The sequence below is a fragment of the Phoca vitulina genome, unplaced genomic scaffold (assembly GCF_004348235.1).
Source record: "Phoca vitulina isolate PV1807 unplaced genomic scaffold, GSC_HSeal_1.0 scaffold58, whole genome shotgun sequence".
In the NCBI taxonomy this organism is placed as follows: domain Eukaryota; kingdom Metazoa; phylum Chordata; class Mammalia; order Carnivora; family Phocidae; genus Phoca; species Phoca vitulina.
In genome coordinates this window covers 9,338,561-9,619,230 of record NW_022589761.1, presented here as the reverse complement: position 1 = coordinate 9,619,230, position 280,670 = coordinate 9,338,561, and the positions used below count along the sequence as shown (strand labels likewise).

General features: G+C 48.5%; 11 protein-coding genes, 1 long non-coding RNA gene, 1 other non-coding gene and 2 pseudogenes across 36 annotated transcripts in view; 10 read left to right on the top strand and 5 right to left on the bottom strand.

Moving 5' to 3' along the window:
• PRX (periaxin) overlaps positions 1 to 316 on the top strand; it is a 10,049-nt gene extending 9,733 nt beyond the window's left edge. The window contains exon 4 of the mRNA XM_032390609.1: positions 1 to 316. This exon is cut by the window's left edge and continues 3,585 nt beyond it. Within this exon, the coding sequence (XP_032246500.1) occupies positions 1 to 141 (141 nt within the window). The 3' untranslated portion in view covers positions 142 to 316.
• Positions 317 to 2,947: 2,631 nt separating this feature from the next.
• On the top strand, positions 2,948 to 9,699 carry HIPK4 (homeodomain interacting protein kinase 4). The gene is made up of 4 exons (XM_032390683.1): positions 2,948 to 3,412; positions 6,813 to 7,169; positions 7,877 to 8,722; positions 9,457 to 9,699. The coding sequence occupies exons 1-4, from the start codon at positions 2,948 to 2,950 to the stop codon at positions 9,634 to 9,636; spliced, it is 1,848 nt and encodes a 615-aa protein (XP_032246574.1). The 3' UTR covers positions 9,637 to 9,699.
• A 959-nt stretch (positions 9,700 to 10,658) lies between these two features.
• PLD3 (phospholipase D family member 3) lies at positions 10,659 to 28,532 on the bottom strand. Of its 6 annotated transcripts, none has more exons than XM_032390502.1 (13): positions 28,420 to 28,532; positions 19,003 to 19,035; positions 17,992 to 18,124; positions 17,813 to 17,887; positions 17,579 to 17,721; positions 16,964 to 17,147; positions 15,467 to 15,587; positions 15,262 to 15,389; positions 13,859 to 14,059; positions 12,490 to 12,629; positions 11,891 to 12,056; positions 11,249 to 11,348; positions 10,659 to 11,157 (listed from the first exon to the last, which is right to left on the bottom strand). In XM_032390502.1, exons 3-13 carry the CDS (start codon positions 18,016 to 18,018, stop codon positions 10,970 to 10,972), a joined length of 1,473 nt encoding a protein of 490 aa, XP_032246393.1. In that variant the 5' UTR covers positions 18,019 to 18,124; positions 19,003 to 19,035; positions 28,420 to 28,532; the 3' UTR covers positions 10,659 to 10,969. The 6 variants fall into 6 exon arrangements, with proteins under 6 accessions (XP_032246393.1, XP_032246391.1, XP_032246389.1 ...); XM_032390500.1 differs by having other exon boundaries at positions 17,992 to 18,083; XM_032390498.1 differs by lacking the exon at positions 19,003 to 19,035 and having other exon boundaries at positions 17,992 to 18,083.
• A 202-nt stretch (positions 28,533 to 28,734) lies between these two features.
• Positions 28,735 to 48,204, top strand: CUNH19orf47 (chromosome unknown C19orf47 homolog). 5 transcript variants are annotated; one of them, XM_032390625.1, is made up of 10 exons: positions 28,735 to 28,815; positions 30,163 to 30,269; positions 32,989 to 33,040; positions 36,326 to 36,413; positions 36,539 to 36,653; positions 38,079 to 38,160; positions 42,106 to 42,243; positions 43,744 to 43,896; positions 45,434 to 45,504; positions 47,021 to 47,956. In XM_032390625.1, the coding sequence occupies exons 3-10, from the start codon at positions 33,022 to 33,024 to the stop codon at positions 47,513 to 47,515; spliced, it is 1,161 nt and encodes a 386-aa protein (XP_032246516.1). In that variant the 5' UTR covers positions 28,735 to 28,815; positions 30,163 to 30,269; positions 32,989 to 33,021; the 3' UTR covers positions 47,516 to 47,956. The 5 variants fall into 5 exon arrangements, with proteins under 5 accessions (XP_032246516.1, XP_032246520.1, XP_032246519.1 ...); XM_032390629.1 differs by lacking the exon at positions 30,163 to 30,269 and adding an exon at positions 48,043 to 48,204 and having other exon boundaries at positions 28,736 to 28,815; positions 43,747 to 43,896; positions 47,021 to 47,369; XM_032390628.1 differs by lacking the exon at positions 30,163 to 30,269 and adding an exon at positions 48,043 to 48,204 and having other exon boundaries at positions 28,736 to 28,815; positions 47,021 to 47,369.
• A 15,472-nt stretch (positions 48,205 to 63,676) lies between these two features.
• On the top strand, positions 63,677 to 111,416 carry AKT2 (AKT serine/threonine kinase 2). 5 transcript variants are annotated; one of them, XM_032390484.1, is made up of 14 exons: positions 63,677 to 63,837; positions 83,260 to 83,389; positions 91,512 to 91,640; positions 92,342 to 92,453; positions 101,540 to 101,693; positions 102,133 to 102,264; positions 104,103 to 104,168; positions 105,209 to 105,277; positions 106,129 to 106,251; positions 107,452 to 107,580; positions 107,757 to 107,971; positions 108,438 to 108,525; positions 108,634 to 108,736; positions 109,788 to 111,416. In XM_032390484.1, the coding sequence occupies exons 2-14, from the start codon at positions 83,344 to 83,346 to the stop codon at positions 109,865 to 109,867; spliced, it is 1,446 nt and encodes a 481-aa protein (XP_032246375.1). In that variant the 5' UTR covers positions 63,677 to 63,837; positions 83,260 to 83,343; the 3' UTR covers positions 109,868 to 111,416. The 5 variants fall into 5 exon arrangements, with proteins under 5 accessions (XP_032246375.1, XP_032246380.1, XP_032246376.1 ...); XM_032390485.1 differs by lacking the exon at positions 63,677 to 63,837 and adding an exon at positions 67,578 to 68,161; XM_032390486.1 differs by lacking the exon at positions 63,677 to 63,837 and adding an exon at positions 73,905 to 74,275.
• A 4,068-nt stretch (positions 111,417 to 115,484) lies between these two features.
• On the top strand, positions 115,485 to 119,116 carry CCNP (cyclin P). Its single transcript, XM_032390165.1, is given in 7 exon segments — positions 115,485 to 115,543; positions 115,545 to 115,746; positions 116,951 to 117,040; positions 117,118 to 117,273; positions 117,838 to 117,996; positions 118,099 to 118,250; positions 118,951 to 119,116. Coding segments are annotated over 7 exon segments (984 nt in total).
• Positions 119,117 to 121,673: 2,557 nt separating this feature from the next.
• Positions 121,674 to 123,957, top strand: TTC9B (tetratricopeptide repeat domain 9B). Its single transcript, XM_032390516.1, has 3 exons — positions 121,674 to 122,103; positions 122,662 to 122,844; positions 123,750 to 123,957. The coding sequence occupies exons 1-3, from the start codon at positions 121,689 to 121,691 to the stop codon at positions 123,857 to 123,859; spliced, it is 708 nt and encodes a 235-aa protein (XP_032246407.1). The 5' UTR covers positions 121,674 to 121,688; the 3' UTR covers positions 123,860 to 123,957.
• Positions 123,958 to 124,140: 183 nt separating this feature from the next.
• On the bottom strand, positions 124,141 to 139,060 carry MAP3K10 (mitogen-activated protein kinase kinase kinase 10). The gene is made up of 10 exons (XM_032390124.1): positions 137,918 to 139,060; positions 133,671 to 133,851; positions 130,618 to 130,766; positions 129,978 to 130,153; positions 129,131 to 129,377; positions 127,449 to 127,565; positions 126,785 to 126,944; positions 126,549 to 126,661; positions 125,530 to 126,180; positions 124,141 to 124,753 (listed from the first exon to the last, which is right to left on the bottom strand). Exons 1-10 carry the CDS (start codon positions 138,603 to 138,605, stop codon positions 124,431 to 124,433), a joined length of 2,805 nt encoding a protein of 934 aa, XP_032246015.1. The 5' UTR covers positions 138,606 to 139,060; the 3' UTR covers positions 124,141 to 124,430.
• Positions 139,061 to 139,185: 125 nt separating this feature from the next.
• LOC116623190 (zinc finger protein 780A-like) lies at positions 139,186 to 226,243 on the top strand. Of its 10 annotated transcripts, none has more exons than XM_032390118.1 (6): positions 201,942 to 202,145; positions 202,759 to 202,825; positions 207,303 to 207,357; positions 207,624 to 207,750; positions 209,714 to 209,812; positions 222,154 to 226,243. In XM_032390118.1, exons 3-6 carry the CDS (start codon positions 207,322 to 207,324, stop codon positions 225,015 to 225,017), a joined length of 3,126 nt encoding a protein of 1,041 aa, XP_032246009.1. In that variant the 5' UTR covers positions 201,942 to 202,145; positions 202,759 to 202,825; positions 207,303 to 207,321; the 3' UTR covers positions 225,018 to 226,243. The 10 variants fall into 10 exon arrangements, with proteins under 10 accessions (XP_032246012.1, XP_032246013.1, XP_032246009.1 ...); XM_032390120.1 differs by having other exon boundaries at positions 201,942 to 202,149; positions 209,717 to 209,812; XM_032390116.1 differs by having other exon boundaries at positions 201,942 to 202,149.
• LOC116623193 lies at positions 182,817 to 183,887 on the top strand (annotated as a pseudogene).
• Positions 192,252 to 192,883, bottom strand: LOC116623194 (annotated as a pseudogene).
• Positions 208,980 to 209,677, bottom strand: LOC116623195 (succinate dehydrogenase assembly factor 4, mitochondrial-like). Its single transcript, XM_032390126.1, has one exon. The coding sequence runs from the start codon at positions 209,612 to 209,614 to the stop codon at positions 209,291 to 209,293; it is 324 nt and encodes a 107-aa protein (XP_032246017.1). The 5' UTR covers positions 209,615 to 209,677; the 3' UTR covers positions 208,980 to 209,290.
• A 6,882-nt stretch (positions 226,244 to 233,125) lies between the features above and the next one.
• LOC116623196 lies at positions 233,126 to 252,821 on the top strand. 2 transcript variants are annotated; one of them, XR_004297694.1, is made up of 5 exons: positions 233,126 to 233,425; positions 240,474 to 240,589; positions 240,818 to 240,923; positions 244,207 to 244,321; positions 252,012 to 252,821. It is a non-coding gene; the product is annotated as an uncharacterized LOC116623196 (long non-coding RNA). The 2 variants fall into 2 exon arrangements; XR_004297693.1 differs by having other exon boundaries at positions 240,474 to 240,923.
• On the top strand, positions 235,255 to 235,361 carry LOC116623476. Its single transcript, XR_004297715.1, has one exon. It is a non-coding gene; the product is annotated as a U6 spliceosomal RNA (small nuclear RNA).
• Positions 247,838 to 256,596, bottom strand: PSMC4 (proteasome 26S subunit, ATPase 4). The gene is made up of 11 exons (XM_032390125.1): positions 256,486 to 256,596; positions 255,470 to 255,568; positions 255,159 to 255,345; positions 253,229 to 253,375; positions 253,036 to 253,145; positions 252,828 to 252,921; positions 249,002 to 249,169; positions 248,844 to 248,920; positions 248,532 to 248,700; positions 248,264 to 248,319; positions 247,838 to 248,091 (listed from the first exon to the last, which is right to left on the bottom strand). The coding sequence occupies exons 1-11, from the start codon at positions 256,519 to 256,521 to the stop codon at positions 247,978 to 247,980; spliced, it is 1,257 nt and encodes a 418-aa protein (XP_032246016.1). The 5' UTR covers positions 256,522 to 256,596; the 3' UTR covers positions 247,838 to 247,977.
• Between the last annotated feature and the right edge of the window lie 24,074 nt (positions 256,597 to 280,670).

The following is a 280,670-nucleotide window of genomic DNA, read 5'->3' as shown; positions in this document are numbered from 1 at the left end:
TCCCTAAGCCCCAAGGCCCGGAGTGGGAGCGGGGACCAGGAAGAGGGTGGATTCCGGGTCCGGCTGCCCAGCGTGGGGTTTTCGGAGACAGGGGCTCCGGGCCCTGCCAGGATGGAGGGGGCTCAGGCTGCAGTCGTCTGAAGCCCCAGGGCAGAGGGAGAGTCCCCTCCCATCTTCCCATCCCCGCCTCCTCTTTGTTTTGTGTGTGAGATAACTAGCACTAACCCCAGAGGGCCGGGAGGTGGGTGACAGACAGGGACCCGGCCAGGGAGGCCTCATGTCCGGCTCCCTGGCAGGAGTGCCTGTATCTTGCCAAGCCATGTGAATAAAATAATCCAGAGGTAGCCTTGTGTTGGGTTTCGTGGGGGGGGGTCGCGGGGGGGGACAGGGGAGGGTGGAGAGGGTGCAGGGAAAGAGGTCCCCAAGGAGGGGGACTACTTACTTGAGCCTGGCCTGAGGAGAGCCTGTGTTGAGGGGAGACACCAGGCCACCCCAGGTCTGAAGAGAGTCAGGGAAGATTCGCAGTGGGCCGGGTGGGACGGGGCCTGCCCTAGCCATTCAGAATTCCCCAGGGCCTCTGAGCGAGACCCCTGTGCTGAGGCCTCTCTGCCTGTCCTGGGGGAACCCCTCCCACCAGCACCTCCCTGGGGGTCCCTGAGAGAGCAGAACAATTGCTACCCATCTGCCCTCTGCTGGCCATCTTCTCATCGACAAGAGCACCTCCACATCCTGGGGATCGCTTTCCTGTCTGGCTGGTTTGACTGCCCCGTCCGTCCCGGCCCCACCCAGGAAGGCCCCTCCTGGTCCGCTCTCCAGGCTCTAGGGTTCAGAGCCTCCACCCCAGGTCCCTGGCTGCCTCTTAGGACTAGGTCCCAGGGTCCTCAGCTCCTGTCAGGGCTGGGCCTCGGCTTCCAGGGCCCCAGCCCCACACAGGATCTAAGCCCCCACCAAGGAGCTCCGGACTCCCACACGTCTCTCTGCAGTGCCCCAGGCTGGGCCAAGAAGACATTCTGTCCAGTCCCGAGTGTCCCCCCAACGTCCCCGTATCTGCCCATCCACTGTCCTCACATCCCGCCATGCCCTGGAGTTGTCACACACCCCTGACTTACTCCAGCACCTTCTCCGTTAAAGCTGGCCTCCCTCGGGTCACCTCCGGGGCACATGGTTTCTCTTCATTTCCACCAAATATGGCAGGAATGATTTATACCTATGGCGCACACCCTTTGCCCAGCACCCCTCCCCAACATTTGGGGTTTCCCTCCCACCACGGCTGACCTGTCAGTGTCCATAGTGATCTCTCTGTGGCCACGCTGAGGGCTTCCCCTGGCTCCCTTGTCCTGACTTCTCGGGGTCCCTTCCTCCTTCCTGAACGCTCTCTTCTTTTTTTTTTTTTTTTTTAAAGATTTTTTTTATTTTTTTTACAGAGAGAGACACAGCGAGAGAGGGAACACAAGCAGGGGGAGTGGGAGAGGGAGAAGCAGGCTTCCCGCAGAGCAGGGAGTCCGATGTGGGGCTCGATCCCAGGACCCTGGGATCACGACCTGAGCCGAAGGCAGACGCTTAACGACTGAGCCACCCAGGCGCCCCCTGAACGCTCTCTTCTCTCTCTTCCCCACTCCTTCTCTCTCTCCTCTTGCCCCTTGGGCCCTCAGGACTCCTCCGAGGCCTTCATCCTCCCCCACTTCCCCCCCAGGCCAGGTCACCCTCCCTATGGTCCACATGGGAATCTAGTGTCCCCTGTGTGCCTCCCCTGGACGTGGCAGTGGTTCAGAGCTTGGGTCTAGAGCCAGAATGCTTGGGGTCAAAGCGTGTCGCTGGCACCCAGCTGGGTGCCCTTAGGCATTTTTTTCATTTTTGTGCCTTGATTTTCTCTTCCATAAAATGGAGCTTTTAAAACGTATGTATAAGGATCGGATAAGTCTTCTAAAGCACTCAAGACGTGTCTAAAGGTTTCAGTGTTCAATCTCCTAATCTGACATCAGCATTTTCTCCCCTAAAGTGCTCCTTATCCACGTCCCTGTCCCAGGGACCATCCCTGAGCCCTGGTCCTTGTTCTGGATGGTTCCTTCCTTCCCCCCCCCCACAACCTGTCAGTCCCACAGCCTGGCCTCCTGGCTTCCTGTCTCATACACCAGCCTCCTCCCCTGCACACCAACCTCCCTCCCTTGGGCCCCGCTCCAGGTTCTGGGCCTCCACTCTTGTCCCCGCCACTCTTATTCACACGGTAGCTTTCTGACACTTAAATCTGACCCTGTCCTCCCTTGCTCAGAGCCCTTCTGTGGCTCCCCACTGCTCTCGGATAAATGGGTCCAAACTCCTTAGCCTGGCATTCAAGACCTTTTACCACCTGGTCCTGCTTCAGCGGCACCTCCCTCCCCCATGGCAGCCACAGGCAGGGGCGGGTGTTTGCTGAACACGGGGACACACACACACAGACACACGCACGCACACACACACACACACACCCCCCAAGCTCTTCACCTCTGCTTAGGAATGTCCCAGTCCTCCATGCCAGAGGTCCAGGATTGGACTTCCTTCTCAGTTGACCCTTCACCTGGGTTCAGCCCCTCCGGGCTTCCGCCACTGGGGTGGGGGAGGGGGCTCGACCTGCCACCCCACCCCCCATTCCAGCCTGGGGCTCAGGTCTCCGACAACAGAACCAGAGCCACTCAGCAACGCTGGAACCCATTCGGGGGGGCCTGGGGCCCCTCGTCCCAAGCCAGGAGGGCTTTGGGGGAGGGGTGTGGCCCCTGGCAGACTGGCAGTGTGGCCCAGGGGGCTGGGGGGTGCCAGGGAGGTGGGGGTGAACCTCGAAGCGGGAGGTACGAGTGCGGTTCTCTTTCCCCCGCTGGGGGGGCCTCGGAGCCGGTGGCGGGCCGGAAGGCTTCGAAGGCAGAGCCTGTGGGGCGGGGGTGGTGGCAGGGCTGCGTCCGGTGGCAGGGGCACCATGGCCACCATCCAGTCCGAGACCGACTGCTATGACATCATCGAGGTGCTGGGCAAGGGCACCTTCGGGGAGGTGGCCAAGGGCTGGCGGCGAAGCACCGGCGAGATGGTGGCCATCAAGATCCTCAAGAACGACGCCTACCGCAACCGCATCATCAAGAACGAGCTGAAGCTACTGCGCTGCATGAGGGGTCTGGACCCAGAGGAGGCCCACGTCATCCGCTTCCTCGAGTTCTTCCACGACGCCCTCAAGTTCTACCTGGTCTTCGAGCTGCTGGAGCAAAACCTTTTCGAATTCCAGAAGGAGAACAACTTCGCACCCCTCCCTGCCCGCCACATCCGCACGGTCACCCTGCAGGTGCTCAGAGCCCTGGCCCGGCTCAAGGAACTGACCATCATCCATGCTGATCTCAAGCCCGAGAACATCATGCTGGTGGACCAGACCCGCTGCCCCTTCAGGGTCAAGGTGAGTGGGGCGGCCCTGGCGTGGCAGCATCCCTTGTTCTTGTCTTCTCCCAGCTTCCCCCAGCCCTGGACACTCTCCTGTCGCTAAGGTCTCCCTTGTCCCACCTCCCAGCCTTGAGGTCTCACCTTCCCTACCCATGATGCCTCTCCCCACATTCTGGCCCTAAAATCCTGCCCATCTGCCTGTCCTGATTCTGACATTCTCTGTCCTGGACCTGAGACCTCCCCCTCCTTCTCCAATTCATAGTTCAGCTCCTCTGGCCCAGTTCTGTCTATGTGGGGCTGACATTCTAGTGGGGGAAACAGAGTCGCCAAGATAAATGAGTCAAATGTGGTATGTGAGTGAGAAGGAGAAAACATAAAGCAGGGAGGAGGAGGATGTGGGGTGTTGATTGGTGGTGGTAGTAGTGAGTGAAATTGTAGACACGTCGGTCAGGGAGACCTCACTGAGAAGGTGACATTTGAGGAAAGTCCCAAAGGAAGGAGGTCGCCATGTAGACATCTGGGGAAAAGCATCTGGGTAGAAGGAACTGTTAGTGCAAAGGCCCTGAGGTAGGAGTAATCTGAGTATATATGTTTGCGAAGCAGCCAGGAGGCCAGGGTGGCTGAAGCAGAGTGAGAAGAGGAAGGACATGGGATCAGGGAGGTGATGGGGCTGGGAGACACACAGGGCCTCGTGGGCCACAATGAGGATGGGTTTTATTCTGTCTAAGATGGGGCCACAAGAGGCTTCTGAGCAAAGAGGGGCCGTGATCTGGCTCAGGTATTCCCAGGGTCTCTCTGGCTACATGAGGGCAATAGCCTGCTAGGGGCAGGATCAGGAGGGCAGTGAGGGGTGTCTGCTCTGCTCCAGGTGGGAGGCCTGGGTGTGGGGGTGGAGTCGGGTAGTGGGAGGAAGGGACATGGTGCGTTCTAGGTAGGTTTGGAGCTACTGACAACAGGATTTGCTGACTGATCTTATGTGAGGTGTAAGAAAGGACTTGATTGGAGATGAGAGCCTGATGGCCCGAGCGACTGGAAGGATGGAAGCGCCATTCTTCGTTACAGACAGTTTGTTCATTAACAAACATTTACTGGGGCGCTTGGGTGGCTCAGATGGTTAAGCGTCTGCCTTTGGCTCAGGTCATGATCTCCAGGTCCTGGGATCGAGCCCCATGTCGGGCTCCTGGCTCAGCAGGGAGTCTGCTTCTCCCTCTCCCTCTGCCTCTCCCCCTGCCTGTGCTCTCTCTCTCTCTCAAATGGATAAATAAAATCTTTAAACAAAAAACAAACACTTACTGAAGACCCACTCTGGACCTGACCCTGTGCTGGGCACACAGAAGCACCTCCCATACATGTCACAAGTCCCTGGGCCCCCTATCCCAGCCCTGGACCCCTGCCTGTGACCCCCAGTCCCAGACCTGGCCCCTTCACCCTGGACCCCTACCTCTGCCCCCAAATCCCAGACCTGGCCCCGCTGCTTTGGCCCCCTGCCTATGTCCCCCATCCCAGGCCTGGCCCTTTCACTTAGGACCCCTCCTCCCTCTGTCCCACAATCCCAGACCTGGCCCCTCTGTCCACTTCTGGGCTTGTCACTGTCTGGTGAAGGGTCTGAACTAGGAGCAGGCGGGGCTATGAAGTCAAGGCCTGGTCAGTTGTGGTCACCACTGTGTCCTTGGCATCTCCCAGCACAGTGCTGAGGCGGGGTCAATGCTAAATGAATGTCAGAGTCACAGGGAGATAGGCAGGCAGGAAAAGGCAGATCATTTTGCCCTAAGAGATGGAAGGACAGAGCACCAAGGAAGGAGAGACTCCCACAAACACAGCAGGGGACAGACAGGACAGATCCACAACACCTGGCCGGCGTTGGCCCCCCTCCTGTGTCTGTGGAATGAATGAATGACTGGATCCCGTGAACACTGAGTGCCCCAGGTCCCTCATGCTCTGAGATTCAGGCCTCAGCCGTCCGCACTCAGAGTGCAGGTTAATAACCCTTCCATCGTACCACCTTCTGCAAATAGAAGGTGAGGGATGGCTGAATGAAAAGCAGAGAAACTCAGAGGGGGAAACTGAGGCAGGGATCAAGATAGAGTCTTGGAGATTCAGAGTGAAAGTGGCACAGGGCGCCTCCCAGCTGCATTGGGAAAGACTTTCAACCATCCCGGGCGTTAGAGCAGTGGGTATTCATCGAGCCCCGTCCTGGTCCTGTTGGAGCGGGGCGGGGGGGGGGGCTGTGAGGGGTGTCCAAGGTACCTGATGATGAAGACAGAACAGGGCGGGCTTCAGGGAGGTGTCTTCCTAGCAGGTGACCCGGGGATGGAGACGGAGAGAGACACAGAGAGATGAGAGACACAACGAACAGCCAAGCAATGAAGAGGCAAAGAAAGAACGAGACAGATATGAAAAAAGAGGCAGAAGGAAGCAGAATGGCAGGGACATAAAAGCCCATTCATTCATTCATTCATTCACTCATTCCTGACTGAGCCCCTAACTGTGTGCCGGGCACTGTTCTAGGCGGCTAGGGATGAGCAGTGAACAGACAAAATCCCTACCCTGATGGGACTGCATCCTAGCTGGGTAGATAGACGATGAACTTGACTAAAAAGGTAAAATATATAGGATGTGAAATGGTGTTAAGAGTTCTGGAGAAAAGCAGGGAGCCAGGAAGGGGGATAGGAACGGTGGGGGAGGCTGTTTTTCATAGGATGGCCAGGGGAGGTCCCCTCCACTGAGAAGGTGACATTTGAGACCTGAGATGAGGGAGCCGTGTGGACATCTGGGGGAAGAGCATGCCAGGCAGAGGGAACGGCCGGTGCAAAGGCCCTGAGCTGGAAATACGTCTGGCTTGTTCAAGGGACAGTGAGACACCTGTGAGAGGGAAAGCAGGAGGCGCTGAGGCAGAGAGGTGATGGGGCAGATTACTCGAGCCTTGGGGGCCACAGTGAGGACGTTGGCTTTTATCACAGGATGCCTCGGGGGGTGTGCATGATGAGCAGACTGGGGCGCAGAGGGGAGGAGCAGGGAGACCAGCGAGGAGGCCCCTCCATCAGCCTTGGTGGAAGATGATGGAGGACGGGGCGGTGTGGGGGGAGCCGAGGCTGGGACGCAGAGGGGGCCGAGTCTGGATCTGTTCAGAAGGTGGAGCCGACAACATTTGCTGATGGGTGAGATGTGGCATGAAAGACAAAGAGAGGGGTCCTAACCCTCACAGGCATAAGTCCTAGTGGAACGAAACAGACAAACACACAAAACCAGAGACAAAGATGAGCGAAGACAGGCACATAAACAAGAGATAAAGACTCACAGACACAGCGACAGTCAGATAGCAGGTGCAGAGAGACACAGGCGAGAGCCACGGGGGAGACCTAGATCGGTTGTCCCTGTCCCCTGCCCTGCCCACCTGCCTCCCCACCCCCCCACAGGTGATTGACTTTGGCTCAGCCAGCATTTTCAGCGAGGTGCGCTATGTCAAGGAGCCATACATTCAGTCGCGCTTCTACCGGGCCCCCGAGATTCTGCTGGGGCTGCCCTTCTGCGAGAAGGTGGACATGTGGTCACTGGGCTGTGTCATGGCCGAGCTGCACCTGGGCTGGCCCCTCTACCCGGGCAACAACGAGTACGACCAGGTGCGCTACATCTGTGAGACCCAGGGCTTGCCCAAGCCCCACCTGCTGCACGCCGCCCGCAAGGCCCACCACTTCTTCAGGCGCAACCCCCACCCCGATGCCAGCAACCCCTGGCAGCTCAAGTCCTCGGCCGACTACCTGGCTGAGACCAAGGTAGGGGAGGGCAGGCGATGTGGGGGCTGCTACATCGACAGAACAATCTGGGCTAGACCTCAGAGAGGACGGGAAGTTTTGAGGGTCAGCTCAAATCACAGCAAGTCACAGCAAGAGAGATGTGGGTGAGACCCCGGGTGGCACTGGAAGTACATGGCGGCTCCTCTTGAGTTTCATGGCGAGGGCTCGGCAAGCTCGTGTAGCAAGCAAGCTGGGAGGCCTGGCGGGCTGGGCTTGGGGGTGGGAGCTGCAGGAGCAAGAGGGATCTGGATTTGACTCCAAGGGGGACTAGAGGTTGAGGGCAGCTCCTCTGCTAGCGGCTGGTAGGGGCTGGAGCCGTGGCTCTGGGGAGGCCCGGAGGTCTGGGGGAGAAGTGAAACTTGGCTCAGTGAGACTCTGGGTGAGATGGCAGGAGGACCAAAGAACCCAACCTGGTATGTTTCCTGCAGCAGTAGGAGGGCTCTGGGTCAGACCAGAGGGGCTCTCCCCGCAGCAGGAGAGCTCCAAGTCAGATTATGGGCAGAACTGCAAGTCTAGGTTCAGGTGTGTGGACTTCATGGCAACAAGAGAGCCCTGGACCAGACCGGAGGGCAGACTGGAAGCTGGGGGCGGAGGGAGTAGGTCATACGTGGGCCCCGCTGCAGGAGCACCCGAGGCCCAAGGCCCGGACTCGATGTCAACCCCGTGCCCCCACTGTGTCCCACCAGGTGCGCCCCCTGGAGCGCCGCAAGTACATGCTCAAGTCACTGGACCAGATCGAGACGGTGAACGGTGGCGGGGCGGCCAGTCGGCTGCCCTTCGCGGACCGCGAGGCGCTGGCGGAGCACGCCGACCTCAAGAGCATGGTCGAGCTGATCAAGCGCATGCTGACGTGGGAGTCGCATGAGCGCATCAGCCCCAGCGCCGCCCTGCGCCACCCCTTCGTGTCCATGCAGCAGCTGCGCAGCGCCCACGAGACTACCCGCTATTACCAGCTCTCCCTGCGGGGCTGCCGCCTCTCGCTGCAGGTGGAGGGCAAGCCGCCCACGCCGGTGACAGCTGCGGCGGAAGACGGGCCCCCCTACCACCGTCTGGCTGAGGAGGAGGCGGCCGTGGGCATGGGCAGTGCGGTGGGCAGCGGGCCCTTCTTCTGCGAGAAGGCGCCGGGCGTGCAAAGGGCCATTGATCAGCTGGACGACCTGAGCCTACGGGAGGTGGGGCGGGGGCTGTGGGGCGAGAGCCGAGCCGACGTGGTTCCTGACATGCTGGCCCCCCTCAAGGCCGCCGCCGCAGGCCGCCGTGTGCCCGACTCGGGCCCCGAGCCCATCCTGGCCTTCTATGGCAGCCGCCTGGCAGGCCGCCACAAGGCCCGCAAGCCACCCGCAGCCTCCAAATCTGACTCCAACTTCAGCAACCTCATCCGGCTGAGCCAGGCCTCCCCTGAGGATGAGGGACCGTGCCGGGGCAGCGGCTGGGCAGAAGGAGAGCGCCTCGGGGCCTCCGCGGAGCTGCCCACCCTCCCGCAGCGGGATGGGGATGGACCAGACATCAAGGATATGACCATGGATGCTGATGTAAGCCCGGTGGGCTGGCCAGGGTGCGGGTGGTTCTGGGATCAGGGCCTCCCCGAGCTCCAGGATGGGGGGGTACAGTGAACCAGGCCCGGCGCGCCCCCCATCTGCATTGCCTGCAGCTGGCTCAGGGTTCAGCACATACTAGTCCACTCTCAGGATGTGATGAGGTTCAGCAAACACTAACCCACATTCAGGATATGATTAGGATTTGATACGGCTCAGCGTACACTAACCTGTATTCAGGAAGTAACATTCAGCACACGCTAACTCACCCTTACAAGGTAATAAGGCTCAGCACACACTGATCACTTCAGGATGTAAGGCTCAGCACACACTAACCCATATTCAGGATATAAGGCTCAGCACACACTAACCTACTCTTAATGATGTGATGAGGCTCAGCATATACTAATCCACCTTCAGGCTGTATGGAAACTCAGAACGCCTTAATCCACCTATAGGAAGTGATAAAGGCCCAGCACTCAGTACAAGGCCTTAGCAGGTGCTCACCCATCCTCAGGAAGAAGTGACAAAGCCTCAGAGACACTAATAGTCCCTCAGAGCACATTAAGGTCTCCGCACCCACTGTTTGAACCCCCAAGTTGCGATGAGGGTTCAGGACCTATAAAATCACCCTCAGGAAGTGACAAGGGTTCAGTTGGGACTGGAGAGAGTCCAGGAGGGGCTGGCCGGGGGCTCCTTGGCTGATGGTCCTTTCTTCTCCTCCCCAACAGAGGCCGGGCCCTGAGCTCTTCGACCCCAGCAGCTGCCCTGGGGAATGGCTGAGTGAACCAGACTGGACCCTGGAGGGTGTCAGGGGGCCGCGGGCTCAGGGGCTCCCACCCCGCCACGCTCACCTGCATGGCCCGCCCCGGGCCACCAGCTTTCTGCAGCACGTCGGTGGGCACCATTGATGGTGACCCCACCCCTGCGCCTCACTGGGGGCTGCACTAGCTGGGCTGGTCTCCCTTCCTCAGAAGCCATTTCCTGAACCCACAAATTATTCTTACAGAAAGATAGTTATCCAGAAATTCCCCATTACCCTCGCCCATGGTGCATGCCAGCACACAACCCCCTGAATGCAGGAGGGCCTTGGGGTCTGGCCTCTGGGCCCCCTCCCCGGGCGGGGCCAAAGGGACACAGGAAGGGGGCTGCCCCCACTGGCCCTGAGCATGCCCTCGGCCCTGCTGCCTCTGCCTATTTCAATAAAGAACTGTTGAGCAGCTCTGCTTGAGGCCTGGACTGGAGCTGGGGTGGGGTTCAGTTTGGCGCCCGGGACCCTGCTCTCCGATGCTGCTGCGCTCAGCTGGTCCCTGCCAGGGACAGGCTGACCCATCCCCTAAGTATGCTAAGTGCTTGGCATGCGAGAATCCGCCCTCGGAACATTCCCCATGTTCAGCAGGTGCCAATGCGAGCTTGCCAAATGCCAAGGTCTCATCTGTAGACCTGCCCTTGCCGCGCGTCTGGGCTTGGCATGCCCTCCTCACCCACGCTTGGGTCGTGGGTAAGTGCGAATTCCCTTGGCAGGTATAAACTCATGCTCGGTGCACACTCGGGTGTTTGGACATGCGGGGCCAGCCTTGGGAGCCGGTGATGGTTCGGAGCGTGCCCGTCTGGGAACATGCTCGATGTACAGCACCCACTACCTATGCTGACTACGTGAGGCTCCGCTCACGCCAGGCCCTGTGGTCACGCGCTACACGCTCAGCACGTACTGGCTCACGAGCACCGCACCCTCGGGGCTCAGCACACGCCAGCCACATGCTAGTGCTCAGCACGAGCCCAATCCACGCTAAGGGCATAGCACAGGCTGTGGGCTCCGGACAGGGATCAACGCGCCGAGGGCTCTGCAAACGCTGTGTCGCCGAGAGAGGAGCGTGTCAGCTGTGCCCGACCCTGACGCCCCACTGCACATCAGACAGACAGACACAAGCCGTACAGACAAGTGATTTACTTATTATAACCTGGAGCCCTCTTTGCCCTGGAAAGGGGGGTGGGCCAGGGGGCCGGGCCCAGCATGCACCCCCGTTTCTTCGGGGGCTGATCCCTCCCCCCAGCTGGGCTGGGTCCCGGGGCCGCAGCATCAGGCCGGCAGGGACGGAGACAGAGGTGGGTAGAGCAGGGGCGAGCCAGTGAGCCACGATGGGGCACACAGAAGCGGGGGGCACGGGGACGGGGGCCGGGACCCAGGATGTCCGGGTCCCCGGGGGGCCTCGCGGGCCTCGGCCCGGCTGCCGGACCAGGGCCTCACAGCAGGCGACAGGCGTTGCCCACGCTGTCAGCTGAGGTGTCAAGGTCATGGCTGTAAGGGGAGTCCCAGTCCCTCAGGAAAACGGCCTCCAGCTGGCTCCTCAGGCCACCCCGCCCATTCTGCGTCACCAGCAGTGAGGTGCCCGCTGTCTCCGTGAAGTAGCTGCCAGACCAGTTGGAGGTTCCTGAGGGGGTGGGGGTAGGGTCAGAGAGTCAGAGCCCAGAGCTGTGCTCGGCTTCTCCTCCTGTCCCCCTGGTGGTGCTCGGGACACTCACCGATGTAAGTGGCCCGTTCGGTCACCATGTACTTATTGTGGTTGACACGGGCGTATGGGATCCGGGCCTGGCTCTCATCCGCGGGGACCACAAAGAGTTTCTGCGGGGGAGGGGAGAATGGGAAGGGGCGTGAGCTGCAGGGTGGGGGTGGAGAAGCCCCAGGGTCCGGGCTGGGGAGGGGAACCAGGTCTGCGGGACTGGGGACTCAGCTGCTTCCCCTGGACCCACTGGAGCCAGAACGGGGCCCAGCGGAGGGGGTACCAGTAACACCGGCTGAAAGGGGAGACCCAGTTGCCTCACTGGTCATTCCTTCTCGTATGGCTCCTACTCATCCCATAGGTCTCGCCTCAGATGTCTCCTTTTCCAGGAAGTCCTCCTTGACCACTGCCCCCCCACCCCCCCGCAGGCTGGGGCAGAGGCTTCCTCTGGGTCCTCCATCCTGGCCATGATGCCTCCTCCATCTGGGCCCTGCCCCCTCTGCCCTTGCCCCGCCATCCTGGCCCGACTCGGGGTCTCCCCATCATGGCAGGGCCCTGTCCCTCGGAGTCAGCCCTGTCAGGTGACAGGTGAGCTCCATGAGGACTGTGCCTTTGGCATCGCCCTGCACTGGGGCTGAGGGGTGGGTCTGGGGTGGGTGCTTACCACCTGGATATCGGAGTGGGTGTGGTTGTCACGCAGAGCAGCCAGGGAGAGCAGGAAGGCCCGCATGGACGGCTCAGAGTGTCCCCAGCAGCTGATCAGCAGGCGCACCTTGACGCCCCGCTCATAGGCAGCCCGCCGCAGCCCGTCGTCAATGGCAGGCCAGAACCTTAGGGTTCGGGGACGGGGGTGCAGGATTCGGAGGGCGGCTTTACCTATGGCCTGACCCTGAGCTTCGAGGCACCCTTAAACCCCAAGACCGCCCTATCTCTGGCTTCCATTCCTGCCCCCAAGCCCCTCATCCTGTCTCCAGCCCATACACCCTGCTCCCTGACTCGGGAAATCCCACGTCCCGCACCCCAGGCCTCCGGCCTCCAGTCCCCTGCCCCGGTCCCACCCCCAGGATTCTCATCCTTTTCTCTGTCCCCACTTCCTCTGTCTCGAGTGTTTAGACCCCCTCTCCCTGTCTCCTCTACCTCTCCCTGTGGCTTCCCGCCATCTGTTCCTTTGCCTTGTCCCCTTGCCTGCTTTCAGGCCTCGTCACTCCCTCTCCCACTCATGGTGGGTCCCTGCCCCGAGCCCTGTCCATGAGGCAGCTGTACTTGCGCGGGTGAGAGAACTCCATGGTGGGCAGGTAGTTCATGACCGCGACGTAGATGAAACTCCGGGCATTATCCACCACGTTGAGCAGGGCCTTCAGATCCGGGGTGCGGCCACTGGGACACAGTGGTGGGGGTGCACTCTGGGGGGTGAGGGGACAGTCAAGACACGTGCCCTGCCAAGGGTGCCATCACCACAGACCCCATGTACGGAGAGTCTGTCTCAAGTCAGGTCCCGTGGGTCGTGCTGAATCCTACAGCCTCCAGGAAGGGGAGGGTAATTGCCACGTCCGTTTTATAGGCGAGGAAGCTGAGGCTCAGAGAGGGTGAGTGACTTGCCTAAGGTCACACAGCTGACAAATGGAGCCAGGATTATGCATCCAGGCTGTTTGGTTCCAGAATGTACGCTCTAACACAGGGGTTCTGGACATAAGGGTCCTGGTCCAGCAATGGCAGCATCACCTGGAGCTTGTTAGATTTGCAAATTCTTGGGCTTCATTGCACAGGGCCTACTGAACCAGGTGCGGGGTAGGGCTCAGGGATCTGGGTTTTAACCAGCCCTCCCTGTGCTTCTGATGCATGCTCAGGTTTAAGGACCTCTCCTGTGATCACCTGTGTCCCCGACTTCCTCACAGCCCACCCGAATGGCACTCCTTCGACACCAGGCCCTTTACCCTCCATCCTCGTGACAGAGGAGCAAACTCAAGATCTGAAGGGGAAGTGGCCATGGGGAACCCTTAAGCTTCTGTGCGAAACCACTGAAGCAAAGCACCCCAATGAGTCATGCGTCCCTGCATCCATGCCTTTCTGGGGCCCTCCACAATGACTCCGGGCTTGGCCAGGTGACTCGCTTGGGGGGGACAGAAGGGAACCCAGATTGGCCACCCCAAGCGGGGGCAATATCAAGAGCTGCAAACAGCAGCGCCTTGTCTACAGGGCAAGAGAACTTTCCACGGTGATGGAAACGTTCTATAGCTGCACTGTTCAACGAGGCAGCCGTTTGCTCCCTGGGCCTACCGAGCACCTGCAATGTGGGCCAGTGCAATTCAGGAACTGAACTTGTAGCGATATTTAATTTTAACTGACTTAAAATGAAAAGAGCCGAATGTAGCTACACCAGACAGCGCAGGGCTCCACTAGGGGCTTAGCGTGCGTAAACCCCGGCTGGACTCCCCCATTAGCCGTAAAGGTTGCTGATCATTATAGCCACTGTGGAGAGGAAACCCAAGCCTGGGGAGGTTGGGACATAGCCCCAGCCCCAGACCAAGCAGAGTGAGTGGGGGTGAGTGGTCGGGACCCTCCCCCGACCCCATCACCGGGCAGGGCTGGACAGAGACTGTGAGTGACCCGGCCCCTCCTCCCTAAGACTCACCGCCAGGTAAGCTAGAGCAGGGGTTCCATTGAGGCAGATCTCCATGGGTGTCTCCTGATTGTAGCGGGTGTCGTAGGGCCGGGGCCAGGTGGCCGGGATGGAGCTGCCCGCCTGGCCCAGGTACCAGTAGGCCTCGAAGATCTTGGTCAGGTCCCGAGCTAGGCAGCTGCAGTTGTACATGACCACTCCCAGCTCCTTGACCTGTGGGAGGGCGGTGCTGAGCCTTGGGGTGGTGGCCTGGCGCCCATGGGTGACACGAACACCCACGGCCCCCCTCCCCGCTTCCTGTCCCTGGTCCCTCAGTCTCCCATCCCCCCACGCCCTGCCACCACCACCGGAACTGAAGTCCCAGGATGGGCGTGAACTTGACTCGAGGCTAAAATCTGGCCAAGTTTTGGTAAAAATCATTTGGTTTTTCCAAAGAGCCGGGTTTCCTGAACCTTCGCGGAAGCTATTGCTTCTACCCTCCACAGAACAAGCTCCTACTCATTCTTAGGTCTCGGTTGACAGCCTCCTCCTCCAGGAAGCCTCTCCTGACTGCCCCGACTGTGTCAGGCATTCCTCTGGGCTTTCACGGTCCCTTGGCTTTCCCTCATTTCTCTCTCTGGTGACACTGCACCGGGAAGACAGGCACTGGGGATGTCTCAGCCATGGCTGTGTCTTCAGCATCTCCTCACAAGAGTTGGTAAGATTAGGGGCTTGGGAAGTATTTGAGTCAATAAATGATCACTGCCTAAGCTGTTCCTTCTTTCCTGTCTTGTGCTAATCCTGGCGGATCCTTCAGGTGTCATGTGAATTGTCACCTCCTTTGGAAGACCCTCCCTGATACTCTGGCCTGGGTCCCCCATCCTGACCCTCTGGGCTGCCACTGCCCGGTGACCAGCCTGTCACCGCACCAGACTGGTGGTTCCCAGGGATCCATCGCTTACCACCACGTTCCCAGCAGCACCCAGGACAGGCCTGGGCTTAGAGCAGGCACTCAAAGAACTGAACAATGAAGGGCCAATCGGTGGACAGGGCCTTGAATGCCCTGCAGAGGGGCTGGCAGCTGTCATCAGGGATCAGAGCAAACCCCGGGCTTCCATGAGCAGGGGGGAGGCAGTGAGGGCTGGATTTGGGGGATGCACCCCAAAGAGATGCAAGTCGCCGTATTCCCATAGAAACAGCTGAGTCATCGGGGCACCGAAGCCCACAGCCGCCAGGATGAGGACCAGCAGGACCCAACGGGCTTTCTGTGGGTGGGGGGGGAAGGAGGCAGCAATGAGCCAGCCCATGCTGGAGGTAGGAACGAAGCCACTGCAGAGACTAAGACTCTGGGACTGAAGAGGGGTGTGGTTGGAGGCTGGGGGCCCCGGGGGTTAGGGAGCCACCGGGGATGGCGGGTGGGCAGGGTGCAGGCAGACCTGGGTCAGGGAGCGCCAGTCCATGTTGGCACTGCCGATATAGAAGTGGGTCTGGTCCACCACCCAGAACTTGGTATGCAGGACGCCATGGGTCAGCTTCTGCATATCCACCATGCGCACCTGGGCACCTGTAACAAACAGCGCGTCAGGAGCCGGTGCGGGCAGCCCTGGGCCCAGCCCACCCCCGGCCGCCCCCCTAGCTCACCACTCTGCAGCAGCGCTTGCAGGTCGGCCTGTGGCTGGGGCCCGTTGGGCTTGCTCACAGTAATGCGGACCTTCACACCTTGAGGTGCCAGGGTCTGCAGCTGCCGGAGGACCTCCTCACCCTGCAGAGAGAGGACAGCCTCTGAGGGGCTGGGCGCGCCAGCTCTCCAACCCCAGGCAGCCCCCCCCCCCCCCGCAAAAAAAGGCTGTTTTCCTATTGGGTCTCAATTTACGATCAGGAGGAAACAGGCTTTCCATTCGCCTGCACACCAAGGGATGGCTTTATAGGCTATTAAAACCTTTCATCTGTTTTAATTACTGGGGCTCTGGGCCCCGCCAGGGCCTCCCTGCCACTCCTGTCCTGCCAGGAACCTTCCCAAGATCCTGCCTCGGAAGCATCAATGCCTGGCACTGCAGGGGCCTCCAAGCACCTTGCAGGATGCTGGGGGCCATGGCACAGGCCGGGGGTCCAGGAAGGTATGGCCGAGGCTTGATGAGGCCAATAGCGGCCAAGGATTCCCTGTCTCCTACTGTGAGCCGGGCCCCCTAAGCCCCTTCACATCTGAACTCACCGATTTCTCACCACTCTCATGGATGAGGCAGGGCTGAGTATAATCCCCGAGGAGCAGAGGAGAAAACCGGGCACTGGAGAACTCAGGGGTGACATGGGATTTGAACCCACATCACCTGCCGCCTATGGCCGTGCTTTGTGCTTTGAGCCGCTCCAGTGGGAGCCAGCAGGGAGTGGGCGCTCATACCATTTTTAACTTCTGTAACTATTTTTTTTTCAGGCGGCGCTCGAGGAGCCCCACAATTTTACTAAATGTTAAGCCCACTTCTGACAAAAAGAGGCAGCAGGCGGAGGAAAAAAGAAGGGACAAATTCAGTGTGTTTTGCAAGGAAGGGGCTATCCACCCAGGCTGTTCCTTTTTCTGCATCTTGAAGTTTTCCGTTTTTTAAAAGCGTGCCTGCACACCGTGACAAGGATATAAGGCGAACGCTTCGACAAGGCTGACCATGTCAGATGCTGAGCTGACATCTGCATGGATGGGCCTGTTTTCTTCTCAGAAGGGCACCTGCTATATATTGGCCCCATTCCACAGATCAGGAAACTGAGGGCTGAGGTGACCTGCCCAAGGTCACACAGCTGAGCAACGGCAGGCTGGCTTGAGGCTGGGCTGTTACTCACCCTGCTCCTTCCATTTCTTTGGGTGACAGGGTTTTGGGGCAGCTTGTGGGCGAGCACATCTGTCAGCCTAATCCCTCGTAAGCAAACCTACACCCTGACATTCAGAGGCCTCCAGATGACCGTGACAAACGCCCCCAGTCCAGAGGGCCATGTGAAGACAGTGCTTTCAATCACCTGTGTCCCACCTGCTGTGTGACATGTGCCCACCCATCTCCCGGGCTGCAGGGGAGCCCCCTTCACCACCCTACCCCCACCCCCCAGGCCCCCCCATCCCTCCTGCTGCCAGCCAGGGCCCAGGTTGCCAGGTACCTGCTGGGCAGAGGGTTCCTGAGTGTGGGTGTCATTGTTGGTGAGGGTCCAGTAGAAGGAGGCGATGTCCAGAGTGCTGTGGGCACCGGCGAGCAGGCCCAGCCAGGCCTGGCTGGTGGAGGGGTTGCCCGTGGAGGCATTGGGGAAGTCCAGACCCTCAGGAATGCTCTCCACCAGCACTGCTCTGGGGGGGCGAGGGGGGTGGTATCAGCCACAGGGGGCCAGAGACAACCGGCTGGAATGTGAGTGCTCACCTGTCTGCCCACAGAGGATGGAAGATGATGTATCTGTGTGTGCCCGTATTCACGATTCTCTGTGTGTCTGTTCGTTTGTCTGTCTAGACGTGCAGAAGGAAGACTGTGTATGTAGATTTCTGTGTGTGTGTGCATTTGTGTGTCCGCAAATGTCATGGACGATGCTGTGTGTCTGTGTGTGACTATCTGTTGACAGATCTGGACAGAGAATGATGCTGTGGCTGTCATGGGAACAGTGTTGGGGGAAGGGGTTGGGGATGGAGGGAAGACCCTGGGGCGATGCACTTGGGCGGTGGCAGTGGGTGTGGCTCAGGGCTCCTCTCCCCGCCCTCTGAGGACCCCCTCCTCCTCCTCAACTTACTCGCAGGGGTCATAGCAGGGGGCTGGGCGCTGGTTGGGCCCAAAGAGATGCAAGTCGCCGTATTCCCATAGAAACAGCTGAGTCATCAGGGCACCGAAGCCCACAACCGCCAGGATGAGGACCAGCAGGACCCAACGGGCTTTCTGTGGGGGGGAGGAGGCGGCGATGAGCCAGCCCATGGCGGGCAGCCCAGCCCATGATGGAGACAGGCTGAGGGTGGTTGTGGACTCCTACCTTCTCTGCAGCCTTCCAAGCCTCGATCTCATTCATGGGCAGCTCACTGGCAGGCTCCTCCGCAGGCACCTTCAGCTGGGGGATGGGGATGGTAGAGGGGGTGAAAGGGCAGCTTGGGGGGCGTCTACAGGGCGTCCACTGCACCCAGCCCCATCCCACTGGGCCCCAGATCCACCTACCTCCTGGTACATCAGTTTAGGCTTCATCTTGCCAGACAGCCAGGGGATATGCAGAGCCCAGGCGGGAAAGTGGGTGTGTCAGGGTCTCCAAACTGTGGGGAACAAAAGCTGGCACTGTGGGGGTGCTCTGGGCCTTAGGGGAACATCATGGAAAGCAGATTAGTCTTGGGCTCACGGGATCCATTGGGTCTCCTTGTCCCCTATCACGGGGGCCACTGGCATGGGGCCAGTCACCCCAAAAGGAGGAAGCTGACCGCTGGTCAGCAGGGATTTCGAAATCCCCTAAGGTCTAACGTCTAGCTTTCTTCCCATCAGTCTATAATGCCCACCCTGCCGCCCTAAGCGCCCACTCTGCCCCCCCCCCCGAGCGCCCACACTGCTCCTCATTAATGCTCACGCTGCTCCCCATTAGCGTCTTCCCTTCTCCGAGCTCTAATTTAGACATTCCCCAAAAGACAACTCTGGATGGGGTCAGCGGAGCCCCAAATCTTTGCCTGGCTTTTCGCAAGCCGGAGACCACCCAGGGAGCATTTTCCAGGTGGCTCTTCTGCCATCACCCTCAGGTACCCACCAGACAGCTCAAGCTGGGAGCCCGGGACTATCGGGGCCTCACCGCCAGTCCCCAGCCCATCCCCCTAGCCATCCTCCTCCACCTTACCCCGGAGGGGACTCGGCCTTACTCCGCAGGCGGCAGCTGCTACCTCCGCGGGGCCCCAGCTACTGCCCCAACAGGCTGAGCAGGGGCGGGAGCGAGGAGGGGGCGGGCCCAGACTGGGCTCCGCCCACTGCAGCGGGGAGTCTGCGCAGTGCGCAGGCCGCCCCGGCTCACCGCAGGGAGAAGGGGGGCCGGGGTCCCCCAGTTACGGTCCCGCCAACCTAGCGGGGGTGGGTAGAGTACATGGCTGGGGGATGGGCTTTGCCACCCCCCCCAGCCCCCCAGAGCTGCAGTGTGGGGTAGGGAGGCCGCGGGTAAAGAGAAAAAGGAACCCCACATCTTTCTTGTCTACAAACCTTGAGAATTTTTGTACCATGGGCATGTATTACCTAGTCAAAAATAAATAAACAAAATTAATTGTTAAAAAACGTATAAAATAAGTGTCAACTCTACTTAAAATTTTTTTTAAAAAAAAGCCTTATAAAATAAAACGGAGAGATCAAGGTTGAATGATATGATTTCTAGGTGTAGCGAATAAAATCAGAAGACAACCCAAGCTACGGGGTGGGGGGGGGGGGGGGGGGGGGGGGGGGGAAGGGCGGGGTGGCGGAAGGAGACGGTGGGTTTTCTGCTGGAGTCTGTTTGGATAACAGTATTTGATTTCTTAAAAAAAGCCAACTGATATTTTGATAGGGATTTTAAAAAATTTGGTTTCTCAAGTCCAGGCTCTGGCTGGAAGGATAAACAAGATTTTCCATTTCCCATCTCGTATCTCCCAAGTAGGATTTAAGACCACCGCTGGAGAAACGAATTGAAGAGCCCTTCCCCGCCCACCTCTCCCGGTAAAAAAGGGGCAGCACGCTCTCCCCTGCATCCACGCAGGAAGTCAACGGTTAACTGCAGCAAAGGCTTATCACGGAGAGAAGCAAAGCGTCAGAAGTGGTTGCCTCGAGAGTGGGATTTGGGGTGGGTGAGAATTGCTTTTTTTGCACGCCTATTTTTTATAAAAATTGTGCACTATAAGCGACTTACAGAAAAGTAGAGGAAAAAAACCATCTCTGCAGGTTAAGGAATAATTATTAAGCCAACACAGGTGTTGCCGCGTCCCACGGGCATGCGCAGCATTACTGTGATTTTTTAAAAAGAAGGGAGAAAAAAAGAAAATTCCAAGAGGGAGCTAGGTTACCCCCTCACCGGAAGATCCAGCCTATATCTGAAAGGATAATTTGGAAACCCCTTCCCCCGCAAGGTCCGATCCCAGATTGGCAAGGGCAAAGCAGAGCTAGATTCCCTCCTCTTATTGTAGAGGGACAAACGAGGATGGGCCAAATGGATCCAGCAAGAAATGGCAACAGATCAAGGTTATTTGGAATTCCAGAGGTCATCAGGAAAAGCAGAAGATAACAGTCTTAGAGGTGGCTGACCGCAGGGTTGCTAGGTGGGGGAGGGGAGGCACGGGGCAGGAAACATTTGCCTTTCATTGACCTGCGAACGCCTTGGTGAGAAATGTTTTAAGAATATGGGGTTGGGGGGCGCCTGGGTGGCTCAGTCGTTAAGCATCTGCCTTCGGCTCAGGTCATGATCCCAGGGTCCTGGGATCGAGCCCCGCATCCGGCTACCTGCTCGGCGGGAAGCCTGCTTCTCCCTCTCTCACTCCCCCTGCTTGTGTTCCCTCTCTCACTGTGTCTCTCTCTATCAAAAATAAATAAAATCTAAAAAAAAAAAAAAAAAAAAAAGAATATGGGGTTGGGGGGCGCCTCGCTGGATCAGTCGGTAGAGCATGCGACTCTTGGTCTCCCGGGTCGTGGGTCTGATCCCCACTAGAGATTACTTAAAAACAAACAAAAATCTGGGGTTGGAACTGCAGGTGATGTAAAATTAGGGAAGATAAAATGAGCAAAAACAAAACTGAGGGAGAGGTAGGACACGGATGCCCACGAATACACCACAAATAGGAAGAAGATAGAGGGAGTTCATTCAAATTGTTAGCGACCTTTTGGCTTCCAACTTGTATGGCGATTACAGGTCTAATAACAATAGGTTTAATTTTAACTTATGTTATTTTTTTAATCAAAATACCCCTAAGGTGTTTAAAAAGAAAACCAGTGCTGGAGAAGTGGTTTAGACTGGACTAGATTGCAAGGCAGTCAATACCTTGGATTCCAGAGCCAGATGCCTGATTTGAATATGAGCCTCAGCCCTTATATGACCGTTTGACCTTGAGAAATGACAACGATTCTGTGCCTTAGTTTTCCTGTCTGTAAGATGGGCATGGTGACAATAGTACCTACTTTGTATAAGGCTGTTAATTTTACACATACTTAGTATCTGTGTACCAGGTATTGTTTTAGGCACTGCAAATACTGCTGTGAACAAAACAGACACCAGGGAAGACAAAAAAGGAGATAGTAAGTAAATTATATGTTAGAGGGTAATAAATGCCATAGAGAAGCGGGGCAGGGGAAGGGGTGGGGTTGGGATTGTTTGCAATTTTAAATAAGGTCTAGGGGCGCTTGGGTGGCTCAGTTGGTTAAAAGTCTGCCTTAGGCTCAGGTCATGATCCCAGGGTCCTGGGATCCAGCCCCATGTCAGGCTCCCTGCTCAGCGGGGAGTCTACTTCTCCCTCTCCCTCTGCTCCCCCCACCCCCGCTTGTGCTCTCTCTCAAATGAATAAATTAAAAAAAATCTTTAATAAAAAATAATTAAGGAGGTCTGGGAGAGCCTCCCTGAGAAAGGGGATACCTGAGAAAAAAACTTCAAGGATGGGGGAGGGAGCTACATGGACTTCTTAGGGAGTGTTTCTAGCAGGTGAACAGCCAGTGCAAAGGCCCTGAGGCTGGAATGTGCCTGATTTGGGTAGGGAAGAGCAAGGAGGCCGGTGTGTCTGTAGTGGGGTAGGCAGTGGGAAAGAGAGAGAAATGAGTCAGAGAGGTGACAGGACCAGATTGTGCAGGGCTGCCTGGACTGTGGTGAGGAGGACAGGGCCATGGGCATGTTCTGAGCAGAGGAGAGACATGATCTGCCTGCCTTGGGTGTTGCAGTCAGTTGAATGGTGGCCTCCAAAAAGATACGTCCAACATGGCCATAATCTCTGGAACTTGTGAACGTGACCTTAATTGGAAAAAGGGTCTTTGTAGATGTAATTAAATTAAGGGTTTTGAGATGGTATCATCCTGGATTATCTGGGTGGGCACGAAATCCAATGACAAGTGTCTCTAAGAGACAGAAGAGAAGATACAGAGAAGACCACGTGACCAGGGAGGCAGAGCCACCAGAATCTGGGAGAGGCAGGTATCCCCCAGAGCCTCAGGAGGGGGCATGGCCCTGCGAACACCTTGATTTTGGACATCTGGCCTCCAGAACGGGGAGAATAATTTTCGGTTGTCTTAAGCCACCCTATTCATGGTGATTTGTTATAGCAGCCACAGGGAACTAATATAGGTATTTGCAGACTCCCTCTGGCTGTGTGTGTGTGTGTGTGTGTGTGTGAGTGAGTGAGTGACAGCCAAGGGTTTTGGTCTGAGGAAGGATAGAAGCCCCAATAGCTGAGCTGTGGAAGGCTGAGGAGGAGCAAATCTGGGAGAAGGCTGAAAGAAATTAAATGAGTGAATGAATGAATGAATAAACTGTGTGTGTGTTTTGAACATATAAAATTTGAGAATTGAACTAAAGGAATTAATATCTATCAAGTATATAGAATGGACATGCAAGAGGTTCTCAATAAATGTGATTGTGTCTAGGAGGATCCTGACAGCCAAAAAAAAAAAAAGGCTCCCTTTCCCCCCTTCCCCAGCCACCCCCAAGGCAAGATTCTTTCTTTCCATTGTAGGCCTTTAGTTACTTTTTTTTTTTTTTTTTTTTTTTTTTAATGCACATAGGACTTCTTTGGAAATGAAATTATGAGGCTCCGGCTCCTAGCTGGGGTGGCCCTTCCTCCACATCACAGTCTCCAGAAAAAGACTATGGCCTCAGTTGGAGAAGTATCCAGCATCCCCGTCCCCAGGTCCCTGGGGGGCGCAGGGCAGGGTGAAATTGAAGATGGGCATGGGCAGCTGGACTGACAGAGCCAGGCTAACAGGTGTTGGCATTTCCCTCAGCTCAGCTCCTGCGTTTCCAGTAACCTAGAACCCCCATGGAGCTCCAGGGCAATGCCCAGGCTGGTCCTTATGCTCTGCTTCTTTGGTCGTGGGATGCATCTCTGCCAGCAAGTGTGCCCCTCCCAGCCCGGAGGATATCCCCGGCCCCTTGGCTTATGCCCTGCCTGCCTTGGGGTATGATACCACAGCCCACAGAAAAGGAGGAAGCAAAACCCACTGGGTTTCTGAGACACGTGCTGGGTCACAGTTTCCTGAACACCCCACCCTTGGGTGGGGGCGGGAGATCTGATCCTTCCTTCATAGCTGGGCTTTAGATTGCAGAACCCAGGATTCAAATCCCACCTGTCACTCTTACTGAGTGACCTCAGGCATGGGGCTTTCTCTCAGCCCTGCTGGCCTATCTATAGAATGGGGATCATCTCATGCTCAGCTGGGGGGAGGGCGGAGGCTGGGGGATCTCTGAATGGTTTAAGGGGGTGGATCTCGGAGTCCCACCACCTTGGGTTCAGATCTCAGCCGTGTGTTAGAGAGGCTCCCTTCTCTGAGCCTTACTTTCATCCTCAGACCAATGGAAGGATGAACATATCAACCTTATATTTGCTAGGAAGAGTCAATGAAGCCATCCATGGCAGACAGGCAGACTAGCAAAGCCCCAAAACAATCTTGCTGGTGAGATCTGTGTGTCCCTTACTTATGTGTCCCTTAAAAAGCTAAGTCTGTGTTTGGTTTCTTTCTCTACTCCCTGGTGCCCAGCACATCATAACCACTCCATAAATGTTTGCTGAAAACAGAAGAAATGGAGCAGTAGAATGGGAATCTTGGAGAAAAGACTTTCATAGAGGTCTCTCTAGACCTAGTGACATTTGTTTTATACACAATGATAACCGGCATGCGCTCTAAGCCCAGAGCAGATGGGTAGGTGCATATTATGGCATTTCGGCCTGAGAGTAAAGTTCAAGGTCAATTTCAGGTTGATTCAAGCCATCCGAGAGAGCTGCAGAACTACACAGTCTATACCACGGGAAACACTTATGAACCTAGGGACCTTTCATACGGTTCAAAACAGAAATGTGTTTCACTTGATTGTGCAGACCCTTTTGGACTGAACAATCAGTTGTCTGAGCTCAAATCTACAGAAAACAGAACAGAGCACTGGTTTTGTAAACTTTCTTTGTTGGTTTGGTTTTTAGCAGTAGAAACTTTATTTCAAAGGACCCCTAGAAGGTGCCCTTCCTAGGGAGAGAAGATGCCGGGTCTGAAAAACAATTAAATAGGTCAAAACAACAACAACAAAAAAACCACATCATGATTGGTGAATATTTCTGAGTTGGAACTCAAAAATCTAAGCTGTTTCATCCCTGCTCAAAACCCCTCTGTGGCTCCCCACTGCCCTCAGGGCAAAGGGCAAACTTCTCACCATGTCCTCTAGGGCCCTCTAGAGCCTCTAGGCTCTCCAGCTCTCATCTCTTCCCTGAACTTCAACTTTGGAAGTCCCATGGCCTTCTAGATGCTTCTCCCCAGGGGTTCCCAAGCCCCTCACATCTACCATGTCCCCAACTGTCCTTAAAATCTCTCCCAAACCTGTTCCTCTCCTTGGTCCCTACTTCAAGGACAGCTATCTTTTTTTTTTTTTTTTTTAAGGACAGCTGTCTTATCCATCCCACAGGTCTCAGTCTGTGTGTCACCTCTTCCAGAAAGCCCTCCCTGATTGCCCTGAAGCCCTGGGCCTCATCCTGGACCCTCCACAACTTGTCCACTTGACCTCCTAAGGGTCTCTCCCACACACCCCTTTCTTTTCTCCCTTCCACAGCCTCAACTTGCCTTCTCCCACCTGGGTCCCCACTCCCGCCACCTCGCTTGGCTCCCAACCTCCACCCAACCGTTCTAGTCCCCCCTCCATCTGAGTCAAACTCAACCCTCTCCTGCTCAAAAACCTCTCTATGTCCCCCACCAGCCCCTGGTGTCTTCAGGACAAAGTCTCAGATCCTCAGTGTGGTTCCTAGAGCTCTGAATGATCTCCCCTTAATAACCTCTTCGGCTTACTGTCTCACCATCCTTTAGATCCCATCCATATTTAATATCTTTCAGTTCCTTGAACTGAAACCACACTTTTACCACCAAACACTCCCACAGCTGCTGCCCTTGCCCAGCACACCTTTCTCTTCTCTTCATGTCGCTCATTCCTATCAGCTCCTGTGCCCCCTCCCCCAGGAAGCCCTTCCTGACTCCTGGGCTGGCCCAGAATCCCCGCTTTGGGTTCCAACAGTCCCTGGGTTTCTCCATCCCAGCCCTGACCCTTCTGCCTCTGCTTCCCCAATCCCAGCCCTCTGGGCTGGCCCTGCCTGGTGATGAGGCTGTCTGTCCCACTGGACTGTGAAACCCATGAGGGCAGCGTGGGGCTGTCTCAGTCACTGCTATGTGCCCAGTACCACCCAGTATAGGGATGGTACATGGCGGGTGCTCAATTCATTCATCTGTTCATTCGACTAGTATTTGTTCAGTGACTACTTGCTGGTAAGGCCGGTGTAGACACTGGGAATACAGCACAAAACAGAAAAAAACAAAAATCCTAGTAAAGATGACATTCTCTTGGGGGTGACAATAGAGGAGTGAAACACAGAGTATGCGCTTTGGGGAAAAATAAAGCAGGGGAGGGGCAGAGCAGCATCACAATGGAAAATGGTTGATGTCTCAGCTCAAAAATACCACCACGCCCCCGCACATCTGGGGGCAAAGCATTGTTAGCCCCGTTTTTCAGACGAGGGAGGAGGGGTCGGGGAAATCTCTGCTCAGGTTGTACGGCATCAGTTTGTCGGTATGGAATTCGAACCCAGAGCTCAGTTCTGTTCCGGGACACTATGATGTGGAACCAACTCATGAACATAAAATAAGGCAGAATGTCTTTTCCTTGCCCCGCCCCCTCCCCGGAAGAGGGCAGAGCTCCTTGTTTACTGAGCCAACAGCTGCTGGAAGCACTTTATGTATTTAATTTCTCACACTGGTCCTTTTCTTAGCCCCGTATAACAGATAAGAAAACTAAAGACCCAGAGGGCAGCACGGGGCTGTCTCAGTCAAGTCATGGGCACAAAAGGACACAGCTAGGAAATGGTGGAGCTGCCTCGGGGTCCCGGGTGTAGACAGCTGCCTGTCCTGTTATTTATCATCTGTAGATCTGTGGCTGCCCGCTACCGCCCCCCTCCCCCCCGCCCTGCCCCCAGTAGCACCTGAACCCAGAGGTGGCACTGGCTTCTCAAAAACTCTCCCAGTGGGGCGCCTGGGTGGCTCAGTCGTTAAGCGTCTGCCTTCGGCTCAGGTCATGATCCCAGGGTCCTGGGATCGAGTCCCGCATCGGGCTCCCTGCTCCGCGGGAAGCCTGCTTCTCCCTCTCCCACTCCCCCTGCTTGTGTTCCTGCTCTCGCTATCTCTCTCTCTGTCAAATAAATAAATAAAATCTTTAAAAAAAAAAAAAAAAAAAAAAACTCTCCCAGCATCTCCTCCTCCTCTCCCTTCCAGTCTTTGAGAGGGACGTCGGAAGCTTTCTCCAAATATAAAGGATATGTGAGTGCAGCTTTAAGAAGACAACTCTGGCTCTCCTTCCAACCAGGCTGCTCTTGCCAATCCATCCTTGGCAGAAGTTCTGGAGCTGCGGCTGCTGTCTCCTATCACATCAGATTAAGTCTCTCCTCTCCTCCAAATCCTCCCGTGGCTCCCGCCTCACTCATGGTAAAGCCCCAGTCTTCTCCATGGCCCATGAGTTCAGACGATCTGCCCCCCGCTTCTCTGACCTCACCCCCACCCCTCTCCTCCCTCATTGGCTTACTTGCTATTCCTGAAATATTCAATGCATGCCCCAACCTCAGGGCGCTTGCATTTGCTGTTCTCTCTGCCTAGAATGCCCTTCCCCATAGAGCCACGTCACTCTCTCCCCTCCTTCAGGTCTTTGTTCAAATGCACCATCTCAGAAAACCTTCCCTGACCACCTTATTTAAAACTGTAACCTTTACCATGTATTCCCACCCCTCTTCTGACACATCATTGAATCTACTTACCTGTTTGCTTGTTGTCTCTTACCCCTGCTAGAATGTAAACTCCATGAAGCCAGGGATCTCTGTTTTGTTCATTGCTGTGTCCCCCAAGCCTAGCACAGTGTTGGGCATGTAGAACATGCTTAGTAAATATTTGTTGAATGAGTGTGTTTTTATTCCCATATTGCAGATGCAGCAACTGAGGCACAGGGACATGAAGCCACCTCTCAAGGCCATGCAACTATTTAAGTACTAAGTGCTAGAACCAAGATTGGAACCAGGGTTCCAGCTCCCAGGCACACATTGCTAACCACTGTCCCACACTGCGTCTCTAAGGTAAGCTGAGTGAATAAGATACTTACCTCTCTACCCAAGCATTCAGGGTTGCTGAGGTTTGACTGAGGTGTGCTGGGACCTGCCTCATCTCTCTGTACCCCCGATTCTAGAAGTCAAGGGAATCTGGGTCTAAGCTAGCTAGTCCCCCCCGCCCCCCCCACTACTCCTGGACTCCCGCTATAGCATCAGCTCAATGCTCTCATTTTGGGGGTGGGGGAACCACTCAATCCATCAAGGTAGAGATAGGGATTAAGTATTTACCCAAGCAAGGTTTGTGATGGCCGATGGGCCACCCCCTCAGGTGGGGTGACGTGGCAGAGATGAGAACATGGGAGACTGTGACGTGGGGTGGCGTGGGGTGGTTGCCGTGGCAGAGGGTATCATGGTACAGGAGTGTACCTGCGCCATGGGAATGAAGAGGGCAGCTGAGGGGAAGAGAGGGGGTAGTGACAATGAAGAGGTGATGAAGGGGACTGCAGACTGCATGAGGGTGAGGGTGACATGGTTAATAACATTATTAGCCCAAATCGCCACATCAAGCTGCACACATCACAAGAATAAACTCGCAGAATCCTCACAATCATCCTTGACATAGGTGTCCTTGTGTGTGGTTTACAGCTGAGGAAGCTGAGATTGCAAAGGTGTGATCAGGTGGTCAAGGTTACCCAGAGGTTTCATGGTAGAGCTGGGAGTCTGGCACACCCCAGGAAACGGGCTCTAGTAGCCCATATGGTGGTGAGTATGTGAGAGGGGACACGGGAAAATGAAGGAGACATGGAGGGAAAAAAACCAACTGGAAGGCAGAGTGGCTCCTTATGGGGAAAACTAGGAGCATATAAGGCATGGACGGTGACTGTCAGGAGCAAAGGTGACACGGCAGGAACGGAGACATAAAAGGTGAAAATGACATTAGGGAAGCGTGACTGCGATTTAAGGATTTGGTGACAGGAGCGTGTGAAGGTGAACGGGGGTATGATGACGACTTGTGAGAAGTGAGGATTTCATAAAGGAAAAATAGCAACAAAAGAGGGGCGCAGGCGACATAAGGCGATGGCGGCGTAATGCGGGAAGGCTGCAATGTAGGGTGGCAACGGGGGCTTAGAACGAAAGCGAATTAAGGGGGTTGACAGCGAAATAGGTAGGGTGATGGCGACAGAAGTGGAGTGGTGACCATTCAACCGGGATGCGACATAAATAAGGGGAGGGATGGCTACATAAAGGGACATTGGATGACATAAAGGGAGAAATGCATTACAGAGGGAAGGACAACACGAAAAGGGCAGCAGCGGCGCCGCGCCCCCAGATCGCACAGTACCTGCACTCCACGTCTCCCACTCCCGGACCCAGCCCGGCACGCACCTTCCAGGCTGGAGCCCCGCCCGGCCACCCCCGCCGCGCGCAGGCGCACTCCGGCAGGACTGCGGGACGACGGGGGCTAGGCATGTGCCTTTCTCATTGGCCGCGCTCCTCGCTAGCGCTGGGCGGAGGGAAGCGCCTGGAAGACAGAGGGAGGTCACGTGACAGTTGCGGCCGCACTCTCGCTGGTGGCGGTCCGGCGGGCCAGAGCGGCCGCGGGCTGGTGGACCCGGCTTCCGGTGGCGAAGGCGGTACTTCCGGGGAGGGCAGCCGGGCCGAGGGAGGAGGGTCTGACAGTTGGCGCTGCCGGGAGGGAGGGCGGGCAGCGCGTGTGGGCGCGGGCGCGGAGGGTCAGGTGAGGCGCGGGCCACGGGGTGGTGGGACCGGGCAGGATGCGGAGGGGATGGATGGCGTCCTGGTTCTGGAATCAGTCTCGGCGTCGCTCTGCGGCCCGGACAAGCGACTTCTTTCTCTGAACCTCAGTTTCCTCCTCTGTAGAATGGGGGCCAGAATCTGACTAGCATCCTCCTTATGGCTTAGAGTGAGAGGTCTGCTCGTGCATGTCGGAGACCCTAGTTCAGCGCCTAGCACACTGCACACTTCGTTACTCTACTGTTATTGTTAGTACTGTACCGATGATAATGTTTGCGCTTGGCATGGAAGATCTGGGTGTGGGAGCGTGCAATTGGAGGCCCGCCGATTTCGGTTCAAGTCCCAGCCCAGCTTTTGGCAGTAGGCCTATGCCTGAACCTCTCTGGACCTCATTTTCCTAATCTATACAACGAGGGTTAGTAGTGCTATACCATAGGGTCGTTATGAGGATGCTGATGAAATGTGCGTGTAAATCCCTTAGCACAAGGGCTTCGCACAGTATTGAGTAGGAGCTCAGTGTATTGGGACTATGATAATAATGATTCTGAGAGTTATTGCTGTAGCTGGGACTTGCAGGGAAGTAGAGGGTAGGAGGAAGCTCAGAGACAGCAATAGGAAAAACTCGGAATCTGGAATTGGGCAAATGGACATCCTGCCACTTCCTATTTGACCAATTTTGCCAGATCTCATAGATGTAGATTTTTCTTTTTAAAACCACTGATGCATTTTTCCTCCAGTCAATTAATTTGAGAAGGAAATTTCGTATTGGCGTACTTATGGAATACTAGCATTGCTGGCCGCGAAAAGAAGGAAAACGTAACCTGAAATAGAACAGAAGCCGAATAGTCTATTTAAATTGTAGACAGAAGCTGAAAGAGATTTGAAAAGGGAATATCACGGTCCCACGGGCACTGTCAAGTTATACTCTGTTCTTTGCTCACACTTTGCACGTGGCTGACATTAGGTCAGTGACTGTCCTACCCTTTCTCTACCTCACCGAAGTTTGATTTATTTAATGCATATGTACATAGCACTTATCACCTGCCCAGCATTGTTTTAAGGACTTGGTGTTTATGAACTCACTTCATCCCTCTAACCATTTTAAGAATAGATACCCCTATCATTCTTGTTTTCTGTTTGAGGGAAGTGAGATCCAGAAAGGTTAAGGTTAACCCCTGGCCCCCAGGGGCGGGGTTTGGAAGTGGTAAAGTCAGGATGTAGATCCAAGCCTTTCAAGGGCTTAACAAGGGAGTCTGATACATGGTAATTACTTGAGTTTTAGGAACCGTCATTTGCTATCATTATTAATGTTCCAATTTTCACTGTTTAGAAAGTTAGCGCTGGAGATGGGCTTTTAATGGAGAAGAGAGGCAATTGAGTCCAGCAGGGGGACTTCTGCAGCTGTAGGGAGAGGATACCAGTTCCCAAAGGCTTCTGGTAAGCATTAACTGACACCTCGCAAAGACTGACCACAGCGCCTGGCTTGTAGTAATCCCTCAGCCAGTGTTAGTCATAGGCAGTGGGCTCACTTGGGTTCAAATCCTGGCCCTATAGTTCCTTGCTGTGTGACCTTGGACCTGCCGCTCTCATTTGTAACATGGGGATCATTTTAACTTTTTTTCCCCAGGTGGTTGTGAGGAGACACCGAGCTGTGTATACTCAGTGCCTGGCACGTAAACTTTGGACAAGAGTTACCGAATGGGCAGTGGATCAGGGAGAACTTGTTTTCGAATCCCAGTGAAGTCACTTGGTAGATGTGGCATTTGACAAATGACTGTACCTCGATGAGTCGGTTTTTTTTCATCGATTAAAATGGGGCTAATAATAGTCCTCCCTCATGAGGAGGTTGTGAGGTGTCGGCATGATGCCTGGCTCCGGTCCTGGGGCATAATCAGTGCTTGGTATGTGATGTGTTGTCTTTCTGTCTGATATATTGAAGCCTCACCATGCCCTGCTCTTGGAGAGATGCTGGTGGTGTTGGCTTTGTCCAGTGGCAAAATCCAGAAGGCAAACTTAGGAGTCAAGTACGGGGGCAGAGTGATGTCTGTGGTCCTGTTCATCAATAAGAGATGCAACAGCAGCATCAGAGAAGGTCAGGATGAACCCCAGTTGGAGGCAGAGGGGAGAGTCTCTGGGGGAGAGTCTCTGGGGACTTTGGGAAAGCTTCACAAAATGGGTGACAGCCAAACAGAGTGAAGGAGAGCTTGCCAGGAGGACAGGATAAGAAAGCATTTCAGGCACATGTGAGCTTCCATGGGAAAACCGGGAGGCAGGCAAAGCCCTAGTCGGAGGAAAGGCTAAGACAGGAGGCCTGGGAGGTAAGAATAGCCAATGCTTCCAGACTCTTAGGGTGCATGGGCGCTGCCTCAGGTACTCTGAGCGTAGAAGCTCATCTGGTGTTCTAGCCGTGCTCCAAGAGAAGTAACATCTGTACTGTCCTTATTTCCAGATGGGGACACCAGGCCTGACTGGTGAAGTAACTTGCTGAGACCACACAGCTAGGAAGTGTTAGAGCCAGATTTGAACCCCGTGGTCTGGTTCCAGAGTCCTTACTCTCATACCGTCTCTGTTGTACCAACAGAATGGGGGCAGGGAGGGGCATTTAGTGTGATGGTGAGCAGAAAGGGTCTTCTGCACCCTGTGGAGCAAGCAGAGGAAGGGTAAGGGAGAAGGATCAGAATTGGGGGCCAGGGGGCGCCTGGGTGGCTCTGTTGGTTAAGCGTCTGCTTTTGGCTCAGGTCATGATCTCAGGGTCCTGGGGCTCCTTGCTCAGTGGGGAGTCTGCTTGTCCCTCTGCCCCTCCCCCCACTCTCGTGCTCTCTCTCAAATAAATAAAATCTTAAAAAAAAAAAAAAATTGGGCCGGTGTGGGTAGAAGGGAGTATAGTGAAGGAAGAGGGCAGAGGGCTTGGAGCAGAGGGTAGGGCCAGAGAAGAATAGGAGGGCTGAGTGGGACAAGTGGTCCTGGAGGCAGATCGCAGTGAATTATCAGGCAAGGAAGTTTTTGCCTTTAGTTTCCTTTTTTTTTTTTTTAAGATTTTATTTATTTATTTGACAGAGAGCATAAGCAGGGGGAGCTGCAGCAGAGGGAGAGGGAGAAGCAGGCTCCCCGCTGAGCAGGGAGCCCAACTCGGGGCTTGATCCCAGGACCCTGGGACCATGACCTGAGCCGAAGACAGAACCGACTGCGCCACCTAGGCACCCAGTAATGTTCAGGGGAAAGTCCCCGTGGTGCTAATATGTCCTTAACAGCTTTCTGGCACCTGCTCGTCTTACCTAAGCGGACGTTGGTTTTCCATTTCTTGTCCGAGGCTCTCCTGATGTGGTGGCCCACCTCTCTGCCCTCAGCTCCACCCACTTGCCTCCCCCTGTCCCCTCGCCTCCACTTCCCGCAGTCACCCTGGCTCCGTGCCGTCTCGCACCCATGCCAGATGGGCTCCTGGCTCTGGACACTGGACTTGCTATACCTTCTCCTGGAATACTCTTCCTCTGTAAAACCACAGGGCTCACTCCTCCACCTCCTTCGGGTCTCTGTCGCTTTAGAGGGGTCTCCCCTGTTCGCCCCATTTCGAATCACAACCCCTCCCTCCCTTGCCAGGCCCTCCCTGTGTTCTGCGTGACACCGAGGGCTTTCTGACTCACTGTATTGTGATCCGTTTTGCTTGTTTACTCTCTCGTCCCCCTTCCCCTGTCCCCACCTAGATGCCACGCTCTGTGTTTTTGTTCACCTCAGGATCTTTAGCTCCTAGAATAGTGCCTCGCATGTCATAGGCTGTCGGTAAATAATTTGTGAATGGATGACTAATGGGTATTTATGGTTAAAGTCTTGGGGGGGGGGGGGAGGGGGGGGGGGGGGGGGGGGGGTTTTTTTTTTTTCTCTCCCTCTCTTACCCCAGCCAGAAACTTCTGAGGTGTGTGGGGATGGAGCTGTGGACATTTGCTGTCCCTGGGCCTTGTCCCAGGCAACCATGAGAGTTGTGGCAGCTCTGTCCCAGGCTGACTTCCTGCCAGGTGTTCAGGCTATTCCTGGGCTGTGAGCCCCCAGCCTGGGCAGTCTTCTCTGGCCGGCAGGCAGGCCCGACAGGCGGCGAAGGAGGGACAAACACTCACAGCCCGGCAGCGACTCATGGGCCCTCTACCCTTGTTCTCTCTTCCAGGCTCCCGGGAGCAGCACCAGGGCCGGAAAAACAATGGTCTCAGTGACTATGGGTGAGTCTGTAGCCTTCTTCCCGGGGCTCCCCCTCCCCACTGCCCTTTCTGAGTATGACCTTGGACGAGGTGGGGGAGGGAGGGCCAGGTCACTGGCAAGAACAGCTGTTGCCTGAGGACCTCGGAGGCGGGGCGGCCGCCTGTCCAGGGCCTGCCCAGGGCCTAGCCACTCTGTATCTTGGCCTCCCGACAGCATAGTCTAGCCTTAAAGAACTTGGTGATGTGGAGCCCAGCAGAGCCTCGGTTTTCTCACCTGTAAAACGGAGAAACTAGCAGTCCCCACGTCCTGGGATGCTGTAAGGGTTAAGGAGGTTATCGCATGTCAGACCTTGGGCAGGGTTCCCAACAAATGTTAGCCGTTAGGATTCTCATAAGCCTCATCACTATATTCTCTTTAGGCTCTGCACGGTGGGATTGCCAAAGCACAGAGGTTAGCGGGTAGCTTGTACGTCTTTTGAGATTTGTGCGTATAAAGAAGTACATAGGACATCTTTGTGTGGTCATGAGAGCAATTAGAAAGCAAACGCTGGACTACATCCTTAATGATTCCATTTCTATAAAGCACAGAAACAGGCAAAACCAATCCATGCTGTTGGAAGGTACTGGGTGCCCTCGAGAAACAGAGAGACGTCACTACATAGGGAATGTGGTGCGGGCGGGGGGGGGGGGGGGCTTCTGGGATGTTGGGAATGGTCTATCTCTTGCTCTGGGTGTGGCTTCTTTTGCTCCGCCTAACGGCCGGCAGTCCTCTCTGGCTGCGTGTAGCTGCAGTTCTTTCCTTTGAGCGGCTGTGTAGTATTTCCTGCGTGAGTGACCACCCTTGGTTTCTCTGCTTCTGGCCGCAGATCCTGCATTGCTTCTGGGCTGGGGCTGTTAACAGACCAGCTGCTGTGAATATTCCAGTGCGCGTCTCCTGCTGTGTACGGCAAGCCGTACCTCACTGAGTCCACGACGCACGTTGTGTGTCCCCTCTTACTCTTTCTGGAACGGGGGTGCTCCTGACCATTTACTTGGCAACATATTTTTCTCTTTAGTGAAATGATGGCAAGAACCCGATGTGGGGACGTTTGCAGTTCCTCGACTTTGCTTCAGGCTGCTAGCCACCCCCAAACGATGTGGCCCCTTTTCCCTCCTTAATAACAACGTAACTGAGATACGGTTCACATTTTATACGATTCCCCTATTTCAAAAGTGTACAGTTCAGTGGTTTTTATATTCTGTGTTCAGAGTTCTGCAACCATCAGTCAGTCAGTTTCAAAACCTTTTCATCACTCCCCCGAAAGCCCCCATACCCATTAACTAATAGTCACGCTCTTTTCTTTTTTTTTTAATTTTTTTTTAAAAGGTTTTATTTATTTGACAGAGAGAAAGACAGCCAGAGAGGGAACACAAGCAGGGAGAGTGGGAGAGGGAGAAGCAGGCTGCCCGCGGAGCAGGGAGCCCGATGCGGGGCTCGATCCCAGGCCCCTGGGATCATGACCTGAGCCGAAGGCAGACGTTTAACGACTGAGCCACCCAGGCGCCCCAATAGTCACTCTCTTTTCCCTGCCAGCCCCTGGCAACCACTAATCTGCTTTCTGTCTCTGTAGATCTCTATAGATGTTTACCTATTCTGGACATTTCGTATAAATGGGATCATTATGTGTTTTTTTGTTTTTTTTTTAAAGATTTTATTTATTTATTTGACAGAGAGAGACACAGTGAGAGAGGGAACACAAGCAGGGGGAGTGGGAGAGGGAGAAGCAGGCTTCCCGCAGAGCAGAGAGCCCGATGCGGGGCTCGATCCCAGGACCCTGGGATCACGACCTGAGCCAAAGGCAGATGCTTAACGACTGAGCCACCCAGGCGCCCCCATTATGTGTTTTTTATTAATGGACAAGGTTGCCTGCTTTTGGCTAATAGAACCCAGGGCCCCATGCCTGGGCAGGTGGATAGTGTAAGGCAGAAAAAGACCCCCTGTCCTCTGGGCTGGTGGCAGAAGTCCTGAGGGCACAAGCTCCTCACCTCCCCTCAAATCTTGGGGAGATAGGCCTGTGGCCAGGTGGGCAGAGGGGTGGCCCCTGGGCCTGTGCCCGAGCCCTGAAGTCACCTAGACCAGAGTCTCTTTCCCCACTCTGAGCCTCAGTGGTCTTGTAAGCAAAATGGGCATAGCAGTAGCAAATTTCTTGTTTTGATTGTTGGGTGTAGGTGCTATTAAAGAAAAAATTTTCCCCAGTGAAACCACGGCACACCATTGATTGCCAGGTGGCTCTCAGTTTCAGAGATGTTAAAATGTGAAAAGAAAGTTCTTAGAATTAGTGATCTTATCTAACACCCGTTGGCCAGACCAGGGTCAGTTTGAAGGTCATACCCAAGAGGCTAAACAGAGAAGTTTAGAAAAAATAAGGCTTCATGGGTGGGTGTGTCCCTGCTCTTGGCCTTGGCAGTGGTAGTGGTGGCAGAATAAGAATAGCATAGCAGCAGCTGCTATGAGATGAGATTGTCCCCTGGGCCAGGTGTCACTTAAAGTCCTATATGGAGACTCTCACCGAGTCTGCACAGTGATCCAAGGATGTAAGGATGTGGGCGTTATCACTGGAATGTGAGCTCAATGAGGGCAGGGACGTTGTCTTGTGTCCTGGAATCCCCGGTGCTTAGAACGGGACCTGGCCTGTGCCAAGTCCTCGGTAAATCCTCACTGAGTGTATTATCCCTAAATTTACAGAGGAGGAAATGGAGACCCCCAAGCTTTAACTTCCCATAGGCCCTTAGCCAGGCGGTGGCAGAGCCAGAATTTGAACCCAAGCACCAAAGCCTCTGCTTGCTGCTTCTGTGGTGAGGAGAGGGCTTGCTGACGCTCACAGGCCAGCTGTGTCCCTTCTTTCCGGTCACCTGTGGATCCTGTCACCCTCGGGAGCTGGGCCTGCCATTGGGGACCAGGGTGGAGAACCCAAAGTCCCAGCTCCCTGAACTTGGGCACTGGCCAAGCGTGGGGATGATCATGGTGGCTCGCAGCCAGGGCAGAGCTGTGGGCAGAAGGACCGTACAGAAGCACATGGGCTTCGTGTTGTTCTCAGTCTCCTCAGGCCTCCTTCGTGGCCTCAGTCTCCTGGTTGGCAGAGTGAGGGAGTCCTAATGCTGCCGAGCTCCTCACAGGGGTGTGGGCAGGCTGAGTTCCACTGTCTGCGTGAAGCGCTCGGCCAGGGCCTGGCGTGCGGTGAGCATTTAATTTGTGGGAGCCGTGGTTTTGCGGCTACTCTTCTCTGGAGAGAATAATGGGAATAATGAGCCCTGTCCATCCCCTAGCCACTTCCGAGTGGATCCAGTTCTTTAAGGAAGCCGGCATTCCTCCGGGGCCTGCTGTCAATTACGCCGTGATGTTTGTGGATAATAGGTAAGGGGGCTGAGGGGACAGAGCGGGAACTTGGAGAGAGGAGGGGAGAGGTCGGGGGAGAAGGGAGCTGGCCGGCCCATCCGTCCTGACCCACTGGTGGCCTCACTGGTGACCCTCCCCTGCAGGATCCAGAAGAGCATGCTGCTGGATCTCAACAAAGAGATCATGAATGAGCTGGGCGTGACTGTGGTGGGCGACATCATTGCCATCCTCAAGCATGCCAAGGTGGTGCACCGCCAGGTGGGTGCACAGCCCAACCCCTTGGTCCCTGGGTTTAGGGTGCGGTGGAGGGACGGTAGCAGAGCCAGCAGGAGGCTTGGAAGCAAAAGCGGGCAGACCTGAGTTCCAAGGCTGGTTGTACCATTTGCTGTGTGACATTGGGCGTGTTGCCTAACCTCTCTGGGCCTTTCTTTCTCCATTGGTAAAATGCAGCTAGGCAGACGTATCTTGCAAGGTGGTTGTAAGTATTTAGTTAAATAAAGCCCCAGTACAGTGCAAATAGTGGGGCCTCAGTAAAGGCGCTCTATTATCATTACTAGTTCTTATCTTCCTCATGATAATCATCATTAGCAGGACTCTTCTCTGTCCCCAGGACAGGAGCCCCGCCGTGGGACTCGGTCAGTGACTTGGCCAACAACACGGTTATTCCATTCTTGGCCCCTCCACTTACAGTGACCTTAGACGAGTGATCTTTACCTCCCTGAGTCTCTCTGAAACAGGCTTTTCACACTCCACTCCTATATAGGGGACTGTGGCCACCCACCAGATAGTGTGTGTGGCACCGAGCGCCAGACCTGGAATGAAGAGCTTGTTGAATCTTGATAGCAGACACTTACCAAGGCTCTACCATAGCCCGCCAGGACCTGTCTCCATCCTTTACGCATTTTAACTCATTTATTGCTCACTGCACTCGACTGAGAAGGAAGCTTGCCTCAGAGCTGTGCTCTCAGACTCTCACTTTACCGAACACTGGCTGCTTCCCCCACCCAGGGACGGGCCTTCACCTGGCCATCGTCCAGCCAGGACCCCACAGTGAGCGCTCTCTCAAGTCGGGGGCGTTCCCTGAGTTACCACAGAGCAGGTCACCGAGCAAAGCTTTTTTTTTCCCCTTTAAACTTTTAAATTCGGGAACAACTTTAGGTTTACAGAAAAATTCCAACAACAGTACAGAAAGTGTCTTATCTCCCTCACCGAGCTTCCCCTCACGCTAGCACCGCACGCAGCCATGGCGCGTTTGTCAAAACTAAGAGACGAACGGTAGCACGCTCCCACTAACTACACCACAGACTGCTTGGACTTTCTCAGTTCTTTCACCGATGTCTTCTTTCTCTTCCGCGAATACCACCTTGCAATTCACTTAAGTCTCCTTACGTCTCCTTGGTCTCTGTTAATTTGTGACAGCTCCATAGTCTTGCCCGGTGCTTGATGACCTTGACAGTTTTGAAGAGTACTGGTCAGGTGTTTTGCAGAACGTTTCTCAGTTTGGGTCTGTCTGCTGCTTTCTCATGGTTGGGGGTGAAATGTTCTGAAATCTCTTCTCTAGCAGCTCGGGCTCTGATCCCTCCAGTGTTGCTCAGATTTCTGTTCCCGGACCTCGTGCCCTTGTCCCTCTGGTAACCCAGACACCTGTTTTTTTTTTGTTGTTGTTGTTGTTGTTTTTTACAGGACATGTGCAAGGCTGCCACTGAGTCAGTGCCCTGCAACCCCAGCCCCATCCCAGGCGAGATCCGCCGCGGCGCCTCCAGCGGTGAGTCCCACCCACCGGGGGTCCCTTCCCTTTATTCATGGAGTTTAATTGTCAGGGGGACACACCTGGAGTCTGCAGGGGTGAAACAAAGCCATCTGAGGTTCTCTCAGCAGCCGATTTTCATTGGTGGCAGTTCTGTTCTATAAAGTTCTACAAAGCGAACACTGAATTAGCGAGTCCCGAGTCGCTGCTCGCGGAGGAAATACAAGGTTAGGTTCCTGCGAGCCTCTGATTACATCTTTGTCAACTGATCAGTGCAGACGCAACTTTATGTGTGTTTCTGTTTAAAGAGCTTTCATTTGTTATATGTTGTCGACGCGTTAACATCGAGCTCGGGACCAGCAGCACTGTAACACGTGTCTGGACGAAGCTAATCTAACACTTATGTTTTCTCCGTAAGGCACGTCACTTGGGAGTACTAGAAAGCACCTTGTCACTATGCTTGGGGGCCATTTTAAACAGCAAAATCACTAAGAAAAAGCACAAAAATGTAAAAACATGGCACGAAATAGACCGTGAGAAGCCTACTTGTTTACTTGTGTGAGAGTTGACACAAGAAGGCAGAGCGTCACCTCGTTTGACTTCAGGGGGCGAGTGCATGTCAGGTGACTCAGGTCTTTCACCGTTCAGTGCCTGGCTGTGGATGACCACAAAAGCACAAGTATTGGTTTTGGGGTTACAAATCAATGTTAGCGAAGAGGCAAATTTGCAAATAGGGAATCTGTGAATGGTGAGAACAGACTGTATTTATACATTTGTTCTTTTTCAGCAGTGTGATACCTTTTTTAAGAAAAATAAACCTGGGGCGCCTGGGTGGCTCAGTCGTTGGGCCTCTGCCTTTGGCTCAGGTCATGATCCTGGGATCCTGGGATCGAGCCCCGCATCGGGCTCCCTGCTCGGCAGGAAGCCTGCTTCTCCCTCTCCTCCCCCTGCTTGTGTTCCCTCTCTCGCTGTGTCTCTCTCTGTCATATAAATAAATAAAATAAGATTTATTTATGTATTTGTCAGAGGGAGAGGGGGAGAGAGAGAGAGTGAGCGAGCAAGGAAGCAGAGGGAGAAGCAGGCAGGACCCTGGGATCATGACCTGAGCCGAAGGCAGACGCTTAATCAGCTGAGCCACCCAGGCATCCCAAGAAAAAGAAACTTTAAAAATCTAATATGCATATTAGCCTTTGCTGCATAACAAGCTCCAAACGGGTTTAAGGCGCTGACTTTTATTTCTCATGATTTTATGACCTGGCTGGTCCGTTCTGTTCTGGGCCAGCTCAGCTGATCTCAGTGGTCACCTAGCAGCTCGGTTGAGGCTGGGTGATCTAGCATGGCCTCACTCACACGTCTGGTGGTTGGCTTGATGTCATCTGGGCCAACAGAGGTGACTGGGCCACATGTCGCTTATTTTCCAGTGGGCGAGCCCGGGCTTGTCCACACGGTGCCGATCGTAGGGTTCCCCAGAGCAGCATGAGAGGGCAGGCCCCACTGTGCAAAGCACCTCTTAAGCTTCCGCTTGTGTAACCCTTGCTCTTGTCCCATTGGCCAAAGCCCGTCACGTGCCTGAGCCCAGCGTTGGTGTGGGCAGTGCCACCCGAAGGCATGGACAAAGGGAGGCTGAACAAATTGGGAGTTCTTTCCTGCGACAGTCTGCCTGAACTTACATGTGGGAGAGGGTGCGATCATGAAAGTACAGCTGACTCACTTTGCACAGGCCAACAGCCGTGTGGCCAGCAGCATCCAAGTCCAGGAACAGAAACCCGACCAGCATCACTGCCGCCCTCTCCAGGGCACCCATTACCCTGATTTCTCACAGCACAGGATGTCTATTTTTGTTAGTCTTTTTTGCTAGTCTGTCAAGTGTATATAACTGAAGTCAGATAGAGTGTATTTTTTTATACCCTTCTGAAGGTCTTTGTTTAAAACAAATTTAAAGACGTAAAACTAACAAAAATACTCGTGGAGAAAATAGGCAATTGGGAGGAATAGGGGAAACAGGCAAAGAGGGAAAGGGAGTAGGGAAGAATGTTCCAGAACAGCATTTTTGGTACACTCACTTGTATACACTTCATAACGTACGCTTTTGAATATGCGTGTCTGTATCTGTGTGTGTCTGACGTCTGACTACAGCTTAAATTCATGAGGGCAAAGACAGAGTTGTTCTCTTCCACCTAAATGGTGCTTACCTGTCGTGATGAAACATCATAGCCCTTATCCCTTTCAAGCAAGACGTTTCCCTCTGGGTACACTGCAAGAGGCAGGGCCTCTCAACTGCTTACCTTCTATAGCAGACCATCCCAGTCATCCCAGGAGAGTCTGCACAGCTCGCCGGAAAGCCATCCCTATCCGGCTTCAGAGCTGTCTGAAGAAAAGTCTTGGGAAAATTGTGAAAGGGTATATACCGGTCATTACCAGGGGAGTGAGCAGGGCTGAAAACCGACCATTTTTTCCTGGTAGGGGGAAGGAGGAGGTCTGATTGGGAAGGGCCAATCCCCGGACTTTGGAAGGCTCCAATTCTTCATCTTTTTGTTTAATTTAAATTTAATTAGCCAATTTCTAGTACATCATCAGTTTCAGATGTAGTGTTCAATAATTTATCAGTTTCATATAATACCCAGTGCTCATCACATCACGTGAGGAAGGCTCCAATTCTTGACCTGGGTGGTGGGTATGTGGGAGTTGACTTTCTGTTAAGTGGTCTGTGTGGGTTTGATGTATTTTTTCTGTATGCTATACTTATAATTTCAAAAACCAACCAAGCAACGTATAATTGTAATAGCACATCAAGGGTCAGTATGGGGGACTTCAGCAGGTTTTGAGAGAGAGCACATAGCAGAAAAAGGGAAGGCTTTTGGGGGGTGGGTAAGATGGAATACCAAAATCTAAAAGCCAATGGGGGTGGGGGATCCCCGGGACTGTGGAGCGAGCCGGGGCAGCATGAAGCTCTTCCCCAAGAGCTTTTGAAACCCGGGCCCTAAAACCAGCTACACTGTGCCCAAGACGAGACCCATGTCCTTCCCACACTGGGGCTGGCCCTCCCGTCTGCATGCTGTAGCTCCCCCCTGGTGCCCTGGGATCCTTCCTTCTGCTCTGCAGAAGACTGGAGCTGCCAGAGACGGCCCTCACTCCCGGCCCTCATCCCCAGAGGGACGTCACTGCACGTCTTTCCATGGCTCCCCTGGAGCCGGACTCACCATTGCTCAGGGGCCTGGCGGAGGGACCCCTCCTGGAGTCCCCGCTTCCTCACCTGTAAAATTGGCTTGCAGTAGATCCTGTTCTGGTAGGGGTGTTGGGATTTTCCGTGAGAGTGTTCATTTTTTCCAGTGGATGTTTATGGAGGACCTGTGAAGCTCCAGAAACTGTTGCAGCCACTGGGGATACAGAAATAAACAGGCATTGTCTCCTGGTGGGGCCTGCATACTCACCAGAGAGCCCACCAGTAGATAAATCCGTCATTTAGTGTCAAGCAGTAACCAGGGTTGTGAGACAAAAGCAAGCCTAGCATAGGGTCAGGCCGGTGGAGGTTGATGGAGTGGTGCGGGAAGCTTTCTCTGAGGAGGTGCCATCGGAGAGGAGACCTGAGTGAAGAGCCAGGGCAAGCTGGTTGGTGCTCGGGGAACTGCATGCCAGGTCGAGGGAGCAGCATGTGCTATGAAGAGGTGCTGGGTAGGGAAGATCCCCCAGACCAGCTTGGCTGGAGCGGAGCCGGGAGAGGAGCTTGGGTGAGGTGTGATGGGAACCAGGCTGATCTAGGGCCACAGGAAAGGCCCCCACGCAGCGAGGGGTGGGCTAGCTACTGGTTAGACTGGCCCACCCCCAGGCACCCCCATCATGGCTGTGTAGACACAGCATGACTCCAGCTGCCCCTTCCCCATTCAGTCCCAAGGCTTTCCTTCTCCGTCCTGGCCCCCATCCCCAGGCCCCTGGCACGACGACTCTCCCCTTTCCTCCCCGCAGCCGCCTCTCGAATGATCGCCAACAGCCTGAACCGCGACTCCCCACCCGGCACTCCCCCCAGGCGGCCGGACACCAGCACCTCCAAGATCTCGGTCACCGTGTCCAACAAGATAGCAGCGAAGAGTGCCAAGGCTGCCGGTGAGGGGACTTGGGTGGATGGCGGGAGGAGCTGGGGGTGAGGGTGGGTTGGCAGATGGTATTCGGAGGTCATGTTCCCAATGTAGCAGGGTGCTTTGAAGACCACAGTGAGTCCAAAGTGTTCAGGCTTGGTCAAGCCCCTGCACCTCTGTGGACCTTGCTTACCCAGGCTATAGACTGGGGACAGCGGGAAGCCCTTGAGACGGTGTACCTAACAGTACAGGTGCATTGCGGTTCAATCATTTTAGATTTTTTATCTATTTTTTATTGTGGAAAGAAACACTTAACATTGACATTACTCTCTGCATAAAGTCTTAAGTGTTCAGTACAGTGCTGTGGACTGTAGGTGGTGGCTCAGTCTCTTTTCCCAGATGCTCACCAGGGCCCATACTGGTGCCAGGCCCTGTGCTTGAGGCAGGGGTCAGAGGTCAGGAAGCTACCGTTTCCTCTCAGCAGCCAGGAGGATCCTTCCAGACCTTCGACCTGATCCTCTCACCCTGGGCTAGGACTCTCCAGAGCGTCCCATTGTCCCGGTAGTAAAGTCATCTTCCCACATGTCCTTATAGGCTCCGTATAATGTGCATCCGTCTCCTGCATCTCTTCCCCTGGCTCCCTCCCCTGGGTCCCTTCCAGGCTCCTTCCCGTCGTGGGCCTTTGCCCTGATGTTCCTTTCTCCCAGCACACTCTTCCTCCAAAGACTTCTGTGCTTGGCCTTTGTTTTTCTTCCAGGTCTCAGCTTGAAAGCTGGGAATAGGACTCTGGCCTTTGTGCTTCCAAGCCCGCCTCCTGCTGCCTGCCCCACGGTCCTGCCTTTATTGGCCTCACCCCCACAGCAAAGATCTTGGCACAAGCAGAAACCGAGGCCCAGGGAGGGGGGCCCTGTCCACCTCCACCGCCCGTGCTCCCTTTCTGCCCTGTGTGTTTAGAAGCGCCTCCTTCCTGTCTTTGGCCTTTTTGATTTGTGTGTCATGAGCAAGAAAGTTAAAATTCATTTCTGAAGTATTAAAAGGACGGTGAGCCTGGGAGTGACCTGGCTCAGATGTGTTGAGGGGATTCTTTTTTTTTTTTTTAATCTAAGTGAGGTATAATTTACTTATGTACGATGTACACATTGTAAGTATACAGTTTGATTAATTTAAAAAAACTGTTAAACCTGTGAAACCACCACCTAGCTGGAGCTCTTGAACCTTTCCCCCTTTCTGAGGGGACTCTGGCTGGGATGGGAGGTCAGCCTACGGGGGGCAGGGATGGAGGCACAGGGAGCCTTCTGAGGCCCACCACCGAGTGGGGATTCTGAGCGCCATCAACAACCCTGTTGCGCCTAGACCTCTGAATTTCTTGGTGATTTGGAGTCAGTGGTGGTTGGGAAGATAAGGGATTCTAGTCGGTGCAAACACATGGAAGTAAAGGGCACATTTGTGCCCTTCGCTGGGCGTCCAGCCCCCAGCTCAGGAGAACATTTCATCCCAGAAGATGCTCACTCCCCCCCCTCCTCCCCAGCAGCCTTGGCCCGCCGGGAGGAGGAGAGCCTGGCTGTCCCCACCAAGCGGCGCCGGGTCACGGCCGAGATGGAGGGGAAGTACATTATCAACATGCCCAAAGGCACCACCCCCCGGACCCGCAAGATCCTGGAGCAGCAACAGGCGGCCAAAGGTATCGGCCCGGCAGGGGCGCCCTTGGGCGTAGAGGCTGCATTTCCCTTTGGTTGCATGGTGCGGGGTTGGTCACGCCTGCAGGCACTGGCCGAGAAGCAGGATCTAGCGAGATCCAGGGGGCCTTGGACCAAGGGGACAGCAATGGTGGCCGTAGAGGAGGAGGACATGTCATCGCCTCCGCCCTGTCGTCCTGCAGTTAGTGTAGCAGAGTTCCTTAGTGCCTCGTCTGGCGCCTCTTCCCCAAGCGGCGGGGACTCGGACTCCGTGACTGCTTGCCTGTGACGTGGGGACCATGCCTGGCTGAGGGTGGGTGCCCAAAGCACGGGAACCATCATTATGAGCCAGAGGAGCCTGGTTGAGGTTCAGTCCCTAGCTGGGGTACAGAGAGGGTCTTCCCCACAGTGTTCCTTTTAGAATATTGTACGTGTCCTCATGGAAAAACATTCATATGGTGCAGAAGAATATACAGTACCAACGGACTCTGTCCCGTCACTCCCGTATCCCACGCCATCGTTAACCTACCCAGACCAGCATCTGTGAGCTTGCAAGCATGCATTGTACGTAGGCCCATATGAGTGTTTTTTAAAATCACAAATAGCACCATCCTGTAGGTATTGTTCTAGAACTTTTTTTTTTTTTTAAGATTTTTTTGGAGGGGGAGAGAGAGAGAGCATGAGCAGGGGGTGGGGGTGCAGGGAGAGGGAGAAGCAGACTCCCCAATGAGCAGGGAGCCCGATGCGGGGCTTGATCCAAGGACCCTGGGATCATGACCTGAGCCAAAGGCAGATGCTTAACTGACTGAGCCATTCGGGCACCCCATTCTAGAACTTTTGTATTGAGATCTTTTCACCTGGATTGTGGATCTGCTTTCACTCTTTTTATTTTTTATTATTTATTTATTTTAAAGATTTTATTTATTAGAGAGAAAGAGAGAGAGAACAGGCAGGGGAGGGGCAGAGGGAGAAGCAGGCCTCCCGCTGAGCAGGGAGCCCAACGCTGGACTCGATTCCAGGACCCCGAGATCATGACCTGAGCCGAAGGCAGACGCTTCACCGATTGAGCCTCTTAGGCGCCCCATGCTTTCACTCTTTTTAACGGTCATTTTATATTTGCATCGTATTTATATATCATAACTTAGTAAACATTCTATCAATGGCTATTTGGGTTGGGATTTAGGGAGAGGGCTCATCACTAGTCGGCAGGCTCTCAGAGCCCCATGACCCCAAAAAGAATGAAGGGAACAAGTAGGGATTAAGAACGCTTCGCGCACACACACATTTCTTGAACTTGTACAGTCTCGAGGAGCCCAAGGGTCAGTTTCAGTGGATCCTTCCCACATTTGGCACTAGCCAGAGACGTGTGGGTCAGTGTTAGCCAGGGTGTAGACACAGAGTCTGCCTGCCTGGACCAGAGCTGCCTGGGCCTGGACTAGCCGTGTCTCCCCTCCCTTGTCTGCACGATGCATGGTGCTCGGCCAGGCCTGGGCTCTGTGCGCTGCTCAGCAGGTGCTGGCTGAGGGCTCACTTCCCTCCCAGGTCTCCAGAGGACGTCTGTGTTTGACCGCCTCGGCGCCGAGACCAAGGCAGACACGACGACGGGGAATAAAGTGAGTTGGGAATGGGGAAACCGCCTGAGTTCTCTAATTTGTCTTCCTTGCGGGTGTCGGTCCCACATCCAGCCCCTCATACTCCCTGCGCCGCCTCACCCGCCTTAACAGCCTCAGTTCCCTTCTTTGCACCTCGACCTCTCTCCTGATTTACAGCGCCTGGGGTCTGGCCAACTCCTGCCTGCTGCCCTCGGGCCGCTCCCACCTCCTTGTCCCAGACTGGCCTCAGCATCTTCCCCTAAAGGGACTCCTTTCCCAGGCCCTGTCTCAGGGATGCCCCAGTGCCCCCATTCCAGGCAGGCTCCAGTGACGGCTCCATCTCTCTTCCCTGCTCTGCCACCTCCCCCCATCTCCTGCCCCTCCCCCCAGCGGCAGTGTGTCCCCACCCACAGGACAGGCCACCTGCTCCCCATCAGAAGCTGCTCACCGCGGTCAGGATGAGCGCCGCCCTCCTTGCCTTGGCCTGCAGGGCCCAGGGACGGTGTGTGCTTAGGAGCACACGGCCTGAGCCCTGCCCGGTGTGAATCCAGCTTTGCCACTCCCTGGCCGCATGGCCTTGGCCATGTCACTTAAGCTCCTTGTACCTCAGTTTCCTTATCTGTCTAGGACCCATCTCGTCGGGTGGTTGTGAGGATTAAGTGAGCTACACCTGCACAGTGCTGGGGGTGTCTGAGGCGTGGTAGGCATGCTTTGAATGTCACCTTCGATTAACTGCGCCGGAGCTCCCCGGCTGCGTTTCCTGCCTCTCCACCCCTTGCTCACCAGGGCTTATCTGACCTTTTTCTCACCTCCTATAATCTTATCATGAGCATGATAATCACACTCGGGATCATGTGGTTAGAAGATGCAGCCACGTAAAGAGCTTAGCATAAAGAGCTTAGCAGAGAGCGAGTGCTCCATACATATGATTCTTATTCCTGCCTTGGGGGCTTGGCTCTCACCCTTTTCTCGGCTGACTGATTGTTGAGGGCCTGGCTTACACATCAGCACCTGGGAGAAGGTGTCCTTGAACTCCCAGAGGAGGCTTCCCCGTCTCCCGCTCGCCAGCACTCCTGTCTCGTCCAGAGAATGCACCACTGTCGTAATTAGGGAGTTGTTTGTGTCATTTCCGCTGCCAGATCTATCTCCCCCGCTGGACTGTGAGCCCCCTGAGGGCAGGGCCAGGGACAGTCGGGACTCAGGAGATGCTTGTTGAGTGAATGACCGAATTCGTCTTTTGCCATGTTCCCCTGCAGACCTTTGCAAATGGTCTTCTGTCTGTGTGTGGCCCACCCTCTCTCTTCCCATCTTTATTAGACCTATGTGCCGGAACTTTCAGATCTCATCTCAGGTGTCTCTTGTCCAGGGAGTCTCTTCTGAACTTCGGCCAAGGTCAGTGGCTCTCACCACTGGCTAGTGTGTCACCGTGTCACCGATGGGTGTTCCTCCCAGCGAGGCCAGGCACAGTGAGGCAGCACTGCACGCATGCGTGTTGAATGACTAAATGACTCACTTGTCCCGTCTCTGACCCCTGCAGCCCACAGGAGTTTTCAGCCGCCTGGGGGCCACCCCAGAGATGGACGAGGATCTGGCTTGGGACAGCGACAATGACAGCAGCAGCTCTGTCCTGCAGTACGCCGGGGTTCTGAAGAAGCTGGGCCGGGGCCCAGCCAAGCCCAGTCCCCAGCCGGCACTGACTGTCAAAGCCAAGGCCACAAGCTCGGCCGTGACGGCTGCCACCCCGACACTGCGGCGCCTGGCCCTTTCCTCACGCCCGGGGCTCGAGAGGAAGCCAGAGTCCCTGTCCAAAGTCAGCATCATCCAGAGACTGGGCAAGGCTGCCCTTGTGCCCGAGGCCCAGGACAGCCAGGTCACGAGCACCAAGAGTAAGTCCTTGGCCGAGGTCAAGGTCACCATTAAGAGGACTCTGGTGGGGCCCCGGGGGAGCAGCTCCAGCGAGGGCCTGGGTGCCCAGATGGACCATGCGGGCACAGTGAGCGTGTTCAAAAGACTGGGCCGCAGGACCTTCTAGCCTCTGGGCGGGGCGCGGGCCCCTCTCCAGGTTCCTGGCTCTGGCAGAGGCTCCCGTGAGGCCATGCCCAGTCCTCTGCTGGCTCCTGGATGACACTGCTTGTCACCCTCAGGCATTCGAGCCGGCCCGAGCTTTCTGGGGGCTCACCCCAGTGTTCTGAGTCCGACATAGTCGCTGTGGCCTGGCCTTGCTGCTCTACGACTTTCCTTTCTCACGTCCTTTGTTCTCTCCTCTCGGACTGTGGCCTTTGGCAGGACCCACTTTTCTACCTCTCCCAGAGCCAAGTGCTCTTTTCCCTCCTCCGTTCCCCCTCCTGCCCCTCGGCAGCATCTGCTGCCTCCGCCCCAGCTCCCCGGCCTCCCCAGTTCCCCCCAGAGTCCCCCCACCTTACCGACGTCCCGACTTCCCCTCGCCCCTCTGCCCCTTCCCCCTTCCGTCTCCCCCCCCACCCCCGCTCCTTTAACTTCTCTGTCTCTCCCTCTCTTCACACTGTTCATTTCTCTTCTGTTTTCTGTCCCCGTGGCAAGGCCCGACTGTGCGCTGCGTCCTGCCTGACCCTCCTGCACCTGCGGCCTCCCAGCGGCCCCCTCGTCGGCGGTGGCGTCGAGCGTGTAGAGACTGTTAGCCGCCCTCAAGCCCGGGCTGGAGGGACCTCCCCTGGCCCTGGGCTGCAGCGGGGGCACCTCTGTTTTCCTGCCCTGGGCACCTTTTCCTCTGAAAGCCCGCGGTGGGTGGTGGGCAAGGGTCGCCGGGAAGGGAGGCCAGTACCAAGAGAGAAAGAGAGAGAAGAAAACAGCTGTTTTAATATATTTTTGTGACTTTCAAACCGTTTCCCTCCCCTCCTTCAGGGTGAGTCACAGGGTTGTTTTTCACACAAAGCACAATGTAGGTGGGGGTGCCAACGAAGGGTTGGGCTCTGTCCGTGAAGGTCAAGGCTCCACGTGGGCCATGTCTTTGCTGCAGGGAGTAATGGTCACGGTCACCGTTCAGGTGGACTTCCTCTTCCCCTCACCCAGCTCCTCTTCCGCCACTGTGTCCTCCCCCTCCGTATAATTTACCTGTTTCTGCCACTCTGCCTGTTGGTGGGTTTCCAAGCTGCAGGCTCCCTTGTGAGGCAGCAGGTTCCTGTTGATCTGATCATACACCTGCTCGATGCTGCACAGCCCCTTACTCCGTGCCAGGCCTGTTCTAGGAGCTGGGGATCTGTTGGGAGCGAGGCAGACAAGCCCCTGCCTGCGTGGCTGACCTCTCTAGCCAGGCAGATGGTGGTAGGGGGATCATGCTGTCGAAAGAATGAGAGGGAGGAGCAGAAGTGGCCAGGCCTCTTCCGATGTTGGGGGTAAGGAGGCCTTTCAGAGGAGGCGAGGTTAAGGGCTGAGCTGGGAACGGTCAGAAGCGGCTGTGTGAGGTGCAGGAGGAGAGAGGGTCCAGGCAGGGGACACAGCCAGGGCAAAGGTCTGAGGTCGGAGGAGCAAGGAACACAAAGGCCGGGGCGCGGGGGGGCTGGGGGCTGGCCAGGGAGCGAGGGGCCTGCCACAGAGCACCGGTTGGGGCAGGTGGGCAGGGACCGGATGACCTGGGGCTTTGTGACCCGAGGTGAGGAATTCGGACATCTTCCAGAAGCCCTGAGAAGTTTGGGAGGGTTTAAAGCTGGCAAGTGATGGTCTGAGTTGCCTTTTATGAAGATGGCTTTGGCCCCCGTGAGGGGATAAATTGTGGGGAGGGCAGGGGTGGAGGCAGGGAGGCAGCCGTGCAGGAGCCGGGGCAAGGAAGGAAGGTGGCGTGGGGCGAAGCATGGGGAGGAGGGAGGCGCGGGCAGCGCAGATGGATGGGAAGTTGGGGTGCAGGGGGGCGGGGAGCAGGGATCACCTAGAGGAGGGGCCGGAGCATCTAGCTGGTGCTGTTTGTGGAGACTAAGAGGTTGGGGAGGGAGGAGGCGAGAGCAGGAGGGCGCTGGGCTGCTGGGACTCAGAGGGGGTGGCATCTGGGCTGGGGACCCACAGCTTGGGGGAGCACTCAGGGAACTCTGTTCAAAGCCGAGGGCCTGGTGATACCAGCCGGAGGAGGAGCATAGAGGCAGGAGAGGACCCAGAAGGGAATTGGGGGCCCTTTTCTCATTTAGAGAACAGAACTGATGTGATTAGCAAGGAATGGGCTGCAGTTTGGGAGACCTAAGAGCAGGTGAGGATGAGATGAGACTTCATCCATTTTTTTTTTTTTTAATGCAGTAAAATATACATGCGTGCCCATTTGAACCATCTGTAAGGGCCCTGTCCAGTGGCATTAAGTACATTCCTGTTGCTGTATAACCATCACCACCATCCATCCCCAGACCTGTGTCACCTTCCTGAGCCGATTGTCTGTTTATTTGTGCGTTTTGAGTCCTGTCACGTCGGGGGGCTGCTGTGTGTTGGGCAGTGGGCCGAGCACGGGGCCTGGGGTGTGAAGAGCTGGGCGTCGCTGTGGGGGCCGGTGGTAGGGCCCAGGCGAGGCCCGCGGGGCACTGCGTGAGGTCAGGCCTCTGGAGGGCAGCGGACGTGGACAGTGGTGATTCTGGATGCTGCCCCTTCGTGGTGGTGGTGCCCCAAGGAGGGGCTCGCACGCCTCCGCACTTTCCTTGCTGCTCTTCAACTCTGTGTTACTGCATTTATTTTTTAAAGATTTTATTTATTGAGAGAGAGAGAGAGAGAAACAGCATGACAGGGGAGAGGGTCAGAGGGAGAAGCAGGCTCCCTGATGAGCCGGGAGCCCGATGTGGGACTCGATCCCAGGACTCTGGGATCATGACCCGACCTGAAGGCAGTCGCCCAACCAACTGGGCCACCCAGGCGCCCCCCTGGGTAGCTTCTTGATGTGTAATGATGTAAAAACACGAATAGCTCACTTAACCATGAAAGGCTCACCTGCGTGAGGGAAGTCAGGTCACTGTTGCCCTTTACGGACACCCAGAGGGGAGTGCAGTGCCCAAGGTGTCACCCCGCTGACCGGGAGCCTCGCCCCTGTGACCCCTGCCCTGTGCTGTCTCGACTGCGGTTTAAAACAAGGACCTTGGGCGCCTGGGTGGCTCAGTTGGTTAAGCGACTGCCTTCGGCTCAGGTCATGATCCTGGAGTCCCGGGATCGAGTCCCGCATTGGGCTCCCTGCTCGGCAGGGAGCCTGCTTCTCCCTCTGACCCTCCCCCCTCTCATGCTCTCTGTCTCTCATTCTCTCTCTCAAATAAATAAATAAAATCTTTAAAAAAAATAAAAATAAAAATAAAACAAGGACCTTTTGGAAAGACGAGGGTGGGGTCCTAGGTTAGGGGTTTTGGATTTTCTAGAGTTATCTACATGTACATGTTCCCCCCCACCGCATCAACTTGCCGTAGGAAGCATTTACAGCTTTGGGACGCTGCAGGCCTTGAGAGTCACGCCCCATCCTGCCACCGTCTGCTGGCTGGACCGGACCAGACACCTCCCGTGCCTCAGAATCCCTGCCATTTGATTTGGCGATGCCCCCACACCAACCTCCACATCTGTGACCCACAGCAGTGCGTTATTTTTCCTCTGGTTGTATTAAATATTTTTGAGCTATTATACATTCACATGGTTCAAAATGCAAAAGATACAAAAGGCTTTATGGTGAGAAGTTACTTCCTGAGTCTCCTAGCCCCCCAGTCCCCTCCTCAGAGGCCACCAGTATCTCCAGTATCTTGAGGAACCCTTCCAGAGATGTGTTTATGGTGTGTGTGCTTTGCAGACAGACAGTCAGTCAGACAGACAGACACACACACTCCTACAGGCATACAGACAGAGGAAGATAATAGTAACACATATAAGCACATACGTATATTTACTTAACCAGCCCTTTCTGGAAGGAAACTGAGGTTGCTTCCAGTCTCTGGCTATTACAAGCAGTGCTTCAATGGATAGATAACCTTGTTGCATGTGGGGTCAGTTCAGAATTCCAATTATGTCACTTCAGTGCAAATACTGGTATTGGGTCAATAGTAAATCCGAACCAGGCTCTCCTCCGAGATCATTGGCATTCTCCAGATGATTCATTCATAACACTTGTCGCCCCATTCCAAAAGGGACTTCAGAGCCATTGAACTCTTGTAGCTGGAGATCCCCGGAGGGAGCAGGTTGGGGAATGCTGAGAGCTAACACCACATCTTTGTGTCAGGAAGTACTAAGGCTCTGTGAAGTCAGCAGACTCACTGAGTCCTCCGGGAAAGGGCAGCAGCATGAAGTTCAGGGCCTTCCTATTCTCATCCCATGAACAGATGTGAACTGCAGGTACAGTGGGCCTAGGGCTCATGGTAAATCAGAGAGCCAGATCCGAGCCAGCCCCAGGGGGACGATTCTGTTTGGATGGTGGTCTTGGGATGAGGCCACCTCCTCTGGTCGCTCACATCAGGGAACTTTGGGTGCCTGCGGCAGGCAGCCCCACTCCCCCTCCCTCCGGTGTCTCAGCCTGGTGCCGTCCGGATGGGCCAGGCGTTGGGCTGCGACCACCTTGATCCCTCCTTTCCCTCCTTTGGGGATCTGAGCTGACTTAGTTTGGTGAGTCCTGCTTCTATACACCCGCCTCTGACGGTCTGATGTTCACCTACACTGAACTTTACCTGCTTTGTGAACGCCGGGTCCTCCGCAAACTTCAAAGCCTGAGCCAGCTGGCAAGTGGCAGGACTGGGTCTGATGCCAGGAGCCTCGCCTTTTTACATTTGTGTTTTAAGACTTTATTTTCTGGACTTCATTTTGTAGAACAATTTCAGGCCTACAGAAGTACACATAGGACAGAGCTCCCATATACCCCACATCCAGTTTCCCTTATTATTAGTATCTTACAGTATTGTGATTCATTCATTACAACGAATGAACCAATGTTGATGTCATGAATATTAAAGCCCATCGTTATTCAGATTTCCTTAGCTTCTTCCTTAGTTTTAATATATTTTTGTGTTCCAGGAGCCCACGTTACATTTGTGTTGTCCAGCGTTTGTGTAGACACATAGGGAGTTGTCATGCCTCCTTAGGCCCCTCTTGGTTGTGGGGTGATGATCTTGACGGTTTTGAAGAATACTGGGCAATCTCTATTAGAGATTGTCCCTCCATTGGAATTTGCCTTTCTCGTTATTAGACCAGGGTTATGTGTTTTCAGAGGAGGAGCTCAGAGGTAAAGTGGCATTTTAACCCAGCATATCTAGGGTACGTACTCTCCACAGGATGGATCCCTGTTGATGCTAACCTTGATTACCTGGCTTGATTGCCTGCTGTTTGCCAGACTTCTCCACTGTCACGTTCCTCTCCCTTTCCGTACTGAACTCTTGGAACGGAAGTCAGTCACTCCGTTAAGCCCACACCTAAGGAGCACGGAGCTTATGTTTCCACCTCCTTGAGGGCAAAGTACCGGCATAAATTATAAATAAATCTGGGAATTCTTCTGCAAGGGAGATGCGTCTCTTTTCTCTATTAACTTATTCAATCATTTTCTTTTCATCAGTAGGGACTCTTGGGTACTTATTTAATATTTTGGGTCATATCCAGTACTACTTGATTTATTTTGTTGTTCACGTTATTCTAGCTTTGGCATTTGGGGACTCTTGCAGTTGGCTCCTGGGTCCTTTGACCGACTTCCATTATTGGGGGGTGGGTGTTTTTGTGTTTTTATTTTTAGGATTCTGTACTTTCTGGCACTGCAGATACTCCAGGCTCATCTTGTATACTTCCTGCCCTGGTTCTAGAGCCCGCCATTTCTCCAAGGAGCCCCAGCTTATTTTATTTAGAACGGTGACTGAGAATCGAAACCCAGATCTAGGCATGAGATGAGCTCATTGCCACTGGGGCAACACCTCCTTTTTAAGAAATGCAATCTTAATATGGGACCCCAATATATATAAAGCATGTTCAAAATAGGAAAGCAAGAATGTATTAGTGTACATTTCAATGTTTATTTGGATCAATTCATGCAAACAGTAAAAAAATCAAAGGTACAGGGGGCGCCTGGGTGGCTCAGTCGGTTAAGCCACTGCCTTCGGCCTAGGTCGTGATCCCAGGGTCCTGGGATCGAGCCCTGCATCGGGCTCCCTGCTCAGCAGGGAGCCTGCTTCTCCCTCTCCTCCCCACTCATGTTCTCTCTTGCTATCTCTCTCTCTCTCAAATAAATAAATAAAATCTTAAAAAAAAAAAAATCAAAGGTACAAAAAGACATATACAATAAGACTGTTTTGTGCCCAGGAGATTGGCAAAACATTTAAAGTCCCCAGTGTTGGGGAAGATTTGGAGTGATGGGAGTGTGGTACACTGCTTTAGGAGTGTCAGTTGGTAGCAACCGTTTTGGAAAATAATTTGGTAGGTTGTAGTGTAATTGAAGATGTGATACTCCCCAACCCGGCCATTACCATTCTGGAGAAACTTACACGTGCATACAGAGACATGTACATAAGAGTGTTCATAGGATCACTGTTTGTAATAGCATTAACTTGGAAGCAACCCAGCTGTCCCTCAACTGGAGAATGGACACAACAGGGCCTCATTTTTCCAATTATCTAATGCACAATGAATTGTCTCAAAACTTACTGGCTTAAATCAATAGTTATTACCTCTTGTACTTCTGGGGGTTGACTGGGCTCAGTTAGACTGTGTCACTTGGGGGCTCTCTTGTGGTTGCAGTAAGGTATCGGCTGGGGCCAATGTCCTCTTGAATGTTTCCCCAGTCGTTCGGTGGTTAACCCTGCCACTTAGCTCAGACCTCAGCTTGGGCTATCAGCCAGAATGCCTGCATATGGCTTCTGCACGTGGCCTGGGCTTCCTCACAACACAGTGGCTGGGTTCCAACAGCGTGCTGCTCAAGAGAGCCAGGGAAGACCATATTGCCTGTTCTAAGCTAGCATTGGAAGTCACGTTGCTTCACTTCTGCCCAGATTCGAGGGGGCGGGACCATAGACCCTGCCTCTCAATGACAGGAATGTCAGTGTCTCCTGGGAAGAAGAGCATGGGGGGATGAGAGATGGTTTTGTGGCCATCTGGGCAAATTACCCATCAATATCGGATGTACTGTATGGTGTACTGGATGCGATATATTGTACATCAATGAAATGAACTAGTGTCGCACGTATCAATATGAATAAAGCAAAAACATTTGAGTGCAAAAAGCAAATTGCAGATGAATACGTGTAGTTTTAAAATACGCAAACTATTTACTACTTAAATATTTATTAAGAATTTAATCACTTTACTATTTAAAATGTAGTAAATGTATGAGATGCATAGGAAAGATACACTCCAAATGTGGGGTAATGTTTCCCTCCAGGAGGGGGGTGGGATGTGATTGGAGAGGGCATGAAAAGATTCAACAGTCTAGGAATGGTGGGGGTGCCCGGCTGGCTCAGACGGTGGGGCACGCGACTCTTGACCATGGGGTCGTGAGTTTGAGCCCCACACTGGGTGTAGAAATTACTTAAAAATAAAATCTTAAAAAAACCCCAACAGTATAGGCATGGTTTTTAAAGCTGGGCAGTGGGCACACAGGTGTTCATTGTATTATTCTTTATGCCTTTTGGTATCTCTTAACAATTAAAAACAATTCTGGGATGCCTGCTTGGCTCAGTCGGTTAAGCGTCTGCCTTCAGCTCAGGTCATGATCCCAGGGTCCTGGGATCGAGTCCCACATCGGGCTCCCTGCTCCGTGGGGAGCCTGCTTCTCCCTCTGCCTCTGCCTCTCTCTCTCTCTCTGTCTCTCATGAATAAATAAATAAAATCTTTAAAAAAAAACAAAAACAATTCTAAAACAATTAAAAAACACATAGACACACAAACTTTATTGAGATATAATTCACATATCCATTCACTCGTTTAAAGCACACAATTCAGTGGCTGTTAGTTATTCACAGAGTTGTGTATCTATCACTAGACTTAGGATTTTTTCATTACCCCAGAGAGAAACCCCCTCCCCCTTAACCATCCTTCCTCAAGTCCTCCCATAGTCTGCCCCCGACTCCAAGCCCTGGGCAACCACTAATCTGTCTCTATAGAATTTGCCTTTTCTAAACATTTCATATAAATGGAATCATACAGTATGTGGCCTTCTGTGTCTGGTTTCTTTCACTTAGCATGTTTCTGAGGTCCGTCCATGTGATGCCATAGATCTTCCATAGTACTTCATTTTTCCAAAATTGATGAATAATGTTGCAGTGTGTGGATTTTTCACATTTTGTCAAGATGATGGACATGTTGGTTGTTGCTACTTTTCGGCCATTATGAATTAATACTGCTCTGAACACCTGTGGACGAGTGTTTGTGTGGACATGTTTTCAGTTCTCCTGGGTCTGTACCTAGGAGTTGAGTTGTTGGGCTGTACGTCAATTTTATTTTAACCCTTTGAGGAACTGCTGGACTGTTTTCCAGAGCGGTTGTGCCACTTTACATTTCCACCAGTGGTGTACGGTGTTCTAATTTCTCCACATGCTCACCCCCACATTGTCTTTTTGATTGTGGCCATCCTAGTGGGTGTGAAGTGATACCATTTTATTGTGGCTTTGATTCGCATTTCCCTGATGGCCAGTGATGTTAAATGCCTTTTAATGTGCTTATTGGAAAGAGCGTCCTTTTCAAGTAGCTGCATGGTGTCCCCTTGTGTGGATGCACCTTGAGATACTGAACCAGTCTCTTACTGGGGAACATAGTGGTTTCCAGGTCTTTCTATCACAGACAGTGCCTCTTGTGTCCACCACATTTTGCTTATGTGTGGACGTATGCATTGGGCAGATACCTAGGAGTTAGATTGCAGGGGCAAAGGGAATGTACCTATGGTTTACAAGTTTGAATTTATGTTACAAGTAAATATAGAGAATAATCAGATTTGTTTGAGGAATAGTCTAATTTTTCCACCCAGGCTAATGGCTAGCAGGTTCATTCACCTCAGAATCAGCAGCCACTTGATTTCCCAATTTTATCTTGGCTAAACCTTGCATAATTCAAGACTGACTTTGGCATAGACTTGACTATCAAGTTGAGGCAGGGGTTCAGAGCACATAAACCTACCTTCATTGCTTCAAAGCTTTTCCCTAAAGCTGCCTTTTCTGGCCTCTCACACTGAGTGCAGTGCTTGTTCCTAAATGACCAGTATAGTGTATCGTGGCCATCGTTTGGCCTTCCTGATGGTCTGTTATGGTTAAAATGCATGAGCTCTGTAGCTGCGTGATCTTGGGCGGGTTACTCAGCCTCTCTGGGCTTGTTTCTTCTACAATAAGATGGGAGTAATGGTAGCATCCATCTCACAGGATGATTGTGAAGGGCTTCACAGTGCCTGGCACAGTGTTGTCATCTAATTTTATCTCTGAAATTGATGATTTTCAGGGAGGATTTTCAGCACCAACACTTAAAGAACTCTTTCACGACATTCTCATTGGCTACAAAAAGAGATTTTTGGGTAACTATTTATTTATTTTTAAAAGATTTTATTTATTTATTTGACAGAGAGAGACACAGCAAGAGAGGGAACACAAGCACGGGGAGTGGGAGAGGGAGAAGCAGGCTTCCTGATGTGGGGCTCAATTCCAGGACCCTGGGATCGTGACCTGAGCCGAAGGCAGACGCTTAACGACTGAGCCACCTAGGCACCCCGGTAACTATTTATTTTAATATAACTGTAAGCTTCAGGCGCCTGGGTGGCTCAGTCGGTTAGGCTTCCCACTCTTGGTTTCAGCTCAGGTCATGATCTCAGGGTTGTGAGATTGAGCCCCATGTCAGGCTCTGCCCTGGGCGTGGAGCCTGCTTGGGATTCTCTCTCTCTCTCTTTGCCCCCCCCCCCAGCTTGTGCACGCTCTCTCTCTCTCTCAAAAATAATATAATTGTAAACTTCTAGAAAAGTAGCAAGAATGGTACAAGGGGTTTCTCAAATCTGAGATCAAGACCTGAGCCAAAATCAAGAGTCTGACGCTCAACCAACTGAGCCACCCAGGCACCCCTGATTTCTGTATGTTATTTATCCAGATTTGCTAATTGTCTGCTCCATTTGTCTTATTGTTCCCTCTTCCCTGTCCCCCTCTCCATGAGCGCATGCGCGTACACACACGCATATGCACACACATATACGTGTTTTGAACCATTTGAAAGTTAAGTTGGAGAACATCATGCCCCTTAACCTCATAATACTTCAGTGTGTACTTCCTGAAAACAAGAACATTCTCTTCCATAAGCACAGCGTAACTATCAAAACCTAGACATTTACTCTCTGTCTCTCATTGTCTCTCTCGCAAATAAATAAAATCTTAAAAAAAAAAAAAAATTAAAAAAAAAAAAAAAAAAAACCTAAACATTTAACATACAGTATTCCTCTAAACACCCGTTCACCCCTCCATTTCATCCACCTTTCCCAACAATTTGTCTTTGCCATCCCCCCCCCCCCCCCCCGGCTCACAGTCCAATTCTGGATTACGTGTTCCATTTAGGTGTCATGCCAGCTTCGTTACACACAGTGAACGTTTAAGTAACAGCACAAAGTTCCCCCCACTGGCTCAGGGAAGGCTTGACGCCTGCAAGTCAGCCTGTGTTCCCCTGGAGATGGCCAGTTCATATTGCGCCATCTTGTGGCAACAGCAGGAATAGTTTATAAACCACTGAGCCGGGCAGCTGTGAAGGATTCCCTTCATGAGAACCTAAAAAAAATTAGGTGAGGGGCGCCTGGGTGGTTCAGTCGGTTAAGCGTCTGCCTTTGGCTCAGGTCATGATCCCACATCGGGCTCCCTGCTCGCAGGGAGGCCTGTTTCTCCCTCTCCCTCTCCCCCTGCTTGTGTTCCCTCTCTCGCTGTGTCTGTCTCTGTCAGATAAATAAATAAAATCTTTAAAAAAAAAATTAGGTGACATTCATATTATCTCAATTTTTCTTAATAATGTAGGAAACTCTGTTTTAAGTATTTCACTGTTTCAAATCCATATGCTTCAGCATAAAATGTGACTTTCTGTTTCTCAAATCTGGGCCCATACATGTAAAGTCCAGTGCTTTGTACAAAAGTGGGGGCTTGGCCTGAGACATCTGTGGGAATGGATCTGGCCATCACAACATTCTGGCAGCGTGGTATTTGGTAAGAGGCTTCTCCTCCTTGGGCCTATGTTTATTCCTGCAAAATAAACCTTACAGAGCCTTCTACCTGCAGAATCATTTAACGTCATGGGTATAGTTCCTAGCAATGTCCCTGATATGTGGGAATTCACTAATAAATGTTCAGAGATTATTATTATTTGTTCAACTTTTTGAGAGTGGACAAGTACAAACCTGAAGTAAAATTCACCCCCGTCGCTTTTAAAAAAATATATTTTATTTATTTATTATTTGAGAGAGAGAGAGTGAGAGCATGTGCAGTGAGGAGGGGGGCAGAGGGAGAGGGAGAAGCAGACTCCCCACTGAGCAGGGAGCCTGATGCAAGGCTCCATCCCAGGACCCCGGAGATCATGACCTGAGCCAAAGGCAGACGCTTAACCAGCTGAGCCACCTAGGCGGCCCTGAATGTGGTTTTGACTAAAAAGGTTAAAGCTACTAGGGCGAGGGGCTCAGTTGGTTAAGCATCTGCCTTCAGCTCAGGTCATGATCTCAGGGTCCTGGAATCAAGCCCCACATCGGGCTCCCTGCTCAGGGAGGAGTCTGCTTCTTCCTCTGCCTCTCCCCACCGCTTGTGCTCTGTCTCTCTCAAATAAATAAATAAAATCTTAAAAAAAACCCCAAACAAACAAAACCACATTCAGTCAACAACTATTCATTGACCCGCAAGTCCTAACTGTGTGCCAGGCATTGTTCTAGTGGGTGGGAATAGAGTGGTGCCCACCCAAGACAAGGTCTTCACCCTCATGGGCAAATTTATATTCTGGTTTGGGGGAAGACAGCTACAACATCAACAACAAAAATATTCTTTAGCCTTAAGTGCTAGGTCAGGAATTGAAATGTATTCAGAAATAGTAACAGTGTGGCTCTTTTGGATTTGGGGTGGGCAGGGAAAGACTCTAAGGATGTGAAATTTGAACTCAATTCTGAAAGACAAGAAAGAGCTTGTCATGCAAAGATCAGGATCAGGGAGGTAAATAGTCCAGGCAAAGGGAACAGCAAGTGAAACGGCCCCAGGGTGGGAACAAGCTTGTATTTTTGGGAGGGGCAGAGGTTAGTGTGTCCCGAACATGGTGGTCAAGGGCAAGAGAGCTTGAGATAAAGTTAGAAAGATAAGCAGGGGCAGCTCCCGTGAGGACCCTGAAGGCTATGATGAGGCCTTTAGCTTTTATTCCACATGTGATGGGAACCCATCTATGTATTCAGAGCAGATGGAAAGTGTTTGATCTTATCAAGAGTAGAAAAAGCTTCATCCCAAGGTCTGCCTACAAAAGCGTTAGCCTCGCGTGACCACGTCAATGTTTTGGGACTCTCCGATGTGTTAAAAAGTTGAATGTGCACGAGGCATGGTGTCTTCCATGTACAATTTTTGAAACAGAAACATATTGTATAAAAAGGAAACTAGAACCAACATTTACAGAATCCCTGAGGCTCATCTGTACTTCTGTCGAACCCTTAAATTTACTCTAAAAGGATCTTCCCAAACAGTAGCATCTGGGTTGGGGCCTTAGTAAATTTCTGGCTGGGGAGTCAAAGATATTTCAATATTTCTGTGGAACATGGGAAACTCTCTTAAATAAAAACTTTTTTTTTTTAAGTTCCAGACTTCTTTGAGAATCGGATCAATGCTATGGACTTTCTCCCCCGGAAAATGCTCTGCTTAGGATGAAGAAGGGGGTAAATCTGAGTCCTCCTGCTTGTATCTTCTGACTGCCCGGGTGGCAGAGAGGGTTCCTCCCCATGGCCAGCTTCACTACTGCCACAGACCCCCTCAGACCTTGTGCGGATGGAGTGGAAGCTCCCTGTTTGCAGCTACTAAGAGGTTCTTTTTTTTTTTTTTAAGATTTTATTCATTCATTGGAGAGAGAGCGCACAAGCGGGGGGAGTGTGGCAGAGGGAGAAACAGGCTCCCCACTGAGCAGGGAGCCCATGTGGGGCTCGATCCCAGGACTCTGGGATCATGACCCGAGCTGAAGGCAGCCGCTTAACCCACTGAGCCATCCAGACGCCCCTAAGAGGTTCTTTTTTTTTTTTTTTAAGATTTTATTTATTTATTTGACAGACAGAGACATAGCGAGAGAGGGAACACAAGCAGGGGGAGTGGGAGAGGGAGAAGCAGGCTTCCCGCGGAGCAGGGAGCCCGATGCGGGGCCTGATCCCAGGACTCTGGGATCATGACCTGAGCCGAAGGCAGACGCTTAACGACTGAGCGAGCCACTCAGGCGCCCGCCCCTAAGAGGTTCCTGATGGTTGGTCCATGCAACGTGTCCAGTCACCACTGGGAGCCCCATCTCTGACAAGGTTTGAAATATATTCTAGGGCCTGACTTCTGCTCCGTGGCGACAGAAGGGTATTGTGAGGAGATGCCCTCTCCGCCCATCAGGGAAGGATTCTTAATCATTCTTTCTGAATCAAGAGGCCTTTGGGCAATCTTCCGATGAGAAGCTACTGGCCCATCTCCACAGAAGTGCGTGTGTAGTTCATCTTTACAGTTATAGGCAGGGCATTTGCAGAATTGATTAGAGGGTATATAACAATTTGAGGTTTTAGGGAGTTTTCTCCTCAATCACCTTTGTTTTGGAAATTGAGGGACTGAGGCTCCCAAGTGATAATTAAGTGGTCTGCCGGGGCAGAAACAGGGCTATGACTTCCCATTTTCCAGCAAGATATGAATTCAAAGCACAGACTCTTGTATCAGACGGCTTGGGTTCAAATCCTGTCTTACCCCTAATGTGTCCTGGGACCTCGAGCAAGCTCCTTAGGTACTGTTGCAGCTGACCTCCAAGACGGTGTTGATGGCAACAGGATAGCCTTGGCGGGGCTGTGGCCTGTAACAATTGCTAAGTCAATTCTATTGATACTGTTCTGCAATGAGAGAAGTGAAGTTATTTTGACACAGGAAAGGCAGGCCTATCTCCAAAGCCAGTGAGTGTTGTTCACCCTCAGGCTAGTGTCTTTTAAACTGCAAGGCATGACCCTTTAGTGGGTCAGAAAATCAGTTTAGCAGGGCCTCGAACAGCACTGGGGGGAAAAAAAAATCTGAGTGCATGATACATACCAGTAAATAGTATTTGATGACACTTTCATACAGGTATATATGTACATAGGTAAGTATATCTATGTGTGTACTAGGTCTTAGGTTGAAAGCCATTATCCTTGACCACTGGTGCCCCACAGAATTTATACACAAGCACACGGGAGGTTTCAGTGAGATCTCTATGTGTTGTAATCCATCCCGGGACGGGCAGATATTCCAGTTAACTCGGGAAGACTCAGAAATAGGGGAATGGGCGATGAAATGTTCAGCACAGAACGGGGCAAAGAGGGTAGGCCACAGTGACATTGAGTCTAGATTAGAGCGGAAAGGACTAATTCTTGAAACAAATATTCCCCAAGAGCATATTCTGTGCCAAGACTTTTGCTGGGCAGTGTTAGCTACACAGTGACGATTGAGGCAGTCCTGGTCTTTTCCCTCGTGGGGCTCTGACACAGACCTGTCACCAGACAGTAAGAGACTAAAATGATCAGGGCTTGGGTCGGGGAGGTATTGGCCGGTTATCAACACTGTGTTGGGGGAAGCCCATGAGTAAGGGATACAGAGCAGCAAGTTCCAAGCTGGAAACCCATTAGCTAAGGTCTAGTTCCAGTATTATGTTTACCTCTGAGGAAACTAAGGCCCACCTCTGAGCCGGATTGCCTGCGTCACTCTCACAGACTTACGTGGACCTAGGATTCTTCAACTCCTAGCTAGGGCTTCTAGAAGTATGCCCTAACCAATGCATACCTGCCAAGCTCTGTGGAACACTGGAACCCAAATTCAGAAGGCAGCAAGCCCGACCCAACCTTTGAGAGAGAAGGGACTGGGAGACAGATGCCTAGGACACTAGCTGACAAGTGGACCAAGATCTCTGCAAAGCTCTTTCCTTTTTTTGTTTTGAAGATTTTATTTATTTGACAGAGAGACACACAGCGAGAGAGGGAACACAAGCAGGGGGAGTGGGAGAGGGAGAAGCAGGCTTCCCGCGGAGCGGGGAGGCCGATGCGGGGCTCGATCCCAGAGTGGGATCATGACCTGAGCCCAAGGCGGACGCTAAACGACTGAGCCACCCAGGCGCCCCTGCAAAACTCTTTTCTTACAAGGCGATCTTAAAGCCTTTTTAGGACCAAGTTACCCCATTACAAAAAGTTATATCCTTGGGGCGCCTGGGTGGCTCAGTCGTTAACGACTCAGGTCATGATGCCAGGGTCCTGGGATCGAGCCCCGCGTCGGGCTCCCTACTCCGCGGGAAGCCTGTTTCTTCCTCTCCCTCTCCCCCTGCTTGTGATCCTGCTCTCACTGTGTCTCTCTCTGTCAAATAAATAAATAAAATCTTAAAAAAAAAAGTTATATCCCTATTTAATTGCACATATATGATAAGCAGGTAGGATTAATATTTTGGAGTCCCAGAGTGGCTAATTGCTATAAACTGCTCTATTTACATAAAAAAGTCCAATAGCCCAGTGACGCAACTCTGTTTCCATTTTGCAGATTTGGACACACAGGCACAGAAGACGGTCAAGTCTTCTGTCTACTATCACCAGCAAGGAAATGCAAAGCTGGGTTTGTGAGGCTTTAGAGCCTGTGCTCGCAGTGACGGGACACAGTGAAAAGACAACTCTCATAAACCCCGCTCCAGGGCTCTTTAAGAGCCTCGGAACTGAAGGGAAAGGCGAGATCACAGTAAAGCGAGATCAAAGCGTATGTAAATAAGGACCAGGGGCTGCCGGGAAGTACCACTGCGGCGAGCCTTTAGGGAAAGCGGGCGTCAGAGTCCTGCTGCGCCTGCGCAATCGTGTCTCTTCTTTCCGTCCGGCGCCTGCGCGTGGCACCTCGCTAGCCCACCTCGACCCAAACTTGCCTAAAGTACGCAGGCGTCCCGCTCTGAGTCAGCCTCTTGCCCTGCCTTCCGCCTGCGCTCTAGCGCTCTCCGAGTTCATCTCTCGCTCTTTTACGTCAGTTCCTGTTTGTGGCGGGAGAAGGCGGTATTTCCGGCCAGCGGGTGGGAGGGGGCGGTAAGCGGGGGCTGGGGGGAGGGGGCGGGGGGGGCCGCGCCGCGCGAGCCGTTGGGCCTGGCTCGGAGAAGGCGTTGCCGCTGCTGCTGCAGTTGCCGGCGCCAGGAAACACAAGGAGCGGGACCAAGCGCGGCGTGGCGATGGGCGGGAGTAGGGCCCCGCCGGAGAGGCTGGGCGGCCGCCGGTGACAGGTGAGTGCGCCAGCGCGTGTCCCCGGGCGCCTCCCCCAGCGATGGTCGCGTCCGGACCCCCCGCAGTGCGGCGTCGGGCCGTACCACCAGTGCCCGCCGGGCGGGGACCGCCGTCCTCGAGCCCCCCCCTTCCGGGACTGAGTGGGGGCGGCTGCGCGGGGGCGGTCGGACTACGCCTGAGGGGCCGGGGGCGGGGGCGGCTGGCCGTACCACTGAGGCGGCGCGGGGAGGGGCACACCAAAGTGCGGGGATCGAACCACTGAGGAGCTGCGGGCTGAACCAGTGGGATGGGAAGGGAGCGCCCGCCCGGTGGGCGGGAGCTGGGGGGGGGGGGGGGGGGGGGGGCGGAGCGGCGCGCGCCTTACGAAGTGTAGGGGCTGTACCTCTTCGGGGCTGTGGGAGCTGTTCCTCTAGCGTGTTTAGGGCGGTGGGGGGCTGCTGCAGAGGGAGCTGTACCAAGTGCGGCCCGGGTAGCGCCGTGTGGGTTATACCACTGAGGTGCTGGGGGGGGGCATCCTGAGAGCGTGGAGGAGCGCTGTATCAAAGGAGGAGGCTTGTGATGTTTATAATCTTTGAGGGACGCGCGGGGGTGAGGGGGGCAGGCCCCAGTGGGTGTTCAGGGGAGTATTTTGGGAGGGCGGTAATGCGGAGTGTTGAGGAAGGGCTTTGCCTCCCGAGTTTGGTGGGTGGGGCTTGGGGGTTTACACTGAGCCGGAGGAGGGAGGGTCGCTATTGAACTTCTTAATGACTTTGGGGGGGAACTGGATGGTCGCTGGGATTGCTGTCTGTCCCACAACCTTTTCATATTATTAAACCTTATTTTAAGGTGTGTGGGGCACTGCTGCGGCAAATTCTTTGTTTCTCTGGGCAGGAGATGTCTTAGAAGTCTCTGTCTGAAGTTTTCTGAGCTTTCGGCTCCATATTAGGGAGGGGAGGAGGTATTGAGCTTAGATTTGAGGAGCTGTGTCCCCTGGATTTGCTTGTTAAGACTTAGGAGGAAGGAGTGTTTAAAGGGATACCTCTCTGCCAAGGGAAGGTGGCTGGGGACTTCTAGATCTTTGGGATTCTGAAGACCCTCTTCCTCTCTGCTTAGGCTCAGCAGGAGGGAGTAATCAGGTTGGTCCTCCATGGTCTGCCTTTCAACCTTGTCCTCTCTTCCCAATTCAGCCCTGGCCAGACCTTGCTTGGCGGTGGGTGCAGAGGAGCCAGGCACCAGTACAGATCATGGCAGTCTCCATCCCGGTCATGAGGCTGTTTGTGACTCCCCGGTTAGCTGTCCAGCCTCCTATCGTGTTTACGCTCCCCACCAGGCGATAACAGTTGGTCTCACCATTAGGCGACAATGAGGCTGAGTGCTGTTTTCCCAGCTGTTCCTCTCTGCACAGGCCAAGGGGACCTGGGTGGGGGTGCCCTGGCCCAACTCGAACCAGGGAGGAAGGTTTCTCTGGAGGACTTAGGGTAGCCAAAACCCCCACAGATCTAGTTTCTCAGTGTGGTCACTGGGTGAGTGCTTGGAGCCACTGCCCGGGCTCCCTAGGCCAGCTCGTGACCTTGGCTTGCCCAGTAGCCTTTGCCCCGGGTCTGGAGTTCCTGGAGGGCTGGCTATAGTCCCTCATTGACCCAGGTAATGTGGGCTGGTGATGTGGTCAAAGGCTGGTCCACATCCTTGGCTTCCAAGCTGACTGGCTTCTCTGGTTGTGGTTCCTAGAGGTCCTTGAGTCTCTTCGAGACTGTGGGGCTCTAGAATTTTTCTCCACTAGGGGTTTGTTTCTCTGGTCTCTTTCTGCCAGCTTTTAGAGGGTTTGCCTGATGGGGTTAACAGCAGCAATAAAAACAATAATTGTGAGACTGATGGCTGACATTTATTGAGTGCGTTTCTGTGTACCACATACTATTCAATGTTTCACATAGATTAACTTGCTGAATACATCCTAGAGCCGTAGGTACTGTTGCACGATCTCCCGTGTTAGAAGGGGAAACAAGCACAGAGAGGCAGGTCATTTGCAGAGCTAGTGAACTGCTGGAGTTTATTGGCCATCCACAGTAGGTCAGGCATGTGGCAACCCTTTTACACACGTGAGCTCTTTTATATCTCAAAAACGCACCTGCAGGATAGGTATGGTTATGCCTGTTTTTTTGTTTTTTTAAAGATTTTATTTATTTGACAGAGACATAGCGAGAGAGGGAACACAAGCAGGGGGAGTGGGAGAGGGAGAAGCAGGCTTCCCGCCGAGCAGGGAGCCCGACATGTGGCTCGATCCCAGGACCCTGGGATCATGACCTGAGCCAAAGGCAGACGCTTAACGACTGAGCCACCCAGGCGCCCGGTTATGCCTGTTTTATAGACTCCTGTGAGCTAGGTAGGAGTGTAGTGCCTATTTTACAGATGAGGAGACTGAGACTGTGAAGTGAAAGGGTTGGCCTGATGTGTCAGAGCCAGAAGTAGTAGAATCAAGAGGTGAACTCCCGGCCCGGTTTGCCCTCAGTGAACCTCTTGTCTACAAGTAACTAGAACCGTGGGTTAGTTGCCCCCAGCAGTGGATATGGTATTTCTTTCCTTTCTGCAAAATGAGACATTGGGGCTCAGGGGAAAGAATTGCTTTGTCCTTGGTCTGTCAGACCCTAGGGGGCAGGCTGGGCTTTGAACCCAGGTCGGCTTGCCTCTAGTGTCGTGCGCTCCTTGTTCCCCAGGTCCCAAGCTCGAGTGGGCACCTCAAAGGCCCTGCCCTGGCCCCTGTCAGCTGCACCCTTGGGCATTTCCTTCCCCTCACCCTCCGAGCCCAGGGCTGCTGTGAGCACCTCGGCAGCCAGTCTAGTAGTTCTGGGCTAGCTGGTGAAACTCGGTCCCTCCTCAGAGTTGAGCCAGGGTGTCTTTTGACCCGGTGCAGAGTGTGTGCTGGGAGCCAGGAGAAAACAGCAGGGGAGCCGTGTTAGAGGTCGCTGCCCAAGGATGGGTTGGGCCTGCATGCAAGTTTTCTGGAGCTTTCATGTTCTGGCTGTGTGACCTTGGACCTCAGTGTTCACCTCTTGTGCAGTGGGCTCTGAACGGCACCCACCTCAGACTGTTGTGAGGACGAAATGGGTTCATCCACGAGAAGCTCCTAGGATGGTGGCTGGCACTGTGCACGTGCTCAGTCGGCAGTCCTGAGCACGTCGATCCTTCCCCATGCCCTCCCCTCAGTCGTCTCAACTGTCTTGATGTCCAGCTCCCCAGCTGGCCCAGCCAGAATCCGGGAATCCCGTGTCCTGGTTTCTGACCTCTGTAAAGAGCTGCACCAAGGTGATTCAGAGCATGGGGTTCAAGTCCGGCCCTAGCACTCCCTGGCTGTGTGTCCTTGAGCACGTTCCTCAATCTTTCCGAGCTTTCATTGTCTGTGTCAAGGGATGGTCATTACCCCTCCCCCCGCCCCCATACATAGTCGTGAAGGTTAAATGGGTTAATTGGTGGAAAGCATTCATAGCCTCACTAGCATAACAGTCTCCAGTAAACGTTTCCTGTTCTTGCTCTTTCAGAAAAGCGCCTGACAAACGGTGAGCCCTCAGGATATCTTAGCGATTGTAATTCTTATTATCTTGGAGGCCCTTCCCAGGCTGCAGAGCCTTGGCGGGTACCACCAGGAGGAGGGCCCGGCTGAAATTAGCATCTCTATTTTCCAGATGAGGAAACAGGTTTTGGAGGGTTGGGGCGGGGGTGGGGACATATAATCAAATAAAGGGTAGCAAGTGCAGCGCCCAGACCTCTTCATCCTCCCACACAGTTGCTGCCCAGAGCTCCTCCGAGGTAAAAATTCTAGTTCTTTTTCGGGTGTCAGGCTCTGCTACACCCCTCTGCTATACGTGCTTTTACTGAGTCTCCACCACAATCCCCGGGAGTGGCAGGAAGGGCCTTGACCCAGGTGAGAACAGCCCTTTTGAAGGCTGCGAGGCAGAAGGGTGGGCGCACAAGCTGGGTGAGGAGCAAAAGTGCTCATAGGAGTCAGGGGCCCAGCTGTGCAGAGCCACCTGGGCCGGGGTTGTGGGGGAGAGAAGTGTGCATTGGATCCCGAAGGCGTTGCAGAGCCAAAGGGTTTCGTTTATCCACCAGCCTTTACTGAGCACCTGCTGCATGCCTGGTGTCGCTTTGGGTGCTAGGGATGCAGCGGTGCCCTCGACAGAGCCACTCCTTCCGTGGCATCGAGGGAGACAAACCATCAAGCTGGCGAATAAGCAAGGGACAGGTTAGAGGGAGGTGCTAGGCAGGCAGTTAAAATCAGGTGTGACTGGGAGCTTCCGTAGTTGGGCTGTCAGGAAGGCCTTTTCGCTGATCCCCGATCGGATGGACCAGGTGAGTGAGGAGAAGGACCGGCCTTGGAGGGCGGTGGGGAAACCACAGGGCCAGAGTTGAAAGCTTGGTGAGGTGCAGGGACCTGCGGCATGGAGGAGGCCTGAGTGGCGGGGCGGGGTGAGTGAGGGGAGGCCGAGGCAGAGGGCAGGTGGGGGTCAGAGCCTTGCAGACTTCTCTGAGGAACAGCTTGGTCAGATTTTGAGCTTCAGAAGGTGCCTTTTGCCAGAAGAGGTTCTCAGGCTTCTGCCTGGGGCGGGGGGTAGATTTTCGAGCCGGTCAGGGAGTTTCACATGCCTCCCACTTCCCCCTTGAGTAGAATCACTGCCTTAGAAACGGCGAAGGCGTGATGGTCGCCTCCCTCCTCTGTGGTTTTCACACCGCATTCCCCAGGGCCCGGGGCTGTTCCGTTTAGGGACAGATGGGGGGGAGGCTCAGTGAGGTGATTTGGGCCCACCCCTCCCCAACCCCGACAGCTGGGCTAATATCAAATAACAGTGCCGAACAACAGTAATACCTGATAAAAGCTGTACTTGGCTGATTTGACCTTCCACGCCGCTTGTGTGCCTGAGGACCTGCCACATTCCCGGTTGCTCTAGAACTTGGACGACCAGGCTTTACGGGCCTACGTTCTAGTGGAGATAGGTGCCCAGCAAACGAATCTAGGAGAGGATATCAGTTTGTGGTCAGTGTTGGGAAGGCAAAATGAATGGGGGTCAGAGAAAAGAGAGTGTGGGGATATTACTGTATTTTAGCTGGGGTGATCAGGGAGGGCCTCCTGGAGGAGGTATCATGGCGGTAGGGATTTGAGTGCTGTGAAGGAGCCATGGGAGGACTTCAGTGAAGATCCCTTAGATCGGGGCGGACTCGGCTCTGATTCCCAGCTCGCAGAGGCCTGGAGAGCCTCAGTAACCAGTCTGGGTCCCCAACCCCGCAGTTTTGGGGATGGGCTCTGAATTTGGGCAGTGTGGCTCCAGAGTCTTCCGAGACCAGGTAATTGTGGGTGAGGGGGCCTCACACTGAAGGCTTAGCGCAGTAAGCTGAGGCCAGGCTGTTGATTTTCCCAGGCTTGCCCTGGGCTGTCTTCCTGGAAGGAGTGGAGACTCAGAGCAAACCTCCTGGGGTCTCCGGAAATCCTTTGGGATGAGGGGATGGAAAGGAGTGTCTTTTGAAGTTATCTCCAGGTCTCTGGAGGACCCAGGGACACCCCTCCCTGGGCCTCTCTTAAACTTCCCAAGAGCTCTCAGTGGAAGGCTCTCAACCACCAGGCCTCTGGGCTGCACGGTGGGGTGGTTCCGTGGCAGGCTCTTCTGGACAACCAGCCAAGCAGCAAGAGGCCCAGCTAGGGGAGACAGCCCTGGGAGCAGGACCAGGAGGGAGGGAACAAGGGAGCGGGGGTGGGAGGGGCAGGGGTGGGGGGTGGGAGCTTGGGCCTGGCCCCCTTGGGGGCAGGACCCACCGCCAACTCAGCACCCGCCGTGGGGCCTGGCTGTACTGGGTGCCTGAAGCAGGGGACGGTAAGCCGGGGTTGGCTAAGGGGAGACTACATGTAGAGGTCCGTGCAGGAAGTTCCTCGAGCCCTGCCATTCTGCCCAGGAAGCTCGTCCACAGATGTTGTTTCTAAGGGTGAGGCCAGAAATCCAAGCCTGCCTTGGTTTGCCACCTTGTGGGCCCTTTCCAAATGGACTGGGGGGGGGGGGCAGCTGCCACTCCCTTGCCCCCCTCCCTCCCCCCTCCCGGTCTGATTTCAAGGTCTTCATCATCGGGTGGGTCATTGCATAGTGGTCTGGGCTGACCTGGGTGTGCTCCCTGTTCCTAGCTTCTCCCTTGGATGCTCTGGAGCCCTGGGGGCCTCATATCATGTCTTTGAGGTGCATTTTGCTCGGCTGAAATGGGAACAACCCTGCCAAGTGGGGCTGTCGGGAGGATTCAGGGATCTCGTGTGTTAGGAAGTGCCTGCCATGGGGCCTCCTGGGAAGGTGCTTGGTAGATCCGTGCTGGTGCTGCAGGAGATGGTGAGCCTGGGTCCGGTTGGGCATCTGCAAGCGGACAGGGGGCCCCCGGACGCAGCCAGCCTGGACTTGCTGGTTGGTGGAGCTGCTGTGTGTTTGGAGTCTCGGGAGGAGGTGGCAGGCCGATCAGCCGAGGTTTCTGCTGGGGTGGGCTCCTGACAGGAATATTAATCATACCCATCACCGCGCCCCTGTTCAGCCAGACATGGCTCTGAGCAGCCTGTGTCTGTGAGCTTGTGCACAGCAGCCTGTGAGGTGGGTAACAGGCACCGCCATTGGTGGTTAGGAAACTGAGGCACAGAAAGCTATGTAGACTGCTTTGTCGTTATTGAGAGCTAGCAGGGCGGCCTTTCCGTGCCGGGCCTGCTCCGGGGCCTGATGTGCCTGCTCTCACCGAAATCCTCAGCGTGACCCGGGAGCTCCGCGCAGCTCTTCCTCCCATTTCATAGGTGAGCCAGCAAAGGCCCAGGCAGGTCACTGGATTTGCCCAAAGTCACAGTGTTGGTGACAGACAGGAAATTTGAAGCCAGCTGTATCTGGGGTTGAGTCTGCCTTTTTGAGACTGGCCCTTCTGCCTCCGATCAATGCCATGGCCACTGTTTCTGAGGTAATCGCCGTTGTTGCGGTTTTAAAGACTTTTAAGTAATCTCTACACCCAACATGGGGCATGACCCCACAACCCCGAGATGAAGAGTCGCACGCTCCACCGACTGAGCCGGCCAGGCGCCCCTCACTACTGTGGTCCTAATGACTTTTTTGCTGTCTCCTCTCCTAGACAGAGCTGACACGAAGTAGGCCTCATTTGTTCTGGAAATGACTGGATTAGCTCCATTCGATCCCTGCTTGGGAGATGGGGTGCAGCGGCCTCTCTCCATCCCCCCGCAATGCCCACAGAGCCCTGGCCTTGGCCAGCCCCTTCCTTCCCTAGAGGCCAGGGGCCAGGGGTGAGAGTTGGGAGGTACTCCCCTATTCCTTCCCGTGGGGTCTGATTCCTGAATGGCCTCTGGAGCCCGCCCTTGGCTATTTTTGGTCATTGTGTATTCCGTTCTTTGACCAGATAATTTATTGCGGACCTACTATGGGCCGTGTATAGTTCTGTCTGTCAGGGAGCGGCGCCCAGTCTGCTGGAGGAGGCAGAGAAGTAGCGTTTGTCCTGTGAGTGCTTGGTGCCACGGAGGAAGGGAACAGAGATCTGGCTGGCTTTGGCAGGAGGGGGACTTGGGGAAGGCTCCTGAGGGGAGGCATTCAGGCCTTGACGTGAAAGCCCAAAGAAATGGGCCAGGCAGGGGTGCCGCACGGGTAAAGGCCCTGAAGGGATACACCTCAGTGTGGTGACCCCGAGTACACGCCACTGCAGCTGGGGGAGTGGGGTCAGTGCACAGGAGGGTGGCGGGGCCCGGGTCTGGCAGGCAAGTCTGTGCTTCTCAAACTGGTGTCCCAAGACCTAGAGGGGGGTTGGAGGGGTGGCAAGTGTTGAGCATGTGTTTTGGGGTAGTGTCTGCGACTTGTCTACTTTTTTTTAGCTGTGTGTTTTCATTTAGATGATATTTTCAACAAGTTAATATGGGCATGTCATGAATCATCTGGATGATTCCTTTTAACCAGCTAGTGACAGTATGAACATAGCTGCCACTTCCATAGCTCTGACTAACTCAGGCTCAGGCTGGCCCTTGACTTTGGAGTTTGCCTTTGTGTAACTGCTGCCTGTTTTCCCAAGTGCTGGCCTCATCCCCAGCTGTGCTTGAAGCATGTCTCATTGGGTCCTCATGATGACCCTGGATTGCTAAAAAAACAAAACCCCCAAAAAACACCCCAAAAAACAAAACATCTTTTGAAATAATCCAAATACATGCTCAGGTTGGCATTAAGATCCCGTTTTATAGATGAGGACACTGAGGTTTGGGGAAGCGACCTGTGCATCTTGGAAGGTAGCAGTCAGGATTTGACTTGACCAGCACTCTAGGTATGGATTTGGGCCTCTGAGCCCTGTTACAGTTCCCTGGGCTGATGGGTCAGGGGTTGGGAGTGATGATACCACATGGGAGCTTCTCCGCGGCAGGCTGGGATGATCCAGCCCCTTGGGCCTGTGAGCACATCCCGGGCCCTCACCTGCCCCCACCTGCCCCCACCCCCCCTCCTGCCTTCAGCCCCCTGGTGCTTCATCAGAGAGGTTCTGTGGAGCTGCACCTCCAATATGCTAGCCACTAGTTCTGTGTGGCTATTTGAGTTTTAGTTAATTAAACTAAATTTTTACTTGTATTTACAAGTTTTTTTGTTTGTTTTTTTTTTTAAAGATTTTATTTATTTGACAGAGAGAGAGACCGCGAGAATGGGAACACAAGCAGGGGGAGTAGGAGAGGGAGAAGCAGGCTTCCCGCCGAGCAGGGAGCCCGATGCGGGGCTCGATCCCAGGACCCCGGGATCATGACCCGAGCCGAAGGCAGACGCTTAACGACTGAGCCACCTAGGCGCCCCACTTGTATTTAAGTTTTTTACTTGCACTAGCCCCTATAGCTACATTTCTATTATTACAGAAACTTCTGTTGGCTAGGTCAGCCATCTCCTGCACTCACGGCTGTGTGATCTTGGGCATGTGATTTCTTCTCTCTGGGTCTCAGTTTCCTCTTCTGAAGAATGGGGATAGCAATAGCATGTACCTCCCAGGATTGCCATGAGGATTCATGAGAGTCCAGACCTGGCACATCATGAACACTCAGTAAACGTTATCCATGGGTAGGACCCAAGGTGCTTGCTCCTAGGTGCCCCAGAGATAAGATGGGGACTCATGCCACCAGACCCTGCCTCAAAACTGCTGGCCAGGGAAGCAGGCAGATGATGTGGAGCAACGCCTGTGAGGGAAGAAGCCTTTAGCCAGACCGGAGGGGCCTTGCTCGTGTGCGCACGCGTGCATTTGTGTACAACAGGGGCAGCCCAGGTCTGCAGGCCCTCAGGGATGGTAAGGGAGGGCTGGCCCCAGTGCGAGAGGGGTCTCGGTCTCTTGGGAGTGAGGGCAGAAGGAGGTGGAAGACGCTCAGGGCTGGGACGGACATGATCCAGTTTCCTCTGCCATGTCCCGGCTGCCCAGCATTGGGTACTCACTGCATCCTTCCTGTCCTCAGTTTCCCCATTGGGGGCCAGCAGGTGAGAGAGTCAGGCCAGTGCATAGGGCTTCTCTGGGGACAGCTGCAGGAGGCGGTTGTGATACAGTCTGCCTCACCGGGGCCAGGAACTCCGCATCCCGCTGCGCCCCAAGCCAGACTGTCCCCCATCTGTCCCTGAGAAACAGTCACAGCCCTTACAGCGGCCTCCCAGGCCTGCTCAGGGAGCCGCACCCCCCCCCCAGTCTCACGTGCTTCCTTCCCCTCCACCCTCCTGACTCAGTCACACCTGGCCTTGGCGCTACTCTCCCTGGGCCTGGGGCGCTCTCCCCCCTCTCCCCTGGCCCCAGTGGCTGCCTCATCTCTCAGGGAGAATTTCTGCTCAAATTTCACCATCTCAGTGAGCCCTTCTCTGATCACCCTGGATAAAACCAGAAACCCTCTCCCCTTCCCACATACCTAGTCCCCCATGTGCTGCTTTTCTCCATAACGTTTGTCAACTTCTGTTACAGCATGTAATTTGCTCTTCATTTAGCTTTACTTTAAGGCTTGTCCACCCTCTCCCCTCCCCCCGTAAACTCCCCTAGGGCAGGGAGTTCTGTTTTGGTCACTGCTGCCCCCCTGGTGACCAGAGCAGTGCTGACACAGCATGGGTGCCATATTTGTGGAATGAATGAATGCAGGATTTTTGTTTTGCCTTTACTTGATCCAACTCCGACCTCAAAAGCTATGATTGGGTTTGCTACCCCTACCCTGAGTTTATGGAAGCTCTGGGCCTGGCCCTGTGGCGTGGACACAGTGGAGACCAGGACATTCCCATCCCTGCCTTGTGGAGCACCCCATCGAATGGGGGAGGAACCATTACCCATATACTTGTCCAAGTGACTGAGCACATTAGAGGTAAGAGCCATGAGGGGGCAGGAACGCTGAGCTCTGAGGATCTGTGACTCATTGTGGAGCAAGGAGCACTCAGGGCAGTCTTCCCTGAGGAAATACGGATTTAGCAGGTGAAGATGGGTGAGCAGTGTGCCGGGTGGGGGGACTAGTATGTGCGAAGGTCCTGGGGGTGTGTGTGTGTGTGTGTGAGAGAGAGAGAGAGAGAGAGGGAGAGAGAGCAAGGATTGTTCGAGGGACCGGGAGAAGGGAAAAGTGCGTGTGGGGATGGCGCTGCTGATCAAAGAGGCAGGAGGATAGGCAGGGGCCACTTCAGGTGGGCCCCTGTCTCCATGAAGGCCTTGGATGTGATCCCCAAGCAGGGGAGGGACAGGGTCAGAGCTGTGTTCGGAGGGTCTCTGCCTGGCTGCAGCCTGGTGCACTCAGTGTGTTTGGAGCTCGTGGCCAGGACGACTCAGATATCTGACGTGATTTCTGTGGGGTGCTATAAGGCCCTGGGTGGGGCTGAGGGGGAAGGTGTGGGGCGGGGGTGGCAAGGAAGAGAAGGAAATCTGCTCTGTGCTTATTCTTGTCCCAGTATCTTTTGCAGCCCACCTACGTCTTCAGCCTGCTCCCAGTCCTATACCTGCTCCAAGTAGACAGATGGGGCAACTGAGGGGACTGGGTGCAGTTGAAGAGAAAAAAAGTATCTTTAACGCTGCCTTCCCGCCGGGGAGGTGGGATAGGTAAAAATTCTCATGTTACAGAAACGTGCGACGTGGGAAGCGAGGGTCCCCCCGCCTCCCCGCAGCGGAGGCACTAACACCTGACGGGTGCCGAGCAGTTGGCATGCTGGCAGAGTTCGAGGGACTTGATGTGGATTAACTCCTCTAGTCCTCACAGCAGGGAGTGCGTACCGTTCCTGTCTCTGGTGTGTGGATGGGGAGACCGAGGGGAAGAGAGGGGAAGCCATGTGCCCAGGGTCCCACAGGAGGTGGCAGAGCTGAGGTGGAAGCGCATCTGGTTCCTGAGGCAGCCTTGACTCCTGCCCCTGTGATCCTGCCTCTCTTGGCACAATTCCTTCCATGCGGGCCACGGTGAAACACGCACCTCCATGTGGCCTCCGGCCTAAGATGCTCTCCCCCGTGAGATCTGTCGTTGTCGGTCGTCGATCGCGTGACTGCTTTCCTGAAGAGGACGCTGTGGCTCACGTTTCCGCTTGGGCTGGCTCCAACCACCCGAATGGAGGCCCTGTGCCGGGCGCACGTTTGGGTGGTTTGTGTGGCAGGAGGGGGATCAGGTGGGATGTTCCGTGGAGCCGAGAGCGCGCTCAATGCCGACGGGCAGGTCGCCCGCGGAGGCTGCTTCTGTCCGAGGGCTGCGCGGCAGTGCCAGGGGAGGGCCCCTCATCCAGGGCTGGAAGCTTGAAGCCCACAAAGCTGGGGAGCAGGGCCCGGCTCCCGGTGTGCAGGACTCCAGAGGCCATGTGGCCGCCGGCCCCGCCGGCTCCACACTTCCTGGTCGAGGGGCTGGCAGCGGTCACTGCACTTCGTGACACAGTTTCTTCATTAAAAAGAGATTGTAGGGGCGCCTGGGTGGCTCAGTCAGTTAAGCGTCTGCCTTCAGCTCAGGTCATGATCCCAGCGTCCTGGGATCGAGCCCTGCATCGGGCTCCCTGCTCAGCAGGAAGCCTGTTTCTCCCTCTCCGTCTGCCTGCTTGCCGCTCCGCCTGCTTGTGCTCTCTCTCGCTATATCTCTCTGTGTCAAATAAATAAAAAAATCTTAAAAAAAAAAAAAGATTGTAAAAGTGTCTGGGAGGGTTGAATTCCCACGTGCAGAGCACTTGGGTGTGCCTGGCCTGTGGTAGATGAGACAGAGGCACATGGGCATCCGCTCCCTCTTTTTAGTGCTGCCACATTAACCGTTGCTAGGGTGACAGAGCCCTGGGCCCGGCGTTTCGGTCACTTCCAGTCTTTCACGGTTTCAGCAAGTGTACCCTCGGCACAGCGCTTCGCAGCCGGGTGGGGCGGTGGGCTCTGCTCTGGGGCGCTCTGCCTGCAGGGGACATTTGGTAGCGTGGGAGGACTTTTTTTATTATTTTTTTTTATTTTAAGGATTTTGTTTATTTATCTTAGAGCAGAGGGAGGGAGAGGGACAAGCCAGCTCTGCGCCGAGCCTGGAGCCCCAGGAGCCCCAAGCGGGGCTCGATACCACGACCCTGAGATCTTGACCTGAGCTGAGATCAAGAGTGGCTGGCTCAACCGACTGAGCCACCCAGGTGCCCCTGTGAGGACTTCCTTGATAGTCACAGCTCAGGGGAGGGTGTGCAGGTGGAGACCAGGGACGCTGATCAGCCGCCTCCTGTGCGCACAGCAGCTTCTGCACCGAGAATTCTCTGGTTCCAAGTACCACTCCTGCTGAGGCGGAGAAACCCCACCTTAGAACCTCTGCACAGCCATGGTCTGCAGGAGAAATTCCGGCGGCGGGTTGCCACTTCTTTAGTATCGCTAAAGTGCGCTCGCAAAGCACGGGACCAGTTCACATAGCTGGGGACGGCAAACAAGGGAGCTGCTTCCCTCAGCTCACCCCGCGCGTGTTTCCTCCCAGATTCCCGCAAGCAGGTGCTGCCTGTTGAAGGACAGGTTCCTGTTGTTTTTGCGTTTATCTCCTGAGCAGGTCCTCCTCAGGGACTTATAGGGAAGGTGCAGATTAGAGGGCAGGTGGCAGAGGCCCCTGGGGGGTTGTAGCCCCAGGAAGGAGCCCCACCCTGCTGTCTCTAGCTCCAGGAGCTGCAGAGCCTCAGCCTCCCCTCCTGCCTCCCTTATGCCATCTGTGTCATCTGGCATAGAAATGAGGTCAGGGAGAGGGGCCCAGAGGAAAAAAGGAGTTGACGAGTGGCAAGGAAAGGAACCTAAGTCACTCTGAGCCTGTTCTGGGCACAGGGCTTCACACTGTGCACATTCATTCCGCAAATAACTTTTTAAGTGCCCACTGTGTACCCAGCACCTTGCAAGGCTCAGAGGATCCAGCAGGGCCCAAGACAGGCCAGAGCCTCTCCTCTTACCGTGCTGACATTATAGTGGGGAGAGGTTAACAATAAACTGATACACAGGTAAATAACATAAAGTCACGACAGCGATGAAAAATGCTTACAGAGAAAAATAAAGGATAAGGAGAGGTATGGAGAAAAATAAAGGGTATGGGGAGGTAGGATGGGAGCTCCCTTTTGTCTGCTTACGAAGGCTTCTTTTTTTTTTTTTCAAGATTTTATTTATTTATTTGAGAGAGAGAGAATGAGAGACAGAGCATGAGAGGGAGGAGGGTCAGAGGGAGAAGCAGACTCCCTGCCGAGCATGACCTGAGCCGAAGGCAGTCGCTTAACCAACTGAGCCAGCCCTTAGGAAGGCTTCTTGGAGAAAGTGGCATGTGAGCAGAGGCTGAAGAAAATGGAATGGGGCCCCTCAGATACCTGCGAGCAGAGCATTCCGACCAAGGGGGCAGCAGGTGCAAAGGCCCTGAGGTAAGGATGTCCTGGTGTGTTGGAGGAGCCACAGGACTAGGCATTGTTGAAATGGAGTGTATTTGGAGAAGTAAAGGGGGAACCATGCAGATCTCATAGGGTCCTGAGGGTCCTGTAAGGACTCTGGCTTTTACTTGGGGTAAGATGGGGACACCGGAGGGTTTGAGCACAGGAGGGATGGGCTCTGACTTGGTGGTCACAGGGTCCCAGCCCATAGAAAGGGTGAAGACAAGTGCTAGAGCTCAGTGAGCCTTCACAACCCTCCCTCGCCCTCCCCGAGCAGCAGGAACCACACAACCCTAATTTTACAGATGAGGAAACAGGTTTGGAAGCACCCTTTCTAGGACCCAGTCCCTGCCCAGGGCTGCCACCAGGACCTCCCCCCAGCGGCCCTGCATGGTCCTGTAAGTTGCCTCTCACGGATCTGACTCTGGCTCTGTGAGCTGAAGCTCCTGAAGGAGCTACAGTTGGGAAACCATTGAGCAGTAAGTAACACCCGTGAGTCAGATAGATGGTAATACAAATGTCTTAAAGAAGTTTTAGAATAAGTTACTGTAGAGCGTTTGAGACTAACGGTGGAGTAAGTCAGTGACAGCCATGTACTCAGCCCCTCTTGAGACCGATAAAAGCTGGCCAGAGTGGTCAGAGCCTCCTTGGGGACCCCTGTCTAGTCTCCTGTCCCTGTCCCTGCTCAGAGTGACCACCGAGAGCAGTGATCTTTATCCCTGTTCAGCTGTCTTCTGTGCAGAGCTAGACGTCCCCGCCCCTCCGTCCAGCCCACTCCCATGCCGTGGGGCCCGGAGTGTGTGCCTGCTCCCTCCTGGGGTGCGTGGCCCTTCTCCAGGAGGATCATTGTACAGAGGGAAGCTCTGCACTCACAGAGGGCAGGGTGTCACTTGCCTGTGGCCCCACAGCCGGGAAGCCAGCAGAGCCTGGGGGTGAAATTCGGATCCTCCGGACGCTGGATGCCTCCTCCTTCCTCCTCCTCCCTCATTGGTGACCCGACCTTCTTAAGGGGAAAATCCAGGCACGCCAGCCTTGGGGAGGGCAAACTCTGGAAGCCAGGAGGCCTGATTTTGGCTCTGCACATTCTCTGGACTCTCAAACCCAGGTTCTTTTTTTATAGTTACTACTTTTGTCATATGATACAGAAAAATGTATTAAACCCGTTTTGTGTGGTGCAGTATAACAAACCGCCACAGGGCAGAGCCCGGTGTGACCACAGCAGAACCCGGTCAGCTCCTGGAAACTCCTCTGCTGCTCCTAAAGCTACCCACTCCCCCGACTTCTGTGGATTTGTTTCCTTGATGTTTAGCATAGTTTTGTAAGTGAGGAAGGTACCCCTAAACACGTAGTGTTGTTGCCCGTTCCGAACTTACTGCTAATGGACCCACACTTGATGTGTTGTGTGTGTCTGTCTTCTTTCATTTCTTTTGTGGTAACCTTCTTAGGCTCTGTCCCTGTTGCATGTGTCAGTAGTGAGTGGAGGAACGTTCTGCTGTATGAATTTATCTCCCTTTGTTTCTCCATTCTCCTGTGGGTAGACATTTGGTCTGTTTCCAGTTTGGGGGTTACTGTGAGTATTGCTGCTGTGAACATTCTAGTATGTCCCTTGGTAAACAAACACACTCCTTTCTGTCAGGTTGGGTTGTGGAATTGCTGGGTCATGGGGTGTGGGCACGTATTGAGTTTTAATTTTTACTGCCAAGCAGTTTTCCGTAGTGGTTGAACCATGTTATACTTCCACCACCGTTCATCTGTATCTTTGTCAACACTTGGCACTGTCAGTTTTTAAAATTTCAGCCATCCTGGTGGATGGTAACTTGTATTTCCTCCTAAATAATGAGATTGTGTGCGTTCCTTGGTAGCGTGGGTGTCCTCTCTTGTGAAGTGGCCTTGCTCTTTTCACCTTGTCTCCCAGGGGGCTCACCTCAAGCCTACAAGCTGCCGCTCGGGCCCAGGCCCTCGGCCGACTTGGGCCCGGACACTCAAGGAAGCAGCGCGTGGGGATGGGGCCGTGCAGGCCCTCCCTGCCGTGGGGTGTCCTGCCTCTGGGCCGGGGCGGCCAGGGCAGGCCCCTGCGTGCTGACACCTGGCTTCCAGAGGCTGTTCTCTGTTGTCCCGCCTGGGCAGCCTCCGCCAGCAGCTCCCTGGGGAGCAGGCCATCCTCTTGGCGTCCGTGCCTGGTATTTCATCACCCCAGGACTGCGTCATAGACACCTCAGCGGAGGCGCCACCCTCAGCGGGAGGACGGGGCGGGATCCAGCCGGGGTGCAGGGGATCTTCCAGTTCCTCCCCCTGCCCTTGCCCAAGCTGCCGAAATGAGAATGTAGAAAGTGGCCCCGGGGTGCTGAGCAGTGGGGAGACCCGAGGTAAATGGCTTCCACTCTCCGAGCTTCTGCCTTCCCCTGGGCATGGTCACTGCCCCTCCGGTGGGGCGGTTGGGATCATTCAGGAGGGACCCCACGAGGGCACCGGCACCCCACTTGCTCAAGGCCACCCGGCTGGCAGTGGCTCGCGGACTCTGCGACCCTGACCACTGTTGGCCACACCTGGCTGCTTTTGCTTCTCTCTGATCACGGCAGCTGCGTGTTTGAGTGCTCACCCACGTGTTCGCGTGTTCCCCAGGGGCTGGGCCAGGCAGTAGGCCGAGCCTCTGCACGCAGCGGGTGCTTCAGCGCTGCTGACTACCCCAAGACACGCAGAATCACGGACGTGAAGTTGCCGGGCTGGGGATGGGAGGGGAGTGTCGAGATTGGACGCCAGGTCCCCCCGGTCCTGTCCTTCCATGTCCACCCTTCCTTGGGACTTGGGTTCTCCATCCCGGTTCTTTGGAACTTCCCGAACTGAGCTGGTACTGGGGAAAGCGCGGTGTTCGCCCCCGTGTCAGGGGACAACGTCTCGAACTTCCCACCACCCCCTCACGCCGGGCCCTAAGTGTTCTTCCTGCCCACCTCTCCTGGCTCCTTGGCCACACCAGCCCCTTGGCAGTTCTTCACGCTCTACAAGTACTTCCTGACTCAGAGGCTTTGCACTTGCTCTTCCCTGCCCAAAATTCTTTTACCTACATGGCAGCGTGGCTCCCTCCCTCCTCACATGTCCCCCCTACCACAGAGCTAACATAGCACCCCACATTCCCCGCCACCCTTTCTCCTGCTTGACTTTGCTTCTCAGTGCCTCTTCACCACCTGACATTGTTACACGCATACTTGTGTGTTGTCTGCCGCCTCCACCAGGGTGGGAGCTTCACGAAGGCAGGGGCCATGTCTTGTCTTCCTGATGATTCATCTCTGGTATCCCTCTGGTTGTCTGGAGCTTAGGACACGCTCAGAGGAGATTGGTGGCATGAATAGACTCTGGAAATGTTTCTATGGCTCTGTCTGGTCCTGGGCTGGGGAGACTTGGGTTCTTTCATTATGTACTCAGCAGATATCCAGATGCTGTGCTGGTCCACTAGATTAGCACTTAATAGGTGTCGGAAGAATTGGCTGAGGAGGTGCGCAGAGAGTACCCAGGCAGCCTCTGAGGTCAGGAAGGCTTCCTGGAGGAGGCTTTGGTTCAGCTGAGACCTCCAGGAGGAGGGAGAACCCACAGAAGGTACAGGTACAGGGAATGGAGGCCAGAGGGATGGGCCTGAGAGATAGAAGCCTGGTGGGGGGGGGGGCTGGAGACGGAGGTAGTACCAGGTATAGTTATTGTCACGGTTATTAGGTTTTATAGAGAGCTTTCTAGGTGACCCTAAGCTCGTGGCGGAAAGGACTTTGTTTTGTGTCTGAGCACACTGGGGGGCCCGGGAAGGGTTTTTAACCTGGAGGAACGGGGCCAGATTTAGATGGAGTCTAAGGGTTGAAAGCAGAGACTCAGAGCCCAGGGAGAAGGCCAGGGCAGTTGGGAGAGGAGTCAGGGCGCGGGTGGACGGACAGTGGGGGCCGCTGGGCTGAGCAGGGGCAGGGGGCAGCTGGAGTGAAGGTCAGCAGAAGCCGGGTCCTGAAGGGCCTTGAATCCCAAGCGAGGGAGCTTGGCTCTTTCCCGAGGTCAGCGGGAAGCCACGAAAGGCTTTTGAGTGGGGGAAGGACAGGGTCAGGTTTAAGGGGTCTGGCTGGTGAACGGGGACAGATTGGAGGGAGCAATAAGGGAGTGGGTGGGGAGTCTAGGGAGGGGGTGCGGGAGCCCTCAAGGGAGAGGACAGCACTGGACCTGAGCCAGTGAGCCAGGCCATCCCCAGGGCGGGAGGTGGGGCAGGGGGCGGGGCAGGTGCAGAGACTGGTCACGTTAGAGGTGGAAGGCAGGCTGGTGGGATCGTCAGGCTCTCCCGTCCTGGGTGGTCCGTCCGTCCGTCCATCCATCTGTGGAACGGGAGCCCCTCGGGGCTGGTCCCGCCTACTGCAGGAGGGAGCCCCTGTGCTGCTCCTGGCCCTGCCTTTGCGGCTCAGTCCAGAACGTGATCTCTCACCCCACTGTTTACTTCCCTGTCACTGTCCGTCTTGTCTCTCCTTTCGCTTCCTCCCACTTACCTCCCTTCCCTGCCCGGGTCTGGGCGGCCTGCCACCGTCACATGCCAGGCAGTAGTGCGGCCAGCCCCCCAGCTCCCCTGGGCCATGAGAGAAAGCCGATGCCCACGGTGTCCCTAGAGCCAGCTGCCACTTCTCTGGGGGCCGCTGTAGCTCCTGACCTGCTGTCCGCAAATAACCCCGGGCTGGGCAAGGCGAAAGGCGCCTTGGGCTCCGTGGCCCCTTTCCAGGCCTGTGGCTCCAGGTAGGGGCCCAGTGGGCGGCTGCCTCCCGCCCTCCTCCCTTCCACCCTGGGAACCTGAGACGAAGCAGCGGCCTCGGCGTCTGTCAGTCTGTAGGCTGCTGGTCCCTGAGGACGGAAGTGGAGGTCTTGGGGAAGGGACCAGGGCCTTGGTTGAGCCCCCGGGACCGGCTCCTAAGCCCCAGACAAGTGCATTCGCAGTAGGTTGCTGTCTTGTTCAAGATCCCGAGCGTCGGAGACTTGTCTTTCCTCAGTCATCTGGTGGGGGCAAAGAGGGGCTGAGGCTGAGGGAGTGACACAGGGTGGCTTGGCGCAGGGGCTTGGGGGCACTTGGTTTGCTGAGGGTGGTAGGTTGGAAGGAGGGGAGGGGGCGGAGAGAGTGTGTGCGCGCGTGTGTCCGTGTGTCGGGGTGGGGGGCCGGCAGGCAGATGCTGGTGGCTCTGAGCACTCCCTCAGGTGCCCAGGGCTGTCTGATTCATCCCAGGTCACCGCAGTGTGGGGGCCTGGGAATGACCCGGGGTGGAGGCCAGTCTGGGGTGAAGGTGGGTGGAGAAGCTGCCTCCGCTCAGCAAGGCCTGCCTAGGCCGGGGAGCTCTGTTCCCTCCAGAGTAAGGCTCCGAGGGCAGGGTCAGGCCCCCTCCCCGCCCCCAGTTGGAGTCCCTGAGGACGAGGCCACATCTTCCTCCTCAGACTGGGCCAAGTGGGCAGGGCTCCCTATCCCCACCGCCTCCACCCTACACAGTGCAGGCAGAGCTGCTGGAGGGGCCGGCCGGCCGGGCTGTCGTGAGGCCAGGGGCTGTGGTGAGTCCCCCTCGAGTTCTCATGAGCTCCTCTCTTGTCTTGCAGACTGTGCTCTGTCCACCGTGCCTCCTGCATGTCCTGCTGCCCTGAGCTGTCCTAAGCTAGGTGACAGCGGGTCACGCTGCCACCATGAATGAGGTGTCTGTCATCAAAGAAGGCTGGCTCCACAAGCGTGGTAAGGGGCTGCTTTTGTCCACTGGATTGCGTCTCTCCCCTCCTGCCTTGGCTTTGCTCCTGGCACCTGGTGCCCAGGGAGGCAGAGGTACAGGGTCTTTGCAGCCCGAGGAGCCAGGGTGCTGAGCCCTACCTGCCTGCCCCAGGCCAGTAGCTCCTTACAAGCCCGTTTCATGGACTTCTTCAGCAGCAGCCTGGGGATGCTCCTGGGCATCATCCAGCATGAGCTCCCGGGCCAGGTCTCGAGTCTGCCTCTGCATTCGTGGTCTCAGTCATAGCCCCATTTTATAGATGAAGAAACTGAGGCTCGGGGAGGGGAAGTCACTTAACTGAAGTAACACAGTGAGGGAGTACTCAACATTCATTCATTCCGCAAATACTCACTGAGTATGTGTGGTGTGCCAGGCCGTCCGGGCTCCCAGGCTCCTGGGACGTGTGGTGCCCTCATGGAGTTCACATTCTAGTGGGGGCTGGGGACAGCGAACAGAGAAGCAGACGTACGATGTCAGGTGGTGAGGAGTGCTGTTGTGAGTAGTAGGGACTCTGAGGACGAGCCTCTCTGAGGAGGGGACAGTGATGGAGGCCCGGGGGGAGAGCGGAGGCGAGGAGGTGAGCCACACACAGAGCTGGGCAAGGCTGTCCCAGGGAATGGGACAGCAGGGATGAAGGCGGGAGCGCGCCTGGTTGAGTTGGCCAGGCTGGCTGGAGCGGAGAGAGCAAGGGCAAGCCGGATGTGGCATCCAGCCGTGCTGGGCCCTGGAGGCCACGGGAAGGACCTTGGCTTTAATTAACCCTTCAGGCGGTCTGAGCCCAGGGCGCCCGGAGCTAGGGCATGGCCTTGTCTGCTTGTACGGGTGGGCAGCTGAGGCCTGGAGAAATGAAGTCATTGACAGTGAAGAGCCTAACAGCCTATACTGTTCGAGCCCAGGCCTTCTGGCCCCAGAAGCGTGGTGCCCACCGGCTTGGCGGGGGGGCAGCTGTCCAGGCACTGTGGGGTGGAGGCCGACTGTCCCGGCTTCTGTGGACCTTCTTCTAGGGCGGGAGGGGGCCAAACCTGGTGGTAGCCGCTCTCCGTACGCGTCCATTCAGTCAGTAGACGTGGACTGAGCAGCTACTGTGGTCCAGGCGCTGGCGACTCGGCAGTGAACCAGATAGGCGGAAGTCCGCTTCTCACGTTGGCGTCTTACATTTAGTGGGGAGGGTGGGCGGCACCCAAGGGGACCAGTGCGTGCAGTGGTGGTAAGGGGCATGGAGAAAAATCAAGCAACGTGAGAAGGGATGTGGGAGGAAGCAGGGGGAGCTGTCATAAACAGGTGGTTAGGGAGGGCTCACTGAGAAGGGGCATTTGATAACGACCTGCAGGAGTGCAGGGAGTGAGCCCCATGGCTAACTGGGGCAGGAGAGCGCAGGTGAAGGGGCCAGCCATGAGTCCGGAGGGGGAGTGGGCCGGACGTGTTTGAAGAGACAAGGAGGCCGATGTAGGGCCAGCCCCGTGGGAATCAGGAGAAGTGCCCACCCATCGTGCCCTGTCCTGGTCTGCAGACACAGAGCAGTGATGAGGGACGGAGGTGATCCCCAGGGCCAGGCCTCTGCCATCAGACTGGGCAGGGGAGACCTGTTTCCTTCCCACTGCCCTTTGCAGGCAGGGGTGGTATTTGAGGCACCTTGACCCTACCTGCTCAGGGTGGGCTGTGAGTTTGGGGCTGTCGGTGGAGCTTTCTGAACTTTGGCAGATGTCACAGTTCTAACCCTGGCTCTGCCACTTCCTTTTGGTGACTCTGAGCAAGCCCTGTCGCCTCTCTGAGCCTTGGTTTCACATCTGTAAAATGCGTTAACAGTGTAGGCCTGTGACCTCAGGTCTCCGAGGGCAGGGATTTTATCTGGCTATTTACTATGGTATCCCCAGGGCCTAGGAAAGTTCCTGGCATGCAATAGGTGCTCAGTAACTGATTGCTGACTGAATGATTGGGATTGTGTGGGGGTGGTATGCGGGTGCTAGGGTGTTGCCGGGGTCTCAGCTCCTGAGTGTCCCCAGGCTGGCGGCTCGCTGGGCTGGGCTGTGAGGAGCTCTGGAGGCGGCCAGAGAGCTGTTGCCGGGGCGGGAGCTTGGGTCTGGTTTAGGGCCACTGACGGCATTAAATGGGTCTCAGCCCCTCTTACACCTTCAGCACCTCCATTCATGCTGCAGGGGCCCAGATGAGCTGCTGGGATGGCCTAGCCAGGACATACCCACCTTGGGTTTGCACCCTATACACACAGAAGCACGGTGCTCCTGGGCCTCCTGTTGCCCGCCATTCTTTTTTTTTTTTCTTAAAGTAAGCTCTAGGCCCAATGTGGGGCTTAAACTCACGACCCCGAGATCGAGAGTCGTATGCTCTACTGACAGAACCAGCCAAGCGCCCTCCCGTGGCCCACCATTCTGAGCAGAGGTGGGCAAGGGCAGGTGGGCACCGGTGCCATCTCACCCCACCTCTGGTGGTTAAAGTAGTAGAGCCCCAGTTTACCGTGTGCCTGTTCGGTTCCAGGCACAGGGCTCTGCTCCAGGCGAGCCCAGTTTTGTTGCGTTCCCCATAGCTACCCTGGGAGGCAGGCGCCATCTTATGGGCAAGGAAGCTGAGGCTCAGCGGGAAGACTGACTTACCCCAAGATTCAGCAAAGACTTACCCTCTGCCTCCTGAACCAGCTCTCTCAAGGCCTGGCCTACAGGCTGCCTCTTGCTAAGCAGGGTCTGCTCAAGGAACAGGCCAGGCAAGAGCACAACTCTTGGAGTCCCTCATGCCCTGTGCTGGTCCCCTTCCTGACATGGCCTCAGCACACCCTCTGCCGGTCCCCACCAGGCCAGCCCCCGTCTGCCAGTTTTGAGGCAGGCAGTGTAGTGGTCAGGAGTGGGGGCTCTGGATGGAGCAAACCTGAGTTCCGATCCCACCTCTCCAGTTAACCCCCATGAGCCTCGGGCAAGTAATGGAGCCTCTGGGCTTCAGTGTTCTTGTCTGTAAAATGGGATTGTTGTGAGGATGTTTTTCCTTTCCTCCTAGGTTTCTTTTTTTTTTCTTTTTTCCTTATTACCAATATATAAACCACCACAGGTGAGTGCCTGGATCATAAACTCACTCTAAAACCACCATCCAGATCAAGATGTAGGACAAGACAGTCCCCAGAAGACCTCTGCCCTTCCCAAACAGGAACACTTTCCTAACTGATAGTAGCCTTAGGTGTGTTTTTCTGGGTTGGTTGGTTTGTTTGTTTTGCTCTTAAAAATGGAGGTAAAATTGGGGCACCTGGGTGGCTCAGTCGGTTAGGCATCTGCTTTCAGCTCAGGTCATGATCCCAGGGTCCTGGGATCGAGCCCCACGTCGGGCTCCCTGCTCAGCAGGGAGTCTGCTTATCCCTCTGTACTCTTTCCCTCTGTTCTCTCTCTCGCTGTCTCAAATAAATAAGTAAAATCTTTAAAATAAATAAGTAAACAAAATCTTTAAATAAATAAACAAAATCTTTAAAATAAATAAAATGGAGGTAAAATGGGGGCACCTGGGTGACTCAGTTAGGGGTCTGCCTTCAGCTCAGGTCATGATCCCAGGGTCCTGGGATCGAGCCCCATGGCAGGCTCCCTGCTCAGCGGGGAGTCTCCTTCTCCCTCTCCCTCTGCCCCCCTCCCAGCTCGTGCTCACTCACTCTATCTCAAATAAATAAAACTTAAAAAAAAAATTAATGGAGGTAAAAGTTGCATAACATGAAATTTACCATTTTAAAGTGTGCAATTCAGTAGCCTTTAGTACATTCACAATGTGGCGTAACCACCACCTCTGTCTAGTTCCAAAACAGTTTCATCTCCCTAAAAGAAACCCTGTACTTACTAAGCAGTCACTCTCCATTCCCCCCTCCTCCCAGCCCCGGCGGCCTCTGGTTTGTTTTGATTTGTTTTCTGTCTCTAAGGATTGACTTATTATGGACATTTCATACAAATGAATCATACAATAGGTGGCCTTTTGTGTCTGGCTCCCTTTCACTTACCATAATGTCTTTGAGGTTCATCCATATCGTACCTTGGATCAGCATTTCTTTTCTTCTTACGGCCAAACAACATTCCATTGCATGAGAATACCACATTTTGTTTGTCCATACATCAGTGGTGAACATTTGGGTTATTTCTACCTTTTGGCTATTGTGAATAGAGCTGCTACAAACATTTGTGTACAAGCATTTGAGTACTTGTTTTCAGTTCTTTTGGATACAGACCTAGGAGTGGAATTGCTGGATCATATGTTCTGTATTTATAATCGGTATTTATATAGGTTAAATAAATTGGGTCACATATTCTATAATTATAATTTAATGCATTCTGTGTGATTTGATAATACACATATTTATGTTTTTATGTTATCAGGGTTGTATATTCTGTATTTATAATCTATAGTGTATTCTATATTTAAAATTTTTGAGAAGCACCAGACTTTTCCATAGGGCTGTAGCATTTCACATTCCCACCAGCCATGTACAAGGGTTTCACTTTCTCCCACATCCTCACCAGCACTTGTTCTGTTTCTTTTCTTTTCTTTCTCTTTTATTATTATTATTTTTTAATTTTTTTAGAAGGGGGAGGGACAGAGGGAGAGGGAGAGAGAGAATTTTAAATAGGCTCCACGCCCAGCATGGAGCCGGTTGCAGGGCTCCATCTCACAACCTGAGATGATGACTTGAGCTGAAATCAAGAGTCAGACGTGGGGCGCCTGGGTGGCTCAGGTCATGATCCTAGGGTCCTGGGATCGAGCCCTGAGTTGGGCTCCCTGCTCAGCCGGGGAGCCTGCTTCTCCTCTCCCTCTGCTGCTTCCCTTGCTTGTGTGCTCTCTGTCAAATAAGTAAAGAAAATCTTCAAAAAAAAGAAAAAAGTCAGATGCTTAAATGATTGAGCCACCCACGCGCCCCTTTTTTTCTCTCTCTTTTAAATTAAGTCCTCCTAGTTGGTATGAGGTGGTAGCTCATCATGGTTTTGACTTGCATTTTCCTAATGACTAATGATGTTGAGCATTTTTTCATGTGCTTGATGGCCAATTTTATATCTTTAGAGAAATGCCTATTTGAGCCCTTTGCCCGTTTTTTAATTGGGCTATTTATCTTTTTGTTGTTGAGTTGTAAGAACTCTTTATATATTCTGGATACTAGACCCTTATCAGAGCTATGATTTGCAGATATTTTTGCCCATTCTGGTTGTCTTTTTATCTTCTTGATAATGTCCTTTGCACATAAGTTATTTTTAATGATCTACTTTATTTTTTTCTTTTGTTGCTTGTAATGTTGGTGTCATATCTAAGAATCCATTGCCAAATCCAGGGTTATGAAGGCTCACCCCATGTAGTCTTCTAAGAGTTCACCATTTTAGCTCTTATATTTAAGTAGATCCACGTTGAGTTAACTTTTATATATGGTATATGGTGTGAGGCTGGAGTCCAGCTCTGTTCTTTTGCATGTGGATGTCCTGTTGTTCCACCATTTGTTGAATAGACTATTGTTTCCCCACAGGATGGTCTTAGCACTCTTGCTGAAAATTGATTGATCATATGTGTGAGTTTATTTTTTGACTCCCAGTTCTATTCCATTGGTCTATCTGTCTATCCTTAGACCATGCTGATTTGATTACTTAGCTTTGTAGTAAGTTTTGAAATCGGGAAGTATAAAGATTGACTTTTCTATTTCTGCAAAAAGAGTTGTTGGAATTTCAATAGGTGCCATGCCATGTTGAATCTGTAGATTGCTTTGGGGAGTGTCGCCGTCTTAACATATGAAGCCTTCTAATCCATGCACATAGGACATTTTTTTTTTTAAGATTTTATTTATTTGACACAGAGAGGGAGCACAAGCAGGGGTGGAGTGGCAGGCAGAGGGAGAGGGAGAAGCAGGCTCCCTGCTGAGCAGGGAGCCCGATGTGGGGCTCGATCCCAGGACTCTGGGATCATGACCCGAGCCGAAGGCAGATGCTCAACCATCTGAGCCACCCAGGCGCCCCACATAGGACATCTTTGCATTTGTTTAGGGCTTTAATTTATTTCAGCAGTGTTTTGTAGTTTTTAGTGTGTACATCTTTTGCCTCCTTGTACTATTGTAAATGGAATTTTTTTTAAATTCCCTTTTTGGATTGTTCATTGCTAACATATAGAAACAACAGCTGGTTTTTGTGTGTTAATCTTGCCACATCTATTAGCTCTTATCATTACTTTGTGGATTCTTTGTGATTTCTGCAAGTAAAGTTCGTTTTACTTACTCCTTTTCAAGTTTAGTGCCTCTTATCTCTTTCTTTTTCTTTTTCTCTGGCTAGAACTTCCAGTGCAGTATTTGGTGAAAGCAGTAGATATCTTGGTTTTTTCCCTGATGTTAATGAGAAAGTTTTCAGTCTTTTATCATTGAATGATATTACCTGTGGATTTTTCATAGATGCGCTTTATCATGTGGAGGAAATTCTCTTCTATTCCTAGCTTGCTGAGTATTTTTTTATCAAGAAAGCGTGTTGGGTTTTGTCAAATATTTTTCTGTCGCAGTCGAAATGATCATGTGGTTCCCCCCTCCTTTGTTCTATTAATGTGTATTGCATTGATTGATTTTCATATATTGAACCACCTTTGCATTCCTGGGATAAAACCTGCTTGGTCATGTCTGTATAATCCTTTGTGCTGTTGGATTTGGGATTTTGCTGGGTTTTGAACTTTATATCGACATTGGAAAGAATTGAATAAGTTAAGTCCTAAAAGATACTTAGGGTAGCACCTGACACAGTATACACTAGAGTGTTACCTAATCATTGTCATCAGTTAATGGATACCTCCCTGTGAGAGGAGACAAAGACTCAGAGAAGTCAAGTGACTTATTGGAGGCCACACAGCACACCCAGCTCAGAGCCCACCCTACAGTCCTGCTTCCTGTGTGCCATGGGGGTCGGGTGCCTGGCACAGTCTTGTTTTACTTGCTTGCACGCTGGACTGATGATAACAAGCGTTTACTGAGTGCCTGTGGTGTGTTGGGCCCTAAACTGGATGTCTTATGGTGGCCATCTCATGTTCTTTTAACAGCTTGAGCTAGAATTCACACACCATACAATTCAGGAATTTAAAGTATACAGAGTAGCTTTTAGTGTAGTCAGAGTTGTAGACCCCTCACCGCAGTCAATTTTAGAGCATTTTCACTCCCCTGGAAAGGACCCTGCCCTCCCCCTGGGCCATTCCCCTCTGACCTCCCCCCACACTTCCCCCTCCCAGTCCTAGGCAGCCCCTAATCTGCTTTTCACCTATAGATTTGCCTACTCTGGACATTTTATACACATGGAATCATAATTTGTGGTCCCAAGCTTTTTTCACTTAGCATAGGTTATGGTTCGTCCATGTTGTATGTAGTGTGTAGTAATAACTTCTTCACAGGACTGAGTAATATTCTATGGATATGACATGTTCTGTCTCTCTGTTCATTAGCTGATGGACTTTCGAGTTTCCCCTTTTTACAATTATGAATAATAATTGCTGTGGACATTTACACACAAGTTTTTCTGGAGGTAATGTTTCACCATCTTAATTTAATCCTCAGCGGCCCTCTGAGGAGTGGGTCCTTGCCGTGTGGGCGTGTGTACACGGGGTGCCTGGATATTCATGGTTCGAACAAATGGAAGCAATCAAGGGGCACCCAGAGGGCGCAGCAGCAGTTATACCATGCCTGGCACAGTGTTTTGACATTTGATCCACCTGCACGGCTGTCCTGGTGAATACCAGCCCAGGGGATTTGGCCTTACAGGGCCACAGGGCATGTGTGTTTGGAAGCCTGGGCCTCCCCTGGGAGCGGGCCACGCGCTGGCAAGGACGGCCAGGATGGCTTGCTGCTGGCCACACGCGGAGGCAGCTGGTGCCCTGGGGCACTGCAGCAGGCGCCTTCCTGCCAGGCCTGACCTCTGGATCACTGGGGCCCAGCCCAGCGCCCGGCCTGGCCCAGCCTGCGTCAGCAGGGGCTGCCTGGAGGTTCTCTCTAGGAGAGGCACTCTCCTCCCCGCCCTCTCATCGGCCCTCCTCCCACCCGGGTGCCCTCTGTGGGGTGCTGTGACACAGGGCTGCCTACCCTGACCTCTCTCCCTCCCCGCTGCCTTGGCTCAGGTGAATACATCAAGACCTGGAGGCCCCGGTACTTCCTGTTGAAGAGTGACGGCTCCTTCATTGGATACAAGGAGCGGCCTGACGTCCCTGACCAGACCCTGCCCCCCCTGAACAACTTCTCTGTCGCAGGTGCGTCTCGGGGCACACCAGGCCAGAGGTCAGGTGCTCGGGGAACCACCGCTGGTGGGTCCAGGGGGCACCCGGGGGTTGGCCTTTCTTGGGTGTGGGCCTGTCCAGGGCCTGCTTGCCCTCGGATCCATTTCCCACCCTTCCCGCCTGCCCCACCTTTGTGTCAGCTGGGCCTGGGGTGGGAGGGCTGAACTGGTGGCCAGTGGGGAGCCAGGCATTTCCCCAGCCCCCCGCCCCAGGCAGCACCACCTCTGCGGTTCTAAATCTGCCAACCAGGCGCCGTGGTTCCGGTTGGTGTCAGGCACCTGCCATCCTGCCTGCGCTCTGGTAACAGTCCACTTCTGTCCCTCTGACGTTAGCTAGAGACAGCGTGGCCTCCCGCTCATCTGATCACAGGGCTAACTTCACATCCTCTGTCCCCTCTGTGGTACCGCAAGTGGTGCCTTCCAGCTGGACTCTGGCCAGTGAAAGCTTGGCAGGCCCAAATCCCTGACCACTGAGCTGTCACCGTCTGGTGGTCTGTCCCCCTCCCCAACATACACTGGACCTTGAGCCCCATAGAGACAAGGCCAGGGCCGACTCGGTCACTAACGTATCTCTACACCATCTGGCATGCAGGAGGTGGCTCAGGGAGTGTGGGCTGCAGGGCAGCAGGGCTGTCCCCTCACTCTCCCGGCTCTGTCCCCTCTTTCTGTCTGCAGAATGCCAGCTGATGAAGACCGAGAGACCACGGCCCAACACCTTTGTCATACGCTGCCTGCAGTGGACCACGGTCATCGAGAGGACCTTCCACGTAGACTCTCCAGATGAGAGGTGAGCTTGGGCCTCCGTGTGGCCGCCCTTTGAGGGTGGCCCAGCCTAGCGTGAGGAGGAGGTCCACAGATGGACAGAGTCCCCTTGGGCCCCTGCCTAGGAGTTTCCTGTCTCAGCCCTTCTAAGAGCTAGAAAGAGCAGGGGTTCTTGGTCTGCAGACTTCCTTCTGTGTTCTCAGACTGGAGGGTACATTGGAATCATGGGTGGAGCTCAACAGTACAGAGCTTTGGGCCCACGTCAGGGCCTCCCACTGCCTGCAGATCTGTGGAGGGTCAGGGAGCTGCATTTTTTTTTTTTTTTAAAAGATTTTATTTATTTATTAGAGAGAAACAGCATGAGAGGGGAGAGGGTCAGAGGGAGAAGCAGGCTCCCCACTGAGCCGGGAGCCCGATGCTGGACTTGATCCCAGGACCCTGGGATCATGACCTGAGCCGGAGGCAGTTGCTTAACCAACTGAGCCACCCAGGCTCCCAGGGAGCTGCATTTTTAATGAGCATCGCCATTGATTTTGAAGCAGACGGTCCAGAGATTGAGTATTAAAAGGATCAGTTTAATCATCAGAAGAGATGATATAGATTTACCTAGTTCAAAAGTCAAACAGTGTCAGGAGGTGTCTGTCACTTCCTCCCCATTCACCCCCGCCCCCCGCTAACCGCTCTGCTGTCTTCTTGGAGAGCTTCCATGGGGGGACCGGCTCATTCAGATAGACGTTTGCACCCTGCTCCCCTGGTTGGTTCTTTTTACACAAAAGGTAGCATCGTACACAGACTTCTGAACTCTGTTTTTTCCTCAGTGTGTCTTGGGGCATCCTTCTGCTTCAGTCTCCAGAGAGCCGCCGCCTCCAGCGCACTGGCTTTGGTTTTTCTTTTAGACAGTGGCACACCTGTGTCCCCAAGTTTGCTGAGCGGGTTCTTGACGAAGGGGATCGGGGTTGTTTGTAGGCTTTGGCTCATTCCAGGTGGTGCCACGGTGAAGTACCCTGTGCTTACCTCGTTCGACGGATGTGCGGGCGAGCCTGTAAGAGGAGTTCTTAGATGCAGGATTTCTGGGTCACCAGGAATATGCATTTGTGATTTCTAAGAGTGATGTCTAAGAGTCCTCGCAGCCTTCTGTTGTCTAACATTTGGATTTTTACCAGTCTGATCAGTGGGAAGTGGCACCTTAAGGTGGTTTTCACTGACCCTTTTGTCTGTACGGGTGAGGTCGGGCATCCTCTCCTACCTTCAAGGGCCACACGAGTTTCCCTTTCTGAACTGTCTGTTCATAACCTTTGCTTATTTTTTCTGTTGGGTAGTCGGTCTTCATCTCATTTCTGAAACCCCTTTATGTACCAGGAAGCTTAGACCTTTGTAATGAGTAGCACATATCTTTTTCCCCCACTTTGTCCCTTTGCACCTCACTTTGAGAAACACTTCTTTGGCTTGTCTGGGGGTGAGGATTCAGCCGACCCTGTGGAGAACCCAGGAAAATGGCGCCGTCCCTGAGAATCTTTGGCCATGACAGAAGTATTCAGTACCTGTGGTGTCCGAGAGGGGGGCCAGGAGTCACAGGTGCCTTTTGAGCTTTTGAAACGTGAAATGTGGCTAGTGCAACTGAGAGCTGGAATTTTTATTTTTATTTAATCAATTTAAACTTAAGTAGCCGCATATGGCTGGTGGCTCCCTCTCGAACAGTGTGTATCTAGAGGATACGCAAAACAATATCATAAGATGTGTTTCCATAGTCTGTAGTGTAATTGTCATCACGTGGCCTCCCAGAGTTAGAAATATGCCTTCCCCGCCACGGGCAGCAGAGCTCCCTACCATCCCAGGCTAGCTGAGGTGTGACTCTCCTGAAAGCTGGGGACAGAAACCATGGACTGCCAGTAAAAGCAAATGGAGACCAGTAGGTACATAAGGCCTGAGTGTCGGAAGGTGTTGGGTAGGAAGGCGAAGGAGACTTCAGGAAAAGGGACCAGCATATGCATATGCAAAGGCCCGGAAGTGAGACAGGTTGTCATCTTAGGGACCACAGAGGGTTCTCCGTCACCAAAGAATCAAGGGCCAGGGGCCTTGGAAGAGGGCCAGTGGAGGCCTTGCCAGTGAGCTCAGCCAGGTCGGGGACTCCGGGTGGAGATCCCTCCAGGGCTTGGCAGGTCGTGAATCAATTGGGGTTTGTCACAGGGTCGCTCAGAGATTCAGGGGGATGGTAAACAGGAAACCCTTGATTCAGGAGTACCTGGCGCACAGTTTGCAAGCCTGGAAAAGGAGCAGTGGGGAGCTGGCAAAGCGTTTTAGTAGGCAAGAGCCCTGCTCTGCTTTCCATTTAGGTGAGATTCTGTGCTCTTCAGCATGGGGAAGAACCCCTTTACCAGGATGCTGGGGGTTGGACAGGGCCTGCCTTGCTCCTTTTCTTAGCACCTGCTGCTGCTGGAGAGGAATCTGCTGGGGCTGCTCTGAGGCCAGACCCCAGATTCCTGGCCTTAACCCTGGTGGAGGAGTGAGCTAGCGAGAGGGAGGATGCTCACTCGTGGCTGTCCTCACTGGCCTGTCCCACATAGGCCCGAGCCTGGGGGGGGGGGGGGGCACGGGGTGGGGGTGCTGTCTAGAGGCCGCAGTGGACTGCTCCCTGGGCTCCTGGGAACCTTTCCTGCCTCCCCCCAGACTCCCCACCCCTACCCCCGCCCCCTTGTTTGAGATATACAGGAAAGTGGAGAGAAGAGTCTAAGAAACGAATGTGCAGGTACCCTGCACCTAGACTCAGCGATCCAGCATCTGCCGTGCTTGCCTCATCTGGCTTTGTTTTGTGCTGAATTGTGCACTTGTGATCACACTTCGTGACACTTTGCTCCTTCATACAGCAGGCGTCTGCTAAGAATGAGGACTTTTCCTTCCTACAGAGTCGTGATGCCGTTACCACAGCTTAGGTGACTGTTCAGAGTAGATACTTACCAATCTCTGCATGTCCATGTCTACTAGAATTTCCCCAGTTGTCCTCAAAATGTTTTTCAAACCAGGATTCCTTCAAGGTACTTGTCTCTTTGGCCTTTTAACCTTGTTCAGGCCTGTCTTTTCCCCCCACAAAACATTGATTTTTTTTTTTTTCCCCCAACAAGCCGGGCTAGTTGTCTTGTGGAATGTCTCACGCTAGGGATGTGTTATTCTACTGCCTTTTGGCACTGTTTACTTTGTTCTTCTGTGCCTATGTTTCCTGTAAACTGGAAATTAGGGCTTGAGCAGGGTTGGCAAACCACGGGCTGGCCTCCTGTTTTTGCAAAGAAAGTTTTATTAGAACACGCCATGCCCATTCATTTGCAAATTACCTATGGCTGTTTTGCCCTACTATGGCAGAGTTGAATAGTTGTAACAGAGATTGTATGGTCTACAAAGCCTAAAATATTTATTTTTTGGCCCTTCCCAGGAGAAGTTTGCAGATGTTTGGTCTGAGTGGGTATACTTAATAGTGCATCGTATTATTATGACCTTTTAATGTAAATCTTACTGTGTCATTTCTCTGCTTAGAACTCTGAGTGGCTTTGCTTCCACTGGGAGTAAACTCCAGAGTTTATGCCATATTCTTTCTTTGAACATTTTACTTATTTGGGGGGTGGAGAGAGTGTGCACATGGGGGGAGGGGCAGAGAGGGAGGGACAAGCAGAGTCCGCACTGAGCATGAAGCCCGATGCAGGGCTCGATTCCACGACCCTGAGATCACGACCTGAGCTGAAATCAGTAGTCCTATGCTCAACCAACTGAGCCATCCATTTTTTTTTTTAAGTGGACTCCATGCCCAGCACCCATCATGGAGCCCAATGCGGGGCTCAAACTGAAGACCCTGAGATCAAGACCTGAGCTGAGATCAGGAGGTGGCCGCTTAACTGACTGAGCCAGCCAGGGGCCTCAGTTTATGCCATATCCTCCTAAGTGCTATGTGATCTGGTCTCCTCTCCAGATCCTTTTCTATTGCTGGTTTCCTCACTGTAGCCACACTGGTCTCTTTGCGATTCCTTAAACCTGCCAGACACACTTCCTGCCTCAGGCCGCAGCGTCGGTCCCGCTGTGTCACTCTCACAGTGGAGCTCGGGTCCTTGGCCGTGGTGGGGACAGGGGAGGAAGCAGCTGGCCCAGGCTGCCCTCATGGAATCGTGCGTGCTGGTGCCTTGTCTCTCCTCCGCCCCTCGGCCACCTGGCACCCTTTGCCTGGAGGACTGCCATAGTCTCCTGATGCTTGCTCTCCGTGCCCCCGATCTGCACCCCACCGCAGCTGCAGGTTGAAAACAGAAGTCACCCCCTGCACAGACCCTTTAGCGGCTTCCTGGGCCATTAAGGATGAAGATGTCTGTCCCTAACCCAGTGCAACATGGAGCCCGGCGTGTGCTGGGCCGGTCCTGCCTCCTGCCCTCGACCCCTCCATTCCTCTCTGTCACCACAGCCATGCGGCCACCTGCCGGGCCTTCTGCAGACACCCCAGGCTTGCCGGCTGGCTGGGCGAATTCTCACGGCAGCCCTTGGAGGTGCTTGTTCTGTGCCAGGCATTGCCCTAAGTACTTCTGTGTCTCCTGCTCATTTCGCCCTTAATGCGCACGAACCTCGTCCCCGCTCTCTGTCAGCCAGCTGAGGCACAGGAAAGTCAGATGGCCTGGCATCGCCACCAGGAAGGGACAGACCTCGGATTCACGCCAGGACGTTGGCTGCAGAGTCTGCTTTTCAGCCCGTGTGTTGTGCCCTGGTGCACAGGATGCAGACCAAGGCCTGAGAAGTGAGGTCCCTCAGGGCCCCACGGCCAGTTTGCAGTGGACTCGAACTCCGGGCCCAGCAGCCTGCTCCCAGGCTGGTCTGCACTTGGCGTAGTGCTGCCTGGGGGAGCGTGGCTCCTCCCGCTGGGCCTCCCGCGGCCCCGGAGCCCACAGGAGGGATGAGAAGGCCCCTGAAAGTACTCAGTTGACGGGAGAAGTGCTTTGAGGGCGGTAGGGACTCGCGGGTTTGTGTCCTTCAGCTTCTGCTGGCTGGCTGTGTCATTGGGCACCTGCCTGCATCTCTTCCTCAGTCTCCTCGTTTGTAGAACGAGGTGAGTAGCGGCGCCTACTTGGGAGGGTTGGGAGCAGACTGAGGTTATGGCACGTAAAGCACCCGCGCAGCTTCTGGCCGCAGTGCGCTCTGCGAGCCCATGGTGTTCCCCTTGCTCTCTGGTGGGGGAGGCCTGCTCAAAACGGTGGCCAGGACCAGAACTCCCAGCGGGCGCTTTCCTTTACTCCAAGCCTGGGCTCCACGGCGCTGTGTCCCTTATTCCCTGAGCCTTCCTGCGGGAGGGCCCTGCTTGATACCGCGGGCCTCATCTGGGAAGGAAGCTGTTACTGTCGGGGAACGGTGGCATGGTGCCAGAAGGAGCACAAGGGCCCGATGTGAGTCTCAGCTTTGTCACCTCCTGTGTGTGTGACCCCCACAAGTGACTCCACCTCTGTGTGCCTCTGTTTGCACATCAGAAATGCCCCCCTCTGTCCAGTGTTCCTGATGAGTGTGGAAGGAGCTGCTGTCTGTGGAGCCTTTATTTTTCTCCTCATGTCTCTGGAGAAACGAGGTTGGTCCCCCTGGGCGCTCTCCTTTGAGGGCTGGAAGGCACAGCAGCCGCAGCTCTGGGTGGGAGCTCCCCTCTGCCCCAGACACCATGTTGCAAATCCTTAAGGAGTACCCTGGACAGAGGCCCTTGCTTTTTCTCTGGAATTCTGTGCTGCAACCTTGTAATTTTGGTCCAGTTGGAACAGGATCGGGGGTTTGTCCGGCGGTGGGAGAGCACCAGTCACCCCTGAACAACCTCCTACACGTCTGTGGGTTCCTTGGCTCCCTGTGGTCCTGGGCAGCGTGAGCCAGGGTGGAGGGCATAGGTCCAAGGCCTCACCCAGCGTCTTGAACACCTTCTTGGAGTCAGATGCTTCCCGTGTACCATGCTCTGTACACAGCGGGTCACCTGCGCCTCAGCGTCCCTGGTCTGCCGAGGGTGGGTGAGCTTGCCCTGGGGGCAGAGTTGCTGTTTGAGCCCCAGCCCGCGAGGCTCCGGAGCTCCTGCTCCTCATCACCAGCTCTGTAGCCCAGGGAGGCCCCTTGGAACTGCTTCCAGTGCTCCCATGGTGTGGATGAACCATCGTTTATTTATCCAGGCTTCTGTCGATGGACTTTCTGTGTTCTCCCTTATAAACAGAGATGATAGATGATGGCACGCCCTGCGTCTTAGTCTGTAACTTGCTTTTCTCACGTGACAGTACCTCAGGATCTCTGTACGTGAGATATATACGTATTTTGTTCTTTTTAACGTCTCTTAGGAGATTGGTGATTTTTTTTTTTTCTTTCTTTCTTTTTTTTTTTTTTAAGTAGGCTCTGTGCCCAGTTTGGAGCCCAATGCAGGGCTTGAACTCACAGCCCTGAGATCAAGACCTAGGCTGAAAGAGTCAGATGCTTAACCAACTGAGCTACCCAGGTGCCCTGGTGATTTTTTTTTTTTTTTTTCCTCAATCCATGGTCTTCTACCTGAAGTCAGCATTTGAAAATTTCTAAGAGGACAATTATGATCTGGTAAAGCCTATCATGGGATGTGGCCCACCCGTCCCCCGTTTTTGAAAAATAAAATGTGAATGTGGGGATAGGGATTTATATTGTAACTTTTCCCAAAGAGGTCATGGGTTAAAACAAGTTGAGAAACGGCAGCCTGAGGCATTGGCTGAGAGGGAGGAGGCCCGTGCTCCTGAGCCTGCGTGTGTGCTGGGCCTTGGTGTGACGTGTCCGGGTGTGCACTGGGCCTCTGTGTGCACGCCTGGGGCCACTTGAACTTTGGCCTCCTTGCTCACTCGTTCCCCAGGCACCTCCTGAGTTCCCGCTCAGGTGCTGTGTGTACCACGGACAGAGAGACTAAATCCCTGCGCTCGTGGGCCTGACACACAAGGGTTAGGGTTATGGGGCCCCAAGACTCGGCCCCGGGAGGGTTTTGATGCGGGCGGTATTCACACATCTGTCTTAGGAAGCACGACCTCCTGGGAGCGAGGCTGCTTGTGCGCTCGGGTGTCTGGGTTCAGCAACCCATGGAACTGAGCGAGAACGGCCCTCCCCTTTGGCTCTGGACGGTCACGGGCCTTCTGTGATTCCAGCTGCCAGACTCGGAGCACCCACTCTGTTTTTCTTGAATTGTGTTTTGTTTTGTTTTGTTTTTTTCAATCTGTGCCTTGGTTTCCCCATCTGTAATGTAAAAGTTGGTTGGGAGTGCTCTGGGAGTGTATGTGATGGGGGTCGACAGTGGAATTAGACTCCTTGCCCCTGACTCCCAGTTCCCGTCCCTGGAGGCAGCCAGGGCCCCGTGTCATGCACGCCTTTCCAGAGGGGTCCGTGCTGCGGTGAGCACACGTGCCTGTGTGTACATTCCTCTTGCTTCTAACTCCAGGAGCAGGACACTCTGCCCTCTTCTGAACCTTCTTTTTTCTCTTAAGGTGTCTCAGGCCCTCCCAAGTCTGCATCTAGATCTCTCTCTTTTTTTTTTTTTTTTAAAGATTTTATTTATTTATTTGACAGAGTGAGCACAAGCTGGCAGGGGGTGGGGGGAGAAGCAGGCTTCCCACTGAGCAGGGAGCCCGATGCAGGACTCGATCCCAGGACCCTGGGATCATGACCTGAGCCGAAGGCAGAGGCTTCACCGACTGAGCCACCCAGGCGCCCTCGCATCTAGATCTTCCTCCTTTCTCTGAGCTGTGGGGCGTTCTGTGCGTAGACGCCTCACACACATTCCCTGCTCGCCTCGGCCCCCGGGGAGCTCAGCACTGTGGCCACCCTTCAGGAAATGCAAGATGCTGTCACCTGGAGGCCCACCATTATTTTCCATAATACCAAGCAAAAGCAATGCCCAATTCAATTGAGATAGGCCACTGACTGTAAGGTGCCCCCGGATCCCAGCAGTGTGAGAACATGGGGAGATGTGCGCATGGGACCGCGGGGCTGTGCAGAGTAGCTGTAGTACCCTCGGGACGTGAGGAGCTGGGGGCTGAGTGCAGCCGCCCCCAGGGTGGTCCCGGGTCCTCAGGCCACTTGCTCCCTGCGTGACCTTGGCCAGGGGCCTCCGTGCCTTGGAAGAGAGCACAGTTTCACCTGTGCTGGGGCTGGGGGTGATTCTGGAAGAAGCGTGGCTGACCATCCGGTCTCACTGAGGCTGATCGGAATTGCTGCGATATGGGAGGTTGCCCACTTGGGCTCTTTGAATTTTCTCGTTCTTAGTGTGCATTTTATTTTTCTCACTGTTCATGGGCCTGTTTTATAGCTCTAAGCAGAATCCAAAGAGGATTCAGCATACACTGGGTCGAGCCACCTAAAATTGTGTGGTGAGTCAAACACGGGAGGGGTATGGAAAATTGAGTATCGTTCAGCCCCCTACTTTCTTTTTTGTGGTCTCTGGTGGTTTTTACGTATTTCTCCTAGATCTCTCTTCCCTTTCTAGAGACAGAACAGTTTGCAAGTATCAAAAGAAAGCTATTTCCGAGCAAGTTCTAAATCGTGAGTGACAGAAATAGTTTATTCTTAAACCAAGCTCCTTTTGGCTGGGACCTGCTTCCCTGTCTGCCACCTTCTGCTTCACGTCTCTGCCCCACTAGGAACCTCTGTCCCTGGCAGACAGCTCCCTCTGGGGATCTTCAGCTTTCTTTGGCTGATGAATTCTTCCTTTTACTCTTGGTTTGCTTTTACAAAACATCACGCTTGTCATTTGTTCTGGAGGAATCCCGCGGAGCGCTGTGGCTCAGGGTTGTGGCTCATTTTCAAGGGGCTGTGAAGAAAGGTAGTCTCCCCTCTTTGGTCTTGGTCATTTAATTGCTGCTCACTTCAAGCGTCCCTCAGGCCAGGCCACTCCGGGACATAGATAGACTCTCTGTCCTAATTCCACTCTTGCCCTCTCTTACCCACTGCAGCCAGAGGATTTGTAAAATGTCAGTCCTGTCCCGTCGGCTCCCCCCAGTCGGACAGATCTTGCTAGAATGCCCAAAGGTGTTGGGTCATTTGCTCCCATTAGAGGGGGTGGGGCTCCATCCTTCCCACCCAGAATCCGTGGGACTCATGGCTCTTGTGACCTGTCCCTCAAAGGGAGGAGTGGATGCGGGCCATTCAGATGGTCGCCAACAGCCTCAAGCAGCGGGGCCCAGGTGAGGACCCCATGGACTATAAGTGTGGCTCCCCCAGCGACCCTTCTGCGGCTGAGGAGATGGAAGTGGCAGTTAGCAAGGCTCGGGCCAAGGTGGTAAGTACTGGGGGGCAGGGGCCAGTCTGGGAGCACCCCTCTCCTCACCAACACTGGCCCTGCCGCCCTTGGTTTCCATACAGAGCGCACAGGGGAGCAGCCGGGACCCTTCGTGACTGCCCTGTGGGATGGGTGTTGTATGGGTGTAGGTGCCCCAGTGCTGCTCTTTGCCCCTGGAGTGAGGGGCAGCCGCATCCTCAGAGCTCGGGAAGACCTGTCTACCCCCATATCGCAGCCTCCCGGGGCCCCCTGCCTGGGAGAGCCCTGGTCTGAAGGCCGCTTCAGAGCAAACAGTTGCCGCCCAGAGCCTCCCTTCCTGCTCGTGCCCAAGCGTTTTGGCAACAGTGGCCTTCGATTTTTCCTTTCTCTTTGTTAAAATGTCCTCCCGTGGGCCACGTGCCAAGCACTGACTTCCCCACTCTCTCCCCCTCCTGGGCAGACCATGAATGACTTCGACTATCTCAAACTCCTGGGCAAGGGCACCTTTGGCAAAGTGATTCTGGTGCGGGAGAAGGCCAGCGGCCGCTACTACGCCATGAAGATCCTGCGGAAGGAAGTAATCATCGCCAAGGTGGGCGTGCCCGGGGCTGCAGCGGCCTCTGTGGTCGTGGTGGGACCGCGCTCGCCCCAGCCCACCCCACCCCACCCTCTGGGCGACCAGGGGACTAGGGTGGAGCCTCCGACTAGGCCTCACCCAGCAGGCGCTATCAGGGCCTGAAAGCAGGTCGCTTGCCGCAGCAGAATGGGCTGGTGGGGAGGCCCTAGGGGTGGGGGCTAGGCTCAGGGCCTCTCCATAGGAGGCTGGGCCAGAATGGAATTCTCTTCCCTTTTTTTCCCGCCTTTCAAGTTTTTAAAAGGGAGAACTCCTGACATACACAAAGTATTTAAAAGAAAAATAAATACACTGGACTCCCATGTAGCCAATATCCAGCTTCAACGGTTGTCAACATTTGGCCCATCTTGTTTCATTAGCTCTGCCCTCCCCTTTGTTCTGGAGTATCTTAAGGCATGTTCTAGACATCATATAATTTCACCCATATATACTTTTTTTTTTTTTTTTTTTTAAAGATTTTTTTTGAGAGAGAGTGAGCAAGAGAGCACACAAGCAGGGGCAGAGGGAGAGAGAGAAGCAGACTCCCCACTGAGCAGGGTGCCCGATGCGGGGCTCGATCCCAGCATCCTAGGATCATGACCTGAGCTGAAGGCAGACGCTTAACAACTGAGCCACCCAGGTGCCCTACACCCATATATACTTAGATATGTATCTTTAAGAGCTGAAGATTTTAAAGACTATAATGGAACTAAGATCTCATCCAGCAAAGCTAACAGTCCCTTATATGACTGGTCCGAGGCAGGCTTCCTCAGCCTCAGCACTGTCGGCCTTTGGGGCCAGATCATTCTCCACGATGGGGCCGCCCTGTGCACTGTACAATGAGTAACTGCACCCTGGCCTTCCCCCCCCCCCCCCCGGAGGCCAGTAGCACAAAGTTGTGACCATTGAAAATGTCTTCAGACATTATCAAGTGTCCCCTGGGGACAGACTCAGCCCTGGGAATAGCCAGTGTCCCTTACTGCAGGTGGTGCGGGATTTTCCGCAGCTCTCTAGGGGCCTGTTGTGTGTTCAGATACCACACTTGAGCCTGTGTTCGAGGGGCCTGGAGGGCCTCCGAAGCCCGTGCTGGGCCCACCCCCAAGTTTCTGATTCGGTGGATCTCGGAGGGGCCTGGGAAGTGCATTTACCCAAGTTCCTAGGCAACATGATGCTGCCAGTGTGGGGACCACACACTGGGAACCGCTGTTCCCCAGCGTAGGGTCCTGATCAGATCCCTTCCTTGTCTCAGCAACAGCACTTCCAGTGGTGATTCCCACTGCCTGTGGGGTCAGCTCCAGGGTCTTACAATGTCTGCTTCTCCCTCCTTAGAGATGCTAAACTTGGCCTGTGGGTTCCGCAGGTGACATCTCGAGCCCTCTGTCATAAAGTCCCCATTGACTTCTCACCTTGTGGCTTTGAGAGTGAGCCACTGATTGGCCTTGTCTGGGACGATTCATTCATTCTTTTTTTAAAGATGTATGTATGTATTTGAGAGAGAGAGAGAGCACGAATGGGGGGAGGAGCAGAGGGAGAATCTTCTCCCCACTGAACACAGAGCCCCACACAGGGCTTGATCTCACAACCCATGAGATCATGAAACCAAGTGTCAGGACGCTTAACCCACTGAGCCACCCAGGCCACCTCTGGAGCCGTTACTTCATTCCAGCTTGCAGATGGTACCGTGCCACTCCTGCCTTTCTCTGTGGATCGGCTAGGAGTAGAAGTGCATTTCCCTGAAGCATTGCTCCCCCATTCCTTAGGTGGGGGCGGGGGCAGGTGTGTTGCCCGCCAGCCCCTCACCCAGCCTCTGTCTGCAGGATGAAGTCGCCCACACAGTCACCGAGAGCCGGGTCCTCCAGAACACCAGGCACCCGTTCCTCACCGTGAGTGGTACTTCCCTCTCAGGCAGGGCCTGGCCTCCCTGTGCCCTGTGCTCCATGAGAGGCCTGCTTCAGACGGGCCTCAGGAAAAGAGCCCAGTCCTGCTGCTATGAAGCACGGACTTCCTGTCGGCCAGGTGGCCAGGGCCAGACCACATGGCCTGAACCAAACCCAGGGGGTGGCAGCTTCTTCACAGATGGTGGCTTCATGGCAGTGCTTCAGCTGACTGATGATACCACTTTACAAGATGGCTCCAGGAGAGCATGGCTACTCTTCATGAGTTAGAGCGTTTAGCCCTGCTGGTCAAAGTGGGAACATTATTTTTTTGTTTCTGTTTTTAAATGTAATCCTAGAAGGAGATGTATTCTTGTGCTGCCTGTCAGCTTAGTCTGAGGAGACACCTCTTTGGGCTACAGTCTCCATCAAGGCCAGCAGCCATCAGTTAAGTAGACCAGCTGGAGGATGGCTTATGAGATGGGTCGTTTCCTTAGCTCAGTGGCTGTCCAGGTGTCGTATTAAGCCATGGCACTTGTTCAAATGAAATTCTGTGAGGTACTTTGATGTGGAAGACAGAGAATAGTAGACTTGTCATGAGCAGAGGGGTCACTCGGGTTCTCTGAGGAACTTTCTGTAGGACTCCTTAGAGCATAGTTTGAGAACTGCTGTTTATTGTAGCAGGTCACTTGTGCATCCTGTCTTTGGGGTTGGCTCCCAAGCTACTGCCAACTCCCAGCCACCAAACGTGTGTGCGCATGTGCGTGCAACAAGCCTGACTGGAGAGGAAAGGTAAAACAGCTCTGGTGGCTCAGAACTGAATGTTTCCCTGGCCGAGCCTCTCAGAAGCTTAGCTGAAGGCTGAAGACAGCATCCTTCAGCCCAGTAGCCCTTTCACTGCTCTCAGGGCCACAAGCTCACTCACGTACCCCAAAAGGCAAAGCTGAAGTTTGAGCTCCGGCTGCCAGGGTGGGGGGGTGTACCTGCAGAATCAGCAGAGAGCTTGCCTTCTTCCCACCTCCCACCTTGGCCACCTTCCTGCCCCACAGGCACTGAAGTACGCCTTCCAGACCCACGACCGCCTGTGCTTCGTGATGGAGTACGCCAACGGGGGTGAGGTGAGCCTCAGCTCCCCAGCCAGGGCTCCCACGTCTCCTTCCCAAGCGTGAGGGGAGCAGAGGGGAACTGTGGGTGAGACGGAGGGGGTGGCGGGGGCCTTGCTGGATGTCACCTTGTCCGTGTCCCCCCCCCCCCCGAGGCAGGCATCATCACCTTCATTTTGCAGGCGAGGAGACTGAGGCTCAGAGAGCTTAAGTGGCTTGCCCAAGTTCACCCAGCTAGTGAGTCGGGTAGGATGCACACGCAGGCGCTGAGAGGTGTGGAGGGCTGGGGGTGGGTGGCCAGCAAGCTAGGGAGGGCGTCCTGTGAGGCTGCAAGGAAAATGTATGGGGAGGGGCGCGGGCAGGCCGGTCGGTGCTCTGCTCTCCCCAAGCTCTCCTGCTGGGAGGAGTCCGCCGCTCGTCGTCGTCACTGGGCTGCGCCAGCTCAGGCTGTCACCTGCTCCTCGTGCCTCACAGCCTCTGCACACAGGTGTAACCCCTCTCTGCACACAGGTGTCACCCACTGGCTCCAGATTGTTGGCTTCATCTCTCCCATTGGTCTCACGGCTTATTGTCACTTGCTCGTGACTTGTGTTCCTGCGTGTTCTTGCTGTCACTCCCTCGTTCCCCCGTCCCCTCACACTGTCCCTCCTTACTCTCTCCTTGACGCCTCCTGACTGTCCTTCGCTCCGTGTTTTCCTCACGGGAGTCCTTCCCTGCTCACCGTCTCTCACTTGGTTCTTCCCACTGTCACTTGAAGGTTCCTGGAGTAGGTGTCACCATGTCACTGGGCTCGGTGTTGGGGGCCAGTGGGCAGGGTCCTGTGTTTTGCTCCTCTGGGCTGAGGTCTGACCTCCTCCCTCTCGCAGCTGTTTTTCCACCTGTCCCGGGAGCGTGTCTTCACAGAGGAGCGGGCTCGCTTCTACGGCGCAGAGATCGTCTCTGCCCTCGAGTATTTGCACTCGCGGGACGTGGTGTACCGTGACATCAAGGTGAGCGTGTGCTTGCCTCCTGGCCCCGGGGCTGCAGGGCTCACACCAGGGAGGCCGGACCTAGGCCCTCAACTCCGGACCTCCCCATCCCGGGAGGGTCTACCCTGTGGGTGTTCCTGAGTCCACCTTGCTGTAGGCTGCCAACCCTCCTGCCTAAGCCGCCCTGCGGGCCTTTCCGAGCCTCTGGTGAACACACACCTCTGTGCAGGGAGTCGGGTGGGGGTTTGGGGGGTGGTCATATCGGTCCAAGCACCGTAGGAGATAGTTGGGCAGAATCCACTGGAACTGACTGTCCGTGTGCCCTCTGAGCCAGCCATTCCGCCCTGTGTTTATGCACGGCCGGGGCAGGGCCCTGTGTCCCCCTCAGAGCCTGGGCACACACATGCTGCCGGAACACTGTTCACACTAGCCCCAGGCTGGAAGCAGCCCCAGGGCCCATGCACTGCAGGGCCTGCGGCCAGGCTCTGTGCAGCCCTTACTGAGCGAACCCCCGTGGCTGTGCGCATGCGCCGCCCAGGCTCACGTGGAAGGGAATCCGGGATGGACTGCATGCGGCTGTGTTTTTATAGGGGGCATCCTTAGGTGGGGGAACTGTAAAGAAAAGCGGAGGAGCAGAGGTTTTCCTCAGCTGGGGGGATGGTTAGTAACAGGGAAGGGGCACATGGGGGGTTTGGGGGGTCTGGGAATGGTCTCACCTTGTGGAGCTTCCACAAAGGCCCATTAAATTGCCCATTTGTGTTTAGTTAAAAGTGGAGGAAGAAGGGCGCCTGGCTGCCTCAGTAGGCAGAGCATGCAACTCCCGATCTCAGAGTTGGGAGTTCAAGCCCCACATTAGGCCCAGAGCTTACTTAAAAAAAAAAAAACAAAAAAAATGGAGGAAGAAAGCTAGTGTTGCTCACATGCCAGATTGGGAAGCTGCAGCCCACAGTGGGGCAGCAGGTGGGCAGGGCCTGTCTCCCATCTCTCCTACCCCGGCTTTTTTCTAGCTGCCCTGGGGGTTGGCCTCCCTCTGAGCCTCAAGGGCTTAACCTTGTGCTGGGGGTGTGCGCCGTGCTCAACCTGAAGGACCTGGCATGACAGCTATCACCCCAGGCCAGAGCCCTCCCAGGGAATGGCTGGGGCATGGGTTTGGGGGGCAGGAGGGTGGCTGGCGGAAAGCCTTGGGATGATATGACTCCGATATATGGACTTTTCCTACAGCTGGAGAACCTCATGCTGGACAAAGATGGCCACATCAAGATCACTGACTTCGGCCTCTGCAAAGAGGGCATTAGTGATGGGGCCACCATGAAAACCTTCTGTGGGACGCCCGAGTACCTGGCCCCCGAGGTGCCTGCGGCTGGAGGTCCCCGGGCGCGCAAGGCCAAGGGAGGAGGGGCCCTCAGACCTGTGTGGTGTCCCTAGCTCAGACCCCTTGGATGGCCCTCCTTGGGTCCCTGTGAGCCCCATGGCCCCGGGGGTGGGGGGTGTCTGGGCCCGGCCCCTCACTGCTCCTCCCCGCTCAGGTGCTGGAGGACAACGACTATGGCCGCGCGGTGGACTGGTGGGGGCTGGGCGTGGTCATGTACGAGATGATGTGCGGCCGCCTGCCCTTCTACAACCAGGACCACGAGCGCCTCTTCGAGCTCATCCTCATGGAGGAGATCCGCTTCCCGCGCACGCTCAGCCCCGAGGCCAAGTCCCTGCTTGCTGGGCTGCTTAAGAAGGACCCCAAGCAGAGGTGAGGGCTGGAGTCTGTCCTGCCTAGCCCAGTGCCTCCTGCTGCGGCTGTCCCCTCAGCCTGGAGGGGCTGAGTGCACAGGCACGTGCCTGCGTATTGTCCCTCCAGCACTTGCAGTCATCCCTGCCGCGGGTGCCTAGGGAGAACTCTCTTGGGGCCGGGCTTGTCCTTAGCGCTCTGCCCACTTGTTCTTTGGGAACACTGAGAGGGCAGCCCCGAGCCTGGCTGAGGGTGGCTGAGCCTGCCCTCTTGGCTTGTGTTCTGGACTCAGAGTCCAGGTTGCAAGCTCCCTGGCCTCTGACCCTGGGCCTGTGAGCCCTCCCTCCCTGAGCCGCGGTTTCCTCCTCTTCAAAGTGGTCTGTGGTCGGGACAGAATCACTAAAGGTTGTGCAGGGCCTGCGCTGAAAGCCTCTTGCCCAGAACCCACTGGCCTGGGAGGTGGGTGCTCATGGCCTTCTCTGCCCAGGCTCGGCGGGGGGCCCAGCGATGCCAGGGAGGTCATGGAGCACAGGTTCTTCCTCAGCATCAACTGGCAGGACGTGGTACAGAGGAAGGTGAGCCCCGCCACCCACCTGCTCCTGCAGGAGCCCCGCCGCTCAAGGGTGACCTTGGCCAGCTCCCCTGTTCCCAGGGTCCTGAGTCTGGGCTCCTTTCCTCTGCAGCTTCTGCCACCCTTCAAACCTCAGGTCACCTCTGAGGTTGACACAAGGTACTTTGATGATGAGTTTACCGCCCAGTCCATCACAATCACGCCCCCGGACCGCTGTGAGTGTTTGGCCTTCCCTCGGGGGCCCTCGCTGGGTGTGGAGGGGTGGGGTCTGCCCTTGACCCAGTTCTGGAGAGTAAGCTCATGGGCCCCCTCCCCGAGTCTGGGCAGTTTGCCTGCAGTTTGCTTGCAGGGCTTTTTGCCTTTGGGCGGTGCACCTTTGGACCCAGTGAAGGTCACCGGGAGCCATTGGCCACAGCACATTCCAGAGCTCAGGGGGGAGAGGTCTGGGCAGGAGGCACATGGGAAGCTGTCAGTGCCGGGATGGCACATTCGTAGCTGTCTTTGGGGCCGGATTGGTGCATTGATTCTGCACCTGTTATCTTGCTCTCACTCACCCATTGCTGGGGACACAGCAGTGACTGAGACAGCCTTGGCCCTGCCTTAAGGGAGCTTCGGGCCAGGTGGGGTGACAGCCCAGAGTGGTTAGGTCTAGGGTGTAGAAGCCCAGGGACTGGGGAGACCCAGAGGAAATGCCTGACCTGGCCTCTGAGTCAGGGCGGGTGGCTTCCTGGAGGAGGAGACATGGCAGCTGAGCAGAAGGAATGGCATGTGGGAGTAGAGCCCAGGAGTAGGAGTGTTGCAGAGGCCGGAGTAGTCGGGGGGAGAAAGGGGTCCAGGGCCGGAGCAAGAGGATCTTGGGGGCCTCTGGGAAGAGCAGGGACTTGCTGTGTGGGGAGCCGGGAAAGATTTGGTGCGGGGGGGGGGCAGGAGTGCACCTGGGCGGCTGGGGGCTGGATTGGTGGAGCAGCAGTGGCTGCCAGGGCAGGGGACAGGGCGAGGCCTGGGCTGGACCAGAGTGTGGCGCCGGAGCGGGGAGCGGGGAGCGGAGTTGGCGGAGGGAGCAGCTTATGGGCCCAGGCTCTGGTCGGGGGTGGGCCTCTGTCAGCGGGAGTCTCTAGGTCTTCCCTGTCCCGTCCCCACGGGTGGCCCGTCGGCTGGGGGTTCATGCTCCCTGCATTCCCCTTGCCCACTCCCGGGAGGGCACTCGGGGTGCTGGGCCCTCTGCAGGCCCGTTCTCCCCAATCCACCTCCACCCGCCCCCCACAGATGACAGCCTGGGCTCCCTCGAACTGGACCAGCGGACCCACTTCCCCCAGTTCTCCTACTCGGCCAGCATCCGCGAGTGAGCAGTGCCGCCGCCACCACCGGACACCCGCTCGGCTGCCGTCACCGCCCCGGGGGCCTGTCTCTTTGTTCTTAGACTTTATATTTTGCCTTTTTTTGTTTGCATCCCCATCCCTCACTTGCTCACCCCATTTCCAGTTTTTTCTTCAGCCCTCTGCCAAACTCACCTCAGCGGTCCCAGCAGCCCTGCCTCCAGGATCCTGTCCTGTCCTCACCTTTGTGCCCAGACCTGGATTTGGGAGACTCTCCACTGCCCGCCCCAGGACCAGGCCTTCGGGCGGTTGGAGAGGTTCCGGTTTTTAATCAACACAAGCCCCAGCGAGGGGCGGCGCGTGGAGCTGCGGGCCCCACCCAGGTCTCTGGCCGGGCGCCTGCCCCTGCGCCGCTGCCATCTCATGGGACACCTCGTGGGACACACAACCCGGCGGACAGTGCCCTGGTGCACGGGCGGTCGGGCCCGGCCCCTCCCCCACAGGGGCAGAAAAGCAATAATGTCCAGGGACAGGCAGGGGGCCTTTGGAAGCCGCGGGGTTGGGGGTTCGGGGATCCCTCGTGTAGATGGGGCATGATCTGCCCCGTGGGGCATGAGGGGGGCCCAGGTGATGGGCACTGCCTCCTTGCCCTGCCTTCCTCAGCACCCCCCAGCTGCTCTCCTGACCCTGTGGATGAGGCAGGAGGAACATTTGGGGATGGGCCTCCCTGCTGCCCCATCCTGTGCCTTACCAGGGCTTGCTTCCGGTCGGCCTTCACTCCTGCTGGGCCCCCGGCCGGCCCCAGCCCTTGCCAAGAATGGGGGCAGGGGGCCGCCAGCTCTGCTGTTACACATCTCGCACCGAGACAGTGTTGGGCCCCGTGGACTGGGGTCGAAGAGGGGATGGGAGTGGGGGGGGTCTCTGGTACATACGGGGGGGGCGGCCTCTGAGCAGGGGAGGCTCCAGGGCCCTCTCCTCCCTCCCCCTCCCTGGGCCCCACGTTTTGCAGCCTTAAGGTGAACGTGTGTCAGTGCTGTGGGCACGTGTGTGCGGCTTCAGGCTGTTGTGTTTGTGGATGGCCCCTTGCGTCTGGGATGAGGATGCACACGGGGTAGGGTGTGTGTGCATGCGTGTTGGGTGTGTGTGTGTGTGAGGGCAAGCGTGTCCCGGCCTTGAATGCGTGGTGTGTGTGGGCTTGGGCCCTGTCCCCGGCCCGAGCATTTCATCCTGTAGGGGAGGGGTGCTGGCCTGGTGGGGGAGCCACACCTGGGGTCCATTTGCTGCCCAGCCCCCCTCCCCCCCTTGCCCCCAGCATCTCCGGGTGTGTGGAATTTAGTTGTGGCTTTGATCTCCCGCCCCACCTCCTGTACTAGGTAGTTCAGAGAGACATCCTAGGGTGGGGTGCAGGGTTGGTTTGGGTGGGTGGGGGGGTCTTTTTCCTTTCTGTGTGTGTATGTCATTTATTTGACAATTCTCTATCCTCCCTACTGGACTTCCCCATTCCTCCCATTTGTACGGTACAAGCAATAAAGACACTCGTTTCAGACGGGGGCCCGCCGCCCTGGGCCATTCCTTGCCTCCGGAGCCTGGCCCTGCTGACCCGCGCCCGGGACACGTCCGCTGTGGCGGGACCTGGGCACCTGGAGCCGCGCTCGCCCTCTGGCCGTCGGGGTGGGCACCCCTGTGGGTGGAAGCTGCTGAGGGGTTTGGGAAGCTTCCTGGGGTGTGCGGGTACGGCGGGCAGAGACCATGCCAGGTCTTCGGAAGCTGCCCAGGTGAAAAGGGGGGGAGGATAAAGGTGGTGTAGTCGGGTGGGTGGCTCTGAACAAGGAGGGTGCGCGAGGCGTCACTGAGCCCTGGAAGTGAGGGAGTGGGTTCACTGCATGGGGCCCTTGGGCCCTAGAGCTGGGCATCGCCTGCATGTTGTCTTCTCCGTACTTAGGGTAAACCAGGGAGCCTTGAGGCCCCCAAATTCCAACACAGTCCTTGGTGTATGAATGGAAATCGTGGTGGCTGTCAGCTGGGGCACCTCTGGTTACAGCCCTCACAGCTCTGCGATCCTCTGACGGCCGCCCCCTTTAGCCTGGGGTTCCTGTGCTTGACTCACTCTGCCCACACCTGGGGACCAGGGTGGCCCCCGCACAGGTGAATTGAATGTCAGACTTTGCCAGAAGGCGGTAGGGCTTCTTCACATGCATGGAGTCTCAGAGATCTTGAGTGAGGGTAGCAGAAAAGTCAGATTCGGTGCATAGGAATCTGCGTTTGCTGCAGCTAAGACCCAAGGAATGCGTGGCTTTTTCTCACTTCATGTGGACTTTATTTAATTACAAAAGTATGTCCTGGCGGTCATAAGACAAGCAGCAGAGAAGCTTCTAGAGAAAAGCCTTCTAGTTTTCCCTCCAGTTGAGGCCCCTGAGGAGGCCGGGGCCAGTTCGTTTTCATTTTCGCGTCACCCCCCTTGCTGTCCAGCGGGGGCTATCCTGAGCCTACCTCAGTCCGCTGGGTCACCTCGCGGCCCCCGGGTCCCCGGTGCGGGGCCCACAGGCTGATGAACCGCTTCCCTCGGGCAAACATAGCTCCCTTGCTGTAGTGGTGCTTCCTTCTGTAGAACTTTTCCCAAAGGGACTTTCAGCTGGGAGCATTTTAATAATAAAGTTTTACCAATTGGAAACCTTTAGTTTTGAGTGGATTAATCTGTCTTTTGTCATGTGCTTGTGGGAAATTTCTCGTGGTGTGTGTGTGAAAATAACGTGAGCAACACCAAAGTCTGAGGAAGCAAGTAAAATGAAAATGAGCCTGGATCCCAGCTCCTGAGTGCTCATCCTGGTGCTCGCTCGTTTCTTCTCTGCAGATGCACATGGCACCAGATAAAGGTTCTTTCCCTTCGCTTTGGTTTGGTTTGGTTTTTGCGTGGCTTGCCTCCCAGCTGTGGCCTACATTCTAGGGTGGCTGGAATTTAATACCTGTCCGATAGCTTTCCAGAGTATGCTGATTCACAGATTTTTACCTTTATCTTTTAAATAAAATAATTGCAGGTGCAGGCTTGGAGAAGAAAACTTCCAAAGAATAGTACTAAACACAGTTCTAGGCCTGGAGCACCTTGTAGTGCCCCGAAGGAAGGACCCGCTCAAAAGCGGGCTAAGCAGATCCTCCCCGATGGGGGGTATGTGAAGGGACCTGGGGGCCCGTGGAAAGTATCCCCGCTGGGCTGAGAGTACTTGGAGCAGCAAAAGAAATAGCATAGCGCCGGCTTCTACCCAAAGTTCACGATCAGTGAGTTCGCGGGCAGATAAATGATAAATGGCTGGAACAGACGTAACTGAATGGACTTCCAGTTAATTTCTGTAGATGCTGCGCCCCCAAGGTGGGGGAGCATCTCCCTCCTTCCTTGCGTGTGGGCTGCAAAGTGACTTCCTTCCAAAGAGGACAGTATAGAAAGGGGGGAAGCAACTTTTCCATGAAAAAACCTGATAAACGTTACGTCAGCCGGTGATCAAGGTCAACATCAACCATGTAACTCCTGTTGGCAGGAAGTGCCCTTGATAGGCGATGAGGGTGGTATCCCAGTTGGTCCATGGTTGTGACAAATGCACTACACTAGGAGTTTTGGTAGGGGAAAGTAGGTGTGGGGTGCAGGGGAACTCTGTTCTCTCTTTGCAGCTTCCCATAAACCCTACTTTAAAATTTGACTTTAAAGGAAGTACAAAGCATTCTCATCGACCCTTCACACAGGTTCCTGTGACCATTTTCTGCTCACTCCCTCCTCCCGCTCCGTGTTTACATATCCACCCTGAAGCGAGAACATTCTCTTGCACAACCACAGTTCAATTAACCAGTTCGGGAAGTGAATACTGAAAACAACCTTCTTCTCTCAGGTCTTTATCAAATTTGACTAATGGTCCCACTCCTGTCCTTGTACACAGAAGAACAGTCCCCTGGCTGATGGCTCCTGTTGCATTTGGTTATCAGGTTTGAAACTTACAGGGCAGTTATGTCACAGAATGTCCCTCAGTTACGGCTTGTGGCCTGGTGTTTCCTCACGGTTATAGTCAAGCTACCTTTAACAGGAAATTTGAGAAATGTGCCCTTCTCCCTGCATCCTCTCAAAGAGGGAGAGGAGATTCTGTCCCATGACTGGTGATGACTTTGATCCCTTGCTTAAGGTGGTGTCTTGTCAGGTGTCTCCACTGGAAAGTTCCTACTTTCCCTTTGTAGTTAGTATCTTGTGTAGAGATACTCTGAAAATGTAGATATCTAGGTTTTGATCAAGTGTTCAGGCAAAGGGGAGGGCAAGCACAAAGGCCCTGAGGCCAGCAGTTGCTAGATGTGTTTGGGGAACATAAAGAAGGTGTGTCAAATAGAACGAGGGAGTGGGAGAACAGAAGGAAATGGGATTAGAGAGGTAACAATGGGCCGAAGGGACCATGTGGCCAAGGTAAGGAGTTTGGGTGTTACTATAGTAAGTGTGACAGGAAGTCATTGGTTCAGCATCTCACATTCCTCTGCTCACTTTTCCAGCCTTGCTGACTTCCCAGTGCCTGAAAATAGCAACCCCTTTCCTACCTCGGTGCCTTTGCTCATGCTATTTCCACCACTTGGAATATTCTCCCCTCCCTTTGCATTCCTGGCTCCTTGCCTTTCAGGTTTCACTCCAACATCACTTCCTCAGAGAGGCCCTCCAGGCCACCATTTCTAAGTTATGTGCAGCCTGTTCACTTACTCATCCAACAAATATCTGAGTACCTGCCATGTGCCAAACTCCGTTCTAGGCACTGGGAATACAGCAATCAAAACAAAACACCAGACAAGCCTTGCCCTTCTGGAGTTCACATTCTCATTGGGAGGGAGGCAGTAAATAAGATCAGGCAGTAAGTGTTAAGGAGAGAGTAAGTTACAAAGAATGGTGATAGGAAATTCTCAGGATAGCCTTTTTCACAGGGAAGGTATCATCTGAGTAAATACCTTAAATGAGGGATCTCTGAGGGAGGAGCATTTCAGGCAAAGGAAACAGCCAGTGCAAAGGCCCTGAGGTAGGAGCGTGCCTGGTGTGGGTGAGAATGAGCCAGGAGACTGGTGTGGTAGGAGAGACACGAGTTGGGGGGAGGGTTGGGAGATGAACTCAAAGGTGTGTGGGGATGGGTGGGAGGATCAAAAAGGACCTCGTGGACTTTGAAATTGAGGGAGATGGGAGCCACGATGGAGTTCTGAATGGAGGCAGAGTGCGATCTGACTGGGTGTGCACAGGATCCCTCTGGCTGCATGGGGGCGGTGGGGGGGGGCAGACTGTGGGGTATGGGAACCAGGGAGCAGTGAGGAGTTCGCTGCGCTAGTCCAGACCCATCGCTGGCCACTTGTCTTAGTAGTTTTGAAAAAATCCTTACTTTACAGCTGAGGAAAGGGAGCCTCGGAGGGGCTGTTTCTGATCTTATAGTAAGTAGCAGGAAGAGGATTTGACTCCAGCTGCCTGACCTTAGGTTTGGAGGGGCCAGAGCCAACCTGCATAGCATTCGCCATCGCCTCTGCACCTGCCCAGGTGAGGCGTGTTCAGCGCGCATGCGTGCAGGCACAGTTTAAAGCGGCGAGGCGGGTCTTTCGCTCCAGCAGGAAGAGGGGCGCTCGGCTTGGTCCCCGGACGCCAGCGTGGAGGATGCTGGTGAGATGCAGCAGCCAGGGTCCCGCCTCCCGGCCCGGGCCTCTCTCCAGGCGCTGACCCCCACCCCTCTCCCTTGCAGAGTCCCGCCGCCGCCTCCCCCAACCCTCCCAGCGCCCCAGACCCCGACAGCATCCCCGAGGGCAGCCAGGAGAGGCCCCCTGGGCCGTGCGCGCCGCCGGGGCTGGCGGAGGCGCTGAGCGCGCTGGGGCTGGAGGGAGAGCGCGAGTACGCTGGGGACATCTTCGCCGAAGTCATGGTGAGCGCGCCCCGGAGGGCAGCAGAGGGGTTCGGGTTAGACGAGGCGAAAGCTGGCGGCTGGCCCAACACCCACCCCACAAGGCTTCCCAAACTCCCACCTCCCTGCAGCCCCTCCTACTTGTCCCTCGCATGTATTCGTTCACAAACACTTAGCAATTTATGAACAGATGTTTTTGAGCATATTCTAGGCCCTGGGGGTGCTGTGATGAACAACATAGTCTGCTCTCGGTGTGGACAACCAAGCAAACGTAGGCGGTAACAGCAGAAGGGAGACTGCAGTGCGGGCCGGGCATCCGCAGACACCTGTGCAGGCTAGGCGCTGTCCGACGAAATACTGCAGGCATGAAGTTGTTCAAGAAAGTGAAGTGGGGAGTGTCCCCAGCCAGGGACTCTTAGGAACTGAGATACAGGTGTGATCCAGAGAGAAATACCTGCCCTTGTGGTACCGGCAGCCTAGGGAGGCAAACAGAACACACAAGGGAACACCAGACATCTCCAGACTGAAAATGCTAAGAGGACCATAAAGGGCTGACACAAAGCGGGATGGGTGCAGGGAGAATTCTGTATAGGAAAAGTCCAGGGAATTTGAGCTGTTGTTTCAACAGTGCAAGGAGCTGGGGAAGGACCATTACAGGTGGAGGGAACCGAGCGTAAGTGCAAAGGCCCTGGGGTAGGAACAAGCCTGTCCTAGTCTAGGGCTAGAGAAGGCTGGTGTAGCTGGAGTATGGGTTGTGAAGGGAGAGAGGGGAGAGGTGGTGTTGGCGCAGGGGGCAGCGCCTGAGAGAGCAATTAGGGTTTTCTCCTGAGGGTACTGGAAGCCGTGGAAGGGTTTTAAGCTGGGGAGTTCCTTGGCCAGTTTCGTAATTTAGAAAGACCCTTCTGGGTGCTCTGAGGAGGATGGGTTGAGGCTTGGTGACGGCTAGTGGTCTGGAGACCCAGGGGGAGATGCTCAGGAGGAGCCGTGGCCATGGGGGCTACAGATTGGAGAGGTGGATTAGGGAGGCGTCCAGAACAAAGTCCAAGGCTCTAATGGGGGATAAGGAATAGAAACACATTTGGAAGAAGGCGTTGGAGGCCAATTTCAGTGAGGCGCTCAGGCTTCGGCCAGTTGGTGCGAGGAGGCTGCTGCACTGGGGGCTGGAGCTCAGGCGAGAAGCCGAGGCACAGGTGGAGAGAGTGAGGCCGTCCCTGCCCAACCGCAGGTGTGCCGCGCGCTGCCCCGGAGGGCCCTGCCCCCGACCGTGACGCCAGAGATGCGCGCGCTAGTGGTGGACTGGCTGATCCAGGTGCACGTACGTATCCGGCAGGGGGCAGGGCTGAGCCCGCGTCGCAGCATAGAACCCTGGTGGTCACTCACGCCCCTCCCCAGGAATACCTGGGCCTGGCGGGGGACACGCTCTACCTGGCGGTGCACCTGCTGGATTCCTACCTGCGCGCCGGCCGAGTGCGCCTACACCGCCTGCAGCTGCTGGGCGTGGCCTGCCTGTTCGTGGCCTGCAAAATGGAAGAGTGCGTGCTTCCCGAGGTACTTTCTGGAGTGGGGCTTGGGAAGGTGGAACCCTCGCTCGTTGCGTCACAGATGGGAACACCTCCTGTGTGCCGAGCTAGCGCTTTACCTATTCTTGGAATCCCAGCATATCTGTATGAGGCCAGATACAATGTGTCCCTTTAGCAGAGGAGGAGACTGAGGCCCGGAGAGAGGAATACCTTTGCCCAAAGCAGGTGGGACTTGGACTCAGTTTTGAACAGTTATAGTCAGTGCCTGATCAGAACTCCGTGCCTTATCAGAGCTGCCAGGTGACGTACGGAGAACTATTTCCGTTTTATAGACGAGAAAACTCCGTCTCAGAGTTTCAGTGATGTCCATGTCACACAGTGTGAAAATGGTAGGGTTTGAAGTCGAACCCAGGTTTTTCTGATTCTGAAGCCTGTGCTCTCCATGGCTTCCAGAGAACAAATCAATAGCCCCATCTTACAGACCAGGAAATCGAGGTTCAGAACGGAGACTGAACCGATCCCAGGCGCTACAGGGCAGGGAGCAACCAGCCGGGGTCCAAGACTCTCCCACCTCATTCCCCGCCATCCGCAGTCGGCCTCCCTCTGCCTCCTGGGCGCTGGCTCCTTCTCGCGGGTCGAGCTTCTGCGCGCCGAGCGCCGCATCCTGAGCCGCTTGGATTTCCGGCTGCACCACCCGGGCCCGCTACTTTGCCTCGGGCTACTGGCCGCGCTGGCCGGGAGCAGCCCCCAGGTGCAGGGGGGGAAGGGGGCAGAGGGGCAAATCTCCTGCGGGTAGGGGCGTGGCCTGTACCGGGATAGGGGCGTGGCTTGATCTCCCGGTGGGCCTTGGCAGGTGGTGCTACTTGCCACCTACTTTCTGGAGCTGTCTCTGCTGGAGGCCGATGCCGCAGGATGGGAGCCCGGTCGGCGCGCAGCTGCGGCGCTGAGCCTGGCGCACCGCTTGCTCGACGGGGCGGGCTCCGGCCTCGCGCCCTCGCTTTACAGGTACGGCTCCAGGGGAGCGCCTCTGTGGCTACAGAAACCTACTTTCCTGGTCACTGTCTTTCCCCTCTCAGAGAATGAGAGACAATGGAGGGGGGCACCCAGACTTGATTTTTCTGGGTGTGAGAGAAAATGGTGTGTCTGCCTAGTCTGGGGGTGTCAGAGAATGAGGTGTTTGTCCAGATTTGGGGACCCTTAACCTTGCCCCTGGGTGGAAGATAGCGTATCTTCCGGGCCTCGGGAGATCCGAACTGCGTTCCAGGGTTGAGAATGAGAGGTTTGCCAACCTCGGGTCCCCCAGCTCCCCTTGTGGCCGCAAATGGGGTGTCCCTTCAACTGCCAGAGGGGCGCCCCCCCTTTGTTAACCAGGTCACTGGAGGCCAGGGTGAGTCCTCTTTTCTCCCAGCCCGTGCCCCCCCCCCCCCCCCCGCCCCCCCGGGCGGGCGGGCCCCCTTCCCCCCCCCCCCCCCCCCCCCCCCCCCCCCCGCCTCCCCCGGGGTAGAGCTGGATGTCTGTCCATCCTCAGCCCCGCTCCGTCCCTCCCCGAGGTTCCGGCTCTCCACTGGCTCGAGGGAGCCCCTGAACTGTCCTCGGGGACCCCAGGCAACGTGTCTTCTCAGCCTCGAGCCCCCCCGCTCCGAGAATAGGTCGTCTTCACCGCTGCCCCTGCCCCCGCCTCAGTTTCTCCGTCTCCCCGTCTTAGCCCCGCAGAGTTGCGCCCGCTCGAGCCATGCATGGCCCGCGCCGCGCTCCGAGGCCCCGCGCCCGGCCGCGCCGCTATCTTCCTCAAGTACGCGCGACCCCAGCGCCAGGGCACCAGCCTCGCCGCCGCCCGCCTGCTCCGCCGCCCCCAGCCCGGGCCTCCCTGAGTCCGAGACCCCATCAAAAAAGACTGTCCGTGTGTATCCGTCTCCCACTTCAATAAAAGAGGTTGTTTTTTTTTTTAATTCTGAGCGCTCTCCGTCCTCATTGGGCGAATTCCGACCCCTCTCTCGCTTTTGATTGGTTACTCCCCAGGCTTCTCATCTTTCTGATTGGATGCTCTTTACCGAGTCCCTTAATGGCGGCTGGGAGACACGATGCAAATTCTGGACCCCTCCGCCAGGGGGCACTGGCGGACTTCCGCAAGCGCGGCTCGGCGAGCTAAAACTAGGCTCCCCAGCGCAAACGTCTGCTGGAGACAAATGGACAGAGATGCGGCAACCCGAGTGGCTCTCGGCCTCAGGGCTGGGAAGAAACTAGGAGGGATGGGGACTGTGGGAAGCTGCCCCACTCATAAGGAATACTACCTCGATGTGGCCAGATTTTCAGATTTTGTTCAAGTGAAGCTGAAAATCTACAATTCCATAAGTATCTCTACTTCCATATGTTAGCAACTAATTCAGTATTTTTTAATGGTTGCACAAGCCCAGCACATCACATGCTGGCCTGTGGGAGTCATCAGTTTGTGATAGTATGGGTCTTTGGTAGCAAGTGTTCTATAAATGGGATCTGATGTACTTAACCCCTAGAGTGCCACGGTGTGGATGGGTATAAATTGTAGCACCGGTCTCATAGAGGTGTGATGAGGGTGTGAGTTAATATAATATAGATGTAGAGCTTTAGGACAGTGCCTGACACCTAGTAGGTGTTACGGAATTACTAGCACTGCATCCTAGCAGTACTGCGAGCTAGGTACACTTGTCCCCCGTTTCTGCCGAACCCTCAGCACCTAACTATTTAGTAAGTGCTCAGAAAATATTTGTGATAAATCAATGGATCTCCACACTTTTTAAATTAAAAACACGCCCGAGGTGATCTCAGGAATCCAACCTCAGGAATATATTAGACTCTTAACCAAGCTTAGGTTTGGAGGTGCAAGAGAGGAGGAAGTTTTTGCCCTGGAGATGTTCAAGGTTGGAGGACCAGAGAGGGGGAGAGACCCACTCGGCAAAGCTCGATGAGAGATAGAAGCAAATATGGCCATTGGGATGGAAGGTGCTGTGTTCAGGTTTGGACCTGTCGGGTGGGACCTGCCATGTGGCCTCCAAGAAGAGAATGTGCAGTGCAGGGGGAGGGGAGAGTGGAAATCTAAGCTTGGTGCTTGGGGCTGAGGCCCAAGCCAGGGTCTTGCAGGGTGCAGGGGAGGGTGGTAATACATAAAGCACATAAAGTTATTCACTCACTCATTCCTTCAACAACTATACATGGATGCTGACTCAGCCAGGCACTTAGGATCACATACCTCACAGTCTCATGGGTGATAAGAAACGGGTTGTTCATTGTCCATCCTGTGCTACGCCCTGTGCTAACGGCTTTATCTGCGTAACATGATTCGGTCCCTACAACTACTCTGAAGTAAACTCGTTATCCCCAGGTTACACAGAAGGAAGGCAAGGAGGAAGCCAAGGTCCCACCACCAAGTAAGCAGCTAAGGAGGGTTGAAGATCAACTGTCTCATTCACCCTGTTTTTCTCTTAAAAGTCTCTCACGTGCTTCCTTTTCTGTACACTCTTGTATTGTGCTGCTCACTCTGGGCTGTGGCTTGTCTGCGTTCCCACTGCTTTTCCTACCCAGTCAGTGAGCTCGAGGAGGGCAAGAAGCAGATCTCTTTTGTTCATTGAGTTATCCCCTCCTCCAAGAAACCTTCACTCACCACCTCAGTCTAGGGCAGGCACCTCCTCTGGACCTTCACAGCCCGTTGTGCCTCCCCCACCCAGGGTTCGACCCCCTATGCCTTTCCCGTCCCACCCTGGCCACTTTGCCAGAGCTTCCCAGGCTAGCCTATCAGGGCTGTCACTGTCTGGTCACTGGTCTGTCTCCCCGCTGGACTAGGGGTTCAGTGAGGGTAGGGGCTGAGGCTGTCCCAGTCCCTGCTCTTTCTCAGCATCACCCAGACCAGAGCTGGACACAGAAGAGATATCAGTGAATATTTGTTCGTTGCATAGATAAACAAATGAGTTTCCAAGTTGCTATCATTGTCCTACGGTACTGAGGAGGATAGAGAGTTCCGGGTGATTTGCCCAAGTACTACCACTAGTGAGAAATAAAAGCAGGGAATTGAATCTGGGCAGCCCGAGCCCATAACCCGTGTTCCTATCTAAATATGTGAAATGCCTAGGGATCTGAAAACCTGCTTTCCACGAGGTTGCTATCTTCCGGCTCTTTCCCCCAGACTTGTCTTTTCCTTCCAGAAAGCTTTGGGAGCTTTGGGTAGGGGGGAGCAGAGCAGGCAGGAGGGTGGGAGGTAAGGGGAGTGGGAAGAAGGGAGAGGCCGGTTGAACTCTCCCCAGGGCTGGGGCTGATTTGGAGGACAGAAAGGGAAAGTCCTGAGGGGTTCTCCAGACCCATAGGGGGCAGGCGGAGTCGGCTGCCGGAGGTGCGGGGGCGGAGAAAGGGTGGGGACCGGCCCCGCGGGGGGCGATGCGGTAGCTGCAGCGGCGGCCGCAGGAGTTTCCCACAATGCAGCGCGGCGCGCTGTCCCCGGTGCTGATGCTCAGCGCTGCCCCGGAGCCTCCGCCGCGCCCGCCTCCCGCCCTCTCCCCGCCGGGCCCGGGCCCCCGCCATGGCTCGGCTCGGCCCAGCCCTGCCCCCGAGCCGTCGGGGGGCCTGGGCGCGGCGCTCGACAGCAGCTTGCGGGCCGCCGTGGCGTTCAAGGCGGAGGGCCAGCGCTGCTACCGAGAAAAGAAGTTCCGGGAAGCCATCGGCAAGTATCATCGGGCACTGCTGCAGCTGAAGGCGGCTCAGGGGGCCCGCCCTGGAGGCCTGCCCGCCCCCTCCCCCGGGCCCGCCAGCAGCCCGGGGCCAGCCCGCCTCAGCGAGGAGCAGCGGCGCCTGGTGGAGAACACGGAGGTGGAATGTTATGACTCTCTCACGGGTATGGGGCCGTCGGGGGGGCGCAGAGGGTGCCTACGGAGAGGGGTGGGGAGTGACGGGCAACCATGAAGCCTTGGGCGGGGGGCTGGAGGCTTGAAGGGCGCAGACCTGGGGTTTGTGAAGGGAGACCCAAGAGCTTATCAAGGAGAGGGGTTGGGGTGTAGGGGAACACAGGGATGGAAGGGCTGGGATGCAAGAAATGGGCTTTGGGCTGTCACCTGCGAACCTCAGGTGAGAAAATCTTACCCTGGATTAGCGATTCAAGGCCCCATCCCTCACCTGAGATCGCCTTTAGTACTCTCCCCTGCAGAAACTTCCCAGCTAATCGCCCGCGAGCGCTTGTCTGTGTTTTCGCGCCCTCTAGCGGCGGCGCAGATTGATTCTATCCTGATTGGTCAGCAGATCGGCGGCCCAGGTGGCCTGAGCAATCTCTTAGGCCCGGCTCAGCCACCGGAAAGGGCCGGGGGCTCCTGCAGCCTGAAGGCTTGGCTCCTAGCAGTCAGGTGAGGGCCGGGGGTGCCGCCAGGCTCTGCGACCACCGGTCCCGGTGTCTCCGCAGCCTGCCTGCTGCAGTCGGAGCTGGTGAACTATGAGCGGGTGCGCGAGTACTGTCTCAAGGTCCTGGAGAAGCAGCAGGGCAACTTCAAGGCCACCTACCGCGCCGGCATTGCCTTCTACCACCTGGGCGACTATGCACGCGCGCTGCGCTACCTGCAGGAGGCCCGCAGCCGGGAGCCCACAGGTGAGGGCCGGACGAAGCAGGGAAAGGGGCTAGAGCAGAGGAAACAAACAAGGGAGGATCAGGGCAGAACTGCTTCGAGGCAGAGCTGTGCCTCCTCCCCAGCATTTACCTCTCCATCCACCTATTCCTTACACACCCACTCAGGCACGCACCCGCCATTCACTCACCCCTCCCCTCCCCTCCCCCATGTTCCTCTGACATGCACCCAACCACCTCCCATCTATTCAATCATTGACTCATCGATGCCTCCCACTCACCTACTCAGCCACTCCCTACCCACTCACCCCCCATCTCCACCCACCCCCCATTCTCATTCATCCACTCACTAACCCATTCACACACCAACCCACTGCTCACGGAGCACTTGCAGGGCGGCAGACCCCAGGGCGGACACGGCTAAGAAATTTGCAGGGGTGGGGTCGGGGTCGGGGTGGGGAGGCTTGGCAGAGCTGGAGGCTTGTTGCTTGCCCTCTAGGACATCATAGGGTGTGTGTGTGTGGGGGGGGACAGACACAGTATCAGTCTTGTATTGAGGGCCAATGACAAGGGAACAGGACAGGTACAGGACCCAGGGCTGTGGGAGCAGAGGCAAGATGAGTTTTCTTGGTGAGAGGTTTGGAGGGAAGAGACTTGTCGCAGTTGTTGGAGGGTGGGCAGAAGTATGCCGGCCGCGTCTGAGCAGAGGCGTTCCTGGCGGAGCGCACAGCAAAAGCAAGAGTATGGAGGGGTGACAGGCCCCCCGTTCCGCTTGTTGTGGCTGGGGCTTTGGGAGAAGGGCTCTGGCAAGAGCAGCTGTGCGGGGGAGCCACTGAAGTCTGGGGACAATGAGGTGTGAGCTGTTGTGGCGCAGATGTCACCCGCTGCCCCGGGACACCCAGATAATGCCGTGCCCACCTCCCCTGCAGACACCAATGTCCTACGCTACATCCAGCTGACTCAGCTGAAGATGAACCGTTGCAGCCTCCAGCGGGAAGACAGTGGGACCGGGGCCGGGACTCGGGATGTCGTTGGCTAAGGCCAGCAGAGGGGGGCTTGCCCTCCCCCCCACTCCCACCTCACCATGTAACTCCCCCCGACTCGTGTGTTTGCTGGTAAAGCACTTGTCACTGGTGACCATAACCTCTTTGTGTGGTGTTCTTGTGGGGACCAGGGAGGGGACGTGTGGCCTGAGCTTCACCCTCTGGATCAGAGACCCAGAGGCTCGGGGGGGAAGCGTGGGATGGGGGGTGGGGGTGCCCTCCTGGGGATGACCCAGGATCAGGGCCCCGGGCTGGGGAAAGACACAGTCAAGAGCGGTAGGGGGCAGGGGTTACCTTTAATGCTGCATTTTGTGCCGAATCCCTATGATGCCCTGTCCCTGAGTATCCCTGCCCACCCTCTCCCCCACCCACTGCAGGGTGGGCACTGGGCTCCACCCTCTGGGGTACAAAGGAATAAATTAAGTGACCCCCTCCCCCCTTCCCCAATAAATAGAGTGAGTATCCTGCCCAGGGCCTCCCCCCCCCCCGCCTTGTGGCACAGCAGGCTGGGGCGGGGCCTGGGGCGCTACATTCATAGCTGCCCAGGCGGGCGGTGGAGGGTGGGCCTCAGCGGGAGCCATGGGCCCCGCACAGGGGCACTGTGCTGTCCTGGCTCTGCCCCTCCATGTCCATGTCAAGCAGCGTGGGCTGCATGCCGGGGGGTCCAGGGCTCTCTGGGGTGTCCGGCCTGCTGGGAGGCGAGATGCTGAGTGTTCGGCCAAAGGAGACCAGTTTCCAGGGGTCCAGGCGGGGGCGGCTGGCAGCCGGCCGGGGTCTTGGGGCGAAGGTCAGGGTGGTAGGGCGGCCAGGGAACTCGGGGGGCCGGCGGTGGGTCGGGAACAAGGTCTGGGGGTCGGGCAGGCGGGGGAAGTCCAGGGGTTCTCGAGGGCCTGGTAAGAGAGGATCAGATGAGGTCAATGGGGTGGGCCAGAGGGTGGCATTGAAAAGCCAGGACCTTTACGTGAGAACTGGAATTTCTGACTCATTTAGAAATATCTGCTGATCTTGTTGGGCCCGCTTTCCAGCCGGGGTGGGACCTTGACCTAGGCCCCGAGCGCTCCAAAGCGCTCACTCATCTGGGATCAACTCTGAGCATCTTCCTTAAGCTGTCAGGGCCTGTTCCCTTGTCACCCCTCTAGATAAAGCCCTCATCCCCCCAACCCCCATCTGAGGTGCTGGGTGCACGCACACAGGCCTGCGGAGAGACCCGAGGCATAGCACTGTCTCTCCGGGGCAGGAGAGCAGCACCCTCCCTAGGCGAGGGGTAAATAAAACGGTAATTGTAAGACAAGTAGCACAGTGCCTGGTAGTAGGTAGTTGACTCCCATGCTGATCGCCTTTGTCGTTGTTAATAAATGTATGGGGAACATCGTCTAGCACAGGACTGTTCTCTATAGTTGTTACTGTCGCCAATAATGTCACCGCCCGGCCCCTGGAGGCACTGCGGTTTGCCGCCTCTCCTGCATCCCAGGGGCTCAATCACCCGGGGACCCACCATGCCCCCAGCAGTGACGGCCGTGGGGACACAGACCCTTCCTCCCATGCAAAGCAGGAGGCCACCCTGGCATTGGGGCGGGGTTCGCCGCCGGGCTGGGGCCTCGGACCTTGGTGGGGGCAGGGGAGGAGGGTCGCTTTCTGCTCCCCGGGTGCGGGGCGCCTCACTCACCAGGGCGGGGAGCCGCGGGCTCAGGCGCCCCCCGCTGCCCCAGCGCCCCGTCCGACGGCGTCCGCCGGTGCCCGCGGCTCACTGCGCGCGCGGCCGTGACGTGGGTGGGCGTGAGCGACTGGCGGGGGTCTTTCTTGAAGCTCTCCAGCTCCAGGTCCACCAGGGGGTTGGTGCCGGGCGGGGAGGGCGGCGGGGAGGGCGCGGCCGGCGCGGCCTCGTCGCTGTCCGAGCGCAGCAGCGAACGCGTGGAGTTGCAGTCGGACACGGACGACAGCGACACCAGGGTGGCCGAGGGCGCCAGGCCCGGGCCGGGGGCCGCGTCGTCGCGGCGGCCGGGCGAGCGCCCGGGCGGGCTGAGGCCCCGCGGGAAGCGGCCGGCGCGGGGGAAGAGGCCGTCCAGCCAGCGCCGCTGCTCCTCGCCGTCGGCCGCGCGCGCCTCGGCCACGTCGGCGCCCAGGCCCACGGCGCCCAGCAGCGTGGCGCAGCCCAGCAGAGCCAGCTCGCAGCGCCGCCGGCCGCCGTGGCCCGGCCGGGAGAGGGGCGCGGGCGCCCCCGGGGAGGGCTCGGCCGGCAGCGGCGCCGTGAGGTAGGACGGGGTGGTGTAGGGGGAGGGAGGCACGCTGCTGCCTCCGTCCGCCTCCGCGAACTCCTCTGCAACCGGGAGAGGGCCGGTCACTCGCCTCCGGGGCTGGCCGCCGCCCCCGCTGTCCCTGCGGCCCCCAGGGGACTTGGTGGCGAGGGGGCTGCCCCGAAAGACCCTCCCGGCAGTGCGGCCACCAAGTCCCGCCAGTCTTTCCCCCCACAGCGCCCCCCCCCCCCCGGGGCGCCCCCCCCCCCCCGCCCCCGGCCCCCCCCCCCCCCCCCCCCCGTTCCAGGAATGTTGCCGACCCATGGGTCCAGTGCTGTCGGCTCCCTCCCCACCCCCCAACCCGAAGGGAGCGGTCACCTCTTCCTCTCGGGTGATGTTTCCCTCCGGATGCCCCTCCCTCTCCATTTTAAAGGCACCCTCACCCTCTTACCCATCTCATTGAGGCTGGCGAAACCTGGGGCGATCGGTGTGTGTTTGGGGGATTTGCCCAGGTTGGGGGCGCTAGATGACCACTGTTTGCTTCCTTCCCCCAGGGCCTTCAGCCTGCAGGGGGCACCAGAGATGGGGGAGGGGGTTGCAGTGCCGACCTGCAGGCTGCGGGGGGTTGGGGGTGGGGGGGGGCAGGGGCAGGGGCAGGGCCAGCGCTGGGCTGCCAGTCGCAAGTACCTCTCCTCCCCTCCAGCCCGCTCCTTCTGCAGGGTGGAGCTGGGTCCCCAGGTGCGGCCCTTCTTCTTGCCTCCAACCAGTTCTTCCTTCTTTGGGGGCCCACTGCGGCCCCATGTCCCACTGCCACCACTGCTGTTGCCACCACCGTCCACAGGAGTCACTGGGCCCAGAGAAGCCACTTGGTGGCCAGTCTGTGCCCGCTGCGCTCCCTGCCTCACTCTCGGATCCGCCCTCCACCAACAAGTCCAAGGGACCTTGGATTCTAACTGCAGACAGGACCCTTCCCTTGCTGGTTCCCCACCCCCCCCTTGGCCCTTGCCGGTCCCTCTGGCAGGGACACACTTCCTTCAGATCCTGGCCCTCCTCACTCCTTCTCAGCCCGCAGGTCCCTGCTCAAACCCCAGCTCCTTACACCACCTTCCTGAGGTCAAACGGCCATTCTGCTCTTTCATTCCCTTCCCTGCTTTCCTTTACAGCGCTTATCGCTGCAGGAAGTTGTCCCGCTTACGGACTTGTTGGCTTGTTTATGGTCTGTCTCCCCGATGCGAATCAGGGAGGGGACCCTGCCTGTCTTGTCCCTGTCGGTCCTCCGGCTCAGCGTATGGTATGTGCGCAGAGAAAGGTCGTTGACGACGGACGGATCAGGGCCTGGGAAGATACTCACAGCGAATGGCCCTCAGCCGGGGGATGATGCTGGGGCTCGAGGGGGGGCTGGCCCCGTCGGATCCTTTCCGCTTGTCCAGGGTTGGAGAGGCCTGGACTGTGATCTTATGCTCGAAGCCTGCGAAAAGAAAGAGACTTTCCTGAGCAAACAGCTCCGTGGGTAACCAAAGAGAAGGTCCCTTTGTAGAAGGATAGGAGTGCTGGATGGGAATGCCACTGTTTTGCATTCCCAAACTGCCCATCTCACCTGGAGGCCGGGGGTGGGGGGTGGGGGGGTGCTCACTCTTGGACCTTCTGAATCGGCAACTCCGAGGTGAAGGACAGCCTTGTAACCGTGACGAGCCGGCCAGAGATGTCTGGTGTATGTGCGAGGTTGAGAGGCAAGATCCTAATTGGGTCCTTAATTAACTAAGGATTGACTACAGATCTAGGGCTAAGTGTCCAACGTGGTGGCCATTAGCCACATGTGGCCACGGAGCACTTGCCATGTGGGACTGCAGCTGAGGAACTGGAGAGTTTAAACTTCATCTGTGTGGTTGCAATGAATTTAAATTTAAACTAAAAAGAGATACTCAGCTCTGTTATTGAAAACACTGAAGCATGTTTGGAACAATTTGGGTATGTGAATCTACTTGTGTGTGTGAGAGAGAGAGAGAGAATCTACTTTCTCAACTGTAAATTTCATGAAATCCAAATGCAGGTCAAGTATTTTTTGATGAAAATTTAGCACCTGGACCGAGATGCGCTGTAACTGTAACATGTCCGTTAGGTTTCAAAGATGGAGTATGAAAAAAGGTAAAATCCCTAACAGTGTTTCTTGTGTTGATTGCATGGGACCCAGTAACGTTTTGGATATATTGGGCTAAATAAAATATATTGTTAAAATCAATGGCACCTGTTTCTCTCTCCAGCTTTTAAGGCGGCTATGAGGAGATTTAAAACTTCACCGTGTGGCTCGCATTAGATTTCTGCTGGCCAGTGCTATTCTGGGCGCGGCACTATGGCTTCTAATGTCCCAGAGAGAGAGTCGAGCAGACATCATGGGCCTTACGGACGTGAGCACTGTTAACAGTGCCTAGGAAGCAGGCTGTGGGGAAACAAGAGCCCAGACCTGAACTTGAAACTGATTAAGCCACGTGAAACAAAAAGGGCTGAACGTCAGCAATTTCACATGGTTTAATACCACTTTATAGGAAATTCAGGGGACGGAAATTCAGGGGACGGAGGGGCGCGTTAAGGATGACAGCGGGATGCAAGCCGCAACATCCGCTCCCGCCGTGGGAGATGCCACAGGATAAATGATGTTCCTCAACAAATTATTGGCAAGCAGGGAGAAAGCAGCAGACTAAAAGATAATTATAAAAAATAGGTGGGAGATGAAACAATCAAGAGAGGCAGAGGAGTGAATGCCCTGAAAGTCATCACAGAGGTTACTCTTGGGGCAGGGGGTGGCAGGGGCTGTTTGGAGGGGGCATGAGGAGGGCATCTGGAGGGGTGGATGGAGGTTCTCTCCGCCTTCATGCGGGCGATTATATGCGCTCCTGAAGCTGTGCTGTTTTCTGGTCCTTTTCCCCGTGGGTGATATATTTAGCACGGAAAAAACGTTTACAAACTAAAAGGAAGAGGTAAAGCCTGCGTGCGACGGCTCGAGGCGGCCTCCGGGGGCGGCGCGGGGGGCGGTACCCGAGGGCAGGCTGATGTGGCTGCCGCCGTCCCGCAGCTTGAGCAGGCGGCTGCGCTTGAAGTTGCCCTTGCGTTTGCGGACCCTGGGCTTCTCCTGGCTCAGCTGGCACATGAGCAGGTGCAGCTCCCGCTCCACGATGTCCATCTCGCGCTCTGCCAGCTCCTGTTCCCGCCGCCGCAGCTGCTCCTCCTGAAAGCGCTGCTCCTGGGCGGCCCGCAGCAGCTCCTCCTCCCGGCTCCGGAGCTCCTGGGGAGGAGATGGGCGGCTGGGGGAGAGGGGCCGTACCGATCTCCTCCCCCTGCCCCGCCCCCCACGGACCCGGGGCTGCTGGGTCCGTCGGAGCGCGGCACGTGGGGCAGCTCACTCTTTACCAGCCCAGCTGGGTGCCAGGACACAGGGCTGTTTGCACAGAGAAAGGGGTGGCTTGATTTTGACCCCTTTGATTTTTAACTTTTTGGCTCCTCAGTTTGGAAAACTTCAAACATCCACAAAAGCAGAGACAGAGCCCCCAGTGTACTCATCATTCGAGGTCAACAACTTATTTATACTTTGCAAATCCTTTTTTTCTTGTCATTTCTTCCTTGTCTCCTCCCTCCCTCCCATTTTGGTTGTTGTGTTTTAGAACCGATCCCACACATCAGGTGGTATCACTTGTAAGAACGTCAGTGCAGGGTGCCTTTTCTTATTAATCCATCAACAGGCTGTCTTTCCTTAATATACAAAGAAGGCCGCCTTGGCTCTGCATGGACCCAAAGACTGCGGTTCAGGGGAGGGGCCTCTGCCCCACCAAAGGCACCGGAATGCAGGAGGTCGCTCCACCCCTCCCACTCTATCCCCTGCCTTCACCTTCTCTTTGGTCCGGAGGTCATCGAACATGTGCTGAATCTCTAGCTTCCAGTCTTCCTGCAGCGAGTGGAAGGACTCCAGTGGCATCTGGAACAGGGCTGACTGTTCAATGACTTCAAGCTGCTTCAAGATGCTGCCGAAATCTGGCCGCCCGTGGGGGTCTGGGTCCCAGCATTCTGGGGTGGGGGTGGGGGTGGGGACGACAGCGGTGGGAGGGGAGATGTCAGTGGCCGTGCTCTGGGGCATCAGCCTGCTCCGTGGCAGGCAGGACTTCAGGGGACTGTGGACAGACAACTTCCATGGAGCCGAGGGGAAGGAATGTAGAGCCAAATTCCTGGTAACATTGAACTCAGTGAAACTCTGGGAGAGAAACCTGGGGACCCACTCCCTCACATGTGGCAGAATCAAGAATCAGGGAGGAATCCTGGGGCCAGTGAATGCTAACAGGTTGCCCTCAGGAGCTGTGGGCCTGGTCAGAACAACAGTTTGGGGGCCCTGGAGGCAGTTTGTGGCCCGATGGTTGCGGCCCCTTCTCCCTCACTCTTGGACCCACTGGGATGGATGGGTGTGAAGGGGTGAGGTCTGGCCCGAGGGCCCCTGCCGCCCGAGCTGAGCCTATCTCCACAGGGCCCTGGCTCACCCTCCAGGAGGCGGGCAAAGGGCTCGGGGCACGTGGAGGGGATGGGCAGCGTCAGCTTGTTCATAGCCACGCCATACGCCACGGCCAAGGCGTCGATTTCACGGTAGGGGACCTCACCCGTCAGCAGCTCCCAGAGCAGCACCCCGAAGCTGCAGGTGGGGAAGAGGGAGGGGTGATGCTGCATCCCACCCCAATCCTCACCTACACCCCAGCCCTGCCTCCGGTCCCCTGGTGGGCCTCCCTCACCCCAACATCCCCCAATGAGGCCACAAGAACGTGACTGACTTCTGCTGGCCTGATTTCAAATGGGTGTTGTGGGGTTGGCTCTCTCTGACGTCTTGCCTTTGCTCTCTCTCCCCTCACCCCTACCTGAAAACCTGCAGTGTGTCCCCTGTGCCCATGGGGCAAAGCCACTTTTCTTAGCCCTGACCTCTGATGACCACTGTAGACTTGCCTCTAAGCCCTCTCGCCCCTGTACCAACCCCAGCGTCAGCTTGTAGCCACAGTGAACAAGTTGAACAAGCCCCATTCTTCCTAACCTCTGGCTTCATACATGCTGTTCCTTTTGTCAAGGACATCCTTCCCTTTGCGTAACTGTCCTTTAAGTCAGAATTCAGGGGCCCTCTCTACCAGGAAGGCTTCCTTGATTCCACAGCCTCCAAAGCTAGGTTAGAGGCCCCTCCTCTGTGTTCCCAGAAGAACCCTCGGCACTTACCTCTAAAAACAAGTTAACACTATTTAACATTTATAAAGCACTTACTCCAGGCCAGCACTGTGCTAGGCGCTCTCAGTAATCCTCACAACAGCCCTGTAAGGCAGAAGGTATTGGTATGACCCCCGTTTTATCCGACGAGCAGGTGCAGGCTCAGAGAGGTTAAGTTGTCTGCCCAAAGGTCACACAGCTAGTTAAGTGGACAGGTCTCAGTCCACACTTGGACTCAGGCCTGCTTGATGTGCCCACGGCAGTGTCCTTCATGGATACACAACACCGGGGCGTGCACCACTCTGCTAGTCACCTGCGGGCCCATCTGAATTCCCTCAGGAGCCTAATGACCATTTTGTGCAGTGCCCGGCATGCAGTAGGTCCCCGGGCTCCCCCACATCCACACGTGCATTAATTCGACATAGAAACACATATGCAGGGCGCCAGACACTGTTCTAGGCCCCGGAGCAAGATGGACACAACGTCCGCTCTCCTACAGCTGGTGGCCTCCCTTCTCAGGACCAGCGCTGGCGAATCTGAGCTGTGTGCATCCTGTCTGAAATACTTTTCCATCCTCCTTTGCAGCTAAGGAAGCCCCTGTGGCGACACTTACGGCCAGTGGGATGGGGGAGGGTGTGTCCTCTGCAACTCACTTCCGGGAAGTATCCTTAGAGAGAAGGGGTGTCTTTTCTGCTTCTGTCCTTCCTACTGGCTGTAATGTGGACCTAAAAGCTGGAGCCCAAGTAGCCATTTTGGATGATGAAGTGAGCTTGGGAGCGGAGGCCACGTAAGGTGGAGGACAGGACAGTAACAGTGGCTTTCAGCAGGACATGGCATAACCCCCCACCTTCCCCACGTCGCTGGAAACCCGTGGGGATGTCTGGATGGCCACAGTGACGTTTGGGGGCCAGGAACCATCTACACCTGGTGTCCTGAAAAGTACAGGGCGGGACCATACAAGGAAGAATGATCTTGCCTGATGTCAATGACACCCCCGTTGAGGAACCCCCCCTCACCCCAGGATCCTGAATTCCTGTCGCGGGGGGCACCACAGTGGTCCCAGGCTTTACATGTGAGCAGAAACTTCCGTTTGTTTTCGTTTGGGGTTTTCTGCTCCTTGCCACTGAGACCTGGCTCTGTTAAATGTTTGGTACCATAAATGAATGCCTCAATGTAAAGCCACGCAGAACCTTCCCCAAAGGGCTGCGCTGCTCTCATGGAGACTTCCCGTCTGATCTGTCTGCCCCAAAGCCATGACTTTGCTGGTTGGTCCATCTGGTGCCTCAGCTGGGGACTGACCCGGGTTTGGCTCCCTCCCAGGAGAAGGCCAGGGGTTGAAGAGGTTCAGCTGCCACCATCCAGTCTCGCTGGTGAGGGCAACAGCCTCCTCACTGGCCTCCCACCCCCACTACTCCTGTCCCCTACAACGCATTCCTCATCCTACAGCCCAGGGAGCCTTGCAATGCTCAGCCGGACCATGCCGTTCATAAAGGCCACTTGGCTTTCCCCTGCACTTAGAATAAAGCCCGGCGTCTGGTCCCTCGTCCAGCTTTCTCTCCTCTGTCATTTCCTACCACCTTTCTCCTTGCCTGCCCTGCGCTAGCCGCGTGGGCCTTGTAGTCGTATCCGGAACGGACCAAGCTCGTTCTCACGCCGGCGTCTCCTTTGTGGGCACTGTCCCCTCTGCCTGGGAAGCTTCTTCCCCCAAACTGTGCATGGCTGGCTCCTTCCTGTCAGCCCAAACTCAGCTCAAGGGTCGCTTCCCAGAAAAGCCTTCCCTAAAGTCATCCTCCGGCCCTCAGAGGGCTTTTCGATCAAACCTCCTGGCTCCTAATACTATCTGATGCTTTGTTCTGGGGGATTAGCTATCTTTTGAAAATTGTTTTATGACTTTTTAAACTTGAAACCAGCTATTTCCCCAGCTTTCCTGTATGTTTATTTCCTTATTTACTATCCCTGTGGGCAGGAAATGTGTCTACTTCTATTTCCTGCTGTATCCCTAGCACCCAGTGAGGACGGACGGACAGATGGATGGAAGGATGGATGGACAGAGGCCTCCAAAGGCCTCAATTTCCTGCTGACAAGTGGGGCGGTGTGCTGATGGTGTCTGAGGGCCCTGGTGCTGACACCCTATCTCTAGATCTTTGGAATTTTCCACTCGAATCCGAGTCCTTCTCAGCTGCCACTTCCGCAAACAGAGCAGACGCCTGCTTTGGTGCCTGGAGGGCCTGACCTTGCCAGCGGGCCCCCCAGGCCCGGATCCTCACTTCGGCGGGAGACCGCCCCTCCCGTTCTGATCCCCCCCCCGCCTCCCCCATTGCCAGGACTCCCCAGCCACCCCCATCAGCACCTCCAGACGTCACTGCTTTTGGAGAAGAGGGAGAGACGGATAACCTCTGGAGCCATCCAGGCATAAGTCCCCGCAGCGCTCATTTTGGTGGTCTTGTGCCACTCGCGGGCGAGGCCGAAGTCTGTGATCTTGAGCACCGTGTCTGCGAGGTTGTGGTTCTCGATGGCCTCCAGGATAAGGACTGGGGGGTGAGGAAGAAAGGCGGGTCACCCCAGAGCTTCTGGGCTGCAGACCCGAGTGTCCTGGCCCCTGCCTTGGCTGGAATCTCCTACTTGTTCTCTCCCCCACCTCGAGCTGCCCCCTCTGCGGTGGCTCCTTTCCTGGTCTGGAATACCGTGGACCCTTCCATGCTGTCCAGTCCCTGCCCTGGGGCTCCCATGAGGGGGGAGGGGGCCTCCCCTGGGTCCGCTACCCTCCTGACTCCAGCCTAGGCTGTGGGGAGCTCATCGCAAGGTCGGTATCCAACGCCTTGGTTCTCCTTTGTCCAGGCTTTGAATTCCCAGCCAGCCCAGAGGTGGGAACTACAGAGCATAAGCAGAAGGGATGAATGTGGTTCTCCTTTGTCTTTGTCACCCCTTGTGACAAATTGCATGCGGGGGGGGGCCCCCGTTCTACTCCTTTCTGCAGCATCACACTCTTTGCCACGTGACTGTGCATTTCTTTCCCCGAAACAGGCAGAGTGTATTTCCCCCTCCTTTACTCCGGGTTGTCCATGTAACTTGTTTTGGTCAACAGGATGAGGCAGAAGTGACAGAAAGCCAGCTCCCAGCCTGGGCCTTGAGAGGCCTCACCCGTCTGCCTGCCCTCTGGTGCTTCTGCCATCACCACAAGACCATGCCTGGCTAGCCTGCTGGTCCAAGGTACACGGGAGATAGCTGGAGTCAAGCCTCTCCGGCTGAGCCCGGCCTAAATCAGCTTACCCTCCAGCAGGCGTGCATATGTGTGAGCAGTAATAAATGACATCAAGCTTTAAGACACTGAGTTTTGGGGGTGGCTTGTTTCGCAGCATTACAGTGACAAAATCGGACAGATATATCCCCCAAGCATATTGAGTGGCTCCAACTTGCTGCCTGGGATTGTTACGAACAACAATTATAATCATAGCTGGTGTTTACCAGCAGCCCACTATATGGCAGGCACTGTGCTAAGCCCTTCACATGAATTAACTGGAAAGCAGCCCGTTTTATTGACTGACAAACTGAGGCTCAGAGAGATGAAGTCCCCTGGCCAAGATCACACAGCTAGAAAACTGTGCAGCAAAGACCTGGCTGAGATCCGACCTGAGAGCCCAATCTCTTAACTGCTATGACATTCTACCAGCTTCTGTCAAACAGAGGCCCCAAAGTGTGCAGAGTCCTGCCGAGGTTTGAATCCCAGCTTTGCCACTTACTAACTGCATAACCTTGTTAATGTATTCTTCGTAACGCTAAGATTTCTCCTCTGTTAAATGGAGATGGTGAGGGGCGCCTGGGTGGCTCAGTCGGTTAAGCGTCTGCCTTCGGCTCAGGTCATGATCCCAGTGTCCTGGGATCGAGTCCCACATTGGGCTCCTTGCTCAGCGGAGAGCCTGCTTCTCCCTCTGCCTGCCTCTCTCCCTGCTTGTGCTCTCTCTCTGACAAATAAATAAATAAAATCTATAAAAAAATAAAATAAAATAAATGGAGATGGTGGTCATATTTATCTTAGAGGGTTGTAAGAAGGATTTATGGCCTGAAGCAACAACACGTCCTTACAAAATGTTAGCTATTATTACTAGTGCGTGATGTCGCAAAGATTGGCCCTTATTTCTCCACCTGGATCTTTGACCCTTCCTGGCTACTTCTCCCATCATAACGGTGAGCTATTTCTACTATCATCAAAGCCCAGAGGCCTCCCTCGACTCTCTAGCATGTGACTCCATCCCTCCCTTCTTGGGTCCCCACCTCTCCTGTTTGTGGGGTGACCCTGTGATAGAGGGAACACGCTATGGTCTTACACTTCATTTCTGCATCTCCCATCTGCGTCACCCCCTGCTTAGAAACCCTCTAATGGCTTCCATGGCATTGAATAAAATACCCCAAATCCTCATCATCACCCCCAGGGTCATCCTGATCTGGGCCCTGCCTACGTTTCTGACCTCCTCTCCTAACTCTGCCTCATTTCTCCTCTTCCAACCCCTCTGGTCTCCTCCCTGTTTCTCCAACAAGATGTGCTCATTCCCACGTCGGGACCTTGGCCCTGCCCAGACCTTCACAGGGCCGGGTCGTCTTTGTTCAGGTCTCTGCGCCAGGATTGCCTCCCTTGACCATCTGACTGAAAGAGCTCCTTCTGCCTCATCCTTGATCTGTTTTATTTCCTTCAGAGCCCCTGATACTCTCTGGGAAACTCTGTCATCTATCTATCTACCTATCTATCTAAATAGCGATCATCAACTTCTGTTTACTAGCCTCTAACTTCCATATGGGGAGATCTTGCCTGGTCACTTCTGAAATCCCAGAGCTTAAGACGGGGCCTGTATACTTAATTTTGCTTCCAAATTACTGGTTGAATGAACCAGTGTATGAGCGACATCGGGTGAGGGGCTCCTGCGGAGGCCCTGTGACCTGTCCCAGGCATGGAGCTGTCCCGTCGCCGGGGCAGGCAGCCCTGGCCTACAGAGCCCCAACAACCCTATGTCCGGGTGGCACTGGCTGCAGGAAACCCTGGGGGCACAGGTGTGTGTCCTTACACCCCACCTTCAGGCTGCTGAATCAGCAGGGGTGAGGAAGGGCCAAGAAGAGCATGCTCAGCCTTCAAGAGGAGCATGCTGCCCGTCCTGCGTCCACTTGCCCAGCATTTTGGAGCATCAGGGAAGGCAGGAGCCATCTGCGTCTCCCGCTCCATTCCCCAGCCCTGGCACAGCGCTTGGCACCCCTCGAGCTCCTGGCGGCTCTGTTAGTGCCCAAATGCGAGGCCTGGAAGGTAAGGAACACACATCCCTCTGCTGCAGGGGTTTGCCGGTGGTGGGGGTGGGGGAGGGGGCAGAGCAACAAAATTGTAAAAAAAAAAAAAACAAAAACACACAAAAAAATGGGATAGATTCAAACAAATGTCAAGGTGCGGAATTGGCAGAAATCAGAAATAGATGAGATGTGGGGGTCCAAAGGTGAGGGCAAAGGGGAACCCGTCACATTTCAGGTGAGGGCAGGGCACACGTTGGCCTCATTCACTGCTGAGCCCTCTCCTTGGCGCATGACTTGGCCCAGCAAACACCAAATGAAAAAAGAAAAGAATGAATACATCAGTGTCAAAAGGAAAGGGAGTGAGGTGGGGCAGAGGAAGGATGGGAGGAGAGCCAGGAAGGTGGGATTTTTCCCGGGTCATATACTTAGGACCCAGGGCAGGGTGTGGCACACTCGGGGAAATATGTGAGGAATGAATGAAATCTTCAGTTTGTGAGGACGGTTAAGGGCGGAAACCACTGCAAATAGGTGCTCAGTTAATACGTGCTAACATCAGGAGAAGCTCCTGGGTCTAGGTGGGCGTCCTGGGGAGCCTTCCCTTCTGCCTGGCCCCAGTTCCCATTCAACCAACCAATCAACTTCTGAGAGCCTGGGATAAGCCAGGCAGCCTGGAAGCTTTTTACGTAAGGCACATCCCTTTTCCTCCTCCCTCACCTCCACTTTGCCTCCGCTAGCTGGGGCAGAGGCCTGGGAGGACTCCAGGAAGTGGTTCTCAGGTGGAGGTGGCTTTACCCTCTCCCCCGCTCCCCAGGGGACATTTGGCAATGTCTGGAGACAAGTTTCGGTTATCATAATTGGGGATGGGGGTGGGGGATGCCCATGGCATCTGGCAGGTAGAGGCCAAGGAGGCTGCTAAACAGCCTCCTACGATCATCCGGCCCCAAATGTAAATAGTGCGGAGGCTGAGAAACCCCAACTCCAGGCTAGGTTCTTTCTGTCTCCGCCTGGCGGACTCTGGCATCAGGACTGGACCGTCGATGCCTTGAGGGCAGGCCCTGCATCTGTGCTGTTTTATGCTAGGAGTGCAGGGCCAGTCATATTTATTGAGCTACTGTGACCGTAGTCTGGGGGACAGGTGGTCCCTCAACCTTTCTGAGCCTCCTTTTCCTCCCTTAACGGGCAAGGCCTGCCTCACTTGGCCCGGAAGGTATACTGCTGCCCCTTCTCGCCCTAGGCAGCGTCTACTGGTGTCCCCATTTCCCGCCACCTACGCTGGACCTCACAAGGTTCTGTGGAAGCAAGTTTTGGGGGGAGGACACCACTTACTGTTGATGGACTTGAGGTCCCGGTGGATGATGGGCACAGGGGCATCATTGTGTAGGTAGTTCATGCCCCGGGCCACCTGCACAGCCCAGTTGACCAGCACATGAGGGGGCACCCGGCGGCCCGCCAGCACCCTGCTCAGTGCGCCCCCCCTGGCATACTCCATCACCAGGCAGAGATGTGGGGGGCTGAGGCAGGCGCCTCTGAGGGCAATGATGTTGGGGTGCTTCAGGGCTCCGAAGAGCCGGGCCTCCTGGCGCACCTGCTCTGCTGTCACTGCCGGGTCCCGCTCAGGGTCCAGCCGGGCGGCCTTGACAGCCACCTCCTCGCCGCGCCATAGGGCCCGGTAGACCTTGCCAAAGCCCCCTACGCCGATGATCTCCTCTAGCTGCAGCTCGTGGAAGGGGATCTCCTGGGGCAGCCGGAGGCCCGCGGGCGCGGCGGGGGCGCCGGGGGCTACGTAGTTGCTGGGGAAAACGCCCACGCGGCCGCTGGGTAGCTGCCCGGTCCACCAGCCCTCGTCCCCCGACACGGCACAGTCCTGGGAAAGCACCTGGACGCGGTCGCCCCTCCGCAGGGTCAGCTCCTCGTCGCCCGCCGCCTCGTAGTCGAACACCGCGGTCCAGACGGGCCCCGTGGGGGTCGTGCCCCACTCCTTGGCCGTCCCCCCCCCCTCCTCCTCCTCCTCCATGGGGGAGGGGCCGGGGGCTGCAGGAGGCCGCTTCACACTGGCTGCCCGCGGGATGCAGAGGGCGGGCCCCGGCGGCCAGGATGGGGGGCAGTCCCTGCGGGTTCTAGGGGGCTCCTGGAGGCCATGGCTGGGGGGCGGGGTGGGGGGAGAGCCCTCCGCAGGAGCAACAAAAAGCCTCCTTAAAAGGGCAGGGTCGTCCCCTCTGATTCAGCTGCCCAGGCGGGGCGGGGTGCGGGTAGGGCGGCGGGTTCACCTGTCCCCCCAGATGTCAGGGCGCTAAGAGGGCCTGGCCGCGCGGCTCCCGAATTCCTGCCGGGGCCCGCCGGTGGGGGACGAGGGTGAGGGAAGCAGGCAGCCCCCTTCCCCGCGCCTCTCACCCCGCGCAGCTCCACCGGCGGCCCCCGGCTCCGCATCCCGGGCCACGACTGCCGGGCGCGGTAGGGGTGGCTGAGCCCGGGGGGCGCCCGCCCCGGGACGGGGTGGCGCGCCCCTCGGCCTTCTCACGCGCGGGGCGGCCGGGCGGCCCCCATCCTCAGCACCGGCCTCCCGGTTGGCCCCAGCCCTGCCCCCGCCCGCGCCGCTTCCCGGGGCCGCCGGCGGTGCCTAAGTGACGTGCTCGCCGCCGCCGCGGTGCCGCCTGGGAGTTGTAGTCTCCGGCTGCGCGGCCTCGAGGCTGTCCTCTACCCCCCCACCCCTCTCCAGAGCCCCGCTGCCAACCTTGGGCCACAGTGGGGACCCCGCGGGGCTGAAGGAATCCTCCCGGGGAGATAAGCCCGGCCTCGGACCCTGGGACCCGGACGCCCGGAGGAGGGAAGCAGGAGGGGGCCAAGCGCTCCTCACAGACGCTGCGGGTCCGCGGCTCAAGGTGGGATTGACGGTGGCTGACTAGCTTCGCAAAGCGAAATATAGGAGCTTCCTGAGTGGTGATTACTGCCTCCAGCCTCTAACGCGGCTGGGACAAGGTCCCCTTAGCTGACCGGTCCCTCGGGGCCCCGACCCGAGGTGCACGCCGGGAAATGTAGTCCGTTCTCCGACCCGCGCGGCGGGAGGCGGCCCCAAACGCTGGAAGCGGGTTGGTGGCTCTTGCAAGCTAGGGGGTCCGGCTGATGGGGAGGCCTCAGCGGGCAGGACCCGGCTGGCAGGACGTGTTTACTGTCCGTGGGGAAATCACAGCCATGGCTTTCCCCACCAGCTCTGGGTTCTTCTGCCTCAGCAGTCAAACCTCGTACCCCCGAGAAGTCCCCGCCTCCCAGAATAGGAACTTCCAATTTATTGGGGCTTAATGCGCATCTTGTGCTAAGGGCTTTGCACGTGTGGCATCATTAAAGTGTCGCAAAGACCCCATTTTACAGGTGACGCATTGAGAAGCAAAGTCACTTGTCCGAGGTCACAGAGGTGTAAATGGCAAAGCAAGAATCAAAGGCTGATTTTTAAATTAAACATGATTTTTAAAAAACACTGCCTTCCCATTTAAAGAATGAGGAAACTGAGTCCTGAGAATTTCAGTGACTGGCCCAAGATCTGTGAGTTTGTAAGTGGCAAAATTCTGGGCCTTTTCACGTGGCTTCTCCTGAGTGGTCCGGAGGTCTGGAGGGAGGAGAGAAGAGAGGACCTATGATGGGCTCTGGTTCCCAAGCTCCAGAGAACTACCCCCCAAACTTCACCCCGCCCCAGCCCCTGGGAAGTTGTTCCACTCTGAGAAGGAAGTGGATACCTGGTCTCCTGGTTACATGTCAGGGAAACTTAGGACCTACCAAGAATGCTTGTTGGAAGACAGTCTCCCCCTATTCTGAGTATAGGCGGTTTTGCCATAACTGATATATGCATTCCTGAAAAAGCTTGGAGTTCTACAAAACAGTGTGCTAAAAATAACAAGGCTTTATAGGAAAAATAAAACTAGGGACAGATTGTTCAAAACGTACGAAACTTTATAATCAGAGAGCTACAAAACCAATAAGGATTCTAATAGAAATACTAGCACAGTTAAATTTCCACGGATATTCGTGTTTAGCAACACCTTCAGTCCCTTCTTTGCAACCTTTAAAGGCTGGGGCTTGTGCTTCCTTTTCGGAGATGCTGGTCTGGAGATATTAATTTCTAATGGAGACTATTTCCATCAAAATTAGAAGTCTGATTTAAGGGTTGTCTTCATTAATCTGTCATTTTGATATGAGAAAATATCACTGTAGTTTCTTCATCGGCATTCCCAGCTTGGCCACGTACCATAGCTTTGCAGCAAGCATTATGGTCTTTAAACCACCAAAAGGAGCCACTGTGGATCTAAAGGAAGAGACTTCTGCAGATTTGCAGCTTTTTGTGTATGAAGATCTTCTTTGATCACTAAGGCTTCCCCTTTAACTGTGAGAAAGCTTGCCCCTGATTGCTTCAAAATATTAACTTCCTGGAAAAAAAATTGGTATTAACCAACATGCTTGTGCTATGCCGACATTTTTACTCTGCTTACCAATTGCTTATGGGTTGACTCAAATCAGAGAGAGGCAGGTGAGCAGCAGAACAGGTGGTTTCCAAGTGGCTGTCAGGACTTGGGTGAGCAAAGGGACCTGGCTTAATTCTAAACCTGGTGGGTCCTACAGAGGGGAATGAGGAGTGGGATGGAACTTGTCAGTTGCATAACAAATGCTTTGGATTTTGATTGGGATTGTAATGAATAAGTTATTCATTTGGGGAGAATTTATGATTTTGTAATATTGAGTCTTCTGTCTTGGATACAGGTATAATTTTCTCCTGGGGTGTCTTGTACATGTTTTCTCTGGTTCACTCACTGGGACCTTACTGTTTTTACTTATTTATTTATGACTTGGATTTTTTTCTTCTGATCAGTTACTGCTGTTGTGTTTTTATTGCTAATCTTGGATCTGGCTACCTTGTTGAACTCACTCTTACTTGTTTTAATTCTCCATACTTTACTGGCTAGATGATCCTGTTGCTGTAACAAAATGACAGTTTAGTCTTTCCACTCTTTATAACTCATCGCTCACCCCTTCCCCTTTGGCTAAGAGTTCCAATACAATGTTACCGATCGTGGTGATAATGAACAATCCTTGTCTTGTGCCAGACTTCTAATAATATTTGATTTAGGGTTGTTTTGCATTTGTTTTCAGAATGGAATTGGCCCTTGGTTTTCTTTCTTGTGCTCTCCTCGCCCAGTTTTGACATTAGGGAAATGATAGCCCTGTTCTATGATTTGGGGGAACCGTCTACCTTATTCTGCAATCTGGAATGGCCTGTGATATAATGTGGGTTTTTTGTTTTGTTTTGGAAGTGTTCTGTATGTTTTTAAAGGATGTGCATTTTGATTGTTGGGATCAGAGATCTGACTATATAGGTTTATTAATTCTCTAATTCTTATCTACTACATCCTTACTTTTTTTTCTCTTTGATCTGTTGGCTTCTGGAAAGTATAATAAACTCTCCCATTATTAGGGAGGATATGTCAATTTCTCCATTTAGCTGTACCAGTTTTTGCTTAATATATTTTGAAGTTATGTTGTTAGGCGCATGAAGATTTATGATATTAACATGACATCAGTGAATTACTCCTTTCATCAGTATGAAATATCCTTTGCCGTCCTTCCTTATGATTTTTGCTTGTATTGCTTCCTTTTCTTAGAAACATTTCTCATTCATTCATTCCTTTTTTTCTTTTTCTGAGAACTGATTTTACCATACTGTTTTATTTCTGACACACTATTAGCAGTTACTTGTGTAAAAATATTTTTTATGTCATTTCTTTTCTCTCATATCTCCCTTCCCACTTCTATCTCTTCCTCCACCTCATAGACACATTTTCTAATGTGCTTAATTTATGGTTCTTGGAATATGCCTATATTCCTAAAAGATGTATAGGGCTTTATATGTTTTTAATTTACAAAAATGGTATTAAGTGAATTTCTATTTTTACTCTTTTTTTTGCTCAATATTGTTTTTTAAAAAAGATTTGTTTATTTATTTTAGAGAGAGAGAGAGCACGCGCGTATGTGCATGCACTGTGGGGAAGAGGCAGAGGGAGAGAGAGAATCTCAAACTGACTCCTTGCTGAGCATGGAGCCTAAGGTGGGGCTCAATCTCAAGATGCTGGGATCATGGCCTGAGCCGAAATCAATAGTCGGACACTTAACTGGCTGAGCCACTTAGGTGCCCCACTCAATATTGTTTTAAGAACATTCCATGTTGTTGCTTATATGTCTGGTTCACTGCTTCTTTTAAAAAAATTTTTGTTTATTTTTAAGTAATCTTTACACCCAACTTGGGGCTCAAACTCAAAACTCTGAGATCAAGAGTTGCACACTCCACAAACTGAGCCAGCCAGGCACCCCTGGTTCATTGCTTCTGATTGCTGCATAGCTGTCCAGTTTATTAACTCACCGTCCTTAATTATTCACCGACTAATGAAGATCTACATTGCCTTGAATTCTTTGCTACTACAAATAATATTTCAGTCAACAATCTTGTACTTGTATCCTTTGGGACTTGTGCAAGAGTTTTTCTGGATTATACACCTAAGATTGGGATTGCTGGATCATAGAATATACATACTGAATTATACCAACTGGAGGTGCGGGATAGTTCCAAATTCCACACATCCTCACTAACACTAGTTCCTTTCTGAGCTTCTATTTTATTTATTTTTTATTTTTTTATTTTATTTTACTTTATTTTTTTTCCTCTCTGAGCTTCTAAATTTGGCTACTCTGATAGATTTAAACTAACATGTTGTAATTTCCTGATTATGAATGAGGTTGAACATCTCTTCGGACTTGTTAGCCATTTGGATTTTCTTTTGTGTTAGTTGTCCATTCTATTTTTTGCCCATTTTTTTCTATTGATTTTCCATTCTTAAATATTTGCAGGATTTTGTTTATTCTGGAAATTAATCACTTTTTTTTGGAAGCCAAAAATATCTTCTCCCAGTTTTTCACTCATTACTTAACTTTTTCAGTTATGTCTTTGTTTGGGAGAAACCTTTAATTTTAATATGTCATGTTCATTTTCACTATATAGTTTATGGTTTTCTAGGCTTAAGAATCTTTATTCACTCCAAAGTCATAAAGATAGTCTACATTTTTCTCCTAGCTGTTATGGGTTGAATTATTTCCACCCCCCTTCCCCCAAAATGCATTGGAATCCTAACCCTCAGTACTCTAGAATGTGATCTAATTTGGAAATAGGGTAGTTGCAGATTACTTACATTAAGATGAGGTCATACTGGAGTAGGGCAGGCCCCTAATCCAATACTACTGGTGCCTTATAAGATAACAGCCAGTGGAAGACACACACACAGCGAGAAAGGCAGAGATTGGCATTATGTGGCTGCAAGCCGAGGAACTCCGGAGATTGCCTGCACACCACCAAAAGCTAGAAGAGGCAAAGAAGGATTCGATACAGGTTTCAGAGGGAGCATGGCCCTACTGACCCTTGATTTTAGACTTCTAGCTTCCAAGACTGGGGCACAATACATTTCTGTTATGTTAAGCCATCCAGTTTCTGGTATTTTGTTCTGGCAGCTCTGGGAAAGTAATATACTAGCTTTCTTTTCTTTTTTTTTTTTTTAAGATTTTATTTATTTATTTGACAGAGAGAGACCAGCGAGAGAGGGAACACAAGCAGGGGGAGTGGGAGAGGGAGAAGCAGGCTTCCCGCAGAGCAGGGAGCCCGATGCGGGGCTTGATCCCAGGACCCTGGGACCACGACCTGAGCTGAAGGCAGACGCTTAACGACTGAGCCACCCAGGCGCCCAATATACTAGCTTTCTAGATTTATCTTTATTTATTTATTTAAGAGAGAGAGAGGGAGCGAGAGAGCACAAGCGGGGGGAGGGGCAGAGGGAGAAGCAGACTCTCCACTGAGCAGGGAGCCCCAACAGGGGGCTTGATCTCAGGACCCCGGGATCATAACCTGAGCCACCCAGGCATCCCTATAGATTTATCTTTAATATTAGGTCTCTAATCCATTTACTTGACCTTTGTATTATGGTGAGTGGTAGGGAACCCACTTTTCTTGTAAGGAGGCTGTTTCCCCAGTATCCATTAGCAATCCATCTCCTCCCTTCTGATTGGGATGCTTACTCCGAAATATTGCAAGTTCTTTTAGATACACGTGTCTATTTCTGGCCTCTACATTCTGTTCTTTTGATCAGTTTGTCTGTTCATGTGCCATATCACCTTTGTTTCCTTTTGTGAACTCTGACTTCTTAGTATATCTTATCTGATTCAGAAAATCCCCACCCAAGCCCCGCTTTGGCCATTCTTACCTACTTGCGGGTCTTGATTCTTCCACATGCATTTTTGCATCCGTTTATTGTTTCACAGAAAAAAAAATCTTTCTGGAATTGGGGCTTGCTATAGATTGACTTAGGTAGAAGGGCCATCTTAATGATATTAATTGTTGCATTCACTGACATGGCTCACCTCCGCATTTGTTTGATTTCTTTTGTGTCCTTTTAATAACATTAAGTTTTTTTCTTCATAAATGTCTTGTGGATGGATGGGTGGGTACCTAGATTCCTTTTTAACTTTTTCTTTTTTTTAAAGACTGTTTTGTTTTTTAAGTTATCTCCACACCCTACGTGGGACTGAGCCAGCCGGGCACCCTCATGCCTTTTTAACTTTTGTTACTATTCTGAGCGGAATCTTAATTTTTTGTTAGAGTTTTTAGTTGTTCGCTATTGCATAGAGGAATCCTATTCATTTTTCCAATTTGATGTTTTATTTGGTCACTTTGCTGAATCTCTTACTAGTTTTAACAGTTTGGAGGGGTTTTTTTGTTTTGTTTTAGATTTTTTTTTTTTAAAGTTTTTATTTATTTATCTGAGAGAGAGAATGGGAGACAGAGAGCATGAGAGGGGAAGGGTCAGAGGGAGAAGCAGACCGCCCGCTGAGCAGGGAGCCCGATGCGGGACTTGATCCCGGGACTCCAGAATCATGACCTGAGCCAAAGGCAGTTGCTTAACCAACTGAGCCACCCAGGCGCCCTGTTTTAGATTTTTTTTAATTTCGTTTTTGATAGAGAGACAGCGAGAGAGGGAACACAAGCAGGGGGAGTGGGAGAGGGAGAAGCAGGCCTCCTGCTGAGCAGGGAGCCTGATATGGGGCTCGATCCCAGGACCCTGGGATCATGACCTGAGCCGAAGGCAGACGCTTAAGGACTGAGCCACCCAGGTGCCCCAACAGTTTGGAGGTTTTATATGGAATGCCAAATCACATCCAAATAATGACAATTTGGTTATCCTTCCTCCCTTTCCTTATATACATATTTATATACAGATTTATAAAGACTATATTTATATCCATAGTAATATTTATAATGGCTTGTTGCAATGGCTAAGACCCCCAGGAGTGAACAGTGATGGTGAAGGAGGCCAGCTGTGTCTGTTTACTGGTCTTATTTTTTTTTTTAAGATTTTATTTATTCATTTGCCAGAGAGAGAGAGTGCACAAGCAGGGCGAGTGGCAGGCAGAGGAAGAAGCAGGCTCCCTGCTGAGCAAGGAGCCCGATGCTGGACTCGATCCCAGGACCCTGGGATCATGACCTGAGCTGAAGGCAGACGCTTAACTGACTGAGCCACCCAGGCGTCCCTGCTTACTGGTCTTAAAGGGAATGAGCTTAAGGTTCTATATTAAGTGTGTGAAGTTTTTGATAGATTAGTCTTTATCCAATTATGGAAGTTCCTTTCTAACCCTGGTTTTCTGGGAGCTTTTATCATAAGTAGGTGTTGAATTTTATCAATTTTTTTTTAATCTGTGGGGGCGACCATGTGACTTTCCTACTTTATTCCATAATATAGTGCATTACATTGTTACCTTTCCGATGCTTATTAAAACCTACTCGATGCTATTTTATTTGTAGCAAATTATTTGTATTTGCTTATCTAGTATATTATTTAGGAATTGTGTATGCATTTAGAAAGTAAAATGGGTCTCTAATATTCTTTCCCCATATTGTCCTTATTCAGTTGAGGAATCAAGGATATACCAGCTTCATGAAATGAATTTCTTTTCCTTTTCTCTGTAATAATTTGTATATGGCAGGTGTTATTTGTTCTTTGAAAGTTTGGTAGCACCCTCCCGGTGAACTTTCTGCGGCTTCTTTTAATTAAAATTTCTGGTTCTTTCATGGTCTTTCATTGGTCTATTCAAAGGCTGTTGCCTCTTTTTTTTAAATATTGGCATTTTCTATTCTTACGGAAATCCGTCCATTTTGTCAACATTTTAAAATGTATTGGTTTGGGGCGCCTGGGTGGCTCAGTCGGTTAAGCGTCTGACTCTTGATCTCAGCTCAGGTCATGATTTCAGGATTGTGAGATCGGGCTCCGTGCGGGGTGTGGAGCCTGCTTAAGATTCTCTCTCTTCCTCTCCCTCTGCCCCTCCCCGCCCCCCACTTGTGCACTCTCTTAAAAAAAACAATGTATTGGTTTATAGAGTTTGAATTTTTGTTTTACTACTCTAAAAATATTTATATCTGTAGTTCTTTCTCCCTTTTCGCTATGAATTACATTTTTATTTGGCATCTTTCTTTTTTCTCTCCAACAGCTTTGCCTGGAGCATTTCAAATAGCCAACTTTTGTTTTTTTTTTAATTTTCCCTGATTTTTCTACTTTATTTCCTATTTTTCTTGTTTTTTGGATTTTCTCTATTGTTTCATATGTAATTTCTTTTTCTTTTTTTTTTTTTTAAGATTTTATATTTATTTATTTGAGAGAGAGCGAGCACAAGCAGGGGGAGTGGCAGGCAGAGGGAGAAGCAGACTCCCCACTGAGCAGGGAGCACGATGCGGGGCTCGATCCCAGGACACTGGGATCATGACCTGAGGGGAAGTCAGAGGCTTAACGACTGAGCCACCCAGGGGCCCCGGTTTTCAATCTTCTTTGATAAAAATGTTGAAAGCTAGAATTACCCTTGAAACACTGCTTTTGATCATGCTTTTATTGCCATCCAGTTATAAAGATTTCTTTCTTTGATGTTTTATTTTTTAAACTCGAGAGTTATTTGTATTATATTATTTAAGTTTGGGGAGCTTCTTTTTTTTTTTTTTTAAGATTTTTTATTTATTTATTTGACAGAGAGAGAGCACAAGTAGGCAGAGTGGTAGACAGAGGGAGAAGGAGAAGCAGGCTCCCCGCTGAGCAGGGAGCCCGATGCGGGGCTCGATCCCAGGACCCTGGGATCACGACCTGAGCCGAAGGCAGACGCTTAACGACTGAGCCACCCAGGCGCCCCTGGGGAGCTTCTATATTTTTGATTTTTAGAGCTGTCTGAATTAGAGTTTGGACTGAGGTAGAACAAAGGGAAGCTAGAACAGAATGCCTCCGAAGACATTTATTTCACAAAAAAAGCCCCAGAGTGGGTAGGCGGCCCCCCGGCAAGAGGTCATAGGTCCTGCCTTTTGTATCGCCCTGCTCTGAGCATCATCCTGACTTACACGGCTGAAGCCATCCCCCTGTCACCAAATTCATGTCCTCGTGTATGAGAAGACAGAACTCAAAGTAAGGAGCCGTTAGCTTCCTTTTAAGGACATGACCCAGAAGACACCCACCTTCCTTCTGCTCATATCCAATTGGCCAAAATTTAGGTATATGGCTCCAGGTGGCAGTTTGGAGGCAACTGGGGTTTGGTAAGAAAAACAGAAATTGAACCAGTAATGTGAACAGTCTACAAGCCAAGGAGAGAGGCCCCAGCAGAAACCAAACCCGCCAACACCTCCATCTTGGTTGCATAGCCTCCAGAACCGTGAGGAAGTTCATTTCTGTTGCTGTTTGAGCCCCTCGGTCTGTGATACTTTGTCACGGCAGCCCCGGTAAACTAATACCATCTCCAGTGCTATAATTTCAGACCCGTGTTAGCCCTAGAAGGAGGAACTAGGCCTTGACACGGAAGGCTTTCCAAAGCTGTTCACATCACACCCATAACACAGCCTGGTTTGGCAGCCGGATTTAACAAGCCCGGGCCTGGGACATGTCTCACGGATGCCTCAGGATGTTTCTTCCTTCAGAGTGTCATTCACGTCCTTCTGCTCAGGAACGAATCTGAGGACAAGCAACATTTTGGTGAGGCTCCGGCCTCTTCCAGCTGCCTTGGCTGGGAGGACCTGTGGGATGCACTGGGAAGGACTGGGGGAGAGGTGAGAACAGCAGGGGTGAGGATGAGGGAGGAGAGAAAGAAGCACCCTCTCAGTCATGGAACCAGATTTCTTTCAATAGGTGTGGGGGAGGAAGGCACTTTATGAGGTCTAGAAACATAGAGGGAAAGGCAGGAAAGGAATGGTGTATGGTGAGTTCAGGACTAAGGGATCCAGAGGTGGTACAAGTGTCCCAGCCTCTTCTGCCTCTTGATTAAGTCAGGAGGCTAATTTCCTCCTAGCTCATTGCAGCTGTCAACCTTGATCATTTCCTTCCCTCGGTCTCTATGTATGACAAGTTCATTGTGTCACTGAAAAAATATTTACTGAGCATGAGCCCTGTACTGACATGTAGCAGTGGTGCAGACAGCCCCTGTCTTCACGCTGCTCCAGTCTGGGTGGGCAGGAGGAGCACTGAGCAAGCGCCATGGGGTGTGCTGAGTGTTTCACAGTGCAGACAGCACTGCAGGAGCACTCGCACAGAAAGAATACTGGATCTGAAGGCCTCAGTGAGGAAGTTGAGACCTGAGAGATGAAGGGGGTTAGGGTGGGAGGAGAGAGTTCCAGGCAAAGAGAACTATGCTGTGAAAACCATAAAGTAATTCAAGTGTCGGTGCATGACACTGAAGAAGCCCAGGGGCTGGACTGTGTAGTGACCAGGACGGTGGCCAGGGCCTGAGGCAGCAGGCGGGACCCTGCTGGGAAGAGCTTTCTAGGAAAAGGTAAGGATTTTAGACTCTCCCCGAAGGCCAATGGGAAACTATGGAAGGATTTAAGCGGTGTGACTGGATCTACCCTGTTTGTTGGGTAGATGGTGGATTAATTGTAGAGCAAGCTGCAGCAGTAGTTCAGGCAAGAAATGATGGTGGCTTGGAGGAGGGTAGCTTCTGTGGGGACTGAGAGAAGTGACAGAGAACCTCTGGAACATTCTAAAGGATCTGATAGGGAGTGAAGGAGAGGGGAGAGCTAAGTGTGACACTCAGATTTCTTGGGAGACTGTGAAGAGCTGGAAGACAAGAGGGTCTAGACATCACTCTACAAGGTCTGTCAAGGGGAAACAGGATTTTTTTTTTTTTTAATACGAATATCGGGGCACCAGGGTGGCTCAGTCGGTTAAGCGTCTGACTTTGGCTCAGGTCATGATCTCATGGTCTTGGGATTGAGCCCCAAGTTGGGCTCTGCCCAGTCTGCTTCTCCCTTTCCCTCTGCCCCTCCCTCCCACTCATGAGCAATGCTCTCTCTCTCCCTCTCAAATAAATAAATAAAATCTTTAAAAATAGGAGTAGGGAGAAGGATTAATAATATCTGGAAACACTATTGGGGTGCCAATACAATGGCGCATTGTATTATTGTTCACGATATTTGCTGTCTCTCCTGAAGGATGCCCAGTTATCAGGCTTGGCCATATGACTTACTTTAGCCAATGAAATATGAACACAAATGACGTGCATCTTTTCTGAGTGGAAGCTTCAAGAGCTAGCTCATGGTGGTCCATGTGTCTTTTCTCTCTGCCAGGGTATTGCAATGTTTCGGAGGCTCCTGTGAATGAAGAGACTGGGTCCATGCACGAAGGTGTGGAGCAGAGCCCAGCCACCCCATGTTGGACAAGGGGACATGGGTGAGTCTCTACCTTTGTATGTGTGAACCACTGGGGTTTGGGCTCATTTGTTTCTGTGGTATATGCTGACCACCCCTCTCCTCTTCTAGACCTTGAGCTGTTTGGTGAGTTGGGGGAGTGGAGAGCCTTCAGTTAGGACTGTGGGGATATCTCCAGGGAAGGAGCTGGTTTTAGTTAGGGTAACAGTCGGAGAGAATATTCAGGGAGTGGTTTGCAGGGGTCAGGGTGGAAGAGTTTGGGAAGGATGAAGGAGGGAGGAGACAGGTAGAGCAAAAGACAACACAGAGAACAACAGAGATGAGAGAAGGAACCCGGGATGATGAGAGGGGCCTGTATTGGGGGGGATTCCCAAGGAAAGCAAAGATAGGAACCATGATGAATTTGGTTATGACATCCTGGGAGGGCGTTGGGTTCTGAGGCTCAGAAGCACATAGTACTATGAAAACAGCCCCTCAGTAACCCCCCCTCCCCACCGTCCCATGATGAGACTCATCTAGCCTGAGTTGTTCATCAGTCAACCCTGAATGTCAGCTATCTGTGGGATGAATGAATTAATGAAACTTACAGATCCGTGGTCAAATCTCTTCCATCAGCAAAGGGTGCCTCTCAGCAGTCTGTAGACCAAGGTTGACCAAGGGCAAGTTACCCAACCTCTCTGACCTTGGTTTCCTTAGCTCTAAAATGGGATAATAATAGTTCTCTAACTCATGGGGCTGTTCTCAGAACTAAATGAGATGCTGGACAGCCATCCACATTTTTGGCAATTGTTTTGTCCTAATTTTCGTAATGACATCTGTGCTGGTGCCCAGTGCAGACAAATATGTCACTCCTCTCTACTAGAATGCCACCCATCCCCCCCAACCTTTCTGCCCAGCCTTAGCAGAGAGGAAAAGCGACTTGTCCAAAGACCCTCTAGGCAGATTGAAGACCCAACCCAGGGCTTTCCTTACTATACTTGAACAAATCACCACAATCTTAGAGGCTTACAACAACACAAATTTATCATCTTTTAGTTCGAGAAGTCAGAAATCTGAAATGCGTCTCCCTGGGCTAAAACACAGGGCTGCATCCCTTCTGGAAACTTGAGGGAATAGAAATCCATTTCCTTGCCTTTTCTAGCTTCTGTATTCCTTGGCTCGTGGTCCCTTCCTCCATCCTCGGAGCTAGCAATGGCAGCGCCTCCACACCCCCTTCTGAACCTTGTGCCTCCCTCTTTCACTTATAAGGACCCTGGTGATTACATTGGGTCCACTTGGATAATCCAGGATAATCTTCTCAACTGAAAATCCTTAATCCTTCATCACATCTGCAAGGTTCCTTTTGCCAGGAAAGATAATCCATTGCCAGGTTCCAGGGATTAGGACATGGGCATTTTTGGGGGGCCATGATTTTGACTACCACAGAGGGCAAGTTGGAAATTGGCTCTCAGGCCTCAGAGACTCTTTACATCCCTCCCAGTCTCCCCAGCTATGTGCTGATCTCATCTTTCTTTCCCTCTTTTCCCCATTTATTTCTGGCCCTACAGTTCATTTTTCTAAAAAAAGATTTTATTTATTTATTTGAGAGAAAGAGCACAAGCCGGGAAGAAGCAGAGACAGAATCTCAAGCAGACTCTGCACTGAGCGCGGGACCCAATGCAGGGCTTGATCCCACAACCCATGAGATCATGACCTGAGCTAAAACCAAGAGCCGGATGTTCATCCCACTGAGCCACCTAGGCGCCCCTACAGCTCATTTTAAAACAGATACATCAGCTAGAGGCATTTGCTCCAAATCCCCTAATCCTTATGAATGGTGGTCCAGATCAAGGTCCCCTTTGATTCCCAAATGAGCTTGATCAGACATGGTCTCTGGGTGGACCCTAGTCTAGAAGAGCACAGTCCAAGAGAAATTGAATGTGAGCCACCACAATGTAAGTCACATATGTGATTTCAAAATTTCTAGGAGTCTCATAAAAAAAGGTAAAAAGAAATAAATAGAATTAATGTTATTTTATTTATTTATATATATTTATTTATTTTTAAAGATTTTTATTTATTTATTTGACAGAGAGAGACACAGTGAGAGAGGGAACACAAGCAGGGGGAGTGGGAGAGGGAGAAGCAGGCTTCCCGCCGAGCAGGGAGCCCAATGGGGGGCTCGATCCCAGGACCCTGGGATCATGACCTGAGCCGAAGGCAGACGCCTAACGACTGAGCCACCCAGGAGCCCTGGAATTAATTTTAATAATATACTTTTTATTTAAGCAGATATAATGGAAACACCATTTCAGATGCCTCCAATATAAAAATTAGTAATGAGATAGTTTATATTAAGCCTTTGAAATCTGTTGTGTATTTTATACTTTAGCACATCTCTGTTCAGACTGGCCAACTGTGCTGGTGGCTACCATGTTGGATGGTAATGGGCCTAGAACAAAAGCTCTGCAAGGGCCCCCAGGGCCTAGCTCAATCCCTGGCACACTAGGCCTTCAGATCTGTTAAATGCAGGGATTGAAGGCTTAGGTTCTTTTCCATAGCCCTGGACAGCTGACCCAGGGAAGGAAGGAAGCCTAAAGAGGAGGGTCCCTTGTATCTAATTTGCATAATCCCTCCTAGGCATTTACTCTTCCAGCAGTTTCTCTCTGCTGGTTCACACTGGGTCTACTCTTTTTTTTTTTTTTAAAGATTTTATTTATTTATTTGACAGAGAGATAGCGAGAGCAGGAACACAAGCAGGGGGACTGGGAGAGGAAGAAGCAGGCTTCCCACCCAGCAGGGAGCCCGATGTGGGGCTTGATCCCAGGACCCTGGGATCATGACCTGAGCCGAAGGCAGATGCTTAACGACTGAGCCACCCAGGCGCCCCACACGGGTCTACTCTTACCTGGACAACCTTGAAAAATGCACTGTTGAGCTGTGCTCAGGGCTTGGTCCTTGGAAGGTAAAGGACAGAAAGGAGCCAATTCCCTGGGGACCTCTGGGGGCGGGTGGGTCAAGAAGAATGTCCCCAAACCTGTATTACCCAAGGCCCTTGTGATCTGGTCCTGGTCCCTACTCACCTCCTGCCTTATCACCTCGTTAGGGACTGAACCGTGTCCGCCCCTTCCCCTCAAATCTGTGTGGATGTCCTAACCTCCAATGTGACTGAATTTGGAGATGGGGCCTTTAGGGAGGTCATTAAGGTTAAATGAGGCCGTAAGAGTAGAGCCCTAATCCCATGGGACTGCTGTCCTTGTAAGAAGAGGAAGAGACACCCAGGATGCACACACACCCAGAAAAGGCCATGTGAGGACACAGGGAAGCCATCTTTGAGCTGAGGAGAGAGGCCTGAAGAGAAACCAGCCCCTCTGACGTCTTGATCTTGGACTTCTAGCCTCTAGAACTGTGGGGACAGTAAATGTCTGTTGTCTGAGCCCCCCGGTCTGTGGTGTTCTGTTGTGGCAACAGCAACAGTCAACTAATACAAGCTCTGGCCCTACACACCTGTCCTTCAGCAAGTTAAACACAGAATTGCCACTTCACTCAGCAGTGCCATTGTGAAGTAAACGCCCAAGAGAACTGAACAGACGTTCACACAAAAACCTGTACACAAACATTCACAGCAGCATTATTTGTAGTGGTCAGAAAGTGGAAACGGGCGCCTGGGTGGCTCAGTCGGTTAAGCGTCCAATGCTTGATTTCGGCTCAGGTCATGATCTCAGGGTTGTGAGATCGAGCCCCACGTTGGGCTCCATGCTGGGCGTGGAACCTACTTGAGATTCTCTCTCTCCCTCTCCCTCTGGCCCTCCCACCCCTGCTCTCTCTCTCTCTCTCAAAAAAAAAAAAAAAAAAAGGTGAGAACAACCCAAATGTTCATCAACTGATGAATGGATAAACAGAATGTGGGATAAAATGAAATATTATTCAGCCACGGAAAGGGATGAGGTTCTGAGACATGCTATCATGTGGCTGAACCTTGACAGCATTATGCTTGCTGAACGAAATTAGACATAAAAGTACAAATACTGCTATCATTCTATTTACATGAAATGTCCGGAAGAGGCAGATCGGAAGAGACAGAAAGTGGATTCATGGCTGTCAGGGGCTGAGGGAAGAGAGGAGTGGGGAGTGACTGCTAATGGGGATGGGGTTTCTTTTGGGGGCGGTGAAAATCTTCTGGTCATGGGTGCAGCACATTGAGAATGTGCTGAAACCACTGACTTATACCTTGAAAATGCTGAATTTGATGGCATGCAAGGGACATCTCAGTTTTAAGAACCCCATGCTGCCATATTGGATTTCCTTCCACTCCTTGATTCTGCTGTCTCACTTCACCTCTGAAACTGCACCTGTAGTTCATTTTACTTAGAAAAAAAGGCTTCATCACCACTTCCTTTTTCCCCCCTACTGGTAAAATTCAAGCTCTACAGTGTCCAGGAAGAGAGAGCTTTGCGGGTGAGAGTTGTCATATTGTCTGCATTGACTTTAAGATACTTCCACACATTGTGAGGAGCAGAGCTGGGGTTGAGGATGGGCAGGGCAGGGCAGGGGGCTGGGGTGGGGGATTGTTGTCATTACAAACCCTATGTAGATACATTTATTTTATTTTATTCATTTTTATTATCATTTTTAAAGATTTTTTTTTTTAAAGATTTTATTTATTTATTTGACAGAGAGAGACACAGAGAGAGAGGGAACACAAGCAGGGGGAGTGGGAGAGGGAGAAGCAGGCTTCCCATGGAGCAGGGAGCCGATGTGGGGCTCGATCCCAGGACCCTGGGATCATGACCTGACCCGAAGGCAGACACTTAACGACTGAGCCACCCAGGTGCCCCTTAAAGATTTTATTTTTAAGTAATCTCCACACCCAACGTGGGGCTTGAACCCACAACCCCAAGATCAAGAGTCGCATGCTCTTCCGACTGAGCCAGCTGGGTGCCCCTATATTTTTAATTTAATTTAATTTAATTTAATTTAATTTATATTTTTTATTTTAAAAGAAAGAAGAGTGTTGCCAAGACGGTTATTAAAAATCTGAAAGAAAAAAAAAAAGACACCTGGGACAGAGTGATGGCTATGTGGATGTTCTGTTTGGATCTACACTGCACGTGGGATTATCATTTGAAAGATCCTAATCACAGGGCCACGCTCCAGAGGTGGCTACTGTGGGCATTTAATGATCTTTCTCTCCAGCAATACAGAGGGTCTTCGAATTAGTGTAACAGATGTTAGAACTGCTTTCACTTTAGCAAGATGAGCGATAGTCAAGAGGTAGACTGGGTAGACAACACTAAGGAGGCTCCAGTCCTGTGAGGCAAGGAGCCTCGGCTCTTGGCAAAGGCACCATAGCCTTGGAGTTTCCGGACCCTGCACCCCCTGGTCTGGGGGTTGCTGCCCCCTGATCGTGATGAGATTGGCTGACCTATGACTAGCAAACAGTTTCATCTGTTTCCAGGGAACCTTTCATACAACGAACGTGCCTCGCGTGGCAGAACCTGGGCCTCACCGATTGTACGGAGGAGGTTGTATGGCTGTTGTATTGTGGGTCTGCTAATCGGTGTTTATCTGGTGACAGCACTCGGACAAGCCTTGTTTTGAGGAGACACACTCCCTGGCAGTGAGTTGTGGGATGGAGACCTAGTGCTGTCAATGACTGGGTGACCGACATCTCTCATGACTCATGACTCTCAAGCTGGCTGTGAAGGATGGATTGTGCCCTTCTCCTCCCCTCCCCCTCTCCCCCCAACACAGCGCATGTGTTGAAGCCAAACCCCCAGTTCCTCAGCATGTGGAAGAGAGGTCTTTACAGAGGTATCAAGTTAGATTGAGGTCATTAGGGTAGCCCCAACCCAGTAGGGCTGGTGTCCTTATAAGGAGAGGAGATTTGGACGCAGGTACGCATAGCGGGAAGACGATGTGAAGAGGCAGAAGATTCTGGAACAGATCCTTCCCTCTCAGCCCTCAGAAGGAACCAGCCCTCCTGGCACCTTGATTTTGGACTTGTAGCTTCCAGAACTGTGAGGCAATACGTTTCTGTTGTGTAAGCCTCCCGGTCTGTTGTCCTTTGTGACAGCGGCCCCAGCAAACTAATGAGATAAACTGGCTCAGGTGCGTTTGTAGCCAGGTGACATCCGCCAGCTGTGATCCCTGGGTCAGTGACCCTCCCGTCACCCAAGAACCGCTCTTTTTCCTTAGTCCCTGTCCTCACCAGGGTGGTGCTGGAGCAGGGTCTGACAGCAGGCTTCTTTTATTACAAAGGCACTGTGACCTCTGTCACTACCAGGTCTCTGAGAGTTCAGGGCCACCCCCAAAGGCACGAGCCGAGCCACGGCCACCCTGTGGTACCTGCTGTCCTGCGGGGGCAGGGCCCTACCCTCATGCAACCTTGCAGCCGCCTGCTTGGGGACACGGATGCAGGAAGCACTGCAACCAGCAGGCCCTGGGCAGTTGGCTGGAAACCCAGAGGGGTGACCCTGCCTTGCTGCTCCTTTGAGCCGCGTTTGCCGTGATGAAACCCGAGGCCAGCACTTAACCCCGCTTAATTAGCTCTTTCCCATGAGGTGTGACCCCAAGGCCCAGGAAAGTTGCTCTGGTTTTTCAAATGACTTCACAGCAAGAGTCAGAGAGATGGAGAGTGGTATGGCTGAGCAGCTCTTATCTGGGTCCTTCTTTTGGAGAACACTTTTTTTTTTTTTTTTCTGGGGGAGACACAAGAAGCAGCCGAGCTAGCCGGTCAGCAGGGTGCATTTGGCGGGGTAGACAGAGCTGCCCCAGGAAAGCTAGGAGACAGAAGGAATCTGAAGTGAGGGACTTTACTGAGCAAGAGCTTGCTGTTTGCCAGATCACTGTTCATCACTGAGCGTATTACTGCTTTTAGTTCTTTTTTCTTTTTTTAAGATTTTATTTATTTATTTGACAGAGGGAGAGAGATAGCGAGAGCAGTAACACAAGCAGGGGGAGTGGGAGAGGGAGAAGCAGGCTTCCTGCTGAGCAGGGAGCCTGATTCGGGGCTCAATCCCAGGACCCTGGGATCATGACCTGAGCCGAAGGCAGACGCTTAACAACTGAGCCACCCAGGCGCCCCACTGCTTTTAGTTCTTAAAACTATGAAGTGAGTACCACTGACTGACCACATTTCCAAGAAAATAGCTCCAACAGTGAACATTTAAATTCTCTCTAAAGTCTCAAGCCCTGGGGCGCCTGGGTGGCTCAGTCAGTTAAGCCTCTGCCTTCGGCTCAGGTCATGACCCCAGGGTCCTGGGATCGAGTCCCGCATCGGGCTCCCTGCTCCGCGGGGAGTCTGCTTCTCCCTCTGCCTCTTCCCCACTGCTTGTGCTCTCTCTCTCTCTCTCAAATAAATAAAATCTTAAAAAAAAAAAAAGTCTCAAGCCCTATGCTCTGGACCTAATACACATCACCTCATGAATTCTCACTGGGATGGATGAGGTAGGAGCCATCATTACCCTCCCTGTTCTGTGGGAAAGGCAAGCAGGCCCTGGGCAATTGGGTCGTTTGCACAAGGCCACAGTTTGGGCAGCAGCTGAGCAGGGCGGTCTGGCTCCGGAGCACCCACTCATACCCACTGCACTCCACCTTCCAGTCAGCTGAGACTCACGTAACCATAAACTTGCTTGAGGTGAAATAATCATCATTTGGGGCTGCCTTGGAACTCAGTCTTATCAAAAGTGCTGTTGCATGCACTCAACAAATGTTTGACGAGCGTCCACCCTAAGAAAAGATATTGTGTCCCCTCGGGGCGCCTGGGTGGCTCAGTCGGTTAAGCGGCTGCCTTTGGCTCAGGTCATGATCCTGGGGTCCTGGGATCGACCCCACGTCCAGCTCCCTGCTCAGTGGAGAGCCTGCTTCTCCCTCTCCCTCTGCCTGCCTCTCTGCGTACTTGTGCTCTCTCTCTCTCTCTGTCAAATAAATAAATAAAATCTTAAAAGAAAAAAAAGATATTGTGTCCCCCCGAGGAAAGATAATGTGCAGTCAGAAGACCAAAACCCACAGTTACTGCCCAAAAGGAGGATCGGCATAGTGGAAAGACAGTCATGCAGTTATAATCCCACTCAGAGGACGAAGGTGCTGAATCCTGTGGGATCCTATAAGGATCCTCGAGTTTGCCTTCAAAGTCCTCACAAATGAATTTATAATGGAGAAAAACCAAACAAGACTGGTCAGAAATCACTTGTTTAAAAAAAAAAAAAAAAAAGGATTGCTGTAGAAAGAGAGAAGAAAAACAAAATCACTCTTAACCACATAACCATACAAGGAGCCTAATTAATAGCCTTTGAGTTTAAGAACAAGCTTAGTAGGGGCACCTGGCTGGCTCAGTGGGAAAAGCGTGCAACTCTTGATCTTGGGGTTGTGAGTTCGAGCCCCATGTTGGGTGTAGAGATTACTAAAAAAGAAACAACAAGCTTAGCAAACTACTGTTGAATCTTTCATATCATCAGATATGATTTTATAAACCATCTCAAATTTTCAAACCAACCATTGCTTTTTATCTAAAAGTGTTCGGGGCCTTAAAAAGAATTCAGGTATAAATATCTTTAACAGGAAAGAAAAACTAGCAAGTTTCATTAGCACTGAGAGTCTTCTCATTTTTTTTCTCCTTGGGTGTTAGAAGCTCAAGAACAGTAAATACTGTGGAATTCAAAAATACATTTGCTTTGAGATTTTCTCTGACCTTCAAATCCAGCTAATGCTTTATCGATTGAAAACTAATTTCCATTCTTAAAGGGGGAAGCACATCTTCCAATCTGATGTTTTGCTCTATAAAGGGGGTTTATGTGTTTTTCACCCAGATGCAGGAATAGTCTATTCAAAGCATAGCACTTTGGAAATATGATTCTCTTTAGGAAATGAAGATTTATATATTTCTGGAACATAAAGTTCAGGAAAGGGGACGAGGCTAGGCTATAACCGCAAATAACTTCGGTTTTTGTTTTGGTTTGTTTTGATTTTTTTTTTTAATTTATTTTATTTTTTTTTATTTATTTATGAGAGAGAGAATGAGAGAGAGCACGAGAGGGAGGAGGGTCAGAGGGAGAAGCAGACTCCCTGCTGAGCAGGGAACCCGATGTGGGACTCGATCCCGGGACTCCAGGATCATGACCTGAGCCGAAGGCAGTCGCTTAACCAACTGAGCCACCCAGGCGCCCCTTGATTTTTTTTTTTTTTAAATAACTTTGAAGAGCCTTTTATGCTGCATTAAAAAGCTGGAATTCAGGGGTGCCTGGGTGGCTCAGTCCATTAGGCATCCAACTCTTGGTTTTGGCTGGGGTCATGATCTCAGGGTCGTGAGATCGAGCTCTGCGTCGGGCTCCACGCGCTCAGCAGGGAATCTGCTTGAGATTCTTTCCCGCTCCATCTGCTCCTTCCCCCGTGCTCTCTCTCTAAAATAAATAAATAAAATCTTAAAAAAAAAAAAAAGCTGGAATTCCACTGTGATTGGCTGGTAGGCAGTGAAAAGGAAAAGTTCTGTTACCCTGCCTACTCACGGCCCTACTCTCAGCACTGGTCACCAAATATGTGGGGGATTTTCCCGCAGCTGGAAGTTCTCCAGTTCTCTGGGGACACTGACTGGATGTCTTATAATTCATTTTTTTTTAAAGATTTTATTTATTTATTTGACAGAGAGAGACACAGCGAGAGAGGGAACACAAGCAGGGGGAGTGGGAGAGAGAGAAGCAGGCTTCCTGTGGAGCAGGGAGCCCGACACGGGGCTTGATCCCAGGACCCTGGAATCATGACCTGAGCCGAAGGCAGACGCTTAATGACTGAGCCACCCAGGCGCCCCTGGATGTCTTATAATTCAATCCAATTCTGACTCTATCTGTCTGGAGTTAGCATGAGACCTCACAGGTTCAGGGCTCAGTCCCACAAGGCAGGCCCCCCCCCAGATGCCAATCGCCAGTACTGGGTCCGCAGGGTACCTGCAACTTCTGTCTGACTTGGCTACAAATTGTGGTTTCTGTGACCCCCTCCTTGGAGGACCATAATTCGCTAGAACAGCTCACAGAACTCAGGAAAACAGTTTACTTACAGGATTACTGGTTTATGATAAAGGATACAACTCAGGGACAGCCACATGGAAGGGATGCATAGGGCAGGGGCTGGGGAGAGGGATGTGGAACCGCCATGCTCTCTCCAGGTGCACCACCCTCCCAGCATCTCCATGTGTTCACCAGCCCAGAAGCTCTGAGTGAGGCTCATTACTTAGACATGACTTCTTAAATCCTTGGCCTTTGGGGGGCACCTGGGTGGCACAATCAGTTAAGCATCCCACTCTTGGTTTTGGCTCAGGTCGTGATCTCAGGGTCATGAGATCGAGCCCCTCAGTGGGGTCCTTGCTCAGCTTGGAGTCTGATTAAGACTCTCTCTCCCGGGCGCCTGGGTGGCTCAGTTGGTTAAGCGACTGCCTTCGGCTCAGGTCATGATCCTGGAGTCCCGGGATCGAGTCCCGCATCGGGCTCCCTGCTCAGCGGGGAGTCTGCTTCTCCCTCTGACCCTCACCCCTCTCATGCTCTCTCTCTCATTCTCTCTCTCAAATAAATAAATAAAATCTTAAAAAAAAAAAAAAGACTCTCTCTCCCTCTGCCCCTGCCCCCCTGCTCTCTCTCTCTCAAATAAATAAATAAATCTTTAAATCATTGGCTTTGGGGATTAACTCAACCTCTAGCTTCTCTTCCCTTCTTGGAGGTGAGTGGGGGTGAGGCTGAAAGTTCTTGGAAGTTGGTTCTCTAGGAAACAGCACCATCCTAGGGGCTTTCTAAAAGTCGCTGCATTAACCTAAACGCAGGTGTGGTTGAAAGGGGCTTGTTTTGGGGTGCCTGGGTGGCTCAGTCGTTAAGCGTCTGCCTTCAGCTCAAGTCATGATCTCAGGGTCCTGGAATCGAGCCCCGCATGAGGCTCCCTGCTCTGCAGGAAGCCTGCTTCTCCCTCTCCCTCTTCCCCTGCTTGTGTTCCCTCTCTCGCGGTGTCTCTCTCTGTCGAATAAATAAATAAAATCTTAAAAAAAAAAAGAAAAAAAAGAAAGGGGCTTGTTTTGAATAACCAAAGACATTCCTTCCATTTTATCACTCTTACCACTTAAGGAAATCCAAGGGTTTCAGGGACTCTGTGTCAGGAAGGGGGACAAAGACCCAACATATGTTTTTCACTCTAAATCACAAAGTCACGGGCAGCTATTGAAAGGTTTTTGGCAAGAGTCTGAAACGATCGGTTTTACCTATGTCTAAAGTGCACTCGATGGGGCCCCGGGGATGGACTGCAGAGGACCCGGAAGACCATGAGGAGTCGGTATCAATGATGAAGCTATTCCCTCTGAGCTCCAAACCCACCCTCCTCTGCTCTGCGTTGTGATGCGGAGCTGGGAAAACACATTTCTGCTTTGCCAGATGGTTCTCTGTGAGATCCTGGCAATAGGGTTTGCTAGACTGCTGAAGTCGGATGATTAACTCCTTCTGCTTGGCCCAGGACTTTTCCCTGCTTTAGCACTCAAAGTTCTGCCTCCCAGGAACCCCTTCCCGGGGACCAGCAAGCAGGGTCAGCAGCCCCTGGGGAACTTGTGAGACATGCAGTTTCAGGCCCCCACCCCCCAGACCCATCAGAGACTGGGGCTCAGGCCCAGCAGTCTGTGTTTTAACAAGCGGCTCCTCCAGGCTATTCTGCTGAAGTTTTAAGAACCACTGTCCTCTTGGTACCTTCTCAGTTGCCTAGATAACAACTTTATACCAAGTTGGCAATTCCTTATGAAGTATTCCATGTGTTAAAGTCTTTCTGTTAAGGGACGCCTGGGCGGCTCAGTTGGTTAAGCATCTGCCTTTGGCTCAGGTCATGATCTCAGGGTCCTGGGATCGAGCCCCGCATCGGGCTGGCTCCCTGCTCAGCCTCGGGCCTGCTTTTTCCTCTGCCCCTCCCCTTCTTGTGCTTTCTCTGTCTCTCTCAAACAAATAAAATCTTTTTTTTTAAAAAGTAATCTCTACACCCAACATGGGGTTTGAACTCAAAACCCCGAAGTCAAGAGTCTCATGCTCCACTGACTGAGCCAGCGAGGTGCCCCTCAGTGTAGTTTTTAATTCATGGTTTTAAAAAATTATGAGTGAGGTAGACCATATTTTTATATTCGTAGGGGACATTGGCATTTCCTTATAGGGTGAGCTTTCCGCTCATATATCCTGCCCACTCTCAAAAGGATTCTTGGTCTTTTTCCCCTCATTAAAAAAAAAAATTATTTAATTAATTAATTTATTTGAGAGAGAGAGATAGCGAGAGAGAGCACGAGCTGGGGTAGGGAGAGGGAGAAGCAGGCTCCTTGCTGAGCAGGGAGCCCGATGTGGGGCTTGATCCCAGGACCTGGGATCATGACCTGAGCTGAAGGCGGAAGCTTAATGGACTGAGCCACCCAGGTGCCCCTCCCCTCAATTTTTAGATGCTTTTTTGTATTTTAGGGATCTGAACCCTTTGTGATACAAGTTATAAATATTTTTCTCATTTTGTCATCTGTACTTTTTAGTTTGTGTAGGGTGGGTTTAACTTTTGAAGTTGCAAAATGTTTTCATTTTTGTTTGGCCATTTAACAAGATTCTCTTTTCTTGCTTCTTTTGACAAATTTTTGGAAATTCTGAGGAATAGTTTGGAAAATTTACCCAGCTCCTGCATCATTGGGAGACTCAGCTGTGTTTTCTCATATTATTTGAGGGTTGTATTCTTTCACTTAGATCTTTGATACACTTTGAATTTAATGTGATATCCAGTGCAAGGAGTGGATTGTAGCTTTTCCTCTTGGTTGTCTAGTTGCTTCAACACTACTAAGTTAAAAAACTTCCCCCCCAAAATAAACAAACAAAAAAACCAAACTTCCCCAAAGTCCCTTCCTGAATTAAAAATTGTTATAGTGTTATATGCATTTACATAAGCAATTGGTTCTATTTCTGGATTTTATAATTTTCCCCTTGATCTATATGCTTATTCACCCACTAACAATACATTGTTTTATATTGGTTTTAATATCTGCTAGAGCTACTCCTTGGGTTTTTCCTTCTCCTCCTTCCTCTTTTTCAGTACCCCCCCCAATCTCTGCATGTTGTACTTCCAAATGAACCTCATAATCAAGTTGTTTGGGTCCAGGAAGAAACCCTGATGACATTTTTATTAGGATTGTGATACATTTGTAAACTAAGTCAGGGGCAATTGACCTGTTTAGAATGTTGGCCGCCGCTCCGTTTCCATCTTGGAGTCCGGGCGCCATCTGGTGGCCACTGTGCACAAAAGCAGTATTTTCTCTTAAAGAGCCACTCAAAGCAATAAACATTTATTATCACACACACTTTCTGTGGATCAGGTATTGGGGAGGCTTCGATGAATAGTTCTGACTCGGAGCCCTGACAGTGAAGACATTTTCCGGGGCTGCAGTCATCAAAGGCTCGCCTGGGGCTGGGGGATGTTGGTAGAAGGTCTCAGGTCTTCAGCGCATAGCCTTCTCCATAGCGTGCATCTGGCCTCCCCCAAAGCAGGTGGACCCAGAGAGAGTGAGGCGGAAGCTACAATGCGAGATGATTTTAGATTTGGAGGAAAGTTGCAGATCGTACGGGGAGCTCCCCTGTGTCTCCTCACCTGATGTTACCATTATAGTACAATGATCAAAACCAGGCGATTAGCATCAGCACCATATAATTAACTAAACTACCCACCTGATTTGAGTTTTAACAATCTTTCTACTGATGTCCTTTTTCTGTTCCAGGATCAAACCCAGTATTCCGCACTGCATTTATTTGTCACATCTCCTTGGCCTCTTGTAGTCTGTGGTGGTTCCTCTCTATTTCCTTGCCTTTTATGACCTTGACACTTTTGAAGAGTACAGCCGTTGTGTAGAATGTCCCTCAAGTTGGATTTGTCTGCTGTTTTTCATGGTTGGATTGAATTAGGCATTTTTCCAAGAATACCCCAGGAATGATGTTGTGTGCTTCTCAGTGCGTTATATCTGGGGCTTCCTGGTGTCCAGGACCTGGTGATGTTGATCTTGACCACTTGGTTATAGTGCTGTCTGCTGCACTTCTCCACTATAAAGTTACTGTCTTTCCCTTTGTAATTAATAAGTAAATTAAGGGAGATACTTTGAGATTATACAAATATGGTTCCCTCAAACTTTTGCCTACTAATTTTAGCATCCATCAGTGGATCTTGTCTGCAAGTTATTACCAGGTTATGTGCCCAATAGAGATTTTTTGTGTCATTTTTTCCTTCTACATTTATGCATTTGAATTCTTTTGAGAGAAAGAGTTGTCCCTTCTCCCCATTTGCCTATTTACCAGATCCTTTCCTTAGATCAGTATGGACTCATGGATATTTGTTTTATTCTATGGATTAAAACCTGATATTGACTTTAATTTTTGATGGTCATCTGGATGTGAGATGTCACGCTATTGTGGTTTTAGTCAAAATCTTTCTTTTTTCTTCTTTCTTTAAAAACATTTTAAAAAATTCATTTGAGAGAGAGACAGAGAGAGCATGAGTGGGTGGAGGGGTGGAGGGAGAGGGAGAACCAGACTCCCCACTGAGCAGGGAGCCCAACTTGGGGCTCCATCCCAGGACCCTGGGATCATGACCTGAGCCGAAGGCAGATGCCCACCCAAATGAGCCACCCAGGCACCCCCACCCAGAACTTTTGTTGAAAAGATTTATCCTTTCCCTATTGAGTTGTTTTGTATCCTTGTCAAAAATAAATTGACCGTAGATGTATGGGTTTATTTCTGGACTCTTAATTCTATTGCATTTATCTATATTTATTCTTATGCCAAAATCACCCAGTCTTAATTATTATAGCTTTGTAGTCAAGTGGAATTAGAAAGTGTAAGCTCCCCAATATTGTTCTTTTTTTTTCAAGCTTATTTTAGCTATTCTGGATCCCTTGCATTTCCTTATGAATTTTTGGATAAGCCAGAATTTGGGTAGTATCAATAGATTTGGGTTGTATTGCCATTTAACAATAATAAGAGTCCTGATTCATGAACATGCGATGCCTATCCATTTATTTAATTCCCTTCAATGATGTTTTGTAGTTTTCAGTATAAAAGTCTTGCACTTCTTTTGTTAAATCTACACCTGTGTATTTGTATCTTTTTGATACTATTATATAAGTAGGATTGTTTTCTTAATTTCCTTTTTGGATTGTTCATTGCAAGTGTATAGAAATAAACTGATTTTTGCATCGTGATCTTGTATCCTATGCCTTTGCTGCACTGAGTTATTAGTTCTAATAGATTTTTGTGGACTTCTTGAGATTTTCCATATACAAGATCATGTTATCTGCAAATAGAAAGTTTTACTTCTTTCTTTTCAATATGATGCCTTTTATTTCTCTTTATTGCGTAATTTCGCTTGTTAGAACCTCCACTACAGTGTTGACTAGAAGTGGTGAGATAGAATATTGTTATTTTGGTTCCTGTCTTGATCTTCGTGAGAGAGCTTTTAGTCTTTTACTGTCAAGTATGATATTATTGTGTTTTTTTTCAAATCTTTTTCTGTATCTATTGAGATGATCATATGGTTTTAATTTCCTTGTTTTTTTAAATATGTATTTTTGAATATTTTCCTAGCATTTGCTTCAGGCCATACTTTCTTATTTCTTTGCATGTTTCATAATATTTTTTTTTGTTGGAAACTGGACATTCTGACTGTTATAATGGGCAACTCTGAAAATCATATGCTCCCTTCTTCCCAGGGTTTGTTTTTGTTGCTGTTTGTTCTAGTGATTATTTTAGTGATTTTTCTAACTTTTCTAAACGAATTCTGCAAAGTCTATGTCCTTTCTTGTGTGTGGGTACTGAAATCTCTGCTCAGTTATCTTATGGCTCAGTTAGTGATTGGACAGATTTCTCGAGATGCCTGGAGCCAGTTCCCCAGGTTTCGCTGAGGGACCTGTGTGTCTGTTGGGACATGCTTTCAGCACTTAGCCTGGCAGTTTAAAACTCTGCCTTTGCCTTCACTTTCTGCTTGTGGAGAGCCTCAAGGTCAGCACAGTGTGCAAGCATAGGTCTTTCCTTGGCATGCACACGACCTTGGGCCTATTCATAGCTCTATGCAGGTGCACGGCTTTCTAGATTCTCAGACTTTTGTCAAGAGATTTTCAAAGCTCTTATAGACATCTCATTCTCCAGCTCATCCTTTTAAGCTTTTTAGTTCATATATTGTTTGCCTGTACTGTTATTCCCCCCCCCCCTTGGGCCCTCATGGGGTTAAACAACTGCCTGGAGCTTTTTTGACAGATGTGACCACCTGTGATAAGGCTTTTTCCACTGAGAAAAGCTCTAAGTCAGGTCAGATACAGACAGCCTTGCAAATGGGGTCTTCCAAAGACCCACAGGTCAAATAATGACAACTCTTTGTGAATGTGGCTTTGAGAGAGCTTCAGCCCTGTGGTACTCCATCTGGTGACTGCTCGGCTGCTGGTTTCCATCTTGAATGAGAGCTGTTATCTTCCAAGGCTACTGTGGGGTTGGAGGGCAGGAGAATGGGACAAGGGTAAATTAAAATGCCACAGAGCTCACTGTTCTTATTGAGATTCTGCCATTTTCCTTGAATGAATGCTCTTCACATTGCTGCAAGCCTTTGATTAATTTCCAGAATCCCGAAAATGTTATCTTCTGTACTTTTTTTTTTTTTTTTTGGCAAGTTTTCTCTTTAATGTTATGGGGGAGAAAAAGATTTTGGTGGTCCTCACTCCACCATTCATGCTGATGCCACCCCTATAATTTTTCTTATGACATAGAAATATTGCTGGGCACCCTTGTCCCTCTCCAATATGATGAAAGTAGATTGAGAATATTGCATGCTTCCAGAAAAACATCGTGGTAGTCACCTGGACTGCTTGTAAGTAGTTTCTTCTTCACACCCTGTTAAGCATAGCCATACAACATGCTTTAGTTGATGAAATGTGAGAAGTGACAGCATTTAATTTTGTTCCTTCTCTTTCCCATTGCTGTACTGATCATGGAAACACATTTTGAGTTGAATCTCTATCAGACTGGGTCCTTTAGTGGCTAGAATAAGTATAGCTTTCTGTTGACCCATGTTGGACATGTAGTACGAGCAATAAATGTACTTGTATTATATGGTTTTGGGGCCATTTGTTACTGCAACATACCTGAGGTTATCCTGAATAGTATAAATGGTGAGAGCATACTTGTTTGTGAAGGTAAAAAGTATTTCTTTTTTTTAATAAAGATTTTATTTATTTATTTATTTATTTATTTATTTATTTATTTATGTAAAGATTTATTTATTTGACAGAGAGATAGAGAGAAAGCACAAGTAGGCAGAGAGGCAGGCAGAGGGAGAGGGAGAAGCAGACTCCCCGCTGAGCAGGGAGCCGGATGCAGGGCTCGATCCCAGGACCCCAGGACCATGACCTGAGCCGAAGGCAGCCGCTTAACTGACTGAGCCACCCAGGCACCCCGGTAAAAAGTATTTCTATGTTCTGTTTGCCTGGGGAGCCTATGTTAAAAGAATACAAAATAAGATATGATTATGAAATAAACCATAGTAAGAAATGATGGCCAGCAAAATACTTTAAATTCAATACGTTAAACAAGAAAGTTATAGAACCTAAATGAAATTAACTCTGTAAAATCATTTCAGAGGACATAAAACAAGATCTGAACAAATGAAAAACCAACCATGGGACATTAGAAATAGAGCCCAGAAAAGATGTGATTTTATGGGGTGCCTGGGTGACTCAGTTGTTAAGCATCTGCCTTCAGCTCAGGTCATGATCCCAGGGTCCTGGGATTGAGCCCCACATCGGGCTCCCTGCTCGGCGGGAAGCCTGCTTCTCCCTCTCCCCCTCCCCCTGCTTGTGTTCCCTCTTTCGCTGTGTCTCTCTCTGTCAAATAAATAAATAAAATCTTTAAAAAAAGATGTGATTTTATTACATGTAAAGGTGGTATTTGAGTTTGGCAGGAGGAGAATGGTTTATTTAAAAACTGGTGTTGGCGTAACTGGAAGAAAATAAAGTATGATCCCCTATCATGCCATACAGAAAACAAATTCCAAATGGATAAAATACTTAAGGATAAAAAAATCAACAAAAATCTTAGAAGAAAATTGAACAGACTTTATGTACAATTTCGTAATGGGCAGGATCCTTTAACTAAGATAAGGAATCTCAAGTCCATGTAATAAAATATTAATATATTGGGCAATATAAAAATCATATGGCAGGGGCGCCTATGTGGCTCAGTTAGTTAGGCGTCCAGCTCTTGATTTTGGCTCAGGTCATGATCTTGGGGTCGTGAGATCGAGCTCCGCATCAGGCTCCATGCTGGATGTGGAGCCTGCTTGGGATTCTCTCTCTCTCTGCCCCTCCCCCCAACTTGCTCTTGCTCTCTCTCTCTCTCTAAAAAAAAAATCATATGGCAGATGATGTCATAAACAAGACAATGGGCAAAATTATAGCATACAAGGCAGATGAAAGATAGTTATGCAAATAAAAGAACAATAATCAAATAGAAGATTGGGCAAAGGATATACACAGACAAATTAAAGAATTGAAAATCCAAGAAGCCAATAAACATGAAAAGATGTTTTGCCTTTAGTATCCAGGGAAATGGAACTTAAAGCAACAACGAAACATCATTGTATGACCATTCACTGGCAAAAGCAAAAATGACATAAAGCTAATGCTAATGGGAATGCTGGGAAAAAGATCCTTTCACATCTTGCTGGTGGCAATGTGTACCGTTACAGAAATTTTGGAAATCAATCTGGCGTTACATATTGAAATAAAAAATACACATACCAGGGGCGCCTGGCTGGCTCCGTTGGAGCATGTGACTTTTGATCTTGGTTTCATGAGTTCAAGCCCCATGTTGGGTGTAGAGATTAGTTAAAAATAAAATCTTAAAAAAAAAAAATCTTAAAGAAAATCTTAAAAACACACACACAGGGGCCCCTGGGTGGCTCAGTCAGTTGAGCATCCAGCTCTTGATTTTGGCTCGGGTCATGATCTCAGGGTCGTAAGATCAAGCCACCCATTGGGCACCATGCTCAGTGTGGAGTCTGCTTGGGATTGTCTCTCTCCCTCTCTGCCCCACTTGTGCTCTCTCTCAAATAAATAAATAAAATTTTAAAATACTCATACCCTTCAATCCAGAAATATTCTTTGAGTCTACTCTTTGGAAATAAAAGTATCACTACATAATGATGCACATGTGAGGTTTTCCTTATATTGGAGTTGGTAAAAGTAGGAAACTTACATCAGTCATGATTCCCACTAGTGAATGGTTGAAAAAATTGTGGTACATGAAGTTTATCTATCTACTATGTAGATGAATAAAAGAATGAGTTACATACAAGCCAAACTTGATATATAACCATTATGTAGTGTTGTGAGGATGTCAACATCAAGAGATAGATGTGTAAAACAAGGACAAAATGTGTGTGTGTGTGTGTGTGTGTGTGTGTGTGTGTATGGTGGGTATGTATAGAGATAATCAAGCACATGGTGGTAGAAAAATCCCAGCATAAGATATAAAGAACAGGACCTAGAATTATGCCTCTTATTTATACTTGTCACAGGTTATCACAGGTCTCTGAGGTGGAGGAGTTAGGTCTGATATAAGAAATTACGGGGGCACCTGGGTGGCTCAGTCGGTTAAGCATCTGACTCTTGGTTTCAGCTCAAGTCGTGATCTCAGGGTTGCAAGATCGAACCCCACGTTGAGTTCTTTGCTAGGAGGGGAGTCAGCTTGAGATTCTCTCTCCCTCTTCCTTTGCCCCCCCCCCCCCCCCGCCATGCTTGGGAATGAGCTCTCTGGCTCTCAAATAAAGAAATAAATCTTTAAAAAAGAAACTATGTATAGTCTTCATATTTAGTTACTTATGAATAGGCACAGTAAATTATTTAGTGGACTCATGACCAATATATCAGAAAATATTGCACAGTGAAAAAAATATAGCAAAGTAAAACGTTAGAGTTTTTTTGTTTTTTTTTTTTTAATAGAAGCATAACATACAGAAGAATGCAGTCTTGATAAATGCACAGCTTGATGAGTTTCTAAAGTGAACACACCCAGGTAACCATCACCCAGGCAAGGAATAGAATATTAACAGGATCTTGTGAATCCTCTCAGTGAATCATTGAATCTGGGGGTGGTGATCTTAGGGACCTCTGATACAGCTGGTGTCAGAATTGGGATTTGTTGTACCCCTGACTCACTGAAATTTGGCAGGAGTGGTTTTGGGAAAACGAAATGAAGATGAAGGGGTGCATATAATGAACCTTTGGTGCCTGTGTGATTGTGGAGTCATCCATGGTATGAAACAGTGCTGAGCTGTAGTCTCTTGAGAGAAGTAAAAGTTACTGATGGAATATGAAAATAATACAGTTGACTCTTGAACAACGGGGGCTTGAACTGAGCGTGTCCGCTTCCACGCAAATTTTTTCTATAAATACAGTACAGTGCTGTAAATGTCGTTTTTATCCTTATGATTTTCTTTCTTTTTTTTTTAATTTTTTAAATTTATTCATGAGAGACAGAGAGAGAGAGAGAGAGAGAGAGGCAGAGGGAGAAGCAGGCTCCCAAGGAGCAGGGAGCCCGATGTGGGACTCGATCCCAGGACCCTGGGATCATGACCTGAGCCGAAGGCAGACGCTTAACCATCTGAGCCACCCAGGCGCCCTCCTTATGATTTTCTTAATACCATTTTCTTTTCTCTAACTTACTTTATTGCATATATTATGTAATTTAGTATATAATACATAAAACATAAAATATGTCTTAATCAACTTTATGTTATCAGTAAGGCTTCTCGTCAACAGTAGGCTATTAGTAGTTAAATTTTGGGGGAGTCAATAGTTGTACACAAATTTTGACTGTGGGGGGGTGGGGGTCGGTGCCCCTGACCCCTGAGTTCTTCAAGGGTCACCTGTGGATCACCTCCAGGACACTTGGCTCACTGGATGCCCAGCTGCTTTCGGCATTACTGGCTTAAAGTGAGGGGGAGAAAACGCAGCCTGAGTGATGCTTCTAGTTTTTGTTTTCTCCTCCAGGAGGAGGGGAAAGGGCCCCCAAATCCCCTTTCTCCTTCCCCACTTGAATTCCAGCCAGGATTTCCCCCGGAAAGTTGTACTATTAACCTCGTAAATGCTAAATTTACTGCTAGAGGTTTGAGTAAATTTTCAATTTACTCAAAAAGGGGGGTGGGATATTTTATTTTATTTATTTATTTTTAAAGATTTTTTATTTATTTAACGGAGAGAGACACAGCGAGATAGGGAACACAAGCAGGGGGAGTGGGAGAGGGAGAAGCAGGCTTCCCGCGGAGCAGGGAGCCTGATGCCGGGCTCGATCCCAGGACCCTGGGACCATGACCCGAGCCGAAGGCAGACGCTTAACGACTGAGCCACTCAGGCGCCCCGTGGATGGGGGATATTTTAATTGCTTTGCATCTTGTTACTCTCGCATATGGATGTATGGTCAAAATATAAAATGTTAAATGCTTGGGGCGCCTGGGTGGTGAAGTCGGTTAAGCGTCAGACTCTTGGTTTTGGCTCGGGTCCTGATCTCAGGGTAGCGAGATGGAGCCCCGTGTGGGGCTCTGCCCTGAGCGTGGAGTCTGCTTAGGATTCTCTTTCCCTCTGCCCCTTCCCCCAAATCAATCGATCTATCTATCTATCTTTAAAAAATGTTAAATGCTTTTAATTTCATAAACGCTGGAGGGATCATCCTTATAGAAAAAGCTGCAAAGAAAAAGTGTTAGCGGGACATGATTTCCTTGCTTTTTGCCACTGGTGGGTGGCTTAGAATGAAATTTTTTTAGTATTGGAAACAGAACAAGTGTCCATAGCTGATGACTTTTTCCTATGATTTTTGTCTGTCGGAGTCTCAGGAAAAAAGGAGACAGCATAAAAAAGAAGGGCATTTTCCTGTTGAGAGATACTTTTGCAGTTGTAAGGAGCAGTGTTCAGTTTGCGGATGAGCTCTTCAAGCCCTATATCTGACAATCCTTAGAGGCTGAGGATTTCCTGGCCTGAGGTACACTGTTTGAGTGGATCAATCTGGACTCTAAGTGTGACAAGATAAAAAGGACGTTTACTTGTCCCTTGCGCTTGGAACATGGCTCTCTGGCCCTGCAGTGTCTTTGCTGAAAGAAAAATTTGCTGGCTTTTTAAAAATTCTGAATGAACAGATCCTAAATGCCTGGTCCTGATTCTAAGTGAAAACCTAATCTGAGCTGTGTTGAACTGGGAGATATAGGCTCAATAAATAGAACTCAGACTCTGGGGGCGCCTGGGTGGCTCAGTGGGTTAAGCACCTGCCTTCAGCTCAGGTCATGATCCCAGGTCCTGGGATCGAGCCCCGCATTGGGCTCCCTGCTCAGCAGGGAGTCTGCTTCTCCCTCTGCCTCTCCCCACTGCTCCCCCAGCTCCCTTTGCTCCCTCTACTCCCCCCACTCTCCCTGCTCCCCCTGCTTGTGTGCTCTCTCTCTCAAATAAATTAAAAAAAAATCTTAAAAAAAATAACTCAGACTCTGGGCCTGTCACAGATGTAGGCATCCCTTGGTGGGGTGTGACAACGTTGTGCATACTGGCTGGACCATCTGGGTCACCTACAGGTGCCCACAGGAAAGGGCTTATTCTCTGATAGGACAATCTAAAATTGAGCTCCTAGTCAGCTCTGTATTTCTGATGCAGACTAACTGCCCTCCTAACTTGTGATTCCTGTCCTAATGTTGCAGGTTGGAGGAGGACATCACCAGAACCGTGAACCCCTCCACCCACCCCTGACAGATCAGACTCTTGCCCGCTCTTTTGGGGGAAGGTCTCATTTCTCTTGACTCGTGTTCACCTTTTTGGATTAGTTTCAGTTTGCAGCCACGGACTGCTAGCCTGACTCTAGCTCCCTCCCCTTTCTCCCAGGACATGTACCTTCAGAAAGCAGCGTGATTTTATTCAATGCAGCTATCCCAGAAAGGGATCAATCCTTTGAGACTACTGACTGGGTAAGGGATCAGGATGAAAGGGGTAGGAGATTATGTAAGCTACTTTGAAATATTTGAAAATTCAGGATTCCACCCTGACCAATTTCTAAACATAATGCGTCTCAAGAAGGAAGCCACTTGAGTTTCCTTGTTGATTCTAGCGGTAGACTTTTGCCCCTGGGGTAAAGTCTGAGTTCTCAGTCTGTTTCTGAGTCTAGATTGGTAAATAACCCAAGGTAGAAAGTCACTATGGATGCTCAGGGGCAATTTGCTATGCCCCTAGAGAATTTCCAGATCCCACCAGCTGTCCTCAAGGACCTTCCCCCCAAGGATACTTTGTCTCCTACATACCTGGATACCATGGGAAATTCAACTCTGGTTTTCTGGGGGTTGGAGTATAGTTATTTAGCCTCCTACTTGGCCTAGTTTTGTAATTCAGCAAATGTCTTAAGTAGGATATCAATTTTTTGAAGCTCCTCAACTCTCCAGTTGACCCCTCCCATGCTCCCACAACTTCCAAAAGCTCTGCGGGTTTCACTGTGGCTCAGCCTGGATACACCATCTTTGGACCATACCGAGTTTGCAAATGACTCCGGAGAGACCTGAGGATCCTCAGCATTTGTCCAAAGGATTCTTCCTTCTCTGGGATTTTATCTCCTTAATCTTTGTTGCTTCCATGGCCCTCTGATAACCTTTGAAATATGGTTGTAGTAATTGATCTGGCTTTTCTAGTTGTTCTGAGTAGAAGCACTGGTTTGCTTCAGACAACTCCATCTTATCCAGACATGAAAGTCTTTTTCTGTTTTTCTGCGTAAGTCAACTTCATTGCAGTATAATCCACAGACAAGAAAATGCACCATTATAAGCGCATTGACCGTTACAAGGTCAATGAATTTTGCCAGATGTATACATCTATGTAACCATCACTATGGTCAAGATAGAAAACATTTCCACCATCCCAAAATGTTCTGTCATGTTCCTTTGTGGTCAATTACACCTCCTTCCCCAGCTATGGGCAACTAGGCAACCACTGACCTGCTTTCTGTCACTATAGATTAATTTTGACTTTTCTAGAATTTCATATAAATGGAATCATACAATATGTACTCTCTTGTCCCTGGTTGATTTGTTCAGCAAAATGGTTTTTTGAAATTTCTTGTAATTGTATCAGTTGTCCATTCTTGAGCAGAATTCCATTCAATCCTATCATTGTTCGTTGCTGAACAGTTCTACGAATATACCATAATTTGTTTATCTAGTCACTGAGTTGTTTCTAACTTTGGCTGCTATGAATAAAGCTGCTATGAACATCATGCATAAGTCTTTGTGTAGAAGTATTTTTCATTTCTCTCGGATAAATATGTAGAACTGAAGTTGTTGAGTCGTATGGTAAGTATATGTTGAGCTTTAAAAGAAACTGCTGAAACTGTCCTCCAAAGTGGGTGTTAACATTTCACATCTGCCAGCAATACAAGAGAGGTCCAGTGTTTCATGATCTTCAGTCTTCGATTTTAACAATTTGAGTACTTATATAGTGGTATCTTACTGTGGTTTTGTGTTTCCCTGATGTCTGATGATGTTGAACATATTTTCTTTTTTTTTTTAAGATTTTTATTTTTTTGTATTTATTTATTTGAGAGAGAGAGAGAGAGAGAGAGAGAGAGAGTATGAGTGGGGGGAGGGGCAGAGGGAGGAGCAGACTCCCTGCTGAGCAGGGAGCCTGACTCAGGGCTCTATCCCAGGACCCCGGGATCATGACCTGAGCCGAAGGCAGATGCCCAACTGACTGAGCCACCCAGGCGCCCCATGTTGAACATTTTTTCAAGTGTGCATTGACCATTTATATATCTTTTTTGGGAAGTGACTGATATCTCACTCATTTTAAGATGGAGTTGTTTGTATTCTTCTTATAGATTTCAAGAGTTGTTTATATATTCTGGATACAAGTTAGATATAGTGCTGTAAATATTTCCTTCCAGCCCATGGTTTGCCTTTTTATGTACTTAATTGTAAATTTTGAAGATCAAAAGCCTTTAATGTTGATGAAGTCCAGTTTTTTCTTTTATGGTTTGTACTTTTTGTGTTCTATTTAAGAATTCTGCACCTACTTTGGGGAAATAAATATTTTCTTCTGGTGCATTATACTTTTAACTTTTATATTTAGTTCTATGATCAAATTTGAGTTAATATTTGTGTATGCTGTAAGGTATGGGTCCAGGTGCTCTTTCTCTCTCTCTCTTTTTTGCATATAGATGTTGAATTGTTCTGTAAGTCTTTATATGAATTTTTAGAATGAATTTCTTATGTATAGCTAATGGTTGTGTCTTGCCGTTTTATTTTTTTTAATTTTATTTATTTAAGTAATCTCTATACCCCATGTGGGCCTCAAACTCATGACCCCAAGATCAAGAGTTGCATGCCTCTCTGACTGAGGCAGCCAGGCACCCCGGGTCTTGCCTTTTTATCCAGCCTACTATTCTCTCCCTTTTAGTTGAAGTATTTATACCATTTATAATGTGATTATTCATATCATTGAGTTTAAATCTACCTTTTTTGATATCTTCTCTCTACTTTCACCCTCTGTAGCTTATTTTTTCTCCTTTTTGTTTTTGGGTTAATTGAGGGGTTTTTTTGTTTGTTTTTAGTATTGTTATCTCTGTTATTGGCTTATAGCTATATATCTTATTTTATTGTTGTTGCTCTAGGGTGTACAATAGACAACTTATCAGTCTACCATCAAGTAATATTGGACCACTTCACATGTAATATAATAACAATATATTTCCATTCTTCCACTCATTCTTTATGCAATTGACATAGATTTTATTTCTACCTATGTTATAAACCTCATAACATATTATTACATTTTTTAAAAAATAATATTTTAAGGGTGCCTGGGTGGCTCAGTTGGTTAAGCATCTGCCTTCAGCTCAGATCATGATCCCAGAGTCCTGGGATTGAACCCTGAGTTGGGCTCCCTCCTCAGCAGGGAGTCTGCTTCTCCCTCTCACTCTCCCTCTGTGCTCTCTCTCTCTCTCAAATAAATAAATAAAATCTTTTTTAAAAAATAAAATAAAAATAATGTTTAAGAAATCAACAATAAAAAAATCCCTTTTGCATTTACCTGTGTATTTCCCATTTGCAGCACACATTATTCATTTGTGTAAATCTAGGTTTCCATCTGATACCACTTTTCTTCCATTTGAAGAACTTCCTTTAACTTTTCTTCCAGTAAAGCTCTATTGGTGATAAATTCTCTGTTTTTGTTCATCAGAGAAAGTCTTTATTTTTATTCTTATTTTTTTGGAAAGTCTTTATTTTAAATTCCCTTGAAAGAGAAATTTTATTTGGGTATAAAATTCTAGGTTGACAGTTTTTTTCCCCCTTTCAGCTCTGTAAAAATATACTTCAACTGTCTTAGGGTCTGTGTAATTTCTGATAAGAAATCATTAATGTTTCTTATTTTTGTTCCTCTTCTTTTTTTAACGATTTTCTTTATTTATTTGAGAGAGAGAGTGAGAGCATGAGTTGGGGAGCCCGATGTGGGGCTCGATCCCAGGACCCCAAGATCATGACCTGAACTGAAGGCAGACACTTAACCGACTGAGCCACCCAGTCCTCCCTGTTCCTCTTCTTCTAACGTGTATTTTTCTTTGGCTGCTTTTAAGACTTTATGTTTAACTAGTTTTCAGGAGTTCAGTTTTTATGAAGTGTGTTTCTTGGATCTGTGAGTTTATAGTTTTCACCAAACTTAGGAATTTATTATCTATTATTCCTTCCAAAATATGTATTTCACCCCCCCTTTTTAAAAAAGATTTTATTTATTCATTTGAGAGAGACAGCATGAGCTGGGGAGAGGGGCAAAGGGAGAGGGACAAGCAGACTCCCTGCTGAGCAGGGAGCCCAATACAGGGCTCGAGCCCAAGACCCCAAGATCATGACCTGAGCTGAAGGTAGACACTTAACTGACTGAGCCACCCAGGTACCCCATATTTCCTCCTTTTCTCTGATGATTTTAATTATGTGTATATTAACCTGTTTAATATTATCTCATACACAAATGAAGCTCTATTACCTTTAAAAATTCACTCTTTTGCTTCATTTTGGTAGTTTTTACTGAAAATTCTTCTAGTTTACTGACCTCTTCTGTGTGTAATCCATTGTTAGTCCCATATAGTTACTAAACAAACAAACAAAATACACAAATGGGTCCGTTTTATTGGCTTTTTTCCTCCTGTTTAGGGGCATATTTTTCTGGTTTATTGGCATACCTAATAACTTTTAATTGAATGATGGACATTGTCAATTTTACTTCTTCTGATATACAGTTAATTTACTTGTGGTTCAGTTTGGTTCTCTCAAAGCTTACTACATTCAAGCTTTGTTAACTGGGTTTAGAATAACCTTCTTTGTAGAGATATTTAGTCCAACCAGTAAGGCATGGTCCCTCTGGTGCCTCCACTGAATGCCCAAAGTGATTAGTGAGGACTCTCCTTTCTGGCTGGTCATAACTTGAATACCTTCCAGCTTTGAATGAGCTCTGGGAACTGTTTAGTTCATAGTTACCTGTCTTTTATAGGTACGACCTTATGGAGTTTCACCCTATATGTGTACAACATAGTATTCAGCAAAGACTCAGGGGGGACCCGTGCAGATTTCTGAGGCTCTTTTTCTGCATAGCTCCCTATTCTCTCTTGTTGCCTCTCGAGCCTATTACATACATATTCTTAGTTTTCTTTTTTAAAAAAGATTTTATTTGAGAGAGAGAGAGAGAGAGAGTGATCAAGAGTGAGAGAGAGTGAGAGAGAGCATGAGTGGGGGGGGGAGGGACAAGCAGACCCCCTGCCCAGCAGGGAGCCCAAGGCGGGGCTCAATCCCAGGGTCCTGGGATCATAACCTGAGCTGAAGGCAGATGCTTAACCGACTAAGCCACCCAGGCACCCCACATATTCTTAGTTTTCTGTCATGTCAATTTATCCCAATATTTCTTTTTTTCTCTCTGTAGTGTGATTTATTGGTCAATCTTTTGTAATCCTAGTATCCTTAATTCTCTTCTTATTTCATTACTCTGACCTGGAAAAACCTCAGCATTAATTGAATCTAGTGTCCGTTTTCCCTGTGGCTACACTATGGCAATTTTGTGCAGCTGAATACACAACTTGGTAGATTGGTGTCAGCATAAATATTTCATTGGAAATAACCTGAATTCCTCCTATGATTCTTCCTAGTAGATCCCTTCTACTTCATCTTTCAACTCTTTCTACCATTATCTGCCACTGGGCTTTCAAATATTCTCAATTATCCTCAGATCTTTATGCTTCTTCCTTTCTTTTATGATATGCTTCTCTCCTGCATCATAGAGAGGTTGAAGTTATCTGTTGAGGAATCTCTGTGTTTCCTTCCATAATTCAGAATGGTCCTCATGTTACACCCATTCTTTTTTTTAAGTTTTATTTATTTAAGTAATCTCTACACCCCACTGGGGCTTGAACTCATGACCCTAAGATGAAGACTCACAGGCCCCTCTGACTGAGCCAGCCAGGTGCCCCATACCCATTCTTTTTTCCTAAGCTTATGTTAAGTGGGTGATGTATTCCTCTTTAAGACTAAGATTAATTTTTTTGTTAATGCATGGATCCTGTGTTTCTCCTCCTCCTCCTGCTTCTTCTTTTTACCTAGTAATGGACTTTGATCTAATTAATATTAAATATGTCTTTGCTGTAATCCAACAAATCCTGATCTACCAGCTCTTACCCATCAGTATTTAAATTCTCTCTCTTCCCCAGGAAGTTCTGGTTACTGTTTTACAGTTACATTTATTGATAGAGTGATCTGTACTCTCCTCCACTTCCTCACTCCCATACACCGAGTGCATAGTAAATTGTCGTTCCATCACACAGCCCTGTCTCATTTATTTTATCTTTTATAATGGGTCTCTGTCAATACCTGCTGCCTTGTTTATTTATTTATTTATTTATTTATTTATTTAATTTTCATGTATTTATTTTAAATACTCTCTACACCCAAGGTGGAGCTCAAACTCAACAACCCTAAGATCAGGTGTCACACACTCTTCCGATTGAGCCCGCCAGGTGCCCTTCTTCTGTCTTGTTTAGATATCCCCCAAACTCCTTCCTTGGAAGGCCTCTTGTTTTCCCGACCAAATCTATGATAGGTGGAAGTCATTCAAGCCTGTGGAATCTACAAATTATCTTCTAGGAAATATACCCCTCAGAGGTTTTCAGAAGATAGGCAGAGTCATGTGTTATTCTCCAAGCCCTCACTGTTTAGACCTCACAATTATTTGACTTCATCCCTGTAGGGAATGCAGAAAAAATGTTTTCTTCCAGTTCCCTCTGACAGCATCTTGGGATATTCTCTTGAAACACTCATAATTAACTTGGATAATTAGTATGCTGAGAAAAAAAATGTTTAGAGATTTTTTTCTTGGAGGCACTGTCATTGATGCTAGAAATAACATAATAATCACAACTCTAAAGAGATGAGGTCAGTATAACCAAGCCTATAACTGAGGGCTCAGCTTTTCCCTCCCACGGCAAATCTGGTAAACATTGGGTCTACCATCTTCTAACAAAAGTTACTCAGGTGAGTGGAGTTTTAGTTGAGATTTAGAAACTGGGAGAGAAAAGGGGTGAATATTCAGAGATGGGAAACTACACAATGTCTGGACAATAATACCTTTTCATGAGAACACACAAGAATCCGTGGTAGAGCCCGCCTGGGAAGGGATGTTCTCTAATCATTTGGAGATTCTCTTCCTCTTGCCCACTTCCCTACAGTGTCTCCTTGATTCTTTCCCTGCATTAGTTCTGTCCCAATTTTTACCTCTGTTCTTTGATTAAACCTTAGTCTGAGATTCCTTAAGTGTGGGATCAAGGTGAATTAAATGTATATAGAGAAAATTATAGGCCTGGTTCATAGAATGTCTTAAATAAATATTAATGTCTTCTGTTTCCACTGGACCTTATCTGGACGAGACTGAATTTGGGAAATTTATTTATATGGGAGAGTGCTATGTGTGTGTGTCACTGTGTGCACTGCATGAAAAATTTTAACACATTGTCTGCATCTTAATTAGATTGGTGCACTAAGAAATTATATCTTATTGTAGATTCTGATCTTCTAATAAAAATAATACACCTTGGAATACATGACAGACCCAATTATGAAGAAGGCATTCTTACCAGTGAGTATCTTATAGCTGGGTTCTCATTTCCAATATGCTTGGATCCAAAACCAGAATTCTGAGATGTGGTATTGGTCTTAGAATCAGACATGTGATGTGGATCCTGCCTTCTGCTCTGTGTTCCAGGGACATAAAAATCCTGAAAGCAAATATGACAGATCGGGGCTGTGGCTAACACAGGGTCAGTGCTCACAGGGGCTTAAAGATTTGGTGAAATCTCACTGAACCTTGGGGTACATGGACTTTAGGGAGCCATCTTCACATTTTTTTGCTCAAGCATAGAACCCATACAGAATTCATCATCAGCCACAGTATTCTGTAGGTCAGCTGCACCTCGGCTGCTATTTCTATCTGCATGTGTATCTGGTTCCTGCTCTTTCCAATGACATTTTTTTTTGCCCTGAAATTTATTTGTCTGTTAAGATTTGATTTGACAATCCAACTTTATACTTTCCAAATCATTCACCAATTATTCTGGTCCCTCATACCGAACAGCTATTTCCTAATTTGTTGAGTTTTCTACTTATAATTTTTTCTGGACACTTCGTCCTGACCCATTGATATGTTTGACTGTTCTTCAGTTGTACCCACACTTTAATTGCTGTAATAAGTTCTAGGAAATCAGGTAGGCAATCCATTGTTATTATTATTTTAAAAAAATGAATCAGTTTCTGTATGTTTGAAAATATTGGCAATAAATTGTTGGGGAAAATTACTTGGATTTTCTTGTACAATTATAGCTAAATTTTGAGACAAATTGCCCAGTTCCCCCCAAAATTGTCTTGCTATTTTGACTGATATTGAATTGAATCTACACATTTGAGGAAGTTTCAAGAATTGAATCTACACATTTGGGGAAGTTTCAAATCTTGATGTGTTATATCTTCCCATCCAAGAACATGGAATGAGTTCCACTCCTTCAAGACTTTTTTGTGCTATTTAATTTTTTTTACTTTTATATTTCTAGCACATTACTGATCTAGTTTGGTTCGAAGGTTTGAAAAGTGTTTATGCATAATATATTTTAAATTTTTGCATATTTGTGTAACATTTGAGCAAATTACTCTTATTACTTCTAAAATATTTCAGCATATTCTTCAAAAGTTACACATAAAAATGATCTAATTTTCAAAGAGGGATAACTTTTTCCTGCCATTTTACTGACTGAATCAGAAAAATAATGAATAATTGTGTGCCTGAGATCATGTTAGTCTTTTTTCCCCGTGAAATGAGATTGTTTCTAATATTCATTGTCATGTTAATCGTGGGTAGTCTTGGAATATATCTTTGTTAATGTTGTATTATTATTAAGATATAAATACTGCTCATTCAGTTTAGGTCCTTGATTCAAGAGTTATATTTAAAAATTACATTGGGGGCGCCTGCGTGGCTCAGTCCTTAAGCGTCTGCCTTTGGCTTGGGTCATGATCCTAGGATTCTGGGATTGAGCCCCGCATCGGGCTCTCTGCTCCATGGGAAGCCTGCTTCTCCCTCTCCCACTCCTCTGCCTGTGTTCCCTCTCTCGCTGTGTCTCTCTCTGTCAAATAAATAAATAAAATCTTTAAAAAATAAAAATAAATAAATAAAAATTACATTGGTTTATAGAAAGATAACATTTGACTAAGAGTATTTGATAGGATCCAGTGCAACATAAGATACTTGAATACCTATCTCTCAGATAGGTTAAGCATTTACATAAACAAAACCAAACAAATGCTCAAATCAAGCAAGAACATGCAGTTTCAAATAACACAATTAGTGAGCTTAATGCACTGTTTTTTAAAAAGATTTTATTTACTTATTTGACAGAGAGAGAGAGAGCACAAGCAGGGGGAGCAGGAGAGGGAGAGGGGGAAGCAGACTCCCCGTGGAGCAGGGAGCTGGATGGGGGACTGGATCCCAGGACCCTGGGATCATGACCTGAGCTGAAGGCAGACGCTTAGCCAACGGAGCCACCCAGGTGCCCCTTACTGCACGATTTTTAACTATTAAGTAGAGAATATGCATTCTGTGTTAAGAAGTCTGTCAATGTAAAGGACATATTGAAATAACTTTTGGCATGAAAATAATGACTCCATTCATTATTTGTTTATTCATGTAATAGATATTAACTGACTGCCTACTAGTAACAGATTGTTCTAGACCCTGGATATGGACTGCAAACAGGTAGACAAGACCCCCTGCTTTCATGGCTCTCATAGTTCTGTTGGAGGAAACTGTCTTCCTTTGATAGAAATAAGGTAATCCAATAAGATAATTGCAGTTGTTATAAGTACCACAAGAGATATAGTAGGTGATGAGGAGAAAAAAAACTTTAGGGATGGGATTTTTATGCATGACAAGAGGATAGGTTTCCCAGAAAGGAGTTTTTAAAGAAATTATGGTGAGAACTGTAGTTCACGTGACTTGAAGACACTCATGTGCTCCTTCTCTTTCTCTCCGGGTGCTACGGACCTGTGAAAAATCATACCTCAGTCACCTAGGCAATGATTTCTGCTAACTTGTCAATAGGTATAGTCATCCTTGTTCAGACTGGAATAGGGACTGTGGGTAATGTTTTACTCCTTTGTCATTATGTCTGCTCTCTTTTTAGGAGACATAGATTGAGACCATTAGGGCAAATAATCAACCATCTTTCTTTAGCCAATACTTTGATCCTTCTTTGTGGAGGAATCCCTTTGACAATGGTAGCCTTTGGGTTGAAATATTTCCTACATGATGTCACATGTAAACTTGTCTTTTATTTTCACAGAGTGGCCTGGGGAAATTCTCTTAGCACCACCTGTTTTTTGAGTGGTTTCCAGGCCTTGAGTACTAACCCTATAAACTATAGATGGGCAGAACTCAAATTCAAATCCCCAAAGCATATTAATTCTCCATGTATCCTGAGTCGGATGTTTCATTTGCTGATAAATATCATTGTTTCCATGAGAGTGACTGGACCAAAGAATAGCAGAAATATCAGTGTGAAATCAAATCTTGGGTATTGCCCTCATTTGTTTATTAACACAATTACATAATCAATATGTTTAGTTATTTTCACCTCTATTGATATTATTTGTTTGGGACTCATGATATAGGCCAGTGGATACATGATATTTTTCCTTCACAGGCACCAACAGCGAGTCTAATACATTCACAGTACTAGGCAATCCTCCCAAATATCCCCAGAGACCAGAGCCACAAAAGCTATCCTGATACTTGTGAGCACTTTTGTTATATTTTATTCCCTCTCTTCTGTTTTTGAAATGTATGCTTATCTTTTTGACAACCAACCGTTGTGGCTTGTGCTTCTGGCATCTTGTTTCCCAACCCTCAGTCCCTTTTTGCTCTTAAAAAGTGACCCTCACATCTCCTGCCTCTGCCGTTCCTGCTGAGGAAGTTGTAGAATTTACCCAACTACTGACAGCCTTGTACAACATTCATTCACCCATTGATCTCCTACTGGGAAGTATATGAAGTATATTCTCTGTACCACTGATGTGTCAGACACAGTGGTGAACAGCAAGGGTATCTGCTCCAATAAAGTCTGTGGGGAATCCAGACATCAAACAAATAATTATATAATTGCAGTCGCACAGATTGGTGCAACGAGGAACTCAGGATCGTATGTTTAAGGACTTTGCATCTGCAGATTTAGGCTACTCCCTGAACAGTTTGGAGGAAGTTTGCCAGCCATCATGGGTGTTTTAGGTAAATGGAGAAATGTGTTTGAACACCATTTGAAGGAAGGAACATAGAACATACAAAGAACTGAAAGAAACCCTGTGTACCTTGTGTGCCAAGAACAAGGGACATCGGCATGAGCCAAAGGATGGGATGACCATTTGCCAGGTTTTACAGATTAGGTTAAGGATTTGTACCATGAATCTCAACAGTAGTTTCAGACAATTTAAGGGTTTTGTCAAGGAGAAAGGCGGCATTTAAAAAAAAGTCCAATTTACATAACAATTATGAGCATGGTTTATTGAATTGAGCAAGAGTGAACTTGGGAAGAAGACACAGGAGACTTCTGAAGTCAACCAGATGAGAGAGGATGATGCTTCTGATAAAGATGATGAAAATCAACATGGGGGGGGGCGGAGCACATGGACTTGAGAAAAACTTCCTTAGAAAGAAGTGTGCACTGAACTTAGTGATCATTTTACAAATGGTTATTTAAGGCTGGTGTGGACAGTGGCTCACCACTCTCTTAAGACTTGGGCAACTGGATGGATTGTGGTGGTGTTTCTCGATCTTGAGAAATTGGGAAGCTGTCCTTGGGGTGTAGAAATATCACGTATTCTTTTTGGCACGTGGAATGTGTTATGTCTCTAAGGCATCTGCATCATGCATGTGTCTGGTGAAGTATCACATACACATATATATGAGTGGGGGACAGATGGAAGATTTGCTTTGGAAATACACATTTAGCTGTCAACAACATATATTGGTAATAGGGACTTAGGTAGGGTTGAAATAAGAAAGAGCATTTTGAGAGTGGAGAGAATATGCCTGAGAACGTAGTAACAAGTTAGCTTCATTTAAAGATCAGATAGAGGGGCGCCTGGGTGGCTCAGTCATTAAGCGTCTACCTCCGGCTCAGGTCGTGATCCCAGAGTCCTGGGATCGAGCCCTACATCGGGCTCCCTGCTCCGCGAGAAGCCTGCTTCTCCCTCTCCCACTCTCCCTGCTTGTGTTCCCTCTCTCACTGTCTCTCTGTCAAATAAATAAATAAAATCTTAAAAAAAAATAAAGATCAGATAGAGGAGGTATATCTACACGTCCACTTCATTCACTCATTTATTCATTCATTTTAACAAGAATATTTAATGCTTCCTTACTATATGCCAGTCACTGTTATAGGTGATGCTATATATAGTAATATATAGTAATACATATGATAGGAAAAAATAATGGTCCTTATGGAGTTTACATTCTACTGAGAGTGACAGAAAATGTTAAATAGATACCATAGTATTTCAGCTGCTGCTAAGTGCTCTATTGAAAAGAAATGAGTAGGAGGGGGACAAGGAATGCCCTGGGTGATTCAGTTTTTATTTTATTTTATTTATTCATTTTTTTTAGAGAGAGAGTGTGTGTGTGCATGCACATGAGTGGGGGTAGGGAGGCAGAGAAGGAGGGAGAGGTAAATGGAGAGAATCTTAAGCAGACGTTCCCCTGAGCATGGAGCTGGACATAGGGCTCGATCTCATGACCCTGAGATCATAACCTGAGCAGAAACCAAGAGTTGGGCGCTCAACCGACTGAGCCACCCGGGCACCCCCTGGGTGATTCGGTTTTAAATAACCTGGTCAGGAGATCCCTTCCTGAGAGTGTGAAATTTGAGCAGTATTGAAGGACTTGAGGGAGCAAGTAATACATACAGCCTTTGGCAAGAATATAGAGGGTGGAGGGGATAGGTAGAGGAAAGATTGAGGAAGGACAGTTATTGGTGTGTTGAGGGAATAGTAAGGTGACCAGAGGGGCTGCCGGGAGACTTGGGAATGAGCCTTAGGAGGAGTTGAAAGTGCCAGCTTATATTGAAGTATTGTAGGTAGTGTAACTGTTTTGACTTTTTTGGGAGGCTATTAGATGTTTTTGAACAGAGGAAGGACATGATCCTATTTATTTTTCTGAAAGAATGATGATGATGGTTTTATACTGTGTCAATTCCAAAATCTCCCTTCCCAAATGCTTTCAGGATAGGGTTAGTGGGGGCCATGTTTGTGCCATATTTAGAAGTTGGAAGAGAAGAAGTAGCCATATGCTCTGAAGGGCAGTGGGGGCCCCAGGTGCTGCCACAGCTCCCCACAGTGCTGCTCATCTGCTGACTCACCGGCAGGCATGATGCCCCAGCTCCTGCCAGGTGACCTTGTTCTGCAGGCTTCTGCAGGTCACCCACATTGCAGGAGGTGGAGGTCATGAGACACCAACACAGGTCCCAGTTTGTTTTCACTCTCTCCTATTTCACACCCAGCTTTTATATCCTGACTATGTGGCCTGCCAACCTACAGTGACCCCAGGTCCATCCCATAGACTTCTTTACCAGCTCCCACACTGGTGAAAGGTCTAATGCTTATTAAAAAAATCCTCATATTCCATACCCCTCCCAGTGGTTCTACTTCTCTGATTGAATCCTAACTGAATGGTATTCCTCCTGGGTTCTTGCTCAGGAGATCAAAGGACACTAGAAGGCAAACTGTGATAATCCACGTGTGGTGTGATGGAAGTGGTGAGCATTGTTCAAATTTGCATATATTTTTATGCATTTGTCTTTTTCCTTTTCTGAGGCAATTACAATCCCCAGGCAAACGTGAGTCTTTTTTTTTTTTTTTTGAGATTTTATTTATTTATTTGAGAGAGAGTGAGAGCGAGAGAGATCACAGAGGGAGAAGGAGAAGCAGACTCCCCACTGAGCCCGATGTGGGGCTCGATTCCAGGACCCCAAGATCATGACCTGAGCTGAAGGCAGCCGCTTACCTGACTGAGCCTCACAGGTGCCCCAAACATGAGTCTTTATTGTCTTGTTATTTCTGTGCCAGCTCCCAACACAGATGAGATCTACAAAAATTCCAGGCTCTTGTTTACTCGACCTGATGTCTTTTTTCCCCCCATAAATTTTATAGCAGTATAGCATTCATAAGGAAAGAGGCCCAAATCATAGGTGGGCAGACTGACATTCTCACAATTTATGAATGACTGATGAAACCAAAATCCAGATTAAGAACAGACTAATACCAATATCCTAGGATTGATTTTTATACCGTAGTGAAGTCACCAATCCCAAAGGTAACCCCTGTCCAGATTCCTAACACTGTACATTAGTATGACTCTATTTGAGCTCTATATAGAGGGAGTCAAGCAGTATGTCCATTGCACCTGAATCCTGTGGCTCAACATTATGATTCTGAAACTTACATATGTTATGGTGTGTAGTTTTAGTTTTTAAGATTTTAAATTTTTTTTTTTTTTGTAAAGATTTTATTTATTTATTCAAGAGAGAGAATGAGAGACAGAGAGCACGAGAGGGAAGAGAGTCAGAGGGAGAAGCAGACCCACCGCTGAGCAGGGAGCCCGATGTGGGACTCGACCCCGGGACTCCAGGATCATGACCTGAGCCGAAGGCAGTCGCTTAACCAACTGAGCCACCCAGGCACCCTAAGATTTTAAATTTTTAAGTAATCTCTACACCAAATGTAGGGCTCAGACTCAAAGCTCCGAGATCAAGAGCCACATGCTCTATGACTGAGCCAGCCAGGCATCCCTGTAGTTGAAATTCTCTTATTCTTATGTCTTATTCTTCTTGTGTAAATACAAGGCAATTTAATCCTTTTAGTGTACATGTTCATTTGGATTGTTTCCAGGCTTGGCTATTAGAAGAGTGCTGTTAAAAAAAAAAAAAAGAAAAGAAGAGTGCTGTTATAAATATGTTTGTACATGTCTTTTGGGACATTTATACATGAATTTCTTCTGAGAATATAGTAAAAACTGCTGGATCATTTGGTAGGCTTACCTTAGCTTTCATAGACAATACCAAACAGTTTTCCAAAGTGGTTGTACCAATGAATTGATATTTCCACCAGCAGTGTATGAGAATTCTGTTGCTCCGAATATTCCAACATTTGGTATTGTCTATTCTCCCCCCATCTTAGCCATACTGATGAGTGTGTAGTGATACCACACTGTGATTTTAATTTTCATTCCCCTGTGACTACTGAAAGGAAGAATCTTTATGTATGTTTTTTGTCTATTTGGCTGTATTCTTTTGTGAATTCTCTTTCAAAATGTTGCCTTGGGTGCCTGGCTGGCTCAGTCAATGGAGCATATGACTCTTGGTTTTCAGTGTAGAATCTTACACATCATTTATTAGATGTTTTCCTAGATATTTGATGTTTTTGATGCTATTTTAAATGGCATAACTTTTTTTTTTTTTTTTTAAAGATTTTATTTATTTATTTGAGAGAGAGAGAATGAGAGACAGAGAGCATGAGAGGGAGGAGGGTCAGAGGGAGAAGCAGACTCCCTGCCGAGCAGGGAGCCCGATGCGGGACTCGATCCAGGGACTCCAGGATCATGACCTGAGCCGAAGGCAGTTGCTTAACCAACTGAGCCACCCAGGCGCCCAGATGGCATAACTTTTTTAAAAAAGATTTTGTTTCTAAGCAATCTCTGTACCCAATGTGGGGCTTGAACTTACAACCCTGTGAACAAGAGTCACATGCTCCACTGACTGAGCCAGCCAGGCGCCCCTAAATGGCATCACTTTTAAAGTTTCTTTGTTGAAAAAAAAAGTTTCTTTGTTGGTAGTATTTAGAAAGTACATAGAAATAAAATCAGCATTGTATTTTGAATTTGAATCCAGCAACATTGCTAAATTATGGTATATTGCTTTAGATTCCATTTTATTTTCTATGTACACCATGATGTCATCTGTGAATAATAACAGGTTTATTTATTTTCATCCAATCTATATGTCTTTTATTCATTTGTCTTGCCTTAAATTCATTGGATAGAACCTCCAACAAAATGGTGAGAATGGGCATACTTGCTTAATTCTGACCTTAGGGGGGAAAGCTTTCAATTTTCACCATTAATTTTAATACTTCATCATTGTGATTGGATGTAGAAATTTTAGATGTTATTGTAAGAATAATGAGGTTTTCTTCTGTTCTCAGTTTGCTAAGAATTCTGTTCTCATTTTTTGAATAAACCCTATTTAGTTGTGATTTTTTTTTTTTTTCTGATTTATTGGTATTTTGATAAGGAGTTTTGCATCTATGTTTATGAGATGCATTTTGAAATGTCCTTATTAGGTTTGATATCAAAATTACTGGACTTTTACAATGAGTTGCAGAGTGTTTCCTTCTTTCTGTTCTCTGGATGAGTTTGAGTAAGATTAATACTATTTCTTTCTTAAATGTTTAGAATTCCCTGGTGAAGCAATTCAGGCATGGCGTTTTCTTGTGGCAAATATTTAAAATAGTGGTCCAATTTCTTTAATAGTGCTAGGAGAATTCAGACTTTCTATTTCTTCTTGTGTCAATTTTCATAGGTTTTTTTTTTTTTAAAGATTTTATTTATTTATTCATAAGAGACAGAGAGAGAGAGGCAGGCTCCCCACTGAGCAGGGAGCCCGATGCGGGACTTGATCCCAGGACCCTGGGATCATGACCTGAGCCGAAGGCAGACGCTTAACCATCTGAGCCACCCAGGCACCCAATTTTCATAGGTTTTATTTTTCAAGAAAATTGGTCATTGAACTAAGTTGTCAAAGAACTAAGTTGTCAAATATTGAAAAGTTGTTTATTGAATTCTCATTATCTTTAAAAATGTCTGTAGAGGGACGCCTGGGTGGCTCAGTCAGTTAAGCATCTGCCTTCGACTCATGTCATGATCCCAGGGTCCTGGGATCGAGTCCCATGTTGGGCTCCCTGCTCAGCGGGGAGTCTGCTTCTCTCACTCCCTCTGCCCTTCCTCCCTGCTCATGCTCTCTGTCTCTGTCTCTCGGTCTGTCTCTCAAATAAATAAAAAAAATCTTAAAAAAAAGAAACTATGGTCATTTATTCCATTTTTTGATGCATACTTGACAACAGCAGAATCCATATATTTCCTCCTTAATATGAAGAGTGAGTACTGTTATTGTAGGAAGAGTCCTTGGAAATTAATCTGACTTGCAATAGCAATTTGCAAGTGATACATATATATGGCATTGCAAAAAGAGTGATATTATCAAAGAATAAAAGATGCAAATGTGGTGACTCCTATCACATCTCCACCTACTTCACTTGTTTAGCTTGCATTGAAATGGATGGAGTTTGGATAATGACTGTAGTTTATCATTAAATCAATCAGGATTCCTAATTTCTGTGTGTTAGATGATGGCAGGTTAAACTCATATTAGATTCCAGTAGTACAGAGGTCTCAGCTATGTCACCCAAATGAAAGTCATTGCTGCATTTAGCAATTCCTTCTACTCAGAAGCACAGAGTTAGGGGCCTCTGGGTGGCTCAGTCAGTTGAGTGTCCGACTCTTGATTTCAGCTTGGGCCATGATCTCGGGGTAATGGGATCCAGTCCCACCTCAGGCTCTGCACTGGGCAGGGCGTCTGCTTGGGATTCGCTCCCCCCCGCCCACCTCTAGCCCACCCAGTTCGCTCTCTCTCTCTCTCTCTTAAAAAAAAAAAAAGCACAGTGTTTATTTGGTTTCGGTTTCTATACATTTTATTTATTTATTTATTTATTTATTTATTTATTTATTTTTTAAAGGTTTTATTTATTTATTTGACAGAGAGAGAGAGACAGTGAGAGAGGGAACACAAGCAGGGGGATTGGAAGAGGGAGAAGCAGGCTTCCCGCCGAGCAGGGAGCCCGATGTGGGGCTCTATCCCAGGACCCCGGGATCATGACCTGAGCCGAAGGCAGACACTTAACGACTGAGCCACCCAGGCGCCCCTGGTTTCTGTACATTTTAAAACGAACATACACACCATTTAAATGTGCTGCTCTGACCCATTTTCTGAATGACTTATGAAATAGGCAGTATTGATTGGGTCCCAAAGCTAGAGAAAATTTGGCAAGTCTTTTTAAAAATTTTTTTAAAGATTTTCTTTATAAGTAACTGAATGTGGAGCACAGACTCACAACTCTGAGATCAAGAGCCACGTGCTCCCCTGACAGAGCCAGCCGGGTGCTCCTGGCAAGTCTTTTTTTTTTTTTTTTTTATGAGATGTAAATGACATATAGCATTGTATTAGTTTTAGGTGTATACAACATAATGATTTGATATCTGCATATATTGTGAAATGATTAACCACAATAAATTTTGTTAACATTCATTGCCAAACACAGCTACACATTTTTTCTTGCAGTAAGAACTTTTAAGATCTACTATCTTAGCCACTTTCAAATATATGTTTTGATCTTATCAAATATATGATATTGTTAACTATAGTCACAGTGCTGTATATTACAATCCCAGGGATTATTTATTTTATAACTTTTGAAGTTTGTACCTTTTGACTCCCTTCACTCATTCCACTCACCCCCCATACCCCACCTCTGGCAATCCCAATCTCTGTTTCTATGAGTTTGGTTTTTCTTTTTCATTGAGATAAATTGACATTATATATATACAATAACATTACTGTTTTCTTTTAAGATTCCGCATATAAGTGAGATCATAAAATATTTGTCTTTCTCTGACTTATTTCACCAAGCATGAGGACCTCATGGTCCATCTATGTTGTTGCAAATGGCAAGTTTTCTTCTTTTTTATGGCTGAATAATATTCGTGTGTGTGTGTGTGTGTAATTTTCTTTGTTCATCCACTGATAGACACTTAGGTTGCTTCCATGTCTTTTTTTTTTTTAAAGATTTTATTTATTTGACAGAGAGAGACACAGCGAGAGAGGGAACACAAGCAGGGGGAGTGGGAGAGGGAGAAGCAGGCTTCCCGCCCAGCAGGGAGCCCGATGCGGGGCTCGATCCCAGGACCCTGGGATCATGACCCGAGCCGAAGGCAGACGCTTAACGACTGAGCCACCCAGGCGCCCCTGCTTCCATGTCTTGACTATTGTAAGTAATGCTGCAGTAAGCATGGGGGTGCAGATAGCTTTTTGAGATTGTGATTGTGTTTCCTTCAGATAAACACCCAGAAGTGGAATTATGGAATCATATGGATTTTGCAAGTCTTTTTTTTGGGGGGGGGGCAGAGCTTTTTTATTGGGCCGCAGGGGCTGCAGGCCAGCCGGGCGGGGGGCGTCAGCGGTAGAGGTAGTCGGCCTGGATGGTGGCGGCGATCTCGGCCTCCCACTTGTCCCCGTTGCTGAGCAGCTTCTCCTTGTCGTACAGGAGCTCCTCGTGCGTCTCGGTGGAGAACTCGAAGTTGGGGCCCTCGACGATGGCGTCCACGGGGCAGGCCTCCTGGCAGAAGCCGCAGTAGATGCTCTTGGTCATGGCGATGTCGTAGCGGGTGGTCCGGCGGCTGCCATCCGCCCGCGCGCGGCTCGGCCTCGGTGGTGATGGCCGGGGCGGGGCAGACAGCCTCACAAAGCTTAGAGGCGATGCAGCGCTCCGCTCCCGATGGGTACCGGCGCAGCGCATGCTCTCCCCGAAACCAAGGGCTCAGTGGGCCCTTCTCGAATGGGTAGTTGATGGTGGCAGGCTCCCGGAACAGGTAGCTCAGGGTCATGCCCAGGCCTCGGATGAGCTCAGTCCACAGCAGGGTCTGAGCCGCCCTGTCGGTCACTGCCTTCGTGTCCATCGAGGGTTCCCGCATGTTCACGAACTTGTGGGTCGCTGCCACTGTGCTGCTGTGGGGGCTCGGGCCAGTGGGATGCCCAGCACGTGCAGCCTGGGCCAGGGCCCAAAGTTGGTAGAGTCAGGCAGCGCATCTTGAAGCGCTCTCGCTCCTTCCCTTGCTCGGATTTTGCAAATCTTAACTGAACAGTAGTGCTGCTATTTGGGCCTTAAAATACAGAAAATGTAAGGATTTTAAAGTATCTATGTTATATCGGTTTGATGTGTGGAGACCGTATAAACCTCAATAACTGAACATAATAAAAAAAAAGAAGAAGAATCATAGGGCATAGGGCATATCCCTGTGGTTGTGGAGTAAATCCATGCCATCATAAGTACATAAGTATCATAATTTTGAGAACTACTTGGCCCTAGTTGAAACTAAATGTCAGCGACCTTAAAATTTCTTTAAAAAGCTGTCTATAGTCACTGTTTCCAGATGTCACTTCCTTAGTTTCTCTTCAAACTCTTATATTTATTTATTTTTTTTAGTAATCTCTACACCCCAACATGGGGCTCAAACTCACAAACCCGAGACCAGGAGTCGCATGCTCCTCTGACTGACCCAGCCAGGTGCCTTCTTTAAGCTCTTATAATTGAGCCTTCATCCTCACTGCAGTAAAATTGCTCTTTTTTTTTAAGTAATCTCTACATTGAAAGTAGGGCTTGAACTCACGACCCCAAAATAAATAGTTGCGGGCTCCACTGACTGAGCCAGCCAGATACCCCCTAAGATTGCTCTTAATAAGTCATTAATGGCTGCTGTTTGCACATACTTTTCTCAAATCTCAGTCCCCATATTATTTACAATCTAAGCAGAATGACAATGGGCAACTCTTTTATTCTTTTTTAAATATGACCTGTTTTATTTATTTATTTGTTTGTTTATTTTTAAGTAGGCTCCACGTCCAATATGGGGCTCAAACTCATGACCCTGAGATCAAGAGTTGCATACTCCACTGACTGAGCCAGCCAGATGCCCCTCTTTTATTATTGATGTACTTCATTCTCTTAGTTTCTGAACCACCACATTCTTTTCTGCCCCACATTCTTTGCTGCCCATTTCTTTTGAGCTAGATCTCTTAATTTTGTAGTACACCAGGGGTTGTTCCTAGTTCTTCTCCTCTTCTCTACCTTCATATTCTTTTTTTTTTTTTAAGATTTTATTTATTTATTTGAGAGGGAGAGAGAGAGAAAGCAAGAGCACAAGAGCAGGGGGAGGGAGAAGCAAACTCCCCACTGAGCAGGGAGCCTGATGCAGGGCTTGATCCCAGGACCCTGGGATTATGACCTGAGCTGAAGGCAGATGCTTAACTGACTGAGCCACCCAGGTGCCCCCATATTCTTTTTTTTTTTTTAAGATTTATTTATTTATTTGAGAGAGAGAGAGAATGTGAGCATGGGGAGGGGCAAAGGGAGAGAATGTCAGGCAGACCCCTGCTGAGTGCAGAGCCCAATGTGGGGCTTGACCTCACAACCCCTGAGATCACTACCTGAGCAGAAACCAAGAGTTGGACACCCAGCCGACTGAGCCACCCAGGCGCCCCCACCTTAATGTTATTTTTATGTATACACATCTGGTTATTTGGCTTTAAACAAAAACAAAAACAACAGCTTTGGAGGCCGAGAGTGAAAATGGCGGCCTCCCAATCTCTGCCCCAGAGGAGCCGAGAACCTGGGGCCCCACTCCTCAGTGCGCCCGCAGAGGAAAGCAGTCAATCACTCCCGTCTCCCCGGTCTCCGGCCGCACTCCGTGCTCACCTGAACTGACTGAGCGTTTCTATCTCTGACACCCAACCCCGTTTGGAGTCTCCAAACCCAGCAGATCCCTGCGGTGCGCTCCTACGCCGCTCCTCCTGGGGCGGTGGGGGAGGGGGGAGGAAAAAAAACCCTGAGAAATAAGAAACTAAAACAAAACTAAGAACTTTCAACAGATTTGCAGCCAGCGGGCGCCTGGGTGGCTCAGTCGTTAAGCGTCTGCCTTCGGCTCAGGTCATGATCCCAGAGTCCTGGGATCGAGTCCCACATCGGGCTCCCTGCTCGGCGGGAAGCCTGCTTCTCCCTCTCCCACTCCCCCTGCTTGTGTTCCTGCTCTCGCTAACTCTCTCTCTGTCAAATAAATAAATAAAATCTTAAAAAAAAAAAAAAAAAAAAAGATTTGCAGCCAGCAACTTTAATGGGGCAAGTAACATGAGTCACAGACCACAGCCTCATTTCAAATGAAAAATGCCAAAGTACACCCTCTGCCTCAATCCTGTGTCAAATGCCTGTGTCCAAAAAAAGGAGGGAAGGAAGGAAGGACGTAAGAGGAAAGAAAGATCTCCTTCAAATCTCTCAAATGAACAACTGCAAGCAGCCATTAAAGTTAATTAGAACCAAGTATCAGAAACAGAACTTTGAAGATTTCACTGATGTTTACTCTAAAACCCACTTTCCCCCAAAGCTTCCATGGGCTTCTTTATTTGGTTTTATTTCTAGGACTTGTGCTTACAGCAGCAGATGTGGGAGCAAAAATGAAATCAGAAGGACTTTGGTATTCTGGAGTAAATTTCTCTCCACTGCATTAGCGAGAGAGAACAGATTGTAGCTAGGATAAGAGCAGTGTAAATAATTTTAAGTGTGCAGTCGCACACAGCATCGATTTAAATGACCTGGTAACTCGGCACCATCCCAGGCAATTATTCCCTAAGTGGGATTTATGTTGTGTGTTGTCAAAAAGCAGTCCAAACCTTGGACACATATATGTTTAGATATATGTTTGGAAGTTGCTCTTCTCAATTGGAAAAGATCTTTGGATTACTTTGTTATAAAAATCAGAAAGGCCATTTTCTGTATTTTTTCTTTTAAATTTAATAACCCTCGGAGGAATAGTTCACTTTTTTCCAGTCATTTAAATATTTTTGAAGATGCACATGCAGATTTATTTGAAAAGTATCTTCTAACAAGGATAGCATTTATCATTAAAAATATATGAATGAAATTAAAAAAAAAAACAAATCCAAGTCACTCCATCTATATGTAAATGACTTAATAATGCCTGCAATAATCTTTCTCTTTATCTTAACACTTATATTCATTGGATATTTGCTGGGATTTCTAATATGAATGTATCTAAAAATGGACAGTTTTCTTTCTACTGGCCTCATCCATTCTCTTTCTCCTGTATCTCAGGAAATGCCCCAGGCTCCCATAAATTTCTTCAATAAATCCTTAGAAATCAGTCCGATTACCTCTTGTGTTGGTAATTGCTGACATAAGGGATTGCTTAAAGGATTGCTGATGAGAATTTGACAAAGGGATAATATACAAATATGTGGCAGCTTAAGGCAAAACAATAAAACATGGTACAGTTTTCTGAGGCTGGCAAGCCTGGGGGAACAATTATAGCACCCAAGTTTGAAAAAGCAAGGCAAGGAGTAGTTACTGGACACAGAGAAGTAAGGCTTACCAAGCAAAAGGTGTAATGAGACCTATGGTGTGTGTGAATGGGGGGTGGTCAAAGCCAACCTTGATTGATCAGGTAGAGAGGGAGCTAGGGAAATATGAGTCTAATTTCACTCTCTTCCTGCTCGCCAGTCTTATACTGGTGTAGTCCATTGATACAGCCCATAATGATTAACCTTGGAGGCACAGAGCAATGTAGAAGTGGGTAGAGAGCAGATCTGGAGGGACACAGGGAAAAGATACATTTCGCTGACCCTTTCTTTCACAATCCAACTTATTCACAAGTGCCTTTGGCTCTATGACCTCTCTATATCAATCTCTATATATTGCTTCCGCATTAGTACAACCCATTCTTTTTGCCCTGAATTACCGTGTTATCTTCCTAACTAGTTTTCGTCTTCTAATTTGTGCCAGGGTTCAATTCTTTAACCTCAAATAACCCAAATCTTATATTGTAAAATATATGCAATGAAAACCTTCCTGCTTAGAATTCAGCTTCCAAATCTCATGGAACTAGAAAAGGACCATCACATCAAGCCTAAATAAATTAAAAGGAAAGAGATAATAAAGGACAGAAATCAGTGAAATAGAAACAAATGTACAAGAGAGAAAAACTACATAAAAAATCTTGCTATTTATGAAATTGGTTCGTCCAAGACAAAAAGAAAACACAAATGAACAATATCAGGAACGAAAAATGAGGGATTAATATAGATCATACAGACATTAAAAACTTAAGATATTATGAAAAATGTTAAGATGGCAAATTGGACAATCTGGTGAAATAGACAAATTCACTGAAAAAATTTGCAAATTTATTTAGCAGAAGAAGAAAGAGAAAATCTATTTAAAAATTTGTCATAAAGAAAACCCTATGCCTAAACACGTGGAAGAAATTGCATGGATCTTGCAAAAATTCCTCCAGAAAACATAAAACGGGAACACTTCCTAACTTTTTTTGTGAGCCTAGAATAAACTTGATTCCAAAATCTCAGGTGGATATTACAGAAAACAATATAGACCAAGTTCTCATAATCAAAGATGCAAAAATCTTTAACAAAACATTAGCAAATCAAATCCAGTGATATATAAAAAGATATTACATCATGAGCAAATGAGGTTTATTTCAGGAATGAAATATATTTTTAACATTGAATGCATTTTACCACACTAATAAAGAAAAAAAACCAAATTATACAATCATCTTGGTACATAAAAAATTAGTGAGTAAAGAACATTTGACAAAATGCATGACCCATTCATGATGAAACTCATAGAAAACTGAAACCAGAAGGCAACTTCCTGAGTCTGTTGAGGGATATCTTACTAACCCCCCCAAACAAATCAACAACAAGCATCATACTCAATATCAAAATGTTAAAATCATCCCCCTAACATTAGGTATAAAACAAGGATGTCTGCTGTTAAACAACCTCTACTCGACATTGTACCGGAGGTCCTAGCTATTGAAATAAGGGGAGAAAAAGAACTAAGAGACATACAAATTAGAAAGGAAGGACTAAACTGTTATTTTTTAAGTTATGTTTTATATTTATTTATTTATTTTTAGAGTGGGGAGAGGGGCAAAAGAAGAGGGGGAGAGAGAATCTCAAGCAGACTCCATGGCAAGCTTGGATCCCATGCGGGGCTCGATCTCACGACCCCAAGATCATGACCGGAGCCAAAACCAAGAGTTGGATGCATAACCTACTGAGCCATGCAGGTGTCCCAAAACTATTATTACTTGCAAATCACATATTTGCTTTGGGTTTTCTAGGTACACAATCTATATAAATTCAAAATTAGTGAATTTATCAGTGTTGCTATGTATAGGTCAATAAATAAAAGCCAATTGTATTTCTATATATCTACAATAAATTAAAAAAAAGGAAATCATACCATTTACATTGAAATATGACTAATACCTCAGAATGAGTTTAACAAAATGAACAATCCCACTACACTGAAAAACACAAAATTTCTCTAAGAAATTAAAGAAGCCCTAAATAAGAAAGAATATAACATTCATGGACTAGAAGGCTCAATACTGTAAATATATAAAAATTTCCCCAAATGTATATAATGCAATACTGATTAAAAGTCACAGAAAATTTTGTGGAAATTAACAAGGTAATTCTAAAACTCATATGAAAATGCAAAGGGCCAAAAATAACCAAGGCGATCTTACAGAAGAATAATAAAGCTGGAGGACTTTTGCTGCCATGTATAGAAATCCATTATACTGGTACAATGTTTAAGACAGTGAGATACTGGGGTGCCTGGGTGGCTCAGTCATTAAGCGTCTGCCTTCGGCTCAGGTCATGATCCCAGGGTTGTGGGATCGAGCCCCGCATCAGGCTCCCTGCTCTGCGGGAAGCCTGCTTCTCCCTCTCCTGCTCCCCCTGCTTGTGTTCCCTCTCTGGCTGTCTCTCTCTCTGTCAAATAAATAAAAATTAAATCTAAAAAAAAAAAAAAGACAGTGAGATACTGATGCAAGGAAAGATAAATGGACCAGTGGAACAGAATAGAGTCCAGTAATAAATCCTTACATATATGGTGACCTGATTTATGACAAATATGCTAAATGCAATGATGCTGCCCCCAAATCAATTCCAGATGGTTGGGGACTCTGTGAATATAAAATAAAATTTTTAGAGGGAACAGAAGAGAATACCTTCTTGACCTGGGAGGAGACAAAGACATATTTTTTAAAAATATTTATTTACTTTTTTTGAGAGAGAGTGTATGTGTGCAAGTGGGGGAGGGGCAGAGGGAGAGGGAGAGAGAGAATCTCCAGCAGACTCCCTGCTGAGCATGGAGCCTGACATGGACCTCGATCTCACACCCCTGAGATCATGACCTGAGCTGAAATCAAGAGGCGAACACTCAACCAACTGAGCCACCCAGGTTCCCTGAAACAAAGATATTTTTAACAGGACACAAGAAACATTAACCATAAAATAAAAATATTGCAAGTTGTAATATATTAAAATCAAGGACATTTTTCATCAAATGGCAACATTAAGGGAGTGAAAAATCAACCCACGGAATGAGAAATGATATTTTTTTCTCTCTCTCTCTATATATATTCAATAGATCTAGATGTATAACTGATATGGGATTTATATCCACAATATACCAAAAAAACTTCTAAAAATCAGTAAGAAAAATACATCTCAAAAGAAAAAAAATGGGCAAAAAAATGTACTAAGCCACTTCACTAAAGAGGATAGTCTACAGGTCAGTAAACATGGGAAAAGTTGATCAAAGAGACTGCTACCCACACATCAGAATGGCTATGCTGAGAAAGAAAGAAAATGCCAAGTACTGAGGTGAACGGAAACCAACTGGAACTCTATGCTTTCCATAAATGTGTAAATTAGTACAATTACTTAAAAAAACTTTATTGAGGTATGATTGACATGTAAAAAGCTGCACATATTTATTGTATACAATTCAATGAGTTTGAGGATAAATATACATCTGTGAAGCCATCACTACCATCAAGGCCATAGACATATCCATCACCTACCAGAGTTTCCTCCTGCCGCCTTCCCCTTCTTCTTTTCTTCTTCTCCTCCTTCTTCTTCTTCTTCTTTCACTTGAGATCTACCCTCTTAGCAAATTTTAAATATACACCACAGTATTGTTAGCTAGAGACAGTATGCTGTATAGATTTCCAGAATTATCTAGATCAATAAAATTTAACAATATTAATTCTTTCTTTTAAAGATTTTATTTATTTAACTGAGAGAGAGAGAACATGAGAGGGGAGAGGGTCAGAGGGAGAAGGAGACTCCCTGCTGAGCCGGGAGCCCAACGCCGGGACTCGATCCTGGGACTCCGGGATCATGACCTGAGCCGAAGGCAGTCGCTTAACCAACTGAGCCACCCAGGCGCCCTAACAATGTTAATTCTTGATCATGTATCTTGCATAACTGTAACTTTGTACCTCTTGACCATCACCTCCCTCTTTCCCCCTCCCCAAGCCCCTGGCAACCACCATTTTACTCTTTGCATCTATGATCTTGACTATTTTGGATTCCACATTAAGTAAGAGAATATTTGTCCTTCTCTATCTGGCTTATTTCACTTACCGTAATGTCCTCCAGGTTTTTCAATGTTGTCACAAATGGCAGGATTTCCTTCTTTTTAAAGGATGAATAAATTCCATTGTATGTTTGTGCCACACTGTACATCCCTCCGTACTGTTTTCCATAGAGGCTGCACCAATTTACATTTCCACCAGCAGTACACAAAGATTTCCTCTTCTCCACATCTTCACCAACACTTGTTATATTTCCTTTTTTCTTTTAATAATAGCCACTCTGACAGATGTGAGGTCATATCTCATTGTGTTTTGATTTGCATTCCTCTGATGATTAGTGTTGTTGAGCACGTTTTCATGTACCTATTGGTCATTTGTATGCCTTCTTTGAGAAATGTCTATTCAGGACCTTTGTCCATTTTTAAATTAAATATATATAGATTTGAGCTATTAAAAATTATAGGAGTTCCTTATTGTTTTGGATATTAACCCTTTATTGCATATATGGTTTACAATTTTTTTTCTAATCTCTAGGTTGTCTTTTCATTTTGCTGATTGTTTCTTTCGCTATGAAGAAGATTTTGAGTTTGAATTAGGCTCACTTGTTTATTTTTGCTTTTGTTGCTTGTGCTTTTGGTGTCATATTCTAGAAATCATTGCCAAGACCAACACCAACAAGATGTTTCTGTTTTCTTCTAGGGGTTTTGTAGTTTTAAGCCTTATGTTTAATTTTTTAACCCATTTTGAGTTGATTTTTGTGTATGGTATAAGGGGTCCAATTTAATTCTTTTGCATATGGATATCCTATTTTTCCAGCATTATTTATCCAAGAAACTATCCTTCCCCATTATGTAGTCTTAGCTCCCTTGTTGAAGATTGTTTGACTGTATATGTGTGGGTTTATTTCTGGGCACTCTATTCTGTTCCATTGATCTATGTGTCTGTTTTTATCCCAGGACCATACTGTTTGATTACTATGGCTTTATCATATAATTTGAAGTCAGGAAGTGTGATGCCTCCAACTTTATTCTTCTTGCTCAAGATTGCTTATTGCAAGTCTTTTGTGCTTCCATCTGAATTTTAGGATTTTTTTTCTATTTCTGTGAAAAATGCCACTGGAACATGATAGGGATTGCATCAAATTTGTCGATCACTTTTGGTAGTATAGACATTTTAACAATATTCTCCCAAACCACGAACACGAGCTGTCCCTCCATTTATTTTTGTGTCTTCTGCTCTTTCTTTCATCAAGTATAATTCATGCACCTCCTTGGTTAAATTTGTTCCTAAGTTTGTATTGGTTTTGATGCTATTGTGAATGAGACTGTTTTCTTAATCTGTTTTTCGGTTTGTTGTTAGCATACAGAAACACAATTGAGTTTGTATCCTGCAACTTCACTAAATCCGTTTATTCCACGTTTTTTGGTGGAGACTGTAGGGTTTTCCTATATATAAGACTCTGCCTTCTTTAATAGTTATGGTCGCTTGCATTTTTCTCCATAATGAGAAAAGTAAGTTACAGAGGCTCTAATAGGCAATGCTCTCTCAGGGGAATCCTCAGTTACCAGCAGCCTACACCTGCGCACTCCTGGGGGGCTGGAACTCCCACAAACCACTGGGCTGAGCTCCGTTAGGGGCGGGCCCAAGTTGCATGCCGGGAACAATCTGAGCCGCAGAACTCTAGGCTTCCGAGGCATTTCCTCTTTGAGACTGCATTTCCCAGGAGCCACCACGCCGAATTAGCCGCCACTTCCGGCACCCGAGGGTCGTTGTCCTGGTGGGGTGAGGCCCTGAGGTCGAGGAAGGACTCCGTGGCTGCCAGAGGCCTCTACTGAGCAGGACCCCAGCCGGAGGGACCCGCCAGTGTGGGTGGGCAGAGACAGGCGCTCAGGACAGGGCGCTGACAGGCACCCGAAGGAGTTTCGCCAGAGCGCGCGCGCAGCGAGGAGGGGGATTGTGCGACCGCGAGTGGTGGACGTGGAGTGTTGGGGGGGTGTGCGTGAGGGCGCGCCTGGGGCAGCGCAGCTGCGGGGACGGGGACGGGGGTGTGTGGACGCTGAGCGCGCTTTGCTGTGGCTGTGTGTGTGTGTCACGGGGACCTGTGGCCCGCCTCTTCGTCCGTCTTCTCTCCTCCCAACCACGTGGCTGCAGCATACCAATGGCCCCAGTAGGGAGGCCAGATACTGAGCCTAGAATGAAAGGTCCCCCCAGAAAGCCCGGGCCTGGACTTGGGATGGGAGTTTCAGAGCTACAAGTGCCTGTCTGGGGCCCCCACGGGGGCAGCTACATGTTCAGAACTACCGCATTCTCAGAGTCCTGTCCCCAGGAACCAGCTTCGAACTCGGGGACCGATTCCTCCTTTTACTCCCATCCCATTTTGTGCGAAGTAAGGGAGGTGTGGCCCTGGAGGGTGCTTTCAAATTTAGCCTGCGCTCCAAGAAAAGCCTGGGGTCTCATGCTCGCCTTCTCCTTCCCCAGTCGTACCATTATCCAAAAGGACCCCGAGAAGGATGAGAGTATTATTGCTGCACGTCTAAAGTCAAGGGTGAGTTCCTGCTTTGTTTTGCATAAGAAATGCGTTTTTGTTTTTAGAATATAGAGGTTCCAGTAAATTTTCCGGAAATGTAGGGAGACGTGCAAATTGATACCCCACCATTTGGTCCCCCATTGCCCCTCACCTCTTCACTTAATATTAACTTGGTAAATAATTTGGTAAATACCCAAAGCAGTTTAGTAAATTGTTCATATCTTCTTGAGTACTCCCTTTTTCTAAGATGACACGGAAATAAAACTCCAGTGATTAATGCTAAAGCTTTATTTTAGACTCTGATTTGGCAAGAAGGAAATTAGTGTTTAGGTGGAATCACACATTGGATATCTTTTGCTCTTTAAGGGCCTGCTTTCCAAAGCAAGGGAAGAAGGGAGATGGTTAGCTGATTTTAGTCAGTCTGAGGCTTTCAGAAATGGGAAAGTGATGGCAACAGAAGTTGGTATCAGTAAGAGCCGGGATTTTTCCAGGGCGTTCCATCAGTTGAAATTTGTATTATTGGCCACGTCTGTTTGAAGTTTGGCAGCTCGAGCTGTGTGTTGGGCTTCCTTTTGTGTGGACTGAGAATCAGTATAGTGTGGTTGAGATTAGGGGCTGTGGATCCAGATGGAATATTGGCTCTCTGGCTGTCTCAGGTTTGTAATGAACGTCAGATGAGTTAATATGTATAAAGCCCCTTAGAGCAGTGCCAGGCATACAGTAAATGCTTGATATGTTTAGCTGTTGTTTATGTGTGTTTTAGCTCATTCCTCTCAATTTCTATACAGCAGGGGCATTAGGAATATGTGATCCATGGTGATTGCTGCCTGCATATTAAGAAAACAAGTGAGATGCTCAAGCGATATAGATTCTTGGGCTGCCAGGGTGGCTCAGTTGGTTAAGCATCTGACTCCTGATTTCAGCTCAGGCCATGGTCTCAGGGTTGTGGGATCAAACCCCGTGTGGGGCTCTGTGCTGGTCATTGAACCTGCTTAAGATTCTCTCCCTCTGCCCCTCCCTCCCCCTCTCTGTCCCTCCAAAAAAAAAAAAAAAGGAATAAAAATGCTTAACCTGAGTTGCTATGATTCCATTTATGGTCTCAGAGGACCACAAATCCCTTAAAATAGTATACCAAAGTGTTATGGTGGAGTTTATGGGGAAAGTATATAATTTCATGAGATTATTCAAAGTGTGCATGACCTAGAAGGCTTGGATTCATCGGTGCTGATCAGTAGTTCTTAACGGGGGGTGATTTCGCCCGCCAGGGGATGTTTGGTAATATTTAGAGGCAACTTTGGTTGCCACAGTGGGGGGCAGTGATACTTGGATCTAATAAGTAGAGGACAAAGATGCTACTAAACATTCTGCAATGTACAGGATAGCCCTCCCCACCATTCTACCCCCCCCCCCAACAAAGAATTATCTGGCTCAATATGGCATTCATGCTGAGGATGAGAAACCCTGGTCTAGCATTAAAAGACTGTGATACTTGGAGTGATATTTAAAATGATCTTGTACAAATTGAGTAGTTAAGCAAATCACACTAGACTCATGTGATGGGGTATTATGCACTTAAGAAAATTATGTTCATAAATAATCATAAAAAGAGAAAACGTTTGATCTCGTGTTAAGCAGTATTCATGTTAGGAACGGTAGTACCCAAGATGTTGTATATGAATCGCATTTACTAAGGGAGGGCAATCTATAAGGATTCTCTCCAAAATTATGTTTTCATAGTTTTTTAATGAAGAAGAGAACCGAGCATGGTACTGTGTATATCCCATGCATTTTCTTACTCAGTCTGCAGGTGCCACTTACCTGCATTATGTTCTTTAGGAGAAGAATCTTGAACATGAAAATTTCTAATTATATTGGTGAGATACAGCTAAAGGATGTTAGAACTGGTTGCTGTTACTTGTTATAGTCACATTGATATCTTTGTTGACTCTCATGATAAGCTCGGTTCTTTAATGGTTGGAAGTACCCACTTCCTGATAGCTCTGTTTTTATTTTTATTTTAATTTGGAAGTAACTTTATTGTGGGGTTTTGTTTGTTTGTTTTGGGGTTTTTTGTTTGTTTTGTTTTTTATTTAGAGAGAGTGTGTGAGCAAGGGGAGGGAGGGACAGAGAGAGAGAAAATCTTAAGCAGGCTCCATGCTCAGTGTGGAGCCCGACGTGGGGCTTGATATCACAACCCTGAGATCATGACCTGAGCCGAAATCAAGACCTGGACACTTAACTGACTGAGCCACCCAGGCGTCCCTTTATTGTGTATTTTTGATGATGGAATAGTGTGAAACTATTCTTTTTAAGGAACTTAAGAAGAAAGTTAAAATTATAGTACCACCCTCTAGAGGTAGTCATTATTGATGCTTTGGTTTATATTTTTCCAGTTATTTTTTCTGTGTGAATACAAGAGTTTTGTTTCTGTAGAATAGAATCAGAATCAGTTCGAAAAACAAATCTAATCAAGTCATCGTTTTCATTCATTTCTGGGTCTGTGACAGAGAGCATAATACCATTGCCTTTCCCTCTGAGGCTTCTGTGCTGAAAGGCTCCTTTTCTCCTTGTCTCTATGATAGCCCTCTTTGCTAATGTGATTCTTTAAGAATTGCATTCGCCAGGCTAAGCTCTGAATATTTTTGGTTAGCATTCTAAGAAAGAGCAGGCCTTACACTATATTTTATTATATGACTTACACAAGAAAAAGGGAAACAGTGAAGTTTCTTTAACAAGTGTAATCTTTATCCTTAAATAATGATGACACATATTAACTGCTAATATTAAGCAGTTAATATGTCATGTGTCATTATGTATGTGTCATTATGTACTTCCATTGAATTTTCTTAGTATTCTTTTAGGTTTCTTTTTTTTTTTTTTTAAAGATTTTATTTATTTATTTGAGAGAGAGAGAGAATGAGAGAGAGAGCATGAGAGGGGGGAGGGTCGGAGGGAGAAGCAGACTCCCTGCCAAGCAGGGAGCCCGATGCGGGACTCGATCCCGGGTCTCCAGGATCATGACCTGAGCCGAAGGCAGTCGCTTAACCAACTGAGCCACCCAGGCGCCCTTCTTTTAGGTTTCTTACTTCTCCAGCACAGAAGGTGAAGTCTGAACAAGAATAAGTGTATAGCAGAGGATGACAGAGCCTATCAGAAAAAGTCATCTACCGTACTTTGAGAGTTTACCGGAAATACGCTTCTTTTGGTCTATAGAGTCACCACGCTTTGACCAAATTATAAGCCCATGGGATTTCTATAGAGTTAAAGAAACTCTGTTGGAAATTCTAAATCTGTTAAATGCAAAATGACTAATAGCAGAAGACGATACAGTGGCTGTTTAGAGAATACTGTGGCTGAAATGATAGGTTTAGAAGAGGACGTGTGAGACTATCAAATGTATATAAGACATTGCTCAGGGCCTGCAGACATTTTTTGTAGAAATTATTGTAACCTGCTCAGATAAACATAGACATCTTAGTGTTGGTTCAAGAATTGGGAAATGAAACAAACCCGTTAAGTAAAAACAAGAGCTTATTAGAATATCCTGAGTTTTTCCACATTAATAGGGAAGTTGTCTAAGTAAAAGGTTGCCTTTCATCTGATTTGGAGAACAGCTTCCTCATAGGAAAAAACATATATATATATATAAACATACATATATGTATGCGTTTATGAATATAACTGTATATATATTCCAAGTTAACGCCATGCCATACAATTATGAAGCACTCTTAAGCAAAAAGTAGAGAATTAGGGCCACAATACAGTGACAAATACTGTTAACATGACATATAATTTTCTAGAATTTTTTTCTGTCAATGTGTGTTAGTCTTTATATATATACACATATATTTTATAGATGTAATCATATTCTGCATCCTATTTTGTGACCTGAGTTTTCTGCTGACCATGTATCTTGAACGTGTAATGACCACTTAGTATCCCATTACGTGGATGCCCTGCCATATTTAACCAGTTGGCTTTGGTGGACTTAGAAAGCCAAATGCTGCCTAAGCAATCCCATCTACATCCTTCCCAGTTTTCATGCCTTGCCCCATTTCTCCCAATCCTGAGTTCACAAAGAGGTTCTGATTTGGATGATGTGACCCCTTCTCGGCCCTGAAAGGTGGGACGGGGGCAGGAGGATCTGCACAGAGCAGGATGGGGAGCCCAGTCCTAGGCTTAGTCATGCTTCCCAAGAATGGAGGATCCCTCATATTTTGGAGGACGGGTTCCCCAGGCCTTGGGGGAGAGCTTGATTTTTTGTCCAGACTCCTCATGTTTGATGCCAATTTGTATGGGGGTGGGGTGGGAGGAGAGGTGGAGGGACAAAGGGAAAGGGAGATTGTGTGAAGCAGAGAGGGATAGAAGAGGAATTTTAGGGAGTAGTTGGGACATAGAAATGGAAGAAAAAATTGTTGTATTAATTTGAGTCCCTTAGAGAGCACCAAGGCACAGCTTGGCATAAGCCCTTCTTTTTTTTTTTTCTATCTAGGAGGGGAAGCACGAGGAAGATGGATCAATTTTGTCATTCTAAAAACATGGCCTATGTAAGTTGGTATTTCTTCCCCTGAAATATGATGACTTCACATTTTTTTTTTTTTTTTTAGCCATTCTTTGCCATGCGGGGATCAGTAGGTTATCCCACAGCACACAGCAAGTTTGCTGTGCAGTGGTAAGATTCTTCCAGAACTTGCAGGCACCCTGCGAAGCGCCATATTGCTCCTGTCCTGCAGTGCGGTTCTTCGCCTCCTCTCTGTTCACCTTCAAGTAATTTCCTTCAGTGTCATGGTAATGCATGTGTGTGTGGTTTCAGGGATCTCTGTCATTCGGGGACGTGGCCATCAGCTTCTCCCAGGAGGAGTGGGAGTGCCTGGACCCTGCTCAGAGGGCCTTGTACAGGGATGTGATGTTGGAGACCTACAGCAACCTGGTCTCTCTGGGTAAGACTATCTCCCCCAATAGTAGTTCATTCTAAAGATTAATTAAAATTACAATAAAGGGGCGCCTAGGTGGCTCAGTCAGTCAAGCGTCTGCCTTTGGTTGAGGTCATGATCCCGGGGTCCTGGGATCAAGCCCCGCCTCAGGCTCCCTGCTCATTGGGGAGCCTGCTTCTCCCTCCCCCCACCCCGCTCATGCTCTTGCTCACTCTCTCTGTCTCTTTCTCAAATAAATAAATAAATACAGTCTTTAATTAATATATACAATAAAATTAGTATTGAACAGTTATAATTAATAATTTAAATTTTAATTTAATTTCATAATTTAACTTAAAATAATTTAAAACAATTAATAGTTTAATAAATTATTAGTGTCTCTTCTCTGGAATATTAGCTTTCTTCACTATGAGTTTCAGGGCTTTTAAGAAATAGCTGAGTTTCTTCTTGTTCCCAAAGGAAATCGTTTGGAATTTGTCAGGTTGAAGACGGGCATGTCTGTTTTTACAAATTTAGGGGCGCCTGGGCGGCTCAATTGGTTAAGCGTTTGACTCTTGATTTCATCTCAGGTCATGATCTCAGGGTCATGAGATCGAGCCCTGTGTTGGGCTCTGCACTGGGTGTGGAGTCTGCTTGAGATTCTCTCTCTCCCTCTCCCCCGTCCCCTCTAAAAAAATATTACTACAGATTTAAGCAGATCTCAACCATTTTGTGGGGGTTTTTTTGTATATTTAAAAAAAATTTTTTCTACACCACTTGTCATGTCATTTCTTTTTTTTGTTTTTGTTTTTTTATTTTTTAACGTTATATTCATATAAAACAATTTCAGTTCAAGTATTTCAAACTTGGTTTCTTAATATTTCTCCACAGAAAGCCTAGAGCCTTGGAAAAATACATTTAAGGTCGAAGGATAGCTAACACTTACACTGAGAGCTATGTGCTATGCACTGTTCCAAGTGGTTTACATGTACTTACTCACTTAAATATCTTCTCACTACCTGATAGGGTAGAACTAGCATTAACTCCAATTTACGCATGAAGATAACTGAGATGTAGAGAAGTTAAATAATTTATCCAAGATCACATGGCTAATAAGGAGCAGAGCCAGGATTTGAACCCAAGTAAACTGGCTCTGGAGTTAGATTTTCTGTTGTTACTATGGCCTTATCAAACTATAATGTGTTACTTACCTCACATTTAAAAAGTCACTATTACCTAGTATGCGGCAATAAAAATCATTAAAACTTGTTTTATTTACATTTGCATTTTATAAGCAGCTGATTAACATAAACTGAAATGTGATGAAATGAGTTTGCAGCTCTAATCGCCATTTATATACTCCAATATATTTAAATTAAATTAATGTGCTAATGTACAACTATTTCCCCTTAATTTATAGCAGCATATTTTCTTTCAAGGCATTATTTATGTTTTTAAACACATTATAGAAATTAAATGACTTAAAGGATATACAGAAAGAAAACAACTGGAAATAAATTCAGATGTACATATTCAGAAAAAGATACTGAAGTTAATAATATGTGTCTTAAAAATCAATACAGCGTCCTTTTCGTTCCCAATCTCCATATCGGGTAGGTTCTGGGCCTCTAGGTCCACCTTTTTCTTTGGTAACAGGATGAATATCATCTGGAAATTTTGTCAGTGGTTCTTTCTCTAAATTAGAATCTTTGGGTGCATCAAAACGACCTTCTGGTAACTTTGGCTTCTTAAGAGATTGTTTGATGGGTTTGGATTTTTCTCCTTGAGAACTCCTTTTCCTCACAGAATGACATAAAAGGGGTGACCTAGCCGCTCTCCACGCGCTGGCCGGGACGCAGCCAAGCAGCCAAGCCAGCCTTGGCACAGACATGGGGCCAAGTCCCACAGCGTCCTCGTGGGCCCAGCAGGGAGAGGCGGGTAGTCAGTGGCACCGACCGGGGCCCACCCTCTCTTTTTTTTTGTTTTTAAGCAGTAAGTTCCATTTCTAAGCCAGATGTGATTACCTTATTGGAGCAAGAGAAGGAGCCCTGGGTGGTTGTGAGGAGAGAAACAAGCAGATGGTATCCAGGTGAGTAGGGGAGAAGCTGGCAGAGGGGGTCAGAGAGGGGTCATACCCTTGAGATGTGGCTTGGGAAAATGCCTTCAAAGACCCAAGGCCTGTTGGATAAAAATGCCTGAGATCTGAGAAGGAAATAAGGACCACACAGTGTGGGCTTTCAAAGGAACTCCATCTTTTGCTAATCATCTCTAATTTTTGTTCTTTTATTTCCTCTCCTTTTAGTGGAGTGAGTGCCCTCTTTCCCAGTGTAACCTTTTTTTTTTTTTTTTAAGATTTTATTTATTTATTAGAGAGCGCGTGCCCGTGAACAGGGGCAGAGGGAGAGGGAGAGCGAGAACCCCAAGCAGACTTCCACGCTGAGTGTGGAGCCCATCGTGGGGCTCGATCCCACGACCCTGAGACCATGACCTGAGCTGAAATCAAGAGTCAGACACTTAGGGGCGCCTGGGTGGCTCAGATGGTTAAGCATCTGCCTTCGGCTCAGGTCATGATCCCAGGGTCCTGGGATCGAGTCCCACATCGGGCTCCCTGCTCAGCGGGGAGCCTGCTTCTCCCTCTGCCTCTCTCTCTCTGTCTGTCTCTTATGAATAAAGGAATAAAATCTTTAAAAAAAAAAAAAAAAAGAGTCAGACACTTAACTGACTGAGCCACCCAGGCGCTCCCCTCCCCCAGTGTAACCTTTTAACATATATTTTGCATCCAGCTGCTTTCCAGCTCTGCTTTTGCATTTACATTTCTATATGTGTTTCCAGTGTCTAAAAAATGTTTTCATATATTCAGCAAATATTTATCGAGGGTCCACTCCAAGCAAAGCACTGTGCTTGGCACTGTCTGTACAATGAAATGAACATGACTAATAGAGTTGTGCTCTCATGGACTTTACCTGCAGTTGGCAAGACATGGATCAATCAAGTAAGCAGATGAGTAAATCAGTACTGTCAGGAATGATGCTGTGCAGACAAGTATATAGGAGCAATGCAGTGAGAATGACAGGCTTGGATGGTTAGGGAGCATGTCTTGAAGTGGGCGTGCTTGCACAGTCGTAAAGGGTTAAGACTGCAAGAGCAGTCTAGTCTGAGCGGGACACACAGAGGCCCTGAGCGGGAAATGGTTTCTGTATCACTGGGAGCAATAAGTTTCGAGCAGAAGAGGTGAAGGGATGGTAGGAAAGGAGGTTAGGGAGTTAGGCCAGGACCAGATCCTACAAGGTTCTGATCATCACTGTGAAGAACATAGAATGTTTTCCAAGAGTTACTTAGAGCCATGTTCTGATCTATGTTAAAAGTGTTCCTCATTTCTTCGTTTTCAAACAAACTAAGTATGACAAGAATACAGAAAGCCACATAACACAAAGAACTGCATGATTAAGTATTTTAAGGTACCCACAGCTTTAACCACCAGGTTGTGAGTTAGGATTTTGCCAGCTGTCCCGGAAGCCTATTGTGGTCTCTTTGCAGGAAAGGTTTTTCTCTAGAGCTTTATTGTCTGAGTGAACTTCTCCAGTTTGGTTTTGTTTTCCCTGTCATTTTAAAAAGTCTTTTAAGTCTCTTTTAGATTAAAGGTTCCTCTTGATTTTTTTTTTTTAAAGCTTTTATTAATTTATTTGACCGAGAGAGACACAGTGAAAGAGGGAACACAAGCAGGAGGAGTGGGAGTGGGAGAAGCAGGCTTCCCGCTGAGCAGGGAGCCCGATGCGGGGCTTGATCCCAGGACCCTGGGATCATGACCTGAGCCGAAGGCAGTCTCTTAACCGACTGAACCACCCAGGCACGCTTGATTTTTTTGTTAACAGGTTTTTCTTGATTAAATTAGATCATTTGTCACGTAGTTTCACACCATCTAGATTTTGCTGATGGCATCTTGGTGGTATGGAGGAACATGTCCCTCTATTTCCTGTAAAATGATAGTTGGGTCTAGAAGGTTAATCAGACTTTTGGGAAGCTTTTTTTCCCTAGGTGATGATGATATTCTTCAGTCCACTGGCATGTGATATCTGGATTTCTCATTTTAGTAATATCTGCAGCCACTGACAGGCAGTTACTATGTCCCTTAATTTGTTAGAGGTTGTAAATTGGTGGATATTCGAATTCCGTGTGGAATGCATCTGTAAAAAGAAACTTCACGTTAACTGTTACTCAGTTATACAGATCATTTGGAAAATTGAAGATAAATATTCTTTTCCTTGGTTTACTAATTTTCTAAATAATGAGTTGGTTTCTAACATCCTTTCAAAGGTGACCCATTTTGGGGGCACCTGGGTGGCTGTCAGTTAAGCGGCTGACTCTTGGTTTTGGCTCGGGTCATGATCTCAGGGTCCTGGGATCGTGCCCCGAGTTGGGCTCCCTGCTCAGTGGGGAGACTGCTTCTCCCTCTGCCCCTGCCCCCCGCTTATTTTTTCTCTCTCTCTCTCAAATAAATGAGTAAAATCTTTAAAAAACAAAAAAGAAAACTAGATCCACCAGTTGTGAACATTTGGCCACCTTTGCTATATGTATTTATGTAACTAAATGTTTGAAACCTTTTTTGCTGGACCACGTGTGGGTCTAAGTCACTGATGTTGTGACACGTGTTACCTAAACATTTCACTTTGCATCTTCTAAGAATAGGAAAGGTCCTAATAACCTTTCATTATTCCTAATTAGCTTCATTATCTTAACCCAGATAACATCATTGTCACACCTCAGAAAATCACCATATTTCAGGAGTATCGTCTACAATATAGTTCACAGTTAAATTTCTCCCATTTCTCTTTAAAAATTTTATTCTGTTTGTTTGGTTTTGTGGGAGTGTTTTTCAGTTTAAGATCCAGTCCAAGTTCATGAATTGATTTATGGATAGGTTTCTTTTTAAAACATTTTAATTTATTTTTACTATTTCTTTTTATTAGTAGGTTTCTTTAGTCCCTTTTTATCTAAAGAGCTTTTGTGCCTTAAAATTTATTTTAACTAAATTAAATTTTTTTTTTTTTTTAGTTTGGCTTTTCTCTCTCTCTCCCTTTTTTTTGAGTCTAAGTCCAGGCTAGTTTACTTAAACCATGACATTCTGAATTTATGTGATTAAAAATTTTTCTCATGATTTGGTTTTGAAAGCTCCACAATAGATTCTAGTAGCATCATATGAAGAATCACATAATGTCATATCTCTGTATAGATTACTGTGATTTTGGTCAACCAAGTATGGCTTTCCATTTCCAAAGAAATGAATAATCTCTGATACTGAGTTTTAGCATGATTTTATTATGGCCAGAGAATATATTGATATATCATTATATATATCATGATATATATAATGTGATATGATCATATATATATCATATATAATATAAATGATTTCACTCCTTTGGAGTATGTTGAGAGTGCTTTATTTTATAGCCCAGCATATGGTCAGTTTTTATAAATGTTCTGTATGAATGAAAAAGGAACGTGTGGGGCCCCTGGGTGGCTCAGGCGGTTAAGTGTCTGCCTTCGGCTCAGGTCATGATCCCAGGGTCCAGGGATCGAGCCCCATGTTGGGCTCCCTGCTCAGTGGGGAGTCTGCTTCTCCCTCTGCCCCTCCCCCTGCTCGTGCTTTCTCTCTCTCTCTAATTCTCTCTTGCTCTGACTCTCTCTCAAATAAATAAAATCTTTAAAAAAAAATAAAATGTAACCCTCACTCACGCTCTCCAGTAATTCCCACCTGACCACTTGTATTTCCACACTTTACACATACACATATAGCAGATATGACATTATGTGATTCTTCATATGATGCTACTAGAATCTATTGTGGAGCTTTCAAAACCAAATCATGTTTATGTTGTTGTTTCTGTTGTGCTCACACAAGATCATATTGAAATTGCTGTTTTATTGCCTGCCTTTGTCAGTCAGTGGTTATCACCTAGCACTATCTAGTTTCCTCTGTGCTGTAGCTGTCTTATGTCTATGCTAGAGCAGCATTACATCTACAGACATCAGAAATGCAATGATACGATTCTTCTTCCAGCCGTCAAATGGGTTCTAAAGAACTCGAGAGGAAAAGATGGTCTATTGTATTGATATTACCGTTTCTTTTACTCTTATTTCATTCCTGATGCCCCAGATTTTTTTTTTTTTCACTTTGTTCTAGAGAACTTTCTTTATCAGGTCTTTTATTTATTAATTTTTTTTTTTAGAGAGAGAGGCGGGGAGGGGCAGAGGGAGAGGGAGAGAGAGAGAGAGAGAATCTTAAGCAGGCTCCAGAGCCTGACCCAGGCTCAGTCTCACGACTCTGAGATCATGACCTGAGACGAAATCAAGAGTGGGACGCTTAACTGACTGAGCCACCCTTTGCTCCCCTTTATCAGGTCTTTTAGACTCAGTCTGCTGGGGACAAATTCTTGTAGTTTTCTGTCATTTAAAAATGTCTTTATCTCGTCTTTATTTTGGATTCATATTTTATCAGGATAGAGAATTCATGGCTGGATTTTTCTTTTGGTACTTTAAAACATTGTGCTACTTCCTTCTCATTGAAGCCTGTAGTCATGGAATTGTTGTTCAGGAATTGTATAGGCAGTGTGCCGTGGTGGTGGTTTTTAGGTGTTTTCAAGTAAATTTTCATTTGTTGTTTGTTTTTAGCAGTTGATTATGATAAGTTCAGGTGTGGAATTTTGTTAGGGGCTCAGTGAGATTTTTGAGTCTGTAGGTTTATGAATTTTGCCACGTTTGGGAAGGTTTTCGCCCTTTTTTCTGCAGTATTTTTTCAGCTGTGCACACTTTTCCTCTCCTGGGACTCTGGCAATATGAATGTCAGGACTTTTAGCATTGTCCTCCTGCTCCTTGTTGCTGTGCTTCTTTGGTTTTTATTCTTTTTTCTTTCTCTTGTTCAGATTGGATGAATCTTTTGTTCTATCTTAAGTTTATTGATTCTTTCCTCTGCCTTTTCCATTGTGCTACGGGACCCCACAATATTTTAATTTTAATTATAGTTTTCAGTTCTAAGTTTTACTTGGTTCTTCTTTATATCCTCTGTATATTTCTCTTTCTCTTTTTTAAAGTATAATTAACATACAGTGTTGTATTAGCTTCGGGTGTACAATATAGTGATGCCACAATGCTGTACATCACCCAGCACATTACAGTAAGTGTACTCTTGATCCCCTTCACCTGTTTCACCCATCTCCCCACCCACACCTCCCCTCTGGTAACCACCAGTTTGTTCTCTGTATTTAAGAGTCTGGTTTTTTTGTTTGGCTCTTTTCTTCTTTGTTCATTGTTTTGTCTCAAATTCTGCATACGAATGAAATCATATGATATTTGTTTGTGATATGATCATATATATATCATATATAATATAAATGATTTCACTCCTTTGGAGTATGTTGAGAGTGCTTTATTTAATAGAAATTATTTATAGAAATAAGAAGGACTTAGGGCACTTAGCATTATACCCTCTAGCTCCATCCATGTTGTTGCAAATGGCAGGATTACACTCTTTCTTATGGTAGAGTAATATTCCAGGGTATCTAGGGACGGCTGAGTGGCTCAGTCGTTAAGCTTCTGCCTTTGGCTCCGGTCATGATCTCAGGGCCCTGGGATTGAGCCCCTCATCAGACTCCCTGCTCAGCGGAGAGCCTGCTTCTTCCTCTCCCCCTCCATTCATGCTCTCTCTCACACTCTCTCTCTCAAATCTTTAAAAAATAAACAGTCCAGTGTATCTATAAACCACATCTTCTTTACCCATTCATCTGTGGATGGGCACTTGGGTTGCTTCCATGTTTTGGCTATTGTAAATAGCACTACGGTAAACATAGGGGAGCATATATCTTTTCAAGCTAGTGTTTTCATATTCTTTGGGTAAATACCCAGTAGTGGAATTGCTGGACCCTATGGTAATTCTATTTTTAATATTTTGAGGAACCTCCATACTGTTCTCCACAGTAGCTGCACCAATTTGTGCACGAGGGTCCCTTTTTGTTCACATCCTCGCCAACACTTGTTATTTCTTGTGTTTTTTTATTTCGGCCCTGATAACAGGTGTAAGGTGATACCTCATTGTGGTTTTGATTTACATTTTTCTGATGAGAGTGAGGTTGAGCATCTTTTCATGTGTCTGTTGGCCATCTGTATATCTTCTTGGGAATAATGTCTATTCAGGTCCTCTGCCCACTCTTTAATTGCATTATTTGTCTTTTTGGTGTTGAGTCATATAAGTTCTTTATGTATTTTGGATATTAGCCCCATATCGGATATATCATTTGCAAATACGTTTCTAGGAATTTATTTCTTCTAGGTTTTCCATTTGTTGGCATATAATTTTTCATAGTATTCTTTTATACTTCTGTGGTGTTCGGTGTTATGTCTCCTCCTTTATTTCTGATTTTATTTATTGGAGCCCTGTCTCTTGTTTTTCTGGATGAGTCTGGCTAAAGGTTTATCAATTTTGTTTCAAAGAACCAGCTCCTGGTTTCATTGATCAGTTCTATTATTTTTTAGTCTCTATTTCATTTATTTCTGTTCTAATCTTTATTATTTCCTTCTTTCTGCTGGCTTTGGGTTTTGTTGGTTCTTCTTTTTCTGGCTCCTTTAGGTTTAAGGTTAGGTGGTTTATTTGAGATTTTTCTTTTTTCTGGAGGTAGGCCTGTATTGCTATTATCTTGCCTCTTAGAACAGCTTTTACTGCATCCCAAAGATTTTGGACCGTTGTGTTTTCATTTTCATTTGTCTCCATGTATTTTTTATTTCCTCTTTGATTTCTTAGTTCACCCATTCATTGTTTAGTAGCATGTTATTTGGCCTCCATGTATTTATGTTCTTTCCAGATTTTTTCTTGCACTTGATTTCCAGTTTCATACCATTGCAGTCTGAAAAGATGCATGTGATTTCAGTTTTTTTGTATTGAGATTTGTTTTGTGGCCTAACATGTGATCTGTTCTGGAGAATGTTCCATGTGCACTTGAATGTGTATTCTGCTGTATTTGGATGGAATGTTCTGAATATATCTGTTAGGTCCATCTGGTCCAATGTGTCATTCAAAGCCACTGTTTCCTTGGGTTGATTTTCTGCCTGAATGATCTATCCATTGATTTAATGGGGTGTTAACGTCCCCTTCTATTATTCTATTACTGTCAGTTTCTTCCTTTATGTCTGTTAATAGTGGCTTTATGTATTTAGGTGCTCCTATGCTGGGTGTGTAAATATTTACAGTTGTTAAATCCTGTTGTTGGATTGTTCCCTTTATCATTATGTAATGTCATTCTTTGTTTCTTGTTACAAACTTTACGTTAAAGTGTATTTTGTCCAATATAAGTATTGCTACCACAGCTTTCTTTTCACTTCTGTTTGCATGGTAGATGTTTTTCCATCCCTTCACTTTCAATCTGCATGTGTCTTTATGCCTTATGTGTTTCTTGTAGGCAGCATATAGATGGATCTGGCTTCCTTATCCATTCAGTCATCATAGTCTTCTGATGGGAGCATTTAGGCCATTTACATTTAAAGTAATTATTGATAGATATGTACTCATTGCCATTTTGTTACTTGTTTTATGGTTGTTTTTGTAGTTCTCTGTTCCTTTCTTCTTCTCTTCCTCTCTTCCCTTGTGGTTTGATGGCTTTCTTTAGTGTTATGCTTGGATTCCTTTCTCTTTATTTTTTTGTGTATCTGTTATAGGTTTTTGATTTGTGGTTACCGTTAGGTTCATATATAACATCTTATGTATATAGCAATGTATATTAAGTTGGTGGTTGCTAAAATTTGAATCCATTCTAAAAGAACTAAATTTTTACTCCCCCCATTCCATTTTATGCATATGATGTCATACTTTACATCGTTTTATTTTGTGACTCCCTTAGCTGATTTTTTATAGATATAATTGATTTTACTACTTTTGTGCTTTAACCTCCATACTGGTTTTATAAGTGATTAATCTACTACTTTTATTATATGTTTGCATTTACCTGTGAAATTTTTTTCTATCATAATTTTCTTACTCCTGATTATGGCCTTTTCTTTCCATTCAAAGAATTCCCTTTAACGTTTCCTGTAAGGCTGGTTTAAGTGATGAACTCCTTTAACTTCTGTTGGTATGAGAGACTATCTCGGGCGCCTGGGTGGCTCAGTCATTAAGCGTCTGCCTTCGGCTCAGGTCATGATCCCAGGGTCCTGGGATCGAGCCCCGCATCGGGCTCTCTGCTCTGCGGGAAGCCTGCTTCTCCCTCTCCCACTCCCCCTGCTGTGTTCCTGCTCTCGCTATCTCTCTCTCTGTCAAATAAATAAATAAAATCTTTAAAAAAAAAAAAGAGAGAGAGAGAGACTATCTCTCCTATTCTGAATGATAGTCTTGCTGGGTAGAGTATTCTTGGTTGCAGGTTTTCCTTCCAGTACTTTGAATATATCATGCCGTTCCATTCTGGCTGCAATATTTCTGCTGAAAAAATCAACAGAATAGCCTTAGAGAGTGTCTCTTGTATATAACTTTTCTTTTCTCTTGCTGCTTTTAAAATTCTCTATCATTACTTTTTGCCATTTTAATTACCATGTGTGTTGGTGTGGACCTTGTTCAGTTAATTTTATTGGGGGCTCTCTGTGCTTCCTGGATCTAGATGTCTGTTTCCTTCTCCAGATAGGGAAGTTTTCAGCTATTATTTCTTTTTTTTTTTTTTAAGATTTTATTTATTTATTTGACAGAGAGAGAGCGTGTGCACAAGTAGGCAGAGTGGCAGGCAGAGGGAGAGGGAGAAGCAGGCTCCTTGCTGAGCAGGGAGCCCAATGCAGGGCTTGATCCCAGGACCCTGGGATCATGACTTGAGCCAAAGGCAGACATTTAACTGACTGAGCCAACCAGGCACCCCTCAGCTATTATTTCTTCAAGTAAATGTTCTGCCCCATTTTTCTCTCTTCTCCTTCTGGGATCCCTATAATGCAAACGTTATTATACTTGATGTTGAAAACTCAGCAACATTTATTATTAATCTATTCTCATTTTTTATTATTATTTTTATTTTTGCATTCAACTTGATTGCTTTTCATTACCCTACCTTCCAGGTCCCTGATCCATTCTTCTGCTTCCTCTAATCTGCTATTGATTCCCTCTGGTGTATTTTTATTTGTCATTTAGTTTTTCATTTCTGATTAGTTCTTTTTAATATTTACTGTTTGTTTTTGAAGGTCTCACTAAGATCATCCACTCTTTTCTCAAGTCCAGTGAGTATCTTTATGATTATTGCTTTGAATTCTTTATCAGGTACCTTGCTTATCTCTTTCATTTAGCCCTTTTGCTGTGATTTTGTCCTGTTCTTTTGTTTGGGACATTTTCCTCTGTCTTCTCATTTTATACAACTGTATTTGTTTCTGTGTATTAGGAAAGTCAGTTACAGCTCTTGATCTTGAAAGTAGTGACCTCAGCACACCTGGGTGGCTCAGTCAGTTAAGCATCTGCCTTTATGGCTCAGGTCATGATCCCAGGGTCCTGGGATCAGGCCTCATATCAGGCTCCCTGCTCAGCAGGGAGTCTGCTTCTCCCTCTCCTTCTGCTGCTACCCCTGCTTGTGCTCGCTCTCTCTCTGTCAAATAAATTAGTTAAATATTTAAAAAAGGAAAGAAAGAAAGAAAGTAGTGACCTTATGAAGGTCCTGTGGTGCCCTGGGGTACAGTGTCTGTCATTCACCAGAACCAGGTGCTTCAGGGGTGTCTCCTATGTGGGTTGCCTGTGCTCTGCTGTTGTGGCAGAACCTCTTTTGCCTTCAGCCCATTGGCTGCAATGGCCCACTTTGCCTGTTCTGGGCAAGGTTTGGTCTCTGTGTTGTTAAGGGGTCTGTCGGGGGCCACTGGGGGCTTGTAGTTCGGTGGTGTCAGCAGTCAGACTAGATGCCTGCTCTCAGCCTGTCTGCTGGGGCTGTAGTTGTACCAGCTTGATTTGTGCAATATATTAGCACATTAGATGTTATATATGTATATATGTGTATATATATGTGTGTGTGTGTGTGTATATATATATATATATATATTAACATTAGATGTTATATATGAACCTAACAGTAACCACAAATCAAGGCACAAGGCACTCTCCCTGCCTTGCCCTCTGAGAGGGGGCAGGTCCCCTTGTTCACTGGTGGGCAGGGCTGGCAGTCAAAGTGCCTACTCCTAATCCATCTGCCAGGGCTGAAGTCGCACTGATAAGCAGGGTACTCTCTGTACTGCTAACTATAAGGTTTAATTGCTGGAACTGTGGGCACACCGGTGTGTGTGGTTATCCTTCCCCTCTCCACAAAGCAAGAGTCACTTTGGAGTGGCACTGGTCCCGACTAGTGCTGCTTGCATGGTGTGTTGGGGCTGGAGCCCCTTTGGAATGGGGTGGGTTTTATGGGGCAGATCCTCAGGAGAATGTGAAGGTGGGGCATGCGGTGCTAGCAAGGTAGGTGCTGTGTGTTTGCACTGGTTCCCTAAAGTTTCCAGCTATCTATGCAGCGGTTGGGGGTGGACAGGGAATGGTTCCGCCAGCTTTTTTGTTCTTGGGGAAGTTTCCTAAAGATTCCTGTCCCTCCAGCACACATTCTGAGATTAGTAAATAAATGTTCTTCACGTTATACCCCTAGGCGCTTTTCAAACTGCTGCTTCTCTGCTGTTATCTCAGCAGGTTGGTTGTTATGCTGGCTCCTAAAGGATAGGGACTCCAGTTTCCTGTCACCTTCTGGCTCTCCCAGAACTAAGCCTGCTGAAGTACCCAGAGTTATTAAGCCCTACTGGTTTTCAAAACCAAATGTAATGGGACTCATCTTCCCAGTGTGGGTCCCCCATACCTGGGGTGCCTGGTGTGGAATCTGATCCTCTTGCTTCTTTGTGTTTGTGGTGTCTCTCCTGTTTGTGGTTATTCTTACTGGGGGTTTCATTCCCAACGGCATCTCCACCCCACTCTCTGCGATTACCTGTGGGAAGTCTGTTCTGCCATTCTCAGGTCATTTTCATTACACTGATGTGGCTGTTATCTTGGTGTGTCTGCGGGAGGAGGTGAGCCCAGGATCCTTCTACTCCACCATCTTTTCAGAACTCTCCCTATATCCTCTATATTTTTGTTGAGATTCTCTATTTTTCCATTTGTTTCAAGAGTATTTGTGTTTGCTTATTGAAACATTTGCACAATTATGGTTTTAAAGTCTTTGTCAGGTAATGCAAACATCTGTCATCTCAGTGTTGATATCTGTTGAATTTCTTTAACTTTGTGATATATTTCAGCAGGCAGTCAACCTAGTGAAGGTTCAAGCTTCAAGTTTCTTCCTGTTTTCTGTGGTTTGTTTTCCCATTGTGACATATACATGACCAGTTGGGCTCAGATATTCGTTCCCATTTGAAACAAGTAATATGAGAATGGTTCTATTTATCAATTTTAGTAGTTTTGAATGAATGATTATTATGATAAGCCTTTCCCACTGCCTCATTTTTGCATTATATACGTTTATTCTCAGCCTTACTTCTTTTATCAATAGTTTTCCAATTACTTAACACCTGTTGTGTGCTATGGGCTTATTATTTCAGTGGTGAATGCTATCAGGGTTGTGTCTGCTCCTAGGCAGATTTAGGAATAAGAAAATACACAGAATGAGAAATGAGCTAATGAATGAATGAATGTATAATTAAAACAGAATTGTGAAGGCAAGGAGTGAGACTCTTGAATAGAGAATAAAGGAGAGGGATATAATTGGATGGGCCCAGCAGGTATAGCTGTTCTGAGGAAGACATTTCTTTTCAGTCTTAAAAATGAGAATGTTGTCTCCTACAAGCAGCTCAGGCCACAGGATTCTTGTGTAATAAAACAGTCTGACCAAAGCATGAAGATATTGAAGAAAGGTTATATCATGTTTGAAGCGCTAAAAGAAAGCAGTGTGGTAGAGATAGGGTCCAAAGGATGACAGTGGCTTCATAGGTGGTCTTGTTATCCTTGGTAAGGGTTTTGGATTTTAGTATAAGAGTAAAGACAAACCATTCAAAACAGTTTTAAGTATGGATCTTTGAACTTTGATCTGCATCAGAATTATCTGATAGAGATGTTAAAAATACAGCATCTGATGACTTATTCCTAAAAATTCTGATTCTGTGCATCTGAGTTGCTTGAATATCAATATTTGTAACAAGCCTACCAAAGGATTTTGATTAACACCTAAATTTCACAAAGTTAATCTCCTCCCCTATTATGAGCATCACCATCTAACAAACTTTCTTCATTTTTGGAGCTCTTCTTATTCTTTTTCAAATTCTCTGAAAGTGTATTATATATACTTCAATATATATTTAAGAAATTTTTTTCTGTATGTATATTTTTAGAGTTATATATTCTTTAATGGATTTTGTACATGTGTGTACAGGAAGGTAAAATGTGTTTGCTTTCTCCTTTTCTTTCAGATTTGGAGTCAAATTATGGAGCTGAGAAGTTATCTCCAGAAAATGATATTCATGAAATAAATTTGCCTAAACAGAGTATAAAGCAAATAAGTAAAACTCTTGACCTTAAAACCTCCAATTTTAGAAATGACTCAAAATGCAGAAATAGATTTAGGGGACAACAGGGACATCAAGAGGGGTATATCAATCAAAAGATAATAAGCTATGAAAAAATGCATACTTCTACTCATCATACTTCTCTTATTCACACTACAGATAAGCCATATGAATGTAAGGAGTGTGGGAAGTACTTTAGTCGTGGTTCAAATCTTATTCAGCATCAGAGTATTCATACTGGAGAGAAACCCTATGAATGTAAGGAATGTGGGAAGGCCTTTAGACTTCTTGTCCAACTTACTCGACATCAGAAATTTCATAGTGGTGAGAAACCCTTTAAATGTAAGGAATGTGGGAAAGCTTTTAGTCTTCCTACCCAGCTTAATCGCCATGAGAATATTCATACAGGTGAGAGACCATTTGAGTGTAAGGAATGTGGGAAGTCCTTTAATCGTAGCTCAAACCTTGTTCAACATCAGAGTATTCATACAGGCATAAAACCATATGGATGTAAAGAGTGTGGGAAAGGCTTTAATCGTGGTTCAAATCTTGTTCAGCATCAGAAAATTCATTCTAGTGAGAAACCCTTTGAATGTAAGGAATGTGGGAAGGCCTTTAAATATCATTACCAGCTTATTGAACATTGTCGAATTCATACTGGTGAGAAACCCTTTGAATGTAAAGAATGTGGAAAGGCCTTTAGTCTTCTGATAGAGCTTGCACGACATCAGAACATTCATACTGGTGAGAAACCATTTAAATGTAAGGAATGTGGCAAGGCCTTCAGTCGTGGCTCGAATCTTGTTCAACATCAGAGTATTCATACCGGTGAGAAACCATATGGGTGTAAGGAATGTGGAAAGGCTTTTAGACTTCACCTACAACTTTCTCGGCATCAGAAGACTCATACTGGTGAGAAACCCTTTGAATGTAAGGAATGTGGGACAGCCTTCCAATATCAGTACCAACTTATTGAGCATCAGCGAATTCATACAGGTGTGAAACCTTATGAATGTAAGGAATGTGGGAAAATGTTTCGTCGTGGTTCAAACCTTATTCAGCATCGGAGTGTTCATACTGGAAAAAAACCATTTGAATGTGAAGAATGTGGGAAGGCCTTTAGACTCCATATACAACTGATTCGACATCAGAAATTTCATACTGGTGAGAAGCCCTTTAAATGTAAGAAATGTGGGAAAGCCTTTAGTCTTCTCACCCAGCTTAATCGTCATGAGAATATTCATACAGGTGAGAAGCCATTTGAATGTAAAGAATGTGGGAAGTCCTTTAATCGTGTCTCAAACCTTGTTCAACATCAGAGTATTCATGCTGGCATGAAACCATATGAATGTAAAGAGTGTGGTAAAGGCTTTAATCGTGGTTCAAATCTTATTCAGCATGAGAAAATTCATTCTAGTGAGAAACCCTTTGAATGTAAGGAATGTGGGAAGGCTTTTAGGTATCATTACCGACTTATTGAACATCATAGAATGCATACTGGGGAGAAACCCTTTGAGTGTAAGGAATGTGGAAAGGCCTTTACTCTTCTGACACAGCTTAGTCGACATCAGAACATTCATACTGGTGAGAAACCATTTAAATGTAAGGAATGTGGCAAGGCCTTCAATCGTGGCTCAAATCTCATTCAACATCAGAGTATTCATACTGGTGAGAAACCCTATGGATGTAAAGAATGTGGAAAGGCTTTTAGACTTCACCTACAACTTTCTCGACATCAGAAAACTCATACTGGTGAGAAACCCTTTGAATGTAAGGAATGTAGGACAGCCTTCAGACATCAGTACCAACTTATTGAACATCAGCGAATTCATACAGGTGTGAAATCCTATGAATGTAAGGAATGTGGAAAGAGCTTTAGTCGTGGTACAGACCTTAGAGTACATCAGAGAATTCACACTGGTGAGAAACCCTTTGAATGTAAAGAATGTGGAAAGGCCTTTAGACATCACTACCAATTTCTTGGACATTACAGAATTCATACTGGTGAGAACCCCTATGAATGTAAGGAATGTGGGAAATGCTTTACTTGTGGTAGCGAACTTAGAGTACATCAGAGGATTCATACTGGTGAGAAACCATATCAATGTAAGGAGTGTGGGAAGGCCTTTAGTCGTAGCTCAAACCTTATTCAACATGTTAAAATTCATACTGGTGAGAAGCCCTATGAATGTAAGGAATGTGAAAAGGCCTTTAGCAATAATTATGAACTTACTGTACATCAGAGAATTCATACTGGTGAGAAACCTTATGAATGTAAGGAATGTGGGAAAACTTTTAGACTTAGTTCAGTCTTTACTGCTCATCAGAGAATTCATACAGGTATGAAACCCTATGAATGTAAAGAATGTGGAAAGACCTTTAGTTGTAGCTCAAACCTTATTCAGCATGAGAGGATTCATACTGGTGAGAAACCTTATGAATGTAAGGAATGTGGGAAGGCCTTTAGACTTAGGTCAGTTTTTATTGCCCATCAAAGAATTCATACAGGTCTGAAGCCCTATGAATGTAAAGAATGTGGGAAAGCCTTCACTGTGAATGGTCAGCTTACTCGACATCAGAAAATTCATAATCGTCAGAAGTCCTATGAATATGAGGAATGTGGGAAAATCACTGGATATGAACAACTTAACATCAGAGAGTTCATAGTGGCAAGAAATCCTATGAATATAAAAAAATGTGGGAAGACCTTTCATCGTGGACTGAGATTTGCTCAACAGCACAGTATTCCTCCTGGTGAGGAATTTTGAGTATGAGTGACGTGGAAAGATTTACAGTCACAGCAAACACCTTAGTGTTGAGAGGACTTTCTGGTGAGAAAGTCTCTGAATGTAAAGAAATACAGAGTAGCCTTCATGTTCACAATTTACTAATCATGAAAGATATTTTCCTAGTATGTTAATTTCATACACTTAGAAAAGCCTTCAAACTCAAACTGGAGGAAAACTGTTGGAAAAAATGTAAGCTAACGTCTACCTGAGGCAGATGCTTTATCACCATTGCCATTTCACTACCTATGTGACATTAGGTGCCTGTCCTCTTTGTGCATCATTTGTAAATGGCAACAAAAGTGAGTATATACTAATGCATTTACGGGAATAAAGGTGTTCTAGTACACACAAAATCCTTAAAAGAGTATTTGGCACATGCTTGTGTTCATAAAGAACAGCTTTTATGTTTCATTAGCATTGTTGATGACAGGAAAATTGCATTATTGTGAATAATTTAGAAAAACCTCATCCATTCCTTCATTATTAAATTTTAAATAACTTGTTCTGTATAAGATTTCATGGGAAGTAAAGAATACGAGAGGATTTTCATTAAGAGTTCATTCCTTAAGTTACATCAAAAAGTTAATTTTGGAAAGAAACCCTAGGGATTTAATGAGTGAGGAAATGTTCAAGAATCAGGGAGAGTTCATTTGAAGGGATTTGTCTATAAAAATATCAACTGGCAGAAAATGTATAATTTATTTCTCTGTCCAGAAGCTAAGATAAATATTAGTAAAAGAATAGCAAAATAAAACCTATCCATTTATATATTTTTCAACTTTATCTTGAAAATTGCTGCTCATATGAAAAAGTTGAAAGAATGAACACCCATATACCCCTTTGTAGATTCAGAGTTGTTAACAATTTGACATTTATTTTTCTGTATATTTTATGTTGTACCATTGAGAATATGTTTAAGGCACCGGGATACTTTCCCCTTTATTACATCAGTGTGTATCTCCCAAACATAAAGACAACCTCATATATAGCCATAGTACCATAATTACCCTTAAGGAAATTCTCCATAATTCCACAGTATCTATCTCATCAGTTTCTTCATTGGCCTCTAAGATGCCATTTACAGGGGTTCATTTTCTAAGTAGAATGCATTCTGGATTCTGTACTGTATTTGGTTGTTAGTGCTCTTTATTCTTTTTTATTTATTTATTTTTTAAAAGATTTATTTATTTATTTGAGAGAGCGAGAATGAGAGAGAGAGTGTACATGAGAGGGGGGAGGGTCAGAGGGAGAAGCAGATTCCCCACTGAGCAGGGAGCCCAATGCGGGACTTGATCCCGGGACTCCAGGATCATGACCTGAGCCAAAGGCAGTCGCTTAACCAACTGAGCCACCCAGGCGCCCCATCTTTATTCTTTTTTAGTCTACAACAGTGACTCACAATTTCTTGGGTATCAGAATCATCTGTGGATCTTAGTAAAAATACAAAGGTCCAGGCCCACTGAACCTCTGTGTTTGTTTTAGCTTTCCAGGGGATTTTGGTACGCACTGTAGAGCGCCACGGATCTAGAACATTTCTCCTTTTTCAAAAATTCTTAAATAATGTTGACTTTTTGAGATGTCCAGGAAAATTGTCTGCCATTTGTTTAGATTTTATGTTTCTGTATGGTGTCATTTAGCCACCTTCTATCCTTTGTATTTTCTGTACAAAGGAGACTGGGGGGGGGGGGGTGGTGCCTGGGTGTCTTAGGTCATGATCTCAGGGTCCTGGGATCGAGCCCTGCATTGGGCTCCTTGCTCAGTGGGGAGCCTGCTTCTCCCTCTCCCTCTGCCTGCCACTCCCCTTGTGTGTGCTCTCTCTCTGTCAAATAAATGAAATCTTTAAAAACAAAACGAAACAAAGGAAATTGAGTCTAGAGGCTCCATTAGGTTCAGATTAAATGTTTTAAGGGGAGAATACTTTGTAGGTTATGTTTGTATGTCATATTGCAACAAGTGAGAAAGCGTGTAAGGACAGGTCATTGCTTTGTTAGTAAAACTAAGTTTGATCATTTGGATAAGATGATACTATTGTAAAGATCTCCACTGTAAAGATCTGTGGAGAGAATGTCACCTCTTTGAAAATTTATAATAAAGTGTATTTAAATCCTGAATCAATAGAAAATTTAAAAATGAAATTGACTTTTCAGGAATGAATTGCATTAAATTGCAAACATGATTGAACTTGTGGAATGTGGCTGGAGCTAAACTCTGTACAGAATTAATATCCTTAAGAAAGATAGGATATAAGATATAAGAAACCAAGATTGCTTTGACCAGAACCTTCTTTTGTTGTTCAGCACTTTGTCCCCTGTACCTTTATTGTGTCTGGCACATGAGAAATTGATAAACCTTAGGTGAAAAAAAATTGAACCTTCTGGTCAAGAAGCTATAAGACAAAACAGAATAAACCCTAAGCTAATATAAGGATCAGGACAGTAAAAATGAGGATTAATTTGTATTTCCCTGATGCCAAGTGATGTTGAGCATTTTTTCATGTGGCTGTTGGCCATTTGTATGTCTTTGGAGAATCGTCTGTTCATGTCTTCTGCCCATTTCTTGACTGGATTTTTTGTTTTTTTGATAACTTCTTTTTTTGTTGCTGTTAAGATTTCATTTATTTATATGACAGAGAGAGAGAGAACCAAGCACAAGCAGGGGGAGAGGCAGAGGGAGAAGCAGGCTTCCCGCCGAGCAGGGAGCCTGATGCAGGATTTGATCCCAGGACCCTGGGATCATGACCTGAGCCGAAGGCAGATGCTTAACTGGCTGAACCACCCAGGCGCCCCTGAGTTTAATAACTTCTTTTTAGATTTTGGATACTAGCCCTTTATTTGATTTTATCTTATTTTTTATGGCTGAATAATATTCCATATTATATATAATATTCCATATAAATATTCCAATGTAAAATACACGCCACATTTTCCTTATCCCTTCATCTGTTGATGGATGCTTAGATTATTTCCATTTCTTGGCTATTGTAAATAATGCTGCAATGCACATGAGGGTGCTGATATCTCTTAAAGATAGTGATTTCATTTTTTATTTTTTGGACATAGCCAGAAGTGGGATTGCTGGGTTATAGGGTAGTGGTATTTTTAATTTTTTGAAGAACCTCCATACTGTTTTCCATAGTGGCTGCACTAATTTATATTCCCACCAATTGTGTACAAGGGTACTCTTTTCTCTACCTCCTTACCAGCTCTTGTTATTTCTTGTCTTTCTGATTACAGCCATTCTAATAGGTGTGAGGTGATATCTCAGTGTGGTTTCAATATGCATTTCCCTGATGACTAGTGATATTGAGCACCTTTTCATGTACCTGTTGGCCATTTGAATATCTGTGGAAAAATGTCTTCAGGTTCTTTACCAGTTTTTAAATTAGATTATCTGGGGGTTGTTTGTTTGTTTTGCTATTGAGTTTTATGATTTCATATCAACCTCTTATCCAGTATGTGGCTTGTAAATATTTTCTCCCTCCATATGTTGCCTTTTCATTTTTTTATCTCATTTATTTTACTGTGCAGAAGTTTTTAGTTTGATATAGTCACAGTTATTTATTTTTGCTTTTGTTACTGGTGCTATATGTGTCATATGCAAAAAAAAAAATCATTGCCAGAACTTTTTGCCTGTGTTTTCTTCTGGGAGTCTTATGTTTTCATGTCTTACATTTATTTAAGTCTTTAATCCATTTTGAGCTAATTGTGAGTAGTATAAGAGGGGAGTCTAGTTTTATTCTTTTGCATGTGAATATCCAGTTCCCCAGCACCATTTATTGAAGAGACTGTCTTTATTGAGCATTCTTGGCTCTCTTTTCAAGTATTAATTGACCATGAATGTATGGGTTTATTTCTGGGCTCTCAATTCTGTCCCATTGATCTATGTGCCTGGTTTTATGCTGATACCATACTCTTTTGATTCCTATAGCTTTGTAATATGGTTTGAAATAGGGAAATGTCTCTAGCCTTGTTCTTCTGTGTCAGGATGGCTTTGGCTCTTCCAGGTCTTTTGGTTTAAAGTCTATTTTGTCTGATATTAGTATAGTCACACTTGCTCTTTTGGTACTTTTTGCATGGAATTTTTTTTCTTTTTTCTGATACTGTCAATCTGTGTCTTTGGATCTTATGAAGATGGATCATGTGTTTTTATCCGTTCTGCCAATCACTGTCTTTTGACTGGAAGAGTTTAATCCATTTACACTTAAAGTAATTACTGATAAGGAGGGACTTCTATCATTGTGTTATTTGCTTTCTATATGCTTTATGGATTTTTTTCATCCCTCACTTCCTACATTACTGGCTTTTGTGTTTAGGTTTTTTGGGTTTTTGTGGGGTTTTTTGGTATGGAAATGTTTAAGTTCTTTTCTCATTTCCCTTTGTGTATATTTTCTTTGTAGTTACCATGTGGATTATATTTAACATCCTAATTTGAATTTATACCAGCTTAATTTCAGTAACATACAAAAACTGCACCTTTACAGCTCTGTGTCCACCTCTTTTGGCTGTTAATGTCACATAATTATGTCTTCATACATTGTGTGTCCCAAAACAAGCTAATAATCTTTTAAATGCATTAGTCCTAAAAGAGACTAATTTGTTTCTTAATGTAGAAAACAAGATTTAGAGTAACAAACCAAAGTTACAGTAATATTAGATGTCCTGTTACTCCCAGCCTATTGATGATGTTGTTGGCTAAGAATGCCTGAGGCACGGGGCACCTGGGTGGCTCAGTTGGTTTGGTGTTCAACTCCTGATTTTGGCTCAGGTCATGATCTCAGGGTTGTGAGATTGAGCCCCAAATTAGGCTCTGCACTGGGCATGGAGCCTACTTAAGATTCTCTCTCTCCCTCTCCCTCTGTCTCTCCCTGCTTGTTCTCTCTCTCTCTCTCGGGGGGGGGGGGGAAAGGAATGCCTGAGACACTTGCTCAAGCCCATAGTCCTTGTAGCAAGCCCTCACAGACATTTCCCCCACTGGGACCAAAGCTGTGGCTGGATCAGCCCCCGTGGTTCTTACGATTTCAAGATATACCTCAGCAATGACCATCAGAGAACTTCGAAGAACAGGCATTATTACAGATCCTCTAAGACCCATGGTACATTCAAGGGCCGCACAGTGAGGTTGCAGGTATAGGGAGAGAGAGTGCAGACCTGGGGCTCTGCCTTTATTAGGAACTGAGGGTGGGGTGTCTAGGGTTTCACAGTTTCACTCCTTATTGGCTAATTTAAAGCCTGAGTGGGAATTAAGGTACTGGAAGGGAGAAGCAAGGTTACTCAAGTGATCAATTATCTAGGTTACCCAGGGCTTTCTGAAACAAGGAGCTTCATGAGTGAGGGTGACCTAATTCCTTCTCTGGTTGTTTTGCTAGTAGTTGTGTCAAACAGTTGGCAATATGTCTATTCAAGATGGATTTCTTTTGAAATGGATGCCTCAGTGAACAAAATATTAATATCAGGTACTTACACTATTACCAAAAAACTTAATGTCAGCACTTATTACTGTGCTAGCTTTTACACGAATTGTTTTTTCTTTAAATGTATTAAGCTTTTAAATCACATAAAAAGCAAAAGGTACTACAAACCATTGTTTACTGGTTTGTCTAATTGCTCATGTATTTACCTTTATTGAGATCTTTATTTCTCTATATAGCTTGTGTTACTGTCTAGTGTCTTCATTTCACCTTGCAAGACTCCCTTGAACATTTCTTGCAGGCTAGGTCTAGCAAGCACCCAGTCCTTTGGCTTTTGTTGATCTGGGAATGTCTTAATTTCTCTGTCAATTTTGAAGGGCAGGTTTTTCTGGATATAGGATTCTTGGTTTAAAGTTTTTTTCCTTTGGCATTTTGCATATATTGATCCACTGTCTTCTGGCCTCCAGAATTTCTGCTGAGAAATCTGGTAATCTTATTGAGTATCACTTGTATGTAATGATTCACTTCTCTTATCACTTTCAAGGTTCTCTTTGTCTTTTGAAAGTTTGTAATGTGTCTTGTGGATCTCTTTTTATCAATTATTTTTTAAATTGAAGTGTAGTTGACACAGGTATGGATCTCTTTGACTTAATTTTATATGGAGTTTGTTGTGCTTCTTGGATGTTTATTTTATGTCTTTAGTTGAATTTGGGAAGTTTTCAGCATTATTTCTTCAAATAATTTCTTCAGATTTCTTCTGCCTTTTTCCCTCCCTCTCTTTTCTCCTTCTCGGACTCCCATGATGCATATGTTGGTCCACTTGATGGTATCCCAGAGGTCCTTTAGGCTGTTTGCTTTTCCTTAATATTGTTTTCTTTCTGTTCCTCATACTCAGTAATTTTCATTGTTCTATATTCAGGTTCTCTGAGGCTTTCTTCTGATTGCTCAAGTCTGCCTTTGGATCCCTCTAGTGAATTTTTCATTTCAGTACTTTTCAGCTCCAGAATTTCTTTTGTCTTTTTTAGATTTCCATCTCTTTATTGATATTCCATTTTGTTCTCACATTATTTTCTTGACTTTCTCCATATTTTCCTTTAGTTCTTTGAGCATCTTTAAGGCAGTTATTTTAAAGTCTTTGTCTAGTATATCTGCAATTAGTTATTTTTCAGGGATAATTTCTGTTGATTAATTTGTATTTTCTTTGAATGCCTTTTGATTTTGATATTGTTGTTTAAACTGGCCATTTGAATCTAATAAATGTGGTAACTCTGGAAATCAGATTCTCTCCCTTCCCCAGGGTTTGCTGTTTTGTTTTGTTTTGGAGGTTATTTGTTTATTTTTGGTTTTTGGTTTTTGGTTTTGGTATTAGTTTTTGATTGTTGTAGGCCATCTCTGTTCCAGGGATAAGTTTGAAGTTGAGATCAGAAAAGATCTAAGACCTTATGTTCCACTTCCAGATCATAGAGTAAAAAGGTATCTCTGCAGACCCATTCCCAAGTAAAAGAAGTAAAGCTGGAAAGTAAAATTTAAAATCCCACAACAACTAAACATTTAAAGTTTGAAACATCGTAAGGGCATACAGCAAGTGAAATATTTATCAAAAAATTTACTGAAACTTGGAAAGAACAGTGAGAACCTGGCATTTAAAATATGACCTGTTCCCTCCTCCACTCTGCAGCTTCCCTTGATAGAAGCTTCATTGTAGGTAGGTGTGACCAAGAAGATGGAGCTCCCTCTCCCTCCAGCTCCCAATCAAGGGTTACCATATCTCAAAGGAAGGGGGAGGCTGCAAGTGTTTCTCATCCTTACCAACTCAGTTGAAGAGGCTAAATGCCTGATGAGTATGGTTGAGTAGTTTGGGACTTCCTCCACCAGCCCCTACCCTACATAGATGGGATACTCTACTCAGGTATAGGGAGCCCAGAATACTGGGACCCTGATTGTCCTCATCTCAGCTCACATTTAGGACAGATTCACACCAAGAGAGGCAGGATGAGAGTAGAGGCTACCACCAAGCACAATGCCCAGAATAGTGGTTCAGAGATTTTTGCCCAGAGGGAGTAGCAGTCTATAAGAAAAGAGCTCTGAAGCTCTCTCCGAAAGAACTGATTTTATTTGAAACAATATGGGAAAATTCAAGGCTGAGGGCAATGTTAAAGCAAATAGTTCCTCTGAATTAAAAATAATAACTGAAACCGTAGGATAGCTATTTTATCATACACACCTGGGGAATGAGCTAATAATTTCTATATATTTTAAGGCCAACAGTACAATTACATAAATATTTTTCCATACAACTTTTTAAATCTCCTAGGAAGAAATATGAAGCTATACTGTATTATAATTACTTCTACTACTTTTTATTTGGTTTTGAATTTCTGTCCAGAATTACTTCATTTCAACTTGAAGAACATTCTTCAGTATTTCTTTTAAGGTAAGCCAGGTAGGAATGAATTCTGTCATTTTTTTATTTCCTGGGAATATCTATTTTATCATCTTTTTTTTTTTTTTTTTTTTTTTTGAGAGGGAGAGGGTTAGGGGAGGGGCAGAGGGAGAGAGAGAGAGAGGGAGAGAATCTTAAGCAGACTCCACACCCAGCATGGAGCCCAACACAGGGCTTGATCTCACAACCCCAAGATCATGACCTGAGCCAAAGACAAGAGTTGGATGCTTAACCAGCTGAGCCACCCAGGCGCCCCACCATCATTTTTGAAAGATAATTTTGCTGGTTATAAGATTGGTTGGTAGGGTTTTTCCTTTTGAGCAATTTGAATATGTTATCCCACTGCCTTATGTCCTCCATTGTTTCTGATGAGAAGCATGCTGTTAATCTTATTGAGGTACTCTTGTGAGTAATACATTGATTTCCTCTGGCTGCTTTCAAGATACTCTCTTTGTCTTTAATTTTCAGCATTTTTACCATGATGTATCTGTTTGTGGGTGTCTGCACGCATCCTGCTGGGAGTTTGTTGAGCTTCTGGTATGTATAGATTAATGCTTGTCAAAAAATTGGGGATGGTTTGGGGTGCCTGGGTGGCTCAGTTAAGTGTCTGACTCTTGGTTTTGGCTCGGGTCATGGTCTTGGGGTCCTGAGATCAAGCCCCGTGTTGGGCTCCATGCTCAGTGCAGAGTCTGCTTATCCCTCCTCTCTCTCTCTCTCTCTCTCGTAAATAAAATTCTTTTAAAAATTGGGGGTGGATGGGGCGCCTGGGTGGCTCAGTTGGTTAAGCGACTGCCTTCAGCTCAGGTCATGATCCTGGAGTCCCGGGATCAAGTCCCACATCGGGCTCCCTGCTCGGCGGGGAGTCTGCTTCTCCCTCTGACCCTCTCATGCTCTCTCTGTCTCATTCTCTCTCTCAAATAAATAAATAAAATCTTTAAAAAAAAAAAAAATTGGGGGTGGGGGGCGCCTGGGTGGCTCAGTCATTAAGCATCTGCCTTCGGCTCAGGTCATGATCCCAGGGTCCTGGGATCAAGCCCTGCATTGGGCTCCCTGAACGGCAGGAAGCCTGCTTCTCTCTCTCTCACTCCCCCTGCTTGTGTTCCCTCTCTCACTGTGTCTCTGTCTGTCAAATAAATAAATAAAATGTTTTTTAAAAATTGGGGATGGTTTTAACCATTATTTCTTTAAATATTTTTCCTCCTCATTTCTTTTTTCTCTCCTCCTGGTTTTCTCATTAAACATACGTTGATGCATCTAAAGATGTTCCAAATTTATCTGAGTCTGTCTATTTTCCTTCATTCTGTTTTCTCTGTTCTTCAGATTGTATAATATCTATTTATCTATCTTCAAGTTTTCTGATTCTTCTGCCAACTCAAATCTACTGGTTAGCTCTTATGATTTTTTTTTTATATTAGTTAATGGCATTCTTCAACTCCAGAATTGCCATTTGGTTCTTTTTATTATTTCTATCTCTTTATTGATATTCTCTACTTGATGAAACATTGTCTTCATATCTTCCTTTGTTCTTGTCCCTTTTTCTTGCCAAAAAATTGATATATTAGGTAACATATCATAGCAATTCTGAATATCAGTCCCTCCTCCCACCCGCAGACTTGCTTTTGTTGTTTTTTGCTTAATTTGTTTTGTGTTTTGACTAGGCTGTTTTAGTGAAATCCATTTCCCTTTGCAATGTGAAGCATTTAGTGTTGTGCTTGGATGTGTTCTCAGTCACCTAGGATGGCAGGAGTCTCCAACTATCCTTTCCCTTGATCTCTTTGTGAAGCAATCTGCCTCATTTGGTACTATTTCCAGCTCATTAGGCTCCACTGATTTCCTGCTGATTGCTCTGCTGTTTTCAACAATTTCTTGGAGGTGTAAATTGCTCAGTAGTCTGATCCAATTTAATTCTGGAAGGACTGGTTTTTAAGGTCAATCTCTGGGGTGTTTTGATCTCAGGATTTGTAGCATATATAGATATGTATAAAAATAAAAGCACAGAAAGTGAGAGGATGGAATGGAACTATATAGGAGTAACATTTATATAAGTCAATGGAATTAAGTTGCTATAATTCTGAAGTCAATTCTACATTAAGATGTATATGGTATGCAGGGCACCTGGGTGGCTCAGTCGGTTAAGCATCTGCCTTCATGAAGCTCAGGTCATGATCTCAGGGTTCTGGGATCAAGCCCTACATCGGGCTTCTTGTTCAGTAGGGAGTCTGCTTCTCTCTCTGCCTTTGCTCCCCCCACCCCCGTGCTTGCTTTCTTGCTCTCTCTCTCTCAAATAAATAAAAATCTTTAAAAAAGATATATATGGTATGCTTTAAAGAATCTATTAAGAAAGTAACTTTAAAAATAGTGAATGAGTGCTTGCTTCAGCAGCACATATTCTAAAATTGGAAAAATACAGAGAAGATTAGCAAGGCCCCTGTGCAAAGATGACACACAAATTCATGAAGCATTCCATATTTTTTTTAACTATAAAGAACAAACTGGGTTACTGGAGGGAAGGTGGGTGTGGGGGGGCTGGGTTAAATAGGTGATGGGTTAATAGGACACTTGTGATGAGCACCAGGTGTTGTATGTAAGTGATGAATCACTAAATTCTACACCTGAAACTAATATTACACTGTATGTTAACTGGAATTTAAGTAAAAACTTGAAAATATATATATACACAGTGAATGAGAAGAGAATCAAAACGTGTCACTATAAAAAAATCAACTAAACACAAAGGAAGGCAATAATGGAGAAAATGAGGGACAATAAAGCTATAAGATATAGGAAACAACAAAATAGCAAAGTAAGTCATTATCAGTAATTGCTTTAAATGTAAAGGGATTAAACTCCCCAACCAAAAGACTTAGATTGGCAGAATGGATATAAAACAAAACAGAATCCAACTATAAGCTGTCTACAAGAGACTCACTTTAGATCCAAGACACATGGGTTAAAAATGAAATGATTGGGAAAGATATTGCAAATAATTACCAAGATAGAGCAGGAATTGGCTATACTAATACACAAAATAGACTAAAAACTGTTACAAGAGACAAAGAAGGACATTATATAATATATTGATAACAAGGTCAATATACCAAGAAGATCTATCAATTACAAACACATATGTGGCAAACATCAGAGCTCTGAAGTATATGAAGGAAATGTTGACAGAGAGGGAGAGACTTCAGCACCCTACTTTCAATAATATATAGAACAACCAGACAGGTGATCAATAAGAAAATAGAAGACTTGAGCAATACTGTAGACCAGTTGGGCCTGACAGATACACAGAACACTCCACCCAACAATAGAATACATTTGTGTCAAGTGCGTGTGGAATATTCTTCAGGATAGACTATATGTTTATTTTTAAGATTTTATTTATTTATTTGACAGAGAGAACAAGTAGGCAGAAGGAGAGGGAGAAGCAGGCTCCATGCTGCGCAAGGAGTCCGATGTGGGGCTCGATCCCAGGACCCTGGGATCATGACCTGAGCCGAAGGCAGATGCTTAACTGACTGAGCCACCCAGGCACCCCAGGATAGAACATAGAACTAGTTAATACTTGTTAAGCCACAGAACAAATATTAATAAATTTTAAAAGATTGAAACTAGAATTCAGTAGCAGGAAAACTGGAAAATCAACAAATATGTGAAAATTAATCAATACACTCTTAACTAATGAGTTAAAGAAGAAATCACAAGGGAAATTAGAAAATATCTTGAGACAAATGAAAACAAAAACACAAACTACCAAAACTTGTGACATGCAACAGAAGCAGTACTAGAGGGAAATTTATAGCAGTAAATGTCTATATTAAGAAGATTTCAGGGACGCCTGGGTGGCTCAGTCATTAAGTGTCTGCCTTCGGCTCAGGTCATGATCCCAGTGTCCTGGGATTGAGCCCCGCATCAGGCTCCCTGCTCCGCGGGAAGCCTGCTTCTCCCTCTCCCACTCCCCCTGCTTGTGTTCCCTCTCTCGCTGTCTCTCTCTGACAAATAAATAAAATCTTAAAAAAAAAAAAAAAAAGATTTCAAATCAACAACTGAACTTTACTCCTGAAAGAACTAGAAGAGAAAAACTAAACCCATAGGTGCTAGAAGGAAAGAAATAATCAAGATCAGAGTAGAGAAATAAAATAGGAGATAGAAAAACAGTAGGGATAATTAATGAAATAGTAGAGGAAATTCATGAAACCAAGAGTTGTTTCTCCAAAAAAATAACATATTAACAAATCATTAGCTAGGCTGACTAAAAGGAGAGAAGACTCAAATAACTACGTTAGAAATGAAAGAGATGGAGTTTCCTCAAAATGTTAAAAATAGAACTCTGGAAAACAGTATGGAGGTTCCTCAAGACGTTAAAAATAGAGTTATCCTATGACCAAGCAATTGCACTACTGAGTATTTACCCCAAAGATGCAGATGTAGTGAAAAGAAGGGGCACATGGACCCCAATATTCCTAGCAGCAATGTCCACAATAGCCAAACTGTGGAAGGAGCCAACATGTCCTTCAACAGGATGAGTGGATAAAGATGTGGTTCATATATACAATGGAATATTACTCAGCCATCAGAAAGGATGAATACCTACCAGAACAGGAGGGGATTATGCTAAGTGAAATAAGCAGAGAAAGACCATTATCATATGGTTTCACTTATATGTGGAATATAAGGAATAGCACAGAGGACCATAAGGGAAGCGAGGGAAAACTGAGTGGGAAGAAATCAGAGAGGGAGACAAACCATGAGAGACTCTCGACTCTGGGAAACAAACAGGGTTACAGAGGGGAGGGAGGTGGGGGGATGGGGTAATCAGGTGATGGGTATTGAGGGCACGTGATGTGATGAGCACTGGGTGTTATATGCAACTAAGGAATCGTTGAACACTACATCAAAAACTAATGATATACTATATGTTGGCTAGCTGAAAATAATTTAAAAAATAATTTTCTAGTATACTATAAAAATTTTCAATATTTACTAAGGATGTTTTTGTAGTAAAACTTATTCATTATTTATGTGAAATTAAAAAAAAAACAGATTCAAAGGGATACATGCACGCTGATGTTTATAGCAGCATTATCAACAATAACCAAACTATGGGGAGAGCCCAAGTGCACATTGACTGATGAATGGATAAAGACGATATGGGGTGTGTGTGTGTGTGTGTGTGTGTGTGTACACATACATGCAATGGAATAATTACTCAGCCATGAAAAAGAATGAAATCTTATCAAAAACTAATGATGTAATGAATGGTGAATAACAACATGATAAAATTAAATTAAAAAAATAAAAACCCATGACCTTTAAAAAAAAAAGAGAATGAAATCTTGCCATTTGCAACTATATGGATGGAGCTAGAGAGTATAATGCTAAGTGAAATAAGTCAGAGAAAGACAAATACCATATGATCTCACTCATATGTGGAACTGAAAGAAAACAGAATATATGGGAAGGGGGAAAGAAAAAAAGGAGAGAGAGAAACAAGCCATAAGAGACTCTACGGTAGAGAACAAACTGAGGGTTGATGGAGGGGAGGTGAGTGGGGGATGGACTAGATGGGTGATGAACCCTTGTTTTGATGAGCACTGGGTGTTGTATGTAAGTAATGAACTACCAAATTCTCCAGAAACCAATATTTCACTGTATATTAACTACCTAAAATTTAAATTTAAAAAATAATTTAAAAAATAAAAGTAAAAAAGAAATGAAAGAGGTGATATTACCAATTTTACAGAAGAGAGTAATATGAACAATTTTGTGCCAGCAAACTGGATAATCTAGATGAAATGGACAAATTCCTAGAAACAACCTAAGACTGAATCATGAAGAAATAGAAAATCTAAATATACTTACAACTAGAAAGGAGATTGAATCAGCAATCCAGTACCTTCCAACAAAGAAAAGCTTAGGACCAAACAGCCCCACTGGTGAATTCTTCCAAATGACTTTAGATCTTAATTCTTTTATGGTACCATAGGCATGTATGTAAAGATACAAATTTCCCACTAGAAACATCCTTAACTGCGTTCCATACATTTTGATAGGCTTTGTTTTTATTTTCATTCAGTTCAAAATACTTTTCTAATTTCTTATAATTTTTTTTGATGATTCCTAGAGTATTTAGAAATGTGTTGCTTAAAATACTTTTGAATCCCAAATATCTTTAGTTGTTGATTTCTAATTTTTTTTAAAGATTTTATTTATTTATTTGACAGATAGAGACACAGTGAGAGAGGGAACACAAGCAGGGGAGTGGGAGGGGGAAGCAGGCTTCCCACGGAGCAGGGAGCCCGATGCGGGGCTCGATCCCAGGACCCTGGGATCATGACCTGAGCCGAAGGCAGACGCTTAACGACTGAGCCACCCAGGCGCCCTGTTGATTTCTAATTTATTTCCATTGTAGTCAGAAACATACTTAGCATGATTTCATTTTTTAAAATTTATTAAGATGCTTTATGGTCTAGCATATTATTTAGGCTGGAGAGAATAATAGGGCATGCTGCCTTGAAAAGAGTGTGTATTCTTCTCTTGGTAGAGTGTTCAATAAATATCAGCTCAGTCAAATTGGTTGCTAGTATTACTGAAGTTTTCTGTACTCCTGCTGATTTTCTGCCTGGTTGTTATATCAATTATTGAGAGTGTATTGTTTAACTTTCCAACTTCTGTGACTGAATTGTCTATGTCTCCCTTCAATTATGTCAGTTTTTATTTCATGTAACTGTGGGTTCTGTTGTTAGGGGCATATATGTTCATAATTGTTATATTTTCTTGAGGAAATTACCCTTTTATTATTAAATAATGTCCTTATTTTTCTCTAGTAACTTTTTTAAAACATATTTTGTCTGATATTAATGTGACCATCCCTTCTCTCTTCTGGCCACTCTTTGTATGGTGTATCTTTTTCCATTTTTTTTTTTCAGCCTATTTCTGTCTGTTGATATGGTTCAATTTATGTCTGCTATTTTGCTATTTTTCTGTATGCCTCATGTGGTTTGTTTGGGGTTTTTTTATATCTAACTTGTATTTGTTGAGGAACAATGTTATTCAGCATCTGCAAGGAAGATCTGGGGCTTACCTACTTGTTTATGAGTTTGGTATACAGATGCTTTTTAAAAAAATTTTGGGGTGCCTGGGTGGCTCAATCATTAAGCATCTGCCTTCGGCTCAGGTCATGATCCCAGGGTCCTGGGATCGAGCCCCACATTGGGCTCCCTGATTGGTGGGAAGCCTGCCTCTCCCTCTCCCACTCCCACTCACCCTGCTTGTGTTCCTGCTCTTGTTATCTCTCTCTGTGTCAAATAAATAAATAAAATCTTTAAAAATAATAATAAAAATTAAAAATTTAATTCCAGTGGATATATTAGAGAAGGGGGGAGGAGCAAAGGGAGAGGGAGAGAGAGAATCTTAAGCAGGCTCCACTCCCAGGATGGAGCCCGACATCATGGCTTGATCTCACAACCCTGAGATCATGATCTGAGATGAAACCAAGAGTTGGAGGCCCAACCCCCTACTGCACCATCCAGGTGTCCCTGTCAGAACTTTTCAAAGTCCCTGTCACGGTCTTATTTTCCAGTTCTAACCGTTTCACAGCCCTAGGCGGATGTGATGCTGACCTTCAAAGAGTGACACCTCTTGCTCTTGTTTTCAATAATGCCCTGAGGATAGACCTTTTACAGAGTTTCAAATCAGGTAAGTCCCCTCTGATGACTGCCAGACTCAGTTTCTGCAGTTTCTGGTGTTGGTTGAGAATGATTGAGAGTGACCCAAGGTAGAATGTCACAAATCCCACTGTTCTTATTGAGGTTCAATAGTGTTTCTTCAATAAATACCTTTTAGTTTGTCATAGAAGTTCAGTTCATTTATAGTGTTCTAAAATGGTAAATTTTTTGCCTTTTTTTTTTTTTTTAATCTGTGAAGGGAGAAGATTTACTGAGATCCTTACTGCACCATTCCAGAAGTCCCTTCTTGGCAGCTTCTTATAGGGTTAAACATACACCAAATGACTTAGAAATTCCACTCTGAGGTATTTACCCTAGAGAAATGAAAACTTATGTTCACATCAAAACCTGTAGGGTAATGTTCATGGAAGCTCTGTTCATAATCCCCCAAACTTGGAAACAAGTGAAGGATGACTCACAGAATGGGAGAAAACATTTGCAAATCATATATCTGATAAATAATTTGTATCTAGAATATAGAAAAAAATGCTTATAATTCAAAAATCAAAATTTAAATAACCCAATTTAAAAATTGGCAAAGATTCTGAATGAATATTCTGCAAGGGACAATATACAAATGGTCAGCAAGCACATGAAAAGATGGTCAACATCATCTTTTAGCCAGCAGGGAAATACAAATCAAAATCACACTGAGTTACCATTTTGTACCCATTAGGGTGACTAGAATTTAAAAAAGAGAGAGATAATAGATGTTGGTGAAGATATAGAGAAACTGGAATTCTCATACACTGCTGGTGGGAGTGTAAAATGGTGCAGTTACTTGGGATAACAGACTAGCGTTTCCTTAAATGATTAAACATAGTGTTCCCATATGACCCAACAATGCCATTTCTGGGTATATACCCAAGAGAAATAAAAAACATGTCCACACAAAAACTTGTAAATGGAGGAGTACCTTTGATGGGTGGTGAGGGCCAAGCTGTGCAACTCTCTACTCATACTGTAGGAAGATGGCTCAGAGACTTCTGATGAGGTGGGCACCCCTTAACCTCCAGGGCTCTGCAGACCCCACAGTACAGTCCTGGTGGCCTGACAGGAACACCTGGTCCAGCCTAATCAGTATACACACCACCAGAGTCTCTACAGTGACCTTTAACATCCAGGGTGGACCTGACTTTCAAGAGTGAGTTGTCAACAGTGAGAACCAGTGCTTGTGGATTTCCATGCACAGTGGTGTGGTCCCTGCAGGTTTTTTTCCTCTGGGGCCAAGGCTAGAGAAGATGGTGTCCAAACAGCACAGAAAGGTGATAATGACCAAGGTGGATATTAATGACCACACATTATGAGTATGAGATGTCAGCTGTTCCCCAATGTGCTGGCCATCAAGAATGGGACATGATGGGCAAGTTTGTAGGTATCAGGGACCAGCAGGAAGGCTTCCTGAAGAAGCTGATCGGCTGACAAACAGGAAAGAGTCCTGATTCCCCTTGCCCCCCTGGATCCCCATGGTCCCAGGGAAGGACTCTGATGGAACTCACAGCCCTTCTGTGCCATCCCTTCACACCTCTTCCCTTTTGTCTGACCCCATGGGCCCATGCTTTGGAGACCCGGCCTCCAAACATGGGAGCCTCAAATATTTTCAACCCAGTTGACTGCCCAAGGTGGCCACCAGAGGAATGGTACTACTGCTGGTCTGGGGACAGCTATCTTCCCACCTTTGTCTCTGCTTCTAGGGCTTGTTGCCATTCCCCCAGGATGCCTGGAGAGAGCCCTGGGGCCAGCCACAGTGTTACTGTTCCAGCAGTAACAGCTTGGTTCTCATCTCCCTGGTCCCTTCTGATCTGAACCCAGGTATCTGGCTCATTTGCCTCCTGTATTTTTCTTTCCTGCTGCCCCCCCCACCTTTTTTTTTGTAAAAAAGAAAATTTAAGAAAAAAAACCCAAGTGAGAATAATATACAATTCTCTCATTTATTATAAGTTTGAATAAAACTTTATGTGATTACTACCTCCTGTGAAGAACAGACCCTGAGCTCTGCACTAAAATTACCCTGTAGCTGCCTCCCACTCCCCCACCCAAAGAGCCTCTTCCCTTCTTTCCTCCTAGGCACAAGGGCAGAGAATTGCACTGGGCTGGGGTAGCCCTGCAGACCCATGACTCTGGAAGGCTGAAGACACTGCCTTCCCTCACCATTAGCTGGCCCTTTTGTTCTCTGAGCAGGAGACTTACCTGTTAACAAGCCAGACCAATCAAACTAGAGTTTGCATTGTCAAAAAAAAAAAAAAAAAAAAAGATAATCAAACATGTAAATGGATTTTTATAACAGCATTATCCACAATAGCAAAATGTGGAAATAACTTAATGTCCACCAACAGGTGGCTAAACAAAATGTGGCTGTTGTGGGATGAATCTGTCCCCCCAAATTTTATATATTGAAGTCCTAGCACCTAGTACCTCAGAAGGTGATGGTATTTGGAGATCGGGTCTTGAAAGAGGTAATTCAAGTTTAGTGAGGGCATGGAGGTGGGCCCTAACGCAATGACTAGTGTCTTTATAAAGAGAGATTAGGACACAGGCTTGCCCATACAGAAGGAAGACCATGTGAAGACATAGGGAGAAGAAACAGCCCTGGTGACACATTCATGTTGGACACTGAGCCTGTACAATTATGAGAAAATACATTTCTGTTGTTGAAGCCACCACTCTGTGGTACTTTGTCACAGCAGCCCTTGCAAACAAATACAGTGGCATATCCACACAATGGACTATCATGCAGCCATAAAAAGGAATGAAGTAGTGATATACACTATAACTGGGACAAACCTTTAAAAACATTCTGCCAAGTGGAAAAAAAAACAACACATAACCCATCACAAAAGACCACACGTTCTATGATCACATTCAGATGAAATTCCAGAATAGGGAAATCCAGCGATGAAAGTAAATTAGTGGTTGCTTATGGCTTCAAGGACTGGGGGTGGGGTGGGGGGAGTGGTCTTTTTATTACGGAGTTGTGGTTATGTGTAAAATTGCTATAAACATTCTTGAACAAGTTTCCTGTAGGTATATATTTCTAATTCTCTTGCACAGATACCCAGGAGTGAAATTACTAGATCATAGTGTAGATCTGTTTAATTTTTACAAGAAATGCCAAATTGCTTTTCATAGTAGTTGTGCCAGCTTATACTCTCATGAGCAATATGTAACAGTTCCAGTTTCTCCACAGCCTTGTTAACGTTTGACATTGTCTGTCTTTCACATTTTAACCATTCTAGTAGATACGTTGTACTTGCTATTGTGGTTGCTTTGTGTTTTTCTTGGTGACTTGAGGACTCATCCTAATACCGTTTTTACAAATGGATTATCTCCAAATGTTTTTAGACCCTGGCTAGAGGCCAATCAGTTGCTCTTCTTGAGCTGCTGGTTAAGTGCACACCCTAACTACCTCTCTCATTGGGCGCTCACACTCCAGGACACTATACACCTGCCCTAATTGCCCCAGGACCACGTACCAGACAACCAGGGACAGCCCCTCTTCCCCAGAGTCTGCTGAAATTATTCAAAGTAGCAGTCCTAAGCCTTGCCTAAGTCCTAAGCTTACGTTGCCTCCATCATTCCTTCCCACAGAAACAGCAATAAAGGTGCTTGCCCACAGTTCTCTTCTCTCCCGTGGCCTTGTGTATGATCCTGGCACTTCCACAAAGCGACCCCACATGGCATGCTGTGTTCTCCCTTGGGAACTGTGAGTATAATAAATTGTAAAATTCTCCACTTTCTCTCTCTTGATCTGCATCACCATACCTTACCCAAAGTAATATGGTTAAAACACTTATGCTGTGGACTTTTTTGTTGTTGTTGTTCTTATTGGCCATTTGTCTATCTTTTGTGAAGTGTCTGTTCACATCTTTTGCCCATTTTTTGTTTTTTATTTTCATCCTATTAAGTTGTACGAGTTCTTTAGATATGCTAGAGAGAAGCCCTTTTTGGATATATGTATTATAAATATTTCATGTCAGCCCATAGCTTCATTTTCATTGCCCTAATGGTATCTTTTGATGAGAAATTTTTAGATTTACTGAAGTTCAATTTATCTTTTTTTTTTTTTTTAAGGTTAGGGCTTTTTCTTACTCCAAAGTCATGATATTCTACCATATTTTATTCTAGAAACTTCATAGTTCTTTATTCTCTGATCCACCTCGATTTAATTTGGGGGTATGGTGTTAGATATAGGTTGAGGTTAATTTTCCCAAGCTTATCCAGTTGTTCCAGCACGATTTTTTGAAAGAACTGTCCTTTCCTGCACTGAACTGCCTTGGAGTTTTTTAGGACAATCAAATGACTGTACGAGTATAGATCTATTTCTCGATCCTCTATTTTGTTCCACTTATCAATTTATCATTATACCAACACCACATGGCCTTGATTTTAGCTTCATAGTAAATCTTGAGTTCAGGTAGTGTAAATCCCCCAGCTTTATTCTTCTTTTAAAATACCCTTAAGTATTCTAAGTCCTTTGCATTTCCACATGCTTACAATTAATAGCAATTTCTGCAGAAGTGCCTGTTGGGATTTTGATTCACCATTGAGTGTATAGTTCAACTTGAGGAAAACTGACTTCTAAACATCTTTGGGTCTTCTCAGCCATGATCATGGCACATCATTCCATTTAGTTAGGTATTCTCTAGCTTCTCACAGCAAAATTGTGTAATTTTCAGATATGTGTTTTGTTAAATTTATTCTTAAGTATTTTATGTTCTCTAAAAATGGAACTTTTCTCTTTTAAATTTCATTTTCATTTATCTGCTGTAATATAAAAATTAAAATTGGGGGCATATATTGTCCTTGAAACTATAAATCTTTCCCACAAAGAAAACTCCAGGTTCAGATGACTTTAATGTCAACTGGAACCACGATTTAAGAAAGAAATAATACGACATTAATATCTTTTTCAGAAAATAGAGAAAGAAGGAACATTTCCCATCTCAACACTGATACTAAAACCTAAGAAAGATATCATGAGGAAAAAAATTGTAGACCAAAATCAGTAATAAGCATACACACAAAAACCTCCAAAAAAACCGAAAAGAAAAAAAAAATCCCACAAACCCACAATTAGCAAATGGAATTCAGCAATATATATAAAGGATAATACATCATGACCAGGTGGGGCCTAACCTAGGAAAGCAAGGCTGGTATGACATTCTAAAATGAATCAAAGTAATTCACCATCTTAAGAAGGAAAGAAACCAAAACATCGTGTCAGTAGTTGCTTTTTTATGTATTTGACAAAACTCAATACCATTCATGAGGACTCTCAATAAGCTACAAATAAAACAAAACTTTCCCAGTTTGATAAGGGATAGGTATGAAAATGAACAGCTAACATACACTTTATGATAAAATATTCAATGTTTTTCCCCTAAGGTCAGAAACAAGGTTCTTCCATTCAACACTGTCCTGTAATACGTATAAAGTGTATAACAAAACAAAAGCATTCCCATGGCACCCTCACCCCCTATTTCCCTACTTCCAAGAGTAGACTACTTCCCATCCTCTTGTTTTGAATTCACTTCCATATTTCTAAAGTCTATGCTTTTGTTAATTCATCAGTTTTAGGTATTAGCTGCTAGTGAGTGTGAAAGATGAGGGCTTAAGGTGTCTGAACAACCCATTTTCCTCTTTTCTCTTGTGCTGCTTGGTTTCCTCAGAAGGAATCCTTGAGTTGCCTGCCTGGGGCTCTCACTTAACCTCGTCTTCCGCACGCACGCCCTCTCTCATCCCTGCTTCAGGCCTGCCAGCCCAGAGACCCAGGGTCTAGACTTTCCTGGAGTAAACCTCCAGCCAGGCTGGAGAAGGGGTTCGGGGCCTGGAATAACAACTCGTTCCTTCACTGCAGGCCAGGTTCGAGTCCCACTTGGTGTATGAATTCTGATTTCTGTGTAGCCTTTCAGGTAGTCCATGTTTCTAGCCCTCCCCTTCAGAACGTGGCACTGGTGATCTCTGAGTGCTAATCTGTTCTGGGCTCCCCTTTACTTCAGGCTCAGTTGGGTTGATGAGCAGTTATCTGCCTCTCCCCAAAACTGTGTTGCTACCACGTCCTCTCTCTTCCTGTGTCCTTGTGAATGTACATCTTGCTCTCTTCTCTCCTTATTTTAGCGAGGTTCCAGGGAGGAGGAAAGGGTAACCTCCACTCAACCTGCCATGCTCCTCTACAGAGGAATCACCCCCATCTCCTCAAGGACCTGTGACTACTGTTTTTCCTTATACTTTCTTCCTATCTCACCTCCAAATACACATGACATTTGTGTATTTGTTCAAGAAATAGTAAGTGAATGTTTACCATGTGTAGGCACTGGGACTTGAACTGTGATCAGGCCACAATCCCTTGCCTATAGGAGCTTCCAGTTCAGAGGAGGGACAGGCAAGCACGTAAGGAAGTCTAAGGGGGCATAAGTGCCAAGCAGAGCATGGACATGGTGCCAGTGGAGCATAGAAGGGTTCCTTCCCGGGCGCCTGGGTGGCTCAGTTGGTTAAGCGACTGCCTTCAGCTCAGGTCATGATCCTGGAGTCCCAGGATCGAGTCCCGCATCGGGCTCCCTGCTCAGCAGGGAGTCTGCTTCTCCCTCTGACCCTCCCCCTCTCATGCTCTCTCTCTCTCTCTCAAATAAATAAATCTTTAAAAAAAAAAAAAAAGAAGGGTTCCTTCCCAAGTTGGGGCATCAGGGAAGGCTACCCAGAGGGAGAGGTGTCTCAACAGAGACCTCAAGAGAGAATGGGAATTGGTCCAACCAAACACATTTGTGCCCCAACAAGACCACAGGGAGAAGAGCCAAGGACAGTCACAAAACCCAGCCATCCCACCTCCTCCCCACAACCCTCATCCCTACTCTTGGGGACTCTACTCTGACCCTCAGCCCTACTCTTGGGGACTCTGCAGGGCTAGCTCCTTGTCCTTGATATTCCCTCTGAGTGTGAGAAAGGCAGGAATCACCCAAGACTCAAATGGTCTTCTACCTACTCTAGGAAATGTGGGTAGGGAAATGTGCAGGGGCTTTATTTGTGGTCAAGGGCTGTGGTCTGAGGTTCGATTTCCGCTTCTTTTCCTCAAATTTCTGAAGTCATTTGATTTGAATTCTTTGCTTCTCTCTCAAACCATAACCCAGGACTGTACCTCACCCATTCATCTGTCAGGAGAGCAGGAAGGGACAGAACATCCTATTCATGGCCCAGTTTTCTCCAAAGGAGTGAAACTTTTAGGAAGAAATTGAACAGATTCAATCTTGTATATTTATTGAGTAAACCAATCCTGGGTAAAGAAAAAAGAACACTAGGTTTTGGGACAGAGGTTGGGGAGGTGAGAAAAGTCCCCTCCCCTCCCCTCCCACCACAGGGGGTGGGTCACTTATAAAACTCATGCTCTTGCTCGTCCTTCTTGATGACTGTCTTGTACGCTTTCTCGAAGTCCTTTGCCAAAACAATGTAGCGGTTCTCACGGACGGCCAACATTCCACTCTGTTGAGGGACGAGAGTTAAAATCTATTCCCCAGCCCTAGTGATGGTGGAGGGAGAGACCAGGCCCCAAGCCCCAGGGAGGCAATGTGGGACATGAGGATTGTGGCAGAGTGGTCTCAAAGAGGGTCTTCATACACCCCCTGCCAGGATGCAGAGAGAAACCCTCACTCACCTCCTGACAGATGGAGTTGATATCAGCTCCTGAAATCTTATCTGGTCGGGCCACATCTGCGGCAGGTGAATTAAGGAAACCCCTTTCCCTGCATGAGGGGGTAAATGCCTGGAACCAGAAGTCATCCTCGAGCTTTGTCACCACCCCCACCCCTGGACCTTGGTCTCCTGCCCTGTACAAGTTGGGTCACAGTGAAGGCAGAGATGGTGATGAAGATCCAGTCCCCGTTCCCAACTGGGACCCTCCCCTCACTTCCAGAGCAGGATACAATCTTCCAAGTCAACCTCCTCAGAGAGATTCATCTTGCTGGTGATAGTGGAGAAAATCAATCTCTTCTGGCGGCGGTCAGGGAGTGGAAATTCGATTTTACGGTCAAGGCGTCCTGGCCGCAGCAGGGCAGGATCCAGAGTGTCTGCTCTGTTTGTGGCCATGATCACCTGGCATTGGGGACAGGTCAGCTCAGACCTCTGTCCCCCCTACACCCTCTTTCCTGTCATGATACCTGCCCCCGCACATGCCAGCCTCCACCTTTCCCTGATTCCCATACCACACCTCCCCTTGCCCAGCCTGAATCCCGAACCTTGACATTAACGTTCTGGTCAAATCCATCCATTTGGTTCAGCAGCTCCAGCAGGATTCTCTGAACCTCCCTGTCAGCTGGAGAGCGCAACACGGTCAGTCCAAGGCATCCCGTACAAGCCTGCTCAAGACCCCAGGCCCTGTTGAGGCATCACTCACCCCCTGTCTGGGCATCAAATCTCTTGGTGGCAATGGCATCAATCTCATCTATGAAGATGATGGCAGGTGCGTTCTCCTTGGCCAGGCGGAACACGTCCCGGACCATGCGGGGGCCCTCGCCCAGGTACTTCTGTACAAACTCTGAGCCCACGACCCGGATAAACGCAGCTGATGGCAGGATGACAAGGGTTAGATGAGGAAGGGCCTCCCACAGGGCCCGTACTGCTTTACATAAAGAAACTGCGAATCCCCTGAAGACATGCCTTTCTTTGAACACCCACTCCAAGTAGCCCGGGTCATTCTCTCATGCCCTGGGGCTGTGTCCCAGATCCTGCTGGGAGGACCAGGCATCTGCTTGCACCTCACAGCAACACAGCAGCCCAAATCACGAATCCAGGACCCCAAGCACATATTCTGACATAACCAACAAGTGGCAATGTAGTTGAAGACAGGCTTGTTCTGGGCCTCTCCTTTTGAACTTATTTCTTAAAGTCTAAGGTATTTGTTAATGACTAGATGCGGCTCTGTGTGGCATGGAGCAAAAGAACCCTCCTTTCAGCTACCACAGGGAAGGGAGCCACGCTGTCCATGATGCAGCCCTGGAGGTCTTCTGTCCTAAGCAGGAGCTGTGCATGTGGCAGGCCTGCTCCGCCACGCCCTAACATCCAGAATCCGCACCCGGCTCCAGGTGTTCCTCCTCTCCCTACCTACATCACCTGGGGGCTTGCTCAACGGCAAACCTCAGGGTATCTAAACACATTTACGTGGCCGCTCTGCAGGTGTCCACATTGTTACCTGTGAAATCCCAACTTCTGAACTCCCCATATCTGACTCGGGCCTCGGTCTGTCTGCCTTCCCCACACTCCACTGCTGCGGTGCCCTGTCCCCCCCCCCCCCCCCGCCTCCCCTTCCCCGTCCTCCCAATCTCTCGTACTGTGTTTCAGTGAAAATCTCCTGGTCACTGAATTACAGCACGTCCCACACTCAGCCCGTCTTTCCCCAACGCCAATCCTGTGAGGGTCACCATTACCCACCGCGCCATGGCCCCAAGAAGAAAGTGGAAGTTGCTCCTGACTCCTCCCACTTGCCAACCCCCTCTAGTCAGTCAGTAAATCCTGTCACTTCTGCCCCGATTCTACCTTCTCTCTCCAACCCCTACCCCCAAGGCCTCTGCCCAAGGCTATAACAGTCAGTCCCCCGGATCACTCCAAAGTCTTCTAACTGGCTGTCAGATTTCTCCTCTCTCCAGTTCACTTCCAGCTGCCAGAATAATCTTTCAAAAAGCTTATCTAATCATACCACTTCTCTAGTGGGGTGGCCACTGGCCACATGTGGCTGCTGGGGAACAGAAATGTGGCTGGTCCAAAATGAGATAGGCTGTCACTGTGAAATACTCACCGGACTTCCAGAGAGACTTAGTACAAACTAGTGTAAAATATCTCAACAAATGTCCACCAGCAAATGTCCGGATAAATAAAACATGGTATATACATACAATGGAATATTATTCGGCCTTAAAAAGGAATTCTGTTTTGACACCTGCTCCAGCAAGGATGTGCCCTGAAGACAACAGGCTAAGTGAAAAAGACAGTCATGAAAACACAAATGTAGGATTCATCTACTTCTATGAGATACTCATGTATGACAGCCAAATTCCTCGCCACTGGAAGCAGAACAGAGGTTATCGGGTTTGGGGGCAAGGGGGTGTGGAGAACACAGTTAGTGTCTAATGGGTATGGAGTTTCAGTCTGGGACCATCGTTCTGTCCCAAGTTCTGGAAATGGGACAGGGGTGGAGGTTGTGCAGCACTGTGAATGTTCTTAATGCCACTGAATTGTACACTGAAAAACTGGTTAAAACACTAATTTTTGTTATATATATTTTACTATAATAAAAAAATTTTTTAAATCTTCAATTTTATATCTGCTACATATTAAAATAATAGTACTTTGACTATACTTGTTAAATAAAATATATTAAGTTCACCTACTTCTTGTAACTTATTTCTTTTAGTGGGTACTTAAAATTCTTAAATTTTGTATGCGGCTTGCATTGTATTTCTATTGTCTCCTGCCCGTCTAAAACCCCCCTGCTCTCAGGACAATGTGCAAAATCCCTGAGATTCGTGCTAAGACTATATTCACACCCTTTCTGAGCTCTCCAGCCTCACCCCTGGGGAACCTGCCAAGCACAGCCCTCCTTCAGCCAGCCCGCCAACATCGGCTGAGCAAGTACCACAGTGCGTTACTGGGCAGGTGCAGGAAACGCAGGAAAGAACGAATGTACAAGGTTCTACCCTTGTGGAGTTTCATCGTGGTCTACTCACAACTCACTCAATAAAAAGTTCTTTCCCACCCCGGGCCTTTGCACATACTATTCTGGGATGCTCCCTCCCAATTGTGTGCCTGACACATCGCTCATGCCTCGCTTCCTCTGGGAAGCCCTACCTGAGAGGCACAGGCAGAATGGACCAACATGCCCTCCCATGAGGGCGATCCCACTTCTCTCCCTGCTTCCCTGGGGCATCTACTGCTCTGCAGACTGCTCCTACTCAACCTCCCCTCCAACTGAGCCCCCTCGCTCACTCACTTCAGCTGCAGGGGCCTCCTTGTTATTCCTGGAACACTAAGCACATTCCCGCCCCACCAGACAGTCCCGCCGCCTGATACGTGCCTCCCGCAGACATCCATGTAACTCACTCCCTCACGTCTTTATGTGAACATCACCTCATAAAAGTCTTCCCCGACCACCCCCCAATTCTGCCATATAAAGTGGCAGCCCTTTGTCCTGCTTCCTCTCATCATGCGTTCAGCACCACGTGACCTATAATCTGTTCACCTGTTTATCTGTCCAAGGACTTCTCCAACTAAGACATCACCTCCACGAAGAAAGGAGACTTTGTTCTGTTCACTGCCATGTCTCCTACACTTAGAGCGCGGCTTGGCACACTTAGGTACTCAATAAATAGTAACTGAATGACTGAGTTCTATGTGTTTTTCTTTTTCCGCAGCCACACTGGGAGGTTCTCCAACACGGGACATGTCTGAGCTCAGCTCAGGGCCTGGGAGAGCAGAAGTCCAATGAACCACTAAGCAAATGAATGTTCAGAACAATGGCTGGCATTTCTTGTCCACTCTCTACGCGCCAGGTATGGTTCTAGAAGCTTTATATTGATTTAATCCTCCGAATAACCCAGACAGATAGGAAACGGAAGTCACAGAGAGACTAACTTATTGAGTAGTGACATACACTAGCTTACATAGGGGAGCCAGATTTCAAACCCACTCAGCTTGGCCCAGAAAACCCACTGCTTAACCGCTGCCTTCTATTGCCCCCAGCTCACACGTGTTAAGATTTTAAGATGTGCTGAGCCCGAATCTCAGGCTTTATAAACAGTAACAGAGCGACTTTCAGACGTTTTTGTCTGGAACCTATAAGAAATAGGTGTATAAACAACCACAAGTGTATGTGTGTACGCAAAAGGTTTCACGAAGTAATATGAGCTCTTACTATGTGGGATGGATGCTGATGTTTCCAGTTTCATTTTTTTACATGCTGGTTGCAACCCATGAATTTGAACTCATGGTTACTAATGGGTGACAACCCACTGTGAAGCAAGTCTTCTGTTAGACGAGGGGACTGAGGCATGAGGCAGTGAAGCCACCTCCCCAGGACGGCACAGCAAGAGGCAGCCTGGGGCTTTGACCCCACAGCCCCCGTTCTTAATCGCCACACCTCGCCACTTCCTGGGGAAGATGAGAAAGCAGGGAGCGAGGTCCCAAGAGCCCAGAAGGTCAGAGCTCCAGGGAAGGGCCCAGCAGCTCACCTGTCGTGTGATGAGCCACGGCCTTTGCCAACATGGTCTTCCCACAGCCGGGTGGACCATACATGAGGACGCCTCGGGGAGGGTCAATGCCGATCTGAAATGCAGAGGTAAAGAAGGATGAGCCAGGGAGTCCCACCGCCAACTCGAGACACGGGGGGGGGGGGGGGCGGGGGCGGCTGTCCCTTCCCTGGCACTTCCAGCCCCTCACCTGCTTATAGAGCTCAAAGTGTGTAAGTGGGAGCTCCACAGCCTCCCGCACCTCTTGCTTCTGGATGTCCATGCCCCCGATGTCTGCATACATCACGTCTGGCTTCTGGTCTGGTGGGAGAGCAGAGCGGGGGCTCCCAGCCTGGCCCACAGGGTCCCCTCAGGCTTCCCCAGCCCTGGGCTCCCCCTCTCACCTGAGGTGAGCATCATGATGCTGCTGTCTGCCTCAGGAGGCAGTACGTCCACCAGGGCATTGCTGTGCTTGTGGAGGGCCACCGAGGCATTAGGCTTGAGCAGCTCCCGGTCAATGGTGCTCAGGATGCGCACGTAGTAGTTGGAGCCTTTGGGAGACAGGAAGGGAGCAGGGAAAGTCAGAAGTGCAGAGAACCTCAAAACTGTCTCCTCCCCCAAATCTTAGAGTCATAGCCTCCAGGCCAACAGTATCTTTCACTCAGACCCCGAACAGCCCTCCTGGCCTCTAGTCTTGCCTCCTCCGGTCCATCCCCACATTTGTGATGACAGCTTCCTTGTCCATCTCCAGCCCCGACGGTCTCTCAAGCTCCAGCCCTAGGTGAGCAGCAGCCTCCTGGAATGTGTCCCCCCGTGTGTCCCCAGGGTCTCCCTCACTCACTGTGCTGCTCCTCTTGGGTCCCTGTCTCAGGGAGGCCCGTGGTCCCTAGTCACCAGCTAGAGTCCCAAGGCTCATGCTGACCTTTCTCCCCTGCCCTCCACAGCCCATCAATCCCTGTGCTCTTCCACCCAGCCTCCTGAATGTCTCCAATCTCCTCTCCTTCACCACAGACCCCACCTGATTCAGCCTTCCGCTCCCACCTAGGTCTCTGCACCAGACTCCTCCCTGCTCGCCCAGCCTCCAGGCTCACGGCTCCCATCCACCTTCTACTCTTATGGTGGTGATACTCACCTCTGTGCAGCATCAGTCTCTCTCCTGACCGTCTAGCAGCCTCCCGGACCCCTCCCTGTGAAGTCCTTGGCTGCCTGCACTGTCTCCCTCCAAACCTACTCTTCTGCCCATGTTGGCATCTCAGGGATAGCCCCACTGTCCCCCTAAGTCCTACAGGTCCAAGACACGAGCCTCATTCTGGGGATCTCCCTCCCTTCACCACCTCACCTCTGGCCCCTCAGTCCAATTCCATGCCCAGTTACACTCCGTTCCCCACCTTTACAAGAACATGGCTTGGTCCAAAAGAGCAGAAGCCAGAAGCAGGAAATGACAGATAACACACAGAGACAACAACCATCATAAGGGCAGGGCCTGAACCCGTGTTAACAACAGCAGCTACCACATACTGAGTCCTGCCAGAGCCCAAGCTCTTCACACTTCACCCATGGTTTCAAATTGCCAGTCCCAACCCAGTAACTGTCATGAAATCAACTTAGAGGGTCACATCCAGAACACTGTTTAAGACAAAAACAGGCTAGAACAGAATAAAAAACATCAGAGTATGTAACACATAGTAAGGCTAAATATCATTTGATGAAACTTTCAATATGTATTTAGTTTTTATACATGGATATGTATGTAGCTGACCCTTGAACAATGCAGGGGTTAGCAGCGCCGACCCCTCAGGCAACTGAAAATCCACATATAACTTGACTCCCCAAAAACTCAACTACTAATAGCCCGCTATTGACCAGAAGCCTTACCAATACCAAAAAGGGTCAATTAACACATGTCTTGTATGTTTTACGTATTATATACTATAACCTTACAGTAAAGTAAGCTAAAAAGAGAAAATATTATTGAGCAAATCATAAGGAAGAGAAAATATGTTTACAGTACTGTACTGTATTTATCCAAAAAATCCGTGTATAAGACCCATACAGTTCAAACCTGTGTTGTTCAAAGGTCAACTGTACACCTAGGTACATACATATATATACACGCACACACACAAAACACACACATACACACGTGTAGAGAGAGAATATAAAATATATGTCTACTTTTATATCAAAGTCAGAAAAACACCATTACATTGCCTTGCTTTGTTTGTTCTTCTAAGACCCCAGCACACTTCCTGGTCCGTGACAGGAAAAGAATTAACCGATGTTTAATGAACAGATGAGTGAACGAGGTGCCCCCCTACGCACCCACCCACGCACCTGTGGTGGAGCCCACAATGGCTGTATTCTGATCCACAGCCTCCAGAAACTGTCCGATGACCAGCGGGATGCTCTGGATTCGCTTCACCTCCTCCTGGGCATGGAGGAATTCCTTCTTCAGGTTCTTCTGCTCATCCTTGATGTATTCCTCCTGCACCTCGAGGAACTCCAGCTCTTGCTGCAGCTTCTGTGAGTGGAGAGGGGTAAGGTAGACGGTTGTGTCCGGTCCTGCTGAGCCAGGCAGCAGTGGAAGGTGGGGGGAGTATGGCATGCTGGGTCCTGTGCAGGGTCCAGACTGTGGCTGACTGTACCTTGTAGCGGCTGTACAGGTCCTCCAGGTCCTCGGGCTCAGGCCCCAGGAAGGAAAGGCCAGTCTGGGGCCGTGACACAGACAGTGCTGGGATCTCATCCTAGAACAAGGGAGAAAACTCAGGTTGGAAAAAGAGCGTCCCCTCATGAGAGAATCCAGAGCACCCTCCCCACTCCACCATGAACCACTCAGCCCCTAACAGGCTCCTGACATCATTCAGCCCCTCTAAATAGACTCTACAAGCCTCTCAGTCCCCTAGATAGGCTCCTGATGTCATCTAGCCTCTAACAGGGCCCCTTTGTCAACTAGCTCCCCAAACAGGTATTTTACTATCATATGCCCCTTGTAACATATCCCCAATATCAACCTGACTCCCAACTAGGGCGTAAAGGTCACATCAACTCCTTACCGGACTCTAATGCCTCTTAGCCCCCGTCAACTAGTTCCTAGTCTCACACGACTATCTCATTATAGGCTGTTAAAGTCACCTTCGAACATTCTAACATCACCCAGTTTTCCCCAAAAGATCCCTCATGTCACAGAACCCGGACTCAAATTAGGTCCTTATGTCATCCAGTTCCCTAGGTCGGCCGCAAACATCACTCGGCCAGACCACAGATACTACGAAGCCCCCCAACACCAGCCAAGTCCCGAACGTCAGTCAGCTCCCCGGCCCCCCGTGAGACATCATTCGGCCCACGGCCAAGTGCCCTATCACTCACACCCTGACACATCCGCAGCCCCGCCGGGCCACCGATATCACTAAGCACTCCTAGCTAGCCCCCGAAGTCATTCAGTGCCAAAGAACCTGTAATGTCACTCATTCCTGCAGCCGCGCGTTCTGAGCCTTACTGCCCTCCTAACATCATTCAGCCACCGAGCCAGGCCTCGGGGCGGCATAGAGCTCTCCACCGAGGCCTCCAGAACCAGCCAGACCCGGGCCGGAAATCCCGCAGCCACTCAGCACCCCACGCAGGTCGGCCTCGCCCTCTCCCCGCGAGCCCGGCAGCACCGGACCTGAGCTTTCTCCACCAAGATGCCTATTTCCTCCATAGTGACCAAGCCGGCCTCTTGTGGCCCAGCCAGATCTAGTCACCGCTTCCGCCGACGCTACCGGAAGACCAGGGCCTCAGTGGATTCTGGGAAACGTAGTTTAAGACTTCGCTAGGGAGGGCTGGATGGGCCGCAAAGGATGGAGGGAAGGGAAGTCTTCGTCCTGGGCTCCGCCCCCAAGACAAGCTTAGGCGCCCTCCTTACCTGGGCTGGGGACGGCGCGCGTGCGCAGTAACGCGTGGTGGCACCATCTCGAGCGGCGTCCGCGCGCAGTTTTTCTCGCCAGTAGGGGGCGCTGCCTCCTTTTCAGTTGAGGAACTGGCAGATCCGTCCGGGAGAGCTTGGTGGCCAAGCGCTGGTGGCGCTCATTTAGTGGCGGGGCTGGAGATGCTTTGGGCGGGGTTCCCCAGAGGGGTTCCTTTAGGAGATCTAAATGTGGGCAGCGCCCGAGGATTGTTCCCCGCGTGGGGGCGGGAAGCACCGGGCTCCACCCTGGGGGTTGATATAGTGTGGGCCAGGAGTGAAGGCTGGAGAAAGAATTCTTGAGACGTTTTGGTGGAAGAAGGTGCTTTATTATAGCAGGGGGACAGGACCCGTGGGCAGGAAAAGCTGCACTTGTGTTTGTGAGGAGTGACTGATTAAATACCTTCTAGTTTGGGGGGGGGACGGTGCTAAGGATAGAGTAAGTAAGTCTCTAAGGAATTTGGAAGTAAAGCTTTCAGGACCTTGAGGGGCTAGCTGCTGCTAAGATAAGATTATTTACTAATACCTAGTAAAACATCAGTCTTGAGGCTCTTCAGATGTGTATCAGTGGGCCACATGCTCTGGAGGTCGTTGCAAATATATCTTGGGGAGTGTTTACCGCGATCAGAGAAAGTGACACTAACAAGAGCAAAGCTATGGTGGTAAAAACAATGGAGGAAGTCCTTGAGAGAGCTGTAGGAGTGTGACAATCTGTAAGCCTCAGGAATTCCACCCCGGGGAATGCGAGCCTCAGCGAAGTGTGGCCTGGTTTCTTTTTCTCCCATCAGGGTTGAGGAGCCCCAAGCCTGCATTACTGGTTAGCAGTGAATCAGGTAGAAACCAGGGTCAGGGCTGGAGAAAATGAGGCAGCCGTGGCCAGGCATTGGGCCCGAGGGAGACCTGCAGACCTATCTATGCCAGGCCCTGCCTAAGTCATAGGTGCCTCAACTCACTGAATCTTGATAGACAGTATGTTACCCTTTTACAGAGAAGGACACAGTCTCAGAGCTTTGAAGCTACTTGCCTGTCACAAGGGTCAGAGTGTGGAGCCCCAGATCTGTCTGTCCCCACAGCCCCTGCTTCTGGCCCCAGGGATACACTGCTCAGTGTTTGTTAAGTAACCATTTTATTTTGGTATAAATACAGAGAAGTCTACAAATCATTAGCGTGCCATCCAATGGCTGTACACAAAGTGAACACACCAGTGTAACCAGTACTCGGATCAAGACACCAGACATTAGGTGCCCCCCACAGGCTCTTTTCCTGCCACGCCATCTCCTCTGAAAGTTTTCCCTTTTCTGATCTCCAGCAGCCTGGATTACCTGTGTCTGTTTCAATCCATGTAGTGCGTACTGTGTATTTGGCTTCTTTTTACTTGACATCACATTTGGGACGTCCACGTCGCATAGAGGAATAGTTCCTTCATTTTCATTTCTGTCTGCTTTCCATTGTGTGAATATGCCTCAAAATGGATATTTTCCAGCTTGGGGGTTATTCTGGTGCTATGAAAGTTCTCGTCCATTTCTTCGATAGGCATCTGGATATACCCCAAAGAGTGGAATTGCTGGTCAAAAGGCAGCTGTGTGTTTGGCTTTAGTAGACACTGTCAGACTCTACTAACTTACACTCCCACCATTCATGCACACACTTGATATTGTCTCTTTTAAATTTTTTTTTTCCATTCTGGTGGGTGTGCTGTGGGTTGTCACACCGGACACCATTTGTGCACTTACTTTTCGCCGGGCACTTTCCAAACTCAGGATCCTTACAACAGCCTCAGAGGTAGATTTGCTTTTCCTCATTTTACAGATGAGGCAACGGCTCAGACAGGGGAAAGTCACTTCCACTAAGTCACAGAGAGAATTAGTGGCTCCTGCTCGGTGCCAGCCCTGTGCTGGGGGATCCAGAAATCGATCAGATCTGGCCCCTGCCTTCTTTGTTTCAAGTCCCAGGACTTTTATGTCCGCAAAAAAAGGGAAACAACGATGACCACCAATCTTCTCTTCTTTCTCTGCATTGACAACCCTTAGTTCTGTCTTCCATATCTCTGTCTCCCCCAAAAGGCATCCCAATTTCCACTTAAGTCTTAGAATCTATCTCTTCAAACAGGGACTCATCATCCCCTTCCTTGCTTCTTGTTCCCTAGCTTCCCAGTTTCTAGACTTCAGACTCAAACCTATGTGATGGCCTTGCCTTTACTCCCCCAAGTCCCATCAAACCATCACCGAGCTCTCTCTGTCATCTTCGGCAAGGATAAATCAATGAGTCGCTTTGGAGTTTTTATGCATAATAATTATAAGTAACCATTTCCTGAATACTGACTGTGTACCTGGCTCTTTGCTAAAACACTTTATGGTATTATCTCATTCAATCCTCACAACAACCTTACGAAGCAGGTAGTGAAAGTAACCAACATTTATACAGAATCTTTACCTTCTGCCAGGGAATCGTAAGTGTTTCATACACATCATCTGATTTAATCTATTAAAGGGGGATTTGAAATGGAAACTGTCATCTTACTTCCTACTTTCTCAGGTCTGACATAAGATACCAGGCTCAGAGAGGCAAAGTCGCTTGGCCGACATCACACAGCACGAAAATGGTAGAGCTGGTATTCAAATCCAGAACCTGGGCTCTCTTAACCTCATGTGATAGTTATCGTTTGGATTTGCAGATAATCTGCAACAAGTAAGATAGTCATCCTCAAGCAGGAGGACATCACTTCATTGAGGGAGCAAAGCTAGACCTACCTTTACCTTATTTTAACATTATGACACTTCCTCCCATCTTCCAGCTAAGAACCACCCATCTAGATCATTTAACAGATGGGCAAACTAGAGCCAGGAGGATCAGGCCAGCTGACTAAAATTTCTCCCTCCTGGCTCAAGTCCAGGGCTTTCTTCCTCTAAACGACACTGCTTTCTGACACAAGTCCTGAGCAGCTCTTGTGTTGAGTGAGGGCGTTCCCAGATCTGGGTCTTCAGAGCACTGCATGAGGCTGGGTGCCTACAGGAGCCAGCAGATATGTAAGAAAAGACAGCTGGGCTGGCAGACAACCTCTTCCTCCTCTACAGAGAGCAGTTGAACTCCAGCCTTGAGAGCCATCCCGGAATGTGGGCCCCACTGTTGCCAGATCTGATGTTTCAAGAAAGTCAAGAATCGAGATTTTCAAGTGAAATCTTCTAATTTTTAAATCTTGACAATAACTTCACTTAAAAACACCATGCCACAGGGCGCCTGGGTGGCTTGATTGGTTAAGTGTCCAACTCTTGATCTCAGCTCAGGTCTTGATCTCATGAGTTCAAGCCCCACGTTGGGCTCCATGCTGGGTGTGGAGCCTACTTTAAAAAAAAAAAAAAAAAACACGCACCATGCAGGCCAAACAAAGTGGGCTTCATACAACGGATAGAGGACCCCTGGTCTAAACTCATCCTGTCCCCAGCATTGCCATCAAAGGCCCAGGAATGAAAAGCTTTACTCAGTCCCAGGATGGAAGTGGAGGGAGGGGTCTGAAACATTGAGAAGGCAGTAAGAATATGAGGTAAAGGATGAATAAGGATGAAACTCAGGGAAAAGCAAATGTAAGTATCTAACAATAGCTGATTTGTTAAAGAAACTGAACTATCTTTTATTATAGACTATGACTCGGTTTTTAAAAGTGGTGTAGAAAATTTAACAGTGTGCCATGTGTTCACAAAATATGTAATACCTAAAAGAAAAAAGGAGATGACAAAGCAATAAGTATAAACCCTTTAAAAATCTCTTTATTTTGGGGGCACCTGGGTGGCTCAGTTGGTTGAGCATCTGCCTTCAGCTCAGGTCATGATCTCAGGGTCCTGGGATTGAGCCCCATGTCGGGCTCCCGGCTCAGTGGAGAGCCTGTTTCTCCCTCTCCCTCTGCCGCTCTCCCTGCTTGTGCTCTCTTGCTCTCTTACTCGCTCTATCTCTCAAATAAATAAATAAGATCTTTTTGTTTTGTTATTTCAGTTACAGAAAACTTATAAGAATGGTACATACTCTTTGCCCAGATTCCCCAAATGTTATCATCTTAAACATGCTTTATCATTGTCTTTTTCTCTATATGTGAATCCTTTTTCCCATATATGCATTCTTATATATGTGTGTGTATAATACACATACATATTACACATATATCTTGCCATACACACACACACGTATTTTTTTTTAAGATTTTATTTATTTATTTGACAGAGACATAGAGAGCACAAGTAGGCAGAGCAGCAGGCAGAGGGAGAGGGAGAAGCAGACTCCCCACTGAGCAGGGAGCCCAACGTGGGGCTCAATCCCATGGGATCATGCCCCGGGCTGAAGGCAGCCACTTAACCGATAAGCCACCCAGGCACCCCACACACATGTATTTTTAAAAACAACAAATGGAATTTTTGTTTGGATTGCATTAAATTTATAGATCAATATGGGGAGAACTGGCATGTTAACAATAATGAGTCTTTGCATCCATGAATATAGTATGTCTCTCCATTTATTCAGTTCTTTGATTTCCTTCATTGGTGTTTTGGCCCTTTCAGCGTACAGATTCTGCACATATTTGGTGATTTGTACAGGCATACCTTGGAGATATTGCAAATTTGGTTCCAGATCATCGCAGTAAAGCAAATATTACAATAATGTGAATCGAATGAAATTTTTGGTTTCCCAGTGCATATAAAAGTTATGTTTACATTATAATGTAGTCTATTATGTGTGCAATAGCAGTATGTCTTAAAAATGTACATACCTTAATTTAAAAATACTTTATTGCTGAAAAATGTTAACCATCATCTGAGCTTTCAGTTAGTCATAATCTTTTTTGCTGGTGGAGAGTCTTGCCTTGATATTGAGGGCTGCTGACCAATCAGGGTGGTGGTTGCTAAAGGTTTGGATGGCTGTGGCAATTTTTAAATAAGACAGCAATGAAGTTTGCTGCATCAATTGACTCTTTCTTTCATGAACAGTTTCACTCTAGCATGTGAGGCTGTTTGATAGCATTCACCCGCAGTAGAACTTTTAAAACTGAAGTCTCAGATTCAGGCTGGTACTTTAGAAGGCTGAGTGAGGTAGGGAAATTCTCTCTCAAATTCTGCTGGTACTTTATCAACTACGTTTATGTAATATCCTAAATCCTGTCATTTCAACAATCTTCACACCATCGTCACCAAGAATAGATTCCATCTCAAGAAACCATTTTCTTTGCTCATTCACAAGAAACAACTCCTCATCTGTTAAACTTTGATCATGAGATGGCAGCAATCCAGTCCCATCCTCAGGATCCACTTCTAATTTTAGTTCTCTTGCTGTTTCTACAACATCTGCAGTGACTTCCTCCACTGAAGTCTTGGATTTCTCAAATTCATCCATAAGGATTGGAGTCAACTTCTTGCAAACTCCTGTTCATGTTGATATTTTTACTTCTTGCCAGGAATCACAGATGTTCCTGATGGCATCTAGAAAGATGAATCCTTCCCAGAAGGTTTTCAACTTGCTTATCCCAGACCCACCAGAGAAATCACTATGGCAGCGATAGCCTTATGAGAAATGTATTTCTTAATTAATAAGACTTGAAAGACAAATGACTCCTTGATCCATGGGCTGCAGAATGTATGTTGTGTCAGCAGGCATGAAAACATAAATCTCATTGTCCATCTCCATCAGAGCTCTTGGGTGACCAGGTGCATTGTCCATGAGCAGTGGTGTTTTGAAAGGAATCTTTTCTTTCTGAACAGTAGGTCTCAGCAGTGGGCTTAAAATATTCTGCAGACCATGTTGTAAACAGATGTGCTGCCATCCAGGCTGTGTTATTCCATTTATGTAGCATAATTCTTCAGGGCCTTGGGATCTTCAGAATGGTCCATGAGCACTGGCTTCAACCTAAAGTCACCAGCTGCATTACCCCTACCAAGAGAATCAGCCCGTCCTTCAAAGCTTGAAAGCCAGGCATTGACTTCTCCTCTCTACCCATGAAAAATCCTAAATGGCATATTCTTCCAATAAAAGGCTGTTTTGTCTATATTGAAAATTTGTTTATGACAGCCATCTTCATTAATTATTTTTGCTAGATCTGCATAATTAGCTGCAGCTTCTACATCAGCACTTGCTGCTTCACCTGGCACTTTTATGTCATGGAGATGGCTTCTTTCCTTAAACCTCATGAACCAGCCTCTGCTAGTTTCAAACTTTTCTTCTGCAGCTTCCCTACCTCACTCAGCCTTCATAGACCTGAAGAGAGTCAGGGCCTTGCTCTGGATTAGGCTTTGGCTTAAGGGAATGTTGTGGCTGGTTTGAGCTTCTATCCAGACCAGTAAGACTTCCTCCATATCAAAAACAAGGCTGTTTTGTTTTCTTATCATTCATATGTTCACTGGAGTAGCACTTTTAATTTTCCTCAAGAACTTTTCCTTTGCGTTTACAACTTGGCTGTTTGGCCCAAGAGACTGAGCCTTCGGCCTATGTTGGTTTTCAACATGCCTTCCTCAATAAGCTTAATTATTTCAGCTTTTCACTTAAAGTGAGAGATGCGTGACTCTTCCTTTCACTTGAACACTTAGGGGCTACTGTAGGATGGGTCACTGTCCTATGTGGGCAGGGTTCATGGTGACCCCAAACAATTTTATTTATTTTTATTTTTTTAAAGATTTTATTTATTTGACAGAGAGAGAGCACAAGTAGGCAGAGCGGCAAGCAGAGGGAGAGGGAGAAGCAGGCTCTCCACTGAGCAGGGAGCCTGACAGAGGACAGACAGACGCGGGGCTCGATCCCAGGACCGTGGGATCATGACCTGAGCCAAAGGCAACCACTTAACCGACTGAGCCACGCAGGCACCTCGAAACAATTTTTTTTAAAGATTTTATCCATTTATTTGACAGAGAGAGACACAGTGAGAGAAGGAACACAAGCAGGGAGAGTAGGAGAAGCTGGCTTCCCGCGGAGCAGGGAGCCCGATGTGGGGCTCGATCCCAGGACCCTGGGACCATGACCTGAGCTGAAGGCAGACGCTTAACGACTGAGCCACCCAGGCGCCCCAACCCCGGAACAATTTTACTAGTAACATCAAAGATCACTGATTGGAGATCAGCATAACAGATGTAATAATGAAAAGTTTTTAAATATTGTAAGAATTACCAAAATGTGACACAGAAACATGAAGTGAGCAAGTGTTTTGGGAGAACGGTACCTATAGACTTGTTCAGTGCAGGGTTGCCCAAAACCTTCAATTTGTAAAATCACAGTATTTGCCAAGAACAATAAAGCAAAACTATTTCATTTTTTCAAGCTATTTAAAATAGTATTGCGGGGCGTCTGGGTGGCTCAGTCGGTTAAGCATCTGCCTTCAGCTCAGGTCATGATCTCAGGGTCCTGGGATTGAGCCCCAGATCCAGCTCTCTGCTCGATTGGGGAGCCTGCTTCTCCCTCTCCCTCTGCTGCTCCACCTGCTTGTGCTCTCTCCCTCTCTGTGTCAAATAAATAAATAAAATCTTTAAAAAATAATAAAAATAAAATAGTATCTTTATAAAAACAGGTATAATTGATATATAATAAATTGCACATATTTAAAGTATACAACTTGGTAAGTTTGGGTACATGTACACACACACACACACACACACACACACAAAACCATCTTCAGAATCAAGATGATGAACCCATCTATTACCCTCAAAAGTTCTTTCAGGTCCTTTTTTCTATTCTCCTTGCCTCCCTCCCAGAAAACTCTAATTTGTTTGTATTTTTTAGAATTTTTGAAATTTTGTGTAAATGGAATCAGACAGTGCATATTCTTTCACTCCGTATAAATATTCTCAGAGTTATGCATGTTATTGTGTGTGTCACAGTTCCCTCCTTTGCATTGCTGAGTATTCCACTGTATTGAGTAAAAGTCTTCAGCTATTACAAGCACTGTTGCTATGAATGTACAAGTTGGACATGTGCTTTTATTTCTCTTGGATAAACACCTAGGAGTAGAATGGCTGGGTCCTAGGGTAGGTGTATGTTTAACTTTTTAAAAAACCACCACACTGATTCCCAGCGTGGTTTTACCATTTCACATCCCCATCAGCGATATGAGAGTTCTAGCTGCTCCCTATCCTCACCAAATGCTCCCGGACTTTGAAATCAGTCTTTCCATTTCAGACATTCTAAAAGTGTGATTTTAACCTGAATTTACCTAATGACTAATAGTGTTGAGCTGTTTATCATGTGCTTATTTACCACCCACATATTTTCTTGGGTAGGGTGTCTGTTTAAATCTTTTGCCTGTTTTTAATTGTGTTGTTCTCTCATTACTGAGTTTCAACAGTTATTTATTTATTCTGGTGTCTTAATCTGCTTGGGCTACCATAACAAATACCACAGGCTGAGCCGCTCAAACAAAAGAAATCTACTTCTCACAGTTCTGAAGGCTGGGAAGTTCAAGATCAAGGTGCTGGCTGTTTTGGATCTTGATGAGGGCTCTCTTCCTAGCTTATAGATGGCCTTTTTATTGTGTCCTTACATAATGGAGAAAGAGACCTCTGACATCTCTTCCTCTTGTAATAAGTATACCGTGTCTATAGGATTAGGACCCCATGCTTAGGACCTCATTAAACTTTTACCACCTTCTCACAGGCCCTATCTCACAGATACAGTAACAGTGGGGGTTAGGGTATCAACCTATGAATTTGGGGGGGACACATTCAGTCCATAAGACTTATACAAGTCCTTTATCAGATATGTTATTTACAAATATCTTCCCAATATGTGGCTTGCCTTTTCATTCTCTTAATGGTGTCTTTTTTTTTTTTTTAAGATTTTATTTATTTATCTGACAGAGAGAGAGACAGCGAGAGCAGGAACACAAGCAGGGAGAGTGGGAGAGGGAGAAGCAGGCTTCCCGTCGAGCAGGGAGCCCGATGTGGGACTCGATCCCAGGACCCTGGGATCATGACCTGAGCCGAAGGCAGACGCTTAACGACTGAGCCACCCAGGCACCCGGTTGGTGTCTTTTAAGAGGAGAAATTCTTGGGGCGCCTGGGTGGCTCAGTCGTTAAGCGACTGCCTTCGGCTCAGGTCGTGATCCCAGGGTCCTGGGATCGAGCCCCGCATCGGGCTCCCTGCTCGACGGGAAGCCTGCTTCTCCCTCTCCCACTCCCCCTGCTTGTGTTCCCTCTCTCGCTGTGTCTCTCTCTGTCAAATAAATAAATGGAATCTAAAAAAAAAAGAAATTCTTAATTTCAAGTCAAATTTATCAAGTTTTAAAAAAGGATCATTCTGTCAGTGTTGTTATCTAAAAACTCTTTGAATAATGGAAATTCACATTTTATTTTAAAAGTTTTGTAATTTCATATTTTACATTTAGATCTAGAATTCATTTTGAAGTTTTGGGAGGTTTTTTTTTTTATGGTACAAAGTATTGATCAAAGTTCATCTTTAAAAAAAAAAAAAGTTCATCTTTTTTGCCTATGGATACCCAGTTATTCCAGCACCATTTGTTGAAAATACTATCTTTTTCCACTGAATTGTCTTGCAAAGTTGTCAAAATTCATTTAACTATGCATGGGTGGATCTATTTATTTTTCTTGCTTGCTTGCACTGGCCAGAACTAAGTACAATATTGAATAGGAAGTGGTGAAAGCAAACATTCTTTCCTTGCTCCCAATCTTAAGTGGAAAGTATTCGGAGTTGTTCTTTAAAGATTTTATTTATTTATTTATTTGAGAAAGAGCATGAGTAGGGGAGGGGGAGAGGGAGAAGCAGATTCCCCACTGAGCGGGGAGGCCGAGATGGGACTCAATCCCAGAACTCCAGGATCATGACCTGAGCAGAAGGCAGAAGCTTAACCAACTGAGCCACCCAGGCGCCCAAGTATTCAGACTTTTTTTTCTTTTAAGATTTTATTTATTTGACAGAAAGAGACAGAGCGAGAGAGGGAACACAAGCAGGGGGAGTGGGAGAGGGAGAAGCAGGCTTCCCGCTGAGCAGGGACCCCGATGCGGGGCTCGATCCCAGGACCCTGGGATCATGACCTGAGCCAAAGGCAGATGCTTAACGACTAAGCCACCCAGGTGCCCCAGTATTCAGACTTTTAACGTTATCTTTCTAAATGCACTTTGGCAAGTTAAAGTTTCTAAGATTCTTTCTATTCCTTGGTTGCTGAGTTTTGTTTTGTTTTTTACTATGACTGGATGTTCAATTTTGTTGAATGTTTTTTATCTATTGAGATGATCACGCAGTGTTTATCTTTAGTTTGTTAATATGATGACTTTCACTGATGGCTTTTTAAAAAAATATTTATTTGTTTATTTATTTATTTGAGAGAGAGCGAATGAGTCGGGGGAGGAAGGGGCAGAGAGAGAAGAAGAAGCAGACTCCCCGCTGAGCAGGGGGCTGGATGTGAGGCTGGATCGCAGGACCCTGAGATCATGACCCAAGCCGAAGGCAGACACTTAACCAACTGAGCCACCCAGGTGTCCCTACAGCATTATATTTAAAGTGAGTTTCTTAGGGCACCTGGGTGGCTCAGTCAGTTAAGCATCTACCTTCAGCTCAGGTCATGATCTCAGGGTCCTGGGATGGAGCCCTGCATTGGGCTCCCTGCACAGAAGAGAGTCTGCTTCTCCCTCTTCCTCTGCCCTTCCCCCCCACTCATGCTCTCTCTCTCTCTCAAATAAATAAATAAAATCTTTTTAAAAAATAGAGTTTCTTGTAGACAGCATGTAGTTTAAATCTAATCTGACAACCTCTGTCTTTTATTTGGTATACTTAGATCATTTACATGTAATATAATTATTGATAAATTAGATTTAGGCCTATATTTTATTGTTTTGTTTGTTCTCTTTGTGTTTTTCCCTCTCTTTCCCCCTTTCTGCCTTCTTTTGGATTTGAATTCTTTTTTCATTTAATTTTTCCATTAGCTCCCTACTTTGTCCCCACATACTTTATGTTTATATGTGATCCCTCCCAGTTCTCTGACCAGAGAGAGAGTATTTCTCAGATTTTTTCTATCTGTATCTGCTGCCCAGGTCTGGGATTTGGATCACCCTCTGGTTAAAGTAGGGAGGTACCGGAGGAAAAAAAATACCCACAGAAACCTCACCACCATATCAGTCATTTTTCAAATTTTGACTTCCCTCTACTATCTGCCTACTCTCAATTACTTTTCAGTGTCCTCAGATAGTTGCTTTATGTATTCTGGCCAGAGCTTTTAGTTGTAATCAGTGAGAGATTACATATAATAGGCTTAACCAATCTTTTTTTTTAGGCTCAACCAATCTTAATGAGAAGCGTAAGTACACACACACAAAAGTCTTTTGATAAGAGTGACGTTATTTTGGAAATCTGTTAATGTTCAGCTTAATAGAAAACAACTAGATTCTGATATCTGCTTCTGCATTCAATGTATTGTAATATGTTGTTTCATTAGAAGTACATGAAGAGAATCTGGCCTCACACATAGAAGTAATTTTGATTTAGAGGTGTATTTAATAATCTTTTCAGATAAACGTGAATCTTCTTCTTCTTTTTTTTTTTTTTAAAGATTTTATTTATTTATTTGACAGAGAGAGACACAGCGAGAGAGGGAACACAAGCAGGGGGAGTGGGAGAGGGAGAATCAGGCTTCCCGCGGAGCAGGGAACCCGATGTGGGGCTCGATCCCAGGACCCTGGGATCATGACCTGAGCCGAAGGCAGACGCTTAACGACTGAGCCACCCAGGCGCCCCAAACGTGAATCTTCTTTAATACTACACCAAAACTACAAATGGTTTTCTCTCTCTCTTTTTTTAAAGATTTTATTTATTTATTTGACAGAGAGAGAGAGAGAGAGCAAGAGCAGTAACACAAGCAGGGGGAGTGGGAGAGGGAGAAGCAGGCTTCCAGCCGAGCAGGGATCCTGATGTGGGGCTCGATCCTAGGACCCTGGGATCATGACCTGAGCTGAAGGCAGACACTTAATGACTGAGCCACCCAGGCACCCCAACAAATGGTTTTCTCTTAAAGATTCGTTGCAATGTAGAGTCTGAAACTCTATCAACAAACTTAAAAATTCATCAGTGTATCTTGAACTTTGAATGGATCTTTTACCTATTCATACTTTTATAACAACATGCATCAGGCATTTGGAAAATACTGGCTTACTGAGTTATTCAGCTTTCCATATGTTGACATATTTTATTATATAATATCAAAAAAGTCATAGTCATAAATATCCATATTGAATTCACCAGAAAAGCTGTAAGTGTTTGGAACACTATTAAGCTCAGATATGGTTTTTTTCCCCTGAAAGGCTCAAATTTTATCATTTGTAATAAATTCATTAGTTATTTTCCTTAAATGGGCAAGCTCTGTTCATATTTTAGAAAATATCTGCCAGGTACTCAAATCTGTGTAACTATAGTTTTTTGTTTTTTCTGTAAAAAAAAAGTTATACTATTAAAAAAGCTACTAATACAGTTCAAATGATCAAATACTTTTTCTTGAGACAATTCATCATATATCAATATGCAGCTTTATACATATACCTTGCATTTTGTTACACAGAATATTAAAATGACATGTACTCAAGGATAGAAATTTAATGAAATTAATAATTTTTACTGTTTCATCAAGGACATTGTTTTTTTTTTTTTTTAAAGATTTTATTTATTTATTTGAGAGAGAGAATGAGACAGAGAGAGAACATGAGAAGGGGAGGATCAGAGGGAGAAGCAGACTCCCTGCTGAGCAGGGAGTCCGATGCGGGACTCGATCCTGAGACTCCAGGATCATGACCTGAGCCGAAGGCAGTCGCTTAACCAACTGAGCCACCCAGGCGTCCCCAGCAAGGACATTGTTAAGTAAAACTCGTTTTTGTTGTTTTGGGGTTTTGTGTTTTTTTTTTGTCTGTTTTGTTTTGGGTTTTTTGCTGTGAATGAGTGGTTGTGGAGAATACAACAACTTCTAGACATTTGTTGCCACTGCCTTGATTTGGGACAAGGGCCAGCAGTTTTATCTTCCATTGTTTTTGCACCATCAGTGCAAATTTCAACGCAGTGAAAAATCTGAATAATTTTAGTTGTATCTGAAGTTGTATCTAAGGTTGCATCTTAGTTTCATTATGAAAATAATTTTGACCTCAGGGACATGCAGATCCACTTTGAGAACTACTCTACCAGGGTTAAGTATTAGAGAAGAGTTCAGGGTTCTCCTACAGAAATAAAAATAATGGCACTTAGCCCAGCCAGGAGATTATAACCAAAGAGACATGAAGAACAGTAGGAATTAGTTGAATTAGGGAAGGAAAAGGGCACTCCAGACTAAAAGAAGCAGGGCAAGTGAGGGTGTATGTGTGGGAGACATGTAGGCTGAGACCAGGAGCAATGGGTTGAGATAGAGCTGGAAGCATATTATGGAAAGTATCGAATGTCATCTAAGGAGTTTAAAATTGATCCTAAGGGTAAAGGACAACCACTGAAGGGTTTTAAGCAGGCGGATGACTTGACAAGATTTTGTGTTTGTTAGGATGATCACTCCTACTGCAGTGTAGATGTGGACTCAAAGGCAGTAAGACTTTTGAGCAAAAAAATCCCAGAAAGCTGTTGAAATAGACCAGATGAGAGATGGCTGCCTGAATCCATTGGTAAAAGGACAGTGGGTTGGAAATAAATAGATTAATTGGATAGACATAAAGGGAAGTATAAGTAATAAGATTAAGTGACTAATTAGAAGTGAGGATGAAAGACAGAAGAACCAAGTATGACTCTCCTAGCTTGGGCTGCTGGGCGATGGCGTATTCCCTGAGAAGACATAGGGGGAGGGGCAGATTTAGAAGGAGGGTCATGATGTTGAGTTAAGGTGCCTGTGAGACATTCCAGTAGAAATATCCCATAGTCAGATGGATACATGGGACTGATTCCATTTATAAGACATTCTTGAAAAAAACAAAACTATGGGAACATAGAACAGATAGAGCAGTGGTTGCCAGGAGCTGGGGGGAGAGGGAAGGTGTGACTGAAGAGGATAGTGTGAGGGAGGGTTTTGGATGATGGAACTATTCTGTATCCTGATTGTGGTAGTGGTAACATAAGTCCACACACATCAATTGTACTGTGTGTTGATTTAAAAAATAAAATAGGCAAATTAGTCTCTGGCTTGCAGAACTGGTGCTAATGGTGGCATCATTTCCTGAGATTCAGAATAAGGAAAGGACCTGGGCTAGGTGGTGGGAGACAATGAGGTTTGCGATATACTGAGTTAGAGGTGACTTTGAGACATTCAGTAAATATCAAGGAGGCAGTGAGATACAGAACTCAAAGGAGAGCTGTGTCTGTTCTTAAAATTTCCAAATTCCTCACTTGGTATAGAACTTCGACATGAGTTATCAAGAGTCACCATTTCATGTTCCCTATCACTGTTGTTTACATTGCCTAGCACCAGCCGACTTAATCCTTTCATCTCAACCATTACATGATGGTAAATAATGATTTTGGTAACTTCTGTTTGTGTGCATGGGGCGGGGGGATGACTTGTTTACAATATAACAAAGGCAGGGGGACCTGGGTGGCTCAGTCGGTTGGGTGTCTGCCTTCGAATCAGGTCATGATCCTGGAGTCCCGGGATCGAGCCCCGCATCAGGCTCCCCGTTCAGCGGGGAGTCTGCTTCTCCCTCAGCCCTTCACCCCACTCATGCACTTTCTCTCTCTCTCTACCTCAAATAAATAAATAGAATCTTAAAAAAAAAAAAAAAAAACAATATAACAAAGGCAGGAGGTCACTTAGAACCATCATGGGGCATGAGTTACCATGAGTCAGTGGTATCCAGAAAAGGGTTTGAGAAGGCTTAGGAAGACTATAGAATGTCGGAAGAGGCTTGAAAATGAGAAGTGACAGAGGATAAGGAGCTTGAAAGTTGCAACTGGAGGGGTTGGTGGGAGACCAGGGGTATGTGTGTGTGGGGGGGGTGCGTGCGTGCATGCGTGTGTGTGTGTGTGTGTGTGTGGTGTGGACATCAGTATGTGATGCCAGAAAAGCCAGTGGAGGGAGAACATTCAAAAAAGAGGTGCGTATTCTCTGAGAGCAGGAAATGTTCTCAGGACTTAATTGCAAGGAGGTTATTGGCAGCCTTGGTTGGCTTCAACTCAGAACAGTGGTGGGGTGGAAGCTAGACTGCGGTGGGGGAAGGATGTGGAAAGAAAGCTGAAGATAGGGACTGTACTGAGAAGAATAGTATTCTGATGGGGATGCCCCTATCTTCAGTCTCTTTCACTTTTTGTTGGATCCATGAGCCAACACCAGTTAGAGACATGAGAATTGGAAACTATCTCTATTTGATGATAATATATTCAAGAATCAATGGAAAAGCAACTACAAATAAAAGAATTTAGTTAAATATCATGACATAAAATGAATATACAGAAATCGGCGGTCTTCGGGCGCCTGGGTGGCTCAGTCGTTAAGCGTCTGCCTTCGGCTCAGGTCATGATCCCAGAGTCCTGGGATCGAGTCCCACATCGGGCTCCCTGCTCGGCGGGAAGCCTGCTTCTCCCTCTCCCACTCCCCCTGCTTGTGTTCCTGCTCTTGCTATCTCTCTCTCTGTCAAATAAATAAATAAAATCTTAAAAAAAAAAAGAAATCGGCGGTCTTCAACAGTGTCCAGTTAGAAGAAAGAACAGAAAGGCAGACCTTATGCCTAAGAGCAGATAGTAATAATAATATCTGCTTGGCATAGCTTGACAAGCAATGTGCAAAATGTATAAGAGGAAAACTATAAATACTCCTGAAAGACACAAAAGTAAATACGAACAAATGGAAGGGCAATGTTTTTGGACAGAAGATTACCGTAATAAAGATATCAACTCTTTCAGGGCGCCTGGGTGGCTCAGTCGTTAAGCGTCTGCCTTTGGCTCAGGTCATGGTCCCAGGGTCCTGGGATCGAGCCCCGCGTCGGGCTCTCTGCTCCGCGGGAAGCCTGCTTCTCCCTCTCCCACTCCCCCTGCTTGTGTTCCTGCTCTCGCTATCTCGCTCTCTCTGTCAAGTAAATAAATAAAATCTTAAAAAAAAAAAAAGATATCAATTCTTTCAAAGTTAATTTACAAATGCAGTACAATCTTCCCCAAAAGTGCCATCAAGCTTTTATCAGGAATTAGAAAAAGGTTGATTATGAAACTTATTTAAAAGAATACACAGATAAGAACAGCCAGGAAAACTCTGAGAAAGACCATGGTAGGAGGGCATGATTGGCCCTACCAGATATTAAAACATATGATAAAACTCCTGTAATTACAACAATGTGGTATTAGCACATGCATGGATAGATCAAAGGAGCAGGATAGAAAATCCAGGAAGAGACCCAAATGCATATAGAAATTTAGTATACGTTGAGGGTTGCATCTCAAACCATTGTAGAAAAGAAGGATTTTTTTTTTAAGTAAGTGGTACTGGAGTAAGTGGATAACTATATGGAAAAAGTTCAAATTAGATCTGTTCCTCACAACACACATCGGGATAAATTTTATATATTTTTTTAAGATTTTATTTATTTATTTATTTGACAGAGAGAGACACAGCAAGAGAGGGAACACAAGCAGGGGGAGCAGGAGAGGGAGAAGCAGGCTTCCCGCAGAGCAGGGAGCCCGATGTGGGGCTCGATCCCAGGACCCTGGGATCATGACCTGAGCCGAAGGCCAAAGCCCAACTGACTGAGCCACCCAGGCGCCCCCGGGATAAATTTTAAATGGGCTGGAGATCTAAATTTTTAAAAGTGAAAACTGTACAATTACTAAAAGAAACATGATGAATTCCCTTATAACCTTGAAGCGAGCAAAATTGTGTTAACTCTGATTCAAAATGTAGAAGTAGCACAAGACACATTTTAATGAGGAGAACGAAAGCAAAAGAAATGTAGATAAAATTAAATGTCCTTACAACTTGCAGCCCACTGACAAATACTTGAGACAGGCAGAATATGACAATCCTCAAGGAGTTCACAACTGCCTTAATGTTGATACTTTGCTAGAAGAAAAAGCAACCTTAGTTTGGTATTAGCCAGAACTCCAGGATCCTTTAAGTCTTCTTTAACAAATGAAAATCCTTTTGGAAGCTTCCTTTATTTCTAACCCACCCCCAACTCCAAAGTATATAATCAATCACTCCTCACAACCCCAGCTCACCTCTTCCTACGCTTGGGTCCTGTCCTCATGCTTTAATAAAAACACCTTTTTGCACTTGAAAACTTCTCAAGAATTCTTCCTTGACTGTCGCTTCCAGCCCCTTCACATCATTTTGGCACCCAACATGGGGCCTGAGTCTTATCATCTGGACGCCAAGCCTCGGTGCAAACTTGGTGAATACTTCCTCTTCTCTTCTTTTACTTTCACTTCAAGGGCTTTTCAAGGAGTACGGTCTTATTGAAATACTTTCATTTCGATTGCTCAGGCTGCAATCCTCTAGCTCATGACTACTCAATGGGGAGGAGAAGGCCTGCCTTTTGGCTGGAAGTTAGTACCCTGGCGCTAATGGTAATAAGACCCAGAAACTTGATGCCCTCTCTATTCCTATTCTTACACAAAATTGTCTGTCTTGGGCTTGGGACTGCCACCTAAGTCACTAGGACAGCTGCCAACTTTAAGACTCCCGTGTGAGGTTTCCTCCTCATTGGCCTAATGTGATCCCCTCCATATCTCTGGTCTAGCTGCTTCTGGCCAGGTAGACCTCTGCTTGAAGCTAGCCAAAACCAGTACCCATTTGAATTAAAACTCAACCTGGACAGTTTCCTAGGGAAGTCAGCTGTAAGGACTACATGTGTTGGCATGTCACTTAGATCATGATGAATTTCTTTTTTTTTTTTTTAAGATTTTATTTATTTATTTGAGAGAGAGAGAATGAGAGACAGAGAGCATGAGAGGGAGGAGGGTCAGAGGGAGAAGCAAACTCCCTGCTGAGCAGGGAGCCCGATGCGGGACTCGATCCCAGGACTCGAGGATCATGACCTGAGCCGAAGGCAGTCGCTTAACTGACTGAGCCACCCAGGCGCCCGATGAATTTCTATCTTTACTGTTTTCCATCAGTGTCCCCTACTAACTACTTAAATTACAAAATTGGGTAATTTCCCCTTATAAAATTTTTCTAGTGTTTTCTATGGGTTAAAAACGGTAGGTTCTTCACAGCCTTCATAGCATGGCACGGTATTTTCGTTCATTCACTGGCACCCGTTTGTAGCCTAGGATGCAATGGGGATGTGGGGGGATGCTGGCATCCCTCTTACAAGGCAGAGCGTGGAGGTGATCATAGCGATTTCCTTTGAGGGATGCCTCTGGTTGGTTTGACACCAGGAACCTCTGATATACCCTCCATGGGATGCCACCCAGGAGTTGGGGAGGGGATTTCTTGGTAATGGACATTCTCTACTTTTCTAGGAGCATGGGATCCTCTTCAGTTCCCAAGGATTCTCCCTTGGAATGCCTTTTAACCCACTGAAAACAATTCAGATTGCAAGATTTCAGGGAGAAAAAAAGATTGATCTTCTGTAACAATGCATTGCCTCAGTACTCCTTCTGAGACAAGGACAAATGGGCCATTAATGGGACATTAAGCTTCAATATGATCTGTCAGATCTCTTCTGTAGGAAACAGGGTAAATGGGCAGAGGTACAACATGTCCAGGCCTGCATGGCCCTAAATCAGGACCCTGACCTAAGGGCCTCTTGCAGAATGTGTTTGGCCGCTAACCAGGCTAATAAACCCACTCCCACCATATTGGATGATGATTATCTAAGTAGGTCTCCTCCTAATACATGCAAGTTGCTGGAGGAAACACAGGCCATCCCTGACAAAGGGGGACACTAACTCTCTCTTACTGTTCCTCCTTCTAGTAGACCCAGGTTCTTCTTCTTGTATGTGAGGGCTTCTCCCTCATTCATTTCCCATTTCCTTCATTAAGACAGTTGGGAGCTTCCTGGAAGAATGTCACACATAACCCAGCCAGGAGTCGGGGAGGGGGGGCAGGTTGCAGAGTGTCAGCTTATGTTTTGTCTTTAGCTGGCCTTCTGCTCCTTCATCAATCTGATATCTTTAAAATCATAAAACTAAAATGGATAAAAATTTCTGAAACTAACTTTAAAAAGCTGCATTCAAACTGAACAAGAATTAGTAACATGGGACTAAATGAACTGAAGAAGATGATTATAGTTTTTGTGACTCTTGTTTGAAACATTGCTAGTTCTCTAATGCTTGCTCTTCCAGATTAAGGAAACTTTCTCTGATTTACAGAAATGTGATAAAATAGTCCTTTGTGAACAAATTGAAGCCTTTAACTTTTCTGACTACCTGAACCCTCTGAAATTCAAAAGGTATCCATAAGTATTCTTTCTTCCATGGCGATCATAGTCATTTGCATGAGTTCAATAAGAATTTGTTCTTCTTATAATAGGACACCACTGGAGACATTGATTATTTTACCAAGGCTTTGACTGGAATATCATATTTGAGAGAGACATGCATAGACTCAGATATGACCAAACAGCTTTAAGGAACTAAAGTTGACTTTATGAAACATGGAGTCATAAAGCCCCTTGGAAATGTTGGCCTGATACCTTGCTTACAGAGTTCCCAATAGCCTCCCCAGGTGAGTAAAGAATGTCATTTCTGGCAGGTGCAGGAAGCTCAGGATATTTTGGGGACCTTGAAAAGAGGAACTTGCCTAAATCTGCAGGTATTGCAGGCATGTCTGTTGGCAAATATTTGGCTTGGCTTCTGGCCTTGGGGCTACTAAAAGTTCAATCTAAAGATTCCTTACAAAAAGTTCCGGCAAAGCAGATTTTAAAAGATCTGTATGATATATCACTATTCTTGCTGAGCTTATGTAAATAATTACAACAAGTTTGTTAAAATTGGACTTGTTTTTCAAATAAATTAGTCTTGGCTTGGCTACCTTTGATGAAAATGAAGGTGATTATAGAGAAAGTATGTTTCAATAGCACATCTTTGTAGATATTAGATTTTTAAGCATTGGGACTCAAGAAAACTGGTCTCTTTTACTGGTAGGGCTTCTCAAAATGAGAAATGCCCTGAAACCAACAGGATTAAGCCCCATTGAGTTACTATATGGAAAGCCTTTTCTCACTGTCGACATAGCAATAGATGAAGACTATAATACTCTGTTAAATTATTCACTTGAGGCTGGGTTAATTAATAAATCTCTAAACAAATATGCCAACCATATTGATGTGGAAAACAAAGGCAGAAGGAAATGTAGATAAAATTAAATTTCCTTATAATCTGCAGCCCATTGACAAATACTTGAGGCAGGCAGAATATAATGTTCCTCCAGGAAACTCCCAACTGCCTTAATGTTAATGCCTTGCTAGAGGGAAAAACAACCTTAGCTTGACAACAGCCAGGCCTCCAGGATCCTGAGTCTTCTTTAGCTATGAAAGTCCTTTTGGAAACTTCCCTTTGTCTTTATCTCCCCAACTCCAAAGTATATAATCAGTCATTCCTCACAACCCTAGTGCAGCATTTTCTGCCCATGGGTCCTGTACCCTTGCTATAATAAGATGAACTTTTTGCACCAAAGTCATCTCAAGAATTCTTTCTTGGCCATTGGCTCTGAACCCCAACATTTCCACATCAATATCCTCCCTAAACTTGACCTGACAGTCATTAGCAACCCACCCCATATAAACCCAGGAGACATGGTTTATTTAAAGGATTGGAATTCTCACACAGCAGGGGATTTAACTCCAAAATGGAAGGGCCCCTATTGGGTCATTATGTATTCCCATGGCCATAAAATTTGAAGGACATTCCTCATGGACTCCTATTGTTGTAGTTTTGGAATGTTGGTGGGGTTGGGAGCCAATGGCCAAGAAAGAATGCTTGAGACGTCTTTGGTGTAAAAGGTGATTTTATTAAAGCATAGGGACAGGACCCATGGACAGAAAGAGCTGCTGACTGCTGCCCCGGGATTGTGAGGGGCAACTGATGATATACTTTGCGGTTGGGGGAAGTAAAGGTAAGAGAAGGATCCTGAAGGTCTTGCTATTGTCAAACCCAGGTTGGTTTTCCCTCTAGCAAGTCATTAACATTAAAGCAGCTGGGAGCTTCCTGGAGGAACATTATACTCTGCCTGCCTCAAGTATTTGTCAATGAGCTGCAGGTTATAAGGAAATTTAATTTTATCTACATTTCCCTCTGCCTTTGTTTCCCACATCATTATCAAGGATTAAGCCTGTACCTTCCCCACAGGAATCCAGTGTGCCAGCTAACACATCTTCTCACTCCTATGGTAGACCTCAAACTTTCTCTTCAGACGGCAGTGATGGCTGTACCTCTTTCTCATTCTCTTTTCCCCTGATTTATACAGGCAATTCCTTCTTATGATGGGCACAGCATTATGCAGAACTTCAAAATCAGAAGCTTGCTGGATATGTGGAATTCTGCCTATATCAAGCACATCTGGTGTACCTTGGTGGGTCTCCCCATTTCAGGGCACAGATTGGCATTCCTTATATAACTATGTCTTAGATTTGATCTCTGACCCAAATACTGCTATATTTCATGATAGGTTATAACAACACACGGCAACAAATAGCACACCGCAGTTATGATGGCTGCCATCAAAAATATGCTCACGAATCATTGTTCTTCAGGCCACCAATTGGTTTGCTACTGACTGGACAAGGAGGCTCAGAATTAGAAGGCTGGCTCCTAACAGGACCCAATGGCTATGCAGCTCTAACCTGTGGCCATGGCTTCCCCCAGGCTGGATAGGCTGCTGTACTCTAGATATTGTCTGGATGCACAAACACATTATTAAAACCATTACCAATCCAACCAACCTTCCAAATTTAAAACAACAGTGGATATGTTCCATGTTTCATTGGTATGAACACTTAGCATCCATCTTTGTTCCCTCTCTAGGACTGGATTGGTACATGGAAGCTCTTAATAAGTACACCGTCAAAGCCATAAATCTTGAAATAGCATTACCCTATTAAATACTGAAGTAACACAAATGCATAAGGCAGTTTTACAAAATAGAATGGCATGCACAAGGTAGATCCTGTACTATCATAAAAACAACACTGTGTATACATTCCAGATTACCACAAAAATATTTCTGGGTTTCTAATTGACATGAACACTCAGATTGGTGCTTGAGCTAGGCAGAGTATGACAATCCTCAAGGAGTTCACAACTGCCTTAATGTTGATGCTTTGCTAGAGACATAAAGCAACCTTAGCTTGACAATAGGCAGACGTCCAGGATCCTGTAACTCTTCTTTAACATAAGAGAATCCTTTTGGAAACTTCCTTTATTTCTACCTTTCCAACTTAAAAGTATATAATCAGTCACTCCTCACAACCCTAGTGCAGCTCTTCCTGCCCACAGGTCCTGTCCCCTTGCTTTAATAAAAGCAACTTTTTGCACTGAAAATATCTTAAGAATTCTTTCTTGACTGTTTGTCCTGGCCCACATCACATCAATAGGGATCCAGTCTCTTTGAGAAATGGCTGATTCTGGATCTGGTCAAGAAATGTACAAAGATGAGCCTGGAACATCTTGTCATATCATAAATTAAGGAGACTCCTGGTCTAAGGTAGAACAGTAATGGGTTGAAACATCAAATATGTTCAAAATCTATTTATTCATAATGTCAAATACATACACACCATGTTTGTTTATCTTCAGAGAGAACCATCTAAATCTGAAAATGGAAACATTTAAGTTGCTTTTTCTCTATTAACTGCAACTCAAGGTACCCAAAGAATTAATGTGGGAATGTTTCTCTGGATAGTACAGAAATATACAGATGTTTCTCTGATAGTAGCTAATTAATAAAGAAAGGACAATAAATTAGAAATCCCCACTTTGCAAAGGCCCTAATGAAATAATGGCTCTAGGTAGTTTGCCAGAATTAGCAAATAAATTGCATGTGACATACTTACAAAATTATACTAAGATTGTATGGAACATACACTGAAAATTAATTTAGTTTATCTGAAATTCTGATTTAACTGGACGATCAGTAATTAGGTAATGATTAGTTAATGATCAACAATGGATATTAACATCACTGAGCTAGATGCAGAAGAATCATTTAATAAAGCTATACACCCATTTGTGATGAAACTAAAAATTGAAGGAAACTTCTTTAACAGAATAATGTGTACTTACTAAAATCCTGTGCAAGCATCACACTTAATAGCAAAATGTTGAAAACTTTTGCTTGGCGATCAGGAGTAAGACCAGGATGCTCCCATCATGTCTTTTATTCAGTTATGTATTGGAAAGCCTAAAGAAAAGACATAGAGATGAGAAAGGAAGGAATTAAACTCATTCTTCATAAACAACGTGATTATGTGTGTAGAGAATCCAAAAGGACCTACAAATAAATTATTAGAATAAGAAGTCGTGACTTCTGGTTCCATACAAGCCGGTAGAGACTCATTTCTCCATACCCCTCTCTAAGTACAAAAAAACAGTTATGGCATCGTCTGATATGGTGGTCAATGTAGACGGAGGAAATACTTAAAACAATTATGTTTTTTTTTAAGTGAGGGAGGTAAATGGATATGCATAGAAGTAAAGTTTCAGCACTTCAGTCAAAGTGGTAAAATACTGATGTTAGATTTAGATGATATATTATATATTCATATTGTAATACCTAGATCAAATGGTAAGACAATTGTCCAAAGGAATACACTCAAAAAGAATAGAAATCAAGATGGAATTCTAAAAAATGCTCATATAACCCACAGAAATGTAAAAACAAAAAGATAGAGGAATGAGAAACAGAAGGAACAAATGGAAAATGAATAATAAAATGTCAAACTTAAGACCAAGCATCAATAATCAGTTTTGATGTAAGTTATCTAAATACACAAAATCAAAAACAGAGATTGGTGGAGGGAATTTAAAAAACATAATTCAACTATAAA

Bases quoted from the DNA above. Each gene is read 5' to 3' on its own strand.
- CUNH19orf47 (XM_032390625.1), top strand. The intron at 42,244-43,743 runs GTGAGGGGACTT...CCTCCTCCCCAG, and splicing joins GAAGAGTGCCAAGGCTGCCG to CAGCCTTGGCCCGCCGGGAG. The intron at 45,505-47,020 runs GTGAGTTGGGAA...TGACCCCTGCAG, and splicing joins ACACGACGACGGGGAATAAA to CCCACAGGAGTTTTCAGCCG.
- HIPK4 (XM_032390683.1), top strand. From the start codon at position 2,948: ATGGCCACCATCCAGTCCGAGACCGACTGCTATGACATCATCGAGGTG. The intron at 3,413-6,812 runs GTGAGTGGGGCG...ACCCCCCCACAG, and splicing joins GCTGCCCCTTCAGGGTCAAG to GTGATTGACTTTGGCTCAGC. The intron at 7,170-7,876 runs GTAGGGGAGGGC...GTGTCCCACCAG, and splicing joins ACTACCTGGCTGAGACCAAG to GTGCGCCCCCTGGAGCGCCG.
- MAP3K10 (XM_032390124.1), bottom strand. From the start codon at position 138,605: ATGGAGGAGGAGGAGGAGGGGGGGGGGACGGCCAAGGAGTGGGGCACG. The intron at 133,852-137,917 runs GTAAGTGGTGTC...CTCACCCCCCAG, and splicing joins GGACCTCAAGTCCATCAACA to TCCTTATCCTGGAGGCCATC. The intron at 124,754-125,529 runs GTGAGTGAGGCG...CTCTCTTACCAG, and splicing joins GCCCGCGGCTCCCCGCCCTG to GCCCTCGAGAACCCCTGGAC.
- PSMC4 (XM_032390125.1), bottom strand. From the start codon at position 256,521: ATGGAGGAAATAGGCATCTTGGTGGAGAAAGCTCAG. The intron at 255,569-256,485 runs GTCCGGTGCTGC...CCCTTGTTCTAG, and splicing joins TCTTGGTGGAGAAAGCTCAG to GATGAGATCCCAGCACTGTC. The intron at 248,320-248,531 runs GTATCCTGCTCT...CACCTGCCGCAG, and splicing joins GGAGGTTGACTTGGAAGATT to ATGTGGCCCGACCAGATAAG.
- PLD3 (XM_032390502.1), bottom strand. From the start codon at position 18,018: ATGAAGCCTAAACTGATGTACCAGGAG. The intron at 17,888-17,991 runs GTAGGTGGATCT...CCCATCCCCCAG, and splicing joins CTAAACTGATGTACCAGGAG to CTGAAGGTGCCTGCGGAGGA. The intron at 12,630-13,858 runs GTGAGTCTTAGG...CTCACCCCCCAG, and splicing joins CTGCTCTAGCTTACCTGGCG to AGTGCACCCCCACCACTGTG.
- LOC116623190 (XM_032390113.1), top strand. From the start codon at position 202,439: ATGGCCCCAGTAGGGAGGCCAGATACTGAGCCTAGAATGAAAGGTCCC. The intron at 202,826-207,623 runs GTGAGTTCCTGC...GTGTGGTTTCAG, and splicing joins CTGCACGTCTAAAGTCAAGG to GGATCTCTGTCATTCGGGGA. The intron at 207,751-209,713 runs GTAAGACTATCT...TTTGTTTTTAAG, and splicing joins CAGCAACCTGGTCTCTCTGG to CAGTAAGTTCCATTTCTAAG.
- TTC9B (XM_032390516.1), top strand. From the start codon at position 121,689: ATGCAGCGCGGCGCGCTGTCCCCGGTGCTGATGCTCAGCGCTGCCCCG. The intron at 122,104-122,661 runs GTATGGGGCCGT...GTGTCTCCGCAG, and splicing joins ATGTTATGACTCTCTCACGG to CCTGCCTGCTGCAGTCGGAG. The intron at 122,845-123,749 runs GTGAGGGCCGGA...CCTCCCCTGCAG, and splicing joins CCGCAGCCGGGAGCCCACAG to ACACCAATGTCCTACGCTAC.
- AKT2 (XM_032390484.1), top strand. From the start codon at position 83,344: ATGAATGAGGTGTCTGTCATCAAAGAAGGCTGGCTCCACAAGCGTG. The intron at 106,252-107,451 runs GTGAGCGTGTGC...CTTTTCCTACAG, and splicing joins TGGTGTACCGTGACATCAAG to CTGGAGAACCTCATGCTGGA. The intron at 107,581-107,756 runs GTGCCTGCGGCT...CTCCCCGCTCAG, and splicing joins CCGAGTACCTGGCCCCCGAG to GTGCTGGAGGACAACGACTA.
- LOC116623195 (XM_032390126.1), bottom strand. From the start codon at position 209,614: ATGTCTGTGCCAAGGCTGGCTTGGCTGCTTGGCTGCGTCCCGGCCAGC.